Here is a 238899-nt window from a genome sequence, read left to right as displayed (position 1 = left end):
TGGCCCATTTAGAATTGGGTTTAGATTTTGGAATTCCTTGGGCAGTCTTCCTTCAGGTGAACTGGAAGTTGTCATAGCTTTGTCTCCTAGGTAAAAAAAATGCTCAGACACTGGGATTTGGATTCACCTTGCTGTCACCATGCTAAAATACATTACAAAGAAACCAACCCAAACACCACTAAATTTTAGTGAATCTTTAGTAACCTGTGAAATCACTGCTAGCTACGTTTGTACTTGAGGCTGGCTACTTGCTAAAGAAAGAAGAGAAATAAACAGAAATTAAAGTGCATTGCAAAACAATGGAATACACTTAAATGAATGTCTGTAAGTAGGAGAGCCTGGTGTGAGTGGGTATGCTGGTACTGGCAAGTAAAATCTTGTTTAAAAGGACTAGTTAAGAAAGAAAACGGGCAGGTCTTGAGAGTTTCACAGCAATGACAGTGGATGTGCTTCCATGCGCAGTCTGTGCTGACCCTGCAGCAGTTTCCGCACAGCTCAGGTTGCTTTGGTCTGGTGGGTGGCACTGATTTGAGGTGAGATCTCTGTAAGCTTATGGGGGATCTCATTACAAAATTCTTTGCTTTTGTGATACTTCTGGATCCATGTTTATTCCTGAATAGCATTATGCTCATGATCAAAGGTACTCTTTTTTTCCTTAATTTTTTTTTTCCTTTATTGGAAACAGCTGGGTATTTGAAAGTATCAAAGAAGGAAAAAACCAGATAAAGGAAGAGTTCAGAAATTTGTCTAAATTTTAGGCTTAAAATTTGAGTTACTACTGTATTCCAGTTACTGAGTATCTGCAATACCATCTTGCTGCCTTCAAGGTAGGATGTGCAGTGGGAAACAGGGATATTAATTTATTCCTGGGGAAGAAAAGTGAAAACCTCAAGCTTCATGCTTAGCCCATGATCATGAGCAACAAATCAGTTTGTCTCCTGCTCTAGGGAAAAACCTTAATACATCCACCAAAGTGCATAAGACTTTTATTGGAACATAAATAAAGTGAAAAGATGGCAGTCTTATCTTAAAGGACTTTCTGAGATGGACATCCTCTGCATGTACAGATAGTGAAACTGAGCTCACAGAAGTTCGGGGACTGACTGCAGAGCCCTCAGCACAAGACAGTCAATGCTAAAATGTGAAATTATTTGAGAATGAGCTTCAGTGAGCTGCCATGGGGATTACTTGGGTGATTAAGAATCACTATGAGTAAATCTGGCACACAAAGATTTACCTAGGATCATATGACAAGTTCATGGCTGTGCCAGGAATACAGCCTAGGTTTCTTGGCTTCCAGTCCAGTGACTTACGTGCTGCCAAAAGCTAACAGGGTGATTAACGAAAAAGCATCAACGTGGATTTTGGCAAAAATAGGAAGCCATAATACGTTTGAGATGACAAATGCCAAAAGGCTGTTACATTCACCTCTTACAACCATTCACCTTACAAATACTTTAACAAATCTTAGTTGGACAAGTGGGGAAAAGAGAACAAATGTAAAATTCCTCATTAATCTTCTTTTATTTAGTTAGTTCTGTAATTCATATAAATTATTCCTACTCATCCAGAAGAACATTTGCAAATTAAATGGGAAAACAAACAAACTTGTATTTCTGTTGAAGCCTTGGTTAATTGTAAGACACTTAATGTCCCACTGACTTTAATAATGCCTTGGGTTTTTGGATGTTTTCCCCTTTTGGTTGGTTGTAGTTTCCAGATATTTTTGGTCCTGTTTTCAGAGAGCATACCTGATTTACTATGTCCCTTTTAACTTGACTTACAAAGTTTTAGAGTTCAATAATAGTTTTTCTTACTATGAAAAGTTAACTTCTCAATGCAAAAGGCTTTTATATGATGATTGATAGGTCTACTGTGTTTCTGGTTTTAAAATTCACTTTGTTCATTTTTTTTGTAAAGCAGAATACTGTCAATATTACGTTCTATTCAGACAGGTCCACTATAGGCACTCAGATGTCAAAATGTTTCAAAAACATATAAAAAATAAAGAAATGAATAGAAGCTTCCTTGTTCCTTAAATTATTACTGTGTTACCCTGAACTGTAAGTGAACCCTTTTTGCTTATAAAAGAACCAGCTGTTCATGCGATTGAAACCATGGTTCATTACAAGCTGACCTCAAATGCAGGAGTAAAACTTCCTCTATTTTACTACAACTATTCAGACATGGAGTAGAGATAAACAATAATCAAAATCAGGATGAAACTTGACTGGGAAACCCTCTATACAGTTTGGCAGAATTATAGCAGCTCTTGGATCACCAGGAGTGATATAATGTTAAATGACCCTCAAACATTCCCTTCTCAAATGCAGCAGGTCTGTGCTGCCAACTCTGTAGCAAACAAAGGCTGATTGTAATGACTCCTTAAGCATAAGAGTATAGCAATGTTAATTATCACATTTTTTCACATTAAACATTTACAGAGAGTCAAAATTAAAACGGACCTGTTTATGTTGATTTTACACTTCTTTTTGGGTAAATCATGTGATTAAACCACATTTTCTTTATGTGTATCCTATTTGAGTTTCTTATCTTTTCTAAATGGTTTTGCTTTTTAGCTAATCTTGGAATTATATTGGATGTAAAACTAACAGAAGTAAGCTAGTGTGCCACTACTCTGTTTTGACTGAAGATGTATGTGTAGAATAATGTCATAGCATTTAAAAAACATAAACTGAATTCATGCTCATTACTAGCCAACTCTTTTATAAATGAAGTAGGGCAGTGACATAGTGCCTTGGATGTATGTTTCTCTCTTTTGGTCCATTGTGTTTGTTATCGCTCTTCTGTAGCTCCCTTGTTTGTTGTTGTTCAATTTTGAGACACAGCAGTCCTTTCTAATATTATTCATGACCCATATAACGAGACTTAGAGATAAGACCTTTTACTCTTTACTGGAGTGCTATACAGAGTCCCTAAGATTTCATCATCAAGTAAAAATAGGAGATTCTTTATGAATGTGTGTGTGTTTACCATTATACATGTAATTACACACATTTGGGGAAAAAAACTTTGAGTCAGAGTGAAACACGATATGCATCAAGTAGTAGCAATATTAATGATACTTGTTCAGTAAACTGGAATTCTTCCTCATATTATAACTGTGCTCAGACAAATTTTGTTTTGCATTCTGACCTGACTTTCTTATAGGGATGTTAAAAACTTGGTAATGGGAATGTATCTCTGGGCTTTAAAAATGTGTTATGGAAGTATCTTAAGACATTGCGGGGGTGGGGGGGGGATATAAGCTGTTCTGTGTTTAGAAATCTGCTGACTGGAGATGTCTAATATTGTTTCAAGATAAGCTGATACTGTCTTCCATTTATAGATAGTTTTCCTTATGCCTTATTCACCCATTAAAGCACTTTTGGTGTTTAACTCTCACTATTAATCTGCATTGAAATTGTTGATTTTCTTTACTCACAGATTTTGAGAGGTGGCTATACTGTATGACATGGAGTGATGCTTAACACAGACTGTAGCTGTCCGTTGCAAAATACGACTGCTGTTCTCTCTGTCTGCACTCTTTGGGACAAATCTCTTTCACATGTTGCATGTATCTTGTTTTCAGTTGATCTTTACTTGGCCTGTTTTCATTTAGGCCTGCTGGACTTTCACTCCTTATAGTTGTGCTCTCTCTCCTTTCTTGTGCTATAGGTCTTTATGCTTATAGGCCTTTCGTCTTCTCTGCTTTTGAGCTTCTTACTTCTCTGCTTTCAAGACAGACTTCCTGGTTTTGTTTCCTGTCTGGTCACAGTGCTGCCGATTATCGATTGCCTATTTTCTGTGTGAGTGATAATATTTTAGATTTAATCTTTTTAATTATTAGTAAGTGTTATTATGGTCGTTAACTAAGTGTGTCTACCTTGATTGTAATACAAAATGCTATATATCATGTCCGATATTTGGACCCAACTGTGTTCTTCTTGAAGTTATAGTCCTGCAAGTACATTTACACTGCAAGTGTGTAGTGCTGTCACTCCTGAAACTGATCAATGTTTTGCCTTCACAATGGAAGGTGTGTGTTCATGCTCTGCTGTCCCTCATGTTCAGTGCCGGTGGGGTATGTCTAGCACAATTTCACATCCTCTCAGCTGCCTGAGGGATAAAACATTCTGCTGAAGAACTCTCTCTCATATAGAGAGATAATGAAGATTTTGATCCCACTAATGTTTGCTGCTGTTTTATCATCAGTCTTCAGCCCATGTAAGTGCCTGGTGGGAAGAAAACTCCACAGAACCTGAGGCAATTTCTGTTAAGATCTTTGGTTGTCAATCTTCTCTTGCATCAGTAATCTGTTCAAGTCATTTTCGTTAATTTTCGGTGAAAGTAAGTCCAAATGCTCCGCTTTCAGGGTAGATGCATTTCTGGCCCGTAATGGCACTATCTGCTTCTCGGATAATGCTGAGTTCTGTGGGTCTCAGCAGTATCACATCATGATTCTTGGCTCTGCTAGAGGGGACACTGTTCAACACTGACCATATCCAGCAATGATCAAGCTCCTCTGGCCACCAGTGTAAAAAGAGCTATGCCTCCCTGTTCACCCCCACAGCAACATGTCCATCGGATCCACTGCATTGGATCCACTGCAGCTGCTTAATGTCATTCATGTGTCTGTAATCTTCTCAGTTTCTGGGTGAGGAACTCCTACAGAAGAAAAAGAGTAAAGGCAGATGAAGAGCTAGTGATCCCTGTCTTCCACTTAAGGAGAAAGCTGAGCTTACCCATAACCTTTTGGATATTTCTTCATGGTCCATTAACTGTTAGGGCAGCATTTCCACTTAATGAAGCTTTTACGGTTCAAGGCAATATCTTGTGGTTTATTACATCCTCTTGTCACCTGACTATGAAATGAGTCAGTAAAGTGTATCTACTTTCCACTGGGGAGACTGGTTTCTTTTTTGGGTATCTGCTCAGCTAGAAGCGTCTAAGCAATCTTACTGTTAAGACAGGGACCCAAATTGCTTAGATACTTTTGATAAGCAAGTGTCTGTCTTGGTACTGGTGTGATCAGGTAATTTCCAGGCCTTTTTGATATTCACTGAGCACAAGCTCATCAGTCATCACAGCTTTCAAAATCTCTAGCTCACTGAATCCAGGGATGACTTGGTGGTGTTTCAGAGAGCTCCAGCTAATTTCAGAATCTCTCTTGGGCTGTTCTAAACAGAGCAGGTCTTAGGTCTGCCAGTCTTCTTGTAGTTTCTATTTATTATTTTTGCTTCTCTAAGAAAGGCTGAAACTTAGCAGTTTTTGGAGGTACCTTTCAACAACATTGAAATACATCAGACCGAGAAATTACTGAAGAGATGGCTTAGGAAAATGTTTTTCATTTGGAAGAGATTTAGAAATTCATTTGAAATCACTTCATCTGCTCCTAAAATGGAGCCATGCCATTTCCAAGAAAGGGAATGAAGGATGTGCACTCTGTGAAGCTGTGAGGAGAGCAGAATAGAACTGTGCAGTGGAATCAATCAGTATATTTATCCCTATAAATGCCCCAAAACATTTAATGATCTAAGTGATTAGGAATATCGTTGTGCCTGTGGTAGCTGAGTGCAGGGTTCAGAATGCTCCAAAGCCGAAGGGAGGCCTGGTGGGAGCAGTGCCAGCTGCTGGACCCATTTCCATTGCTTACAGCATCCTGGATTGCCCTGTGTGTTCTTGTGCCTGTCCAGGCTGACGGTGAACTATTTAGGTGACTGTGTGATGGCACACCTTGCAGACAGTCTGCCACCTTCTGTCTCACTCTTCAGCCTCTCAGATAAGTTTCATAGACAAAAGAATCTTTGTCACTTTAACCTTTTTACAGTGCTTGGTGTTAAAGATGAAGTGTCAGATGTAACTTTTAATTTCCTGCCTATTTAATTTTAGGCCAGGTCTTTTGGCGTTATTTAATCAGTGTGATATTTTAATGCAGCTATTGACGTGTGACTCTTGCTCTGGCATGTTTTAGAAACACACAAAATGTCTGCAGTTTAAAAGCAAATTATGCAAAACTGAAAAGTACAGGGAACAAAGTAGACTTATTTTTCTCTGTATTCTTAAAAAATAACGAAAACTGGTTATATTAACGTAGCCTAGAATGGACTTTTAAAAAAATGACAAAGATCATATGTGTTTGGAAAATGCTATTTAGATATCGCTTATGCAGACAAGAAAGTGGCTTAACATGTGAGGGACGGTATTAATTTGAGGGACTTCTTAATATTTTGAAACTTTAAAAACTAGTAAATTTGAGAAGTTATCCACAGCCATTTGTTAATAGTAAAAAAGAAAAAAAAAAGAAATCTGTACCAAAACCTAATTTTAGGATAAAGCCCATACAGAATTTAAACAACTGCTTTCAAAGCTAGCAGTGAAGTATGTTGTTTGAAGTCATTCATGGCCTCTCTTTTAGGGAACTTCGATTTCCCTGTGGTCATATTGGATTGACTCAGGAAAACACAGACGGCTCTAAACATCTCAGAGGGAGGTGTTCTGTTGCCCAATGCAGAGGCTGCTCAGGTATGTAGATTATATAATATTTCAAAGAGAGTCAGAACAAAACCACCCCTCCATGACCAAACCCAAAATACAAGATACCTTAAATGTATTCGCCTTTCAGTGCCTTCTTTGTTCTGATCCTGTACCATCTGCCACATGCTACACTATGATTCTCTTGAAGTATTTATTTATTTCTGTAGTGGCTGAAAGTTTGTGCTCTAGATGTTAGAAACACATAAGAAGGTAGCACTGTGCCTAAAGATCTTACAAGTTAAACAAATGGGATACAAAGGGAGGAAGGACATTTTTATTTATTTCTGCTTGCCCTTTTTTATTATTTTGTTTTGCCCATTCTGCTGCTTTATTTAGCTACTCTATTTTCTAGCAGCTTTCTGTAGCTACTGGGTATATTAATTGCACACACATGCCTTGTTGTCTCTTGTGTAACCCTTTCGTAATTTATCGTGCAACTTTTATGAGTTTTTCAATTTCCTTTTTTTTTTTTTTTTTTCTGTTTTCACACTTTTGTACAAACATGTCTTTCAGCTGTAAAGCATAATTAGTTTTCGTCCTGCTTCAAACTGTTTGGTTGTCCCAGACATTTGGGGGAATCTCTCTCTAGCACTTAGGCTCCTGTTAAAAATGCTGATTAGTCTGCTAGTGATCTGCCTATCCCAGGGCCACTGAGTATCTCGTTTGTGGTCATGAATCTATGCCTAAAGCAAGGATGAAAACCACACTGTCCTTACTCCTACTGGTCTACTCTGCTTGCTAGCCCCAAGATAATGCAGCCTGGAGCATCTTTCACTTGGTTGCAAGAACAGCAGCAGTGTGACCTGCGCATATATATCCCCAAACACAAACACAGCCAGTTATTCAGGATGCTGTTGTCCCTAAGAAGGAAAGTGCAGTGGACTTCTATCTACTCCGCAGTTACAGAGAAGCTGAAGAAGAATGCAGACAATAGTTTTTGCAATTCAGACGTCTTCAGGGAGCAGATTATTTGCAGAGGAGGAAAGCATAAGAGAAGTCATTCTGTTCTTGTTATTTTAGCTGCTATTTGTCTCTATAGCTAACCTAATTTTCCATAAAGAAATACCGATAGCTGGACCCAAAGCTAACAGCCACTGCAGCGTTCTTCAGTTGCTACTCATGGTTTATTTCATAATCTCACTGAATGGACTCTCAAAAAAATAATTTTTTTTTTAATTGTCCCCACTTCATAAAAATCAAACTATTCTGAAAATTACCAAACTGTTAATGAAGTGAACGCTAATACTTTCAGAACAATTACTAAATGAACCAAAGAGCTGGGCTGGGAAAGTCATATTTCAGCTCTAAGTTCAGCATCTGTGAACTGGCTTAAATCCAAAGGCTTTGACATAATTTTCTGCTACTGCAGTCATGCTGCCTTTTGTTTTTATTTGGTTTGGTGGTGTTGTTTTTAATTTTTATTTTCTGTGTGAAAAAACAGCATGCAGTGGAGGGACTAGTGTGAGTGGAAATTACATGCAAAAGGGTTTGGAACTCAGAGGTCCTTAAAAAAAAAAAAAGAGAGAATTTAAATCAAATAAGCGATTTATCAGCTTTTCTACTTTACCAGCAGTAGGACAAATATGGTATGAGTCAAGACTTCTGGCCCAAAGCTCAGAACAGCAGATTTTCAACTACCTAAAGAATGCAAGTTTTGCCTTGTTGTTGATCCTTGACAGAAATCATAGTGTAAGCCCCCTTCACTTTCCTGAGACATCAAGTGATGATGCTGGCTCTCCTCCAGCTAGGGCAATATTCCAGGGAAGGATAGCATAGCTAAGCCAATCAGCTGTCTAAAAATGGCTGTGTTAGAGAAGAAGAAAGAGTGAGAAGAAAGAATGTCTTCTCACATAAAAATAAAATTTGTTATTTTAATACAGATTTTTAAATAGATTTATTCTGACATCCCCTTAAAAATTGCCTCAGCAGTTTTTCCATTGGATCCCAAGCTTATTGTCCCTCTACTGGAGGAGGTGGGTTGAAGAAAACCTGGCTTTTTAAAAAAATTAAAAATAAAGTCCTCTAGTTAAAAAAAAAAAAGGACCAAAAAATCCAAACCAGAACCACCCACACTAAAAATTAAGACAAAAGATTTAATCAGTGAGTATAATCAAAATTTTATTCAATCAGAAACACTGATTTCCTCCAAAGCTGAGATGGGAGAAAATAGCAACAGTTAGTTTACAAATTAGTTATTTAAAGACATTTGAAATTGAACATCGTTTAGTGCCAATTGTGAAGTAATTGTTCTGTTAAACCAGGAGGTTTGGTGACAGACTATGAAATTATGTAATAGGTGGCTGAACTAAAGAAATCTCACAGGTCATGTCACCTGTTTTCCTGTAGTGTGCCTCCCTGGGCTAATAATTTCCATGCAGCTGAAGCATTGTCCTGTGTGACTTCATTGTGGTTTGTGACTGTCCCATTGCACACAGAAACATCATTTTCATGGAATAATAGTAGGCATTGATGTTTTAAATTCTGTTTTTCTTCCCCAATGTAGCTACATGTTGCTAATGACTTGTCAAGTATCTATTGGTGTAGGTGCTCTTGTTTTCAAATTTATTTTCATAAAATTTCAGTAAGTCCAGATTTCTTTAGCATACCTCTGGAATTAAGAATACAAATGCATTAAGTCTTACTCTAATGAAGGACCTCTGAAGAAATTGTATTCAGCTGTAGTTCTCTCCAGTTTGGTAAGATGAGTGAATTTCAGTGCTCAAAAAGCCAAGTCTGTGTTCACGACAAGCAGGAAACCCACAGGTGGGTGCCTCTGTCAGACAGGATGACAGAGTCTGGTGAAAATAGCTTTGGTATGTGTGGTGACCAGGTCAGATGTAGTATGTGATAGTAAAGCTTGATTGGATAAGTGAGAGCTGTAATGTGTGTGTATGTAGTTTATTTTCCAGACATCAATTTCTTTATTTTCTTTGGGTTTTTTTATTTGTTTGTTTTTGACATTTCTCTTTGGACTTTTAATCTGGAAGTGACTTGAAAAAAGTGTAGCCTCTGAAACACTTTGTTTCTCCTGGCACATCCTAAAAATCATCAGCCTTTGAAAAAAAGAAAAAAAAATTCCAACCAGAACTGAAAGTTCCCCCATAAGCTGATGACAGAATCCAGAAATGTGTTTTTGCACACCTTATAATAACAGTAATGGCAAACAATTAATACTCTTGCAAATAGAAGCCAGGATTTAAAAATTTATAAGAAAACCCAAGGAGAGTACCACCTTCACACAAGATAATAATTGGATAAAATGGAGAACAGTCCTTGAAGGCTAAAATTCCATGTTAAGTGGGCTAAGCATCAGCCTTGATGTCATTCTCTACCCAGAGGGGAGGCTTCAGGTCTCTGAAGAAATTGAAGCCCTCCAGAGGGTGAATTTCAGATACACCTGCCCCGAGTTCTTCTCTCCTGGCCAGCTGTAAGCTGCTCCACGTGCTGATGACTGTGGCTTTGTTTTGTGTCATCTGCTTCCCTCTATGCACTTCATAGGGAATGGAGGCACCTAATAATAAGATCTGCCCGCTCTCCAACATGGAAGCCCTCACACCTTTTATTGGATCCATCCTGAATTTTCTTACATGCTGCTGGTCATCTGGAAGTCTTGTGTGTGAGAGATGGAGCCTAGCCAGCAGCTTCAAGCCTTACTAGGAAAGGGCTGATGAGAGAGGGATGGACAAACAATACAGTAGTATAAACCTTTGTTTCTTAGGAAACAAAGCTAAAACTCTGAATTGGGCCAGTGTTTTATTATCTGCTGAAACCTGTACCTTAGAAGGGATTTGAAAACATTATTACTTTATAGGTTTGTTTTTTCTTGCTGTATTTGTTTTTTATGCTGCCTCATTGGCTAGTACAGAAGTACTCAAATTTGATGAGTTTAAAGTACCTTGCAATCTCTCAATCCATCTTTTCAACTGGTGGGTGCAGAAAAATTAGAAAAGTAATGTCTAAGCCTCAGAATCTCGAATGTCAGGTGGCTGTGGATTCTGTGACTTCTTTTGTCCCACTTAACTCTAATACCAAGCTCACTCAATAGGACAGAGGAAACAGTCCGTGGGACGAGCCATCAGCTTAAAAATGTCTGAATGCTCCCTCTTGTACTCCCAGTTTATGTTTTAGTTGAGATTCCCACTCCTGTTGCACTAAGGACATCTGCCTTGTTTAGCATCAGCCGATATTAGTAGCCCTGAAGTTGGTGCATCTGCATGGTTCAGCGTAATTTAGCACAAAGATTAGACTCTGGTCCCAAAAGCAGGATAGTAGTGATACTCGTGTGGGACTGCACTCTTTCTCAATAGAGTTTATTTATTTGGGTGTGGCACTGATACGGCTATAGTGGTAGAGAGTTTTTGCTTTTTAAAATGCTGTTTTCGGGCAATGGCTGTGCAATTGTTACACTGAAATCTCAGAGAAAGTTTTTTCTAGTAGATTAAACCTTGGACCAGAATTTAATAAATCTGGCTCCTGACCTATTTGATGACAGTGAGCAAACCATTTTATCACCCTGTGCTTGATGCTTACCTAGCTAAGCCTGTTCATATGCACTGAAGCTAGATATTTTTACACACCAGAGCCAAGAGTAAGAGTGTTTCACTAGAATATGAGATGGCTTAGTCTGATGTGACATTTATCTTCACTCATCAGAAGTGCAATCAGTGGGGAGTTACCCAGATCTTTGTTCATGAAGATAAATGTCAAATGTTATCTATCTACATTCTCAAATGGTGTCTATCACCATGGTATCTGAATGCCTTCCAACGCAAAAATGTACACAAATTAGACCTAAACCAGTCAGCAAATGATCATCACAAAGATGTCGCTGACAATTTTCTGGCAGTGGCTGTTTGGATCGAATATTTCCTGTTTCCTTTCATTCTGTAACAGACAGTGAGAGATAAGCTTGTTTAATTATTGGGAGGGGAGGGCGGGGAGGGATTAAAAAAGATAGACTCAGACAGTATGATGGAATATTGAATTCATAACAAATTCTTTCTTTCACCTTCCTTCTAGTTTCCCTTTCTGCCCAGGAGGCTAAAGACGTGTTCTCTCTTCTAAAGTCAGTCTTGGAGTAAGCACTGCCAACAAGGCCAGGTGTAATTTAAAAATATTTAGGCATTGTCAGTTCTGGAATTAATCTTTCTTAATTGAATTGGCACGAACTCATGTCTGCAGGTAATGTAAACTGTCAAACACTCTGCCAGTGACAGCATGTTGGTCAGGGTGGTGAAGTTAATGAGAGATCTAAATTATGATGGAATAGCTCAGTGTTGGCTTTGGAGCCTGGTGTTTATAAGTGCATTAGTAACATCACATTAACTACAGGCTGCAGACTCTGGAGTTCAGAAGGGCTAATTCTAATTATTTGTTTGCAGTTTCTGAAAGAACTGGGGATGAGATACTTGTACCTCAGAAACATTTTAGTAGTGTATTTGCTGCAGTGAAATTTCTTTCCCTTGAAATGCATATAATGGAATTTTTAAGCATAATATATTTCATTTGATAAAGAGTACTTTTATAGTCTGGAGGTACTGTTTTAAAATACACATATCAAAGCATTTATCAATGCTGTGTAGGAGGGTTTTACCCATTTCCACTGACAGCTAGATCAAGCCTGCAGTTACCTGTTAGCAGAGCACTTAGACAGTCTAATAATGATACTTTCCTTCCCCTCATGACAAAATGGAATTACTGTTAGCTTTCTAAAATCCAGAGAGTGCACAGAGGATACTGTGTGTGTAACAGAAATCATAGATAACATTTGTGTTGAAAGAAGAAAATCAGCAAATGAGCCTTTGCTCACCATAGGATTTCCCAGGATGTTCCAGGCTCAGTGAAGCATCACAGGCTCTGTGTGACACGCTCAAGTGTGAGGCTGCAGCCAAGTTTTGCTGAGGGGAGGGAGCTGATGAATCTACAGTCTGAATGATCTGTCCTCCGAGGTGGGTACTTGCTTACATGCCATCATAAGTACTAGTAAGTATCAAGCTGCTTTCAAGAGTTCAGGTCCTCTTTACTGCGTGCAGGCTGAGCTCAGTGGAGATTTACTGTACATAAGGCAAACTGGATGCTGATTAGATTTTATACAGCAAGGCTTTTATCTTGAGGTTGCTGGACCATGAGTCCAGTGGTCCAGTCTTCCAGACCAAAGGAACTGTGCTTCTAGGTGGAGCACTGGGACAAAAAGCTGAAATGTTTGAATATCGGTTTGGTATTGGGACAGTCTCTCTGTGGGTTTGAGTGCAGGACAAAACCCAAAGGATCCCAAGAGTCCTTTCTGGCCTTTTCACAGGCAGAATTCTGAATTGATAAAAAGTCCTTTTCAAAACTCAACAAATGTCCACCGAGGAGAACAAGTTTAACTCTTCTAGTTCTTTTGTTGCAAACTTTTTTCAATAGGTAAGATAATTTTTAGGTCTCCTAAAATTTCACTGGCTTGTTCTAGAGCAAATTGTTTTCTGAATAATTTGATGTAAGTTCACTGTTCAGGTGTTTATAACTTTTGAGGAGTATTACACAAGAATGTTGACTTATCATATGCTGTCTATTATGAAGGGACCCTTCCAGAAGTGAAGGAAGAATTTCTGCACGTGAGTGAACTAAACCAGCAGCACTTTGAAGTAATCTTGCTTATTATAATGTGGGAAAAGGGGAGTAGTGTAGTAAAGGTAGTATCTACTAATAACTTTGAAATGTATTTAAGAAATTCCTTACCTGCTGTGGCACTTCTTTCTGTATATGATTTACACAATTAAAGTATAGGATTGTTTGACACGTTTGGAGGAAATGCTGATTAAGTTTAGCCATGCAGCTCTTTGTACTCAGCAGGTATGTATTATGTTATCACCGTTATTCTTTGCATCTTACGCACCAGAATTGTTCAAAGACTGTGGTGAGAAGTGGAGGCTCTGCATATTGTCAGAGTAACGTGTGGCTGAGGAGCTGCATGGGAGCTGAGGCTGCTGAGTCAAGCACGGCCATGAGGGAACCTGGTCAGGAGCCATTCTTCCCCTCTCCTTTTTTAACACTGGGATATGGGATCTTGTATTCTCCTAACCCTGACTGTGCACTCTCTTAACATCCTTAGGGATAATGATGTCCTCCTTAGACCTTTTTTTGCCCTGGTTTTATGTATTGTAAGAGATTCTATTCTGTGAAATAAATAGGAAAAAAGTACCTTTTACAAATTCTAACTTCACTTTATTTTCTCAGGTCTCATAAGGGCACCATTGTTTATAAATGTTCTGTAATATCACAGGCTGATGCTTGTTAAATAAACTCTCCCTCTCCCTCAAATCCTCCCCAAACCCTACATCCTTCCTTGAGCTACTTAATGATTCTATGTCCTATGCAAAATAATTGATTTTAATTAGGTAATTCTGAGTTACACGTTAAGACAAATTAGTTTAGAATTTAGTTTCCTTTGAGACATACCATTTTGTTCTGAAGTTGGTTAAAAATATTCCTCTTTGTCAGACATAAATCTTCCAGAGAGAGATACTTACCTGAAGGAACTAAGGAACATAAGCAAAATTTTAGGTTTGGAGGTTTTATTTTTTACTGTTGCGTGTTATTAATAGCAGATTATCCAATACCACAATAAAAGTGGTAGCTAAGAAAATACACTGATATCTGTGCAAGCAGATCTGCTTTGCAATGAGAAATACATTATATGCAAAGAAGAGCTAGAGTCCTTCTTGTAACTCTGTCAAAGCAGTGTGAGAAACTTGGTGTGCTGTGATCTTTCTTGTTTAAAAGTCATGAATGAGTAATGTAGATTTTTGAAAAAGAGATTTTTGAGAATGAGTCCTTTGATGGACCTGTTGGAGCGGATCCAGAGGAGGGCCACAAAAATGAGCGGAGGGCTGGAGCACCTCTCCTATGAAGAAAGACAGAGAGTTGGGGCTGTTCAGCCTGGAGAAGAGAAGGCTCTGGGGAGACCTTATTGTGACCTTTCAGTACTTAAAAAGATGGGGACAAACTTTTTAGCAGGGCCTGTTGTGATAGGACAAGGTGTAATGGATTTAAATTAAAAGGTAGATTCAGACTAGATATAAGGAAGAATTTTTTGACAATGAAGATGGCGGAACACTGGAACAGGTTGCCCAGAGAGGTGGTAGATGCCCCATCTCTGGAAACATTCAAGGCCAGGTTGGATGAGGCTCTGAGCAACCTGATTTGGTTGGAGATGTCCCTGGTCCTTGCAGGGGGGTTGGAATAGATGACCTTTAAGGGTCCCTTCTAACCCTAACTATTCTATAGTTCTGGGACAGCAATCCACAGAAACAGTCATGTTCACTGAATAATGTTATTCTCACGAGATCACTGCTTTGCAGTGTTTTTTGTTCCTCTAGGAACATAAATCCTTGGTGTTTTTCCTAATATATCTTCTTACCAGCATCACAAAGCATGAAAATTCTGTAAAGCCACATTATTACAAGGCAGCGGCTCATATAGCATAATTCAATACATTGCTAATTTGTGTCTCCTCTTCTTTTGATTCCTTCCCTGTTACTCATTCTCTTGCTTATTTAATACAGACAAAGACGAAAGACATTAACCAATAGCTCTTATGAACAATGCCAACCTGCTAAGATTAGAGTTCACCGAGGTCTCTGGAGCTGGTGTCTTCATATTAGCACTTGGCTTTCACATCAGAGTTCATTCTATGGTGTTGCGTCTGCTAGCTATTTCCATATGGTTTTTCACTATTGTCTTGTGACTGGAGTAGTACAGGATGTATTAGAGTAGACCAGTTCATGATACTCTGACTAGTCTTTCATTTCATTCTCGTAAGATCTAGGTGATTTTCTGGTTAAAATTACAGTAACTTTTAAAATCCTTGTGAGTGTTAGTGTGTGTTAGCTCTTTTATATACCTCCTATTGAAAATGTGTAGTCCTGCCTTAATCCTGGACATACTCATGAACAATGAAAAAAATTAGTAATCATTTTTCAAAAGGACTAGGACTTAAATTAGTAGCTAATTCACCTGGTGTTGCCTCTATGAATCAATAGAAACAGTTGCTACCTTGTGCAAGGCTTGGAGTAGATTGTTTGGTTGAAGCCACTAGTACAGAGACTATTTCCAATTCAGATAAGCAGAGTAGAATGTAATTACTTTGTTATGCATGTAAAGAAAACATAAGCTCATTGAGCTTGACATTTTGGCTGAGGCAGTGTGAGTTTGTTCATCTTTTGCAGATAAGAGGAATGAGAGTCTATTCTGTATTCCTGAGAGCTTCTAACAGCTCCAGCACTGCATGGAGCTTGTAGGTGATGTAGCTACTGCTACCACAGGCCATTCTGGTAGCTTTCTGCAGCTTTTCATTGAAACTGCTACTCACGGTAAAACCAACAAGCATGCTATTTTCACACACAGGCAATGGATTTTTTTCCCCCCTTTTAAATTTCTTTCATTTCAAATGTTCACAATTTTTTTTTTTCATTGAACTCATATTAAAAAAAAAAAAAGGGGGGGGTGAACATTTGGTATTTCCAGTTTCCAGACTGGAAACTGAGCTTTTGAACCAGTAGTGACATGCAGCAGTGGATATGTATAACGTAGTTGAAGTTTTACGGAGCAGGTGGCCACACCCTGGACAGTTGTGGGAAGGTGTTCCAGAGGTGCGTCAGCATCTGTACTGTGCGAGCTTTGCCAAGGTAAGGCTGATTTGGAGGCTGGCTGAACTGAAGATGTTTTCCCATGTGCCCCAAAAGGGACAAAGAGCAGATCGGTTATTAGAAACAGAACTCTCCCATAATTTGGCAGGCTGGCCCGACTTTCACTGTGCAAGATGGATTTGGGGTTCCAACCCACTTTCTTCCGTCCTTATTGCTCTGAGTGCTCAAGTTTGTTTTCAGGGTCTTTTGCTAGTTTGGCAGCAGGGGAGGTACGGCTCTCTTTCATTGCTTTGGGTGATTTCCATTACATTTTCCTTTAATTTGCTCCTCCCTGTTAATCGCATAAGAGAAGCTTAGAGTGTTAAGTGAACAGATAATTCTCGGTCTATGTATATGGGCAAGAAGAATTCAGATTTGCATGAAAATAGCTATCCTCAGGTTAGACCTTTACATTTGGAAATAAGCTCTTTTCAGGTCTATTTTCCTTCCATTGTTATGTGTTTTATTTAATGTGAATGGTAGATGTCTGGGGAGGGACAGAGGTTTGTTTGACTATTCAGAGTCACTGGCAGGGTTTAAGTTGGCACAGCATGGATCAGAGCAAGATACGTGGAGGAGACATTTCTAATTAAAAACATACGCACATGTACTTGTGCAATCACAGCTGATTGCTTCTACCTGTCTACTTTTTTGTGTTTAAACTCGTAGCACAGTAAGACCACCTCATTTTGTTTCAGGATTTTTTTTAAGGCAGAAAACAGAACCAAAAACTGTAGGTCCCCAATAACAGAGCCCCTGTATGGCAACACCAGCTGACAGTCTCGCTAGGTGTTCCAGTTTGTTTCCTTCTTGCATAAATACTTGTCTCAGTCTTTTTTTCTTAGTATTCTAGCAGTAGCAGTTACACATATATAACGTATATATGCAGTTATACATATGTATGTGTGTGTGTATATATATGTATATACATACACAGTGCAGGCTTTTGCATGCGGGCAGATGGATTAGGCAGTAGAACGGATATGTTTTGGGCTAGACTGATCTGATATGGGCAGGATTAGTTTTAGAGGTTTAATTAACTCTTCAGCTCTGAAACAAGCCGGCTGACCTCCCTCTCCTCGGCCGGGCCGGGGAGTGTCGGAGGCTGCCAGCAAGGCCTGGAGGTGTGGAGGCCGCAGAAGCCTGGGAGGCCGGCAAGTGTTCCTTGTTCCCATGAAGGAAGGGCGTAAGGCCGACGTGATGGCTGATGAACTGTGCTCTCCGTTCTTGGGCAGAGGGCTAGCTGAGCAAAACATTTGTTAACTCTGTTAATTTACACAGAAGCTTCATGTATCCGGGAGTAAAAGCAGAGCAGATTAATGTAAAGTTTCTCCCCTTGAAATCAGGAAAAGGAGCGTTACAGCATCTGGAATTTTGCTGCAGAAGCCTGATGCTTTTCTCCAAGATAACGATGTCAAACTGTTTTGCTACTAACTGGAGCTTTCGTTGTTTTAGCAGGTGCTAAGAACTGTCTTTTGCATTTAGAGTAAGTGTTGGGCTTCTTAAAGGATTCCTTATCTTGACTGATAAGCTATCATGTTTGCAATGTCCTCCCGCATTTTTGGTACATATGTGGACTGGTGGCTAAGTACTTTTTCCTACTTAATTTTTTTTTGTTTGTTTTATTTGTTTTTATTTTCCCTGTTATAATTGTCCTCCAATGAGCAAATAAATTCTACTGAAGGTCACTCCTGTGCAGTTGATGTGTTCTTGTCTCCCCGAGTCTGCCTGCAGTCCTGAAACAGAGTCTTGGGGCAAAAGAACTTGCCGATGACCCAGTCTGAAAATACTGTGTTTGATGACTACATCAGCTTAAGATATTCTTCTCAAGGCTGTAACTCATGATTTCTTTCAACACATCATAGTACTATGGCTTGAAGCAAATAAGAGAATAGTCTCATACTAAAAAAAAAATCGGAAAGGGTATAGGAAGAGGTTGGTGGTGTTTCCTTTCAATCTAAGTCTGATTTTTGTTTGTCAAGGGCATGGTAGTGAATAGGAAAAATATCTAAAGTTAGTAATGCCATCAATACATTGTGAAGCCATGGCCCCATTGGAATGGTGACTCTGAAGCTGGTCCATGGTCTTTAGAGATCGCTTCTTTGTGCTATTTTATCTGATAACCTGAGTAAGTAGTACATACTGAAGGCGAGAAAACTTGGGAATTCTGCAAGGAAGGGCATCTCTCACAGCTGTGAGTGTACTATCCTGCTCCCAGTTGCACAGTGCTGTATGTGAGTGGAATACTGTTCTGGGGATTCCTGCCAGTGAGCATGGGATGCAGTGAAGTTTAAGAGCTACTGTATTTTGTAATGTCATCCTAAAATGAAAATGCAGGGATGTACTACAGGTTTTCTTTGTTCTTATTAAACATAATAATATGCTCAGACAGTGTGTTCCAACAGTTATCTAAATTCTGCACTAAAATGTCTCCTTTAACCTTTTGTAATTTTTTTGCCTTTTAGTTTGAAGGTTTTGAGGAGAAGGAGTCCTCATGTGTGCACATGCATCGTTTTAATAGAGTTCTTGAAGAAAGTGATCCAATTTATATGTTCTCTACCTCTCTGTAGCTTACTTTAGATACCTGTTATTTTCTTGTTATTCTGTCACTTTCCAGGCTAGTGCTGACCTCTTAGGCTTTTCTTGTACAGGAGGCTTTATCCTACCTGCTCAGGGAAGCATACTTTTTCCCTGCTGTGTTCCTCATCTTGCACTTGTCAATGGATTTCATCTCCAGCCACAGCAAAGGTTACAAAGGAGATGATAAACTTTTTCGAAGGGTAGCTTTGTGGTCAGACTCGACGGATATAATGTGCATTCTCATTTATTTTCTGCATATGAATTTTTAAAGAACTTTCTAGTTTTCCTTCTTGGGAGAATTGTCTTTCTAATTCAGGTCCCTATCTGTATACCTGACACAACTCTGAGCAATGGGAAGTGCTGTGTAAAAAGCTGAGTGCTATTTACTAGCTGAGCTAGCATTGACACAAGATGCAGCACTGAATGTTGCCAGCTGACTCTTTGCTACTGCTTCCAAGTTGCTAAGTGATACTTAGGCAACTAGTGGCGTGGAGTGGAAATCCTACTTACACAACAGCATTAAAGTCAGTGGGGACCAAACTTGGAGTCACTTTCTGTTTGTATATCATAGGCAGGTCCCAAAGGCACTTGCAGGTGTGCTTTCCAGATACACTTAGAAGATGAGCTTTGATGAGACTGTGTTTCCCCTTAACCATTAAATATATCTTGTTCATTTCCATATGTGAGATGTATTTAGAATAGGAATAAAACCCAAGTACCGGAAGGACTTTGTGAACACGAGACGTGGGATGTCATCTTGTGGTGGTTAAAAGTAATGCAAGAGCAGCTTGTAAATGTTCATGAGCTTACTGCCTCTTTATTTGATACTGAGGTGGTTTTAGGTGCAAATTTTTCTTCTTGAGCTGCATGATGATTCTTTCCTGTGCAATCTGTCAAGTTGTAAAGTACGTGACAGCAGCTGTTAACCTCCCTACAGCCCGTTCCAGCAGTCAGGGTTTGGTGTGACTACAGCAAGCAACGGATAGAAGGTCACATGCTGCTTGGATACCCATGTCTAGCAAAGAGTGCAGCTGCTGTTTGAACCTACATGATGTCAGAGACAGAAGACTGACGTACTGCTGGCAAGTGACATACTGCTCTTATTTGGCCATTTTTTTTTTTTTTGTTTTTTTTTTTTTGTTAAAAGCACTTTCTGTTTAGCTTTAACTTTTCCTTGGCTGTTTCAGCCAGCTAGCATCTCGTGTTTGAATGACAGAGAGGTGCAGAGAAGGTAGCCTCATCAAACATTTTCTTTTCCCAGAACAGAGAAGTAATTTTAGACCTAGATAATCCTGTCTGTGAAGCACAGAGTCTGTGTACTGGGGATGTAGTGACAGACATGCAGCTGAACTGGCCCCATATGCTCACAGGCCAAAATAGTTGTCAGATTATCAGTTTAGGCAAAGCAAACTCGTAGAAGGAGAAATTCCTGGGGTTAAGTAATTTCCTGTTACAAGGAAGAGTGATATCATCAGGCACATCTACATTCAGCCCTTTTTCCTGTGGCCTCAAAGGATGTTTGTATCTGCTAGCAACTGCAGCAATACAGAGCTGTCCTGGCTGAAGTGAACATCCCAGTAGTCACTGCAGAACAAGAGCAGCATCAACTTTTTTTCATACACACACACACTGGTTGCACTAGGCAAAAACTGATTGTATGTTGGAGTCATGCACAGCAGCTACACCAGGGATTACAGATGGAACTAGTATTGTATGTAAATATTGATGATCAGATTTTCTTTCTTGTGAACATGTATTTTCTTTTGTTTGTTACTGGAGCAGCCTGGGAGACAGAATGGCTTCTCAGACTTTTCAGTTATGTTTCTAATAGCAGTGTCTAATTGTAATGAAACTATCAAGCCTATGCATGCTTGGACAAAAAGGCATCTGGAATAGGGTGAACTCAACTCAGAAGGGCAGTACCTGCCACTCTTCAAACGCTAGGTGAACAGGCTCGTTCACATCTCTACTCCATTTCATAATTGTTTATTGGGGAATGTTCTTTCAAGTTAAATGCTTTCTAATTACAGCCCTTACAAGTAACACACTTTCTTGTCTTACAATGAAAATAAGGCTGCTGTGATTTTTTTTTTTTTACAGTTTGTCAGATTTATAGCATTGATTGAGCCAGATTTTAATAGTGGATGATCAAACATTAGCTCATGCAAATTGCCAGTTATTTCTGCTGTTTCGTCATTAGTGAAGGGACAATCCATCTGGCTGGTGATTAGTTCCAGCTCTGAGCTCTCGTTAATAGGTCAAGATGCTTAAAAGTTTCCTAATAACAAAAAAAAATAAGGGTGTTGTTTTCTTTTTTGACAAGATGATTGGTGCTTGCTCCACTCTAGCCAATGGGACTTCATGTTCTGGTAGTTATTGCATGTAATACCTGTACTCTAGCTTGTTCAACAGAATTAAGTCAGTATAATTTACTTATTTTGCCTGAGAAGTGCATGCTTATTTTACAGTGCTGTGTTATAAGAAAGCATTAAGCATGTTATTAAATACAGTGACAGAGATTTTTCAAGACTAATTCATTCTTGCAGTTATATTTGTCATATTTTTAAAGACAGCTGAAGTTTAGGGTAGATTATATTTTACTGTGTCTGGGGAGAGGAGAACTGAGGCTAAATGAAATACTTCCCATGTGCAGATAAGATTTCAAACAAGGGTTGAATCTAGTTTGTGCATCCCATTATGTTTTGATTCAAGATAATCTCTTAAGTATAAGGACTATAGTGAAACTATTCAACAAATTGCATTTATTAATTTCCTAATTAGTGAAGAAATTCAGTAGAACTTCATGCGGAAGTATTTCCTTATTCTTCACTGAAAAGATAACACTAAAATACCTTAAACTCCAGATCTGTGGCATATCCTCTGATAGACGCTATACAATACCTAATGCATTGCAGTTTTGCAATAGATAAAGAAAACTGGAAACTTGCATTTTACTTGTGGATAAGTTTATTTAAACATTTGTAAATGATACTAAGTCAGTATATTATTTATTTCTATGTGCATGCAGTTGTTGTCAAGATATGCAGATAGCATTGTCAAGCCTACAGCGTAGTAACTAAGAATTTTAGGCAGTATGATGCTGAAAACGTCTAGAAACAATGTCTGACCCTTCTTTGATTGCACTGTGAGGTTTCTTTGGTATACATAATTATAAGTAGTGCCAGCTTTTCATTAAGTTAAAATGCAAATTTCAAAGTGTGCTCCATAGAAAGGAATTCTCAAAAGGAAGTATCCATTGAAAGAAAGAGATAGCAATAGCAGGCAGCCTCCTGAATGATTTTTAATGAAAAATCTAGTTTAAAAGCAAGAAAGTCAGAACTTTATTGTGTGTAGATGCTACTGAAGTAAAAAAAATGTACATGAAAGGCTTATCCTTTATTTTTTCAAAACACCTGTCATGCCCCTTTGAACCTTGGCTAACCTTGGCTAAATTCTTACTTATCTATTTTACAGTTCCGAATACTAGCAGATAAAAAGATCGGAGAGCATTGCTGAATTTGGTCCACAGCCTGAGGCGAAACCCTATTACTGTTTAAAACAATGAGGCAAAAAAATTCTTCTTTAAATTGGTTTCACAATCTTCATTGACAGATAGTTCTGTTGGGGGAGGAGAGAAGAAACAAAAAGAGGTAAAGAGACGTTATGAAATACTTCAGCGTAGTTGTGTAAAAGACATTTAAGATATTAAAATGGATCAGAATGTATTCAAGGTATGGTAATTTCAGTTAAAACACAGTAAAAATGAGTAAGATTTTGATTAAAGGACACTGAAATACAGACTAGACCATCTATTAACTATTTTTAATTGTGCAGGTTATTAACACTTCTAAAGCAGTCATTTGCTCCATCTTCAGTTAATAGATTAGTTTTAACATAAATTTTAATTGTTTCTCAATAAAAATCAGTTGAAATTTTTTCTAGCTATAAGGATATAATCCCTGTCTCCTTGCTAAAACTGAGCTGATAGAATCTCGTCTGAGGAAGGAGTGTATCCTGCTGAGGACTCATGCATAAGCTAGCTTCATACCACAGCTGAACAGTAACACTAAAAATTCTTACCGGCAATGAGTAGAGGAGCACTGCTGCAAACAAGAGTAAAATCAGCAAGATGATAAGGCCTATAAAGAGCCATTTAAACCTGCGCCACACAATGAATTTCAGTGTCTTGCAGGGATTTGTAAACCAAAGGAAGGAAGTATCTGGTCGGCTGCATTTTGAAAGAAAAAAGTATTACTCATACTATAAAGAAAGGGAATACTTAAGCGTGAGAGTACAACACATTAAAACACTCTGGTCTGGAGGCTGAAGAAAACACAGGTAGTTTTGTAAAGTAAGATAGCAGTTTCGGTAAACGTGTGCTGAAAACCTGAAACCACCTTGCATTTTATCCTAAGGCTTGTGGAAGTAAACAAGACTGGCTTTTATAAATAAAGTTTTGCAAAGGATAATTGATGTCTAATAGATCCTTTACTGCATACAGATTTTGTCAAGAACATCACAATAGCTAGGTACTATATATTTCTCAAGCTAGTGAGAGAAAAATATCTTACTTTGGTAGATCTAGCTTGGGGTTCATGTTGGGTTCATCTCTCCCTTTACCAGCTGGCCTTTCCTCAGCTTCTTTTTCATTGACAACTTCCAATGTCATTTCCACTTTACCCTTCAGAAAATATGGCATGGGACAAGCATCTTAGTGAAACAGCACCAACAGTACTTGTTTGGTACTTATACAGCAGAGTCTGGGATCAGTTCATTGTGTGCGTCTGTGTGTTTTCCTTTTCCTTCTCAAAATGTACTTATTTCTGCACTATGACGCTGTCACAACACAGTATCAGAGAATGACAAATATAAAAAAAAATCGCAGTACATAAAATGGTTCTACTAATTCATTTGTAGTTCTCTTTTAAGCTTAAAAAACATTTTTTTTCTCCAATTTAGCAAAACAAAAACAGTTCTTCTCTTCTTTCAAGAGCAAACTAAAAGCAATTCTTCTCTTATTTCAAGAAGAACCCGAGGACTGCGTCTTTTCCAAATGACTAGGCATCTCATTTTTTTATATTGCTATGGCTGATAGATATTTCTGAATATTTTTCCTCATTTATTAAATTCCAGTAGTAAAGTTTAAAGGCGAAAACATTAGAGGAAGCAGACACACTCGAAAGGCTTAATATTCTAGTAAGTGATAAATATGCATTTATATTCATCATAGAACAGGTTAAAATGCTTTAGGTCTTCCGATTGCCCTCATAATCACACAAGTAGTCTGGGTTCTCAGTGTATAAATTATATTTGCTGTATACAAAAATGCTTTGTATTTAAACTTTTTTTTTCTTTAGACTTCAGTGCATTTAGGGTGTCTGGCGTTTCTGCCAAGCAATAACAAACGTGATCAATTCATGCACACAAAACTCTGTTGGCTGCTTTGGCGAGATACCATAGAATCATAGAATCGGATCGCAGAATAGTTGAATAGTTTGAGTTGGAAGATTGCCAGAGTCCTTCAAGTTAAACAGAGTTAAAAACAAAATAAATAAATTTAAGTATTAAACTCATACTTTAAACCAAAAAATTGTTGATGGAGCAAAAGTCCTGAACTTGTGCATGGAATGTTCTATTTACTCCTCCTCTGCCTATCCACTGAAAGCTAACAGCTGAGGAAGGGACTCTTTACAGTCTTTCTTTATAATTTGAAAAGCAAGATGAGGACGTTTTAAGTACTTTTTAAAGAAGTGATAATCATACCGCTAAAATACGGGAGCCATCCTTTTCAACATAACATGGCCACCATCCTTTCATGGATTTCTGTTCAAAGAGAGAGGCAATTCTGGGAGCCTTCTGAGAACTGTCTGCCTTGTATTCTGGAAGCATGTCTATATTGCACTTCTCTGGAACTTTTGCTGGCATGATTGTTTTATGTAAATCAAGTTCTACACAGCCTAGGAGATGGATTAAAAAAAAATAAACAGTGCATAATACAACCAACCATACAGGATAGCAGTTCAACATCAATCTTTCCTATCTCTAAACATATTCACAGAAAAAACAGTGAACAGACACATTACATTCTTGTTGGTCTAAGGATGTTGAGATGCAGGGGAGTGGGACACATCAGGCTGTGTTCAAGCCCATCTTGCTTGTGTTGAAAGCGCTGCTGTTGATAAGTTGGACTTAGCAAGCTCTCCTCCCCCTTTTTTAATGCAAGATCACTTGATTCTTAATAGAGGGTTTTTTTTTTTCCCCATACACCTAACAGAAGATAACCAAATACAGCAATGTAATACTAATGTAATTCTGATAGTTAAATGCATGATTTAGCTAATTTTAATGATGGTTATGAATCAATGATTTGTTTTGAGATTTTGAGGCCTATATAGTTTGCATGTAAGCTAAAGACTTTGGAGCTGTTTTAATATGGGGAGAGAATCTTCTGCAGAGCAGTATCTCTACAAAAAGTAGGGATTAATAGTGGTGCGAAGAAGATTGCTTAGCCTAAATTACAGCCTTATGTCAATACTCTTATTTAGAATTGAAATATTCTTGTGTTAAGAAACTTTACTTAAAGAAAAAAGCAAAGTTAAGTTTTCATGCACATTATCATTTAATGCACTTTGTGATAGGCCTTACCTGAATGAAAAGAAGCTTGGTTTACCTGCAAGTAGGCCTTTACTGAGTGAATATTCACTCATTCATTCATGATCGCAAGTAACTCTACCGTGTGGGAAAGCAGGAGTGTATTTGCATGCTCAGTGTCTCACGTTGTAAACACAATCCTTATGCAGTAATTATAAAATTGTTCATTTTTATCTCTTACTTTGAAACAACAATAATTAGTTTCTTAGAAGTCTTACCCAGATAGTCATCCAAGGAGAACTTATCATTATCCCATATTTGAATGATCAGTTTAGGTGGGATTCTGAATTCTGTCTTGTCAAGACTCCAAAAATGTTCCTAAAATTTTAAAAAAACAAAAGCTTTTAAAAATTACTCATGAAAATTCAAAGTTGTGGTCTGTTAATACTTGTGAATTCTGGGGTTGCTGGAAATATTAAGGATCTAAGCTTGCCGTTGCTAAGAGGAGACTGCTGTTGTTTCCATTGTGTTGTTCCTGGCTCCGAGGCAAAATTGAATCTGTTTCTGAGATAGCAGTTCGATAAAAGTATGCAGAACCCAGCCAAACTGTCTCAATATGTAGGTACTAAATTACAAACTAATTACAATCTGTGTTGTAAGAAGTACTGAAATTTTTAGAAATACTTACCTTTTTGGAAACTATACAGAGTTGCTCTGCTGGGAGATAGTCAAAAGGGAAGACAAATCTCCAGTTAAAGTTCCCTTCACCATCCAATGATCGGTAGTGAACATCAGTTTTCTGCTTATTTTCTTCATTACCAGGCATCCATCTGAAAATACAGTAAGATGTGTCTGGTGTGTGCAGTGGGCCTACATTGGTGCTTGTTTGTACTGTAACCATGTCATTAAGTGGTTGCAAACAAGCTGTAAGAGTTCCTCACAGAGGGCTGGACAGTCTTCACACCCTTGCTCAGTTTGGTTCCAATTTGGCACTGTAAATAGGAAGACCTGAACTGAATTTCTGATCTGCTAAGACCAGTACTGTACCAGTGGTGGGTTGTTGGCCGGGTTTTTAAATTTCTTTTTTTTTTTTAGGAGAAATTAGATCACTAGTCTAGTAGTGTGTTTCTCTGTTTTCTATTGAGTTATTTACATTAAGACTAGGAAATGTTAAAAGTAAGAATCCAGGTTACACAGCACCAAAGCTAACTCATTATCTTTTCAGTTGCTTCCCATTTCAAGAGATGAACTTCTGGAATTTTTCACTGCATAGTAACTGGTTGTGCTTTATCTCATAATACTTCTCTGAGGTTAGCACTATTTCAGAGGCTGTAGTGTGCACTGACTTGGCTGAAACAAATAATCTTTGGAACCCATGGTCTAGGCATTCCCAGGACATTCTGAATGTCTTTCATTTATAAGTGTTACATGAGAGTGCTCCTACCCTTTCACGTAAATGTCACTCATTTCTTCCCCTGTGATGCTCTTTTCATCCAGAAGGACATCTTTGGTGTTCCAGACAATCACCCGCAAGATATACCTAAAAGAAAAGATGTTTGGGGAAAGAAAATTGAATTGCCTTTGTCAGGGCTGCTAGATGGTGTACAGTATATACGGATACTTACTTCTTGGCTTTTCGGGGAGTGATGTTGAAGGGAGGGCCAGGAGGTCCTAAGCTTTTGGGGAAAACATCAACCCACATCTGGATCTTTCCCTGTAGCAGTGGAGAAGATGGATCAGGGATTGGAAAAAATTGTTTACAATGAGGGTGCTAAAATGCTGGAACAGGTTGCCCAGAGAGGTGGTAGGTGCCCCCATCCCTGGAAGCATTCAAGGTCAGGTTGGACGGGGCTCTGAGCAACCTGATCTGGTGGAAGGTGTCCCTGCTCATTGCAGAGGAGGTTGGACTAGATGGCTTTTACAGATCCCTTCCAACCCAAACTATTCTATGAGTCTGTGATTGTTTGTTGTATCTACGTTTGACACAATAATTCCATAGACCTGCCTACTGACATGCTTAATACTAATTTCAGCCACAGAGCAGAGCTCACTCATGTTACCAATGTCAGAACTTCTACAGACTTCACATAGAAGCAAGCCCAATCCCTCATAAACTTCTTCAAATGAACAATGCCAAGAATTCAGAAGATGTAGGGATGTTAATTCCTAGTGAATTCAGTGCAAGTTCGGTGCCTAAATAGTTCTCATTCTGTAGGTCCAAGTTTCTGTTCTCTCAGAGGTGGTATTAAGTACAGCGTCATACATGTGGCTGATATTTTGCAGCTGGTGGCCTACCCAGTGTAAATGATCAGTCTCCTTAACTAGACTCTGAAGCAAAGCACCCACTGCAGGTTTTATACTCTATTTCAAATGCAAGCTCCTTTATTTCTGCAGATTACTCTTCTGGTTGCTGTAGAAACTCAAAAAAACAACCACTGATGAGTTAGTAAATGCTAGAAAACAAATGTTGGGCTTTGCTCTTCTCTAACAGAGAGGTCCAGTAGAAGACTTCACACTTAAACTAGCACTTCTAGCCTTTCTTGTAGAGAAATGCCAAGTTTGGTCTCATTTGTTGAATGTAGTTAGGAAGCTCTGGAGCCAGGCTGTCTCTTTTATTGTTGATGAAGTATTCCAGTTTATTTTAGTAACAAAAGAATAAATAAATCAATCTTTCCCAATTTCCACTGTTAGTATTTAAGGTGTCATTCAGGTGTCTTAATAGCAAAACATAACTGCATTTTGTTATGTTTCTAGACAAACCTGCTGTAGTTTCTCAGCCAAGTAATATTAATTTTAGCCCTCTTCCCCCTGAGTGATACCACTCTTTTGACAACATGATATAAACGCAGGAGCACTCCATTTCTGCATTCGAGAAACCAGAAGTAAACTGGTTCATAGTACCTGGGAGATGTTGGGCTGGAAGGTGCTATATAAGGTCCTTGTCTCCACATGTTCAGGTACCAAACCCTGAGTTCTGAGGATATGAAGGGCTAGCCGCTCTTCACCTGGACCAAGATGCTGATGCAAAATTTTGTTAGCCTCTGAAATAAAAAATTGAAAAAGAACAGGGGCTCATGAACCAGAATTTGCATCTGAACTTTAAAAAAAACCAACAAACAGATATTTAAAATTGAGCAGAAAACTATGCTCAGCATTAAAAAAATCAAAGAAAGATTTTTTTTCTAATTTTCCATAAATAACTGAAAAGTTTTATATTTGTATCAATATGAATTTAAGACAGAAGTATGAAATAAGGCAACAAGCTCACCAGCTTCCTCCAAAGTATAGTCTCGTCCCCCGTAGTTAATCTTTCTGCCATTCTCAGAGAGGATAGGAGGAGTATAGCCTTTAAACCTGGCTACGTTTTGCAATAACTGGGTTGGTTTTAGTTGATCACGCCAAGTATTCACACCTGAACTTTTAGGAAAGCAACAGAAATACATCCTAAAATTATTCACCATTCAGGGCATTTATATGTCATGTAAAATGTATTTATTAAACTAATTCAGGAAGGGCAGCACTGTAACTGCCTAGATTGAGGCCACTTGAGTTTGATACAGTGACATAATTTTGTATAGCTTAATTACCTTCCAAGAGAGAGTGCTTTTTTTTCTTTACATATCAAAATAAATTATGCTAACAGATGCTTTCTTATTTATTTCCATTAGTAGGTCAGAAAATTCTGTTAAGTGTGTGTTCTCTATGCAGAAATAACACACATTACCATATAAAGAGAATATTAAAATGTCTGACATAATGGTTTTCAGTCAGGGCTCTTCTGAAGACTTTGCAGCTTAGCTTGGAATGCAGATGATGTGAGATGATGAGTGAGCATCACAAACACCCACGAGAAGCCATAGCACTGTTTTTTAACCATATACTTATGATGAAGGAAGCCCAGATGTTTTACAGAGACTGCACACTAGATCTTACAGATAAAAATTTTCAATAGACAAAATTACTTACATGCAATACTGCTGTGGGATGCCACAGTGAGCTCCATAACGAGAAAGGAATCTGTTCTCAAGATCAATTATGGTTTCACCCACTTTTTCATCACGAGTCAATGTGTCGTAGTCATAGATTGAAATTTTCAGATCCTTTTCTTGAGGCAAGAAGCAGTTGAGTTCATACATTCTAAACATAAAAATGTCCAGTTAATGCTATTGCTCTTTCGAGCAATACTTTTTATTTTTAAACTTAAAAAAAACCCCTTATAAAACACCACTGTTTTTAGTTTATTTTTGAGCAATAGCCTTTATAAGGTATCAAAGGGATGCTTCCAATGCATCTAGCTGTCCTACAGACAACAGACTGTACACTTTTCTCAAATTAATTCTCTGAATCTACTTTCAAGATCTGCAGCCTCATAGTTTCTACTGCTGCTGAATCCATTACCCTTGAGGTAACATATTCCATGGTTAATTATTCTCTGCATCTTTTTTTTTTTTTGTTGGTTTTATTTCTAGTCTAACTTTTTAGCTTTGACTTCCAGAATAATTCTGGAAAAAAATTTGAATTTGGAAGGTACTTTGTACTCATAATCAAGTCTCTTTGCTGGGCATTTCTTTGCATAATCTGAACAATTTAAATCCTGTAGCACGTCATTGCAAAGTATGCTTTCCACACTCTTCATAATCCTTCTAGTCCTCCTCTACTAACTTTGTAATTTATCAAAATCCTTCTCTAATTCTGGACACCAAACCAGACCCAGAATTTCATTAGCAATTATAAAAATAATGTAACCTTTCCATTCCTAATTACTACTTTTCTATCCATGTATTTCAAAGATACCATTAGCCTTTGAAGGAAAAAACAGTGTACTGGCCATACATGTTAAACTGATTATTCATTGTGACACCCAAGTAGTTTTCAGAATAAAAAGTTTCTCCATATTCTATAAGCATATACTTTTTTTATTCTTTATGCATAACACAGGGCAGTTTTAAGATATATATATTGTTTGACTTTGTGCAATTTACCCGTGTGATACAGAAAATCTATAGACTTTTCAAACACCTGTGTTGTCCAGTGATTTCAAAGGGAAATACTTTATGCAACTTTACTCACAATTACCTGTCAGTATATAACTATGAATAGAGCAATGAATATTTCAAATAATGGTTTATCTTAAAAAATTGGAAAACATTCTAAAATACAATAAATAGAAAATACAAAAAATTTTATTACCTGCCAAAAATTGGGTTGAGAGTATTAGGCACATAATTATCTCTGTCTTCAATTACTTTTTTACCTAGGGATATTTTTATATAAGGATCACACTATTTAAAATAAGAAAAAAAAAATTGTTAAGAAGTAGTTATCAAGTCTAACTTTATTTAAAATATACTACAGCAGAGTTAGCTCACAGACATTCGAAAAGCAAAAAGTCTCACCAGCCCATTATTGTCCTGAGGTTGAAGCTGCAAAGCTCGAACAATATAAATTCGCACAATACACTCCTGAGGGCCACTGTCTGGTAGCTCACGGAACTGGCGAGGAGGAGCTGGAATAGTGGGATCGTCAGGTAATGCATAGATTTTAAAGGATCCCTAAAAAAGAATATAAAGACTCCGTCAAGTTAAGTGTAGAAAAGTTAATCTGCTAGGTTTGTTTTTTCTTATTTACCCTACACATACACACGCTGTTTTATACAGAAATAGCAAAATTACAGCCTGATACACAGTCACTTAGAAGTCTTTGGTTTGACTTTAGGGGGCTTTTGATACAACTTACTACAAAGGCAAGGTTATATCCTTAGCCAATTTAAATCAATACTGCTTGTCTGATTTCAACACAATTACTCGGTTTGCTCCAGTTAGAAATATGTAACATATAGTTCATACTTGTTTCCCTCTCCAAAGCATCATTTAGTGTTTGATTTTTTTTTGTGGTTGGGTGGTTTGTTTGTGTTTTGTTTTGTTTTTAACATACAATGTTAATGTTATTTTAACCTTGAAAAGTCATAGACAGAGTCACAGAAATAGTACAAAATACCTTTTCCTAATAAATTCTAAAAATGTACTTCACTGAGAACATTTGCAGGTGACAGTTTAGCCCTGTTGAAGAGGTTATCAGGGAAGGTTCTGTTCCACAGGTATCAGGGAAGATGGCATTAGCAGGAATGATATTTCTTTTAAATTAACATGTAGCACACTTAGTGTGAGCAATGCGTAGCTGTGCCTTCCTTGAAAAAGAAGGGTGTGTACGTAAGTAGTTATAAGTATCTGTTGCCCCTATTAATGTATGCGTCCATATTAAGCTCAAATGCTCACACGTAGACGTAAAGGATAACCACTTACAGCCAAAGGACTGCATCTAGCATTTGGTTGCTGCCCAGTATTTGAAATTTACCTTGAACTCCCCAACCACTGACGGATCATCACTGTCCTCAGATTTGCCTCTGTATAGTTTAAATGTATCACAGAAGTCTGTTAAGCTATTAAATTCAGGCACTTTTTCCAATTCAGTGTCATACACCTAAAGAAAACAAAAGGAAAACAAAAACGCAGTTTAGAAATTATCATACGTATCAGCTCCACCATTGTGGCATTGCAACGTGTATCAAATGTTTGATGGAATACCTTAAGGAACCAAAGCGTTTGGAACTATTTTTATATCACAGTGGAAGCAAATGCAATGTTTGAAGAACATGCTATCAAGCTTCAATTAGGCCTTGTTAAAAACAGAGTAAATAGCATTTCACAAACATATCTTTACTTTCTTCGTTAGGTGTTATTAGATGAGAAATCAAAGTGGTCTCGCTTCAACTTCTAACCAACAGACAGCAGAAGTACTGATCCTGTGTGTTCATACTTTCTCAGTGTGTAGGTTTATTTAAGATCTGGCTTGCACACAAAGAAATCAAGAGTAAAATTCCATGTGACTGAAGGTTAGATTAAACTCTTAATACATCTCTTAATAAGTGGAGTTAAGTAGAAAAGCAGCACAGAATCTTCTTAAAACTTTCATTTCACCACATGAATTAGTAATAGACATTTACTGGAAATCACGTACAGTTAAATTTTGAAGAGTATTTTAAAAAAACAAAGGTCACAGCTCTGACCAGGTTTTGGGTCTATAAACATGGAGATATGTTCATTTATTTTAATCCTGACCAGTACCTTTAAAGTGTCATATCCTTTTTTAATATACTGTCCACATTTTTCATGTTCTCCTATTGAAGCATAAAATTTGCTCCACCAATCGACAATTTCTTCCTCCTTAAAGAAAAGCAAATAAAAAAGTGGGAGATAAAGCCTCTTTTATATCATGCTGTACAGCAGAAACAATGAACAATTAACCATACTACAAGATAATATACTCTAAAACTTATCAGTTAAGTAATATTAAAGGTTTATCTGAAAGAGAATTAGAATGCCAATATTAAGGCTAAAAAGATGAATTTCTCTTTCCCAGCTATCTAGTCTATAATCCAGCTGCAGTGATAGTCAACAGCCAGCCATCTTCAAACAAGCAATTAATTACTGGTACCTAGATACCTATCTCAAAAGACTCATTTCTGGAGGTGTATATATTGCTCTCCTCCATCTTCTGGCAGTGCATCACAGCCGAGCCACCTAAGTGCTAGATTACTTCAGTCAGAGGAAGTGAATGTACACTTAGCCAGTGCAGTCATTGTTTCAGCTGTAAAAACTACAGGGAACATGTTGAAAACTTTTTCCCGAGGGATAAATCTCCTAGTTTGCTTTCAGCATTCCCATTTATTTCAAAACTGTTGCCATACAGTAACACTGGGATAGACCTGTAACCATACATCTTTCCATTAAAACCAGCGGAGATTGTATTGTGACAGAATCTTAGTTGGAGATCTACTTTAATGTTTACCAAATGCAGCTGAAAAGAATAAGCAGTGAGTCTTGCCCTCTTAAAAATAATATTTCAATGAGCTTCATGAAGCCCTAGATGCTAGCAATCTATATCATTCCACTAAGACAGTATTTCTGTGGAGTTTTAAATATTTTTATTTATTTAAGTCAGATAATCACTTTGTTCAACAGAGTGCTATTTTTTTTTTATTTATCCATGGGGACTGCATAATATAATTATTTGCCCCTGAAAACATACTTCAGTTGGTAATGAATAGTATTCAGTCACTGTTAATGAACAGTGTCAATTTGAAAAAAAATCTTCAAGATTGCTTGGATTTCATGAGTCTTAAAGTACTATACAGATCATTAAATGTGAGGTTGCTTTTTTAATGTCTAGGGGTTATTATTTCAGTCTTGCATATTTTCCCTATTTACCATTTTACAAGTTAATTGTAGGTTTTATGTCAAACATTTGCAGAGGTTACTGTTCTGATCTGCATGCTTAAAATGCTAATTTAGGAAGCAGTATTGATATACTAATTTTCAATCAGAGCTCTCATTTACAAGAAAGCAATATGTAGATTTTAAAAATTAGTATACATTACCTTTTCTGTAAGCTGCTCATGAGGATCAATTCATAAAAAAGAGTAAAATAAAAACAATGGTAAGGATATGATTTGTACAATTTTATACAGTTAAATAGGGTTTAAAAGTTTAGGTGCTATATATAGGATGTGTGTAAAGTAAGTTACTAACATCAATAATTTATAAATAGTTTTGAAGAATATTCAGACACCATGTGTTTAACTTGTTTTTGCTGCTGTCAGTATGTCCTAGATGTTGAACTGGAGCATATATAAAAACATTTTTAAAAGCAAGTTTTCAGGACTGTAAGACATCTTCACATAGCAAAGCAAAACTGCGAGAAACTTTGTTTTCTTATTGTATCATTGCAGTGTTACACTCTGGATTCTATTTATTGATTTCCACAGTAGCATAAGTCCCTGCTTTCATCTCTGGTTGCAGAGTGCATTGGATCTGATTCATTTCAGATGAAAAATGTTTTTAAGAGCATTTACAAAACTGAATCTATTTCAGAGATTCTTTTCCAAGCCAATTTTGCATACATAAAATTCAAGTGTTTTTTTTGCCCTTTTTGAATATTTACTTCTTTATAAAACAGTTTGCTAATGCTCAGCAGCCTTTTCCCTTTTCCTTTTACTATCTTTTTTTCAATTGTTTACAGGCTGTGGATTTTCAGGAGTCTGAAAAAAAAAGGTGAAGAATTATAAAGTACAGTAACGAGTACATGTGTCTATGGATGTATCCGTGTAAGTGTAATAACAATCTGCACAATCCAAAATGCTTCACCTATTAAATCACAACACTGTTAATTATGACCCAGTAGTCCATTAAGAGCAAGCATCATGCATCCCATTTGGAAGCCATGATTAGCAAGTGTGATTTGTACTAGTGTTTATATATCAGACATTGAGTTTTAATTTAAAGGCATGATCCATAAATTTTTGTGCAAAGCGGAAGAAATATGCAAAACATTTTCTGAAAACAAGCCAAATGCATCAATAGGTCAGGACATCACTTTGGTATATCATACTCATTTACTCCCATTTATCTTCTGTAAGTAATTATCTTGCTGGGATGTTTATGTCTACTGCATTTTAGTAGTCTTGTCTAATGTCAAATCAGAAATACAGCATAATTTTTTCAAATTTGCATAGGACTGTCAGATTTTCAGAAACCATATCATTAGTGATTTGCAAAACTTGCAGAATTCATGAGATAGTTTTGGATACTTTGCCATATTTAAATTTCACTTTGTTTAAACACTGGTTTGTAATGTTGACAACATGAAGAGTAGCTTGTATAATTATGCAATAAATAAACTCCCAATTTAAAGCCTTTTCACAAAATATATTGTGTAGAACTCTGAATCTTTCATCAAAGCATAATATTGGAAGAGTTTAAATTAGGGTTTGTGGGCTTGTTTTTTATTTTTTCCCCCTTGATATACCTTCAAATGTCTTTTCAAATAATGCACTTGGTAGCTTTGTGAAGAGGTTAAGAAAAAAAAAATTGAAACCGTAAGACCTTTAAAAATTCCCAAAGCAAATAATGAGTCTTCAATATTTGGATATTATTATTATTACTAAACCTGGTAAGCCGGATCTGTGCACAGAATGCCAAAACACAGAATAAAATGCCATATGATAAATTTGAGATTTTGGAGTGAAATATTCACATGGTAAAGATCATGTAACAGCTACTCTCCTCTTTTTAATGTACCCAGTGACTTTACTGTGGATTGTTATACATGAAGTTTTCAAGACACTAACACTGAACTATTAGCTTTTTGAACATCTTGAAATTATTGGGGAAAAAAAAAAAAAAAAAAGAGATACAGTGGATCTCTAGAAAAGTTAGAGTTAGAATTTTACTTATTGTAAATTTATTTTATTCTCCAGAAAGTAGAATTTTAAACAAAGTTTAAATATTAATAGTGTGGTTAAATAATTCCTGTTGATTTTGGTGCTTTTAATAGATAGATTCCAAATAAGCTGACACACAAAAAAAGTTTTTAATAGTTCAGACATATCGTACACACATAGTAAGACACTCAGAACGATACTTTAACATTTGTAACTCATCATACTAGACTTATGAGCATAATCTCCTCCAAAATCTCTCTATGGAATAACTGCCAAGAGAAGTACAGCCTCATGACCACATCACATTAACATTCTTCCCCGATCCAACCCCGTTCTGGTCATCTCCATGCATTAGTTCGGTACATACATACATGCACTGTTGTTGGAGAAGCCATTTTGCGGAGTGCTGTTGACATACTGCTTAAACACTGGAAATTGGAATGTAATTGATGAAACTTTGGCATTTTGTGTCCTCAGTGTGTTGTCTGCATATCACTCACACTTTTCACAGTTCTACTTATTTCCATTTGAATTGTTTTGTATATTCTTTCCTCCCATATGGACGCTATCATTGTATCTAGTGTTACAATATATTTGATTCGGCTGTTGTCAAACTCTAAAAGAAATAGTGTTTCACCTTATGTAGCATTTAAAATTTTCCCTCTTATAGTTGAAATCAAGTACACAAATTCAATCACCTTTGCCAATGACTACAAAGTGCTAAGTTTTCTTCATTTTTTAAATCTCTTTCCTTGGAATTTGTAAAGGAAATAAAAATTCTCTGTACCAGCTATAAAGCATTTATATTAGAACAGAAGTTTTAATTCAGATAAAAGTTAGAGTCTGTTCTAAATTAAATATTAAGTATAATTTACATGTATGATGAAAGTAAATGTAAGAACATGGTCTATGAGATACTTGAACTAGAGTCTGAATATTACGACATTAAGATACAGAAGAAGAAATGAAGGAAGAATAATGCAATTAGTAACATACTCAAATAGAAGTGACAGTTCCAAAGTTTAAATTCAGTAGTTTTTATGTTGGGACCTCTGTAACAAAATTAAAAATTCTGTATTTTTGAAATTGTTGATTAAGAGCCTGCAAAATGACTGTACTGAAGGGCATAACTTTTGTGTTTCCTTTAAAGTAACACACCATCAGAAATTTAAGAAAACATCTTCTAGGTAAGGGGAACATTTTACAGTCCTAAAATAATTTATTTTTTTTTTCCCTGAAAAGGTACTGTCTAGAATTTGTCTTCACTCAAGTTTCAACTCAAGAGTAAAATTCTGCAAGCTGAATTATTTTTTTACCTGGAAAGTAAAATTGTATTGTGGTGGTCCTGAAAGAATCAGAGCAGTAGAGAGATTCACAAGGCACAACAGAAAAGGAAAGAAAAGAAGTGTTAGTGCAGAAAAAATTGTTTCAGTGGCATCAGTTTTGGATGACTTCATGGTAAGAGAGGCAAAGCCATGACAGTGACAAAATTAATGGCAGAAGGTCTTTGTTATCATGGCTTTGATTCTGTTCCTACCAAAGCATATACCTATCTCTAGCTCCTTTATTTAGAACCACTCAGTCTGTGCAATGTCAGGCTGCTCTAACCATCACCAGTGGACAACTGGGTCATGTTCTATCATATGCTTTCAGTAGCTAGTGAACAAGTAAATTCATTCTTAAGCCACTGAGTGAACTTTACCATGCACAAAAAGCTTTAGTTTGATGTTTACTATATGAAAACAGAGGTTGAAATTATTAACATATTTCCTTTGCTTTCCTGTCACAAAGTAACTTTGTTCCATCTGGCTTTCCAGAAGGTTGCATATGTTTCTGACAATTTTGCTGTCTAGATAGTCTCTCAGAAATCACAGATCTGACGAAGAAAGTCAAGCATCAAATTCCAAAGGTTACCTGAGCGGCTAGCAATGGCTGTGTGTCTTCCATTTCAATTACCGTGTCCTGGCGAGGTGCAGCAGAGAGTAGACTAACTGTAAGCCAAAGATTTTATTAAGGCAATATGGTGCTGGAAAAATATCTTACTAAATATTTTCATCAGATTTGAAATCCAAACGGTTACAGAAGATATAAAATAATACACTGGCTGTATGTTTGATCCTGTAAAGAAAGTAATTATTTGCCATTTTTTGCTAAAAACACACAATATATTTTTGTGCAGGATATGTAAACATTTATCAAATATATAGAATTTTAAAAAGAGTAAAACTTGGAAAAAATATAGAGGAAAATGTCAGCACTGTACTACAAGCATTCTTGCTGGAATACTGCATCATTACTTTGGTACTTAGTGTAAGGATAATCTGCAGATACTTAAATTCCAAGTTGATACTAAAGAGGAACTTCAGGGAATCAGTACACTAAGTCTGAGAGTGGACTTGCCTTTGCGCTCTGTCCTCTTATGCTCCACAGTATATTGCATTAATTAATACTCTCAGATTTATTTTTCTTTCAGATCACATTATCTTCAAATAAGTATTCATCAGTATAGTATGCAGAGTAAACACTGAAGATAGGTTATTCTAGCATCTCATACGAAAGTAGAACTTTTCATTTTCCAACTTCCTACCTTTCAGTTGTGGTGCAATGTCTTCTTTACTAGTGTAGGGGTCACAGCGAAAGCTTTCCAGTAAATCAATCGTACACTGTCCCACGATGGGCTTCCGTCCAAATGGTCTGTGGTCTATTACTTTAATAACAAGAGATGGACTGTATAACTCCTCCTTTGGCAAAAGCTAAAAATGAAAAGTTAGAGTTTGTTTATAATGCAAGCAGAAGGAAAATGAAGAATAAAGACTTCCCCCCTAAATTAGAGCTGTTACTTCATTAATTTAATATTGAACTACTATGTTCTATGGCTGTATGGTGAATGAAAATTTCTAACCTTATATTATGATTCAGTAAAAGTAATAATAATTTCAATTGCCTCAAAATCTTCAGTTTTCTTGAATCCTGCACAGCTAGCACATCCTAGCAATAGGAAAGCAGCCACACATCTATGGGAAAATTGATGCCTTTTAAAATAAATATATAGATACTGCACTGGATTGTGCATATAAACTTGTATAATTTACCAATGACTGTACAGACATGTTTACATGAGCTGTATTAGAATTTTCAGGCTCAGTAAGTTGCTTATGTTAACTCAAAAAAGGATGTGCAAGTTCTGTTCATTCTTACATAACAAATCCTTGACCTTTACAAGTATGGGATAACTGATTTTGCTATAGATAGCTGGTATATAGTTTTTGCAACATACAACTTTCATGAAGAGAACAGAAGATGGAAAATTCGGTGTCTTTTTGAGGTTTTTTATCACCACAGATTCCACCATTTCACCCCCACACTCCACAATGAGACTCGGAGACATAACAGGTGCCAGTTGGTAGTTTTTCATGTTTCGCAACCCCCAAGCCAGAATCTGTAAAGTAAAATCCAATAGAAGCAAAAATGAGAGGGATATAAATATGCTTAATATGATACTGAAAAAGTAGGAAAGAATAAATGAAGCCTTTTGAATATTAAAATGTGACTGGCAAAATATTTCAAGGTTGTTGTTCTAGGAATGTTAATGGAAAAAATGAAACTCAAAAACACTTAAAGAAAAAATCCCTTGTATTTTTCACTATGATTTTTTTTTCTTTAGACCAAAAATACACAAACTTACTATCTAGAGGATCAGATGACTGTAGTATATTCAGTTAGTTTAAGAATAAACCATACCTCAATAGCAGTGAGTTGAACTACTGGTCTGATTCCTTGAGGTACCATGTAAAGCTTTGGTGCTCTTTGCGATGGAAGAATTGGAAGGTTGGCTCCACTCTGTAAAGACACAAACATGAGTGTTAGTTTCTCTGATCTTCCTTAAATGAAATACCTTTCAAGTATTAAGAAAGAGAATTGTTCACATTATGACTCACTGTGAAAGGATATATATCATATTATATTATATACACACACAGAGAAAAATATATAAGAAATATATACCTTGTCCCTCAAAATAAGTTCTGCAGCAAAAAGAATGTCTCCACTAGCTTTGCCATTATTTGTTACAGGATACCAGAGCAGTTTTGGTGTGATGTCCTCTTCTGGGATTAACTTGACCATGGGGGAACAAACACTTCTTCCAAGGAATTCATCTTTACCCTGAAATCAAAAATAGCAATCATACCCTTTAATGTTATTCTCGATTAATATAAATAAATAAAAAAGCAATCCAGGTAAAAAGCATTCACCTACCACTTGGTCACTGTCAAAAAGTTCAATAACAACATTAGGTGGGTTTTGGGCTACTGTCTGTGGGTCCCCATAGATCTCAATTTCATTAAATATAAGAGTTTGGTCCCATGTAGGATTTAGAGTTGAATGAATGATCTCAGTTGTTTTGCTTTGATGGAGGAAACAAACATGAGCATACGGATCTGAAATACCATACAAAGATTAAAAGCACAGAGTTACAGACAAACAAAACCCCAAGCCATAAGGCACACAAGCTCACTTTTTATCAAATATAGTCTGTTATTTTTCTTCTGTAATTACCAGTTCTATAAGCCATTCTATATAAAACAAAAGTCCACACATACACATAATTTCCATTTAGTAGAGCAAATTAAATTTGATTACTAAATAGCTTCCTTTATACAAGTCTTGATTAACAGCATAATAAATGAAAAGGATAAACCATCTTGCAAATCAGAAAGAGAACCTGAAAACTAAAATGAAAACCTGGCTATACTAATCTGCTTTTAAATATTGTCCATAGAAGCTTTTTTGTTGTTGTTGTGTCCATTGATATACAACTGTACAGCCTCATAAATAATACAAAAAAATGATTCTAGCTCTGACTAGTTGCCAAACAACAAATTCTCCCAGGCTCTATTGCTCAGATCAAGCTTTGGTTTCAAACATGCTTATTTATAGCAACCTCTTCTTGTGAAACAGCTGGATGATTAAAGTGATCTAGGCCTAGAGTTTGGCAGGTCTTTAAATCATCAAGAGCTCTGTAGAACGTATCTGATGATGGTCATTAACATTTCCTCTACAAATTGCAATTACGAAGGACTAGAGGCTATTTTAAAGGTTATCTTTAGGTCAGTTTCAACACCTTCTGGCTAGGTACCTGATCAGAGTTTTTCAAAATTTGGCTAACTCTTCAAAGTAGTTTTAGAGGAAAATAAAATTTAGATGTTCTAGCTGATGTGTGACTGCATCTGAGGTATCTATCTTGAATTCTGTGTATGCAAATTAGAGGCATTTATTATTGTTTCTTTGTATTAAGTGCTGCATATTGAAGTAGGACCGAATCCACATAGGCAACTGTATGCAAAACCTCTCATTTCAGAAAACAGCACTAAAATATCTACAGCTCTATATCTTTTGTAACAAATTAACAAATGCATACACTTACTCAATTATTAATTAAAACAGGGAGAAAAAGAACGATACAAATGGAGGTTGACGGGGAAATGTGGTTTAGCTCTAGTCACCACACAGTTTCTCGCTCACCCTCTCTCTCCCCAGCGGGATGGGGGAGAGAATTGGGAAGAAAGGAAAACTGGTGAATTGAGATGAAGACAGTTTACTAGAATAGCAAAGGAAAACTACAATAATAACAGAATATAAGGATACTGAAATATACAAAATGAACAATACATGATTTCTCACCACCCAATGTCCCAATGACCAATACAGCCCATTCGGAGCAGTGATTATGGAAACAAAACCAAGCAGCAAGCAAAGCAGCGAGAGGGAGAGCGCAAGGGATCGAGAGCAATGCCAGCGATTCCCCCGCCCCGACCAACCCCCACTTATATACCAAGCATGACATTTATGACATTATGACATTATGCCAAATACTCTCTTTGGCCAGTTTGGGTCAATTATTCTGTCTGTATCCCTCCCAGCTTCCTGCATCTGCACATTAGCGAGACCTGGAAAGCTGGACAGTGTCCTTGGTCTCTTTAGCAACAACTCATATCATCAGTGTGTTTATCAAATTCTTCACAAACAAAATCCAAAACACATTGGCTACTGAAAGGAAAATTAACTCCATCCTTGCTGAAACCAGGACAGGAAAGAAAATTTTAAGCTGCCCATTTCGTCTTTATCTTTGGCTGAACTTATTTAAAGGAAATGTTAAGTCATATTCTTATAGAATCTGATTTCAATTTGCTCTCTGACTTCCAACTGGAAATCTAATTCCAAGTAGCAGAAATTAAATACTTGATAACCTGAGTATTGAATTAGCCTGACTACAAAGATGCCAAATAGATAGAACACTGTTGGAATACCTAAGAGCTGGAAATAAAAGGGCAAGAGGTACACTTGTAGAAACAAACAAAAACCATGCTTATTAGTAAGGTACAGTGTAGTTTTCTACAAGTTCATCTCAGTAATGAATTAATATAAAATACTGAACACTGGGAGGCAGCTGCTGATGTAACAGTCATGCAGCTTTCTTCATCCTTGCTTTTGTGCAAGCTTCCTGCAGGACAGCTTAGGCACTGTATGTAGGCTGTGGTTAGAAGGAGAAGCTAAGGCATAGGGAAGGGATTGTTCATGGGAAATTCAGACCTTATTTGAATTCTCATTCCCTCACTGAGAATTCGTTGGCAGTAGCAGGTGCTGCACATTCAGAGCACTTCTGTTTTGGCAGCTTCTGGGGCAGTACTAACCAAATTTGGATCATATGTAATGAAGCTGAGACTTCCTTTATGGCGTAGTTTCAGTAGCTGGGATCTACGCACAGACTTTAAGGATTTAAGAAACTCTATAGCTAAATCAGGTTACCAGTTCATTGCAGAAGTGGGTTTTCTGCACCATCAGCAGGACTTTTCCATACCTGAAAAACTGTCTTTGTCTAAAGCCATGAGATTTCTTGCCTGGTAGACATAACAGCGAAGATGGTAAGTATATACTCCTGCATCAAACAAATAAAAAGAGTTCAACTCCATTATACATGCTTCTTTTCTGTAATGAAGATACATTTTGAGTTTATAAAAATGCCTTACACATTTTAACTCAAGCACAAGCACTGTAGTAACATTTCTGCTTTTCTTTTCTAACTACAAGTGTACTATACCAATGAGCTACCACCTGAGGACATTTGTTCAAACACAACTTAAGGCAGACATTTAAGAAAACCCACTAATGCTATTTGGGTGTTTTTCACCATATGATCATTTAAAAATCATTCTATTAAAAATTTCCTGTTTAAAACAGTGTGATAATCTAGCTCCTCTGCAGAGAATCAAGAATCTGCCATTCCTGTGCTTAATTTAAGTATTCACTACAGCACTTGCACGGACCTTGGAGTTTCATATTTTTAGCTATTAGCTCTAGAAAATTTTTCTATTTGCAACTCTGTCTCTTTGGCTAAAAGATTAAAAAAATAACTTCAGGCAAGATGGAATAGCTTAAAAGGAAGATGTGAGAACAAGTCAAACTTAGGGCAGCATGAGGCTAAGTTACTACAGCTTTTCTTTAAAAGATGTCAGCTGTAATCCTTTCAGCCCTCGGAAAAATCTGAGCTACTCATAGCCTCAAAGAGCTGAAACCTCTGAACTCTGGCAGAAAAAGGTGCCATTTTCCTCCTATTGTGGTCATTATTTAAAAGAAACTCCAATAATCTTCCTCAGCTTCTGAAAGACAAGATTTAAGATTTAGGCACTCATTCCCAGCAGGAAGATTGAGTTCTGTGGAGTCCAAATAAAGACAAGTGTTCCAGTCAGAGCTCCTCAAAAAGGATTTTGAGTCTTAGGAGTAGATGGGATTGGCCTCTGTTGCTATTAACTAACACTGGTGGCTCCCATCTCAGGGTCCTTGATTTTGTGAATCCCATTACAGTGATTCCAAGGCACTTAAAGCCAATCCAGGTTGGCAGAGTTACAGTTTTGTTCACTTTGCCAACTCAGCTGCATGGTCTTACTGGTTCCTCTGGGTCAGGCATTTGCCTGAGTCTGCATTGAGCTGCATTGAGAGAGCTACCACATCAAAAAATTAACTGTACAGAACAACTTCTGTGCTGGCTTAGCTCCCAGCCTTGTTATGGAGGGACCCTAATGCTAAAAATGCATCATTTAAGACAACCTAAAATTCAGGTGCTGCAATAGTTAGCTTTAGCATTCCTGTCTGGTACAGGTTTTTAAAAATGTCTGTGTAGCAGTGAACTGAAATATTGAAATGACTAACAGTAATTTTTCTTTTAGTAGCCTAAATAGGGCCAGTCAAGGATCAGATAGTCATTATAACAGAAGGTATATAAACCTAGATGTAAACCACAAAGAATTACAATTCTGTTTGAGATCAGGTAGAAACACACAATTTCTAAGAAAGGAATTGTTAAAGAACCTACTGTCAAAGTAACAGGAAACAAGTGGTGTATTGGCACCAAACACCTTTGTAGCTGACTCCTTGGTTTTGTCTGAACTCTTCCCTTCTCCGTCATCAACACTAGTGTCTGCTCCCTGAAGTTATAGATAGAAAAAGAAGTTACTGTGTATTTACAAATGTAGAAGGAACTTGATAAAAGTGGACTGTGTGTGGTAATATATGGGCTTCAGTCTCTCCTCCAAGACAAGGAGAAATTTACTTTCACAAGTAGAAGTACTTTAAAAGATGTTTACTCGTGTCCAAAGCTCATTTCTTGTTGCCGCTGAAGATGTGCAGAAATCAGATCCAGTCATTTCATCTTGCTTTCCAGAATGTCTTATTTCTGGAGATACACTAGCTGCCTGTCAGCAGAGAGGCTGCAAGTCTGCACTGCGCTGCTGCAGAAAAAGCTGCTCTAAGGCTTTATCCTAGCAATAGCCCAGGAAGTACAGTAAGAAGGGAAAGTGAAACAGGAATTTTTAAACTCTGTGGAACCAACTTAAGTGGAGAAAGAAAATGCTATCAACGAATCATGGGCTGATGTTTGGTGCAAAGAAGAGAAACAAACAAAGAAAAAAGTGCAAACTTTTGTTAATGCTACACAATTAGACTTAGAATCATTATTTTAGAAAAACAAAGCAGCCTTCTCACATTATTTGCTCCAATTTGTGTTTCGGTGTACAGAGCTTATCTATGAAACTGTGTTATCCTGAAAACTTGAGGAATAAATACATTCTGATTATCTAATTGTGACATATGACATTCTGGCTTCTCCAACACTTTGCTATCCTTTCTTGTGCTCAGTTGTTTATACACGCAAATATTAGTCAAGGTCCCCTATTTCAGTGCCTGTTGTTTCTTGTGCTGATATTAATACGTCTAAATTACGTGCATGAAAGGTTTGAGCTATCTTTTCACTTTACTTACAGAAGGCTCATCTAGTAATTTGGCCTTTTGCTTTAAATCTCACGTAATAATAAAAATAATTTGAAAAATAAAATAAGCATGTTATGCAAGAGTCTCTACTACAACTTTAATGCTCCCTTTCGGACTTTAAACAATTTAAAGAATATAAACTGTTTGAGTTCCTCAGTTATATATAGCAGATATACTTAATTGTTTATTTACTGTAAATTAACAGATTGAACTTTTAAGGACTTGTTTGATACTCTGTCCCTTACCAAAGCACCTTCAAGTTTAAAGATAGCTGCTGCACCATGTGTCTCTGAGGGAGCCATTTTTCGTCTCCATCGTCGTCGACGGAAAGTATCAGAACTACGTTGTTTCCAGTGAAATTTCCAGCCAATCAAGGAAGCGTATTCCCATCCTTCTTGATCTTCATATGATGACATTCCCTGGAAGACATAAATCCTTGTTATCCACAGTCTTGTGTAAATGTAATGAAAAAAAATTGGCACTTGCTCTGGCAGGCATAATAATCCCCTCATAAACCCAAGCTGGAACCATCAATTTACAAAAAGACAAAGAGTAATAGAATGAAAACATACAAGGTTGTTCGAGATTTTTTTGTTTCATATTAAATTTTTTCTTTATTCAGGAAATGAGTAATCTCATGAAGATTTTTTTTTTAAAAAGGAAACTCAAAATGTTACAATGTGTAAGTCTCTGCATCTCTCTTCCGCTTACCCTTCCTGCTGCTACTGCTTGAGCTGGATCCCTCTTACGTTTCCGCACCAGTCTTCGTCGTCGATGTGTATGGTACATTTTCTCTGCAGCAACCCATGACTTTGGTTTATTGTCCGGAGGAATAGTAATTCCATATTCCCATCCTAAAGCAGAATTGATTAGTTGGTATATTTCCAGAAACAGAAGCAAGAAACAAAGAAGAAAAGTATGGGAAATAAGAGAGATTGTACCTACAGAGGATGAAGCTCTACTCACACAAGACTATTTGATATTGCAAACCCTAAATGGCCAATAGCAAGGGGGCAACTGATGACATTTTATGATGATGCTATAATAATATGACAATAAAAATCTCAACATTAAAACATATATAATACATCTTAAGTTCTTTTCTTTGCATCCTTTTTTTTTTCCCAAATATTAAGTGTATTGATATCACATTTCCATACTTCATCACAGGGAAAACTCATGCCTAATTTTAAATAAGAGTGGAATGTCCTGTGTACTCTTGCAACTCCAGTAGCTTGGCTTTTAAAGGAACATCAACTATTTGAACTCTGATTATAAAACTTCAAGAACTGGTAAGCTTGTTACTGTATTTTGGCTCTACATATTATAATTAAGTTGTCAGGTATTTAGGACTCAGACTTTTATTTAGACTCATCTCTTATTAAAAAGTTACTGCAAACTGCTACCAGAGGTTCCAGTTAAGATAGATATCAGTACTCTTTAAGATAAATGAAATATTTTTTTTTTCCTACTCAAATAGCTATTTATTTCACCTATAATTAAAAGCAATTACTATTTGAGAGTTTAACAAATTAAAATTCATTACAGTTTTGCAAAATTCTGGGCTTCCCAGAATCTTCTACAACCTTCCCTTTTGCTTTTATTATTAATTTTGTAATCAAATCAATGTCCTGTAAATACTTTCCTATGAGAGATTGACTGTTTTTTCCTATTGCTGTAGAATCCAAATTATGGTCTTATGAGGTTGTTTATATCACAACTTTCTAAACTGCTGTCAGTTTTAATACAGTGTAAGTAACAAGTATATAAAAGTCCAAGCAACTCCACGAAAAAGGGTGGCTCTATGCACTTAGGATTTTCTAACCTGATCAGTTTAGTAGTACATCTAATTTGAAGAACTCTGTCTAGCAGCATCAGATTTCTCACAGAAAGACTTTGAAGTCATTTTTGTTTCAGAATTGCTAAATAATCAGTTGCATACTGTTAAGATTTCATCCTGATCAGTCTTGCATGGCTCCCGTCACACACAAGTTCAGTGCAGTTATTCTGCTCTCAACAGTATAGGAATCCTTCACACACTTGTGTGGTGTGTGACCAACGCAAACAGGGTCCTGACTTCCCTTGGTCCCCAGACCTCCTAATTCACCTCTTAACATTTCTTGGTGACTCATCCCCTGGCTAAAGGCTCCCAGTAGAATCACCAGATAGATCCAAATCTGGCTTTGACACGTATTCTTGGTGCAATTACAGAGGCTTCATGTCTGACTTCAAGCTTCTGACTTCTCCAAAAAAAAACCCCAATTACTGCTACTAATCCACATCTTACAGGCCTGATCCTAACCACTGGACTGCATTAACACTGGACTTGGGAAAAATGTTTTGGAAACTTATTTCAAACAAAGATGGGTTCTGTTTCCATGCACACTGTTTATACATATGGTTTTCCCAACTGGAACCTCTCATGTTAGTAGATTGTTGTTTACATTAGCTTTCACTTTTTTTTTTTAATTTGCCAAAGCTTTTGGTTCAAAATTGTCACCTGCTGCTGCAGTTAAAACCAATATACAGTTTCTTAGATTATGTGATTCTCTCTCTAGTAGGCACTTATAAATGCGTTTATTACATATACTGTTCAAAATACTGGTCCCTTTTGATCCAAGAAAGGCTCAATGAGAACAGTGAGTTTGATGGAACGGTGATTAAAATCAAAATAGAAACAGATGCAGACAGTGAACTTTCTGTTTATCCAATTCCTTAAACAACTGTTATCCAAATACTTCCTTAACATTTTTCCATAGGGCAATCACTACCATGCTCAGAACATTGCTGCAGGCTTGACATGTGTCCTCCTTCAGTATAGACTATGACAGATTGTCCTAGGAATCAGCAGATAAACAGTAAATCTTACCGTGCTCATCCACTGCTCGATTTAAATCGGATTTCCAAGCATCATCTTCCCACATCCATCCAAAAGGACATGTGAACTCACGTGGTGGTGGAGCTTTTTCTCCATTCTTTTATGTAGGGAAAACATAAGAGTTGTATCCATTAATAGATGAAATACTCTGCGCAGCAGATCCTAGAACTCCTCTTAAACCTTTACTTATCCAGTGAAAGACATAAGTCTCACCACATCTGTGTAACTCTCTTCAGCTGCTTTCCATTCCCCTCCAGGATAGCGACTCTCATTTTCATATACTTCATCAGTAAACTCAGTATGACCGGCATCTGCTTCAGTCAGCAAACTGCAAGTCCAAAGCAAATACAATACTAAACCAAATGTATTTCAGTTAGCTACAGAGAATACATAGAAACAATGTACAGAATGTGCACATGTGCTGGAATTCTGGATTGTCCATCTTTGTGAAGTTCTATTTATTAATAAAGTACAGCATAGCCCTTATCTATATAAAGGCTACATGTTTCCTTAGCATGTCTTCCTACTAGTAAGCAATAGGAGGAAAATTACTTATAAGAATGAATGACTAGCAGGAGTGTTTTAACTGCTGTGTTATTCAATATATGCTTTCAGCACTTCCTCTTGGAAAAAAAAAATAATTATATATTTAAGTGTAGAAAAACCCAGACTGCGTATGACAGTTATATGCACCTTTAATTTTTATGTATCTAGCTATGCACTAAAATTTGACAATATGCTTAATTTTGTTCCCCTTTATGTTGTTGACAAGTCAAGTAATCAGTTGGCTGGTATTTTTCTAACTTGAAGTAAAAGAAATGAGAGAACATTAAATCAGACAAAATAGCCTTGATTTCCACTTGTGATTAACTGTGATTCAGAAAGCACTAAAGTAGGTTCTAAAATGCCATCTACTGGTCAAATAAAGCCATGCAGATCATCTTCCAATAAAAGCAGATGCAAAACATAAATATGTTTATGCATTTTAACAGTAGGGTTTTTTTCCATTATCTGAGAGAATATCTCCGTGTCTGTTATTCATTTTTTTCAGGTCAGATTATTCATTGAAATAACATTATTAATTCAATAGGAAAATAAATCCATACCCATAAACTGATACTATTTTTAAAAGGATCAAATAATAGCACATATTTTTCCTGCATAGTTTTTCTATAGCAACAGTCCTGTATTTTTTTACTATCAGAACATAAGAATTTTAAATGTGCTGAACCTTTTCTTTTAAGAAAAAGGAAAATAACCTCTTTCTCATGCTGGCTTTTGTTTATGAAAGAAATAATTTACCCAGTCTGGTTTAAAGTGTGGCGCCACAAATAGCTGAACTGGCACAACTCAGGAGTTGAAAACCTCTGACAGAGCAAGAATGAACCTGCTAGAGCTGGGGGAGGATTGACACCTCATCAATGAGGTCCACCAGGGGAAGAATTGTCATATGGCACCACAACCTTGGGCTCTGAAAACAATCCCTGCCTCGAGTCAGTTTGAGAAATAACCCGTGACAGTTGTTTAACGAGGGCAATGGAACCTCTCAATATTTAGTGAAATAAACACACCAAAAAATCCACTGTATGCAAATACTGTAAGGGTGTTGATACAACATGAAATGCAGATTTATACTGAGTGTCAGAGTTAAGTTTCTATCTATGGAAGATCTACCTATCTAATGGTCTTGTCTGAAACCATCACAGCAGGTTCTGAGAACCTCACATAGAAACAAGTGATCCTCACAGTAGCTTTCTAGGAAAGGAAAACTATTATTATCCCTTTTTGAAAGGTTAGGCATTGAGATAGACAATATAAGCAATACACCCGCCCATCATCACATGGGGCCTTCTAAAGCGTAAGCTAGTTCCTAGAAAATGGATGCAATCTTTCAGTTTTATGTTTTACTTTTTTAAAAAAAGTAATGTTTATTTTAATGTTAGTCACTAGCTTTGACTACTGGCTGGCTTTTGCCGTCCTAGAAAGTTCAGCTTAAAATCTCTTTCTCAGCCAAGAACACAGAGAGGAGGTTTTGCTCTGCACTCTGAGATTAAACTGCTTTATTCTGCCTGCATAAAATTAAAAAAATCTGACCTTCTTTCAGGATCAACCATCCATTCTCCTTCCCATTCCCATCCCTTTGGGGGTAGAAAATATTCTCTTTTCAGTTTGATTTTTCCTGTGACATCGGAAAACTTGTGGCGACCAACAAGTCCTGAGGTACCCCACTTTCCAAAAAGAAGAGCCTGATTTTCATACTATTTGAGAAGAAAGAAAAAAAAAATCAGTAATTTAGAAATAATAAAAAGCTTTTAAGAGTGGAAAAAAAAGAACATACTTATCTAACTGCTACAGTTCTACGATACGTTTCCTTTCTCTGAAATTATGTACTCCCTTCCCACATTACTCTGCAGTGGCATCATTAATTTCTTTCTTTCATTTTCTTCTATGCTGCCTGGTAAACAATATTCCACTGCTAAACTAAACTATCTTCATAATTTAATGCCTCTCTACAACTACAGTCAAACTTCCTCCAAATTAAAACACTGTTAAATAAAATGCCATTACATTATTCAAACAAGTTTCTTCTGTTCCCTAAACACATGATGCACTATTTGTAAGTTATGATGGTCTGGAATTTTCTGCTCTTATTCCTGTAAAATTATTCGATTGTTGTATGAAGAGCAAATAAAAAGAGATATTCAATAGCATACTAAACTCTATACTTAAATAATGGCTTTGAACATCCATTGACTATTTTAAGTAACTTACTACAGCACTACTAAGTATTTAAGCATAGGTGCAATGGTGACACAAGCCTCTGTTCCATTGGCTATTATACTGATATTAGATTATATGCACCATTAGGTGATGTGGCATATAAAAAGACACCTGCCACTTACCATTAAAATTCAAAATCTCTATTATATGCTGTGGGACTATTTCAGGCATTTTCATTCTAAATGCTTTAATTCTCACCATTGAAATGTTACCGTATTATAGCCTTTTGTCAGCAAAATCTACTGGTTTTGACCAGTTTTTCCTGTAAGAGTAAATTTGCTACTGCTACAAAAGAACCATTATTAAGCAAAACCACTTGTATTCAAGTATCATTTGTAAAAGTGAAGAAGTAATTAAAATAAAAGAGTTATTCACATGCCAAAACATAATGGTCTAGATCCCAATCTTAATTACACAGATAAAAATCTAAAATAAGTGTCTTTGAAATCACTGGAGTTAGCCAGATTTTTACCCGATTAACCAGTTCAGAATCTGGTCTGCCGAAGTTCATCTGGTAGGCACAATGGACTTGATCATTAATTGCCTTGAATGGGGTCTACTTGTCTCAGTATAATAAATACTACTCTCCCTTTCTGCCCAGCATACAAAAAAAAAAAAATTCAAAAGAGCTCCAATTTCATTGAATTCCTAACACTCACATCCAAGTTTAAAGTAAGAAAGCAATGATGGACATACCATTTCTGCAAAAACACTGAACGTTCCCTCTGCAAAGTTGTTAAACTTCTTTTCAACTGCACTGAGCCCAAGCCAAATATTAATTCGCAACTCCACGGGCATTTTGACATCTTTCGTCTTGTCTTGTGGGTACTGGCACATGAACAAAAAAAGTTATTCTTTGTTATATTATGCAAGTATTGTAGCTTTCAGTAAAACATACACATATCTCATATAGAGATATGAGTAATAATACATGATTTATTTCTCTCTTCCTGTACTGCATTTCATCAAAAGCCAGTGATAAATAGTTCAGGAGGGAAACATTCTACCTGCCTAGGGCACATAAAAACTAAACACAACACCACTAATATCATCCCCGTTCCTGTATATTCTCTCCCGAGTTTTCCTCAGCAATGAGTTTTTAATTGTGACAATAACTTAAAACTTCAGTGTTGATGTTAGCGTTTCTTGTCAGGAGACTCTGGAAATGCAGAGGTTAGTCAGAATGGCTCACTAAACGTAGAAGCAGTGCATCACAACATGCACAGTAAAGGGGGCTTGCATAAAACTGTGAAGATAAGGCTTGTCTGCATTGAAGCATTAATCAATATAACTACTAGTACACTGACAAACTCTGTAACTGCTACTGTTCTACAGTCAGATTGCCCTTTTTCTGGTTAAGTTTATTCCAATTAAAGACAACATAAACTTAAATGGAGAAAGGCATTCCCATTCAAGAGTAAGACCCAATGCAGAGAGACATATTAGGGAACTTCTGGGTGTAGACATGCTCTATATTACATGCAGAAAATAATCCAAAACTTTGAATAGGTTTTTGGAACTTCTCTGACTTATACTAAATATTCCCTTTGAAAGTCTCCATTTATGTCAAACCCCAAAACACCAACCCTAGTAACACTTTAAAAGTCCTATCACAATTCTGAAATCTTTCAGAAAAGCCTCAGAGTTAGGGGCTGGTGTGGTTCTAATTGGCTTATGATGAACTTTACATTACAATTTCTGCGATATTTTGAAGAAGCTATATGCAGTTGGTTTTTCATCTATCCTGAGTCCTCCGCTCGTAGCTTGTTTGCATGTTTCATGCTCATGTCAGAAGGCATCGTAGTTTAGGGAGTTAATTACTTTTTAAGGGGAAAGCAAAAAAAAAAGTACCTTTAAGAAGATTGTTTGGGTCTTTCCACAGTATTTACCAGATGATTCGGGGCTCGTTGTGGAATACAGCACTTGGTGTGCAGGAACACGAGCATAAGCCAGTCTTTTCTCCCCTCGAATCATCCATATGATTACATCAGGCATACTGTTTTGTGGCTGTGGATTGTTTGTGGGAAGAAGTTGTTAAGAATGGTAATTAATAGAATATTAAATTCATTTAATGCTTAAACAACAGAAGCATCAATTGGGATTTATGTCAAAGGATTTACCCCTTAGAATCTATAATTAACATGAATTTAGGATAAATAGAGGAAATTGTTTTACTTTGCAAGTAACGCAATATATCATTCTGAAATGATCATTAAAAATACCATTGAGATTGGCGGAAAGCAAATAAGTTTTATTTTAAAAAAAACCAGTTCCTGTATATTTTGCAAATTTTTCTAGAGACGTTTTGTATCTTTACGGTGACTATAGTGACTGATCCCATATTCTAATGCTTTGGATTGACCTGCCACTTATTTAAGTGCTTGCAATGCTTCCACTTTAAGGGTAGATCACCATAAGACTTTTAGCAGAAGACAAAAACAACCTACTAACTTTTTGCAGCTTTGCACACACCTTTGCATGCTAGCTGCAAATCTGCCAAACTTCTTTTTTTTTTTTAAATCCGTAACTTTTCAAAGCAGAAGTGAAAAAAAAAATTTCTACAATGTTGTAAAAACCAGCTATGAGATAACAAAGATGAGAAGTTAAGATGTTGCTGAAAATTTAAAAATCACAGAAACAAACAGATCTAACTCTGTTAGAAGTTGATTACTATGGCTAACAAGCTGTGGAGGTCCAACATATATTCTGTAGTCCCTGAACCAGCAGTGTGACTTGCAATTCTGGAAGAAAGGAAAGGTCAAAATCTGTCACTTTAAACAGAATAGAGTCTATTTACAAACCACAGAGTGGTTATTTCCCAACACATGTTCTCAGTGAAGAGGGCTAACACACTAGAACATTATATTTAAATTAATCTTGATTACGGAGGGGAACCTGTTTACTTTCACAGCATCTAAAATTATTATTCTAAGGAGAGTGGATACTGCTTGATCAGCAATGAACATTACACCAGTTTGTGTTAGACTGTTATTTCTAAACTAACTGAATCACTGGTATTGTGTAGTACTAACCTCTTCACTCAGTTGCAGTAATTTATCCAACCAATCCTCAATTTCTGTCAGAGTGGCTTTCACATCAGTAGCTTCATTTCTCATCCTTGCTGCTGCTTCTCCAATCTGTTTGAGAGACTTGAGGCGCAGTTTTTCTATCTGAGTGTCAAGGACTGTAATATTAGATTTGCCTTCTATGAGGGGAAATGGTTTACTGAAAAGAGAATATTTATTATTGTTAATAAGCTAAGTGGATTTTATTTAGCCACATACTAAATGCATATAGTGGCAACAGATAGAGTGCTATTATTTTCTGTGATTGAAAACCACCAGAACAGTGCTATAGCATCTATTTCTGCAGAGATTTCCACAGTGTTTACAGTAAGCAAGAGAAATGCTGTGCTTACTTAACAAGCACCCACGTACAATAGCTCGAGGTGTATGCTGTAATGTAATTGCTGTTAACTAAACCAAGAAAAATTAATTTCCCTATATATTCAAATTAGAAAATTATTGTCTCAGAAGGTACATCTCAAAGATGAAATCACTGCCTTCAGACCAAGATTAAGTTCCTTTCCTTCACTGGAAACTGTAAATTCTCATCAACTCAATATACAAATATGGCTTGTGCTTATAAATAATCTAACCCTCTGGCATGAAAACATCAAAGAACTCTAAAACAAATCCATGACACAGAACTTCGGAGTCACCAGAGGGCAGAGTAACTATTCAGTGGAACCAAGAAATCCTATAGCATCGCTGTAGAGCCCAGTAGAAATTAGCTTTTTTGAGCTGGTGGAGGTTTGAGGAAAAGGCAGCTTTTCAAAGACCAAAGACTATATCCCTTTAACAGAGTTCATTAAGAGCTCCTTAATATGATACTTCAAGAAAAAAAAATTTCCAAAGACACTGCCAAGTTTGAAAAGACTGACTCTTCTCTGACCTATTTTTAATGACAAACCATGTACTTTTAAGGGCTTTGATTCTGCAAAACCTTTATACTGACTATTGTGCCTTCCACCATAGTTTGTTCTACTACTCTGAATGCAAGTGCTGCCTGCCCTGGGTGCAAGTACTTACACGTGAATGAAATGTACCAGAATAGAACTTCCAGAAATTCACCTCATTTTAGTTTTAATTGTGCACTGAAGACTCTCTCAAACTCCTAACTCATTTAAACTTTAGCATGGCAAGGAAAATTGTTCTGTGAATTCAGCACAGGGGGATTATGTCTTTGACACAGCTTCCATGAGTTTGCTGAAAAAAACCCTGAAAGTGCATTATATCCTAGAACAACAGAAAGCTCATTTGGTTGATATATCTAGGTGCTATTGCTCCATAATTTCTGAGTCATGAGGTATTTTATAAAATAATGGACTGAATTAATAACAGTGCAGATGTGTGTTAGGAGGATGGGCTAACATATCTGATAGAAAACTTGAAGTTCCTACACTCACTAGATGGCTAAATGGCAGATGGCTTGCCCTTCACATTTTGCTTTCCTGAAGTATGTCAGTTCTCTCTGCTTTCTTCCAGATCACAGCAGGTATTCTACAAAGTTACTCATTTATACTTTGACTTAAGCTTTCTATCATATAATTCTTTGCTAGTATATACTGGTCTCCACTGTTTGCTTTTTCCTCTGTTCACTTTTATATTGGCTCTAGAGCTTGATGATTTTTTTCTCTCATTTCATGTTCTCTGTTATTTCCTTTAACGGATAATAACTGTTCTCTCATTTTCCCTTTCCTTTTCCTGTACTGTTTCATCACCCACTTGTTTAATGTTTTTCAAGTGTCTCTCCGCACCTCAATGCTCTTGTTAATGTCTCTTTCTCATATAATTCATTCCTCTCTATTTAGAATTTATTCTCCCTCAAAACCTTAAGTGCTGACTCCTATTGCCTTCTCTGTCAACAGACATGTTGACTAAAGGCTTATTCAAAAATACCATCTTTATGATCCTAAGCTCTAAATAGCCTTTAAATTTTTTATTCTGGGCTTACCAGTAAATCACAGAATTTCTCCCCTCTTCAGTTTCAGAAACAACATTGAAACATGGCTAAGCAAACGTACATGAGGAATTCTAAACAAGACAATATGGTAGAAAAGCAGCAGAGATCCCCAATTTCATATTTTCACAACAGTCCTGCCTTAGATTTTTTCAAGAGATACTGTTTTACTACCATCAGTGACTAAGGTAAAGGAGAATTACGAAACTAGATGGATTACTTCATTGGAAATGTCCATGCGGTTTTACTACTTTCAAAGACTTTTGGAATTCCAGTTTGCAGGTCAATTCATAGGGGTAATCAGTTTTATAGTCCTTAGAATTTATTTTCTGACTTAGTAAAGTCAATAGCAAAGATTCTGAGCAGACCTAGAATGATAACGTAAGAGATAAAAAAGGTACTTTTACCTCATGTCTTCTGTAAGTTCATCAATCAGCTTCAACCACATCTCAGCTAATTGGTTTTCAGAAATTTTAGCCTGCATTCCTGATTTTAAGGTGGCTAAGTTGGATTGCTGAGGAATTTAAAAGAAAAGCATTTGCACTTAGAAACTTCCACTGTAGTTTATGGTCAATATATGTTTCAAGACTTTAATCTTATTTATTTCTATCTATACAGACCATATCAAAAAAGACTCAGATGTTGAAACTTGATTCATATTTAACAGGACTATTCCTATGTTCTTTCTCACTGTGCTTAAGAATATATGATATTGGACCTAACTTCCAAAGCAAATAACAGTTCTATAGACTTAACATGCCCCTAATCAACAGCAAGGATTCTTCCTTCTTGGAATTCCCTGCATATTCAAGCAAGAATATCTTGAACGTTGCCAGAATACAGATGTATGATTAGCAGTACCATTTGTTACTCTGAGCCATGTTTAATTTTGAATAGGAAAAAAGGAAAGAAAAGTGTCAGCAAACTGTTCCGTAATTTGCTCAAAATCTCACTTTTTTATTACACCTCTAAATGAAAAAAAAAGTAAAAATGAGAAGTGTATCAGCAAAAGAAAGATCTTAAGTGTCTTACCAGTCTTTCAGCCATGTTTAGGATTACATTCACAGGGTCTAATCTATGACTTATGTCCTCCCAAAAGGAAGTCAGCGTTACAACTGGCTTTGTGTTTGCCCATGGCAAGTAGTAATAATAATTACCTGGTATGAAACATTTGTACGTTAGAGTTAGAATTCATGGCAGGAATACATACTGTACACTGCACAAGTTGCTATATTTATTTCACTTATGTACTACATTTAAGAACATACAAGCTAGACCAAACTTATCAAAGCATTTGTATTTTTCAGTCACTGTAGCATCTGTTGGATGGTAAACTTTTACTTCAAATTGTTTCAAAATTCAATGGATTTTTTTCAATAAATTATCTGTTAACATCCTCATTATTCTTTCCCATAACTTACCAATGTAGATAGCACATTAATATAAGTGTATCTCTGAAATAAAATATTAAAATAATTATTTTCCAAAGTAAACTTGATTTCTTCATTACTTCTGATTACATAGAAAAAAAGAACTCCTACTGTTTGCAGTTATTAAAATAAAAGATAAGGTCAAAATATATTTTCCTGTGATCTAGCTAGGTTGTTTTCTCCTAGGCTGCTAGATACCTGATTTAAAAACAAGTTTTTGTTTTATTCTTAATCAGAATGTGCAAAAGGTATTTTCCCTATTTAATTCCTAGTTTTAGACACTTGTATATTATTTTTTTTTCTTTCCAATTTTCCTGTGCACATATAGTAGTACATGGTCAAAAGATTTCACTGAATTCTGTGAAAATTTCTTTAATAACCTCAGTAGGCTTTGTAGCATGTATTCCATAAATGTAACTTCATCTTGAAAGCTGTGAAGAGCCACGTGTTCTTTTCTGTCACGTTTTCAATAAGTTTTTAGTGCAGTGAGGGCTGTCATTCAAAAGCTATAAAATAGCACCTTGAAAAGAGAATTTTACATTATTTTATCCCCATACCAGCACCATCCTTACCATCAAAAACAGCACGACTGTACTGAGTTGTTGATGCCAAAGGTTTACAGGTGGTATCAAACTTGTTGCCATAGTTACCTATGCTAACTTCAAACTGGATAGGCTCACCAGTGTCTTGCAGCATGGTAGCAGAATGAAACACAGCAGCCAAGCAAAACTTCCGTCTGCGCTGGTATTTCTACAAGAAGAATCTTTTTAGTCGTATTTCAATATTTGTAAAAGAGGATCCACAATTATAGAAAACAATAGCAATTTCTTAATGGAAATAATAACTTAAACATTTTTACTAGTTTCTGAGAAGCAATCAAAAAGATGTAATGTGTGTATAATAGATTACTATATTTGAGATTACTAAAATGTTTCAAATTAACATTTCATGCTATCAGGGTATGACATTTTTGTAGCCACACCATCAATAACAACCTCTCTTAATTCTGAGATTTAACTCAATTGTTTCCATTTTAGTAAGTTATATCATTCTCCAGAAATAAGCAGCCAAGGCACATCTCCATTATCAACACTGACAATAAAACATGGATTTACCTCAACCACCAGTACGTCATCATTAGGAATCATCTCTAACTTTTTATTAACAGGTTTGCTTTCAAGTATTGTAGATAGTTCAACCAGAATTCTCCCTCTATAAGCAACTCCTTCTCCCTGTAACATAATCACACATTGAATCCAATTTTATATATTTCTCATAAAGTAGCACACTCTTTCTTTAGGTGTACATGATTCTGGCTTCACTGAAGCATCCTCAAAACTTCTGCAGAGGCATGGATTTACATATCTGATCAAATGAAATAAAGCAGTTGGCTTTCATTAAAACTAGAACTGAAAATACATATATTTATGAAAACAAGGAAATAAGAAATACAAATGCATGCAGAGATACAGAACATGAAAATGATCAAAAACACTGCCGCTTCTTCAAAACCACCTTTAAAATGAAAACAGATAAGAATGGAAAATATTTCCTTATTAATCATAAATACAAAATATTCTTGAAAAAGAAACACCAAAGGGAGTGTAATGTGAAACAGAAACCCTATAAAATGAATTCATTCATTGATTAAAATCCATTGGGGTTATTTCTTTTATTCCAAACTGACCTTTCCGAAGTTTAATTCATCATATGGGTCTGGGAATCCAGTGTATTCTCTTGGACTTCCATAGAAGTTTAGGTAACAAGGCCCAAATGTTGGTAAAAAGCCAACTTCAGTTTCTCCAGTGTTTACTAACAGAAAACATTACCATTATATCATTGTTAATTATCATTTAGAGCCAGAAAAACAATTAACATTACTATCAAAACCAGTAGAACAAATGTTAGATATTAGTCAGGTATTAGTTATTAGTAAAGTAAGAACACTTCATTCTCTGGAATTTACAGTAATTGCACCAGTGACTGTACTTGTTCCTAACCCTCTCTTTCATGGTATAGTACTTACTAGATACTACTGCATGCAGTAAAAACCCCACATAATAAACAGAACTTCTACCCCACTCCAAGTATCAGGGTTTTCATTTATGTGAAAGAGTAATAAACGCTTATGTTAACAGAAAACATATTTTCTAGAAATAAATGAAACCGAGTAAAACAATATTTGCATTCATTTAAATGCACAGGCCATTGTTCTAGCTAAACAACTACAAAAAACGATACACACCATAGCGGAAGAAAACCCTACTGTTTACCATATTTAATCCTATTGTTCTGAATTTTAATATAATTTTTCTGTGATTATACTTCAGGGTATAACAGGACTACTGCAAAGTCTAATCGTAACAGCTACAGTACCTTGTTTCTCACAAAATCCCTTTGCAGTAAGCTAAAATTCATACAAGACGAAGTCTGCAAACTCAGTTAATTCTCAGTTGATTCAGATGACAATAATTTGTATGCTATTCTTATTCCATGACTAATGAAAATTTTCTAATGTCTTAATCTAGTTTAAAAAAATTAATAAGGATTTAAATATTTTTTTCAGTTTTAATAGCTCAGCTAGGATACTGCACACCAAAGCTATTATTTATTTTCAGATATTTAAAACATCTAAGAATTTGAAAAAGTATTTCCATTGCTAATGCTTACTGTTATAAATTTCTATTTTTGAACAGTGTTCTGATTTTTAGCAGAAAAATATATATAGGGAAGCCTTAGTTGTACTACTACCGTTATCTTTTGGGTTTGCATTCATGCCTTGCAAATTTATTAGATGAATGAGGTTTGAAAAAGCTCTTTTTAGAGCAAATTAAAATCCATACTTAAGGGAGTTAATTGTTCTTTCAGCAACAATCAAACACATGCCAAGGCTATTGATTGATGCATTTGATAAGTAGTGCAAGGAGAACTGGAACAAAGTAAGCAACACATGCAGAAAAATACTGCATAGTTTTGAGCGAACAGGAAAGATTCTATATTATTTTCCTTCTTGTATGCTAGCTTTTGTCTGAACAAATGATTGTGGTATAAAAAAGATGAGAATCAGGTTCTAATCCTCACAGAAGATATCACTTAGAGTGATCTGCAGCACACAGAAGGGGGCATTTATCACAGGAAATAATGGCTGAAATAAGAACGTGAAAATAAAAGTTTACACCTTGTATGACTTTCCCATTGTGACTACTGAGTGACACAAATGGATAATAAAAATGAATGTGATGTCTTGATATAATTTCCTGTCAACAGAAAGTCACATAAAATCTGCAAAATATAAAATAAAAGATTTGCAGTGCTCTATTTTGCATTTGGATACTTTCACATCCTTACATCTGAATCAGAAACAGATCACAACTTGAATTAAAAAGAATTCAGACTCTTGTTGGAATACTGTCCAGTTTTCAAAAAATTCAAACACTGCTCCCATCAGATCTCAGTACGACTAGCCTTAAGGTACAGATCTGTGCTGAACTAATACATTCACTACTTACTGATGGTAATAAATTAAACAGAATATAGATTTAAAAACAAACAAAAAAACCCAACCAAATAAAAAACCCCTCCCAGATATGGAATAAAAAGTATATTTTTTTTGTACTTGTTTATATTTATAATTCAATTATTTCCATTTAGAAGGCTGATGATAACATATTACAGAAAGCAATTCTGAAAAATTATTTCAGCCTTTAACTTAATATTACTTTATTAAGAAAAAAAGATAGTAAATGAAGTATTTGTGTGAATGTTTGTTACCTTTCAACTGCACTCCAATTGTATTTATTTCTCACTATATAAATATTTACCACAAAATCTTTCAAAACTGGATGTTAACCTAGACAGTTATGTAAAAAGCCATCTCTCCAGGCTTTAACAGAATCAGATTTCATTTTTCAGACTTTCTTTATATAGCTAGCTAAGCATAAGCAAAACAGCCACTAATTATTTTAGCCAGTTATTTACTTCTGCAGGGCTCTGCAGCCGCAAATATAGTTGCAATCTCATAGTTAAGTTTAAAATCGCAAGCCATTGTTAGAGCACTTTATAACTGAAGCAACTGCATGCTCAACTCTAAAACACAGCTTGAAGCACCAGCCAAACAGAAATATTTTCAAACCAGTTCCAGTGCCAAAACTGTTTTATACAGTTAGTTATGTTTGATACTCTTTAAACATAATTATGAAGTCTTTTAGACAAGTAATTATTAAAAATATTTTTTAAGATGATGGGTTTTCTTAGGCAATACTTCTCAGTTTGGGCAATGGAAAGCAAAATCAGTAACAGATGAAGATATAAACCTTCATATGATGAAGCCCCTGTTCCCGAAGATGAAAAGTCTATATTATGAAAAGAGAAGAAGTTACATGACAAATGACAATAGTATTTTAAAAACAAATACGTCACAAAGCAATCTGCTTTTAAAATAAAGTTGAAGTCCTGAGAAAAAAATAAAGTTCATGTGGGCTAGAATTTTACTTCCTGATAAAAATATTAAGGTATTACTCTTCCTGTACAAATTCCAATGGAGGGAAAAAAAAAAAAAAAAAAGCATGTACCTGTCAAAGTATATTGTTTTGATGCTTCTGTTTCAGCTTTGTAGAGTCCTCCTCCCCACAAAATAAAATTTTATTTTAAAATCTTAAGAACATTTAAGAAAACCACAACATTTCAGGGCCCATCAAGATATCTTCATTTACTGAAGACTATAGACTAGTTCAGTTTCTCAATCCGTTAGAAGCCTGAGCAGGTTTCAGGCATGGCATTGACCTCAAGGTAAGATAATTTGTGATTTTACATGGAAATGGCTATTCCAATGTCAGTGCCTCAGTAGAGAGAGATTCTAAATAAGATTTTCTCAGTTACTAGGTGACAGCGTTTGAAGTATAAACGAGCTGTGACTCAGCAGCAGTTCAAGTTACACACTTAGGTGGGTAGTACAAGTGACCTCACCAGAGCTGAATTTTCCCCAACAGCCCAGCCCTTCTGTCTTTGATTTCCCATTGCCTTTTTCTGTAACCCTTTTCTTTCCCCCCTAGTTGTGTGTAGGATATATGAAAAGAATGTTTGCAAAAAATCTTACTTCAACAGCAGTACTTCGAAGAGGACTGAGTTATAAGCTTGAAGTTATGTGACTGAAAACACAGTTCCATCCAGTAAGATAAATACTTGCTCAAGTCACTACAGGATTGGAGCCACTAACTTTGTTTTTAAACTCCTGACATAGCTACCAACTTAAGGACAAAAAGACAAATAGGTCTGTCTCAGACAACAAGTACATATATAGATTTCTTAAACACAACAGAAAAAATAGTAATGTAGATTCTTATTGTAGCAATGGTGGAAATGCTTTTTAACCAAGGTCCTTCAACCTAGCGTACAGTCAGATAAATGTTAAGCCTGTTTAGCCATGAACTTTACAATTCTGTATGGACAACTAATATGAGATACTATGTTCTTTAAAAAGATAAAACATTTTTTGTGGCAAATTAACAAAGAATACTTGTCATGGAGCTGGCTCAATTGTATGAAAGATCTTGCTATAAAAAGAAGAGATTACAGATATAGATCAAAAAGAAATAATCAATAATCACAATATTATATTAGAATATAAACGTAGCAGGATTTCTTTGTAATATTTCCCAAAATCTTGGTACAAAAAATGTTTCTTATAATCTTGTAAAGAAATGTGTTACTACAAAGGTATTGTCCAATGGGGACAACATGTTATGAACTTCATATCCTGCCTATACTAAAGTTGTTTTCTTGCAGTTAATTAGCGTGGTTTTTTTTAGATTTTATGAAATTACATAAAATGACATAATCCAGTCACCTATACTGATTGAATCACATAAGTTAATTGTCTGCAATTATAGCACTGCAATTAAAATATTCATTCATTGAAGCTACTAAAATAAGGGTTACTAAGCAGTAATGTGGAGCACTCGTGCAATGAGATGCAGTGCCCATTTCCAGAAAGCTACTGATCAGAACAGAGGCTGATCCAAGTTCCCTCAGCATCTGAAAGCAGTCTGGTAGTATGTAGGAAATGAGCAGGTCGTTCTAGATAATTCCTGTAGGCTAACTGCTAAGGAAGTTTACTCAGGAACATTCCCCAGCTTTTAGGTTCTCTCCCCAGAGAAAGAACAGACGTGCTTATAAGGTGGCTAAAGAAGTCTCGTCTACTAGTGCCCTGTGAAGTGGTGATTCTGAAACAGTGACTTCAGATTGTTTCTAAGTGAAATGTCTTATTAAGTATCTTAGTAAATTTGCATATCTTACTCATGATAGATTGTGATATCACATAGTTTTCTGAATTTGGGAAAGTACTCACAAAATTATCTTTATATATAACTTTATAAATATATATATTCATATATAACTTTTTTCTAATATTAACTTTATATATATATATAACAGATCACTGAATTTTGAATTAATTACTGCTGTTTCCAGGACGATGTGGTTTAAACATTAAGATTTTAATACTTTAATTTGAGAAGTCCTACAGTATGTTTTCTAGGAGCATTGCTTTGAAAACTCCAGAAACAGATAACCTTGTTGCCACAGAATTGAGAAACTATAGGAAAATATACTTTCTTAGAACACTGATTGCTATTCCTCATAACACAAGAGAAGACAGTAAGTTACATACTGCTCAATCTATTACCTTCAACTTCTCCTCCAGAAGAAGCAATTTTTGAGAGACTTAAATATGTTGTTCCTACTACATCGTTTTTTGTAAGACGATCCCTATAAAAAGAAAAAAGAAAGATTTTATTTAAATATAATGCTGGTCATTCTACACAGAAGCTAGCTACCAGTGACTAAGTGCACTCCAAGATGGTGCCTACACATTTTCTATCACCTGGAATATTTTAGTATTACTAACACAGATAGTAATGGCTAGATAGAAAAGTGGGCTGTATCATGAAGAAGTCACCTGACAGTGATAGTTCTGAGTGCTCACTGCACAATACTCCTAATGTTACACTAATCGAGTCTTGTAAATAAACTATAAAGGAAGGTATTTAAACACTTGTTTAAATAGTCTCATAGACTGTAAAAACACCTAACATCTATAGAAACAGACTTTTCTTCACTTAATATAATTTACCTTGTCTAGTACTTTGATTAAAAGTTGTAACTCACCAGTCAACAACTGCGAGTTTTATTTTCTCACACATCGAGGGAAACTGAAAAAAAGTTGTTAAAAGAAAATAATCCATTACTTATTTCACCTCTCTAATGTTAATGCTCTGAGTTCCAAAAGGATGGTAGTTTTCTACAGAAACAAGAAAAAAAAAATCTGACCTTGATTTGAAGATAAATAATTTGATTCCACTCTGGATTAGCATTTTTCTCAATTATATTTGTGCAAACCTGCAAAAAACATGAAATCAGCTATACAGCACATCAAAGATAAAACAGAAGAAAAACCATATACTAGCTATGATCTAGGACAAATCATATTCTGTTTGGTAAGATGCGGGATAGTCATTAATGGTAAATCCTGAGTGGTTTATTCTGCAATGAGGCATTAGTTTTCAATTGGTAAATACTGCTAAATCAATATGCATATGCAACATTAATGACTATTGGAGGGAAAAGAAAATTTTGAAACACCGTTTAAACCCAAGACTGGAGTTACCTTACAGGAAAAAAGCTTGTTATTTCCACTAGCTACAATTTAATGTGCTTTCACACTGGTACTGATCTCTTATCACAGCACAGAAACAAGACAAAGGAATTACTTGATTCCAGCTTGCTTTATGCAGATTTTAGAGTAGATGAAGAATATACTCTATGGGAAAGCCTATTTTATTTGCTAGTCATGTCTATTGAAGATTCTTTACGTTGACTGGGCGTGGCAACCTGACTATACATCATAATAAAGGACTGACATTTTTCTTAGGAAAAAAAAAAGATGGGCTCGTGATAAACATATATTATTCAATTGTGATTCAGCTCAAATTTGGTATTCTACAGAATGCATTAGTAATAAAATGTACAAATGCTGTTAACCTGTCCAGAAAGATCTATACCATCTGTTACAAAAAGCAGTCAGGAACAATAGGTAGGCAAGCAATCTGGCATGCATCAGTTCCTAGCATTTAGTCACACATTCCTTTTATTAGTCATCAGCTTTACACCCATTCTACTGTACCTTGTAGTTTGTCCTTATTTTATGAAGTGAACTTTAGAGCTAATGCTTTTTTATTTCCATAATTTCAGTAAATTTAAAAATTTATATTGGCATATGAAATCTGTTCACAGGACTATGATTATAATGGAAAGACTCAGATATTTACTAAATTACCTTTTTGCCAGCAAAAGAAACTTCTACAAATGGATCTACCAGGTTTTTCTTGTCTGCTTCTCCTCCAAATATTTCCTTGACAGTCTGTGCAAAAGCATCATCCACTGGAGAGGCATCAAAGAAGAAATTAAGGTTTATGCTTTTTAATTATGAATTTATTTTATTTATTTATTCAGCCTAAATAATAAATTGTGCATAGCAATCCCACTGAAATCAACCAGCTTACAGACCTAAGTAGGGTAAAGTCTAACCTGGTAAAAATGGAGAATTTACACTTAGGAGCAATTTCAAGAATATAAATTTTTGAAACCTCATACGGAGTGCTCATGTACTTCTGAATTTAGAGGCACAGTTATATTTGAAAAACATTGTGCGTGTACCTGTAGACATTGTCATTTGTTGTCACAGATATAGGTGAGAAATATGCTAAGAAGGGATAAAATGCCACCTATATTCTATCAGAAAACACATGTAGCATATAATGAGAGAAATAGCCTTGTCTCAGCAATATAGGGTTGACGCAAGTAAAATCTCACTAAACAAATTAAATTCAAACTGCTTACAAGCTCCCCTGCCCTCCAAGGCTGTTTATTTAAGTTTATGGTTCTGAACTTACAGCCCACAAACTGCATGCAGCTTTCTGGGATACAGCCAGTTCCTAGTTACTTCTTCCCTGGGGCTACTCAGGAGCAGTCTGCTGGTGATACAGACTGCCTTGGCCACCGCAGCAGCAGCTGACTGATTTCAGCAGTCCTGTGGCCTTTCCCTCATTGCAAAATAGCTGCAGCTATGAGCATCTATGAATAAGAATTAATGGATTGCTGGAAAGAGGAAGATGCCGGGGGCCATCAGCAGTACTACTTATCTACTAGGATCTAAATGGTCTTGGAAAAGAGGGCTGCAAGAAACCAGCTGTCTGATAACCTCTTGCAAGTGGGCAGCGATGGGGATACAACAGCGAGTTGACACATGCACTGGATAGTTGAGCTAGACATGCACAGGACATCCAGCTTATCTGCAGATCAACTGTACCTGAATGTTAGTTACTCACATGTAACTTGGGTGATTGGAGAAGGGCTAATGAAGATGACCCTTTTCCACTACCAGAAGCTGTGTGGCCCACTCAGCAACAGAAGAACATTACTAATCTAATGGGTAACGCATTAAATAATCCATTACAAGAATTAGGTAGATTTACTGAGCATTATGAAAGGACTGGAAATGGGCTACTTTAGCCATCACAGAATTACTGGCTCAAGTAACAATGTAAAACGCTTACAATCTTTTATGTTCAAGGAATGTTTCTAAACAGCTAACAAATATTTCTAATGGTAATCAAATACTCCAATGGACTAGTAGTAAGAAGCTACATACTTTGCGGAATGTCCTCAGCTCTGTAGATTTTGAGAACGAAAGTGACCCATCGAAGCGCAATTCCAGCAGGTAATAACAGATTGCTCTCCACATCATCACTTTCATTATCTCTTTCCCTTTTTTCAACCTGTTGGGAGATACAGTGGTACATAATACCTGGTATGTAAGAAGGTGAATGAGATAACATCTCATAAGAATGAGAATCTATGATTCTAAGGTGATCAGTTAAACTGGTGCCCACAATACTTTTCAGATAGAAGACTGCTCTCAGTTTCATTACAAAGAATAAGATTTTATCTAATTATCAAGCCATAAAAATCAATTCTATGTAAACTAATTTACCTTCATTTTTATCTTTAAAGTACTCAATTGCAGGAGCTTATTATCATCATACTTTCAAAATCATCATAATCAGATGATAATGATTTTGGCTCTCATACAATGCCAACTTCATGCAATTTTCATATTCATCTCAAGATTAGTATTGTGGTAAGGCATCTTACTGCAATTAGAAAATGCATACAACTCTGATATAATTTACCAGAACTTAACTTCTTCATCCTTTAAAAATAAATAGGAAATAAAAAATTTCACCACAGATAACTAGACATATCCTTGTGACTTCAAGAATCATGAGGACAGCAGAAAGGAAGAGTTAATATGGAACAAGAAGATCTTCCATGGTTCTGGGGAACATATTATATTTAACTAAGGAGGAATAGTAGTACGCAAAAATCTCAGGTAGCAAGAATAGCAGCACCTTAACTACAGACAATGGTCAAGTGAGAAAAACATCACACAGAAAAGAGGGCCTGTTTTTACCTTGACAGGTAAGGACTGGATTATTAAAACTACCTATTGCTTTCATATACATCAAATTACTTGTGCCTAACTTGTAATTATTGATGTGTCTGATTTTCACCTGGCAAATATTTGGAGCTTTCTGGTACCGGGGTTTCTCTATGGGCTTGTCTACATTATATAGTAGTGGAAACGTTCCTGACTAAGTCCTGGAACTGGTATCGATATGTTGCTCAGCCTGATAAGCTATGCTAAGCAGAATTATGTATTTGCTTGCATAAAACATGAGGCTAACACATCTCTACTACAGATAAATATCTGTGGGATGGGGAGGGGAAGAAAAACATTTAAATGAAACTTACTGGTGGCTCATCTCCAGTTCCCAGGACAAACATGCTGACTTTCATATAGCCTTTAGCTCCCGAATTTGTATCTTCAGGATCATTCAGCAAAAGCCATTTTCTCATGACAGCATGGCCTAAAATAAAACAAACATCACCATCACCCCCAGTAATATCCATTACAAAATGGCAGAAATCATAAAATCAAAGTAAATTGTTCCAAAAGCATGTCTTATCCTAAAACTAATTATTTGAAAAAATTATTCTGTCCTAGACAGGTCTCAGTAGTGTCATTCAAAAACAAGAAATCTAGTGTTGTTAAAATGTTGTGGCATACTAATTCAGGGACATAATTATAAAATAATTTTGCATTATTTTTCATGTTTTATGTCTTTGATGCCAAAACTAATATCCAAATTTTAGGTGCTTGTACTTCATCATGAAATCACTGAAAGGAGTTCTATATTGTTGGATTTTTAAAAGTTAATACTTGAAGCAGCAATCTCAAATCACTTTCCGTTAACTTTCTTCTTTTACTTTAGAAATTTAATGAAATGTTTGAAGTTTCAAGCTAGGAAAGAAGCTCTGAAGTAACTGTTACTTACCAGGCTCGTCATAAACATAGCCAATGTCAATCTGAAATAAAGATCAAAGGCTTTACTCTGAAGAAATATTAAAACAGAAAAATGCTAGGACACTTCCCCTCAAGTTTTTCATGAGTACTACTACATTGTTCTCTTGTCACAAACAAAAGAAAGCTTACTCAGCACATTCTTGGGAGAAGAAAGAGAAAATGCCTTACATTGAAAAAAGAGGGATTTTGAATGGATACAGCAGCCAATAAGAAAATGCAAGAAAAGATGTATTTGAACTATACTTTCTTCTTTCCTCAGATTCCCGGCTTTTTTATTTATCAGAGACAGAAGATGGGGCTAGCTTACTGCTTCATAGGGAACATTCCCTATGTGCCCCCACTTTTTTATGTTCAGACAGGCTTTTCAGAACTCTTTTGGTTCTATTTCCTGATTAACATCTCATCCTTCAGTTCCAGAAATGAAGCTTGTTTTTTTAACAAATAATTTATTTTTTCTTTTATGAAGATGATGGGCAATTTTTCCTCCCACCGTGTCAATTCTGGACAAGACTGCACATATACCACAACTGTATTCATTGTGTCAGATTTCAAACATGTTTGGGAATGTAAGTATATTTGCTCATGGCAACTGAGGCTAGTATTCCTTGCAGGTAAAGTCTGAAAGGCTGATTTTCTAGAGAGAAGTACACTTGGGGTTTTCTCCTGGAATCAGTGCCTGCAGGAACTGAAAGCATCTGAACGACATGCTGCTTAGTGAACGATCAGTCCTCCACAGAGCAATATACCACTGTTAATCACCAGAAATTACATAGATGATGAGCAGTGAGAAGCAAAAGCAACCAGCTTTGTGGCAAAAATTGTTTCATTTAGAAAAGATCACTCTTCCACATTTGCACATTTTTGTGACAAGCTGGTCTAGAGACCTACTGAATTTATGCAGTACAAAATAAGCAAACAGAAAATACAGCCAACCCTGATATTGGAAATGTTATAATAGGGGATCCCAGTAGTCACTACAATTGTTATGTGAATTCTTTGTCTGCGTTGCTTTAGGTATACCTTCAACAAGCAGATGTCTACCTCCCAGTATTGACCATAACAAATACAAATAAAGACAATCTCACTAATATAATCAGAATTACAGAAATTACTTTAACTAAGGGACTTTTCTACCATCTCTTCTAATTAAACTTCTGACTAAAGGAACAGCATTCTGTATCACTTATGAATGTTATCTTCATGCTGCCATACATATCACTATTCTGTCTATTAGCTACCTAAAAAAATTATCTCTTCAAACCCTACCTCATACCAAATAATCACCCTGATACCTTTTGAGGAAAAAAATTACCTTTTGGTAAATATATTTTTCTGTTGGATGCAAGTTAGAGAACTTGGTATATAAAACATACAATTTTCTTTAATAATAATCTACTCAAATAAGAAAGCTGTTTACTAGTGCTTTGAGCAAATGGTCTCTAGCATGAGAAGCAAGACACCATCAGGTAATGCTTTGGTCCCATGCTGAAGTAGTATAAATTTAAACATATACACCAAGTACTTAAAATTTTATTTAATTTAGTCATGTAACTTGTTTCATACCCACCTTAAATTCTCCCATTAGACAGTCTGCTCGTAGAGAATAAGAATCATACACCTAAAAAGACAGACAAGCATGAAACAGGAATGTTTCTAATCATCATAGTGAAATGGCCAGACAATGACACATGCATCCAGCAGCCTTTTGGACATTCAGCATTTTCTCTTACCCGAATGCTAACTGTTTCATCAAGCAACTCTAATGGAGTCATGTGGACATTGTAGAAAAATATCTGTTAAGGTAAAAACAAATAAAAAACCTGTCTCAAAATGACCAACACATAATTGTCTGAAAAGAAAATGCAAAAACATTATTTTAAGAGGCTTATGAAGTATGCCTGCTACAATGCTTTTACCCTGCCTCCTTGCTGGACACATTATACGATAATTTAGCAAACAATAAAAAACTAAATTTAGTAAATAAACTTAGCACAAAATAGAAAAAAGAAAGTCACAACTTCCATTTGAATGAATGCAGTAGGCATAGCTGTATTGCAAACTTTCTGCACTGCCCTTGCTCCTCACTCTGCACTTCACACTTTCATCAGAAGAACAACTTTGGGAATTATAAAGGTTGTTCATTTTCCAGAACATTCAATCCTAGTCTAGCCATCTCTGTTGTAGCTGTCAAAAACATCTTGTTTAGGGCTACAATTTATTAATAGTATATGCCTCGCTAAGTTTGGTCTTTGACCCCAGCTATACTCCAGTCAGTACTTCATCCAGCAAAAGGGAAGGGTACATAAACATGGTCCCTCCTATTGCATTTTTAGCCTAGTCTGGATACTGAGAATGCCTAGAAATCGATTCAAGACAAGGTGCAACTGGCTTTCTCCCTTCCCTGGTTTTTTACCACTGCTTCATAAATCTTGACTGCTACCCACAGCTTAATTCAAGTCTCAGAGTTTTATAACTTCCTTGGTTTTGCCTGCATGTGTTAAACATGCTTGCCACCCAGTTCCAAAATTGTCTAAATTTTCTGCACATGTATAGATAATGAGAGCTATCCCTCAGCGTTCTCTCTATTAAGCTTGAGCTTTGCAACATTAGTCTTCCAGACATGGGATCATTTTTGTGTCCCTTATATGGCTTTGAATTCTCTCCTGCATTTCAGTGTGTTTGATGTACAGATCCCTGTCTGGGCAAAGACATCTAGTTGTGCTTTTACAAATCATGGGTAGCAAGGTAATGATGTTTCCAGATTCTGCGTGGCAGTCTTACTGACCCAAAGCATTGTACAGAAAGCTTGTCTGCATACACCACGCATGTCTACAATGATTCCTAATTATTTTTTCTGTGATTTTATAAACTGCACACAACCATGCAAAGTCATTATTATGTCACATGGCCAACCGTATGAAAGAACATGTTCCATATGTCTCAGGTGAAGTTTTACTTCCTTCTAGATAGCTTTTTCTGCTAAGGTTGCCAGCAATAGATATGTTTAGTGATGTGAATACATAAAGAAAGGGACTGGGAACTGCAAAATGCATATTAGCCATAATTATCCTTAAATATTAGAAAATTCTTATTCATTGATCGTAACGAAAGCTGTAATAACTACTTTTTTACACTTGATAGCATCAGCATTTTAGCTACAGTGTTCTTATACCACTCACTTCATCAAAATATGGGTTGCTTCCTCTTTTGATTCTTGTTCGGTGTGTCTGACCACAAACATGAACTTTGACTACTGGTTTTATGTTATTTCCAGGCAGCTGACGACCTTCAATGACTCTAACACGAATCTGAAAAAAAAGAAATCAAATATTTATACTAATATATTTCCGTATATTATCAATCATCCTGATGACAACAGTTTCTTTTCTTACTATACCACCAAAAGCTGGCGAACATCTGAAGTAGCTGTCAGAATTACTTGAATTTTACAAGAGAAGTTGGGGATAATTATTTCAGTAAATTTTTTTTTTTTACTTGCTTTTACCACTTATTTTTAAAACTGGTATTGTAGTTTGAAATCCATACAACTATACAACAAATATGGTTCATCGAGATTTCAGTCAGAACTGTACAAAATTGGACATCTCTGTAACAGGCAAATTTGAAGAATACTTTTGAAATACAGACTTTCAAAAAACAAGGCTAATTGTCTCTGCAGTGCATTAGATTTGCACAATCTGACATTAAATTATGCTCAAGCTATGTGAAAGGAGCAATTTCATTCCAGGCAGAAAAAGGGAACATGCTATACTGAATAAATCTATTACCTGGAAATCTTGTGGTTTGTTGGAAAGGATTCTTCGTGTTTTCTTTCCTTTGGTGATGCGTTTAGCTAGCTGGGCTTCCTTTGTGCCACTTGAAACTGTTGGTGTGATACCACCAACTGGACCATCCAAGACATCCTCATAACCTCCATCATCTTCTCCATCTCATATGGTAAAAAACCCCCAGTGCAATTATTAATAAATAAATAGTACAGTTTGATGTTAAAGGTACAGGAGTAATAGTCTGATATCCAAGAGTTCCACTAAAATGGTATTATTATCTCATTTCAACAATTTTTTTTTGCTAACCACATGCTTCCAACTCCTTTTGAAATCCAGTCATTTTAGCCTGCTTAGGAACAAATTTATATCTTAACCAAACTAACTGTAGATCTGTGCCTCTTCAGGATGTATCTAATAAAATTCCCATACACTTTTCTGAACCAACCAATTGAACTTTTAGCAAAGTACAGTTTAACTCTAATTGTTACCAGACTGGTTCACAATACACCAGAAGTGATTACTTTTATTCCAGTTGAAGCTGTTTCTCAGCAGCAAGACTAGGCTATAGCATAGCCTTGGTTTTTACTTTCGAATCTTGAAAACATTAAGACATTTAGGGTCTTCCATCCAAAATAAACTCTGAATCCTCCTCCACAGCATTTAACTGTAGAATAAGTTAAAATTTCTCAGTAAGCCTCTTTGATAGTTCTGAAATCACACCACCTCTGTGGAAGACTGTTCTACAACGACATGACACTACAATAACGGATCATACAATGAGATTCCAGTATTGCAAAACAGGATCCGTAAATATCTAGACCACATAAGTGTGTCACTCCGTTGTGTTTCCGGCTTCTTTTCTTAAGTGAAGGACAGTGACTATGGTAAAATGTAAAGGAAGAACAAGCTGTGTCTCTGATGGTTAGCATTAACGGAATGTTTGGCAACTTTATGAATTAGTTTGCCAACAGAGAGTGACCATCACTTCGCATAATGAAGTCCTCAGTGATCCTGGTAAGAGTTGTGTAAAGGCACAGAGACTGACATACCATGTATTTTATAACCTGAAGACCACACCTCCCTAACATCTCTCAAAATCCATCTGCCTGGATGGATCCATGCAACAGACTGATTACACACCCTGACTTAGCACTCAATTTTTAATTTCTGAAACTGAGCTGAGGCAATCTCAGCTGGGTAGGTGATTTCACGTCATGGGAAATAGGTATTTACAATAATTAACTAAGGTGTGTTTGATAATTTGCACTGAAATAATTTTCATGCAGTTGCTGGATACTAGCTAAAAACCTACCATGTCTTATTTTACCTGTATTACCTTATAGTTCATTTTAAAAATAATATCAAATTAATCTCATATAAGTAAATTTGCATTTTTAGCCTTCAAGTCCACTACATCTAAGTGTAGTAATTTAACACACAGCTTTTGTGCTTGCATTACCTATCCTTCCACTCCCCAAGAACACCTCTCAGTGAAGTCAGTGGATTCAAAATTTCCCCCTACAAGAGTCCTCATTTCAATTTTTTCCTTCATATGTTATTACATATCAGCAGATAATGGTCAAACTGATTTATGTTTCCTCAAACATGTAACATTCATTACATTTACTTCTTTCTGCACAAACACAGCGTGAATATTAGGGCAATTATTTGCCTGCCAACTGCAAAAACCTGTTATTTCACAGTTCTTTTAAGAGTCTGGAAAACCAGAGGATCTCTCAAAAACACTCTCAGCAAAGCTTGGTTAATATGATATATAGACACCAAAGAATATTCCCTACTGATCACAGGATAGTCAAATATCAAGCCTAATATAACATACAATAGTGTCTTTCAAAACTTACTTATTCTCCAGGGAAAGAAAAAAGTTTAATGATTTAAGAAAATCTTTCAGAAAGCCCCTTGACATTGAAAGTAATAGAATATATTTTTCCAGAACTGTGACTTCCTTGCTTTTTTGGTTAGCCTCGGCATTACAGCAGATAACTGCTGTTTCTTTGAGCATTCAAAAACCTTTCTTTCCTAGACAAAAGCCATTTTGAAAAGCTTTTAAGCAACATCATTTTTTGTAACCTGATTCCACTGGAGAAAATGATGCTAAAATCCCATTTAGGCCAGGAAATGCCAATTTTCTTCCTAGCTGTAGTTCTGAGTCATCCTTAATTTCTTTAAAATCACTATCTGGCAGTGTTGACATGCTTGCTTGTGGTTACATTTTTTTTTTTCTGACGAACAATGCTGTTGAATCACTTTCTTGCCTTATCTTAAATATCTCCACGACCTTTAAACAATAACGTTCTGAGAAAAGACTGAAATACCTTCTTGTGTATTGGTCCCTCCTGGATCATTTGGATTTGCAGGTCCACCTGGTGGCTCATACCCTACTACCAAATCAATTGTTGCCTATAGAGAAATACAAGTTTTTTTTTTTTTATATAGCACACAGAATTGACAAAAATTTATTTAAAGCACTAACTTGTTCTAACACTGTATATGAACAATTAAATATTCATAGTCACAGCACAGTTTACAATAAAATCTCAGCTATTAGTAAATTAATAAACTGTTATTAAGCTATATATACATACAAACAATAAAGAATACACAATTTGCAGCTAATGGAATAGGCTCTAAAACAATATCTAACAAATGGAATCACCGTGTTTATATTTAGAAAAATCTGCAACAATACAAGTATATAAGATGCTCTACAAATGTTTGTTTATTTATTTATTTATTCTTATTTATTTCCAGAATATTCATGGCAGACTGGGTGACTTTCTAAATTTGCAGATGGAAAAACAAAAGCAGTGAGAAACAACACTATCTGATCAACAACACAACAAGTTTGATCCATATGTAAAACTTCCTATCTAGCTCTTCTAATTGCTTGTTCCTACCTCCATCCTGGAAGAAAAAAAACTATGTCATTTTCCATTCTAATTACAGAATTGTCTTTTTTTGTACTTGACTGCGGTTTTGGATTATTGAACAAACCATTATTATTACTAGTTGCCACAGCAACATGATGAGTCAGCAAAAAAGCCCAGCCGTGTGACCAACTAACCATGATAATGAGATACTGAAAATACCCTTAAAGCCTCTCACTATGAAGTGTACTAGAAATGCAATATGAAGTGCCTTAACAGCTAGACCACACAAAACCAGTAAGGTCCCAGTTCTAGAAACTACTTAATTAATAACTAAGTTAATAACTGTCAAATTTAAACAATAATGGTAAACCAAGTTAAGCAAGTACTTGTGTAACTTTCTGAACTAAGTTGGCAGTGACCATGTACATGATTATGTGCTTTCTAGAATCAGTGCTATGACACAGGTAGATATTAGAAAGAACATAGCAAAAAGGAGCATATGGGAACTCCATCTGATACTTAGGAAAATGCTCCTCTTCAACATCAGGCTGATTTCCATGCCTAATGTGTGGCCCATAATATTTACAACATATATACAAATATATAATACATAAACAGGAAACAATTTATGTAACTTAAAGGATATTAAACAAACTTAGATGGTATAGACATAATCATATCTTGTTATAAACTTCCTCTGTCTGCAGCTTTTGCTACAAAATTCCAAGCTTTTAATTTATAAAGTAAAAATAGCTCGAAAACATTTTTGTTGCTGGAGCATTTTGATCAAGAATACAATAAGATAAGGAAATGTAAGCCACTCACTCCAGTTTCTTGTCCCCTTTCATTTAGCAGAGGTATGAGTTTGAAGGGAAAAGATCTGCTTTGGTTACCTACAAGATCCTTAAGTGCTACGGATGCACTGCCAATCAATCTGAAATAAAGTAAAAATCATTATTAGAATGCAAGTATACATCAAACAGAATTTCCCTTTTGTCTTTTGCTAGTGCCTGTTGGTTGACGAAGTAACTCCAGCCATTATTTGAAAATCCAAGACACAACAAAAGATCATTGCAAATGTTATCTAATGATTGTGTACTGCTAATTTGTATTTTCTGTTTCACTGCACTTAAATGTGCTGGTGTTCTTTATGGAAGACACAGCTTTAACTTAAAAGAGATTAAAAACATAAATGTAAATAAATTTTATTTGTATTTTTGAAAATAATCTTCTGTATAACTTTCAAGAGCCATGTCACTTGTTTCAGCCACTGAATTCTCACTGGTAAACTAAAGGATGTAATACTTTATTTCCCTATATAGCTTTGCAAACTCTCGGATGAGAAGTAATGTATAAAAGCTAGATATGACAGCAGTTGTACTATAGAAAGAGACACAAAAAGACATACACACATCTCTGTAATCAAAACAACGAAACAGAACAAATGCAATCAATGTGCTTACTAGAGGCTTCACAAAATTAATCTTCTTGACCACACTCTGCATTTTGAAATAGGTTCACCTCCTTGCCTCTAAATTCTGTGAATGTTTCGATATGGCTCTAGAGAGATCTACCAAAGGAAGCTGCCCAGGAGATCTGACGTTATGTGGTAGACTCTCCTGAGGTACTTCTGCCTATTTGGGACTGCATCTGTCACCCCTGTCCTCTTCAAAAAAGTGAAAACTGCATGCACTTTAAACCTGAGAAACTTCTTTTAGGCAGAGTTTCTAACTGTGTGGCATTGGTCTCATGACATCTGGCACTGTATTTCATTTCCATTGCATGTAAAAACAGTTCACTCCTATACTGAAGTGGATTATTAGCATAACTGAGATTTTTGCCAGTGAAAAAAGCCCCAAGATAATCTCACCCTGTAAATGTCACACAGAACATGTTTTACAAACAAAATACCAGATTTGCTGCCAAAGTGGAAAGAAAGCTCTACACCCGGAGAACTTAACTGAAGCCCCTTTGAATTGATTACAGTGCTTTTTTAATGGGCAAGCTAAGGATGCAAGGGCATTTTTGACACAGAGCAAGAGCTATTATTATTATTATTATTATTACTATTGTTGTCATTATTATTATTATTATTATTATTATTATTGCTACTCGCAGGTGCTATGTCATGAGAACATAATTTACTTTTTGCAGGGTACATTAGGATAGATAAGTATAAAGCATTGATTTCCTGCAATTATACTTTCCAGGTCTTCCACATTACAACTTTGGTTTGTCTGTACACAAAAAATAACGACACTTTCTGTTTGAATGACCTGTTAGAATTACTTTGGTGCTGTCACATCCTCAGTCAATTCTGCTTTCCCAGTTCATCTCACTTCTCCAATCCCAGTTGTCTTTTTGATAATTTTGACTCATTACTGAAACCTTTCAATTCTGTCCCCCAAATTGCCAGAGCACAGTAATATTCCAGCTATGTCCCACATATTGGTCACACGTAGGGGATAGGCTAGATGTGAAACAGGCCATGCTGCAGAGGAAATGCATGAAGCTCTTCTGACCTTTAAGATGACCATAACTGAAATTCTGATGCCATTTCTAATATCTGCCTCTCCTGTCTTTACTAAACAGACACCTGGACGGAGTATTGTAGTCGTGTTCTAGTGTCCTTTAAAAAACTATGGAAATACACCTAGTTATTTCAGTGAGCATTAGATTAACCCTAGGTACATTTTCACTTTTTACAAATTGTTGCACGGAGCTGGACGTTAGCTGAAAAACTAACTCCATGTATTTCTCAACTTTAGGGAGCTTAAGAAGCAATTTCTCCTGTTATGCAATCAAAATTGCATTCAACGCACACGACAAACCTAGATTTGGAACATCAGATATACAGGCAGTGGTCTTCTTTATGCATCCAACTGTAGTATTATTTGGCATTGCTTATGATGTGAAATAGCACATCTGGACACTAAACAGTAACGTCTACCTAGCTCAGGAAACAACAGTAGACGGTCTCTCACAAATAGAAAGAGGCTTTACTTTTTCCCCTATGGCTTCAACATTCCAAAAATTGGTGTTATACATACCTTGACAAGAAGTCAAGTAAGTCCGACACTACACACGGAAGAAAACATCTCCCCCTGCATTTGACCAAACTTTTCTATGTAAAATGCAAGTGTCATGCAGACAAACACTAACACTATCAACAGTCAAAGAAAAGTAGAAAAAGTTCATTCCATAATGACTGCAAATCCCAAAGCAGTTAAAAAAGAAAAATACTGGGTAGCTTAATGTATTTTTGTCTTTATTACATAGCTTTCTAACATGTTAATAGCTTTGAAAGCAAGTATAGTGTAAGCAAATGGGAAACTATTCCTACAGTTGGAAGGAACAAATGCTTGACTTTCATTTACACAGCTGGATACTAAAAGAAACCAACTTCTCTTTACTTTTTTTTCCTTCAATGCAAAATTAATCAATAAAAACTTTCAATTCTAAATACTGTTATTTTCCCCAAATCCTTCAACAGTGACTATGCCTCCCCATTTGAGAATAACAGAAAGAAACATGCATAGTTTGAAGTATCATAAAAGGGAAAACCCCAAGACAACCTAAAATGAGCTAGGCCAAATCTGATTCTGGAGAAAGCCAAAGAAAATATTTTCCTATGTACATTTGTAGAAAAAATTTTATGTTATTGTCATTTGATATGAGCTGGAATGACTTACATTAACTCCAAAAAGAACTTCAGTTCAGAAGTCACCCAGTCTCAAATCATCTGGATGACTCTTTCAGCAACCACACCCTCCTATCTGGTGACATTAACTCAAGAACAGCTTTCAACATTAGTGCTTTTGAAATTTTCCAGAGTACATTTCCATTTCTACATCCTCATCTGTTCTGTGCAAATTATAACTGTGCAGACATTTGAATACATAGTAATGGTTTTTAAAATTCTGATCACCTTCAAAAGACTGAAGTCAGTTACATAGACTACTTGCTTGCTACTATTTGCCCCTAAAGTCCTTTGTTTGCCCCTCCTTTAACAGGTTGGGAAGCAATAGTCTCCAGGCTTTTTCCACTCTAGCAAGAGTGAGAAATCTAATATTCAGTCTATACACTATGTTAGCCTACTTCTAAACTTCAGACAAATTAAGCTTTAGGCAGTTAGTCTTTTGCCTTCCCTGAAGTGGTCCTGTTCACTGGATTTTGGATGTTTCACCCCTCTCTCAGCAGAACCACAGAACTGATGGGGTTGGAAGGGACCTCTCAAGATCATCTAGTCCAACCCCTCTGCTCAAACAGAGTCAGCTAGAACAGGTTGCCCAGGACCACGTCCAGTCTGGTTTTGATGATGCAGCTACTCAACAGCCAAAGCAATATTTTTAAAAGTAGCAAGTAATGCCTCAGGGTCATCGCTAAGTCTCATCTTTGTCACTTGCACAGGTCTTGGAGAAAGCCTTTTGCCTGAGATACTTATCTCACATCTCCTCGGGCTAAATCAGGTAAGACCAAGTCAGCTAAGTCAGATAGCAGCAGCTGTTGTTGTGACACCATGTCCATTAACAGTTCATTGCTGTTTAATGCTTTGCTGCAAGGTCTGCTGCTGTACTCACTTCTGATATGTAACTAGATCCCCAGTCCTCTGCACAACTGTTGCTGTGTTCCACTGAACTCTCAAGACTTTTTACCTTCAGGCAGGATTGCATGCAATCTCCCTCTGTAGTCATGACTTTAAAGGTGACAAGGACTCCTGTCCTTCCAGCACACCAGTGAAGACTTTCTGTCACCTATTCATCCTGAAAGGATGTTGCTCTTTGCTGGAGCTATTTCAGCTTTCTTCCTCATGCCCAGGCTGACGACATTTGTCCATTTAATTTCAGATCACACTGGTCTCTTGACATCATCAAGTGGGATAGTTTCTGCTTTTGGAATACCTCAGTACATCCACTGGCCTTTTGTTCATCAGCTTTTTTGGCTGTAGACAGCAAGTGAGTATGGCTTCCTAACTCTGCTTAAGTACCTGTTTGGCCATCCCTAAAACTTTTACATGTATAGTGCCCAGTCAGCCAGGCACTTCTCCAGCTTTGCAGAAGTAAAGCAGAAAACTTGTCCTGCCACAAGCAGTTTAAACATTGTGGTCTACCACTGAATAAGACACCAAAGATAAATACAAAGTCTACATTTAGAAGCAGATTTTAAACCACTTCAAATATACCTTATCTGTACTAGGCCTATGATACTTTCCCCAAAGTAATCAAAGGGAAATACTTAGTTTAACAGCATGAAATCAATGAACTACTGATGGCCAACTATTAGACACAGCATTGCATTTGTGCCAAAGCTAATTAATCCGTTAGTGCTGTGGTTAGCACTTCCTGTTAGCTGCCCAAATAACCAAGAGAAGTGAAACTTCACACCCATGCCTGGATCAGGAAATGCTAATCCACAGTGCCAATCATTTTATTACTCCTCTGTTTGAAGGCAGCAATTTATACTAAATTCTGCAGCATGTCATGTCCTCCAGCTGCTTATATGCTACTTCTACTGGAAACCCAGTGATTTTAATCCCCTGAGAGTCAAGCATTTACATTCTTTTGACTTATTTTTAAGAGCTTATTTTGGCAGAGGTTTATACAGATTATTCTCATCACCAAACTTGATTCCACACTGCAGTTATAATTGCTACACTCAACGTCTCTTTCTTAGTGTATATGTTCCATGATAGATTCTATGCTATAAGACCCAACACCCACCATCTGTTATTCATGCTGTGTTTTAAATTTTTTATTAACAGCAGACCAACTATTTTTATCTTCTTTAGTTATCTGATAATACTCTTTGCAAGAACAAACTTTAAAAAAGAAACAAAACATGGATACTATGTTGTACAAGGCAGAAAATCCCAAAACTGAATCTTAATCAGGTTGGATCTTGCTTACAACGTATGCAAGCAAATCCTGCAACTATGCACAGCCACACTGACATGGAAATGAATCCACACAAAAGGGTACAGCTGTAGGAGGATTCAAACAATCAAGAAGTTATTTAACTATGGAAAATACTTAAACATGGTTAAATAATTTGCTGCACTGTTCACTGCGTTTTTCTGCTTGAGAAAAGGGTGTGCCCAATCCGTTTTTCCTCTGTGTCGCTAGGTTACTAACTACGCAAAGAACACAGGGAAATACATAATACCAACTCTCTTTCAAATAGAATTTAAATCACTACATTCAGACATGTCTGTAACTTCCTGTTAACATTTTCTTTCCCTTAACTTCACAGGGACAACTGAAGTTACTGTGGGGTTTTTTTGTTTGTTTTTTAGCTGCACAAAGATTTGTGTTCTGAGAGTTTGAAATCTTTCCACTAACAGTATCAGACATAATAGAAAACAGATGTGTTCTCTTTTCAAACATCTTTATGCTGGAAAATCTAACTAAGCATGGATCATATGAGTCCTCTCTAGTTTATTCCTATGCTGGTCTTTTTGCATACATATCAGTGTGGTTTGCTTTATTTATCTTTTCCAATGACTGTGTCTTTTTACATGAGGAGTACTCTTTTAATCTATCTGCAAAAGTTTAGTGACCCTGTAAACGAAGCAGTAAATTCTATCTCCAGGAAAAAAAGAAATGGAAAAATATTGAAATGTTATTTCAGGCTTGATTTACAGAAACATGCCAAAGCAATGAGTCAAGTGTTTTGGCACAGTGTAAAAACAGAATAACATTCACTGTGCTCCTCCTCTTGTGTCAGTATAAGAATGGGCTGGATGAACAGCTATATAAATTTCTAGGAGCTGTAACAAATCCTGGGTTATACTGCTAGCCTCTGCTGTGTGGTTCTAGAGGGGAGTGTGGCTTCTGTAGACACCTCTTAGGCACAGCAACGCACGAGCTGTCCAGAACTAGGCAGGAGTAACACTGCATGGAATAGCAGTGTGCACTGGCCAGGAGCTTTGTGAGTGAGCAGCCAGAGAGGGAGCTGGGTTGAGAAACACATTGTTCTGCTTCTAGCCCACGCTGCAGCAAAGAATGGTGGCAGAACATTTCAGCAAAAGTTGTCTCATCCTTGAAAATAACAATAGCAATCTCCGCTGCTTATTTTTCTCCAGAAGAGAGAAAATAAAGCCAAAGACATGGTGTAGTTTCTTCTCAGTGTTCTTTTCTCGGGCAACACAGTCCCCTAGATGTACACTTCACACTCAAAAAAATAAAACCCAATTCAATGTAGACTTTAAAGTGAAAATATATAAAAACATGAACCTCTAAAGGAAAGATTACTGATTTAGACTCAGGTCCCACTTAGCTTAAACACGAGATACATCTCCCAAGTTAATGGGTCTACTCATGTCGTAGTTCAGCCCCAACGGGGACCAGACTACGCAGTCTCTCTCTCACTCCCCCGACTCTCCGAGAGAATAGGAGGAGATTTGACAAACAAAAGAAAACCAGGAAAAAAAAAAAACCAAACACGCGGGTTGAGATTGAACAAAAAGTAAATTTAACAGTAATGACAGAAGAAAACAATAGAGTGATGGAACACAAATACAGTATAATAGCTCACAACAGATCTCTACATCCAGTCTCTTCCAACTAGGAGGACCTCCCTTCAGCACCCTCCTCACTTATATACTGAGCATGATGTCAGATGGGATGGAATAGCCCTTTGGCTAATTTGGGTAAATTAACCCCAGCTGTTAGCTAATTAGTTAACTATCCCAGCCATAGGGGCTACCAGCTTCAGTTCTCCACCCAGCTCAGGTAAATATTAACTCTATCCTGGCCAGAACCAGGACAACTCATGAGTAATGTCCAAAGCACACGGCAAACACTGGGTTTCTGAAATAATGGGCATTTACCTCTGAAAGACTTCAGTTCAGTTAACCACATCAAATTTACATGTAAAAATTAATACAATACTGTCCAGCTCTCACTCCCCCACCCTCCTTTTTTTTTTAAACTGTCATTATAATAGCTCTCAGTAGTAAGGACCTTAGTTAGGCATCGTAGTGCATCTTTCCAAATCTGAACTAGTATGCAGACAAAGCAAGAGAGTGTCATTTGCACACTGTTCCACCGAGCACCTTTTTGGAATGCTGCAGCACTGCAGGCATGTATCTACCTATAGACTTTTTCTGAAGTATTAAAGAGGATACTGTGAAAGAACGGCAGAGCTATGACACGGCAGTCCTAAATCTCTCTCAAACTCCGTACTGGTAAATACAACCAGTAACTCTACAGAAATACAGGTCATGCATACATGCAAGTAATATGTGGGAAACTTATTCCACATTCCCTCTTTCATATGCTCCTTTGTCTAAACGTGAAACTTCATTAACACTAAATCTCTTCTGCTGTTACAGTGCTTTGTGTCTTTAAAAGAAATTAAAGATGACATTTCCTATTATCTTGTTACAGTCAGGAAGCCTACTCATGTGTTTCCCACTTCTTACCCCCTTATCCTGTTTCCCTGCCAATAGCACTTCCAAAAACATCACACACTGCAAATGTGGTGGTTATTGAGGATTTCTTTTCAAAGAACATTACTTTGAAGGTGTTGTTTTGTCTTCGGTATGGCCTATATATATTCTTGCACACCTCCATACATGGAAATCACTTTCCTGAAGAATTTTACTGGTTTACTTTTTAAATTGTACACAGAATAAGTAAGTAGTGGACAACTTCCAGTGCATAAACCCAAGCAAAACAAACAGGCATTTGCACAAGCTGGGAGTTAAGTGCTACAAATAGGAGTCCAGATGGTATTTACAAATGTAGTTTGGAAAAAAAAAAACACCCCACATGCCTGCTTAACTTTGAACCCATGTACAGAGTGAAACATTTTAGGGGCTTCAGATAAGCACCTTCCTTTATTTTTCAATACGTTACAAAATCCATTACAAAATTCTGATTACTGGCAAGCTTTCCTATATCGGGTTCTGCAATTTCTGGGATTTCCCTGAAGTCAGAGGCATGCAATGTATTCATGCTTTACTGACCTACAGGAATCTCAAGAATGAGAGATCTGAGGGCATCAGCTTGACTCACAATGATTTTACAACAGAGCTGTTGGAGGATTGTAAAAACCTGAATTAGTTTTTACCAATTGGGAGGAGGCTGAAAGTAGTAAAGAAAAGCTAACAATGTAAGTGGAGTACTATAAATAAATATGAATGTATGCCTAGCTCAGAATCATAAAATATCCAAATTTGCCACAAAAGAAAACCCCTAAACAAACGAAAGAATGACGTGGTATCATACTCCCTTTCAAAATAGCAACAGCCAACACTACTTGGCATTGACAGAAAAGAGAGAGCATGAGAGCGCAGCAAACAGAGATCCTTGTTTAAAATCTAGGACTTTATGTAAAGAAGTAGGGAACTGGCATCTCATTTTCAGTAAGGTGTTCTTTTTTTCTGCAGAGATTTAAAAAAAATCTCTACGAGTGGTGCTTGTCCAAATGTATATATTTACCTTCTTGGACAAAACCCTATGATTTAAGCAGAGATAGGCAGAAGATCTTAACCACTATCGGATACCTGAAGATTGAACACATTGAAGAAGCTTTATCTTGTTAAGAAAGAACACCTACGCTTTGACAGAGCTTTTAGTACAAGCATGTTTCAACACAAAGTAATACACTCTATCCCTGCTGTAGATTATCTAAAAGAAAAGCTTTCTGATTAGCTTGCCGCCACCCAAGACCTTACCCTTTTCCTGCAATTGATTTTAGAGACCGGGTTTATTTGTGTGTGACAAGTTATAAAACAAATGGCATGCAGAACACAAGAGGTGGCTAACAATTTCAACTGATAATTTATGTCTTCATTGAAATTATCTGCATGCATTGCTTTAAGGTATGCTGTACACCTCCAAGTCTGATATTAAATTAAAGCTTAAATCCTACAAAACTCCAGATATGGAATTTTTTAAAAAATCTCTATCATCTTATGTTCAGAAGCACATAAAACTTGTTAGAGTCTGTGCTATTTATTTGTTTCATCATAAATACAGCAGGAACCTCAGAGTCCAGTCAAAAAGACAAAAAGCTTTACTGGAGGCCTTGAACGTTTCCAGGGATGAGGCTTCCACCACCTTTCTGGGCAACCTGTTCCAGTGTTCTATAACTCGCGTTGTAAAAAATTTTTTCCTAATTTCCAATCTAAATCTACCCCCAGCTTTTTAATAGAATGTGAATTAATTGAATTCTAGTGTTCCCATATATACCATTTTAATTTTTCACAGCAACAATTTTTTTCAATGGCCACAGTCAAGAGGTCCTATCAACTCAATTCACAGGAACGAATCTATTATTATTTTTTTTTAAGTTTGAAAAATACAAAGATTACTCTTAAAAGTTAGTTGAACAAGACACTTTAATTACTTATATGTTTACTTATTACACGTTCCTATCCTGGAAGAGTATAAACCTACAAAAAATGTTTAAATACCAACGTGGATACCTGACAGCATTTCAGTACTCCAAAACTTTTTATAATGTTGTCTCCTTTCATATAAAGATAGAAACCTCTATTCAAGGTGGCTCCTTTATCAGTGTCTTCAACAGCAAGATTAAACTAAAAAAAAAAAAAAATTTCCAGAAAATTATACTTTCTGTGCATCTTTTCTGCTGTAATTACGTAATGTGTAGAAAAACTAGATATATTTTTCATTTTTTAGTTGAAAGAAATATGTCTCTTTTTTGTGTGATATCCTTCCAGGTACACATAGATATACTCACTGTTTGTTTATTTTCAGTCCTCTAAAAAACCCTGATTTTCTCAAAACTAAAACTTAGCATCTTACTACATGACGAAGTTTTTGTCAGAACACTGAAGACTTAACAAAAAACTGCATGAATGAAGCTTTCCTTTAGCCTCTCAAAAATGAAAAAAAGGACTATACACAAAAAGATCTGCAGCCTTAGATCCCATGACACTCGACTTTTAGATATCCAAAAATTTCAGAACTCAATTTTAGGTATAGAGGTGCTGTACATACTGCACTGGTAGAGTTTAGACTTTTAGAGTAGGATTCAAGCCTACTGACATGCACTAACAGCGCTAACCAAAACAGAAATGGTGCAGGAGGGAGAGCGCCTTAAATTTCTGTATGTTAGAAAACCCATTTTCATAATGCCCCTATCTGCTGAAGACCTAAATTCTAAATCCTTTACTGATAGCAGGAGTCTCTGTCTTTCCTTTACAATAAATGAATGTCAGAAAAGGCAATTCTCAGTGGCCTCCCACCATGTAACAGTCTAGAGTTCTCCTCTAAGGAATGGGAAGCTGGATCGCCATTTTCTTCCTCTGCTAAGGTTATTCAATTTATTTTTCACAGAAGACTGTCTTAATATCAAACTACAACAAAACAAAACAAATCAAACCAAACCAGCAACCAGAGAAAAAATCATCAATCCATTTTTAAACAATATAACCAGAAGAGGACTAGCAACAGCATTGCCAGTCTTCCATATATGCAATGAGCCTGAGGCTTATAATGCTCAACAAGCAACTGGAGACAGATTAATTTCTCTACTCCATGTGAGAGAATTTACTCACACATCTGACACTGAAAAAAGAGTTCTGCAGGCTGATCTTGGGGAAGTAAGTTTTTTTTTCAAGTTCAAGCTTTTTAATGACCGTGCAGAGAACTCATGATTCATTGGGCCACGAATAGCACGCTAGGAACATGACATTTCACAGACCCCACTAACTAGCACACTCAAAAGCCCAGAAACCCAGATTCCCAGATTTTTGTATTTTATCCAACTTCCCTGATGACTAAGTGAGTCTCCCAGGAGATGAGTCTAGGACTTCAGTCCCTCCAGACAAGATAGGAAATTGAACTTAGGCTTCCCCTATTCCTAGGCAAGACTTAAATAAGTGACATAAAAAGACATAAAAGACAAAATCTGTTGGGGAGATTTTTAAAGATGGCTAAGAGCCTTAACTGCATTTTGTAATTTTTGCTGGTTTGGGTTAGCTCTGCTCAGAGAATGCTAACTAAGAGCTCCTCAGAACTACTTTCTGGACATTTATTATGTATAGTAGTCTTGAGGACTGCCCTGCACCACTCTGCAAGATGACAAACTGCACCAGGTATCTGTAGTGGCATAGATCTATTTACACAAGGACCTTTATTACAAGTAAGCACCAACTGAATTTTGGCAGCTGTGGTTTTCAAATGACAGCATTAGGTGAAGGGATCTAAGTTTTACCCCAATTCAGCCTTAAATGCCTATAAATATTTCTTGAATTTTGCTTAGCATGTCTAAAATTAAGTATAAAAAGAAAGTCGACACTTTGCTTCAGAGTAACAATCCAATCAGTGAGGGATGAAAGACCACTGGCTTATAAGCTTCAAGAAGGTATTACATCATGAACTATCCAACTGCATCCATCATTTCTCTCCAGCAACTATCAGTTCCATTTTATCTCTGGACTTCTGTATTGAAAATTGTGCTTAATACTGGGGGAAAAAAGAACATACTTGTTTTGTCCAATTGTTTCGAAATCCTTCACAATAATTGTCAGGGAAGATGAATTATCCAGAGCAATTCCTTTCAAGTCAAATTCAAGAATCTGAAAAAAAAAAATGGAGCAAACCTAAATTATAATTATATTTTATATGTCAATTAATTAACAGCAGAGTAGCATATACAACAAAAGTATTCAGAAGTAAATTTTGCATTTAGTGAGAGACAGACTAGACCAGCTTACATTCGCAAAAGCAAAGTTAAAACTCTGAGAACATGCTCATAGCACGTTACTAGTAACAGAAAAAGACCTAAATTGTTTAATACTCTTTTGTAGTTCCATTTCCTCACACTGACACAAGTATTTTCTTACCATTCATACGATCTGACACTATTCCCCTGCAATACTGGTTGAAGTCAGTTCTGTTGAATTTAGACAAATATTTGTAGGTTCCCTTTCTTTGTATTCCTATCTACAAAATGTAAGAATAATCTTTAACTTTAATTTCTGTTTGTGAAAAAACACTACTAAAATAACATTTTCCCCCAGGAAAACATTACTGAAGATGAAAAACAGGACCAGTCCTACAAATAAACCATGAGGAGCTTCAGTACACGGTTCATTCTGATTCTGTATGGTTTTTTCCTAGTATAGAATAAAAGATGCAGTTATGTTCCCATACATGTGGCTAAGCAATGGCTGAATATAATTTGGTCCAAAGTAAGAGGGAACAAAACCAGGCCACAAACTCACCAGATATCCATCTATTTTTACATAAAAACATTAATTAACTGTATTACATGGGGCAAGGTGAATCCATTCACTTGCATTTGAAAGAATCCATATTACTAGTTCCTATTTCTAACTGATATTCACAACTGTAGAAATTGATGTAGCAACTTTACCAGTGTCTTGTCTTAAAAAAAAAGAATTTATTAAAAAATATTACCTCATTCCAAACAGGATTCAGTTCACTGTCAATTTTCTTTGTTTTCTTTTTTTCATCTGCAAATACAAACACAGTGTGATGATCCGTTTTTGCTAAAGCATTACACAAATATCACAATTTTTCCTTTCACTTTTCAAAAGAAAGTTTGAGCTTTAAACCAAATGTTCCAATTATTTTTGCCTCTTCCAGTAGCTGCACATTTCACAATCAAAGAGTCCCCTGGGCAATTTTAGTAGTTGAGGTTTTTTATTCTGTTTTGTTTAAGCATAGCTAGATGTATTCCCAAAAAGCAAAATTAATGTTTAGGTTTCTCAACCTTTTATGACCCTTGACTGCAACTTCACTAATGACGAAAGAAGACAGACTAAAAGACTTGGAGACATCAAACCAAACAGTAACCTCAAAGTGATGAACTTCAGTAGTAAAGAAAATGTGTTACACATATCTGAGTTACAAAATACTTACAAGTGTTTAGCTCTGAAATAAAATCACTTGGAAAAAAAGATCTTAAGAAGATATGCTTACAGTGTCAGCACTTGCTGCTTTTAATGAGCAAATGTTAGCAGAAATTCATATAAGAGGAAATGCAGTCCCTGCTGAAAAAATAGTTTCCAGAGGTTATGCAGATCATTTAATTGACTTTTACTGAAGCCTAAAAATTACAAATTTTCCATACTTCATGGTAAAATTTGCTTTTGGTCAACCTACAAATCATGGGAGTGTGAGGTGTTGCATAAATTGTATATAATGTGGCATTTCAATTCAAATTCCTTCTCCTGAGAGGAATAATGCAACTCAGGTGTTGCAGAGACCCTTTGCAGGCCCCCCCAACCTATTAAAAAGGGAAACAAAATTCTGTTCTTACAACAGGTTCAAAGTGAGTAATGTGCCACGGCTTTATTTTTACTTTTTAGCTGCACTATACATATTCGGCTCCAATGGAGAACAAGTCTTGACAAGACACTCAGAAGCACTAAAGAACATGGGCAAACACACACAGCCCTCTAAATAGAAATTGCATATATTAGTGATAACAAATGAGTATATTTAAGTACAGTCAGTAAACTAACTGGTGATCTATAAAATGCTCAGCCACCACAAGAAGTTTCAGATACATTCCTTGTATTTAAGGACTACAGTAAAGGTAATAGCATTTTTATTATTCGCAAGTTACGGCTACACTTTGCCAAGAAAACATTGCAAAGGCCTGGGAAGCAGGAGTAAAGATATGCCAAACAGGCCAGTTCATATACCCACTTCAAGCTGTAGTGGCTCTTTTATTGGATGAGAGAGGGATGTACTGAAAGAAAAAAAAGTCAGCCCATACTGCAAATTGCGAGAACTGACTCACATTTATGTAACAGGAATTGTCTACAATTTATACAGGATATTGACTCACATCATACCACAAAGGAAAGAGCATTCATAACATACCATGCTGTGGACTCGCGTTTTGCGGAACAAAGAATTAATTAACATGTTAGTATGAGAAATTCAACTTCGTTTTATCTAATAGGAGATGAAGCATTTTCAAAACTGAATATCCCAGAATATCTGGGGTTTGACAGTGGTACTCCAAGTCTCCCTACAAATAGGAGCTTGGAGTCAGGGAAAAGATGTTCTCAGTGCTGGTGAAAAAAGGAACAGTTGCAGCTGTTTGTTAAGGAGATAGTGAATCACAGATGTGATCCTGATGGAACTAGTGAATGAAAGTCCTATGATCCCTGCCTAAGCTCAAATGTAACTCTGTGAGGTAAGGAAAACCCTGGCTTGAACAACAGTCAAGACAATTGTTGACAAGAAGTAACGTTTTCCACTCTGGACTATCCATTTTCATAAAAAGAAGAGTAAGATTTATGATTCCACTAATAATATGCATATTCTAGTTTATACTAAGACAAAAACTTCTTGTGTTATGCATTTGTATGAAAGCTGGATGAAAAACACTGGGAAACACAGCTTACACTGGGGTTTAGCTTGTAAATCTAGTCAGTCAGAGTGTAACATTCACATTTCTCGAGCATGTATTTTGCAATATTTTCTTCACTTTACTGACTTTCTTTTTATTACAATTTTTATAATTCTTAAAATGCACTAGGGTTTCTTGTTTGTTTTTTAAACTGTTGGCAAAGAGCTTTCTTCTTCCCACCAAAAATTCTTTGCCAAGCAGGGTGAGATGGACTGCTCAGTTATTCCAGAAGCTCATGTAATTTTCAGGTTCTCAGGCTGCCTTGCTCTCCTGGTAATGAATCCAGCTACAGTAGCCAAGACTGTAAACCACATCAGGATAAACTGTAAGATAGGGCAAGTCATAATTTTTAGTTTGGCCCTACCAAGAAATAAAAGTAAGAAATGACAATGGATACAGGTAGGACAGTCTATATACTTGTTTCTTTAAAAACTACAATAACCTTGGTACTGTAGAAGAAATAATTATTTGCTTTATCTTGATAGAGCCATTATACTACCACATGTTGTTTAATATTCTAAATTGGAAATGAATGTAATAAGGACACAGTGATAGTCAATGAGATAACATTGCTCAAAAGAATTAATTCAAGATGAGCTGCTGTTTAAATAAGAACTGTTCCATCATTAGAAAGGTAATTACAGTACTGCAAAATAACCAATGCTTACATCTTATTTTTTTTCTTTTATTATAATTAGCATTTTTATCAATTTCAGCGGGTGGGGAAAAGCAGAAGCAAAGATTATCTTTTAGAACACTCTTAAGTCAAAGATTCAAGAGAGAACTACATTTCAGTTCAGTAAGTTTTCCATAAAACTTCTGTGAATTAAGAATTAAAATTGCATGGTGGCAGCAACGGCAGGATCAAATGGGCAGACCTCCAAAACCCAGGAAATTAAAGTTAGGGTAATTTAATTCTTTCCAAAACAGAAAATATAAATTTAGTGAATAATTACACTCAAATACTCTTTTATTTCACACACTGAAATGTAAACTAACATAGCTATGAACTACTGCAGGCCTGCTGGAAAACTCTTATATTAAGCACAAATGGAAAAAGAAATTTTATTCAAGTTGCTATTTCGCATCAGTTTTTAATGCGTAAAGCTGAATGAAGCAGTCAAAAGGAATTATCAAAGCATTAAATGTCCTAGTATTAACTGCACATATAAGCAATTGCATCAATTTTTACTCCTAAAGACAAGAATCTGACACATTTTTCTCCAGTTTGGTATATCTGACAAACCAAAAGAATTGTACTGGCTTAATCATTACCATTTCGTGCCACTTCAGCAAAAAGCAACAGTTTTTCATATTAATTTGACTGATAATTTGTCCCACGTAGAGTCACAACGAACTCTCAATTCTGCAGCAACAGCACCCAGTTCCAGACAGCAATACTCGTTTACTCTCAGGGTGTAGTTCTCTTTGAATAGTGAGTTGTTCTTAAAGTAAATAAAAGAAGAGTTCCAAACCACTGACTGAACATAAATGTGCAAAAAAAAAGTCAAACGCTTGCACAAAACCCCTCTATTGTACATAAGATATCAGAACAGAAATAGCTGCCTATTTTCTCCTGATATGTCCCTAATTTATGTCACTGTATTAATTGTACTGACTGTATAGTCTATAACTGGCTTAGTTATACAAATTTGATGAATTCTATTCTACACATAGATGAAACTAGACTAACATATGTGTGTTAACGTCTACAGTGTTTTCAGAGTCACTTACATACTAATAGTTGCAGGATCATGGCCTTTTTTTTTCATAGCATAGCCGTAAAGGTCTAATCCCGAGAGATACTGTGTGTGTTTCCATTGAAGTCTTAAAATTACTGAACCTGACATCAGCAAATGCTATGTAAGCTAAAGTTTGAAAAACCTACCAAACACAACACAGTTTAATGAAATGTCAACTTCCACAGCAATTTTCTGTCAGCTGAGTGCTGTTCTCTAAGACTTCTCCAAGAATCAGAGTCCGAAGTCAAACAAGAACACGAAAGTGTACTGCAGGGCTGTGGCCAAAGTCCTGCAAATGCCTGAGTTTTTCCCAGTCTGCAAAATAAACTGCCAATTGTATTTTTTATGTCCCCAGAAGCTACAGTGGGCATGGACTCCTGTTAAAGACTGCTGGCCTTTGACATACACTTTCCCAAAAATAAGACTGGTTTCCCATCTCTGCACACTAACAGGGTGAGGGGGAACAGGCTGTGTATAGAAACATCTATAAACATAAACAGCCAGAAGTTCAACATATTTCAGATATGATCCCTATGTCCTTGCACCTTGCAACCAGGTACTCCACTTACAAATTAGATCAGAGGTGCTCAATAGTCTGCCCCCCTTGAATCACTCTGAACAGAAAGAAAAAAATCAGACTGTTGGTACGCAGTAAAACCACATAAAAAGAAGTGGCAGGAGAAGTTAAATATCCTATTGAAAAAACCTGTAACAATTATGAAGTTGTATTTAAGACAATGGTTAAGCATGTTTGTGAACATTAAAAATCCTAGCTATAGCAGATATACATAATGGATACACATAAACTCAATCTTTTAATGTCTGTCGCCCGGTTCCTGGTTTTGGTTAACTGAAGGACTGGGAAACAAATCCAGCAATGCAGAAGGAAAAAAAAAAAAAAATCTGTAATTTACATTTACTAGGTAAAACTGAATTGCATTAGAGCACACAGTAGGAACAAAAGATTACAAGGAGGAATTAAACTTAAGGCATAAACTTAGGCATAAAAAAGTGAACACATAAACCAACTCTGGAATACGAAACTGCAAGAATAGAGGTAACACAGAAAGGCAAAACTGTGACAGGAAAGCAAAGAGACAAGGAACTGAAAAGATAATATGAATGCTTAAGAAGCAGCAGAAATAAATGGAACAAACCAGACAAATTACAGTACATCAGTATCAGCACTTTTTGCAGGGCAAATAAAATAATATTTTAAGAATCAGAAAGTTCCAAAAGCTACTGAGACAGGCTCAGCCACTTGCCCTAAAACACAGCAGGGTAAAAAAAAACAAACTTGAAAAAGATGAGGAAAAGGAAGGAAATTGAATGATACCACCTCTTTCTGATGCTGAACTAAAGTATCTGAAAATCTCTTATTTTGGAAGCTAGGACAGTGGACGTGCACTGCCTTGTCCTTTTCTAGCCTCCAGCAAAATGTCATTATTTCAGATTTGGTTTCTAAAGATGACAAACCTCTGCAATGACTTTTCATACTTCAGGAAATACCATTTACATTTCAGAGCACAGTTAGGAAATCAGGTCACCAGGAATTAAGATGACCGTTTGCCACAATTCAGTATTACATGATCCAAAATTGCTTGGAGGTTTCTGCACCTTAAAGATAAACCAGTACTTGAAATCAAGTTCCTTTAGCCAAGTGAGGAAATTACGGGAACAGGTAAAATATACTGTAAAACAGAATTAGCTTTACATGTAAATGCTAATTTTATCACGCTGTTTTCTCCTTCTCCCATATGTATCTGACAAGCAATGAAAGTGTAAAATGTGGTTTCCTTCCTAAATCTTTATTTTAAATTAAATAATCTCAACAGGCAAAAATTTGAAGTACAATTCAGTTTGTAAAACAAACAAACAAGCAAACCAAAACAGCTTCAGTAAGGGTACTACTGTTTTTCAACATGCTGGCAACAACAGCAGTAAAACAGGCACAATTAAAAAATGGTGTAACAGTGAGCAGCAGCTGTGCAAAGTAATCAAGACAAAGGAATGATTTTTTTTTCACATAGAAACCAAGGTAATCTTCAATATCAAAATTAAAAGTGGATTTATCTATGCAGTTAGATTTGTTTTTTTAAAGCAAAGGGCTAAGTCTTTGCAAAAACTTGTAATACATGGGTCCTGAAACAGAAGCAGTGCTGGCCAGAAAAGACCAATGCACTCCACCCAGTTCAAACTATATCCAGGTAACTCCTGTTTCTCTAATTAAAAAGTCTTCCCTAAAGTTACATCAGATGTAACTTCAGGAAAACATGTTTTCACAGATTTTCAAATACTTGCATAGGGCACTATACTTCAGAAAACCTTCTCCCTGAGTACATTTATGACAGCTTACCTTACCTTTAAAAATAACAGAAACAATAGGATCTGGTTTCCCAAACTTGGTTTTAGGGATATTGGCAGCAGATTCCACAATCACCCGAAGCATTGTTTCCAGTCTTGACTAAATGTTGATTGTTGCAAAAGAAATTCAAGGAAGTCTTATGTTTCCAACTCCTTAACTTCTAGACTAAAATGCTAGCAGGAAGAGGAGGCAGGGAATAGTTGGTTTACAGTAAAGGTCTATGGGTGGATCTATGACGGACTAGCTACTGAAGGCTATGAAAAAAAAAAAAGTACCTGTAAATTGACACCATTGACACCAAGTTCCGTGTTGCTGCACAAAAAGAGCTCTCGCTAGTGAAATCCAGTAACAGAAAAGGCACAGTGTAAAAATGAGTGCTTTTTTGTTGTTGTTGCTTTTATTCTTAAACTGTGTGAGAAGTCTCTTGTAAGTCACCAAGGCAAGAATAAACATAAGCAACATGAACATTAAGCACAACTCCTGTACTCAAGATACATCCCATCTGCCTCTTGGTATACTAAGGTTTTACATTTAACGATAGCTTATATTCTTTTCCCCTTAACTTCTAGATTTTAGCTTGCCTCCGTGCAGGGCATAATCACAAAATACCTACCATGTTTAAAAATAGTTCAAGTGCTCCCTCTTCAGTTGTGCTTCGGATCAACTAGGTTTGACAGAATAAATACTGGTTCCGCATTTAATACACTGAATTTAAGTAGATCTCTTGAGAAGTTATTAAAATATATATGGATAAGTAAAAACAAAGAAGAAGTAAGGAAATATGTGCAAAAAATGTGAGAAGGTCCTCTGTATTGTTTAGAGGCCTAGAAATATTTTATCATAACATAAATACATGCAGTAGACTCCACTAAAACAAAACAAGGTAAAACTTACGTAAGGAAAAAGAACTCTTTGCCCTAAGCTACCCTGTGTTCAGCTTTACAGCAGTTTTTCTCAGCTGTGGACCAGATGTAAAAAAACCCACGTGGTGCACAGTACTGCTGCAAAATATGTTTTTAAGTAGAGAGGAGAGGGGAAGGCAGCAAGATGGAACAAAATGAGTCATATGTGGACAAAGCTCAGCCTAGTTTTCCTATGATCACAGGAGAACTATCCCAGCTTATTACTTCTGAAGCCAAGATGGACCTTTCTTCCATTTTGAAATTATTAGCTTTTGGGTAACTGAGGAAGAGGATTTTGCATGAAGAAAAAGGTAATCTAAACATACAGGAAGGAATGTGGGCAAAGACACGTAAGTCACAGCGCTGGCAGGAATCAGAAGACTCAGCTGAAGGGTCACGGCAGGTTGTTCTCCCTTCGTCCATCCCAGTCCTGGACAAGTCCCCGGCTGGTGCAGGGCCAGAGCCACAGGCCAGGCTTGCCGCCCTAGGCACCCGGTAGCCGCTGCCCCTTCTGCCTGAAGAGCGAGCAAACTAACGCCTCGTGCAGGGCAGGGGAAACAACAAAACCGGGTGCCTACCTGCCACCACCCTGCCCACAACCACCCATTAATAACAAAATGGAAACCCCCTCAAAGGGAAAATGAATTATTGCCTGGCAACGGGGAAACAAAGAGGGCCCCAGCTGGATCCGAAGGGCCCGGCCGCCCCGAGCCGGGATGAAGGAACCCTCGCCTCACAGCAGCCGGTCGCGAGCACGTGCCTGCGGAGAAGAAAGGCCCCATGGCATTGGCCAGGCAGGTCACGCGGCCACCCTCACCAGCCAATGGGGAGCCTCCTCTCAGGCATTCCCGGGAGAACTCGGCAGCGCCCCGCCGGTCACTAACAGCCGCCAAGCGCCGGGCAGCTCGTGCCCCTCCAGCTCCGCCCACGCCGGCTGGCCCAGCCTCCTTTAGCCAGCATCTTCGCGGAAGCGTTCTTCAAAGCCTCGCCTTATCTTTTTTGGCCCATCAGCGGCGCCGTAGCTCTCGCTTCGCCTGTGCGACGGCCCGGGCGGAAGTGACGATGTCGGAGCCGCGAGATTCAAATTCCCGGAAGCGGGGCTGGGCTGGGGCCGGCCGGAGCAGCTGCCGCCGGCGAGGGGACCCCCGGGGGGGACCCCCGGACCCCCTTCCCCCGCCGTAACCCAGGGTGCGCACGGGCCGGTTTGCTCCCCAGGAGCCGGGAAGCCCTGCGCTGCCCGTGCTTCGGAAGTCCTGCCCTGCCTGGTGCAAGGGATTGCCGTTCCGTAACGCTGCGCTTTTTTTTTTTTTTTTTTTAATAGGTGCTTAAAGATGAATTCCAAGACGGCCAAAAATATAATTATTGGCAAGTGGGGCTTAAAGGCGGGTAGCTCTAGGCCTGAGAGCAATCTCGAGCAGTGTGAGCAGGAGAACGCGGCCCTGAGAAAACCAATGGAGGGAGTCGTGAAAGAAAAAAGCAAAATAACCGATCCGGACAGGAACGGGCTGCTAGAGGTGAGGCGGATGTCTGTGCTCCAGCTAACGTCTGTGATGTGCTAATTGTGCGTGGTTAACGTGAGTCTGATTATGTCCGAATTTGTAAGCAAGATGCCAATCTTTCCTCTTAAAACTTGGTTTACTTTGATGTCACTGCTGTTTTAGTTTGACGTTTTTGTTCTCAAGTATTTTTCAACGATGACTGAACTAATCAAACCACAATCATGTTACAAGGCTGTTAAATACAAAAACTTGAGGCCAGAGGTTCCAATTAGTCCATTAAGACCTGTCCTTGCATGTCCAGCTGTTTGGAACAGTTGGTCCCAGGGAATTATCCTGAGCATTTCCTGCGGAGAATGTTGTGTTTGCAAACAGTTGTCTAAGAACATGCCAAAAAGTGCTGAGCATTTCCTTGAAGTATATTCTCCAGCTCCCCCTCAGCTCTAGGTAAATAAAACTGTGATCAGTTCACCACATTATTCTTCCATTACAACCAAAGTGCAGAAACTAAGACTTGGCAACTTCCGTGCCTTGTAGTCCATCCAAGGTAAACCTGTGGCTGCAGAGAAAGAAGTTCAAGACGCAATATGTGACCAAGTAACATATTATTAGGCTTCCCAGAAAGACTGGGAATCTTTAAATGGACTCTTTCAAAGGATGCAACTAATGGAGACTGGGCTACTTCTTTTGCCAATAAGGCTGTGTCTGTGTTACAATGTCACTTGAGAAGTGCTAACCCAAGTACCAGCTATGGCTACTCAGCTCAGGTACTGTTGTGGCTAAATTCCTTAGTGTATTTGCTGTGTCTGGTGGAGTTTGCTGCTTGCTCAGTGTTCATTAATTAATACTGGGTTCCTAGTTTACAGGTGGAAAATCATAGGCATGTTTAGATATGCTAACTGCTGTTTGATGTCAGTATTTTAATTCTAGTGAGCCCTGCGTGGTCTTCAACCACTCCCTGAATGAGGCTCTCTAAAATTCAATTTCTTTCAGTTTCCCTTTCATCTTCTAATGACTTGATAACAATGTGCAGGATTTCAACATCAATCTTTCTCACAGAAAATGAAAAGCTATCATAACAGAAGTTTTTGCAGAGCCCCAAGGTATCTCAAATGCAGTACTAATGCTATGTAATAATTACCTATGCTGGAGGCCTACTGAAAAGAGTGCCTGTTGAAAATATCTACGAAACCACGTTTTGAAACTAAAAGGCCAGATAATTTTGAAAATAAGATCCTTCTCCTGAATGTTTAATTATAGCAAACTTACTGTCATTTAGTGTGCAAGAAGGCTCTGCTGCTTCTCAAAAGCTACTACATATGCTAACCAGCACTAAGAAATGTATCACCAACCTCTTCACTGGAAATGTTCGAGTTCTTGTGCTGCTTGTTTTTTAAGGTTCATCTGTTGTAGTGATCTGTATTCCTATAGAAAACTGAGTACCTACCAAGTCTGAAATTTGGTTCTTTGCATTGTTTCCTTGTTTCCTTGTTTCATCTCTTTTTACTATCTCTCAAACTATTTCAGATGATCAGCGTACTATTGTGATGATCACTGTAGTATTGTCTGTTTTGAGTAAAAAGTAATATTCTCAGCTAAGTAAAAGCTAAGAGAGAACCTTTCAAAGTGAGTATCTGCTCAGACTGTTGTAAACTCGCTAATGCATTTGTTGCATAGACTGGCACTTATTCATTTGTGTTGCTTTTTTATTCTGTTTCATTTAGAAAATACTTTCCCTTGAAAAAGAAAAAGAAAAACACAACCGTCTTCTTGGAGAGAAAGACAAAGAAATCCAAAACCTGAAAGACAAGCTCAGATCCAAAAAGCAGAATAGTGAAGTCTTCTCATTACAAAGTCAACTAGAGGAAAAAACAAAGGAAGCAGAAAGAAGAGAACAGTTACTTTCTTCTCTGTCAGAAGAAATGAACCAATTAAAATGTCATTTAGCCACTGTTACTGCAAAATGTTCTGAGCTTGAAAACAGAGCCAGTACTTCTGAGGCATCCCAGGTAAGCACTGAAAAAACACTGTAATTGCAAATTTCGAGTCTAGCCTGTTTACAGATTGGACTTGGAATGTGCACCCACTAAGCACCAATATCTGTTATAAAATAGGATGGATTTTTAGTCGTCTTACAACTTGCATTGCATGCTGAAATATTCTTGTATGAAGAGAGATAATATCCGGATTGAATGCTAAATGGAGAACAGGCAAGGAGCAGCCGTACTGAGAAGGACGTGAGGGTACTGGTGGATAAGAAATTGGATGTGAGCCATCAATGTGCGCTCAGAGCCCAGAAAGCCAACCGTATCCTGGGCCGCATCAAAAGAAGAGTGACCAGCAGGTTGAGGGAGGTGATTCTGCCCCTCTACTCCTCGCTGGTGAGACCCCCACCTCCATCCAGCTCTGGAGTCCACCGCACACGAAAGACATACACGTGTTGGAGGAGGGCCACAAAAACTATCAGAGAGCTGGAGCACCTTTCCTACGAAGAAAGGCTGGGAGAGTTGGAGTTGTTCAGCCTGGAGAAAAAGAGGCTCCTGAGAGACCTTATTGCGTGCCGCCTCCCAAAGGGGGAAGCACAATAAGAAAGACAGGGACAAACTTTTTAGCAGTGCATGTGGTGCTAGGGGTAATGGTTTTAAACTAAGAGAGTAGAATTAGACTAGATATAAGAAAGAAACTTTTTACAATGAGGATGGTCAAACACTGGAACAGGTTGCCCAGAGAGGTGGTAGATCCCCCATCCCTGGAAATGTTCAAGGCCAGGCTGGATGGGGCTCTGAGCAACCTGATCTGGTTGGAGATGTCCCCGCTGCTTGCGGGGGAGGTTGCACTAGATGATCTCTAAGGGTCCCTTCCAACCCAAACTATTTTATGATTCTATGAGAATCTTTCTCATCCCTCCTCTTAGGAATCCTCATTTGCTCCTCAGTTATTAAAAATAGTTGCCTGTACTTTGCATGGCATTGCACATGGTAAAAACTTTGTGACAGATGATAGGAGAGGAATAATGCGTTGCTTCTCATTTAAAATGGTTAATAGGTATGCTGCCAGGTACTTGGCAGTTTTCACTAGTGTAAAAAAGTTTTTTACAGTTGTTTCTCCATCCTGCATGTGCTAATGTTTCATGGAAAATGCAGTAGTATCTATCTCAATAAGAGGCACAGCGAAGTCGGTGCCTAGAAGAGATACCTTTAAGTCTTTTCCAGCTTTACCACCTGCAGATGGTGCTGGTTCCTTATGCTCTACAGGGAAGCCAAGTAACTTCTAGAAATCCAGCTTTAGCCAAATACATAGCAAAATATCTTAATCTACTAATTTTCAATGGTAATACATGTATATATCACTCCTAATAATGCAGTATCTTGGGAAATACCACTTTAAATGCAATGTGTTTATTTTCAATTTCAAGAGACTTTGAACTTTGGAGATTTTAAAATGTATGTTAGTTCAACAAATTTCCATGATATTTTTGTCAATGAACTATAAAAATATCTTTTAGTTTCAAATCAGAGTTTTATTTTAAATTCTTTACTGCTTTATCAACAGACGACAAAAAAAAATTGACTGATGTTTTGATTGGATGTCTTCAAAAACTTGCAAACAAAGCTAGCAATGCTGCTTGAAACTGCTAGGTGGCATATGAGCCACAAGTATACTCTGAAATGGAAACAACAGTTGTATGACACAATTTTGAGAAAGCTTTCACTAAGAAAGAGTCCTAATGTTTATAGAAGTAGGAATTTCAGCAACTGTAGTGTCTCTAAACCCTATTTTTATTAGGAAGTGCTAAAGTTAAATAATTGTATTCAAAGATCTCCTGTATTTTTTCAGCCATAAAGTTTTTTCTAAATCATGTTCAAAAAAACCACTGTAAAAATTTGGAAAAATGTAGCTTGGATTTCAGTAGTAATCCACGTTTTTATTTCCTTACAGTTCCCTCTGACTTACCTCTACACAATTTCAAAAAGCCTTCTATCATGCAGTGAATAAACATGTCAGATTATTAAATACTGTTTAACTGCTGTTTAGTTTTAGATGGGTCTAAAGAACTCTCCGACTCACACTTTAAGCACTCCTGTGCTTGTCTCAGAAAACCAGTCAGTATGTCCTTGTGGTTCCAGACAGGCTTGCACACTTTCCCAGATGCTTAGAATCATCCTGTTATCCCAATGAAGTTATCAAAGTCTCTGCCTTTCCCCAACAACTCCTGTAGGTTTAGCTTATTGTCAAACATATGAGGATACAAACATAAAACTAGCACCTTTTTTGTATGTTTAAATAATACCCTAAATATTTTAATTCTTCAGAAGCTCTCCTGCGCCCTTCAGGTCTTCCAAGATAGCAGTTCAGCAGAAGACACATGATCTTCTTCTTAGGAAAATTTTTAATGTAACTATAAGTTGCAGAGTTATGGAATAAATTAAATTGTCCTCTATCTTTCAGGAGATTTTATTGTAAATCTATGAAACGGTTTTCTACATAACTTAGATCCTCCCCCCCCTTTTAAAAAAAAAAAAAAAAGCAGCCTATGCAGATCTTCAAACCATGTATTTACCCATTTTCCATTTGTAAAATGTTCTTATGCATTTGTGTGAGATTAATAGTTATATAGGACTAGCTTTACTGTTTCAGCCATCTGTTTTAAAGAACACTAACAGGTTGTTCTTTGTCTGCAGGAAGCTGTAACAAACAGCGCTGGATCACCAACTAATCTTTATGAAGTCGAAAAACAACTGAAAGATGTACGTTTCACGTACAACATTGCAAGTATATATCATTTGTATCAAGGTGCATAAGAACATAAATTATCACTGTGTACGTTTTTGGGTAGTATGGGACCTCAGAGCATGTATGTCCCTCTAAAATATAATATCTAAAATGATTTTGTGACAAGACAATAATTTAAATTAAAAAAAACACTTGCAAAAAAGATTTCCATCATCTTTGAAAAACTTTTGTTTGTAACCTCAGAAGAAAATGGTTGCTGACAAAACAGGAGCCCCAGGTAGGCTGGTCTGACCTCAGAGGTGACATTGCCTGGGATAGCATGAGGTTGGTTTGGAAACCTCCTGAGGTCCCTTCCAACCTGAATAAGTATATGATCCAATCAGATACAAAAATCCATGTCCTATTTCTTACAAACTTTTAAGTTGCAATGATACAGCTTTGTTTTATAACATTTTCAAGATCTGTTATTTTATATTTTATTTTATATTTAAGATTGAAAGGTTACTTCCTCATAATTGAAGACTTTCGTGTCTCATGAAAGCCTTTGTTTTCCAGTCATTTTCCCATTCCAAGAAATAAGCCAATCAGCGTTTAATACTGCTGCAATTTTAACCCATGCTCAACAACTTAGTTTCGCTTTCCAAATGAAGATGGGTTTTATTTACTGTACAGAGATTGCTGTAATTTTCAGCAGAATTAACTAGCTTATCTTTAAACTGTATAGTATATAACTTCTAACACTTTAAAGACAACTAATACTTTTAAAATCTGATAAATTACCAGAGGCTGTTTTTTTTTGTGTTGTTCTTCTGTTCCTTTTCATGAAGGCTCTTGAGAAAAACCAACAGTGGCTACTGTATGACCAGCAACGTGAAGCATATGTCAGGGGACTGCTTGGAAGGATCTTTGAACTTGAACAGAAGTCAGAAATAATTACCCAACAAGAATCTAAAGAATTCAGTTCGGAAGGTATCAACTTTATTTTTTTTCCCCACAAGTGACCCAAACCATAATTATCTACAGCTTAAGTTTTCTGAAAACAAATTAGAGCACAATTAAAGAAAATCAAGATTTTCTTCTCAACATTTTGGTTTCTTAATGGTAAAAGTTAGTTACGTAAAATTTCTTTGCTTCCTGTTATCTAGCCACATTATTCGATCGACAGTATTTCATGTTCTTATCTGCTTCAAAGATAGTTTTTAACAGCCTTGACACCCTATTAGCAACCTCTGTTTGTGGAAAGTGTTGAGGTAAATATATGTATGTCTCCCATCCTTCAAAGTACACTTTCAACCTACATAATGGAAGCATTAAGGATTTATTAGCTAGGTGTGGATCAGGTTTTTTAATTTATCTTTTTCAAAATAAATATTATAAAAATGACTCAAGACTGCCACGTTCTTTACTCACCTGAACAGTTCTTACACGGCATGAAAACCCATGGTAGGTTTTGGCACCTATTCAAAACAGTGTTTCGCAATATGGATCCGTCCATCGTTCTAGCCCACTTCCGTGCTATGTAGTTCCTCAATAATGAGCACCTTCTCAGTACCATGCACTCAGATTGACTGGAGTTGTGCCTGACCAGCACGTGGAATAAAACCAGGAGTTGGCTTGCTTTTCTTATTATCAAATTATTATTTTCATATATGCTGCAACTGACCTGCAAGATAAAAGGTAAATTCACTAAATAAAATCAGCATCATCTGGAGTAAAAGTATGCCCACAGATATTTACCACTTAGTAATTCATGTAGAGGGGCTTGGTTTCTGCATTACTGCTTGAATCTTTATGGAAAACAGTAAAATATAATAATCTTATTTTGGTGCTGTTTAGAAGTCTATCAACAGTAATTTGGAGGGAGGCAGACTGAAGTAGCTCACCAGGAAATGTAACTCAGAGTTACTGCAGTCAAAGCAGTTTTTGGAGCAACCAAGAGACTAGGAGTAAGGGTATAAGAAAGTTCTCCTTTTCAAGCAGCTAGACAGTAGCAGAGGTCCAAGTTTCTATGAACCTAGCTACACAAGTTGAAAGTAGGTATGACAACTTTTTCCAAGGAAAAACTTGGTATCTCTCTGAAGATCTCGCCACCCTATAAAGGAGTATTGCTAATGAGAAGGTAAGGCTTAGCTCATAGTTAAGGGAGAAAAGTCAAGCAAGAAACTTTCCCTAGTAAATTACACTTTGAAGAATGAGGGGAAGCCTTCAATAAGAAAAGTATTAAAATCAATAAATTTTCAGTGCCAAAAATCAGCAAAGCCTGTGAAATTCTGCATTCCATGTTCTGCTTTTAGGTATGTTTTGTATTACCACTGAATTTCTACAGGCTGCCTCCATTTTTTTTTTTTTTTTTCTACTTAGTAAACTTGTCTTGAGTAGACAAGCAGAGATTTTTCAAACTGTGGTTTAAGTTAACAGTCACTAGCTAAGAGGCAAGAATTTTTTAAATTAAAAAAATAATAATAATCCTAGTCCCTTTTACTTGCAATTTGGAAGCAAATGATGGCATACAATTTGAAGAAGACAGTCAAAAAGAAAAAAGAAAAAAAAAAAAAAGTCTGGCTTCAGTCAACCATGGCAAAGTAGAGCCCATCAGATCCCCAGATCAGTAATGCCAGAACCTTGGCTAAGGAGCCTAAATCTGGAAGTGAGAATCTAGTGTCTTCAGGCCTTGATTCCCATGTGTCAGCATAGTGCACGAGGCCACCATAAGGACTATGCGTGGGTCATGGAGCTTGTGTAGTCAGGGCAAAGGATGTAATATCTATAAAGGTTAGTGAAGGAAGTGGCTGTAGCACAGAATACCATACACAAAACAAGTTGCAGTCTTCCAGTAATACTGGGAAGTAACTATATTTACTGCATTAGAAGTATTGAAAGCTGCTTTAACTGAAGTTTGGTGCCAATCTGAACTGTGTAATAGTCTAGAATGTAAATTTCTATCAATATGCCTTAAAATGCCGCCAAGGATTTGGTGTTCTCATTTTTAAGTGATTTTGGGTGGTTGTTTTTTTTCCCACTTCCACATTACTATCTCAATTATTTCCTGACTCTTTAAGGTCATCTACAAGAGGAAAAGCAAAAATATTATGACCAGCTGTTACTAACTGCTAAGAGTGATCTTGAGACTGAAAGACGCACTATAATCCAGCTGAGATCTGAACTTAACGAATTCAAAAAGAAGTATGAAGAAACACAACGAGAAATAACGAATTTGAATACCTTATTGCAGTCGCAACAGGTTGCTGAAATTAAGAGTCTAGAGAACGAAAATAAAATGAAAGAAGAGAAAGTGCAGAGACTAAAACAAGAAAATGAAACTATTAAAGGACAGCTGAGAGAAGAAAAGAAAAAGTCTGAAGATCTTTTATGTCAGGTAATTGGGTGCACCTGGAGGTTTAAGATCATTAGTAAACAATCAAGAGACCTAGCAATCACCTAGGAAAGTTCGGTTTGATTTCTTTGTTTGTTTGGTTGGTTGGTTTTTTTAACTATAACATCATCCTGAATTCCCTCTGCTCAGTGCAATGATAATGTTTCCCTGGGGTTTTCCCCAGAGAAGTAGAGACAGTTGAATTGGGTTTGGCTGTTGCATAACAGGCATACATTTTTCTGTTGGTGTTGGAATATAACAGTTTACTTCCATCCCTTTTTAGATTCATTATTTGTTAAGCTTATTAACTGTTGTCTATGGAAGTACTTATTACAGATGTTTTTCTGTCTTGTAGGTGCAACTTCTGCGTAAATCACTGCTAAAACAGCAGGAGGAACGCACTAGGATAGCTTTGTTGGAACAACAGGTACTGAATTATAGGCTAAGATGCTGATACTTAATCTGTATTATGCATAAAGGCTTTCTAGACTAAGTTTTCAAATTTAAGAATGGGTGGTATATTAAATGAAGTGGAACATTAGACATGAATATTCAACTATGAATAATCTCTTGATGCTTCTAAAATTTCTGATGTGCCTGTTGAGGGAAATCTGTAACCTTTTACATATAAGAGGGTGTGATCAAACCTGATGCTATTTTCTCCACAATCAACTGTTCAACTGTACAAGTTCAGATTAGGTATGGGAAACATCCTAAAATCAATCAACTCAGTGAAGTTTTGTAACATCCTCTTGATAAAGTTACACAAATAATTGTATTGCCATCTTTTCCATCTTCTTTATTTTTTCCAAGTACATTCTTACAGATCTAATTGATGTTATTGCAAAAAAAAAGTTATATTTGCTGAGCTTGGGTGAACAGTGTTACCCATAGTTTCTGTCCAAATTGTCTTGTTATAAGATCCTGGAGTAGAAACTGGCATTTTTAATGAGAACTTGCACTATGTTTTTCTATATAACATTCATTTTAAGATTGAAAGACAGCTTGAAACACCCTCAGATGAAAATAGCTTCAAACTCCACCTCTACTAAGGGAGAAAATTTTCATAACCGGGCATATATGAATTTTGCTGTAATGAAAGCAACAACTGATTGATTGGTTTTGGTTTTGTGATTTTTTTTTTTTTTTTTTTAAATCCCATTTTAAGACATGATAGCAGAGTAAAAGTTACTTTAAATATATAAAGGGGAAACATTTTTTTTCCCTCTCTCTCTCTCTCTCTCTCCCCCCCCTTCCCCAGCACCCTCAATTCTTAGTAATTCTGACTTTAATTCTTTAATTTTCACTTCGGGGGTTGCCAGATCCAGATATGCACCACAGACTTTGAGAATGAAAAGCTTGATCGTCAGAACTTGCAGCATCAGTTAAACAAAGTCCTTAAGGAACTGCGCAAGGCCAGGGAACAAATAACCCGTCTGGAACCTCTGGTATGTACTGAATAACTTGTAGGTGAATTCAGTCAGGGGATTTTGCATAAATGTACATCTCTTCATTTTGGGATCTTATTTCAAGTGTAGCAAGTCTTTTGTTAATGTCATGAGAGATTCACTGTAGGCCCTTGCATCCTTCAGGTATGTGGGCCGAAGGTGCAGAAGCGTATGTCGACTAGCTAGGGTATGGAGAACCAGTACTGCAGAAGGAGATCCAGAACATTCAGGTTCCTGAGCAGGGAACGTAACTGCATTTTGTATCAGCATGTGTATCTAGTTTTCTGTTGCACAATGACAAAGCTGCAGTATGCTTCTCCTCAGACTTGCTGCTAGTGAACAGGACAGAATCTTAAATATAGAGATTGAATTCCTTCCCCCACCTCCATCTGATACAGAATCGGTGGGTCACTAAAAGCTGAGTTTTTCATTTCCAAAAAGACAGCTCCCTTCTACAATGAAAACCGACATTTGTTGTATTGTGAAGGCCATGGTCTGTTTGCTGCTTATTATGTAAGTTCAAAGAAAGCCATCCAGATTTGAGCCCTAGAGTTAATGGAGAAATTCGTAGGGAAGGATTAAAGCTTTGAGTTTCTCTGTGTTAAGCTGGAGGAGTAGCTGTCAAATAGATAACTAGGTGGCTTTTACAGCTAGGGACAGCCTTCACACAGAGAAACTTCAGGCACGGGATCAGGAGGAGGAGAGAAAATTATGTCAGAGTTCTTGAGAAGGTAAGTAGGCAGCATCCTTATGTAGAGGGGTCTGAGGCATCATTTTATTAAGGAAAGATAGTGTGTGAGTGGTTAGGGAGATGGTTGGGGAAGGATTCCCAGTCAGGCATTGTGGGAAATCTGTCTTAAATAGTCTGCAGAAAAGCTACCTGCAGTCTCATTTAAACATGGTGTTAGAATTGTACAACAGGCCCTCTGTTATTAACATGAGTAACATAACTGCATTTAGCCACTTTTAAAATTCTGCCCTTAGTGCTATAACACACAGAAGAGTTGTGTGCCATCAAACCTTAGTATTTTTCCTTACAGTATTTGGTTAGTGCATGCATGCCCCAGTCTTACACTAAAGCTTCTCCTTTTCCAGAAACTCCGTGAATCTGGACATATGGCGCTACAAGAAGATTTGCAAGCTGCATTTGAAGAGAAGCTGACCGTGTATGACAGAAGTCCTTCCCTGAAACATTCAGGCCTTCTTGATGAAAGTTTTCTCGAGTGTCCCAGATGTAAAGTGCAGTATCCAACAAGCCAGCATAGAGAATTACTAGCACATATTGACTTTTGTACAGCTTGAGCTCCAAATGGACTTACTATATTTGCTTTATACACACTGCCAATATGCTCTTCTACAATGGCAAAAGATCTTTTAAAAGCTTATTTTTTTCTTAAGGTTGTATAAAGGATGACTAGTTTTATAATTCAGTTCCACAAAAACATAGTAATTTATTTAGCCTCAAATGTTTTTACCTGACGTTTTAGCAAAAACCAACTACTGTATTTTTGGTTGCAAATGGAAGTATTTTTAGAATTAGGAATATCTTAAAATAGTAAACTACTGACTTATTTTTTTGCACTATTAAAAATCAGAACAGTAAAAGCACACCTATTGTGTCAGACTTTATTTTAATGTTTGGCGTATCGAGTTCTTGGTTAGTGAATCCAGATCATTATGCTTGTACCTTAACTGACAGTAATAGTGCAAAAGATTTTTGGCCCTAGTAGGTGCACTATATATATATATTTATATATATACATGGTATGTGTATGTATGTATAGTGTATATATACATGTATTATATATATATATGTATCACATAAATGTGTAATGTATCACCATCTTGATACATTAAAACTCAGGAGTGTTATGTTAAGAGGCCTTTGCTGCTTAAGATTAATGTTTAAAACATCAATCATAAGTAGCTTGTTTTCCTGAACCACAGTCAGGGGTGACTTAGAGCTCATATAAAAATGCTGGCAAAGGTTTAATATCTTGTGAAAAAAAATGTCATTGGGAAAACAAACTTCCTAGCAAATAAAACTTCCTTGGCACTGAAAAAAAGTTTACATTTCAGACAATGTCAGAGACCATTTTTGAAGTTTGAATATAGAATTATCCTGAAGTAAACTTGTTTGCATTTCTGTATTTTTAGAAGTTAAAGTTGGGAAATGTCAGTTATTCAATCTGTTACATTTGACAAATGTCTCAGTGTAAAAGTGCTTTTTTAATAAATTGCTCTAATGGATTTGAAGTGTCACTGTATTTTGGTATTAACACAGAAAACAAGTTAGCAATAAATTCTTGCAACAAATAAGAAACTGGAAAAAAAAATCATTTATGGATTTGCAATCACAGCATTATCTTCCTCTAGCACCTACTATAAACCTGGATCTGTTGCTAGCATTTTGCTCCTTGCACCTGTAGTTAAATCCAACAAGCAGTTCCTTCCACAAAAATCATTTAAGTGGGGAAATTTTACAAGGATACACTAGTTAAGATACATTTGCTTCTTTAACAAGTTTATGGTTTGCTGAGGACAGTGAAATGCCCAAGGCCTATCTTTCTCTGGTATACTGAATCTGATTGCTAGCGAGTATCAGCTTTTTCCATCACGCTTTGCTGCAATTGCATGCATTTACCCCACAATGTTCACCCTAATTCTTAAACATTAAGGCGCTCTCAAAGTTCTTTTCAAAAACTATTACAATATCAAGTTATGTTCTTATCAATTTAAGTCTTGTGTTTGTGAGAGAGAAAGAAAATGTTAAAAGCTATTATCTCTGTATCTGAAATCTCTTTGCCAAATTTCTTGTATTAGCCACTATCTATCCACTTTTCAAATTCACTGGTCATGTCTCAGGCTAATCTTTGTGTTTGGCAATTTGTTCAATTGTAGCAACAGATTTTCTGACCAAAGAGATAATGAACTGACAAGTAAAACAAATTATGCTTCAGAATCTCAAGATCTTGCTATGAGGGAAATGGTCTTAATTTCATATCTTTCTTTCTAAACATATTTTAAATTCAGGGTAATAACTATGCTTTTCATTGCTGCCTAATAATTTTAATCTCTAATTAAACTACTTTTGGAAGTTTAAGTTACTTGTCTCTTAACAACACATTAAACAGCTAGTATTCTGTTCCCAGTTGCCTACTTGGCATAGTTTCTGCAAAAGGAAATTCTGATCTTTTATGTATTATGGATGAAGTAAGTTTGCCTGCTACAGGTCAGCAGTATTCTCTTCAGTGGTTCTGAGGCTTTCTTAAATTAGCATTAAATTCCTTCTCATTAGAAGCTGGTATTGTGGAGGGAGACTCAAAGTTGATAATGTAATAACCTTTAAAAAGTTTTTAATTCCAGCACTTCTTATGAACTTTAACAATGCACTTATGCTTGCTAAATACTAGACCTAAGCATAAAAAAACCCTTACTGATAGAATTTATAGACAACATCAGTGTGGTATATGTTGAAGAATACCAGAATAACACTCTTGTGCATCAAAAGACCTATTTTGAAGGCAGGACCACAAACACTATTGTCATCACTTACATGTGACTAAAACCAACTATAAAACTCTTACTCCATAAAGCATACAGATCATATCACTGTTTTTTTTTACTACCCAGAAGCTAAGAAGGAATCTAAGACTGAAAAATATATTTTTTTAATCCTAAAAGCAAATAAGCAAGAAAAAGGCCTGCAGCTTCTCTCTCTAGTTATATGTAGATAAGAGAGTTCTGTGCCTAATGGGCTCGTCTTAATGCTAAGACTTAGCTGTAAATTTAGTTCTTTGTAAGGTGGGAAGTAATAATAATTTTAAAAAGCTGTTATTTCAAGCACTTTGTATTTACAATTTCAGTAGTCTTTTTCTGAGTTAAGTCCGTTTCAAGCAACTTAATTTCAACCTAGCAGAAATTCTGTGAAGTCTGCATCATTTGAGGATGTTGGTCTAGGGAAGCTTCTGGATTAATACAAGTGGTCACCAACACTAGCATATTTATAAATCCTGGCTTTCACATACAGTATTCTTTGTAAACAGCAAGTGAATTAAGTGGTTTTGATGCAATGTGGTGTGGTTGGAAAAACAGCTAAACTGCATAACAGTGACTCCTCTTTACACAAGGAGACCTTCTTGTGAAATAATAAGAAGTGAAAGATGACTCTGTTATTTTTCTTATATTGAATAGATCAACTTCTAATTATTTACTTGCTTGTACAGCCTTCTCTCTTGGTTTTGATAACCATCTTTCATGCAGTTATTTGCCATGTGCCAATAACTGTACTACAGATGTTTGAGCAAACTATACAATAAACCACTTATGTTTACCTATGCAGATAAAAAGTGGCAGGGAGGCATCGTGCTGGTTATGCTGCAAAACAATCACTCTGAACAGCACAAATATTTAGAGACAATAGGACGTCACTGTTCACCTGGCAAAGAACACTAACGTACATGGTGCACTGTCTTCAAGAAAACTAGGGGGAATATTGCTCTTGTGACATCTCCATAAGAAAGCAGAGACACGTGGGAGTTTACAAGCGATGAAAATGTAGCAGTAGAGGAGCTCTACTAGGCATTTCCATTTTAATCTGGCAGTCAACCTATTAGTTTCCATATCTTGCAATCTGATTGAACTGTTAAGATTACAGTAACAGCTGTGGCTATGGTTTTACTGTAAAATGATAAGCAATTATCTCTAGCATACAAGAAAGATACAGTATCTATCGTAGCATAAGCTACATTACATACAGTGGGACTACGCAACTCAGAATACTACTTGCAGAATTTCTAAATATTTTCCTTTCTCTAATTTGGAAAATGTGACAGAATTGGGTAGCCAAGTGGTCAAGTTGTACTCCCTGCAGTAAGAGATGGTCTTGCTGACAGTCTCTGAGTGTTAAAGATACAGCCATATTGTCAGTATGGCGGTCTACTTGGGTTATTTTCAAGACAGCCATCCGTAATGAGGCAGTTGCCAATCTCCCAGGGAAGGGCAGTGCAGGACCTCTCTGAAGTCACCTGCACAGCGAGCGATTGTGTTGGAGAGTTCTGCAATGTAGGTGGGATTTTAAAAGGTGGAGAAGGAAATAAAAGTGTAATGTATAACAAGGAAGAAGAGAAGCCAAATAATTTTAGATCAAATCAACCTAACGTCAATTCCTGGAAAAAACCTACTGGCATGGAACCAGCAGCGGGAATCGTGTCCCGTGTCCCCAGTTTTCTTAACTGAGCAAGTGCTGTGGATAGGGAAAAAGTAAAAGATGTGCTAATGTGGACCTTTTGTTTCAAATGCCAGTTTCATAACAATGTAGGGAAATATAATTATTTCCTCTAGTCTATACAATGTGTGGCACAACTAGCCAAAAAGCTGCATTACATAATTAAGTATCAATAATTTATAGCCCTAAGAACACAAGTACAGTGAAAAACAGATCTCTGTTCTGACCCACATGGCCAGAACATATAGTGTCTCTGACGAGCAGCCTGAAGTGGATGCCTGCGGTATAGCCTAAGGACAGGGGATGCATACGGGGTACCTTCTAAAAATCTCATGCTTTAAGAACCAGATGTGGTTCCCATGTGTTAGTACCTCTCAATGGATTTCTCTTCTAGTCTTCCCTTAAGCCCATTTGAAAATATGGAATGATTAACTAAGAATAATGTATTAGACAATTCCATTATAGTCTGTCTGATTCCAAAACTATTTATATTTTGATAGGTGATGCAGATGCTACTAGAGTACACATAAAATCTGTGACCCTCCAAGGTAGGAACTGAGAGCTCTTTAGAGGATAGCAGGAATTTTCAATTTATCAATACAAATTATGTGAAATAAATAGGATGAAGTATTACATGTAGGAATAATCAACTACCAAAACCCAAAGTATGACAGTGATGACAGCTCCTTCAGGAAGTTTCTTGGGATTACAGTAAACAGAAACTTGAACATGACTCAATATCCCACCTGCATGATTTTGCAACAGTTTTACAACATGATGAGTAAACAGACTCTTCCATGTTTTACACATACGCTTTCATTTCTAGTCAATACAGATAAGACTTTTAGCTGGAATACTTTGACTATTGTACTTCAAGAACAATTTAGACTAATGTGAATGTAGTAGAAGTCTTACAGATTTCTGATCAAATTCATGAAAGAATCAGTTTTGTAATCTAGAAAAGAACATGAAAAAAATGACAAGATTTCATACAGAGGAAAGAAATAGTCTTCCTATGCTCAATGAAAAGAGTAACAAACTCAAAATTGCAGCAGGAAAAAAATCTGATATAAAGAAAATCTTTCTGATGGTTGGAACAGATGAGCAGTGAAACATATCGCTTACAGACGCTGCAAAATCTCCACCACTGGATATTTACAGGGACGTTTATGTAACCATCTAAACCATTCCTGACAGGCGAGCCTGCCTTGTGTCAGGGACATGAGCCAGGTGATTTCTCACAGTCCCCTGAAGCTCTATTTTTAATGACATGTATAGACCTGCAAACAACACACCATAAGACTTAAATTTAAAAAAAGCAGAATGGTTGTTCTGTGCTGACTCACTCCATGCAAAATTAGTAGCTATCGCACCAGAAGCCAATATAACAATTTAACTTCACCTTGATTCTCAACTGGGAAATTATTGGCATTGCTATGTCTGTATAAACTTCTAGTCTGAGCAGGCAAAGACATTTAGAATCAATATTTGCACTAACGCATCTCAATCCTGCTGCAGAACAAGATAAGCAACACAAATGCAACTTGATGTCACTGAATTCCTTAGTGTTGGGAAGTGCCTCGTTCCCACATTGTTTTAATGACCAATGCCACGGTGTCCAGTGGGGAAGTTTGGGCTCCCCTGCACAGCGTGCCCAGGAACAGGATTCAGGAAGCCAGCGTATTGGGTGGGAGCTATCCAAGCCAGTCAGTGAGAAACATAACTCCTCAAGAAAGGTCAGGGGCACATAAAGGAGGTGCTGTTGAGGATTCACAGATATAAATTATCTTCCAGCACTGGCTGCCTATCACAAATGAGTCTCTTACAAAAAAAAAACCAAACCTGACTTCAAACAGGCCATATACGCATGAAGTGAGACCTCCCCTTACACTCAGTCCCCCTTCAGACCTGGAACAGAGCTCCCACCAGCAGTCAGGGACATACACTCCTTTTGCTGTCTCTCTGACCAACTAAAAGTTGAAGTATTTCATATTGAATGAGTAGTTTCAAAAAGAGCGAGCAAGATAAGGTGCCTCAGAATATCCAGTAAGAAACAAGCCTGAGACCTTAGCATAGTGATATCCAGCTGGCTTGTTGACAGAAGTGCAACCAGTTTTAACTTCCCTGATCAACTCAAAACTCGTGAATGAGCACGCTGCGTCAGCAAAAGCGCAAGTTTTATCAATGTAACAAGTGTGATCTGGTCAGTATTATCTCATTCAACTAGACAGAAAACTACACAGTCTAATTTAGGCATCCTTGCTTTCTGGACATGGTTTATGAGAAGATCTAAGTCACATCTCTTTAATCATCTGATATTAAATTATAGTGCAACCAGAACCCACTGATAATGAAAAACATGAACAGTGTGGGAAATAACATGATTTAGCATTACACTCGGGAAGTCAGAAGGGTTTACAGCAGAATTTGAAGGATTATCCGTACTTTCTCCCATTGGGGTTGCAAGAATGATTTTTCTGTTTCTCTAGCCCTAGTTTAAGCACAAGCCTTGCCTTCCAATACAGACAGATTTTCTTTGCAGCAGACAGGCCCTCTGTAAACCTAACTTCAGAAATATGTGACTTTAAAAAGTAAAGCTTTTATCCCAGTTCTGACCTGAAGAACCCCTGTTGCTCCCAACAAGTTACTCTTCTAAGATGAGACAAAAGGGAAAGAAAGTGAGCCGATTCTTCTTAAACCTTACAAACAAGAGCATTCTCTCATCATTGGGTTCTTGAATATAAGGGAAAACGATGATGTCTGTGATCTCTGCACTATGTGCAACCCCACGGACCAATGTATTCAGGGTATGTCTAAGAATGTCTTATAAGCAAGAGAGATTGGTGACAAGTTTTGTTTGTAAATCCTTCAGAGGCACACCATAGTATTTGCTGTGATGGCTCTGCCATCAGTAGGAATGTTCATCAGCAGGAATGTAAATAACTTTATGCACACCTGAAAGTTAGCAAAGGTCCAGTGGCACTTAAATATCAGACTACAATTCTCCATATAAACCTCACTCAGGGTCTCAGTTCCTTGGTGAGTGTTCTACCAAATCCTGCAATGTCCAAATGAACCATTCTGACACCCTGTATTCACTGATAAACTCCCTAAATCCATGTGCTAAATGTGTAAGTGTAATACAGTATCTAAAACTGTTAAGAAACAACCTCATTTAGCTAGAACAGTCTAGCTGGAGCTGAGTCACCCTAGTGAACCCTGGTTAGAGTGCAGCATAACAGAGATCATGACCTTCCAGAGGAATTCTCTGTTACATCGATGAGGTACTTACTTTCGCACCTGGTTTGGAGATAAATCCCTCTCTTACTGCAGGTTATTAGGAAACTGTTCAGTGTGGCTGTTGGTAAAACTTCTAGTAGTCTTGATGACAAAAATCTGATACAGCTCTTACTACAAAGCACATCTACTGAGAGTACTATCAGCAGCTCTGATAGCAGCTTCTGACTGAGGCATTGGTCAGTAATGCTGCTGCTGCTACAGCTTGAAACTACGGCAACACTGGCACATATCCCAGGAAGCACACTGGCTTCTGATGGATACTGACCACGGGAAAATGAGACTCCCCAGAAGAAACGGTGACTTGCTCACTCCCCAGAAGAAACAGGGGCTAGTTCTTGACATAATCACACAGATGCCATAGAGGCATCTGGTATTTTCAGTGGACACGGGAGCAGGTGAGCTTGCTACTACATGAAGACAAACAGATGCATTTGTATTTGCTCTACAAGTTTAAATTGTCCTTTGAACATTGGTGCAAATGCTTCAGCTCACTGATATGAAAGTATACAATGGGTGAGCAGTTGGGAAACTTCCTAAAAAGCAAAATCAATCAAAACAGTCTTATATTTGAAACAAACCTTATAATGGCATAACTTCTTCTAAGCATAGAATTAATAGTGTCTAGAAGCAGAACAGCTGCAGTATGGTATGCAAAAGCAAAAATGAAAATAGAAAGCTAAACTTGGTTGCAACTTACTCTAAAACTGTTATCATATAGGCACAGCTTGAGTCACCTACAAACTTAGAACCTCTTTTGCGAAGATAAAGAGTCAACACTTCTAATGCAATGAACTTAAATCACTTAGCAAACACTAAGTATGCAATACAGCTGTTACAAAAGTCAGTACTATTTACTCATTGTGATACAGGTGCATGAAAGTAGACCCAAAGACTTAAACATCAGTCTACATGCAATAGGAAGGATGCATAAGGCAAAAACCTTTACTAGGTCATGTCCAAATGGAACAAGAATCCCCATCAGCCAGAATCACCTAGCCCAAGGAGTCACTCTCTCCAGGAATATTTTTTCTGCCCAGTAAATAACTAAGCTGAACTATCCCCATCTGTCATGACAGCTCACAGCTGTCAGGGGAACAATGTGAAAAACAGAGCTTGACTTATGGTATCAGGTAATATAGCCCTTATCTGCCACAGAGAAGGCAAAAAGTCAGTCTTTCATTCAGGATGAAAAAAAACCCACAAAAAAAAAAGCAAGATTTTTTTTCCCCACTAGGCTAGCTAACCAGCTCCACAGAGGTCCCTACAACTTTCATTTAACCTAGAACAATGAAATCTGAGTTGACTCCACGTTTCACCACTTCTGAGCATAAAAGAGCACATAGGTTGAAGAACGGATAGAGGTTAAGCAATCGTAACAGGTTTCCAAGCATTCTGTTAATCACTTCCTTGTCACAAGCACACGTGAAGCATACACTGCACATAGCATCCACCTATTACAACAATGCCAGTGTAGCTCTACAGAGGTCATGATTCCTCCCTTCCTCAGATTTCACCTTGTGCTGGTTGCTATGATGGTAGCTACCCAACAGCAAATTTAGCTTTTGTACTTTATGGGAGGGAAAAGAAAACTATTTTTTCAGATAATGGATCCATTAGACCCATGAGTAATCAGACTGGTTTTGTTCCTACAAGGAGCTACCATTCATTTGATTAAGCTCCATGGAAATGCGTATGTCTCTTCACACCTCTGGGGTCCCCAGGCACAGGACTTTGTACACAGGCCAGTGTGAAGCTCACTCACTAACAGCATATTAAAAGCAGCATTTTGCTTTGGTTCTCCTGAGCAAACAACAGGCTTAAGCCAAGTAAGGAAGGTTCTCATTCACGCCTAAGGACCAAAGCTAAAGGTGATCCTTTCTAAAGAATATCAAGGGTCTACTCAGACACTTCCACTCATCATCACATTTTCAAACCTTCTGCCCTTCTGTGACATTCCTTTCCTTCCTGGCTGAAAATACCTTCATTTCTTCAATAATGCTGCTTTGGATGTTTCTCTCCCTATTTTCCTTTCCTCATTCTGTTTCAAACATATTTACCCTGAATTAACAGGATCAGTTTCTGATTTCATTTTCCACTAAAGATTTCATTCATAACACAGTTTGCATTTATCTGTGCTACCATTTCGAGCGGCTCCCTACCTGTCCTGTTAGTGCCTTCCAAGTTTTCACTCAGGTACAAACCAGACTTCTAAGGATGGCTCTTTCCCAGATCCCAGGCTCTATTCAGAGCAGACCACATCACCACTACTGCCAGCTGCCCAGACCTCTGGGGCTAGTTTGTCAGCTTGTATAAAGCCCCAGATCTCTGAGGCCGTGGCAACTGGAAGATATCTGCTACACTTTAAGTTTCACGAAGCGTTTTACAGAATCAGTCCACAGCAAAGCCAATAAAAATTGTGGCTAGATATGTCAAGCTTTGATCATAAATATGAATAATCACCCTCAGCAGTTCTATCAAATTTGCTGAAACTTCTGCAATATGGGTGCAGAGTTTTTTCTCCCAGAAAATGATGCAGAATAAAATATATGTTTTGAGACACTTGCCAGTCATTTGTGTTGCTGGCTGTAAAAAAAAAAAATCAGCTTTGCAAGTTTTCTTATTGTCTTCATATGAGTTCATAGTTCATAGCAGCAAATCTGTCCACATTTCATACAGCCAAAGAAATCATCCATCTGTTTAAGCTGCCCTGCAAATCCCCTGTTTGATGAGACAGCATAGACAGTCAGAACCATTTATAGCTCAAGAGAAAACATGCTAATTAAAATCAACGTAAATTCTGCACTGGCAAAGACATGGGAAGTGGTCCAGGAGAGATCTCACTCTTGTCATTTCTCATTAGGAGATCGTCCCTTAGAAGGACCAAGTTTCTGGAATCCCCACTAATCTGGGATGCCCACTAATGCCATTGTGTAAGCAGTTGATGGCAGGGTCACACCCAGGGTACCACGGAAGCACCGCCCAGTCATCTGGTCCCACTGGCACACAGGTTTGGAATAACTCTCACCTAATCAAAAGGTGTAGGTCCACACAGCCAAGCCTGTAACTACACCCTTAAGGACCTACACTGGCACCAAGTCAAACGAATTAATCCAGAGCTGTCGAACGTTATACAACTGTTTACATACTTTATAAAAACATTTTATCTTCTTTTATGAGACATTATCTGCTCGTCTGTGATGATTTATGCACTTCACTCCCAGTCCATTTCCAAATCATCTAGAATCAAGAGTGTAAGTGGAAAGGACTACATCCTCTACAATTTGAGTAACTGGTTTCAGGAACTGAAGTCCAGAGAAAATATGGTATTTTCTAGGTATGTCTTAATTTACCAGGTTTCTTTAGCAAGAACTCATAACACAGGTGGGTAAGACTCTGGATCAACTTAGTAAACGGATCCCAAAAATGAAGACAGCGACACTTCCCCTCCACACTGGACCACAGTTAGCACAAGCAATGCACAGAACTGCTATTTTGAAACACCACTGTCAAGACACAAGGCAATGGGCAAACTCGTCTTTTTTTACCTTGGAGCAGCGCTGGTTATCCCAAGCTCCCGAGAAGAGCTCTCTGAGTGGTCTGACAGCTGTCCCTCTGTTTTAGGCCACACACATACCCAGCCAAGGGAAGCAGCCTGGGCTGCCTCCCATGGTCACCAGTGCCCTGGGGTTCTGCCTGTAGAGTGGAGCAGACCAGGGCCAGCTCTGGAGGAGGTGGCCAGTCCTGAGACCCTCAGCATGGAGGTGCCACCATTCTGACCCACGCTCTCCTGGGGAGATGTCAGGCAAGCCCCCTCGCTGCCTCTCCATGAACAGTGGCCTCGCCTTTGTGTGAGCCGTGCTATGTTTACCCTGCCACTTCCTTGTTCCACTCCAGCACGAGGGCCATAAACCGGCTGCCACCCGGCTGGCACGGCTGAACCCTTGGCAGCACGGGCAGGAGGAAGAGGAGGGAGTGGGATGGCGGTCAGCCCCCCGCTCCGTGTCAGGAGGGCAGCCTGGGTGCTGCCGTGGTGGTTGGGAGAGCTGCCCTTCCCCTAGGGCTGGCGCCGCGGCCCACGGTGGGTCTCTCATGCCCACTGGCCAGCCTGATGCTGGGGTCCAGAGGCGTGCCAGGGGGGAACAGGACCTACTTCCACTTTTTCTCGGACTTCAGGGGTCGCAACGTGACAGCCCTGCGTGTCGGTGAGTCGTCCGCCCTGGCCTCCATCTTCCTGCTGGCCTTGGTGGGAAACGTCTGGGGCATCAGCCTGCTGGTGCGGCGGCAACACCGGCTGTGGGCCGCCAACTGCCTCGTCCTCAACCTCTTCTGCGCCGACCTGCTCTTCATCACCGCCATCCCCTTCATCGCCGTAGTGCGCTGGACCGAGTCCTGGGTGCTGGGCGACGCCGTCTGCCATATGCTCTTCTACGTGGTGAGCCTCAGCGGCACCGTCGTCATCCTCTCCCTCTCGGCCGTCAGCCTGGAGCGCGTCGTCAGCATCGCCCGGCTGCGCCACGCCGCCTTCCGCCGCCGCAAGGCGCTGGCCGCCGCCCTCCTCCTCATCTGGGGCTTCGCCGCCCTCGCCACCCTCCCGCTCTGCTGCTTCTTCACCGTGGTGCGGCTGCCCACCGCCGCCGCCGGCCAGGTGAGGGCCCGCCGGGTGGCCGGGGCCGGGCCGGGCCGGGCTGGGGCGGCGGGGGAGAGCGGGGGCCGGGAGGCGGGCGCGGCGCCGGGCGGCGAGGGAGGCTCGCCCGGTTCTGTCACCGAGGGCAGGCCGCTCCTGGGGAGCGGGCAGCGCAGGGCGGCCCGGCAGACCCGCACCTGGCCCGGCCCGCTTCCCCGGCGGACCCTCTCGTTAGATCGGCTGGGATTTGGTTTTGCATTCCTCGGTGCAGGTGGGAAATCCCCTTTTCAGCACGGGTCCCCGTTACCTGGGAGAGCTGAGCAGCTGCCCAGAGCATGCAGCAGCCTCTGTGCGAAATGGCCATGCACAGATTTTTCTGCTCACTGTTTTGAAATGTCTACACAACTACAAGGTGACACTCAGATACAGGATTAAGTCTCAGGTCTGTAAGTGTCAATTTGAAAGTTGCTGTTAGCATTTGATATGAAATTTATGGCAATACTTAGATTGTGGACAACACATCCGTTTGTAATTGTATGGGCTTCTAAAACCATGAAGTGATGCGTTATTTGACTGCTCTGTTTGAGGAGAAAGTTTTCACAAACTCGGTTTAGTCTGCAGCCATTTTCTTCATAGGCGTAGAGGGAGATAAGGACAATTATGTAGTAAAAATAACTGTACAATGTTAATTTTCTTCTTTATTCTTTGTAAACAGGAGATTCAGATTTGCACCTTGGTTTGGCCCAGCCTTGCGGGAGAAATAGTTTGGGATGTGACCTTTGCCATTGTTTTCTTTCTAATACCAGGATTAGTCATTGTCATCAGTTATTCCAAAATCTTACAGGTATGTTTCTCCTTTAAATTTTGTTATACAACAAAGGGAAGTAAACAGTAACTCCCTAGGCATCAACATGTTGTCACTGAATATAAATATATCTAAAGGGAATAGACATCGTTTGCTCAGTAAGGGGTAAGTATGTGATATAAAATGAGGTGCTTCAGCCTGTATGTAGCAGCCTGTATGTTTCAACTAAGAACATGCTTGAACAGCACATTACCAGAACCCAATACAAAGTTTGTCTTCATTTATATGCAGTATTTAATACACTTCTCCATTTATGTGCTGTTCATATTTAAAGACTGTAAATCTCCTAAATGCTAAAAGAGTCAAGCATTTGAAATAACTAAAAACTAGATTTTGCCTTCCTTGAGCCTAACCTCCAGAGTCACAGGGGATTCGTAAGGAAGCAAAGAGAGGCAAGACTATAGAAAATCCATCCCCTTTTAGATCTACTGATTTTCCACATGTGTTTTCAGTACATAGATCTCGTTAGAATACACTTATTCCCCCGCAATTTAAAACTTTGCAAACAAAAACTGTAAATTAAACACTCTGCTTCCACTTTCTTTCTGAGTGGATGTTCTTTAACTGCTGAAATGTAGACCAAGACACCAGGCACCACAGTTTTAATCTATATTCTAGCAAGTATGATATTAGTTACCTAAATTCCTTTGAAAACATCTGATTTCATACTCCTTCCTTTTCCAAAAATAGAGTGAGAAAGAGCAAGAAATCTTCAAACCAGGTGCTGCAATGCTTATTTTTAGAAACTACCCCCAAAAGATTCTTGATTCCTTTATTAGGTAATTCAACTTCTCATACTAGGTAGAAGGAAAATTACAGGTTTTGGAAAGGAACCTCAAAATACACAGATTATTGAGCAGGGAATCAACTGATGAAGTGCTGAGCAGCAAGGGGCTGTGGGTACATGCACCAGAGCTGCACGTAGATGTTTCCGTGAACCTGGGACCTAGAATCTGGGCTCTACGTGTACTTGCCTGTTGATCAGGCTTAAACTCATAGTCAAAATAAATCATCAGCTCTTAGTTTCTGTACACTCTATAAGCTTATTATGACCTTGAGGTAAATGCATTAGATAAACCTCTTCTAGTGAAGAGCACTTGCTTTTTGCAACCTTATATTTGCTGTGGGCAAAGAACATCCAGTAACTCAGTGGGGAGTCTGAGCCCTTTGAAAGAACTGCAAAAACATGCAGGCCAACGAATGCCACACTCCTTGGTCAGAGACCAGGTCAGGAATGGTGTTCCTCTTGTCCTCGCAAAATCCAGAATACAGCAGGTAAATTTAGAAAACACAATGGCACATAGGGAGCTAAAAGCCCAAAAAGTGTTTGGAATACTGGATTTCAAGATAGCCCCATGCTGCCATGCTCATGTTTCTTTTCCAGCTTGGTAACACTGATGCCAAGATGCATTACCATTTTTCCTGAAGGGAAAAAGGAACAAGGCCCATAGCAGGATCCTGTCTGTTATAATTGAGCTTCTATCTCACACAGCTCTCCAGGAAACAACCAGAAGTCTGCTGGAGAATGTCCTAATCCCTGAGTCATTCCCAAGAACAGGTTCACTCTCACTTTGTGAGAGTGCTCCATGATGCCAGTGCACACAGACTACAATGTTCAGTGTTACTGGAAGCAGTTAAAAAACATTCATGTTTTCAAATAACACAGCATCTATCGCGATGATTCACTACAGATACAAGACCTCACATTTGTTAACAAATATAGTCTACAAATGTATACTTCACAGTTTAATCTGAAACTGAGTATTATTTTTATGTAATACTTCCCAGAACCCTGGCAAACATGACATATTAGAAGCCATGATTTGCAATTTATTTTATAATAAATAATATTTATATTTATTGATAACATAATAATATGTTATTTGTTTTAGCACTGTTCCCTCTCTCAAGCAAGACATAGATAAGAGGCTATAACTAGTAAAGATGTTTATGTTCTGGAAGTTACATACTTGTATGGAGTTGACTTCTAACTTCCTGGTTCTCAGAGTGCGGTCCAGATGTCCACTGTAGGTATCGAGATTCCTTGTACTAGACAGACCAAAAAGGGATCCAAAACATATAACTGCCACCCCAGTTCAGTTGAGCACTTCCTTAAGATGCCGTTGTGTCTTATTTACTGCAGTCCTGGCAAACCTTGCATTCTTAGTTCTAGGCCGTGCAGCTCCCGCAGGAAAGATGGAAGGTACTTACATGGGACAGATACAAAGGTATCTGATGAGGGCATTCTGTAGCTGTTTAGAAGAGTGGAGGCTGAAGAGGGTACAGAACTTTCTGCTTTTTCCTGCTTTTACATTAGAAGTGGATATTAGTCCTTTGCATTTCATGAAACCTTCATTCTTACAAAGGCAGGTTAGATAGTCTCTGAGAACAACTCTTGGATTTTTTTTTTTGGAGGAGTTAGCCTAGTTTCTGGATTCAAAATGGATACAGCAGAAGATCGTCAGGCTGGAATAATTTTACATGTTCAAAACATCAGAATTCTCTGCCCCTTTTAAATCGGGGAAGCTGCTAGTGAGACTCTCCCCTTCTCAGGCTCAGCAGCTGCCAAGAAGCCCGTTTTTGGATCATAGGTTTTGATTTATACACTTACATTCTGTTGAAATCTTTGGTAGATGTCTAGGTTTTTAATGAGTATGTATTCTAGGCCACCTATCTCTGTGACAAATTCAGAAAACTGCAGAAAGAATGACAAATTACTCAATACATGTATAACCATTTTCATCCTTACCTGAACCAAGAAGCTGTTATTACTAGTATTAGTGTTATCCTTCCTTTAGTTACTGCTAAAGGATTCCAACACAAACTATTCTGTAATTCTATGATTCTATGAAATGTCACTCATAGAAGTAGCAGGAAGAGTCTTACACCTTTTGACTTTCCTACTTAGACACTAAATTGATCCAGGCTTTTGAAAATACCTCTTATTTACCCACACAGGGGGTAAAATAGCATCTCAATTATTTAGCCTAAATGTTTTTTTGCTAAATATTTAAATTTCATTTTATTTGCATCAGATATCTGAATGTAATAGACTTACTGTGCTATGCCAACTTCAGTGGAGACAGGGAAATAGAGCATGAGATTTAGAGTTTTCTGTAAGCCATTGGGATTCAATATTCTACCTAATGACAGATGATTCACACCCATGAATACTAGATTCCCAAACTGGAATCTAGTTTGGGAATTTGATTTTATTACATCAGACAGTACTTTTACAAGACACAGATTTTCATAGTGACAAAAGGATCCATAAGATTTCAGGTTAGCTTGTAGAAAGTAATTCTGATTACTAACTGAAAAACTGAAAGTTTACAAAACTTAACATAAAATCCCATTCAAATTTAAAACATATCACAATGTAGTTACTGTAATAAATTAATGCTGCTTCTAAAGCATTCCTTCTGGCACATCAACAAGATTGTTAACTATAGAATCATAGAATCATAGAATGATTAGGATTGCATTTGTGAAAAAAAAAATCAATTATTTAGATATAACAAATGAGGCCATAATTTGAATTTAATGGGATTTCACAAGTAATTAAGGCCCTGTTTTATGCTAAAAAGTATTTATGGCTGGAAGAGAGCCATGAGGAGAATAACTAGCTTGACTAATATCGAGGTGAGTTCACAGCTGAAAGGGAGAAAAAAAGCTAGTAAAGTGAGAATGTTTGAAATTGAACCATTGACAAAAAGTAAAAATGAAATTCTGCAATGCCTTTTTTGTAGTCACTTTTCAAAATAGAAACATCATGTGCAAAATTTATTTTTGCATTTGTAAAAATGTGTTAATAATTCTTCTATGTTTCTTCTCTTTTACTGCAGATTACAAAAGCATCAAGAAGGAGTTTAAATGCTAGCTTAGCCTACTCAGAAAATCATCAGATTCGTGTTTCCCAGCAAGACTACAAACTATTCCGAGCCCTCTTTCTGTTGATGATCTCTTTCTTCATCATGTGGAGCCCAATTATCATAATTATTCTTTTAATTTTAGTCCAGAACAACAAACAAAATTTCAATATTTTGCCATCATCTTTCTTCTGGATAATGTTATTCACTTTTGCCAACTCTGCTGTCAATCCAGTTTTGTATAATGTTGCCCATTTCAGACGTAAATGTCACAAAATTCTTCTCTGTTGTACAGGGAACCCTGTAAGGCATAGGGGTGGTACAGAAACCACTGCAAGAAGAAGTAACCGTGAACAACCAAATTTGTCTTTCATTACCAGATAATTATTTAAAGTGCCATCTTTAGATGTTAACGTCTATGCTATCCCAGGTTGAATAGGTCACTATGTTACAGTATTATATGCTGGAGAAGGAATAAAAAGCTAAATCTGTATTTTTAATTCCTGCAGGTAAAATTCTTTTGACCTCACTGCTTTGCCTCTGTAAGATTTGGATAATTGCATCCAATGGATTGAATTCTCCAATTACACTGTAATAAATAGAATATAGCAGTGAACTTGGTGAATATAAAATAGCTGAAATAAGTACTTACCAGAAAAATTAATTTCTGTGAGGGTACATTTTCAGTTGGCATAAATATAATTCACTTCAATGAATTTATAGTGAATCTATATCAAAAGGGCACCTGATTAATTTTTAGTCTATTTTCTACTGAGTAAGAGAGACTAACTTTCTAGTGAAAATGTATATTCTCAGAAAGTATCTGCTCTTTTTTTTTAAATCTCATTTTAAAAAGGCATTTAGTTATACACTTAGATAACTGACTGCCTGAACATAGGTTTGAGCAGACTAACCAAGTGTGTGTAGGAAACAAGATGTATTATCACCAAGTGAATTGGTTCAGTCACCAAGTGAATTTTATTCCATCTCAAATTAAAAATATGGACATAATGCCTGTTAATTTATAAATAAAGAAATGTTTACTTGTTGTGTGTAAAAGAGTTCTCTAAAAAAGATGCATATTTTTAATGTCTTCAGTAGTCATATAATAAAGTTAATCAGTGATATATAGGGTCACTGAAATTCCTTCCTCCTTTCTAAAATGCTATTTGGAACAGTTTCCAGTATTTCCTAGAAAAAAAAGATGACATTGTATTTGAGAATAAATTAAAAGTTTTAGAAAGCAAATATATATATTTTGGTTTTTTTAATTAAAACTCTTTTAGTCAGAAACTGAAACCACTAAAAAAGAAAGATTAAATTCTTAATTATAATAATCTGTCACCAATTCAAAATAGTGCATTAAGATAATGGTTTACTAAGAAAACCGATGTCTACTTATGTACAGACATGCATACAAACAATTTGCATCCCCTGTAATCCAAGTTTATTAAAATGTTTCATTGGTGTCTTAACAAGGTGAGCTACATAGCTCAGATAAATATACTCAAAATCTAAATGAAGCTATTTAAAAGGTTTTCAAGACAACACTCGATCAATGTGTTAAATTTACATCCATGGTGCTGTTATATGGTTTCTTTCCATAGTTTTGGATCTTCTTAAGAGCAAAATCCTGAAACACACAAAAACCAAAATTTCATTTTTAAACCACACTAGACAAAATTAAAATATACAAACTTTCAGCAAATTTAAAATGCATATATATCTAATGTCTTTAAAATGCTCTTGAGTCCAGCAGTCTGTTACTTGTAACGATAATGCCAGTGCCTTGCTCTGCAGTTTATAATTCCAAAGAATTTTCAACTCAAACACAACCCGAGTTCATCCAGTCTGTTACATCTGTCCTAAGCATTTTAATACTTTGGCAAACAAGGTACTGGATAGTTCAGTGATAAAAGAGTTATTTATTTACTTTAACAAGCTTCAAATTATTTACCTTTTAAAAATCATTAATTTGTCTTTCAACAAAATAAGAATCTCCTGACCTCCAAAACTTCTAATAAAAATTAAAATTAGCTGAAGGAATATACCACTCTCTGATTCACAATTTTTGCTTCTAGCAAATGCTAGCAGCAGATTCAGCTTTTAACTCTACTAACATGACATCATCTTGTATTTACAAGTAGTCTCACTGTGATATCCACACTCACTTTGCATAACTTAAAGCAACCTGAGCTATTACTCTGAGAGATTAAGTGTATCATAGCCTGATCCATATTTGGAAAGGAGCTACTGTCAGAAATGCAATGTAAGCTACAACCAAAACCCTCGTAATTTCCTAGGCTGCTCTTTTGCCTTAAAGAGCCAATATACAAACAACAGATATTTTAGATTTTTTTTTTCCATCAAGGTAAGTTTTGTGTATCTATTAGGTTTTTTGGGGAACTTAATTTCAGTACAGTATTAATTTTAAAAGTATTAATTTAAAAGTAATGTCCTGTCTCAAGACATAGGCAGAGTATGCACAATTAGAAACAGATACACACCTATTCTTGCAGCATCTATTAATGTCAGTCAGAATTTTATCACAGTAACAATGGAATGCAGGTCAGTACAGACAATTGAAGTTGGCTTTTTTTGCTACTAATTCTGTAGTTCTAAGTAGCAGAATTAAAACTAAAGTAGCAAGGCTTCCAATCCACACATATGGAATTAAATGAATTTTGTAAGAGTTTCTCATATAAAGCTTTCAATAAATGTTTCTTTTCAGTTTAGCTTACAATCCTTCTCACATTCCCAAATGTACTTGCTTTGCAGGAACTTTGGCTTAATGATACTGGAGAATTCAGAATCAACTAACACTATGGTAATTACAGGTCCTGATCACACTAAGGGAAAAATGCAAATTGCTGGCTCTAAGTTTCATTTATACTTTGGTGCTGGGCTCATCAATTCTGGCATAATCCTCAGTAAAAAGCAGACAGCATTAAGGACCCAGGCTACTATTTTTCATTTACAAACAGTATTCATACAGTCTTATCAGACACTGCACTCAACACCTGACATCTGAATATAAATTAGGATGGCAGACAAAGAATACAGCACTTGGTGCAACTTGGTAGATTTGGTATTTCTGTAATAAGCTAGAGGCAAAATGATCAACTTTTAAACTAAGTTTAGGAAGTCAAAGAAGGCTGAACTTTCAAAAAACAAATATTATTTTTAAATTACACTATTGGTTCTATATTCTGTGGAAAACCACAAGCATGCTATTATATAGAAGTTCTGAGATATTTGAAAAAGTTATATCACAAATTATGAATAAATTAATATATTAGATTTTTCTTTTTGGTTTACACTTCCTTGCAAAGATTGACAATACATTTATTGCCTTGCAAGTCTCATATAGTGTAGAAATAATAGAAACACAGATTCCACCATGCTGAATCAGACCAGTACTGGGACTAGCCCAATATCCTGATTTTGTAGTGGCATAGTACTTCTCTGAGTTTGACAGAAATGCAAGGAACCACCACAACACACACCTCTTAAAGCCACAGCACAACAGCTGTATATCTACACTTTATCTAAGATATAAACAAAAACATCCCTAATAATTTCATTATTTTGTTTTCTCATCCTCAGAAAGTTTTATTCTTGCTGTACTTCATCTGAAGAGCAAGTAGTGCAGCATCCAAAACAAGAAAATATCATCAATTTATATAATGACAGTTTCTTTTCTATCCTACCCTTTATGCAATCATACACATCATGCACAAAAGCCAATTTCATTTGCATTTATGATGTCTCTTAGTCTTGACTGCCTTAAATCTCATGTCTTTCATGTTGTCTCCAAATCCTCATTCAAGACAAAATTTTTATTTTCATTGTTGTCAGGCACTTTTCCCAGGTCACTAATCAGTATTCTGAACACCACCCACCTTAGCAGATCTTTCAGGCAATCTGTTATCAGCATCCCTACTTTACAACGTGGCAATATATTACTCTTTGTTTATAGATCAGATGAACAGGTAATAGAGCCACAAGAGCTGACTGTGCTCATCTGTTCTGACTTTCTTTATAATACACAAAAGTTCCTTCAGTCAATCTCAGTTTATTCTTGAAAAGCCTTTAATCTTGATTTACAGATTTCAGTGATGAGGAACATACAGCAGCTCTTGGTAAACTGTTCCAAAGGTTAATGACCTTTGGAGTTAAACAAATGGCTATTTATTTCTGCTCTGAAAGTGTCCAGTTTAAAGTTCCATCCATTTTAATTTATTATTCCTATGTTTGCAAGTGCTTTATTATCCAATTCCCATTGCTTGTGTGGGCAAGCACAGACTTTGCTCAGGACAGCCTTTAACCTCTTTCTAATGAGAAAAGATCAAGGTCTTTGAAGCACTCACTAGAGGACACATTTCACAAACTTTCAGTCATTTTCTCTGCTCTTCTTTGAAACTTCTAATTCAGCCTCGGTACCCTTTCCAGTTATGATTACCATGAAATGTGACGTAGCAAGCAGACCTATGCTAAGCACAATAGTCTCATATGAGTCTCTGAATTCATCTTTTGCATCATTGGTTTATGCATCCAAGAATCACATTAACTCTTTTGGTCACAGCATGACATTAGGAGTTTACATTCAGCTGATTCACATTCAGTCAAGTCTTCTGTAGATATCACGTCTTCCAGAATGCGAGGGTGGGGGCGGGTGGTAGGGACAATACACTACTGTTTCATTTGTCCTAAATATTCTGATCTCTCTTCTTCATTCTTTACTATTGCCCATTCTGGATGTAATCTTTATCAGTAAGTATTTTACGTTTTCTTCTACATAATTGATTAAAGTAGCATAAATTATCGTTTGGCCTTTTCTAATGTACTTGAGCACAAGTGAGCTAATCTGTATCCTTCCCTATGTTGCAAGCTCAGCCTAAATATATGACTCAACATAGGGTTATACTTTCAGTATGAGGGATATGTCCCTCTTTCACAATCCTTTGTGAAACGGTTGGCATGGGGACCTGTGAGATAGGGTCTGCTATAAGGTATCCTTTCAAAGACTTCTAATTTTCCTTGAAAGGCTTTTAAGAAGAATTTTTCAAATAAGTTTTGGAAAATACATTCTATTCTCTCCAACAACTATTTTATTGAGAAAGGCAAAGAGTTCTGATTAAAGAGACAAAATTTATTTTTACAGCAACTATGAAGTTTATCCTTACTATGTTTACTCATACTACATTTATTTAATTGTTTTACAACTTCCTCTAATTATTGTTTCAGCTGATGTGATATGCCGCATAAAAAGCTATACACCTTAGCTCTCCTTCAGAGAAGGGAAATAAAAGTCGGAAATAACTTACTACAAGCCCCATTTTTTGAAAGACAATATTACAGCCACTATGTAAAAGACTTCACGTGTTTGCTGTTCACTGAGCAAGAGATTCCCAGTGCTTTAGTCATTAAACTCTGAAATAATATTCAGAAAAAAATGTTCTTACCATTATGAATGATAACTCTGTATTTTCTGTCCAAGCAGAGGTCTATCTGCCTTTGTCGGACAATTTTCTGTGCCTCTGGAGGCAATCCCTTGGGGTCTCGTGAGAACACAAAGGAATAGCTATCAGCACAAGTGCCATCTTCATTTAGTTGGCGACAGGAGTAATGAAGAGCATACGTGTCATAATCTGTGTCCACTACCCAGTGATCATCATCTGGAAGAAACCATAGCAAAGAAGCAAAGGTATTAGAAACACAAGTAAAATCTAGTAAATCTAAAGAGATTGCTGCCATAACTCTGTAAAGAAAACAATATCATGAAGACTGGTATAAATTATAACAGATTAACTCTTTGTTTATTCCTGTGTTCAGTATTTAATTCCATGTTTTGAGGGATTTTTTTTTTTAATAAAATAAGCATATTTATCAGGGACAGAGATGGAATGAAGAGGAAATGGTTGGCACTACTAGCTTCTCCTCTAACGTGGGCACAGAAAAAAAGCAGCATGAAGAAATGCTAATAAATACCTTGTAAATCCATGTCTGAACATCATTATATAATGTAACAACAAACACAAAAAAGGACTGTGTATTACAGTAGCTACCATGAAGTATAAAGAAAGTTTTAACCAAAAAAGGGAACAGTCAGACAGGAAATAGTTAAAAAAAACAAATAGAGAAGTTAAATGTGCTCTTGGTCATGATAGTCATGCTCCGGATTACTAAAAACCATAACTATTTTCCTACTAGGGTTATTACTTAAACTGTTTGTTTAAGAAAAAAGGTTTTCATGCAGTCTCCAAGTGTGCTAAAAGTGTATTTGCTGCAAGCTCTAACACAAACTCTCTTTTCAAAACACAGTTACAACTTCAGAGAATTCTTTACTATTTAGCTAGGTAATCTGATAAACACCTGGTCACACAAACACCCTGTGCTAACAGAAGCAAACCTAGGAGTTTGCAGTAATAAGTGTAATCCCTGCACCTTCCTCTCCTGGACCAAAAGATACTCCCTTGCACTATGTCTGCGCTGGTGAAGGTGACGCTGAATGTTCTCCTCCTCATCTCTTCTGTGGGTGCAGACCGCAGTTGTTAGAAAGGTAGAATCTGCGGTCAGCGAGCAATCTGAAGTACCCATGCAAACAAGATTCAGCAGCATGCTGTGAGGAGATTCAGCAACAATTCAAGAGCAATTGACATCCAAAGCATTCTTTGTAACTGTGGTTTTGGAAGGAATGGAGCTCCAATCACTGCCAAACTCTACCTGCTTCTCTTGGAAACAATCCATGAAATGTCCTGAGCTACAAGTGTCTGAATCTCTACTTGGCTCAATCAACAAATTTTGCATAGGTTGTGACAGATGACAGGAAAATATGAATATATATATACACACACACCAGATCATATTTGTTTCTTAAAACAGATAAAACTGTACATTTGCAGACACAAGACCAAGCAAAATAACAATTGCAAAGTCCTCTTCCCTGCTTGATCAAGTCTGATGTTAGGCTTTTCAGAGAGAACAGAAGCATCTGGTATCTGAGTTCTGAACTAAAACAAGACTTAAAATACTTCATCTGCTTTTCATTTCTTTCCTAACAGTGACACTTGATTATATTGTTGGGTAACAAACAGAAGAAATACAATAACATACAAAGGCCTAGTCTTGACTTGTTTAAAGAAAGCCAACCAGCTGTTCCATTAAAAAAATATAGTGATTACCTTGTTCACATTAAGGCTTTCCTGTATGATAATTATTATGTGTTTAAAGTGTCTTTTAAAAAATCCAACTTTTTCCTTCCCCAGCAAGGGGCAGGGGGGATGACATAACTAGGCTCCCAAGTAGTACTGCATCTTGTATAGCTAAGTACTCACTTCCTTTCTGCAGAAAAGAGGCAACACCCCAGTACTTCATCTTGAACTTGGCAGGATCCTCTGTGTCAGTGAAAGAGCCAATCATGTCAGCACAAACATCCCAGTTACTGTAGCCAGAGAGGAAGAAAATATCACATTCAAACCTAACAGCACCAATTCAGTGTGGCTGTATGACTAGCACAGGGACAGCAGGTAGGATTAGAGCACCAGTAAGCAAAGGAGAAACTTAGGGAAACAGAACAAGAAAAAGATTGCAAGCAACTTACTTGAAGAGCCTGACTCTGCCCTTTGCAGTGGCGCTCATTTGTCCATTCTCATCTACAGTGAACTGGGCTACCACATTGTCCTGCAGAAACAGCCCCTCAGGATCTTTTTTTGCCATGGCATACCAGGTGCCACTGTACTACAAGGAAATAAGAAAGGCTGCAGTTAGACCTGGAAGTATGGAAAACATTACAAACAGACATTACAAACTAGGGGAGGTCACAGAGGGGAGGACATACAGATCTTTGACACTATGCCTCAAAGTTGTTCCTAAGAAACAAATCTAGCTGTTCCAACAGCAAACAGCACGAACTCACCAGTATGTCCTAGTGCAGCCAAGGTTTGTGAAATAACTGACATTTTTTGGTGTCTTATTTGTATCTGCAGTTCTCCAGTATTTAGAATACAAAATTTGGTGGGAAGAGGATAAGAGATCTATGTATAAAAGTTTTTTTCCTTGCAATGGTGCCTGAAAACACCAGTGTTAATTTTTTTTTTATAGAAACAGCCAAGTCACTACACTCCTTTTCTGTTTAGATCATACAGTTTGAGACCAGTCTGCTAAACCTCAGTTTCTGCAATATTCCTTTATCAGATGCATCAGGATCCAGCATCTATGGAGGTGTGGGCAACATCACACACTTCTGCTGTTTCTCAGTATTGCAGTGACTCTGAGTGAAAATGTAACACTCTGGTGCTACTGAATGCCAGATTTTGTAGCCTAGGAAAGGGAGTTAGGCAAGACATCACAGATCCAGGAGAGAAAGAAAATTTACCCTGGTCTTGTCGAAGTTCTCCTTGACTTTAAAGTTGCTTACTCGGCAGTCCCGCTCCGCTGTGCTGCTGCCCAGCAAGGCCAGTGCCAGCAGCAACAGCCAAGCCAGAGATCTCTCCATGTGGGCCATCCCGTCCCTGCAGCAACAGCAAACGGAGAATAGCATCAGAAACAGGCTCTGTCACACAAGAAGAGAGGGGAAGAAGGCTGCCCTGACAGGTCCCCAGGCCATCATGCAGCTTTCACTAATGCCAGGTGCCTAGTTGTCCCCAGCCCACCACAGCAGGGTCCCTTACAGACAGTGCCAGTCCCTGTAGCCTCTTAAGAGCCCACGAGTTGATGGTGGTGGCGGGGCACCCAGACAGGGAATGCTTTATGTAGTCCTGAGGCTTTCGCAACCCCCTGAGGTACAAAGCAAGCATTGGAGGGGGAGTAGGGAGGCGGGTGGATGCATGCTGCAGGCTGGGGCCCCTTCACAACAGCCTCTTGTGTAACACCCATGGGCTCAGGTGGTCTTTGACCCTGACCTGTAGCCAAGCGGGCGCTAGGAGCGAATGCCTCTCTTTGATTTTCCTAACCCAATGGCAGAGCTCACATCTGGGGAAGAGGTGTACACATGTGTGGGGAGAACAAAGGAAAAGAGAGGCATTCCATCTTTGCACAAGGGAGAGTAAGCTGCCTCCAACTCTTCTCTGATTTTACACACTGTAGTCAAAAGTCCTTCTTACCCAATGTGCTCAACCCAGTTACAAGGTGCAGACTTGTTTCCACCACCTCCTCCCCAAATTCCTTTCCTCTCTTCCCCTGATAAACAGTGGCAAACATCATACTTGCACATTTCTGCTAATGTTTCTGAAAGCCTGGTCATGTCAGAACCTCTTCAGGTCCTCATGACTCGTTCCCTCTTGCTTGCCAAAGGCTGCCTCTGCTGCTAAACCATCTCATGATCAGCTCCTAGGGACAGGAACTGGGGCCCTGCAAATCTCCAGGAAGGCAAAAGAGCACTTTTGTGTGTAACTGCAAAGGTGGCAGGACATATGTGTGGCCTGGAAATACCTGAGTGCACGTATGCACTACAACTGGCCCTTTTGACACGAATTTTAAATCAGAGCTTCCAGAATTTCTCTTCTGTTTTTGGCAAACTATTTTCAGTTATATAAACCATTATTGTTTTTACCTGTCCAGGCAAGTTTTGCTGCCTGTCAGTCAATATTTGTTCTATAGTTTCAACATCTTTAGGAAGCTTTAGAGAAAACCTGTTAATTATTTTCTAGACATGTAACCAGAGCAGGATAGGAATGATTGTTACCAAGAGAACTAATTCACCTATTTTTTTTCACCTCCCAGTTTTGAAAGAATAAAGGCAGAAGCCTGTTCGTTGAAAGGTCTGTGTTAATTACTTTAAGAATCAAGCAAAAATATAATTTAAATATGGAGATACAGATGTAGTATATAAAAAATACCTCAATAGTGGCTGATGTACAGAATTAAACCAATTTATTCAGCGTGGCCTTTCCCAGAAATTTACTTCAGCCTTCTATTCTTTTCATATATTCACAAAAATACTAAACTTTTTACTGTTGATGCCCTTTACAGTCTTTTTCATATGTAATGCAAACAGTGGCACAGTCTGTTTGATTTATCTGTCATTCTTTCTTTTCTACTTTGTATTGGAGCCTTTTTGCATAGATGGTATGTTTTTATTCACTTTCTCAAACATCACATGTGCAGGGCTGTTCCAAATCTGCTTTTGATTCCCTGGATGACATCAGACACTAAAAATTCCATTATGTTTAATATTAAGCTTTTATTTGGAGTAAAGAACATATTTAACACAAGTAACTGGAAAGGTTGATGCATATTAATTGTTCTGAAACTTTCAACAGTAGTTTTTCAATAAGTCAACATCTCAATTTTTAAATTAAGATTTTCAAGTTTGCTAATTCCTACAGAGACTAAAAAGAAACAGCAATCTATATCCCTCTGGTGCTTTTAGAACCTTGCTGCAGCCCCTGGCAATGGTGATGCCAGTTATATATATGCATTTTTATAAAACTTTTACAAAACACTCACTAGTCTTAATATATTAATTCATCATACTTACAAGGTTAAAATCAACATGGAATTTTTTGTTCAGTATCTCACATGACTGATAGCAAGAAGAGAGATTATAGCTTAATTTATTACCTTTAAATCTTTTACTTCCTTTAATACCAAATAAAACAATTATTATACTATTTCTCCTCAGTTTGTCCTCCTCAAAAATCTCATACTGCTTTATGTTCCCATAAAGATTCTTTCAGGATCAAATCTATTCCTATAAAATGTTGTCAATAACATAATTACCCATGAAAATTCTATGGCAGAGGTTTTCAAAGGTGTCTACTGTCTGTCATCCAAAAAAATCAAAACATGATGAGATTTGATAATCTCTGAAAATCTAGGTCAGTAGTCCCATAATACTTACTGCGTGTTGTCCTCAGCAGTTTTATAGACAGGAGACCAATGCAGGTTTCACTGAAACAAAAATTTACTTCTGTTAATAATTTTTAATAAGATCAGTTCTAAATATGTGAAAGAGTCATTACAGTCTCTTAAATTAATCTGAGGTCATCAACAGAAATAAACCAGAAACATGTCATTTTGTACTAGCTATGACACAGCATTTCTTTAATTGTGTGTCCCCACTGATCTCTGCAATGTTTGGCAACTCGTATCTGGTGGAGATGCCTGGCAGAGACTTAGTAATTATAACTTTTAATTCATTCAGCTCCTCAAGTCTGAGATCTCTACAATCTCTAGGCAGCGCTTGAGAAAACTCTTCTTTTGAACTGTTATCATTGTGGATTTGTGGGAGTGCAACTACAGTGAAGTCACATCAGTATTTCCCAGTTAGATTTCAACAATTGCAGAAGAGGACCTGGGCAAGTCAGTAAAATTTGAAGGTTAAAGAGTAAAAATTTGGCTCTATGCCTCATCTGGTGTAGCTGTACTTCCAAGTCTGCCTCCTGAGACATAGTTTACATTAATGAAGTCCTTTCACAAATACAGCTAAAGCACTTCTTTGGTTCAATGAGATAAGCTTTTTAGGCAAAAAGGCTCCTCTGTTGTCAGTTACATCTATGGAAGGTTGCTGGCAGACTTGCATTGTTATGGCAATTCAAGGGTGATTTTTTTCTCAGTCCTAACAGATGTAGCTATGCCAGCACAACTATGCAAACTCATAAACAGTGTAAACTTTGCCTCAGTTAATCATCATTTGGATTGATTTAGGCTATGGGTTTGATTGAGAAATTATGCCAGCAAGTGATCCTCATCCAGATCTTTGGAACCTGAATACACCCCTCGCAGATTTGTTCTTCTCAGGCAAACAGAAAAAAATAGAATTTGGGCCAGAATGTAAATTGATTCTGAGAGCAATGTACATAGATTAAGTCAATGGCATCAAATGATTGCTGGTCTCTGGGAAAGCTCAGACAATTAAATTTAGAATATTGATAACACATAAACATGCAAATAAATTCTAATGTAAAGCATACATTTACAAAACTTGTGCTAAGTTCAACTCCAAGCTTGATAAATTTCATATATGACTTCCCATTCCAATGTTTGAAGCTGGCAGCTATAATATTTTGAATATTATAGAAAGTTTCTTTTAAGTCAGTTTGTATTTCTTGGAACCTTATTTAATTGAATGGGGAAAAAGTCTTCTACCTTTGAATTTTGAGGCTAGAAAAGTGGCTAGCTTCAGGCAGTGATTCTGTGATTGAAATATTTTTTACATTAATTGCCTGTAAAATTCTGCAATATTTTCCATGAGGAATAGCAGCAAAAAATACATAGAAAAGGTCAGATTTTCAAAGGAAGTGACAGAAAAAAACTTTGTCGGAGTAATTTTAGTTTCATTTATGACTTTATAATAAAAAGGAAGAAGTGAGAGTCAAATTACTATTTAAAATATTTTTAACACCGCAACAGTGAAGCTTTAAGTATTAAAAGAACTAGAATTTTATTTGTGGTCAAAATAATAAGTCTAGCTCTTAGGAGAAAGCTGGCTCAAAGAACTGGTAATAGGAAATGGAGCATCCATTTCCAGCCAGGCTGCATACAGATTGAAAGACTTTTTGCTGTCTTCTTATGGTTATTTATTTATAGAGTGCCATTCACAAAGGTGGGTATCCATTAAACTCTCAGAGGCAGATTTTGCAGGGGAATGAATGACTGCTGCATGCACAGAGCAGGGGATCCTAGCGTAGCCACTGCCCTATGTATGGAACCAGCCTCATATTACAAGTGACAACAAATGGCATGAGCTGAGCCAAGGAGCTCTGTATTGTTTGTAAGGGACAACTGTGTACACTGTCACCATCACAACTGTTCCCCGTGGTGGCACTCTTGAGTATAGAGGTCAAGGACAGAATTAAATTGAAAAGCTTGGCCCTTGCACCATGCCTGCCTGTGTGCTACCTGTTTTTGTAATTTAATGATGTGACATTCTGCTTAAGGAGTAAACTTACATTGTACTCTTTATAAACAGTATTTAAACAAACCTAGTTTAAAATGGTACCCTTATTCTCTTTAGCAAACCTTTGTGAGGATAGTGATTCTAAATTGAAATGTTTTTCTAGATGTATTACTGAAATGGAAACAACTCAAAGCAAAGACCTAAAGTTCGCCAACAGGCTGGCCAGCCTGGTGAGGAGAGCTTTAAATTATGAATGATGAAAGACATGGGAAGTCCAGCAAAGAGCCATGAAGATCACTGGGCAATAAGAGAATCTGACAAAAAAAAAAAGGAGAGGATGAGAGACCTGGGACTGTTCAGCCTGCAGAGGGCTTGGGGGGATCTTATAAAGTGTATAAATATCTGGCAGGAGGGTACGAAGAAGACAGAATCGGACCCTTCTCCATGGTGCTTCGTAATATTCTCAGTAATAAAAAATAGTCAGGTAAGCTAACATCACTGAGGAGTAAATGTGAGAGTGGATGAGATTAAAAGGCTGCTGTCCGTTGCTCAGTTTTTATACTAAAATTCACACCAAGCTGCCAAGAAACACACACTCATGGTCAAAGCTATAGTGCATCTGGCAACCCAGGTTAATCCCTTCATGTTAGACTGGCAATTTACTTCAGGAACTCTCCCCGAGAAGCTAAAATCTCTATTGATTACTTATTTCACGAACCCCTAGAGCTAATCATTGGTAGTTTTAAGTGATCATGAAAACTAGCAGCCCTATGGAAAAAGCAGCTAACTTACTATCTTCAGTGCTTGCATTTTTAAGATTACATTTGTAAGAAAAGGGACAGATAATTACTTTAAAAGAAACATGAAAGTTCAGGTTGTTTATGAAGGTCCCCAAAGCATACCAGATCAGTGACACCAAAACATCTCAGTGCCAAAAACTGTCTGTGTTAGGGGCACACAGTACCTGTTGTAAATACGTACAGAATCCATTCTCACAACCTAATAATTTAGAAAAAATCAGTAGTATTACAGAATATTAATTTATTGGATTATACATATGAATATCCAATGTCCATACAGTCAGCAGAAAATTATCCACATCAAAAGCCATGTAATTGAATTAAACACATTTGATCTGTGTTTCTTCAGAAAATCTTTACTGAATGAACCACATCAACTGCTATCAAGACTGAGAGAGATGCTCAGATACAAGCACTGAGCTGAACTGGGAAACCTTAGAAATACCTTTGACATTTACATGCTGCTTGAATCTATTTAAATGACCACGTCTGTCAGTTATCCTTCTTAGGAGCTTCCATGTATCACAGGGGCTCAGGAATGGTCTGCTACTAAGAACTACTCCATAAATAGTTTGGAGTAGTTCTATGAACATCAAAGGCAAATGGCATCATATGTATTAAAATCACAAAGCACAGGTATTTCTGATATTCTCTGAAATTAAAACAATTTGAAAAATACAGCACCCAGCTCATCATGTTTTTAAATCAAATCAGGTCAACATGGAAAAGAATCAAAGCCAAATGCATATTATTTTTGCCCTTAAAAGGGCAGTAAAAATGACTGTGCAAGATTAGTCTCCAGTGTTAAACCTCCATGGATATATATGTTAAAATATATTTTCTTAACAGGTGATCTTATTAAAAAATTGCTATGAAAGATTATAGCAAAATCATGTTTGAGAGTGCCAGAAATGTGAAATTATTTTTTGTTATCGTTTCTTATAATAAATCTAAATACAAATGGAATTAGCATTACTAAAGATAAAATGTTCTGTAGTGTGGTGGTTTGGAAAATGAGAGTAAAGGAGATAGAACAGAAAATAAATGTCTTATTCCAGCACAGAAAATTTAAAATTTGTTACAACACTAGTGCTCTGAAATGTTCAAATTGTCTAATTTAGAAAATTCATTAAAATATTATAATGAGAAAAACAAAAGGCATCAATACAAATACACTGTATTTTGTTAAATCTAAAATGAGGACTTCCATAAATGTAAGGCACATTTATGTACCAAACTACATTTTAATTTCTATCAAATAAATTCAACTTTGTTTGCCTTAATTATTCATGATTAATCAATATGTGCATAAAGTTCATGATGAAACATAACATGACTAATAGAGCAATTATTGAAAAAAAGCCAACTTATCTGTCTTCCAAACAAAAACTTCATAAATAACTTCAATTAGTTTCTGATACCTCTTTGCATGTCATTTCACAAACACTTCACAGAGCAAGAGTGCAATTGTAAGAGTGAATCTAAATAAAGAAAAATTTAAAAATTGGTTTGATTATTTAAGAATTATTATAGGACAACCCAGCTATATCTGAAATATTTTGTTACGAAGAAAGACTTATCACCTCACAGTACTGCCTAATTAAAATATTATCTTTATTTGTTATCTCAAAATACAAGTAGTGTAATTTATCATTTGTAAGAACAGTTGGGCATGAGAAGAAAAAGAGAAGAAGCAGAAGCAGGGGCAGAGAGGAGGAGGCACGAGATGGGCGGCCATCTGGGCTCGACTCGGCCCGTCCCAGCAGCAAGAAATGAAGAGAGGAGTTGTGGAGAGAACCTGAGAGGCGTCTGCCTGCTGGTTGTGAAGAATTTCTTGTGAGAAGAGGAATGGCTGCAGATGCCAAGGAGGGGGAGGAGTAATAGCGGTCTTCCAGTACCTCAAGGGGGCCTACAAGAAAGATGGGGATAGGCCGTTTAGTAGGGCCTGTTGCGATAGGACGAGAGGTAATGGTTTTAAAATAGAGGGGGGTAGATTTAGATTAGAAATTAGGAAAAAATTTTTTACGATGCGGGTTATAGAACACTGGAACAGGTTGCCCAGAAAGGTGGTGGAGGCCCCATCTCTGGAAGCGTTCAAGGCCAGGCTGGATGAGGCTCTGAGCAACCTGACCTAGTCAGGGATGTCCCTGCTCCTTGCAGGGGGGTTGGACTAGATGACCTTTGAAGGTCCCTTCCAACCCTAACCATTCTATGATTCTATGATTCTATAATGCTGCTCCTGGCAGAGATTCCCCTGCAGCCTGTGGTGATGACCATGGTGAAGCAGGCTGTCCCCCCTGCAGCCCACGGAGGCCAGCAGAGATCCACTGGAGCAGGTGGATGCCCAAAGGAGGCTGCGGCCAGTGGAGGGTCCACACTGGGGCAGCTGGTTCTTGAGGGACTGCACTCTGTGGAAAAATGACCCAGTTTGTGAAGGACTGTAGGAGGGACCCCACGCTGGAGCACAGGAGCAATGTGAGGAGTTCTTCACTCGAGGAGGAAGGAGCGGTGGAAAGCAACAAGTGATGAACTGACTGCAGCCCCCATCCCCTATTCCCTCCTGTGCCACTTGAGGCGGGGAAGGAGGTAGAGATAATTGAGTATAAAGTTAAGTCTAGGAAGAGAGAGGGGTGGGGGGAAGTTGGTGTGTTCTCTTTCTCATTATCCTGCTTTGGTTTTATTAATAATAATAAATAAATAGTTTTCCCTAAGTCGAGTCTGTTTTGCCTGTAACAGTGACTTTAATGATCTCTCCCTGTCCTTATCTCAAACCTTGAGCCTTTTTGTTATATTATCTCTCCCTATTCTCTCGGAGGGTGATGGGAGTAAGTGAGAGACTGCGTAGTCTGATCATGAGTGGGGCTAAACTATGACAACTTCAAAGAAACTACTATGTAGAACGTTCCAAAGTCAGTAAGAATATATGACCAAACAAGTAATGCAAAAAAATATTACTATTCCATCGCACAATTTCACATCCTCTTTTTTAAAGAGCAGCATGAAAAGTACTAAGCTACAAATTAGGAACATGACACATTAAGAGAAATAATTTAACTCTATGTGTAAAAAAATATGAAAATATTTTCAAGTCTATTGTTTTTATATGTATTGATCAAATTATGAAAAAAACTATTCAAAGACTAAGACATATGTGCATTTCTTCTGCTGCTTTCCTGTGAACCATACACGCGTACAGCGGTGAGAACAACTTGCTGTGCTGCAGTTGTACATTCCTGCCACAAAGTTAGTATCAGCACTTCACACCTGTAAAGAAGATCCTGCAACCTCATACATCCACCAGAGAGGGTCCTCTGCTGGCCCTCAGTCTGCTAGGGGTGAGTAGCCCAGACAGAGAAAAGAAACCAGGCCAGAATATGCCCATACCTTGCTGATTTTCATACACATTTTTAAATCTTCATGGCAACTGCAGTCTGGCAAAAATTAGTGTCTTACACAGCATCTCATATCACAGTCAGAGGGAAAACTAAGGTATTGAATTAGCTGCCATTACAGACCAATCACTGACCTGTTCTTTATGCATGAGAGGATCAGTGTCAGTTGCGCATGTTGATTCTTTTAGATCTGTTGATAAAAATGGATGTTGACACACTGTGGCCTCTAGCAGACAGATGAAGTTGTACTTTGACAATTACTCTTTCTCTTTTCAAATTAAGAATTTCCAAAGGGTATATGGTCTGTTTTCGTTATATCAAGAATCTCTTTCTGCTCTCTGATAAATGTGAATGCCACAAATAGAAATAAGATTAATTGTATTGCAGCCCTTCTACTGTGTTGAAATTCAGATCTGTTTCAATTAACATAGATAATTTGCTGTCATAGTTAGTACTCAACTTAAACTCCGCCTTCTCACTCACGTAGCCCTGGGGTGTTTGCTCCTAAAATTCAACACATGTGAGTAATTCCATTCATGTGAGTAATGCTGAACTTTCAATGGTAGGAAACTTCAAACATGTTATAAAGCTACAGCCAGACTCAGGATTCCCTCTTTGCCCACCATCTGGCAGTTATTACCTTTCTTCTGCCTTTTAAGAAAGCAGAGATCTCCCACTTTTTCTGAACAAGACAGAAGAAACTACATGAATTGCAGGACCCTGTCCAGTTATTTATGCTTACAGAATAAAAATTTTACTGTGTCCTGAACTTAGTTTGAATTCAATCCATTTTCAGATTTCACTCTTTCTTTTAGGCTATGTATTTTTGAAAAAAAAAATCGTATGTGGCTGTACTGAGTCAAATTCTAGTTATTTTACTCTGTCTTCACCTCGGTAAATCACTTGAGCAAGCTCAGACTTTTGTAAGGTCTTTAGGATTTCACTCATTTTATGCATGTATATTTATTTACTTTTAGTAATTCAATTTCCATCATCTCCTGACTATTTCAAGGAAAACTAAATTTTGCAATTTAAAAATTTTCTCTGTAACATTCTGTTTTCCTCCCCTTAAGTACCTCTCACAAATACACGTGTGTACATCTGTGTACGTGTATAACGTGGGCTAAGTATCTAAGTGGAATTCCTCACATTAAGTTTTAATGGGAACTTTTGTGTGTATAGTACAATACATATACTGTGAATGAAGCAGATAACACACAGGTATACATATCTACACATCAGACAATTTTATAAGGTCTAAGAATTAATTGATTAGCTTAAAACACTAAAATTATTCCCTTAGGATTTATGAGCTAAGAATGCTCAGGGGTTTAGTGTCCTGACATCTCTTTAATTAGCAGTCTCCAAGATCTCACACTAAGAAGATGCTAAGCCAGTGCCTTCTGTCATATCTCAAGAGTTTCAGAAGGCTTGGAAGCCACAGAAGAAGGTGAATGTACTATGCCTGTAAGCTATACAATATGTACAAAGTACTGTTTTCTTACTATTAGCAAGTCAGGACTTCTTGCTACCACTCCTGCTTTGCTGGTGATGCCGTTCTAAAAGAAATCCTAAGAACAATCCAGCAAAAATGGGCGAGGTAAATAAAGATGCTGTTGAAAAATACTTGGAGAACAACCCCCAGTTTGCCAAGGATTATTTCGACCGAAAAATGAGAGCAGAAGTGCTGGGAAGTATCTTTAATGTGAGCCCTGGAGATGTGAAGGAAGGAGTCAGCTTCAAAGACATGTCCCGTCTGGAGGAGTGTAACATACTTTTTGAGCTGCTAACAGAAATCCAGGATGAAGAAGGCACTATGGAAAAGATAGTTCACAAGGCCCTGCAGAGGCTGGCACAGCTGCTGGCAGCTGATCGGTGTAGTATGTTTGTTTATCGTTCCCGAAATGGTACTCCAGAGGTAGCCACCAGGCTTCTCAATGTCACTCCAACTTCCAGCTTTGAGGAGAATTTGGTGAATCCAGACAATGAGACTGTTTTTCCTCTGGACATCGGGATAGCAGGATGGGTTGCTCATACCAAAAAGTTTTTTAATATACCTGATGTGAAAAAGGTAAGTGACTTCTCTTGGGTAATGGATTTCTGTGCATTTATTTACTCAGCTTCCTGCACAGAGCTTGTGGTACAGAATCATTCTTCAAAAATGTCCCAGAGACAAAAATCCAGACCAAAAGCATGAGAAAAGCAGTAGCAGACTTTTCTTAAAATCTCATAGAACCACATCATGTGGCCTAGTGAGGTATTTCCAGTATCCTTGCACAATAGTTGTAATGTAATTTACTATAATAAGGGAGGAGAATATTAGATTAATAGAGACCAATAAGTAGTTGTGTTTCTATTGAACAAGGCAGGCTCCTATTCTGTTTTCCAGTATGGGCTTGCAAGCGTTCTCCCTTATCATTCTGTGCTGCCATACATGCACCTCTGAATGTAATTAATTTGCAGCTTTTGTAATGAGGATGCTTCCTTATAAGTAGGTGAATGAAGCCAGGTGAGATTATGTCAACATATATGTTCAGTTTCAAGTCTGTCTTTGATTTAAAATGGCTCCAAATTTTGAGGGCTTTTGATCAGAACCATCTATAGAAGAAGATGAAAGAGAAAGAGCTGCTCTGACACTTTCAGAGTTTCTATTGAATTTGCACAGAATCACCTTCTTTAATTATGGTAGTGATAAGAGTTATTACAAATGTTAATTAAGATGATGAGTAACCTAACAGAAATGACACATGCATGAATAAGAACTGCTTTAGAAACTGCTCTGAAATACATGAGGAAACATAAATGTGCTTTAATTGTTGTAGAAAAAATAGCTAACCTGATATTATCAAATGGTGACATCTTCATCTCTTTTTAGTCTTATGTGGAAAAGCTCAACATAATCAAATGGTGCTAAGAAACAAGATGACAATCTGGCTTCTCACTATTTTCCTTTACAGTCAATTTAAAATTCTGGTACATTTTAGAGATGGAAACCATTGCAGTGTCCTAAGCTCAATATAAATAATAAAAATTTTTATACAATGTAATTATCCATGTTTTCCAGGAAGTAAATAAAAAGTAATGTATTTTATCATGTTAAAAGTTGGCAGGCACAAAGAAATAAAGGACTATTTTTAAAGCTCAGAAACAAGTGAAAATGTATATATATGTGCGAAAAGAGCATTCCAATATATAGTAAAATACCTCAGATGTAAGTAGGAATCATGGGAGCAAACAGAAGAATGACTGATTTGAGAAAACAGATCAGCTGATTTTTAACTGACCACTAAGATGCTTTCTTCAATGGCTGTTGTTCTGACAAGAGGCACCTGACTTACTGCCTCTTACCGCCACATGGGGAGATTGGAGGATAATCCTTCTAAATGCATAAGGCTGATTACATGAGAAAGGATCAGGAGGATAAGAATGATGTGTCTTCTATCAAAGACTGCACTGCTCCTTAATATCATTATGTGAGAGGTGCCCAGAGCAGGGCTGCCCAAATGTTTCTGCATTTGCAATAGGATTTTTTCAGAATTTTGTGACAATTGTAATTTGAATATGCTTAAATGAAAGACCCTTTCTGACAATCTAATCCTGCTAGGTATACATTTTGCACTCATAAATTAATTCATGTCAGCTGAATATCTGTCCAGCTATTATTCAACCATTCTAAGGTAATCTTTACTTAGGTATCCATTTACTCTCTCAGGGTTACTGAGGTCTATGCCATTAGGCCCACACTTAAAAATGCAGTTAAACCATGGTGCCATTAATCCACATTTGGTAACTAAATGTCATCAAAACATCGACATTTTGTAAGTTAATTGCAAAACTCCCACAGACTTCTCTGGAATCAAGATTTATCATTTAAAAACAGCCCTGAAGGTCTCAAAATTGTCATCATTTCCATTCTATTTGTAAAAAAAAAAGCCAGATGTCCAAATCCACACTCCTCACACAGGCAAAGCTCCCACTAATGCCACCAGAATCTCTATCTACATAAGCAACCCAGAATGGTAGCTTTTGTCAGTAACATTTAAGGAATAGAATTAATCCATGGCAGCAGAAATAGGCAGACACTGAAGCCTTTATCCCATTTTTGAAAGGATTATTATTTTTCAGACAACTTTGTATGCTCTTCAGTCAAAGTAGATTGTCTGCTACCCAAATTCTGAGCAAAAAAATGACAAGCAGAGTTAAGCTAGAGGAATTTTGCCCCTACTGCCTTGTCGGAATACAAAATGTGCAATGAATTATTCTAGATGGCTACAGTACTTTAAAGATGCCATGTTAACCACTTTCTGTTGTTGACATAAGCTGTATCCAAACAGCATAGTGTTTTTTAAATCTTAAGTACATGACAATATTGACAAACGCACAGTGAGACATTTTCATGCTTCAATCACTACCCCTTTATAACAAGACTGAATGTAATGAAAGATCACAACAGCAATAAATCATTGAAAAAAAACCATAAGACTCCACTTTTAGTGTCTGGTAGGCAGTTTGTTAGGCATTATCTCCCTCAACCTGGAAAGGTACCAATAAACGCGAGGAAGCTCCTCATCCTGACTAATGCTTCAGAAAAGAAAAGCAGAGGAAAAGATACAGACTTTCTGTAATTAACTTAGTAGCCAGAACAGTCTGCCCTCACAAGGTTATGGACCTGTTGACTGTGAGAGCTAATAGTGTTTAATCCAGGATTTAATAGTAGTGAGAAATAGGAGGCCAGGCAGGACCACTACCCTAATAATTTGCCTCACATCATTCCCAGGGTCTGGCAGAGAATGTGACTCAAATATTCCAAAGTGAAATATAGACTGCATAAATATTCTTTAAATATTAGCTGACAACATGGACGACATTATAAAGAAGAGTACAATTACCCTACCTCTTTTGCTAAGGCATTATTTCAAAATAAAACTAAGAACTAAGAAATATTTAAACAAGGAGTATGTCTTCTGAGGAATCAAAGTCTCACATTCTCAGCCTGTAAGAACGAATAATAAAGATTATATATATTTTATTTTAATCCATCATGTATTTAAATGATTGCATTATTTCTTTTAATTCAAAGATACTTGAAGACAAAAATTTAACTGAGGATTGGAAACTCCAGAAACAGTATTCCTGGCTATAGTAGAGTATAAAATCATATAAATGGTGAAAAAAATGCCTCAAAAGAAGTGAAGGCTTTTCAATTGGATCCATAAAGGGACTCAAATATTCTGATGCTGAAATAACAAGCTCTCATTTTATCCTGCCCTGGAATCCACAACCTCAGTGAGGAGAAGAAACAACAGAGTGTGGAGAGATTCTGGTGCTTCCAACTCGGATTAAGCAGCAGGAGCAGTGATCATTGTGCCACCTAATTTAAACCACTGGAATCCTATGATACAAAACAACTGAAATATGTCTTCGAGTTGCAAGCACTTGTATCATCCCTTTGCAAACTGATCCAGCTGCAGTTTGCATAAGTTTTTTTCTGAGGGGGAGCTCTGCTTCTCTTTAATGCAAGGGTGAGAGAGACTTTAATTCCAGGTCTGTCTGAAGTGACAGGAGTTTCAGATAGCTGGGAATGTGCCGGTTCCCATTCTAGGCTGTCTGAGCCTGGAATGAGGAAGAAGAGACACTCCATCCTTTTTCTTGAGTCTACACTAAAGTGTAAAATAAAGTAAAGATTATTTTAAGAGGGGAGAGAAAAGTGCAAAGGGAAGCAGCTCTGTGGTTCAGACTCCCATGTGGCAGTGAGGAGACCTGGACACCGACTGGGTGTCCAGCTGCTATGTGTAAACAGTTGCTCTGGTAACACACAGTAGTTGCCCTGGGACCAGGCAGTAGTCTTAGACTCCCTCCTAGGGCAAGAAGACATTCCTGGAATCAGGCACATCTATGTCAAAAATATGAAGCAATGGGAAAGCACAGGAGAGAGTAAGATGGTCAATAACACAACTAGTTGCCCTGCAAATGGAAAGAATGGAGTCACTTTGTGGTGGAGCTGATAGCAGGGTAGTCACTTGCTAATAAGATGTCTCAGTTCTTAACTCATGTTCTGCTAGTCCTCTAACAATGTGATCTTGGAGAAGAAACACAAATATCCAACATATTGACAAGGCAGTGTATGTTAAAAATGCTTTAAAAGCCAGAGGAAGATTGTTAAACTAATTTTAGAGGGAAGTTCTTGAGAAACAAACTCAGAGTTGTTAAGATGAGAAGAAATGAGAGCAAAGATACACAACACTGAATGTTTGGAAAGTAATGAGAATCAAAAGAAACAATCCTAACGTAAACTAAAAGTAGGGAAAAATGGAGAAGTAGCCTTTTACCTGGGAAGAACTTGCATTGTAAATGTTAAGGTCTGCTCCTCCATTTTATCTTATAATCTTGATAATAAAAGCCAGATTGTCATAAACTCACACTCAATATAGTAAATATAAGCTGGAAAAATGGAAATGTGTTCCAGTATGTTATAAAGACCAAGACTCAGTCAACTTACAAGAAAATATTTCAACACAGGAACAAATTTCTATTAATTGTGTCTTCCAGAAGAAAAACCCAAACCTTTAATTCTTTCCTTGAATTAACTTGTGTTAAAAGAGGAAAGTTTCCAAAACTGAAGGAAAAAAAATGAACATAAGAAATTAAAATTAAAAGCTCTCTTTTTAGCCTAATTTTCTTGTTTTATGTGAAAAAAATACTTAAAGCAATATAATACAGATTCAATTTCAAAAACTTGCAAAATAGCCACTACATATGGCAGATAACAAGCAGACATTTCAGTGACATGACTGAAAAGTCCAAGTCTCAAATGCTGTTAAATATGTATTAGTTTCTACCTGATTCAGTTTCAAAACTCTAGTGATCTTGAAGGTACCAAAGTCAATTTGTTCTACAATGCTAATAAGTTACATGTCAAAATGTAACTTACATCCCTGACAATACACGACTTTTTGAGTGTGGCCTAATGAATGGCCAAGTCATTTAGCTGATTGGTTTTGGTTTTGAATGAGACTCATGACATTTTTGTAGCTGATGGCAGGTGCTTTTTGTTTTCCATTCATACTCAATTATATCATTATGAAACAAAAACATTTGTGAGTTGGAATTAGGATAAGTAGAAATAAGAGATGAGGCAATATAGCACACCAATGCCACCTACTCAGTTGTAAAAAATTTGTTTGAGAAATCTGCGCCAATGCAAGACAATCAGTGGGAGAACAAAACATCTGGAATAGGAGAAAATACTGCAAGGCTACCACTGCAAAGAAATGTGTGACACTGGCTCCTGATGTCAGAGGTTCCTGTGGTTCCAGTAGTGCTCCAGACCCGCTCCTGGTCATCATGCATCCAAAGGATGATGTATCTTGGCCAGTTTGAGCTCACCTATTCAACCCAGAACCTCGAGCCCAACATGAGCAAAGTAGTCATAACGGCAAGGGGTCCCAGAAAGTCAGTCTTCCTTTGTGCTTTGTAAGAGAATAGAGGTGGAGGAAAACAGGCATCTGCTCTCTTGGCACTACCACCTCAGCTGCAGGATTAAGTCTTACCACTTCTCCTTAACTGTGATATCTGATGCACTTCGCCAAATTCAAAATGGAGAAGTAGGCTGCACAGCAGATACTGACATGTCACTCAGAGTTGACACAAGAAGGAAGCAACAGTAACAGTTTTTTGAATGGGAGTAATCATGATGGTGATATGAAAACCGAGGTGTAAATGTCATCTGTGGGACACGAACAAAATGACATCATGCTGCTTCCTAGTAAGACCCCCAGTCAAGGAAGTAAAGGTCTATGGGAAAGTCTCATTTCCTAACATTTAAAATCACATGTGTAATGAAGATGCTGATGGGGTGCCAAATTAAAAGCATTTGAGAATAACCAAGTATACAGGAGATGTGAGAAGCCTTGGTGCTAACAACTTTGAGCTGCTGTTTTTATTACCTCAAATGAGCAGTGAATCTTTACTCTGACTAGCCAAACAGGGAAGAGAGATCCTTGTTCCTTTACCCTTTCATTTTGAGTTGCTTTTCACACTTCTCCATTTCTCTGTCTTTCCTGGATTTGTATAATTACATACTTTTGCATGTGCAATGGAAATCAAATTAACAAGGGTTATGCTATCTCCTTACTTAAATAGTTAATTTGATTTCCATTGCACATGCAACTCAAAATGTAAATTATTTGTTGAGTGTAAATTTGATCAGAAAATGCAATTTACACTGCAGACTTTGACCTGGAGTTTCCAGTAGTGTCAAACTCACTTGCCTCAGGCTTCATTCTGTTGTTAATCCAATCAGAAATGCTCAAGGCTTAGCTTTGTGTTCTGGAGCACAGTGTAGCAAATTGTAAGATAACATTATGAACTGGAAGATGTACTTCTTTTATTAAATACCTTTATTAAATTAGAATTATGGTCTTCATAATTTTTTAAGCTTGGCATAGAATAAAGCCTGTGAAAGGTTAGAAATTTTTGCAGAGCTCTTTTCATAGTTTGCTTAAAGAATTGTGGGATATCTAAAACTAGCCAATGAAGGAGAATTAATCTTGAAAGAAATAAGGTGTTTAAAAACTGGTAAAAGGAAACATACAAGAACATATCACTCCCAAGAAAGGAACTGAAATCTGCAGGGAGAGCCATGAAATAAGAGACACAAGACGGTTCCTTCTTCTGGGCAGTCCATCAATACGAGCCTTTCAGAAACAATAAAGTAATACTGATTTTTTTTTTTAATAAAACAAACTACAGAATCATAAAATATTATCCGCTTATGAGGTCTTTTAAAATTAAGTTTCTTCTTGAAATGCCTGTGGATCCCATGGGATTGAGTTTATTTTATTTATATTTATTTTACCTTATTACAGACATGAACTTACAGTTGTGTAGCCACAATTCAGATTCAGATATGGCAGAGTCTCAGTAAGCAAGTTCATTTGTAACTGCCATATGAGGAAAAGAAAAATTATTTTTAGAAAGAATGGACTTATTTTTCCCTTTCACAGAGATGTACTCACACTGTTTTCACAACAGTGACTTCTGATTTTGTAAATTAGGCCTATAAAACTTAAAGGAATTGAAATGCTGAGGCCAAATGATCTAAACATAGAGCATTATATTGACATTTCATTGGTAAGAGGTTTATAATAATAATATGTAGTAGTGTTGGTAAATTACAGTCAGATAAAACTGGTGTCATGGTTTAGAGAATCAAGAAACATGAATTAGATAGTAATTTCAAGTGTATAGGCTAGATCCATAGTAGCCTGCCAAACCCCTATCCAGTTACCTTCTATTACCTACAACAGAAAGATGAACACAAAGAGGCGCCCTGATATTCCACTCCCGTAAGCTGGTGCTAGCTTAATGCATGTTGCACATCTTAGAATATATCTAATCAGATATACCTCACAGAATCTATCTGATCATTGTACAGTAAATGGCTAGGTATCTTAGCTTTGAATGGAGCTAGTAGAAATGCTTGCAGATGTACAGTTATCAACAGATTGCCTTTCCCTCTTTCTTTTTAAAAGTCTATTTTATTATTTAACTGAGAGCTGAAAGTTCAAACCTTCTTCTGAAAGATGGTTGGATTCAAAAGATCATGCTCAAATAGGCTAAGTGTCCACATTCATATATTCACGGGACCACCAAGATGCTCTTCTGGCTCTGGTACTGCAGAGCATATTTCTGGCTTATTTGTCTACAAACATGATTTTCCAGATATTATGAAAAGTTATTTTCCTTGAAAACAAAAGGAAATTATGCTCTCAAGAGAAAATATTTTAAACCTTTGATTGGGAATAAAGGCTTCAAGACTCCTAGCAATTATGTGCAAAATATTCAGTAATGAAAAATCTAAATCTAAGCACAAATTTTCGCTTGTATATGCAAGTCATGTACAATAGGAGTCTTCGTATATGCTGTGGGAATGCTGACAATGTGTTACAAGGTATTTATATCTTTCTACATTGCAGTATCTAGGCACAACTCAGGATGGCTTGTGGTCACTGAACTTTTTGTTTATTAACACAGGCTTGCATTCTTCAAAGTTTTCCTATCCTCTATAAAAATAGTGTGGCCAAGGTGCTTCTTCTGAACACTTCTGAACACCACTGCTTGTACCTTCAGTCTGGAGTTATTAAACAAATTAAGACTTAGCAGCTGTGTCCTGCTGATTCAGCTCACTTGGTGTATACAGATCCCTTTTAAGTAATGAGAAATCCAGGAGTGTCTGAAATTGTTATTTATTCCCTCACAGCAGCATACAGCACTCTAAAACCAGGAACTTGGGCCTCACCATTATTCTAGGTGCTCTTGGTGAGATGGAGGGACTACAAAAGAGGGTTAAACTGTCTACGTGATTTACTTTATTTTGAATGGCTAAAACAGGCAGAGATGCAGAAATTTTTACTGAAGTCCAAAAACACACCCAAAACCAGAATTGTTGTGTCAGTAGGTAATACATCTCAGAGAAAATAAAATATTTCCATGTAATAACATACTTGTTCAGCACACTGCAGGACAGTATTTGATTCTTACACAGAATAGACAGATTAACTGGCATTTTCCCTGGATGTCAGTTAAGTGAGATACCCCTATACCTTTCTCTGAGAAAAACAGAAAACATCCCCTCTTACCCTGGATGATGTATTTGGAACTGGCTACACTTTCCAGGGACCCAAATACAGCTTGATAGATTGAATTACAGAGAAAACATATTGATTACTTTTATTCTTCTCAATGGGATTTATGGAGATGGCACAGGCTGTCCTTAAGAGAATCAATTTTCTTTAAGAGAGCCCAGTCAGTAAATATAGAAAAGACATTTCAGAGTTACTTCCAAACATTTAATTCCTTTGATGGAAATGCAGTCCTAGAAGAAAATCTAAAATCATAGAATCATAGAATGGTTAGGGTTGGAAGGGACCTTCAAAGGTCATCTAGTCCAACCCCCCTGCAAGGAGCAGGGACATCCCTGACTAGGTCAGGTTGCTCAGAGCCTCATCCAGCCTGGCCTTGAACGTTTCCAGAGATGGGGCCTCCACCACCTTTCTGGGCAACCTGGGACAGTGTTCTATAACTCACATCGTAAAAAATTTTTTCCTAATTTCTAATCTAAATCTACCCCCCTCTATTTTAAAACCATTACCTCTCGTCCTATCGCAACAGGCCCTACTAAACAGCTTTTCCCCATCTTTCTTGTAGGCCCCCTTGAGGTACTGGAAGACCGCTATCAGGTCTCCCTGGAGCCTCCTCTTCTGCAGGCTGAACAGCCCCAACTCTCTCAGCCTGTCCTCATAAGAGAGGTGCTCCAGCCCTTTTATCATCTTCGTGGCCCTCCTCTGGACCTTCTCCAACTGGTCCATGTCCTTCTTGTGCTGGGGGTTCCAGAACTGGACACAGTACTCCAGGTGGGGTCTCACCAGGGCAGAGTAGAGGGGGAGAATCACCTCCCTCGACCTGCTGGCCACGCTTCTCTTGATGCAGCCCAAGATGCGGTTGGCCTTCTGGGCCGCAAGGGCGCATTGCCTGCTCATGTTAAGCTTCTCATCCACCAGCACTCCCAAGTCCTTCTCCTCAGGGCTGCTCTCAATCCATTCTCCGCCCAGCCTGTATTTGTGCCTGGGATTGCCATGACCCAGGTGCAGGACCTTGCACTTGGCCTGGTTGAACTTCATGAGGTTGGCACGGGCCCACCTCTCCAGCCTGTCAAGGTCCCTCTGGATGGCATCCCTCCCTTCCAGCGTGTCGACGGCACCACACAACTTGGTGTCGTCGGCGAACTTGCTGAGGGTGCACTGTATCCCACTGTCCATGTCACCGACAAAGATGTTGAACAGGGCTGGGCCCAGCACGGACCCCTGAGGGACGCCACTCATGACCGGTCTTCACATGGACATTGAGCCGTTGACCACCACTCTCTGAGTGCAGCCATCCAGCCAACTCCTTATCCACTGAGTGGTCCGTCCATCAAACTCATGTCTCTCTAGTTTAGAGAGAAGGATGTCGTGCGGGACAGTGTCAAAAGCTTTGCACAAGTCCAGGTAGATGATGTCAGTTGCTCGTCCCTTGTCCACTGATGCCGTCACCCCGTCATAGAAGGCCACCAAATTGGTCAGGCACGATCTGCCCTTGGTGAAGCCATGTTGGCTGTCACCAACCACCTCCTTGCTCTCCATGTGCCTTAGCATGGTTTCCAGGAGAATCTGCTCCATGACCTTGCCAGGCACAGAGGTGAGGCTGACCGGCCTGTAGTTACCTGGGTCTTCCTTATTCCCCTTTTTAAAAATTGGGGTTATGTTCCCCCTCTTCCAGTCATCGGGGACCTCACCAGACCGCCACGACTTCTCAAATATGATGGCCAGTGGCTTGGCAACTTCATCCGCCAGTTCCCTCAGGACCCGAGGATGGATCTCATCAGGACCCATGGACTTGTGCACCTTCAGGTTCCTCAGATGATCCCGAACCTGCTCTTCGAGTACAATGGGCAGTTCTTCATTCTCGCAGTCCCTGCTTGCACCTTCTACAGCTTGGGCGGTGGGACAGGAACTCTTGTCGGTGAAGACTGAGGCAAAAAAGTCATTGAGAACCTCAGCCTTCTCCATGTCCTGGGTAACCAGGACACCAGTTCCCTTCTGGAGGGGGCCTACATTTACCCTGGACTTTCTTTTGTCCCCTATGTACCTATAAAAGCTCTTCCTGTTACATTTTATATCCCTGGCCAGATTCAGTTCTGCCAGGGCTTTGGCCTTCCTTACCTTATCCCTGGCCACTCGCGCAGCCTCTTTGTAGTCCTCCCAGGCTACCTGTCCCCACTTCCACCCTCTATAGGCTTCCTTTTTTACTTTCAGTTGGTCCAGGAGCTCCTTGCTCATCCATGCCGGCCTCCTGGCCTTTTTGCCCGACTTGTTTTTCATCGGGATGCACCTCTGCTGAGCTTGGAGGAGGTGCTCCTTGAATATGGACCAACTTTCCTGGGCCCCTCTTCCCTCCAGGGCCGCCTCCCATGGCACTTGGCCCATCAGGTCCCTGAAGAGGCTGAAGTCCACCTTCCTGAAGTCTAGGGCAGAGAGCTTGCCGTGTATTTTCCTTGCTGCCCCGTGGATCTTGAACTCCACCATGTCATGGTTGCTGCAGCCAAGGCTGTCCTTTAGTTTCACATCCCCGACCAGTCCCTCCCTGTTGGTGAGCACAAGGTCGAGCATGGCACCCCCTCCTTGTCGGCTCCTCTATCGCCTGCAGGAGGAAGTTGTCATCCACGCATTCCAGGAACCTCCTGGACTGCCTGTGCCCTGCCGTGTTCTCTCTCCAACAGATGTCAGGGTGGTTGAAGTCCCCCATGAGGACCAGGGCCTGTGACCGTGAGGCTGCTCCTATCTGCCTATAGAGCACTTCATCTGCTCTGTCCTCCTGGCCAGACGGCCTGTAACAGACCCCTACCGTAACGTCCCCTGTCCGTCCCCATCCTCTAATCTTGACCCATAAGCTCTCTGTCAGCTCCTCCTCCATCCCCAGGCGGAGCTCCACACACTCCAGCTGGTTGCTGACGTAGAGAGCGACACCCCCCTCCTCGTCTCCCCTTCCTGTCTTTTCTAAAAAGCCTATACCCCTCCATGTTGACGCTCCAGTCGTATGTGTCATCCCACCACGTCTCCATGATGTCAATGAGGTCATAGCCCTGCTCGTGTGCAAGCATCTCCAGCTCTTCCTGTTTATTCCCCATGCTGCGTGCATTGGTATAGAGACACTTCAGCTGGGCCCCCGACAAAACCGACTTGCTGGCTGGAGCTACAGGGGTGCTATTGCACCGCAGTTTAGGTTTATTTGCACTTATCTGTGATCCCTAATGCAGATGTAAAAGATGGATTTTCTAAAGACTATGAAGAACTGAAGGAAAAAAAAACCAACACGTAAAATTTTGAACACATAATAAAATTCAGTCCACCTTCTCAGGGTCGTATATGCTCTAAATTCAACATACACCAGAAAAAATTACTAAAGAGGGAAGAGGGGAAAAAAAGAAATTAAAAGGAAAGATCCAAATAGTAGACAAACAATTTTAGTTCTGGCATTTCCTAACCTTTTCATCCTTGATTTTACAACCTAGAAAATGTTTGTTTGTTTGTTTGTTTGTTTAAATAGCTTTGTGTATAATTTATGAAAGTGGAAATTCGATTCTCCAGCCCATCAGTAAGGAAGAGACCTTGAGATCCACCATGCAGATCTTAGCTGCCTAAGCTAATGCAGTAATTGATAGCAGTAATATGTGTCTGTTCTGTGGGTAGACATGCACTAACAAGTCAGTCACTTTATAACTGGGTTCACAAGTATTGCTAACAGCAGGGCATTGGTAAGGTTTGGGAACCTTGGTTCTGGGTAGAAGTCAGAATAGTACTCCTTTGGCCACCCTCTGGCCAGCTGCCATTCCTATCCACAGTGTTACAATGTATTCTGACCTTCCCTGATAACCAAGCCGCTCACCAAGTCTTGACATTCTCATTTAGCACCAACTGCTCATCACCTTGAGAAATCAGAAGCAGATCTGAAATTCAGGGAGAATCTGCCATCGAGTGTGGACCAGGACTTGCATGCTCATCTCTCTGAAGAAGCTGTTTGAACACTGACTTGTTAGAAGTGGCAGATGTGAGGGGATGGAAAAGGCTCAGTGAAGACAGAGTCTGGCTATTTCAGCTGCTTCATAGAACCATGTCACTTCTCAGTATGTACATACTGACAGATTTCAATTCCCCAACTCGTAACTCAGCTCATTTAGATGTATTATCGTAGGAACACCAGAAAACACAACAGCCTTTGACAGACAGATTTCCCTGACAAATTTCAAATCCCTTTTTAAAATTAAAAAGAACACTAAAGCATTTCAAAGAAAACACCAAGAATTTCTTTGATACGAGGAAAAGAAACAGTTTTCCATGAAACATGAACTAGCTTCCCAGTATTTTTTACCTAAAAGAAATAAAAGAATAGCTTTTACTAAACCTTCCTCAGCACTCTGTTTCAAGGATGAAATTGGTGGGGTGGTTAGTTGTGGCTCATTCGTTAGTTACTTGGTCTCATTCCCACAGGATCACACATCCAACAAAAGCAGCTCTGTGTCCTGATCCCCCTGGGTCCTAGATGCTCCCATTCACCAGAAGAGCACGCTGGTCTGGGAGCACCAGGAATGGGAGCCTGTTAGAAAGGAGTAAGAAACGGCTCAGCCAGATGCATACCTGCTAGGGATGCCTCTCTGTCAGAAGCATTTTTAGCCATATACATTCAGGACAGATGTTAAACATTGTGTATTGGGGCAGTATAATGAATTTTATCTACAGAAATAATTACATAATAATAAATATTAACATAGCTATGAAGTAATTCTCTTACATGCAAGCCATGTTTTAGACTGTTAGGTAGCCACAGTGTCATATTACTCTCTCTTTATTCAGGATTTTCCCATATTTTTAATTCCTCAAATTCCTCATAATTCTAATAAAAACCTGCACAAAACTTGGCTTCAGAAGCTATATTCATAACCAATGCCCAAGTTAAGCTTGTACATATAACACTGCAAGATTGGCTTAAATAATGATAATGTTTTTCTGCAAGTATGAACCTACTGCACTGTGAAACGGTGCTCGTAGCATTGCAAACATAAATTATCAAATTAAATCATCATTTGATCTTGGAGTGGTAACTAATTGTTATGCATTTCAATTGTGGGTGTTTTTTTCCTTTTTTCAGAACAACCATTTTTCTGACTTTCTGGACAAACAAACTGGTTATACAACAATCAATATGTTGGCAATCCCAGTTATGCAGGGTAAAGACGTGCTTGCTGTTGTGATGGCACTCAACAAATTAAATGCCACTGAATTCTCAAAAGAGGATGAAGAGGTAATAACTTCAAATGTCACACAACAGTACAGTTGTTAGTTCAACAAGTAGTTTGAGTTAATCTACCTCTTGATTTGATACTTTTGCCTTATTTTTGCTCTTTGTCATTTTTAGGTCTTTAAAAAATACCTCAATTTTATATCTGTGGTCCTAAAGAGTCATCACACTACATATCTGTACAATATTGAATCCCGAAGAAGTCAGGTATAGAACAATTTGTTAATTCTTAATTTTTGTATGAAACCTCTATTATTCCCACTATTTTATATTCTGGCAAGTTTTTTGAAATAAAGACAGCAACTATTTCATTTTTTAAACTTCATAATAGTAACACACCATATAATTTTACTCTGGAATGCCTAGGATGCACATGTTTATGTTTTCTTCCTGTTGTGAACATTTACTCTCTTTCTCTTTTGTTGCAAATAGATGCTTTTGTGGTCTGCCAACAAAGTATTTGAAGAGCTAACAGACATAGAACGGCAGTTTCACAAAGCACTATATACTATTCGAATGTATTTGAATTGTGAAAGATACTCTGTTGGTCTGCTGGACATGACTAAAGAGAAGGTAACAATCGTTTTGTCTACTTGCTAGAAATATACTACTCCTAACTTTAAGATATAAAATCCATCCTTCTATTTAATTTTTTCAGCCTGTTTCTAGTGCATGTCTCTCAAGGACACAAAGTTACCATACTTTCTAACCCTTTGGGATAATTTATATAAAATCTACCCATGTTATAAAAAATAGATGCAAAATATAAGCGTGGCAAAGGATACAAACACAATAAACATAAAGGCTAATTCTGAAGTAACGTTTTATTTAATATTAATAATTCCATATGAGGAAGGGTAGAAGAGAGAAGTGCAGGTTGATTATTGCTTTATAAATACCTGCCGTCTAAAACAACAAGTAAGCTGTACAGCTGTCCAGAGAGAAGCTTCAGATTAGCCTGCAATCTACTGGCAAACATTTCTTGCCTGGAATATGTTTAACAATGTTTTCTCAACATTGTCTGAAAAGTGGCCACAGTATAGCTATGGAGAAGGAAAAATAAAATTGCTATCCACAGATGTTGCGTTACCTATGAACACAGACTGAATTTTTTTTTTTTTTTCCTTTTGCTAAACTGTATGTATCGTTTTCTCAGGAGTTCTATGATGAGTGGCCAATCCGGCTGGGGGAGGCAGAGCCGTACAAAGGCCCCAAGACACCTGATGGACGAGTGAGGATTAATTTTTCTTCTTATGAATCTTAATGTTGACATTGAGGTTGTACAGGTAACCTGCCTGTTTTTCTCTTTTTATCTAGGAAGTCAACTTTTATAAGATTATTGACTACATTTTACATGGAAAAGAAGAAATCAGAGTCATTCCGTGAGTATTCATTGGCAGTTAGCGAATATGTAGTAACTGGATATATTACTGGGACAGAATAATAGTGTCCAGATTGCAGGAATAATTTAATTTAATTCTCTCTCTAAAGGTCACCTCCAGCAGATCACTGGTGTCTTGTCAGTGGATTGCCAACATATGTTGCTGAAAATGGATTTGTAAGTTCATAGCAAAAGTAAAAACTAGAAGTTTTAGTTCATGCAGTTCTTCTAATTGAACAAAAAAAAAAGCACCCAAACCTCCCCATGACCAAAAATCTCTACAAAAATACTGTGCTGCTTCCAGTGTCATTGGTTCCCAGTGAAATTATGTGAATCAGTAGTCTGGATGGAGACAACCCCTGAGCATGAATGGCCAAAAGATCAGGAAAGTTTCCCTCTGATGGCAGTAACATTGGAGGAATAACATGTGCATCTAATGTCACTTTCCAGGTGTGCTAAGTCTCACAACAAAATGTCAAAGTAAGAAAATCATCATATACACAGTTTTAAAATTTTCTTTTTTTCTTTTTTCTTCTTGTGTAGATAATATATGTAATTCAAAGTTGTCATGTATGACAATTATTAGTAATCCTATGACATATTTAATAGCAGTATGGACAGAGCCCTTAGTACTCAGTTATTTCTTTCTATAAACCCCCATGCCATTTTCAACCGGAAGTTATTTTCTTAACCATTATGCTTATGCACTGCGAGACATCACACATGGGGGCCTTTGCTACAAGCACTCCAGAATGACATCTGTTAGAATAACCTCATCTAATTTAATAGGAACAGTTCTAATTTTTGTAGCTAGCTATGGTGCTCACTGTTAGCCTAGAAAATAAATGTGCCTTTTAAAATTATCAGGCCAAGTCTTGGTGCACATTATATTCCATTTTAACAATGTCTTGTTTTCTTTATGCTGCAGATTTGTAACATGATGAATGCACCAGCAGATGAATACTTCACTTTTCAGGTAATTCTAGTAATGTTAATAATTATAGATATTGTAGAAAAATATGCTAATACTTTCCACCAATTAGTTATACAGTCGATTACATAAATAATTTCTCCTTTGTTTGTGATGCACAGGTCTTAGCGTTACATTGCCTATATCAATAGATGTATTACTACTTTCAGACAAATATACATTTATCTGTATACACTGTTCTTTGGCTTTCCTACAGAAAGGACCGGTGGATGAGACTGGATGGGTTATCAAAAATGTCCTGTCATTGCCTATTGTTAACAAAAAAGAAGAAATTGTGGGAGTTGCAACATTTTACAATAGGAAAGATGGAAAACCTTTTGATGAGTACGATGAACAGATCATTGAAGTAAGCACAATAGGATTAGAGACTTTAGGAAGCCATACGAAGTTAATCAAAATATTATTGTAAAAAGTAATTTTAAAATGTCTGAAAATTTTAAAATAGGCTATATTAACATCTAACTAAATGTCTATCTTCTTCACTATAGAGTTTCTTAAGAATCAGAAATTTTATTTCCCTTTATAAACAAGATTATTTACATTCCAATAAGGAACAACAATCAGACACAATTTTATTTTTAGCAATTTGACTTTTTAGTGATGGTCAGAATCTCCTAATTAGCAGTGGATAAGCATTTATGGCATGCTGCTTGCAAATGGATATCGTGCCTGAGATCATAAGAGTTCCCAGAGCATTCATGATCCCATGCATTTGGGCAAGATAAGATGCTACACAGTATATCCAAGTATACTCAGCTCACTTTGGCTTCATAAGCTTCAAAGTCCTGTATACAAAATGGGAATATACGCCCTTAATTACTAGATTGAGACAAACAACATAATTAAAAGCTGTGAGGTGATAACAGAACCTGTTGATGGAAGGTAAAGGCCTCTAACAAGTAGAGTTACACATTGCTTTTCAAAGTGCACTACCAGAAAATAGAGTTTAAGAGAAGGAAGTTCAAATTGTCAGTTTAATGTTATTGTCATGGTGTCATCGCCATTTTGCTTGGCTTTGTTCCAGACTCTCACACAGTTCCTGGGGTGGTCTGTTTTAAATACTGACACATATGACAAAATGAACAAGCTTGAAAACAGGAAAGATATTGCTCAGGAAATGCTTATGTACCAGACAAAGGCCACCCCTTCTGAAGTTGAATCCATACTGGTAAGTTTCTATCCACAGTCACAAAGTTAAAGTAGGAAGTTTACTACACAAAAACTGAATTTCTTACTCATTTTCATTTTTAGAAATACAAGGAGAAATTAAATGTAAATAGTATAGAAGAATGTGATCAAAAGGATCTTATCAGGATTTTGGTAAGTCATTTAATTGAAAATACCGGTAGCGTATCTATATCAGATAGTAATGTGTCCTCATTATAGAAAAAGTTGTGTATAGCCAAATCCTGGTTAATACAATTGATTTTAGCCATCAGTTCCACAAGCTAGGTGGAGCTGATTTAATAATACATCTTCAACCTCTTCGGTTCTTCTACATGCAGAGTTCTCTGTTACCTCAGGGAAACATTCTGTCCCAAATGTGTGTCAACAGACTTGGACAGTCAGAGTTATATAGAAACATTTATATGAATTAACATTTAAAGTGTTTAACTTTAAAAATATCCATGTGGACATTGCTATACCTATAATTGAATTTATTTAATTTTGAAAATAAAAGAAGGGACATTGATATATGGTCATTTCCATTCTGAGTAAGACAGCACATGTAGGAGTGTTCAGTGGCACTAACCTACTTTTAGATTAATTTTCCTTCATTTCCGTAGGCAAAGAAGCCCAAAGACAGTGATCAGTGACTTCACAGAGATGAAACAGATTTGACCTAATCAGTTAAAACTCTACTACTACTAAAATAAAAACGAGTCACTTTCTTTTCTAGACTGTGCAGTCCTCTGACTGCCTTAGTATTTCAGTCTAGAAAGGGAGTGGCTTTTGGAGGAAAAACCCCTGTTTGTACTCACTAGGTGAACTTTGTTTTTTCTTGTGTAGCAGTCCAGGAGCATACACACTGGCTTACTTTATCTGAAACAAAACTCATATGCGCTCCAGGAAAACACTGAATGAATGCCCACGGTTAATGGATTAAAACTGAGCTAGGCTGAAGAAAAAAGGTCAAATACACATAAATATCTTGACTTCCAGTACCAACCACTCCACATATGTCCTCCTATTACACCACATTTGCTAATGTAGACATAGCTGTAGGGAAAAAAATCTCATTAAACTATTTTTAGTTAAGCACGTGTGCATGCCAGAATGCAATGGTGTTAAGGTTTTACCGGCTCTCACGAAACAGATGCTCACGTAGCCTACAAGTGGTGAAACTAAAAAACCTCATCAGACTGTGTGTAGCTTCAAATACCTTTTAAAGTAAATTTAATTTAGCTGCATGAAGAATTGCAAAAATTAACAGATAAACATTATTAAATCTTTCTACTGGTAGAGTAACAACTTATTATTCTGGTATAGGTTCCAAATGTAAAAACATAATACTGGTATGAATTTTTAAATCTCCAAAAAGCAATTAAAATGAGTTATCTCAACATTGTGAAGTCACAAATTCAAAGACCTAATATCTTGTGCACTTCCAAGGCTACATGCAAATGCTTTATCCTGTTATAAGACCTGGAATCCCAGATAGCTAATGGGATAAGGCAGGTGTTTCTAGATCTGATGATTCACAAAGTAATGGGTCTTAAAACACCAGTGCTCCAGATTTCCTTGTCCTTGACCTCAGATCAGAGTAGATACAAAGGAAAATCCCAGGGAGAAGGAAATACCTTTGCATGGATGTTCAGCCTATTTGCTGAAATATATGCATACATTCAGTCATCTTTTTTTTTTATCCATAAAATGGAGATAATTTGTAGACTGCTATGGAGGAAGGGAGTATTTGTGGTCATATAATCTATTTTTTTTTGTGTTGCATCAGACTTTCCTGAATTAATTCTTGTTTGGATTGGTGCTGCATCCTTTAAAATATAATATCACTCTCCCTAGGCTTTGGGATATACAGAGTTCTTGGAATTCAGAGTAGGAAGAAAGACCATCTGGCCAAGACTTTTACCTATCCTCTCTGAGAAGAAAGCCAACAGTATCATGATTGTGTTTCATGACTTAATACACATTAGTTTGTACTGAAATTTGAGGCCTTTGAAGATACAGTAAGCATACTGTCCTTAGGCAATGTTTCTACTGAAGTCAGAAAAGAAAATAAAAATGTTTTCACAGTTTTGTTCTTGCCAGAAAAAAACCTTGTGTTTTTGACTTTTCCTAACAGAAAGAAGAATTACCTGATCCAAAAGATTTAGAACTGTATGAATTCCGCTTCAGTGACTTTCCTGTTACAGAGCATGGCCTGATAACTTGTGGAATACGATTGTTCTTTGAGATAAATGTTGTTGAAAAGTTCAAAGTCCCAGCTGAGGTCTAATTTATTTTGCTTATATTTATTTTAAGATAGAAGAAAAATAGTTGACTGTAGGTACTTTAATATAGAAGTAGGCAATACTAAAATATTAGTTATATGGATAACAATCTTCCATTGTTAATTAAATATTTGCATATTTGTCATAAAGACTTAAAATTGATTGTGAAATTGTGTGAGCTATGGAAGAAATTAAGTCAATATGCATTTACATAAGAACAGTTTGCTATTTCCATGTTTAATTCAATTAAAAGCAATTATTTTCATAAAATTTGCACATTATTACAGTAATTTCATAGTATATTCCAGTAATTTTATAGGAATCCCATCATTTTGTTTCAATTAACAGCACAATCACAGTCTTAAATACTTTTGTTCCTAACAGGTCCTTACAAGATGGATGTACACAGTCAGGAAGGGTTATCGAGATATCACTTACCATAACTGGCGACATGGATTCAATGTGGGACAAACAATGTTTACTCTGCTGATGGTAATGTTGCTAATATTAACCTTATATTCATTATTTAGTATTCCTTTAAATTCCAACTGGAAAATTCCGGAAGGTACACACTCAGAATTGTCCGTTTCCTTTTACAGACAGGTAAAATAAAGAAATACTATACTGATCTAGAAGCCTTTGCCATGGTTGCTGCTGCTTTCTGCCATGACATTGATCACAGAGGGACCAATAACTTGTATCAGATGAAGTAAGTATAAATCCTCAAATAGATGGATACGTAGTATTTTTAGTGGCATATGAAATAAAACATGTAAAAACTTGCAAAAATATAAGGTATATTTATCTGACATGAATGAACAATAATCCTACAGAAGATATCTGCCTCAGAACATTTGTCACGACAGCTGAAACACAAAGATAAAATGCAAAAGCAGGATCTTAAAAGGATCTCCTGGAGCTGCAATTCATTTCTAAGACAGACTAAGCTCTTGCAATGCTTGGATTGTAGCAAAGCCTCCTGCACATGAGGCCACAAAGAACTGAGAAAAGTAAATTAAAATCCCTAACTAGACTAATTTTTTCAAGGCAGGGCATAAGCACTTTTCTGGAGAGGGATTCAGGATGCGGCATAGACAAGGGTCAGTTTAGAGGGAAATAAGATTTAAGATGCATTCTTTTTCTCTGTTTTCTACTGCCCAATTTGACTAGCTCAGTTGTTCACCTCCCACTCCGTTTACTGATTGATGTAGGTCCTTTCCTGAGGTGTAATCATCTCCTCATGTTATACAGGATTCTGAGCTAAAGAGCTTGTGTGCTGCCACTGGGTCCACATGCCAGTACGTTACACATCATGAGGTTAAGCTTTGCAATTAATGGTCGTTTTTGTTCTGAGAAAATATTCTAAAGGATTTGTGATTTTTCTGTTGTTTGTTATGAAACAATATTAATTACTACATGATTGTTATAAAACAATGTTAATTCAATTTATATTAAACTTACCTTTTTATTACAACATTACATATCACGGTGAGACCCACTCTTCTCCTGAAGAGTGAACAATCTACCATTTAGTCTTTTGTGTGATCTGTTACGGCTTGTTTCTATGTGCTAGCTAGAGAACACACGTTTCTCAGAATGTCACATGTACCAGAAGATTGTAACCATAATTTTCTGAGTACAATTTCCCACAAACTGCATGTCCAGACTGATTCACCCTCCTCCTCTCACCCTGGATACACTCCTCCCAGGAGAGACGTTTCAGCCTGCATGCTGGAGCAGTGACGCAAGGGGATTTTCTGATTATTCTCAGGGATTCTCCAGATGACATAGGATACAGAGAATGATAGACACTGATTCTTATTCAGTGGACTGCTTCTCATACAAATAAGTTTAAGGCAGGTTTTAAATCTTCCTACTGTGGTCTTCCCTAGCTGAAAGCCCTCTACGTAAGGTCAAACACAGTAAAGCTATTTATAAAAGTTATCAGGCTTTACCACAACAGTCCTAATCGCAAGTCAGAAAATACAGCTAGCATGTAGCAATCTGCCTTGGGTTATCTGAGGAATCGAGTTATTAGCCAAGGGAAGAAAGGCGGAAAACATGCGGAACCACGTGCAGCCTACGTAGATAGGACACTTCTCCCTTCCTCCCAGTACCATAGTCTGATGCAGAATTTCCTCTGCTTGAAGATTAGCCCAACATCAGAGGAAGGCTTTGAGCTCTGTGATAAGACTGAACACACCTGAGCTGTCAGGACTTGCGCAGTCCATAAAACTGTGATTTTGGGGGAGGGGAGGGGCCCAAGGGCATTAGAGGAATTAAACTCCCTTATACTGTTACTTTAGATTACAGCAAGTTAGAATCACAGGGGACATGGCCCACAGTCATTACAGACAGACAAGAGTTCAAAAGTCGTGCCTCACAACAAATACTAAAAGATGCATAAAGGCAATTTTAAACGTACACAGAATGTGGGTGGACTAAACAAACAGCAAAACTAAATGTGTAAGACAAAATACAGGTATATTTTAAAAACCACAGGTTTTGAGTTTTGAGGCATATAACCATGCCTTTGACTTTAATGGGCACTGAACACCCAGTGCTCTCCAATTTCCATCATTACTCAGTCACAAGAGTGACGGCAAGCAAGTATTTTCTTTTGCTCTGCATCATACCAATGGTTAAGATACATAGATTAAACTACTGAACATGCAGATCAGAAGCATTTTAGTCCTAAAATCTGAATCCTCAATCAAAAATACTGCCTCCAAAACACTATAAACAATTGGTTCTTTTTTAACAGGTCAGCTGCTCCGCTGGCAAAACTTCATGGATCTTCCATTTTAGAAAGACATCACCTTGAGTACAGTAAAACCCTACTGCAGGATGAGGTATGTCTGCATGAACCTTCTGCTCACATTGATTAATACAAAAGATCCAATTAAGTTACGATGTTCCAAATTTCACCATGTCTCATTTATTCCTCTAGGTCCAGATTAAGAAATTATGCTAAAATTCAGAAGTTTAAGCCAAATTCTTATGCATGGCCCACTTTTAGAGAAATATGAGTAATACTGCCAGAAATACTCACTCAAGATAGAAAAGCTTTTCCTCTGGGCCTCACTGACACTCCTCAGGTTTTTCTACTTTCACAAAACAGCTGATGTTGAAATAAAAGCGGAAAATATACAATACAGACATACAAAATGTTGTAATTAAATTGCTGCCCCTGGTTCAGGAGATCTGAGTTCAGCTGCTGGCTCTGGCAGCTGAGAAACAAAGGGATGGAGCTGTTTATGGAGGGCCCTCTTACCCCCAGGCCAGACCTCACACACCCCTTACCTTGCTAAAACAGAGAAGGCGGTATCATGAGGCTCTGATACAGCCCCCATTACTGATCTTCCCTGAATTAGGCAGACGCCCTCAGCTGCCCTTCCCCAGCACCCAGGGAGGTGAGGCTCCTCCTCACAGTCTCCTCAGGCTAAACAAAATGGCGGCAGTGCAGCCTTCCAGGGCGCTCTGCCCTGTGAAGCTCTCTTCCCGAGCAGGGATCAGCTGTCCTTCCCTTAGCAGTGCCTTGCTCTGTCCTAGCTACAAGGGAAGAGACTATTTACAACTCTTTAATACATATTTTGCAGGGAAATAAGAGATTTAACAGGCAAGGCTTGAACACGTGCCATCTCACTTGTTCGCAGCAGTGTGACAGGCACCCACTTCCACCCTCATTTTTCGTTTTCTAATCCCTGTGGTGGTGCTATTTCCTGACCTCGTGAGAATAAATCCTTACACTAACCAGTAGCACAATGATAATAAAAAATGCAGAAGATTTATGATGTAAAAAAAAAAAACCAAAAACCAGAAACTACCTTTACCTTTATTGATGGCGACATACTTTTTCAAATATGAGATGCCAAGGACTAACCCCTGCTCTTTGCTGGAGCAGTTGTCAGGATCTCAACAGCGGCATCGCTGCGCCCCGTGCTCTCACAGACATAGTCCACTCAGTTGAAGAAGGAAGGAAAACCAGGACACTTGGAAAAATGCTGAGTGTGATGCTCTCATCCCCTTTGCCTGAGGAAAAGGCCATTGCACTTCCTATAGTAGGTCCCTAACAGCACAGCAGGCAATTTTGCCAATCCAGGTTAATAGGAGAAAAGGGCGTCTACTGTGAAGCTTTAAAAAGTCTAGGAAAATTAGGTGTATGGAATGTGAACTGTAAAGAAATTATGGAAAACTGCCATTTATTTACTAATTATGTGGAATACAGGTGGGTTTCTTTGGTTTTAGTTTACATATGGCTATAGCAGGACTTGCAACTGAGTCAACTGAGTAGTTATTTGTCCACCCTCTGAGGGCAGCACCTTAGATCCACCTTCTGTTCACGTAGTTATTTAGCTATTTATTAGCCATGAATAAGGACCATCTTTAATTTTTCATTTGTAGCATTATTTTAATGTAGGGACTGTAGTTCGCCCATTTTGTTATACTATTCTGAGAAAACCTGTATAGTACAAACCAAAGACAGTGTTATAAAAGGAATTGAATTCGTAAACTTTCCATCTTGCAGAGTTTAAACATCTTCCAGAACCTAAATAAGCGCCAGTTTGAAACTGTTCTACACTTATTTGAAGTTGCAATAATAGCAACTGACTTGGCTTTGTATTTCAAGTAAGTACTAAATTCTGTATAACTTCCTACTGAAAAAAATGTCAATCCCATACAATTTACAACTGTAATTTTTAGTTGTTTATATGCAGAGTAGAAATGTTTATATGCAGAGTACAGAGCTATATTTAAAATTCTTAGTAAGTCTAATCCTTGTAAAAAAAAAAAAGAGATAGCCTTAGATTCAGTATAAGCTTTCAAATTAGAGAGCACATAAACATATATAATACTTTTAGTATACATTTAGTAGGTCATTCAAATATGCTTTTAGTTACAGCAAACACTGTATTTCAGAAGTGTGGATTCTGTAGCCTAATCTTAAGGTTGTGTGCATGTGTGATATTCAGCGTACCGTACTACAATTACTCATACTAAAAAAGAGTATGCTTATGACATGGAAATTAAGATGCTGGTTTAAAAACGAAACTGCAGACATCAACTGATCCTAGTGCTAAATATGCCAAAGACTCCAAATATCAAGTAATCCATGCTGTTCCAAAGTTACTGACTTAATGTACTTTTGTAATGGGTATTTTCCTTAAAGATATATGAAGCCTTTTGTTTTGGTCCAGATGTCTTATGACTGGAACAATTTAAAGTCAGGAGACAGGAAACAATTCAGTAAGTTGTTCAACAGCAGTTATTAAATTTAGTGAACAGTAATTCCATTATTTCATTCATTCTAAAAGCAAACTAAAAGATTTATTAAGCAATAGCAAGACACATATGTTTTCAAAGTTCTCAGTCAGGTCTTAGTGTTTCTTTTGATTTTTGAGGGGAGGGAATGGAAGAACATTTATTAGTATTTGCTTCACTTTCCCCAATTCATTACATTACAGAAAGTAATAAAAAAGTAACACTAAAGAAATAATAATGTCACCCCAAACAGCTTAATATGAAGAGTTAGGAAATGAGTTATTTGTTTCTTTATCAGGAATTCTCACAATACTTTACATGTCAGTGGTATATAGCAAAATCTAAATGTGCTAGGTTGAAAAGATTGAGTTCAACAGGAAGAAGGTATTACTTTGATACTACTATGACTAAGATACTACTTTGGAAAAGCATAAATATGAGAAATATAGTTTTCTATTTCATTTTAATGCAGGTGCTATATATGGTTTATTGGTATGTTTTAACAGGAAAAGAACTATGTTTCAAAAGATTGTGGATGCAATTGAAAAAATGGAAACAGAAGAGGAGGCAATTAAATATATATCTATTGACCCAACCAAAAAAGAAGTCATCATGTAAGTCATTAATATTTTACTCTTTATTCAATCAGTTGTCTAGGACCAGATTTTAAAAGAATTTGGGCACCTAAACTTGTAAATTAAGACTTGGTGTTATTGTCTGATGATTAGCATAACCAATTTTAAATTAGAAACAGATGTCTACAGTCTTCTCAAAATGTGCATCCATCTGCATCTTACATATCTAAATTCCTTTTAAAAATCCAGACCTTTTATTTTCTGTCATCATCCTAACTATACTCCTGTTTTGTTTTGTGTTTTCAAAGGGCTATGATGATGACTGGATGTGACCTGTCTGCTATAACAAAGCCCTGGGAAGTGCAAAGTAAGGTAGGTACTTTTCAAACAGACAATACTGCATTTGCTATCAGTTTTACTGCCTATTTGGTGCACAATCATTTTTTTTAAAAATACTTATTATCATTTAATAGATATCTAAGTATCTGCACCCAACCGCGTTTCCAGAAAATAACCTCTATTTTTCTGTCACTGTGAGTGTAAGCATTCCATGATGCCTCTCCCCAGCCACTCTACAGTTCCACCTTTCTCTACTTGTCCTTCAGCTAAAACTGGCATCCCTGGTTCTGTCAGCTGTGCTAGCTACCCTTAAATATCACCCTCTTATTTCTGTGCTATCCAACTTTAGCTATTTTTCAAGTATTTTTAAGGTACAGATTTAACAACAGTATGATTTGAATTAATTGTGTCTACTCTGTAAATATTGGTGCTACTTCGAAGTAGCTTAAACATGCTAAAAATAAATTCTGTAATATGGTGTCACACTGCTTTGTACCTAAGTACTTCAAGTACTTCAGTACTTATCGACCATCACGCTGAAGCTCATCACTTAGGCTTACAAGAATACGTTTTAACAATCCATAATCAAAATACAGATGTTTGTGGGGCCTTCTAAGTAATACACATTACAGGTACTGGAAGATTCTGTTATGCTGCTAATATTGTCTTGTTCCTGTTGACAATAACCTACCATTTACTCAGCATGCACTAGAATATTGGTAGAGATAATTTGCTGGAAAAAGCCTTAAGTACACCAGAGTGTCTGTAATTTTTGAAAGAAGTGCTTGACTATCTCCACAGGGATTGAAGAGTGGAATTCTATTATGTTTGATCAAAACTCCTTATTTCTGCAGAACTTTTTAAACTATTCAGAGATCATCCAGTAGCAAGAAAATACTCCTCTCTTTGTGGAAGGGAAGTTAATAATAATAGTTAAGTAGTAAACAGTAATGTGCCAGTTCTTAGTTAATCAACATTTTCACATTTTCTGGAAAGCCTTGTTCTTTTTTTCATTTATTTAAATTTACTGCTTTCTGCTGACACTTCCACTGAATTGTGATTATTCAGGTTGCCCTCATGGTTGCAAATGAATTCTGGGAGCAAGGTGACTTGGAACGAACTGTGCTACAGCAACAACCAATTGTAAGTACTAAACAATTTAACCGTGTTAAGCAATATTAACTATTATTAAAACATTGAATAGATAATGGTCAATGCTGCTTACTAGATCATTATACCAAAAAGCATGATATCTACATAATCTAAATTACTGCTATTCTGTTCTAGCCTATGATGGACAGAAACAAAGGGGATGAACTACCCAAGCTCCAAGTTGGTTTCATAGATTTTGTGTGTACATTTGTGTACAAGGTAAGAATAATTGTTTTTGTTTTCCCACTGCAGCAGTTCTGATGGCACGATTAGTGACAAACTTTTGCAGTTAAAAAATTCTAGACAGCAGCAGGACTCTTGGTCACAGGGTAAACAACTATCCCAACTATCACAATTTTTCAATCTTTTGTTATATAGAAGAACTGTTTCCACAAAGCAAATTCAAGAGATGTGAAGCAAATTAATAAAAAGTTAAGATCTCAGTGAAAATTGAGGGCGCTGAGGTTTTGTTAGTATCTCGAAAGACTGAGTTAGACAGCACAGTCTGATTCTTCCTTTTAATACAAGTATGCAACATGTGGATGGTTACAGAAAGCAGTTAATGGCAGAGCAAAGGGAATAGGAAACTTGTAATATTCTGGAAATAATATTCTGTATCTTCTCTAAGGCATGGAAATGCCAACATTATTAATCCCTGTCTAGCTTTTCATATTACCCCAAAATGTCATCCAGAAAATTGACAGTAACATTTTAAGATCTTCAGATATATCCTCATCTGCTTGGAATACACTATACGATATAAATACTAGACTTTTTTATTATATCTTGATACTGATAATCACATGATAAAATATAATATATCATAGTAATAATTGTATTATATGAATCAGATTATCAAATGTGAGATTAGGGAAGATACTAAAATGTGCAGTATATAATTCAAATCTAACTAACTATGTCCACAATAGGGCATTATTATCCCAACACAGTATTTCCAATAACATGCCACCACTGCATGACCAAGAATATGCTTTCAAATGTGCACTAGCAGGGACTCACACTATTTCTTGTTCTACAGAAAATCCACTACCAGAGAGGTAACAAGTGCTTGAAAAAAAATGTGAAATCAAGTAAAATTAATTAATCTAGCATACATACTGAATTAGATTAATAGAAAAATGAAAGTGAATGTTTTCTCTGCAAAGCAGCAGCATTTCCATAAATTCAGACTTTACAAATCATCATTTGCAAATTTTTAATTTGCTAATTTAAATTGTTTGTGTAGGAATTCTCAAGGTTTCACAAGGAAATTACACCTATGTTTGATGGTCTTCAAAACAACAGGGTTGAATGGAAAACACGAGCTGATGAATATGAAGAGAAAATGAAAGTTATTGAGGAGCAAAAGAAAAAGGAAGAAGAAGCAGCTGCCAAAAAAGGTTAAGTAACTTTTAAGGTTTTCATTTATATGTATTTGTAAGGCAGTCAGCATATTCTCTCTCTCAAATTCACACAAGTAGTGCAATTGCACACACTTGTGCAATAGTCTATTAAACTTTATACTACTGGTATACGAGTTCTGAATTAGCCAAATTGGCTTTCTCTTGGAAGAGGAGTAACCTTTAAAGACTGCACAAATCCAGTACACTGACCTCATTTTCTAAAACGCAAAATTATAGAAAATATGACCATCACAAAAGTGAAGGGAATGTAAAATTTATTCTGTCTTAAGACTTAAAACTTCATATAATTAAATACTTAGATATCTGTGAATGCTGCAATCACCTGAAATACTGGAGATGTATCAAAATTCTGTATGGCATCAGCCCAAAATGTATTCAGGTGCTTTAAGCTGAAAATGAAGAGCACAAGGAAAAGAGATGGGAAGGGATAGTGTGCATTTGGAACACAAAAAAGCAGTGCAAATCCCCACTTCTCTTCCAAGTTTAAGATAAAGCTTTTGGCTGTAGTTCCCTACCATCAGTTTCATGGCTGAAGTACACTCTCTCATACTACAAATTTAACACTAATCTTCCTAAGACAGCCCAAGTCCTAAAATTGAAAGTATGGTTCTGCATATGATAACCCAGTAGAGAATCTGATTTTACAGAACCTGAAAACCTATCACCCTATCACTCAAGTGTAAGAGTGAAATGAGTCAGTTATTTTTATTCTGTATTGCATGTGGAACAGCAGGTCAACAGCTCTGCCAGTCAGCTGAGATGACTGAAAGAGTTCAGAGATTAAAACAAAAACACATGTGATTACTACAGAATGATTTATTGTCAGCTAGTTCAAAGAAGAAAATTTAGTTAAGGTGTGTGTTTCACATCTTTAAAACATAAAACAGTACTGAATAATTTATTTGTTAATCAGTGTCTGTGGGAAATAGGTGAGTATTCTTCACGTTTCACATAAAAGAGAGGCTACTCAAGGCAATGATCAAGTTATTATCATAGTGTGAAGTGGAACTAGAGAGTTAATGGCTCCTAAAATAAGTGACACTGGGCTAAAATTTTTTAAAAATGTTGTTGCAAAGTGGTTTAAAAAGTACTGCAAGTTACATGATTTAATCAAAGCAGATTTTTGAAAAAGAAGTTTAATAAAATGAGTCAAATATTATTATTGTAATAAAATTGCAATAAATACTTTAGCCTGTTGACACAGTCATACCACTTACACAAACTTTCACAGAAATTATGCCCACCTTATTGTCTCCCAAATTTTTAAAGACTCTTTTTCCCATTAACCATATCATCTTATTTAAGATTAGTGGTTGTAAGTATGAACAAAGTACTCTTTCCTTACACTGGAATGTAAGTATCTAAACTTTACAGAAATACCAGCAAAACAAAACAAAACAAAACAACCTGGGACCTATACACAAACCTATACTTTTGCTTTCTTGACAAAGAGTATAGTTACTGAAGTCTGATCCTATGCCCTTACGCATAAGGTTCTTAAATAAAAATTAAATTATACATTTAGGAAGACTCAGGTATTTCTACTCCAACTTAAGTTAGGACCATCTTACATCATTGGTGTTTTGGAATCACTTAATCACTGATGTAAGGAAACAAGTATTTTCCCACAAGGAACCTTACACAGGCAAGCATGGACTGACTGCTTTGCAGAAGCTAAGGATCTGACCTTTGCATATCACAATTGGTATCACAAACTGTAAGTGAATTATTTTGCTTCTTTTGAAATGTGCACTGGAATGAAGCCATGCACATTTGTGAATAACATATCTGACACTGTCAAATCAAGGCCATGTAAATATCTGGGTTTGTTAAATCAGTTCATACAAACAATAATTTGATACATGCTGAACCACGGTGGCTTTTCTAGATCACACTGACCTGGCTATTCTTAGCTATTCAGTAGACAGTAAACAAAATAAACATATTTGCTGAACCACTACAGTGGAAAGTTCAGAACAGAAACTAAATCAGAATACAGTATTAAACTGAGAAAATAAAATACATCGTTAGTAACATAGTGTTGATTATTTCCACAAATTATAGAGGGTAGGACACTGATTATGTGACATGTTTCAATGCAGGTGGAAAGGGTCGAAAATGACCTAGTAACATGGTGATCCACAGCTTTCAAATGTAAGTTTTAATTCTAATATTGGTATCTTACCTTAAATGAACCCGGAAACGCAATTTATTACAATGAAAGAATCTTTACTATGACCAAAGAACATCTGTGGAATCATTTGAGAGAGACAGTAACAGAATCAGTACCTATAGATAACAAACGAAAAATGTCTCTCTTAATTGGTAATTACAAAGGGTTTCATGCAGGGTTGGATAAAGGTGTATATAATTAGGTCAAATTAAAGGTTTTGTATCATCTGCTTCAAAAATAGATTCACAGATTATATTGATCCAAGAGTTTATTTCTTTTGCATGGCTTGCATACCTCAGTTTTGTATGTGTGGGACAGAATTATATACATTTAACTACTGAAACTTTCCAGTAAGAGTGGTTCAGTGTGTGTTTGGTCCTTTGAGAAATGTTGGTATCAACTGCTACACTATATACACATATGTATATATAGCATGTGTTACTGTTTCTTATGCCATTTTCCCAGACAAGTACTGAAAGCAAGTTCAGTCTTCAGAAGGTCAAACACACATAATATGCATATCACAAAGGCAATACCTTTTCAACAGGAAATTAGAGCCGCTAAAATTAACAGAAAATACTTACTTTACTTTCCTCTCTGTTTTCCAGCTCAAAAGGCAGCTGAAGGTGGTGGCGGAAGCGGAGAGGATGGAAAATCCAAAACATGTATAATTTTGTAATTCTTTGTCTCAGCCACTGTTTCTGCTACAGAAAAGACAGCTAGAAAGAACTTCCATGAGCCCCAGTGGATACCTGCTTCGCATAGAATAGTATAGATTGATCTCTTAACAATCCTCTTAAACACCTGCCATTTGTTGGAAATTATTTTTAATGGAGTAAACAGTTACAATAAAAAACTGGAAAATTAAAAGAAAAAAAATAATGGTTCAAAATGAGTTAACTGTGCGTTCTAGATATTTTTTCATGTCACACAATTTATATACATATATATTCAATATATTCAATAAAAATATATTGAAATACGTAACTTCTGCATACTGCCCAGAAAAAATATACTTCATTTTGACAGATGTTCTATGAAATTACTGAATGAAATCTAACATGTACAATTCAAACAAAAAAATGTGATTTTCTTAACTTGTATTTTTAGATTTTTATATTAAGTTTATTTCCTTAAGCTGGAATTGTCCTTTTCCTTCATTCTCAATACTATATAACGTTCTATATAAAGAGTAAACATCTCCTTGACTTTAGGAATGCTCAACACATCCCTGGCTCATATCTATTAAAAGCAGGTCCATGGTACACAGTATTTTTTAAAAACTACCAAGGATAATTTTGTAAATTGTAGCCATAGCTCAGAGAAATCACTCTTTCGCCCATGTACAAATGGCTCTGCCCGCACTTCCTAAACTGACCACCTTTTATTGTAAAAATCTAAAAAGGCAGACCGTAAATATCATGCTTTGCACACAAGTAAGACTTTACTAAGATACCTGTATCAGTATATCTACAGCAAGCTCTACATTGAAAGGCATTTTAAAAGGCTCATGTACTCCCAATGCATCTTTTAAAAAATGCAGTAAATGAAAGTATCTGAAAACCAATGAACTGGCACCAATTTAATCTTGGAACGGAGAGGACAGCAGAAGCAGAGCACATTAGAATTCATATTCCCTCCCTTTCTACAAGACAACAGACTGCACGCAAATTAGCTCTTAATAAACAACGATCTCCCTACCAAAACCTTCTGCTCTTGAAGAATGACAGAGTCTACTCCATACCTCCTACTCAGGTATCACAAAGCCAGCTCCTCCTGCAGATAAAGGAAAGAAAATGGCTACTATATTATGCACGGATCTGAGTATTCACTGGAACCAGTTCCAAATCTAAAAGGAGATGGATGTCAAATGCAATTCCTGCAACAAACAAGTTTGACATGTAGAGTCAACCCTGCCACTCTTCTTCCCTCTTTAAAGGAAGCAGATCCATATTTTTTTTTCTCTGAAGGGCCCTCAGCATGCACAAAGAAGCGAGAACAACTGAATGATTTGCCACATTATATTCCTTGCTAACAATGCTCTATGAACACAGATACTATCACCCCAAATTAAAAGAATCCACAAAAAAAAATCCCACTTATTACATCCTTATTTATAAATGGGCCAAATACTTTACAGAAACTTAGTTATGATATAAAACAGGGAACCATGCATTATTTTCTATAATAAATGCAAGTCTAAAGAAAGCTATTTCAAGGCTGTTTAATCATGTAATTTTATTCAAACTGTATTAAATGATGTATTTAATATGTATACTGTACCATTTCATAACTGCATTTCAAGAGTCAAAGAGGAGTTAGTTATCCAGAACACGTAATATACAACACTTGAAGCAACAAATATAGCAACACATTCGACAAAAGCCCCTTTGGGCAAGTTGCATACAAGTAAGCAGATTGCTGCAGATTGGATTTGACTCTCAACCAAGCTTGCAAGATGACAGAGAATTAACCTTTAAATCCACCTTCTTACCTAAAGAAGCATTCACGCAAGGCTACATTTATTTCTTACTCAAGGACACCCTAAATATATCCTTGTACCATCATCTATTATGTAAGTACAAACTGTTTAAAATGTAATTATGTTAAGAAACACTTGTAAATACAGTTTTCAACTTATTCATATCAGTGGATGTAAAATGTTCATAAATACACTGCAACCATCTCTGCTGTTACATTTCCCATATCAAATACTTATAAATACTTTCTATAAATATATCTACAATGGGAAGTTCTTACAAAAAATACATTTTATACAACATTAACTTTCCTCAGATTAACACGAACATTTAATTTTTAAAAAGTTTGTCCTTTATATTTTTATCCAACAAAGAAAAGAGCCACTGTAACTATTCATGTGCAGATTGTTTCTTTGAAAACATAAAATAAAGAATGTTTAAAGTTGTGTTGCAATTTGAAGAGGAAGATGAATCCAGTAAGTTTCTCAAGCCATATGCATTCTTTACTTGTATATTTAGGATTACACTTTAAAGAAAGATTAACATTCAATCACTGTTAAGGAGATCAGAAACCAATGATAACATACAAGTCACATGTACCTCTCCAGTAGAAAGCCAAACACTTTTTTTTTTTATATTAAAAATGTCACCTATCAACTAGATTTTTATAAGTGGAATTATCAGTCACATCATATTATAACTAAAATTTAAAACAAAGTCACAATGAACTAAACTTTTCTAAGGAATGAGGGAAACGTTTCAGATATGCTTTACTTAATTCAAGTAAAATACATATTTGATAAAAACTTCTCCAGTAGCATTTGAAAATACTTAGAGAGACTAATATCTGAATATTAAAGTCTACATGACCAATAAATTTAAGGCTATTAACTCTTGTTCAATAAATTAGAAATATGAATATATTAAAGTGTGTGGCTTTAAACTAATAACAGAATCTTCCAAAAAGCCCCTTTACAAAAATCTGACAGTAACTGAAGTTTGGGATAAAATAGAAAGCAGTCAACTTCCTTAATGTAATGTCAACAAACAATACTCTTGTTTGTTTACATCCTTCCTACTTTTACGCTTAGGTGCCATATATCTTTTGCACTGAACTGAAAAAAAAAATTATTTTATTTCACAAGTATGCAGCTTACCATAAGAAAAAGAAAGTTTTTAGACCTGAAGCCTTCTACAAAGATAATCTACTGAGATGGTCCATCTGAGTGACTGTAGAAAAGGTACACTGGTAAAAAGAGGTCTCTGGTCCATAATTGTGACTGGATTTCCAGACTTTCATCTTGACAATTCATGAAGAAAATCAGCCTACATCAATTTCAAGTTTCAGAGAAACAAGTCTTGAAAATACTCATCGAACTCCTCCTCCCTGGGGGAAAAAAAAAAAAAAAAAAAAAAAGTCAAAGGAAGTTCTGCTTTGGATCGGTACTTAGGAGATAGTCTTTGTATGAAAAGGATTCAGCAGACTTCTGATTAGGGGGTAAGAGCAGTGGCATGGTAGAGGCGTAACAAAGGTTTCTCCTCCAGTGTTGTGTATTTCTCCTCTTTAAAAAAAACATACTTAGGTTCTCTGAATGGAAGGAGATCTGACATAATTTTACATGTCAGAATATTAATTAAAACACTCAGGAAAAAATCTCTGCCTTTTCAGTTTTGAATAGACACAGTATGTTTTACTAGCTACAAGTTCACTTAGATCAAACTAACCGTGATTTTTCATCTGCTTCTTGTAGAGGACCTTTCCAAAAATCAGCATCTGAAGGACCATCTTGTGCATCGCTGCTATCTGAATCTGTTAAAAAATTGAAAGTGCTTATGAAATAAATTTTAAAATAATTTATCTTTTTTTTTTTTTTAATTTAGATGGCATAATGCTAGGAACAACGTTTAATTGTAACCCTGAGAATAAAAAGAACACCTCACTTTGCATAAAGTAAAAATGAAAACATTTCCCAATATTACTCAAAATACCATCAAAAAGACTCTTAGATATCATGAACTAATATTTTGGCCAAATATAACAACAATCATGTCAAAACTCTGATCTTGACACAACAGCAGCATAGCACTTTGTTCCTGAAATTAAGAGTTTATAATCACAAACCCAGAATTACAATACAATTTCAACTAATGATATTAAATTAATCAATTAATTACTTTACTTCTACTTGAATTACAACTTTTTTTTCAGTTCTAACTTACCAGCTTGTCAGAAAACATGGATTGCTGCATAACTGTTTTGTGTATACATACAGAAGGAGTGAAAACAAAAACCCTCTTGTTATCAGAAATATGCCTTGACCTAAAAAACCCAGTCTTTCAGTACAGCTTTCCTGACAAAACAGAGACTTAGGGCATGATCCGAGCCATAGTAACCCACTTCAGGTCTTCCTGTATCTATCTGGGAAAACATAGGTGCTGAGAACATTCCCAAAAAACATATAGCACAGATGAGCAATCAGTAGACACTCAACACCTGCTACAATTGGTATGACCAGGAGATGGGGCTTGTTTCATCAGAAAAGAAACAGGACTGGAATTACTGAGATAGAGAGACAACCAGTGCCTAAGGAGTCACTGAGACTCTGCGTGCATCCACTCAGAACAAGTAGGTCTCTGAGCTACTACAGGTGGCAGCTGGAAAAGACTTTAGTTAAAGCTTAGGATTTATTTAAAATCTATTAATTTTTTTGAGTACAGTGCATATTGGTGTTATTCACCAAAAGGAAACGTAGTAGTTATTATACAGGAAAAGTACTTTCTTTACACAGCACATTATTTGCACACCTGCATGCATGCAACTATTAACAATGTACCTATTTTTGCACTCTCTATTCTGGAGCAACGTGATGTCTCATTTTTCTGATTATTTCCATTTTGTTATCTGGCCACATTTTTACTCCTTAACTAAAACTTAAAAGATTTCCTTCTTAAAATTCCTTACAGTTTTTCTCCAGAAATTTTAAAGTAATTATTTTGACCCTTCATATGTCTGCTTGTTTTCACACAGCATTCTTATCATCTTATAAAATATTAAAATTGCCAGCAAATAAAATTAAGACCAACAACAAATGACCATGAAATAATACAACTTATTACAAAAACATAAAATGCAGAAGATATTCAAATACTTTACCTTTATCAGAATTATCTGAATCTTCTGAAGAAATCTGATCTGGAAAGAAACATAATTTTAAAAATAATGAGTTTATCTTGGTTTTACACATTACCTTAAACTGTTTACAAAGATATTTCTATCACAATATATTACACCTAAATATGTGCACATGCACAGACACACCATACATTCAAAGAAAACAAACCCTGAAGTGATTTTTTTTTTTGCATGAGGCCAAAGTTCATCAGTTTCAGCTCAAATACATTATCCTGAGATCTGTGGTGTAAAAAAGTTATCTAGTATTTCCAGAAGGCTTTCAATCCCAAAGTCTCAAGGAAATAATACTTCACAACTCTTTCTGGGATGCAATGTCCAATTCTTGGGTAAATTTTCCTTGCAATGTATATTTTTCAAAAGGCTCTCCCTCCCTGTAAAATAAGAAATTTGTCTTTTTTTTTTCCCTGTGCACCTAGGAAATTTTACCTAAGAAATTTATCTTTTTTACTACCTGTGCTACACAGTCAAGAAAGTTACACACCAATACTAATACATAATTACATATTTATATCTATGTGTATGTAGCTATAGCAAAACTAGGATTCAACTAACACATCTGAATATATTAAAAATTGAAGGTCTAAAATTTAAATTTACCTTCATTAGTCTTTTTTTTGGACTTCTTTTTTGCTGAAGAAGATAATTTTGTCTTCTTAATTTTTGGTTCTTTAGAGTTTGGTACAGCTGTGCCTCTTTTCTTGCGTGCTTTGACTTCTTTCCTCCTTTAAAAAAAAAAGAACGTATACCTTCTCTATCACATCTACTCCTCAAGTAACAGTAAATCTTAAGTGTCTAATTCAGTCAAACAGTTGTCATTTTTTCTGAAACATAACACTAGTCAAATTGAAAAAAAAAAAAAAAGAGTTAAAACAGGAAGCGCTATAGAAACAATAGAGCTCTATAGCTAAAGACAAAGGACCGAACATACTAAAGCCGCTAAAATGACAAAGATGCAGGTAACAAAACCAGTGAATTGGCAATCAATGACTAAATACAGAAAATAATGTCATAATGTGACAAATTCTTATTTATATTGAAATCTTTTTTTTTCCTATTAGCAAACAATTTTGCATACATGTAATGAGAAAAACACAATTAATATAGGTTTTCAAATATATTTTCACATTTGATAGTGACAAAACCTGAGGTATAAGAATCTCAAGCCTAAGAACCTGCTGCAGACCAACAATGTATTTTATTTTCAGCATTACTTATATAGGCTTATTGTATGAACATAGGCTAACTTTTTCCTGCTTCTTTGCACAAAGAAGTCACTAAAATTGTTTCTAAGTACTGCTCTACAGTTGACAAAGAGAAAATGTTTGACTGTACTCATTCTGAATTCAAGAGGTTTTACAATTTTAGTTCCAAAAAGAAGGAAGACAAATCAAACTAATCTCAGTTAGTTAATTCTCCTTCTCAGTATGTGCCTACACGATGCTTTAATTAAATTGAATATGAATTAACTTTTTAAATGGATTAATTAACTATCTTGGATATATCCATCTAGAAGCACCTTTGATTTGTGTTACTTTAAAAAAGAAATAATAATTTCCTAGTCAAAGATTTCCCTTTCATATGCTTTTCAGATAATTGCACAGCTTAATTACTGAGCCATGCAACTAAATTAATGTCACATCGAGATTCAGAAAACCATAAAAACTGAATATCAATAGTTGCAGAATTCATCAAGATTATAGATAATAATGAAAAACAAATCAAATCTTAATGCACACATTTTATGGGTCAAAATTAACTAATTTTCTCTACTATTAATAATTGATTCTCAAAGAAGAACAAATGCTCAAATTCAAAATTTCAAAGCACAGTCACTTGAATCACACATAAACCCACTACTTTTAAGAAAAGGAGAAGCATTCCAGGTCTTCAACACAGTAGGAGAGAAAACAAAAAAAGACAGTGTTTTGCATAAACTTTCAGAAAAGAAAAATAATCACTGGGCTGAAATTAAGCAAAGGAAACTTTCATGGGGGTGGGGATGAGATTCTTCTATTTTTAGGGGTTTTGTACTTTCATTAGCACAATATCCAACCCTCAACAGCGTCAAGCCATTGACTTTATAACAACTCCAGAACAGAACCTATTTCAGCATAAATGAAGTTTCTAACCATCTAGCTGAAGTTTTTCCCCTATTTGTTGTTCATCATAACTGTAATCTATCAATAATTCAGCCCCTACAGTTTCAAAATATTTCATTACCGGTGATGAAAGTTTAATTTGCAGGAACATTCTGGACACAGTCCTGAAAAAGAGAGAACGAGAACATTGCATCCATCTATTTGATAAGCATAATTAACAAAACTTATTAATACATATATTAAACAAGTTAGAACACTGTCTTCCGACTTCAGTAGCTTTTCCTTCAAAACAAAAGGTACGGTGTAACTGCAGCCAGGGCTGAGAAAAATACCATGATAAAAGTCTTTAGTACAAACCTGGAGAAAGGTCACAGGTTCAGCTCTGGCAACACTTCATTAAAAAGTATCAGTGCTTATCACGTACAGATATTCGATCTTATGGATCTTTGCGAACAGATTAAATTGTTCTACAATTATACTGAAAACCCATAAGTCCCTTAGCACTTTGCCAGAGGCCAAGTGCTGCCACAGGAGTGTCTTGTGCACCAAAGAGAAAAAACATTATTAGCTTGTTTTAACAAAATACCTGTGTAACTGTGGTAAGTTTAATTATCTGATGAACATATCAGAATGTACACCACATTGAATTAGAAAATCCCACTCAAGAGGCAAGACTGGGAAAGGAAGTAATTTAATTAAAGCTGGAATTTTTGGAAGAAACATAAGTATTGAAAATAAAATCAGCAGAGCTGAAGGTGTCTAAGAAGTTGTCCAGTCCAAAGCCCTAAGGACTCCCAGGTGACGTAATTGATTAAGAAATGACAATTATAAAACTCTCCTTGCAATGCTGTATTGTCTGTTGAAATCAGACATGCTTGTATACAAAACAGTTTATAATCAGTTATTCTAATTTTATGACACCACCAATTATACAGCATGAAGTGCTCAACATGTAGCAACTTTGTGATACCTAATAATAGCTGTCCTCTCTAAATCAAGACCATCATACCACCTGTAATTAATTTAATTATCTTCTATCCAGGATTTTCCATTTGGTACAAACTAATATTATCATTGGGTCTCACTCGATAGCTTTTAAAGCACAAGATATTTGTCTTCTTTTAAGTGTACATATCCTTGAAGGGCTGACTTACTCAATTTCACAAGTGCATTCCTCTTTTCACCATGTTCAACGTAACCAAAATTCACCTCCCAGCTTTTCAGGCCTTCTTCCTCATCACAGTGCTTATTTCCACAGGAAAACTGACCTTTAAAGAGGTCAAAAACAGCAAACCATGACTCAATGATTAACAAGCATAGGTTTGGGATTGTTATGTACAGTTTTGCTCAGTTTTTGATTTTTGTTTTCCACTTCTTTCAAATAAAAAGCCCCAAATCTGGAAGTATTATCTAGATTAAGGAAACAATAACAGATAATGACAAAGCAATCACTCATACTCATCTAATATTGCACATTTGCAAAGAAAGAACATAACTTCAACTGTGTTTCACAATGCATAGATGAAGGCATATGTTATGAAATAATAAGCCTAATATTGAACTCTGAAGAAATGAATATCACTAGCATATATTCCATATCTTAAATGATTACTTAGTAGAGGACGATGGGTCAGGAGGTGTGATTCAGACATTCATCTTTAATTACTCAAAGTATCATATGTGTAAAAAACTAAGATGTTCATGTTCTCACTACCTTACTAGTACATCTGACATACTGGACAGAAAATTTGTATTCTAATGACTTTCCATAAACACTTTACTTTTCTTTCAAGAAAAGGAAATCCAAATCTATGTGAAACTGTATGGCAGCTTTAAAAGCTTCCCTCAGTTTATTATGTTAAATACAATGCTAATTTTAAAATAATTCACATACAATCAATGTTGTTTACACCACAGGGTTCCCAGTATTGCAGTAATAAAGATACATCTATTCCCTCTGCAGAAGACTGACTTGTATGCAGAGCTGGCGGTAAGGACGCGGTGGTAAGGATGCCTATTAATAGGCTCACAGGCAGGACTGTTGGTGAACAACTAACCTCAGAACATTCTGCTTAAGCTGCTAACTAATGGATTGGCAGTGTTCTCAGACACTTCAGTTCTGCAATGTAAAACCATTTGCAATGCTAACACTTGAACAAAACAAAAAAACCCCAGGATTCCCAGTTTTAAAAAAGTTTCAAATTAATATACGCTATATTTGTTTAACTCTATGTAAGGTATGGCTATCAGTACACTGTGTCATCAGGAACAATCTATATCCGTTGCAAAGAAGTAAAAATCCACAAGGAAAAATTTATACTATATAAAACTTTTTGGAGCTTAACTAGACTCTGCTTACTTCCCATCTTCTGAAAAAAATCCCAGAACAAACCCAGAAAAGCAGGTAGAGAGAAAAGAGAGATATGTCTTTTTTATTTATTTATTATTAGCTATTTTTTACAGTATGTAAAATCAATTTTGGATATTCTACATTTTGGATGTGAAACTGGATATGTTCACAAGAATATAGTTGGAACAGTATCTTCATATTGCTAAGGCAAGCAAGTTTCCTTATGCAGCTGGTACGAGAGCCTACCAGGGGTGGTGCCCTGATTGACCTACTCTTTACTAACAGAGAAGGTCTGGTGGGAGACGTGAAAGTTGGGCACTGTCTTGGGCAGAGCGACCATGAAATTGTAGAATTCTCTATTCTTGGAGATGTCAGAAGGATCACTAGCAGAACGGCTATCCTGAACTTCAAGAGGGCGGACTTTGACTTGTTCAGGACGCTTGTTGCAAGGGTCCCTTGGGAGTCGCTCCTTAAGGGTAAAGGGGTCCAGGAAGCCTGGACGCTCCTCAAGATGGAGATCTTAAAGGCACAAGAACAGGCTGTTCCTGAATGCTGTAAGGCGAGCCGTAGGGGAAGAAGACCGGTGTGGATGAACCGGGAACTATTGTTGAGGCTCCGGAAGAAAAAGAGAGTCTATGTCCTCTGGAAGAAGGGACAGGCTACTTGGGGAGATTACAAAGAAGTTTCTAAGGTATGCAGGGAGGAAGTTAGGAAGGCAAAAGCTCAGCATGAACTCAGATTGGCCACTGCAGTAAAAGAGAACAAGAAATCCTTTTACAAATATATCAGTGGTAAGAGAAGAAATAAGGAGCATTTACACCCTTTACTTGATGCAGCGGGGAATGTGATCACTGAGGATAAGGAGAAGGCTGAGGTCCTCAACGCCTTCTTTACTTCTGCCTTTAATAGGCAGATCAGTTATCCTCAGGGCACTTTATGCCCTAATCTGGAAGTCTGGGATGCCAGGCCGAATACACCCCCTGTGGTACAGGTGGAGACAGTCAGAGAGCTCCTTCTCCATCTGGACTGCCACAAGTCCATGGGACTGGACGGGCTCCATCCTAGGGTGCTAAGGGAGTTGGTGGGGGTGATTGCCGAGCCGCTCTCGGCCATCTACCAGCGGTCCTGGTTATCTGGGGAGGTCCCGGAGGACTGGAGGCTTGCCGATGTGACTCCCATCTACAAGAAGGGCCGTAAGGAGGATCCGGGGAACTACAGGCCTGTCAGCCTGACCTCAGTACCTGGGAAAGTTATGGAGCAAATCATCTTGGGTGAGATCACTCGGCATATGAGTGGCATCCAGGGGATCAGGCCCAGCCAGCACGGGTTCACGAAAGGCAGGTCGTGCTTGACCAACCTCATTTCCTTTTACGACTGGGTGACCAGACTGGTGGATGAAGGAAAGGCTGTTGATGTGGTCTACCTGGACTTCAGCAAGGCCTTTGACACGGTCTCTCACAGTATTCTCCTAGGGAAACTGGCTGCCTGTGGACTGGGTAGGTATACCCTTCTTTGGATAAAGAATTGGCTAGGGGGCCGTGCCCAGCGGGTGGTGGTTAATGGAGTCAAGTCCAGCTGGCAGCCTGTTACAAGTGGTGTCCCCCAGGGGTCGGTACTTGGGCCCATCTTGTTCAATATCTTTATTGATGACCTAGACGAGGGGATTGAGTGTACCCTCAGTAAGTTTGCAGATGACACCAAGTTGGGTGGCGGTGTTGATCTGCCTGAGGGTAGGGAGGCCCTTCAGAGGGATCTGGATAGGCTGGATCGCTGGGCTGAGCTGAATGGCATGAGGTTCAACAAGGCCAAGTGTCGGGTCCTGCACTTTGGCCACAATAACCCCATGCAGCGCTATAGGCTCAGAGCTGAGTGGCTGGAGGACTGTGAAGAGGAAAGTGACCTGGGGGTGTTGGTTGATGCTCAGCTGAACATGAGCCGACAGTGTGCCCAGGTGGCCAAGAGGGCCAACGGCATCCTGGCCTGCATTAGAAATAGTGTGGCCAGCAGGAGCAGGGAGGTAATCATCCCCCTGTATTCGGCGCTGGTGAGGCCGCACCTTGAGTATTGTGTTCAGTTTTGGGCCCCTCACTACAAGAAAGACATTGAAGCCCTGGAACGTGTCCAGAGAAGGGCAACAAAGCTGGTGAGGGGTCTGGAGCACAAGTCTTATGAGGAGCGGCTGAGAGAGTTGGGATTGTTTAGTCTGAAGAAGAGGAGGCTCAGGGCAGACCTCATTGCACTCTATAGCTTCCTGAAGGCAGGTTGTGATGAACAGGGGTTTGGCCTCTTCTTCCAGGCAACAAGCAGGACCCGAGGAAATGGCCACAAGTTGTACCAGAGGAGGTTTAGATTGGACTTGAGGAAAAACTTTTTCTCTCAAAGAGTGGTAAGGCACTGGAACGGCCTGCCCAGGGAGGTGGTGGAGTCTCCGTCCCTGGCAGTGTTCAAGAGGCGGCTTGATGAGAAGCTACAGGATATGGTTTAGTAGCTGTGGCAGCAATGGTAGTGGGAAGACGGTTGGACTAGATGATCTTATAGGTCCCATCCAACCATGTGATTCTATGATTCTATGAATTCTTACGCAAACCAGAACTTGACTGTGTAAACCACCATAATTCTGTGCCCTTACACATTTATTTGCATTTATGACTGTCTAAATATTTGAAATCGTGGTGTTTTTTTTTTTTTTTTTTTTTAGTAGAACCCTGCTCCATACCATACACATGTATAAACAGCCAGGCTTCTCTTCCCCTCCTTTCACATTACAGTCCCTACAATGCATATTCAAACCTTGACTTGAATACAGAATTCCACTATTTCTGAAGGCTTTTTCAGTAGCATTTATCTCTCTAGTATATGTGAATGTCATAAAAGCATTAAAAAACGTATTTTCACAAAGTAAGAGATTATTATAATCCCCATTGTGTCTATGGAGAACTCAAATCAAAGAGAACTACAGACCAGATTATTTACTTGAAATATGACTTTTCCCACAGTCAGATGTCCAAGAAAGGTTGACAGAGAAACTAGCGTGCCGAGAAGACAGTTATCTAATTTAATCAGCAAGAAAAATGTATGTCCAAAATTCCATTTCCATCTGAAGTTATCTCACCTTGCTATGAGCTAGAGGGAAGTTGCTGCCTTCATGTTCAGAATTATAACTCTTACAATCTGGCTGTTACATGTATGCTTTCAAAAACTATTAGCACCTTCTGTTTCTTGCAGAAGAGCAGAACAGGTGGAAAAATACAAGTACTACAAGCTAAACAAAGTACTGAAAATTAAATATACTAAGGAAATGTAGAGAGCCAAAAGACTGATTTTAATGCATTTTGATCAGAACTCAGATGTACCAGATTGGTACATGGATACATGGTGCATTATCCAGGTACTGATACTCTGCCTATTTTCCATGGAGGAAAATACAGAGCAAAAATAAATGGAAACAGGTTTGGAAGAACATTTTTTTTAAATAAGGTAAAGCACATTATATGTGTATTTATAGATATATAAAATAGGCTAAGAAAGACACTACTATGCTAAAAGTGAAACATTGGTTCAATGAAATAGTGAAAAAACAGAGAGTAGGTCAATTTGCAGGTATTAAACCCTATTTTGCCAAATTATATCTCTGGTTTGAATATTTTACTACTTAATCTACAAATAAGCAGAAAATAGCAAATATACCCACATGTTCAGCTTTGCTCTTTCTGCATATTGCTGAAAGTCCTATTTCACCTCTACCAAATGAACTTGTTATCTGTTTTCCTACAGAAAAGTTTTACCACTATCACCCTTTGCCTTAAATATCTTTTATTTTAAAATTTTACACCACACCTTAATATTCATGCTCTGAAAGTAGAGAAAAAAGTACTTGGGAAGGCATGTCAAATATATTTTTTTAATAGCTTTAAAGCTTTTCATTTTAAGGATTTATCTTCAGGCCAACTAACTCATGTGCCTACTATTCACAGATTTATAAAATGTAAAGCAGCGTTTCTACCTTAACTTCAGATTTTAATTAAGAAAATGCCCATTTTGTGGAACCATTTATTGACACTGGCAACATATTACACCATTAACTGTGATTAAGGTTACATTTTAAATTTAAGGAGATACAACAGCAATCTCCAGTATGACCTCCTTTCAAAACACCTATGGCAAAAAAAAACTGGAGTGGGAAAGAAAAGAAGCAAAATAAATAATCCGGCATTTACAATTAGTAATACGAGCATACCTCTCGTTTCACTCATCCTAACCATTACTCTCCATGACTTTACAAAGACAGACATTGAAAACAAAGGAATCAAATGTGAGTAACCCATTCCTATGTTCCCTTCTTAACATACTCCAAAACCGTAGTACAGTCCAAGCAGTTTTCATCACCACTATTATTGTCACAGCTAAAATAAGCACATGCTTTCCCCTTTTTAATGTGAATTATTAGACAGGTAGGTATCAATGCTTTATTACATGTAATTAAAGCAATTTACATTACTGATTTATAATTAAAAATAGGAAGAAAAGGCATTAAAGATTCACACCTTTTTAAAAATGATCATTTGAAATGACACTTGAAAAGAGTGTTTAATACACGAGGTAAGGTTGAATTCTTGCGCCCCCTTCACCTATATTGGTGAAATATACGATTTCCGAATTCTTATGTTCCAATTGTACGTTTTCCATTAAGACTTCATTAAAAAGCATAAAATGTGTAATTCTGCACTTTCTTCCACATTTTAAAATATGGAGTACCACATATTAAAAGTACAATGCAGTATTTTTCCTCATGAAGACATAATTGTTCATAAATTGCTAATTTATAATTTAATTTTAATTATCTTTTTGAAGCATTTGATAAAGCGTATAAAAATATCAAATGTAACTACCTGTTAATGTAATCTGTAGTTCTGAATGCAACATATGACTACAAGTACCTTTAGGAGCTTTAATCTTTATAGTTTAAAAAAATCTCCATTAATGTTCACACTTCCTCCTTTGAAATATGATACACTTCTTTTTTTTAAAATGTATTTCTAACTTCTTGTAATATAGTACCATAAACTGAACTATTTACAGAACTGTTCTGATCAACAGTATCACTCCCTGCAGTTGCCTTGTGTGTGCATGCATGACTTCGGAAAACCATGTATGCGTATAAAGATCCACCCACAGGAAGAGCAATACATACACATCATATTCTTGCTAGTTCAGCTATTTAAAAAAGTCCATGTGCCTAGCCATGGAATGGGGACCACTGTGCAAAGTCCCAGTAACACATAGGTAATAACTCACACACGGAAGCAGACAGAATAAGCTACTGATTTAGAAACAGGACTGGGAGACATTCCCACTGGTTCCCTGTGAAGCTTTCAAAACCTATTTAGCCTAGAACAGACATCACACATGAAACTTTAATTTAAAAGCTAACATTTTGCAAAACAGCGTTGGAGAAACTGTTAAGAAAATTATTTCCTGAGGAAAAGTATTGAGAGACTTCAATTAAAGGTATCAAAGACTAATGACGTAACATAGAACTACTGGAGAAAAGCAGCTGAAAACCATATCCATTCAATTCTACATTATCAAATGCATTATGTTGATGTTCATTACAAATCTGACCTTGTGAAAATAAACCACATGTTCTCTTAAGTTTAATATACGCAGATCAGTGTGCACTCTAGAGCTATGTGGCATAAAACAGCAAAGTTAGAAGCTAGGTAATTTTTTTTTGTCCATTATTATCTAATAAACTTAGCAGTACTGTCAAAAACTGTGTAACAAAATTATGCCAAAAAGCAGCAAGAAAAGCATCAAGGAGAAACATAATATAAAATGAAAAGACAGCATTACCTTTTCCTGAAATTACTTCTTTCTCATGTCGCCATCTAAATCCAAACTGTTAAGACAAGAACCAAAATTAAATTATGAATAGTCAACATATTCAGTAATGTAAAGACTAATTTTGGTTGATTGATGTCCTGCATGTGGTTCATCCATTCAGTTCTGGTTAGTAAATTTTAATCTCTTTCTCTTTTCTTAATTAAAAATATCTCTCTGCCTCTGCTTGCCAGAAGGATTCCAATTTGCACATGCAATTTAAATTCCAGTAGATGCTGCTCAGTACTGAACAGCAACTTTCTAAAAGGCTTCATAGCAGGCAGAAGAACAAATAGGAAATTAGGATAGACTGACTTTACTACATACTTCATTGCAATCTTGTCCACACTAAAAACTGAGAAGACCACTGCAATACCGAAACGTCATATTAGCACATATCAATGGATCATCTCTTACACTCTAAAGACTAAGACAAAAAAAACCCCACAACAACAACTATGTTATATAACTCTTTAAATTGCCTAGAAACTTCACATGTAGATAACCCATTCAGTATTTTTGTTTTCCAGTAGAATCTGCTTCATCCTCTCAAAATTGCAAGTAGTCTAGTGAAAAGACTGAAGATGGAAGGGAGTGATGACAGCCTGAGGAAAAAAAAAATATTTTCACTAACAAGTAGAAAGAGGGGATAAAATTCAGAGGCACACAACTTCTCCAAAAAGGGTTATCTTGTATTTTCATGTAAAATTCATGAACATAGGCTGACAATAAGAGAAAATTGCTGCTCTGTAAGCAAAGCACAGATTACTGAACTTCATGTTAAAAGATGGGGAGGGGAGAGGAGAAGAAGGGTTAAAAAATCAAAGAGGTACAAAAATGGTTGCAAAGTCCATCTTCGGCACCTGAGTTCCAAAGCGTCCTTCGTAATACGAACCTTCTCTTGGTGCAATCATAGATGGAATCCACACAAATGTGCATTTTGTAGATGCAATGGCATAAATTCTGTAATATACTGGATCAATTTTCATTGGTTTTAATCTAATTTTAAACACTGTACAGAAGTACATGTATCTATTGCTGTGTGCAGTTAAATAAACCATAATAATTCTTTATCTGAAGGGTAACAGCATGGTGTTCTCATGCATGAAGCAGTATGTGGTTCAAAAAACATCAGAAAAAACAGGGGAACAAAAGTTTTGGCTTTTAAGAATGTTTCATAGTCTCATATAAATGCTTTGTACCTTAATAATAAAGCTGAAAAATATGAGCAGAAAGACATCAGTAGCCAAATGTTTAGTTACCACTCATTTTCCCCAAGTCAATATACTACACAGAAGATGTCTAAGAAAACTAGAAATTTGTACACCAACAAAATATTTGCCTCTCTAAATCTGTCCACTAATTTTCAAATTGGTATTATAACATAAACAATATTTTCAGCCCTGTTGATTTCACTGGTAAAAAAAATCACAGGAGAAGGTCAGGTTCTGCTGTCATACTGTGTATGACGACAGTTTGCTAAGGCTGGATCAGGCTGTGCTAGGCCTACTCTACAATCTGCAGTGTGGTCTGAAGTTACCATAATACCACTCACGCTTCAAACAAAAACTAATCGATTGTAAAAACCAAGAACTGAGCTGAACAGTTCAGTGGAAATAGAATGCATAATGTATCTGTAAATGTACAATTCATGATCAAAACCAGTTGATTCAAAGAGTGACGGCAAATGGTTTTGCTCTTTTAAATGACACTTGCTGTTTTACAGACTATTCTAATTCTGAAAAGCTTGTGATGCAATCGAAAAATACTGCAAGTTTACGATTAAACATCAACATTATTTTGGCACCAATATTTCATGAGTGTGCTGCTGGCAACAAAGAGTAAAAAACAATTTGACCTTATCTGCATGTTTGCTTTTTCATAGTCCATCTGCTAGTTCACCAGTCACCAAGTTATCCATGCTCACTTTTGCTACCGAAGAAGGTTTTATACAAATTTTCCCTCACAATTTGAACTTCACTCATTAAGATATAAATCAGATTATATCCTTACAGAGTATTTCCGTAACAATATCAAGAAAAATAAGCAAAATAAAAGGAAGGAGGGAGCCAGAACTATCTGTAGTACATCCAGGACAAAATTTGGTCTCATCTGCTTTCATTTTTGCCAATCATTCCTCCACCAAATAGTGGAAAATGACAGAAAGTGACCACGGCCAAGAAGAAACAATAAAGTTAGAAGTTAATACAATTTAATTTCTCTAACTAAACTAAAATATCAGGAACAGATTAAACTATATAGGAAAATTAAAAATTAGAGAAGGTTCTTGAATATCCTGCAATATTAAGGAATGCAAAAGCATCATCAGTAGACAGTATTTATTCTGCCTCATCTTCTCTTTGTTTAATGAGTTCAACAAGATCCTAAATGAGCTCTTTCTACAAGGTAGACCAAGACCAAGCAGAACAACTCCAAAGTAGATGCTTTACAAGAGTATCAAATGGCTAACTTAATAAGAAATGGTAGTTTTAAAAGTGTGAAAGATCATTTAATATCCACAAACAATGAAATTCCTAAATTAAATATGGACTGCTTGTGTAATATGCATTGGCTGCAGCAACAACATGTCCATAGTCATCTCTTTCAGAAAAAAAATAGATGTATGAATTTAGACAACACTGTGGAAGAATACTATAGATATCTTAAATATTTTTTTTTTTTCAGAGGAAAGTCTCCATGCTGGAAAACAATGACAAAAGTGAACATATTAACATCACCAAGTGTAAGCTGGCCTAGAAACCTGAAAATTATCTGAAAATAAAAACGAAAGAATAAAATGTATTCTGTTTAATGAGCAGGTGTCAGACAGATTTCATTTTTTAGCAAATAGGAGACATTTCCAATCTGTTAAGCTACAAAACACAGCATAGTGACAGCAAATAAGAATCTTTCTAGGAAAATAAGACAACAAAGAGAAGAGAACATTTCTAGTCCAATGCGTATCAAAGTAAAACTTACATGCAGAGCACTCTCCCTTACTGCATTGCAGAACTGACAATAGAATTAAACTATCTTGACAATACAGACGGTCATTTATCAGCCTCAAAGCTTGCAGACAAGATATACTGCAGGTTCAAAGACAACCTTGACCTAAAAAATTCTGATCTAGGGAAAATGTAAGGAGTGACAGAACCATCACAAGCAAAAGCTGTCAAGAGCACACTCTTCCAGTGTCTCTAAGTAGCCTCACACTTTGGCATTTCTCATTAAAAGAGAAGGAAAAGATTCTATGTCCTAACTAAACAAAAAGTGGGATTGTGGACGAGAATCTCAATATGAGCCAGCAATGCGCCCTTGCAGCCCAGAAGGCCAACCGCATCCTGGGCTGCATCAAGAGGAGCATGGCCAGCAGGTCAAAGGAGGTGATTTCTCGTGAGACTTCATCTGGAGTACTGTGTCCAGTTCTGGAGCCCGCAACACAAGGACATGGATCAGTTGGAGAGTGTCCAGAGGAGGGCCACGAAGATGATCAGAGGGCTGGAGCACCTCTCCTATGAGGAAAGGTTGAGAGAGCTGGGGCTGTTCAGCCTGGAGAAAAGAAGGGTCTGGGGAGACCTTATAGCAGCCTTCCAGTACCTCAAGGGGGTCTACAGGAAAGACGGGGAGAGACTGTTCAGTAGGGTCTGTTGTGATAGCACGAGGGGTAATGGTTTCAAAATAGAGGGAGGTCGATTCAGATTAGATACTAGGAAAAAGTTTTTTACAGTGAGGGTTGTAGAACACTGGAACAGGTTGCCCAGAGAGGTGATTGACGCCCCATCCCTGGAAACATTCAAGGACAGATGGATGAGGCTCTGAGCAACCTGATCTAGTCAAAGATGTCCCTTCTCCTTGCAGGAGGGTTGGACTAGATGACCTTTGAAGGTTCCAACCCTAACAATTCTATGAGTGTGGGTCATAGCATCCCATTTGCCTGCGGTCCTTGCAATTGAGATGAGTGCAGGTGTGCAACTGAGTGTGTAAGCACCAGTGATGACCAAGCCAGACCAGCCATCAGCTAGGTGAAGTGGCCTGGGAGCAAGGAGGGTGAGTGGGTCTCCACCAGCCAGCTCTGGGTCTGAGAGCACCTGTGTATCTCTAAGGATGAGAGCACAGGGTGGGGTCTGCTATGGGTCCAGAGGAGTCCCAGCCACCTGTGTGTGTGTATACGTGTATATGCATGTGCGGATGTGAGCAAAACAGTCTGAACCAGCAACTACAGTGCGGCTGTGGCCTCAGGGGTTCATATGTCTTGGGGTTTCTTACTGTTTTCTTCTGAGCTTTGGTCTTTGACAAGGTGCTCTGCTTATTTTTCAGACCTCAAAGGAGCCCCTACCAGGAAACTGGTCCTTATGATTCCAGTACTTAGGAAAACGGTGTCTTTCCTCAGAAGAAAAGTTCTAAATGAGATCTGAGCTACAATCTCTATGTGGAGGTCTTTAGAAGAATTAGCTGGCTAGAAGATTTTGGCTAGCAGCAGAACAACTATAGTTGTGAAAAGACAGAGGAGTATGTATGTGCAAGTCTCAATCTATGCAATGTAAATATATATTAAAAACATCACAAAAAACTGATATCCAACTTTACTTTGACACCACCTAGCAGGATATAGAGTCACAGAACAGCTCAGGTTGGAAAGGACCTCCAAAGATCATCTGGTCCAACCTTTCATGGGAAAGGGAGCCTAGATGAGATTATCTAGCACCCTGTGCAATTGCATCTTGAAACCCTCCAATGATCGGGACTCAACCACGTCACTGTGACATGTCACTCAACCACGTCACTGTGACATCCAGTGAATTAATGTTCTCACTGTAAAAAATTTCTTTCTTATATTAAGATGAAGTATCATCATATAAAGCATCAACAACTATAACATGAAAGGTTGGCCAGCTGAGGAGCTTGTTACCCACTCTGCACTTCTCATAGCACCAGCACTGCAAAACATAAGGCATGAGGGGCTAAAGGTAACCAACTTCCAGTTTCTGGAAATGCGGAAAAAGAATCAAGGCAGGAAAGATGCAGACTGCATTCCATTAGTGTGAATGGGATCAACTGCCTATTTCTGACTTCCAAGAAAAAAATCTGCTTTGACATCCTTCTGTACCAAATATTGGCATGGATAAATCAATAACTGAGAAAAAACTCTTTTTTTTTTTCTATTTTTCTAAGGATTTCTAAGAAAACACTCTCACATGGTCAGAACGTATTTGAGAATGGAAAGCATAACCTAATATAAGAGAATAAATTACATGATACAGCAAAGTTTTGCTGACGTGGCAATTCCAAAAATACAGGTACTGACTTATGAGCATGAACAGGAATTCAGAGTGACCTCAAAGTTAGGACAGCCACATTTGAAGTCTGACAGGGAAACACTGTTCACGCAACACACACACAAAAAAAGGAAACTAGGGCAGAACAGTTTCCCACAAAAGACAGCAAACATATGGAAACTTGGCACAGCAGTGAAAGAAACAAAATCTGTAAGCATGCTCAAGAGAAAATCAGTTGGAGGGTGGGGCGGAGACTAAGGGATATGAAACAATTGTAAGAAAATAAAATCTAATTTACTTAGAAAAAAGGAGGGAAAACATCTTCAGCATTTCACTTTTTGTTAATTTTCATTTAATTTTTGCATTTTTGTTTTCCAGTTTCTTCAGGAGGCTGTCATTTTTTCTGCCTAATATCAGAGCTTAAGCCCGGTCCTTGTAAATATTTACCAGAGAATGTAATTGTCAATACTATAAATAGTCTCAAAGAACTTTACATAGACACCGTTTGCAGGTCTGGGTTGTTACTATGTGCTAACAACACTAAAACACATCTGAGTTCAGCAACGCTCTTTGCAAAATGACAATAGAAAATTCACTAATTCTTTTTGAGCAAGAGGTTAGTCAGGTAAAAACTTGGAAACGACAAAGATTGTTTCAGTTATGAAGAAAAACTGGTGCTGGAATTGATTGAGCTTTTTCTCTTAAGAAATTCTATTTATTTACAAGGAACATAAAAATCTTGTTTCCATAAACAGAAAAGAACAACCAGCAAAAGATGCTGCTTTAGAACAGACATTTACAAAATTGTTTCTGCCAGCATTCAAGTAAAAAACTCTTTTAAGATTATTTTTTTTTTAACAGTAACATTCCCAGGGCTTTTATAGGCTTCATCTAGTGCTTCTCTCCAGACAAACCTCTCTAGCCGTCTCTCCTTAACCTCTCTGCATTTTCTGCCTTTCTTACACACAATGTACCTCTTCATAAAACACCATCTGACAGAAATGCTCCTATTCCCACAGAAGCACATTTTTTGGGCAGTGACAATGCTTGGATTCAAACTGCTGCTGCTTATTAAATAACTTGACAATTTCTCACAACGATCTTTCTAGGGAAGGGGTACTAACATTCTGGTTTCATAACATATCCGTAATCACAAGGCAATTTTTTTAAAAGGACATACTTTAAAACCAAGATGATTTATAATAATGAAACGTACCTTATTCTCTTTGTATCTACTGAGATCTGCTATACAGTATTCCTTGAACAATTTATCATAATACTTCTTTGCAAGCCTCTTCTCCCTGTAACAAAGTATTATTTTTATTAAATATAGAATACAATACAATTCATTTTACATTGTAATGACATTAGCAAGACAAAGACATGTTGCTTCATACAAAGAACACAAGTTACAGAGCTAGAAATGCAACAGAAATACACTCATTGAGCTTAAGGGGTAATTTCCCTAAAACTGTAAAAATAAATCTAAAAAATATTTACAGCACAAATTAAACTATATTTTTTCAAACTAGGCTTCCTTCAGAGTTTTCAGAATAGCCATTTGGATCTCAGAGAACACACAAATACTTCTAAGTTCTCTCTGTCATCAATTCATTTTGCCACTGAGCAATATTACAATACAAAAGACCTCCTAAAGGTCTTTCATTTCTAAATGCATTAAAGATCAAAGAATGATCACTAAGTACGCACAGTAATTCTTACTTAGTAGGGGATGCCACAAATTTAGTACAAGTGATCTAAAAATAACATGTTCTATAATAGATCCAGGTACCAATTCATGTCTGCTTCATCATCTTCATTCCACAGGAACCTATGGTTTTCTCTAATAACATCAAGATCTGTCTTGTCATTTGCTCTGTAAAAGGACACATCTTTTTTAGTACAATGTAACATTAAAATGAAAAGTCAGTCAAATAATGATGTAGCATACATCAGTATTTCCCAGTTGTGATCTCCACCTCACCCTATAAAGGAATATATTGCTATGGAATAAAACTACCAAAAAATGTATTCTCTGACATACTTTTTCCCAGATGAAAAATTCACAGTGGAAAACAGCCACTGAGACTGCGGATGACTTGATCCTGCCCAAAAATACTTTTTATGCTTTCTATTGAAGACAGTAATTTAGAAGGCAGTTTTAGATAGCTCTAAAGAAGGTTATCATTATTCTGGACAATGGATAGCAATTCTGCACATTTCAGAAGTATTTCAGATTGTTATTTTGAAAGTATTTCTGCCAGACATTTCTCAGTGTACTGTCAATTAATGCTCACCTGTCATCTTTTCTTTTATATAACAAAACAAGAATAATTCAGCTCATGGTAAGTTCTTATATAAAAACAACTGTACAAAATGAAATACAGCAATTATGTGGTTTGGATACTTACCATGACTGTAGTTACCATTTGTGACCAAAAGAATTAGTCATTTGATACATAGCCACATCCTCCTACCCCCTCAAAGCTAGAATATATATTTAACAGCTTTACATAAGAGGGGAGCTTTGGGGGCATGAAGGGAAAGATTGCTAACGGTTCTTACCCAGAACGTCGGAAGTCCTCTATTTTGCCACCATAGTATAAAATGTAGTCATGCACAAACTTTTTATGTCTTTCATACTGAATAAAGCAATTAAGGATTGTTTCAGAACTTATCTTCTTTGATTTTGCCACAGTTCAAAACTAAAAAAAAAATAATAAAACCTTTTAATATACTTAATTGAAATAAGTTTTTTTTTTCTCAAAAACAGTCCAGTAATTTCCAGAAAGAAAGGTTATTTTACTTAATAACCTCTCATAAAAGTTACTTAAAATTGCATAACAGTAAAAGTTTTAAATAGGAATCACTCAAAAACATTACTAGAAACTAATAAAAGTCCCTACACATTAAGTTTTGTAGTCATTCCAGAATATATGGGCTTTTCTGTGGCTAATGACAGTCTACAATGTCAGTGGGACTGATTAAGATATGTCCCCTTTACAGGCATGCAATGGTTTATGTAGTGCCTGGCCAAATTCTAAGCAGGTCAGGAGAAGTTACTTTCTGTTTACTGGAGTTTCCAGATTCAAGTAAGTCTCCATATTTAATTAGCCTTTACTTTCCTATTTATTAACTGTTACTGTTGAAGAACAGCTATTTAAACAAACAAGGAACTGATGGTATTTCAGATACACTCAGTTGAAACATGTAAGGACTGCCCCAGGTGAAAACTAAATACAAGGGGAAAAGTTGTAATCTAAATAAGGTAGTATTTATAAAAATAGGTACAAATTATGCCTGAAAAATGATCAAGAAATTAAAAAAAAAAAAAAAACGGCACATGATATTAAACAGACTTACATTAGGGCACCTGTAGAAGATATTACTGGAGATAACGTTGTTTTGAATAGACTTCTGAATTAACTAATGCATTCTTGAATTTCCAGTGAAAATGTGTTTGTTCACAGATAATAGTAGCCTTACACAGAATTATGTTCCCAACTAAAAGAGCAAAGTGTCTTGGTGCCAGTCTAAATAAAATTCACTGTATAGTAATTCTGTCCCAAACAAGACAAATAAGCTTATAGGAAGAGTCTGGAAATGTCTCAGAGACATCTTGGCAACAAAAAGAAGCTAATTTGAAGAATGACTTAGTATCTGGTGCTACACTGTCAATTACTGTGGTAACTAAGAAATCCCAGTATTTCACCATAATAGATAACCTGTGCCCCATCTTCAAACTTGAAGAAAAATAACATAGAAGGATACGGCATCCATTGCTATCAAATGAAATCTTCTTTTTCTTGCTTCTTCCCTGTCAATAAGAAATACATTTAAGTGAAAGCTAATTTTACATTAAAGAAAAAATGTCTCACAAAAGCAATAGATAAAAGATACCTATCCCATTCTGAAGCTGCGAATTGTCTGTGAACCACACTGCCTTGTTTTGCTTTTTGGAATGGCTTTATCAGAAGGCCATCTTCCTTTATACTAAAGGTAGGGGAGAAAAAAGAAGAAAGGTTAGTCAGTAACTTTTTATAATCAATAAAATTTCTGTATGTCAAACTTTGCACTAATTTGAGTAATAAATACTGTTATATTGCTAGTTTCTATACAAATAAAATCAAACTTCAGAACCGACATCAGCTTAGACTTTACTTCATTTGCAAAAGAAAATTGGAAAGGCATTTGCTTACAGTTAGCATTAAAGAAAATTGCTTAAAACAGCAAGTCACAGTATTTATTTTTATCAATGTTATCACTGTAGAAACACAATGAAAAACTCCCAAAGATTCCTCAGTTTCACTCTACATTTAAAGCCCCCTATAAATCTCAGCTACACAGCCAAGTAGGAACAGGAAGGACAGTAAGTTCACTGAATAAGAGTGGCTGCTAGTAACCCTATCCCATCCTTTCATGCTAATGTCTGAACACCTCATTAAACAGCTCTGCCTCTCTTAGTGTCATCACAAGAATCGCTCATTTAAAACTTAAGTACTGTGTTGTGAACCATAGTCGCCAGTGGGCAACTATCAGAATTCATCAAAGTATTGAAAAGTTAAACGGAAAGTGAAGCACTTCAGCAAGTAAAAGGTGTATTTAGTTAGGTTCATTCCTCAATAGAGGTGAAGAAAAGATTTTTCCATAATTACCAGATGTCAGAAAGAATGGAAGTTAGAAACCTGTCGAATGCAAGCCAGGGAATTTATATTTCAAGCTATGGAATACAGGACTCTAGAAAGGAAGGGTATCATTTGCTCAAAAGGATCTGTAGGCACAAAATTCCCATAAGGAGACTCCATAGAACAGCAATACAGAAAAAATGTAAGACTACTATTTCTCTTAAAGTGAAAATAAATATCATCATAGAGCAAGAAAAGGATATATATATATACACAATGAACCCACATAAGAGCCCTACTGAGAATCAGCAGTAGTGTGCCAGAACAACCACCTTTTTGAAAGGCTCCCAATAGTTCCACCTAGAAAGTGGAATGGTATAACGTGTAACGGCCTTTTAAAGAAAATGAAAACTGAACAAAATCAGTCACTGTTTTAATGGAGAATAGCTATATTTATAAAATAAATGGAACAGCACAATGCCTGCTATTCTGATGATTAAAACACAACATTTTTTACCAGAATGCAGACAGAGACTACAAAACCCATTCTTTCACTTTTACTACAAACGAAAATATGCAAGAGTCCTAGGAAAGTTTCCAGAAAGCCTTCTTAAATAAAGCCCAACAATAGAGCAAGAGAGAGACAAGAGAAGTGTCATGGTTTAACACCAGGCAGAAACTAAATACCATGCTGCCACCTGCTCCTCCTCCCCAGGGGGAATGGGGGAGAGAATCAGAAAGAAAAAACTTGTGGGTTGAGATAAAGACAGTTTACTAGGACAGCAAAGGAAGAGATGATGACGATAAAAAATACAGGAATAATAAAATATACAAAACTAATTATGCACAATTTCTCACTGTCTGAAGACCCAATGACTGATACAGCCTGTCCCAAACAGCAATCATAAAACGGAACTGAGCGCGATCTCGGAACAATCCCGAGAGAGAGTAAAAGAGGGAGTTGTCCACTGGCCAACCCCCACTTATATACTGAGCATGATGTCTATGGTATGGAATACTTCCTTTGGCCAGTTTGGGTCAACTGTACTGGCTATAACCCGCCCAGCCTCTTGCACTCACACATTAGCAAAACCTGGGAAGTTGAAAAAGTTCTTGATCTCATAGTAGCAATTAAAAACATCAGTGTATTATGAACATTCTTCACATACCAGATCTCATACTAAATCCAAACTACAGCAGCTACTGGGAAGAAAATTAGCTTTATCCCAGTCAAAACCAGGATGAAAAAGTAAGAAAAATATATGAATAATGTAGGGAAAATGTTCAGTATGTTGCAGAAAGTGTAAAAGGACTGCGGTGGCAAAGCAAAATAAATAAAGAAATAATAAAAAAATCTTAATAATATAATGAGATCAGGCTACAAAATTCAAGGTCACTAATTGTGCGAACCACTGAAAGAACTGGCAAAGGTGATCTCAAATAAGAGATGCGTGGCTATGTTTCAAGGATTGAGTACAACATAATTCACCAATTCCCAGGTCTCTTCACAAATTAAGTAAGAAAACAAGAAGCATCAGTTCTTCACTTCCTCCAAGCAAGTGTTTTATATCTACAAAGCCTGCTGCCACTTAGGTTTTTTGCCTTGCTGTCTTAGCAGTTCCATGTGTCCTGACAGACCACAGTGAAGTGAACAGTGCAGACAAATCCCAGCAGTTGATACTAAAGCTCAGAAAAATGAAACACTCTGCTCCAAGAATTGAAGGGCAAATAGAGACCAGATGGACACGGCAGAACGGATCTTAACCAGCTGCCCCTGAGACATGACATGCTTTGGCAAGCTTGAAATGAGGAGATGCAGAAATCAAAGAGATTGATTTTTCAAAAACCATTTCAACACCAGACTTTACATACCACAGCATAATCTTCTACACACAGTAATAGCCCATTTGCACAAAACAGATAATAGAAAGTGTTAATTCTGTACATTACCTTTTAGTCTTTTGCACAGACTTCTCTCCATTCTCCTCATCACTAAAATCAGAATCATAGCCTCCATGGCCACGTGCCTGAAAATAATAGACAACACAGTCAACATATCTGCTAATGTAATATGGACATGCGATAACTAGAAATCAGTACTGCCCTTCATACATAAATAAAACAGAGAAAGACAGAGAGCAAGCGCAAATTCTCACATACATCTAAAACAAACCAAATTCAACAGACCATCAGAATATATTCCAAATAACACAGAGCAAAGACAGACATTGTCAGTCTGTCAAAATATCACTTTATAAATAATTTATATGCAGATGTTCCCATATTTAATCTTCACATTGATGCAGATAACCAAAAGTGTGACAAACATATTTGGTCTTTACTTTCAAACAATCTTGGTATCATCTTAGGCCCCCCCTCACTAACAAAACCAGAACACTCCCTTACATAAGAAAAAGGTGAGTATTTTCCCCAAGAGCTACTCTTTCAGAGGGCCAGAGGACAGCAACTGATGTGCTCACATTATAAACAAAGATGAGAACAGAAGTTTCTTGGGCTGCAGTACAGCATTTTAGATTGTTAGATCTTGCACTGGTAGCCAGAAAGCTGACTGAAATTACAACTAAAATAAAAAATAACAATATGCCTGCAAAAATGTACTGCCTAATCAGCACAACATTCCTACCATGAAACGAAATCTTCTTTTCCACACACTTTGGGACTACAATGTCAAACTATTACATATAAGAAAACCAAGATAGCCCATATCTTAATCCCATCAAATGATCAAGCACTGATTGATGCCCAGATCTATCACCTCCAATTTTTAAGGTATACTTACATGTCCAATTCTTTCAGTAGAAGTAACAGCTTAAGTAGATCTCATCTCCTCTCCCTCACTCCTACTCTAGTACCTTCCTTGTAGCTGTCCAGTTACAGTTGTGAAACCACACATGAACCAGATCAAACAACTCACCCAAGTTACAAAGGATCCTATCCAAAAAAAGATTACTTTAACCCAGGTAAGTTTCCTCTCAGTTCATCCAGAGCCTCCAACCAGCTACACCAGCCAGCTGGAGAGGTAGCACAGGAAGAGGACAGGCAGAGCTGGGAACCGCATAAACTCATACTGATACCGAAAAAGCATTTCCACAACTGGAACACTGACACAACTGAGCTAAGAACAAGAGGGATGGTTATTACACACCTGCATGGGGAAAGGTTTGACACATACTTCCTAAGTATCTTGGTAATTCAGACTGGCGACAAGAAAAGAAACTGGGTTAGAAACAGTGTATTTGATTCAGCATTGCTGCTTCCTTCATTATGTAAAATCATATTCCTCCTCAGATAAAAATCTGAAAAAAGACACATCTCTTCAGGACGATTTTGATGAGGTGCCTTCTCTGGATGCAAATGCCTCCCAAAAATGCTATGCTGCAGAGTCAACTGTATCCTCTATTGACATCAACAGCTGGTCCGTATCGTGCAGAGTACATAAAACACCAGGTTCTCACACTGATGATGAAAGATAGAATTTTAAGATTTTTTTAAAAATATTTTTATTAATAATAATAAACTGTACCTTTTTCCTTGCTTTATTACTGTAATGTTCCTTCCACTCTTTAACTCTTCTGAAGAAGATATAGCTCTCATATATGTATATATTTAAACAAAAGCAAATCAGAACTTTCTGATTTGCCTTTACGTTTTCTATTTCCCAGGAGACACAAAAATTATCAGTTGCAAAAATAAAAAAAGTGCAGCAGATGCCTGCAGTGTCTGGTGTAAGTGGGCCTCATGCACCAGTAAAAGAGCAGCAATGGTGCAAAGTCCTCCCACCACAGTCTCGTGATAATCCACAGTTCAGATGCAGGTCTCCTAGCTGAGGTGGTTCTAATAGCAAGCCTGTCACTACTTTTATTAATGAAGCTTATGTGGTCTTTAAAAAAGGCTGAATAGATCATGAGTATGCAGCAAATATATTTATACTTGGCCTCTAAACTCTAAAAATATCATGATAATCCAGGAGTGATTTAAACGCCAAAAGTAATGCTTCCCAGACGAACACCGAGAGCTTCCTTCACACTTGAGAGTTCAAGCCAACACAATGTGCATGAAAGTCAACATGAGACAGACAAAGTATAAAAACAAGCAAGACGGCAAAAGCTTGAAGAAAAGGAGATTTTCCCAAAGTGATTGCCCTTGGATGATGTGCCTCAGGAAAGAAGTAGACATACTTAGTAATCAGCTCCCAATTGATTCCAGAAATGACTCAAAATTTAAAAAAAAAAGATGCAAGAAAAGCTGCTCCAACGGAGTCATACTGTAGGGCTCTCAGAAGTTGACGGCTGCCTTTTGGAAAGCTGTAACTGTGAATACAAGGGCAGGCATGGCTAAGGACTAGGTCCTGAGAGGCTGCTCTTAGACAGGAAAACTCTTCACAGCTTCAGCCATTCCTCTGAATCACTGCAATCACTCAAATTCAGAGTGAAAAAGAGTACAACCTACGACTGATGTCCTGACACTCTAGGTCACTCCTTCGAAGGCAACAGCAGGACGGGCAGGTACTGTACTGAAGCTGGGTCTGTACTCACTCTTGGGAGACCAGGACTGAACAATTACTGACCTGATGCCTCAAGATGATACCAAGATGACCTGACTTTTAGGTAAAACATAAAAATGAACTCCATCAAAGAATCTCAACCATAAATGGGTTTTTTCATTTTGGAAGGACAGTGTAAACAGACACCTGTCTAATGTTGTTAAATTTCAAGACTGATTTCTCCCCTTCTCCACAAAAGAAGCCAAACAGTCCCTGATAGAGAAAACATTTAATATTTAACTGTAGCAAAAGAGGAGTAGATACAAAAGCTTTATGCCCAAGCTAGTAGATTTTGAGAGAGGCCTATGTAGACATACGCAAAATTTTCAAGAAAATTAAAAATAACTACTTTCATTATTTGATAAACCTTAATTTGATTGAACTTGTCAGAATCTCTGAATGCTTTTAGTAAATTAGTAAGGTAAATATCAAACAATAAAACATGAACCTGAAAGCTACATAATGTAAACTGTACAGTGCGTTTTGTCTGTTGCATCAACTTTGAACTTTTTTTTCCCAAACAACAAAGCAAACTGAAACCACAAAACTAAATCAAGTACCAATATGCTTTGGGATACATTTAAATCACTGACATTTAAGTAATTCCAACATCTTGGATTAATTAACAGTGAAGCAACTGGAGACAGAACCAAGCCCACTAACTTAGAGGCAACTTAAACACAGTAAATGTATGAACACTGTACACAACTGATGGTAGATAGAGCAGATGTCAACTGTTGATATCAATACAGGACACTGTGGGCTCCCCAGCACTGGAAGGTATTTGCATCCAGAAAAGGCACCTCCTTCAGCCCTCTCCACTGAGGTAAATGGACACCAGTGAAACGGATACATCATAGTTCATGTTGACTCCTGATCACAACATGCAGCTGAACAGAAAAAGACAGGGTTGTTTTTTTTTTTAAAAAAAGCAAAACAATCCTATACACAAAATCCAACTCATGGTTCCTGAACTCAGCCCTGATCTTGCTAGTCTGCTCACAAGCATCACTCTCATCCTTTCTTTTATCCGCCCAGCACACAGGTCTGTGCTCACATCTGCTCACAGCCCACATGTGGCCCAAAACAGATCTGAGTGCTCATTTTGGTACAAACTCCTCTGGGAGGGTCCAAAGGGAGCACAGGATCTAAAACGGGGCTTGAGGAGCCGTCCTGGCTGGATAAAGGGTGCCATGTGGAGGTCAGCATGCTTCACTGGAAATCGCTCTTCCCACCTTGATGTTGTCTTTGAAGCTTTGAAACCCCACTTGGGTGAAGAAACCTTAGGGTAAGTACAACTCACTTCAAACCTACTCTTCCCTGTAAAACCAGTTATGAGGTGTATTTACACATGCGGTAGAGTGAACAACCCTAGCAAAGAGAAAAGACAACATACTGTCCCTTTATTAACGCTCTACAACTATGACAAGAGAAGCAGGAGCAAAAGGTAGGGAACAGCTGACCACGACAGCGAGGATTAGAGCTTTGTGGGGCTCCACGGAGAAAAATCACCCTGAAAGCCGGCCAGTGTGCCTTCGACACGACTTCCGAAGCCGTTCTCATGCCCCGAAAGCCGCCCAGCCCTGCCCCGGCCTGCTCCGCGGCCCGCCAGGCCAGACCCAGCCCGCCGCCACCGGAGCGGCCCTGGGGCGGCCGCGGGGCACAGGCCGCGGCCCCCCGGCTGCCCACCCGCCGCACGGGGAGGTCGGCGCGGCTCGGCCCTTTCTCCGCACAGGCACGGCCGGGCCCCTCCGCCAGCCCCACCCCCGCCGAGGCCTGGCCTGGCCGCCGCGCCGCCGCTGCCAGCCGCGCCTGCCAGGCCCCCTCCCTCCGTCCCTCCCGCGCCCCACTTACGGTCGCGGAAAGGCGCAGCTGGGTGGGCTCCATGGCGGCGGCGCAGCCCGCCCGCCCGGCGGGTGCAGCCGGCTGGAGACGCGACCGAGGGCCGCCTCTGCCGCCCGGCCCTGATCGCCGGCCGCGGCGCTGCCCCTCCCGGAAACCAGGGGCAGAGGCGGAGCAGGGCCGCGGCGAGGGCTGCCTCCCTCCGCCGCTGGCGGGCGGGCGGCGCAAGGCAGCGGGGCGCGGGGAGCTGGCGGAGCGCGGAGGGGTGCCGGCGGGCGGGCGGGGGCGGGAGAGGGCGAGGGCGAGCCGCGCCGGCAGGGGAGGGGAGGGGAAAGCCGCTCATCATGTTTAGGGGCGAGGGGAGTCTCCCTGCCCGGCAACCCGGTGCGCGGCCCCGGCTGCGGCGGTCTCCGCCTCTGGGAAGGTAGGACTTGGCCGTAGTGGCTCCCAGGGAGGCCTTAGCGAGCCCCTCTCCCCTCCATTCCCGGGCGCTTTGGGGCTTTGGAGTCTCCGTTGGAAGGGTCCCCCGGGGAGGGCTCGAGGAGGTGCGGGTGGCTCCGGAGGAGGCCCATCGGGGAGGAAGAGCCGCGGGCGCCTGCTCCTCGGCGGGCAGGAGCTGCCAGGCGGCCCCGGGGCCGGGCTTCCTGCGGTAGGTGTGGGCGCTGCCCTGGCCGCGGCACAGCCCTCCTTCCCAGCCGTGCTAATGCCCTGGCAGCCTCGGCAAGGTAACCTGTAACGTTGGTTTCCACATGTCGTAGCGGTTTCTCTTCTTTTCAATCGCATCTCGCAGTTAGAAGAAGGGAAGGCAAATGTGTGACCCAGTTTCTCTGTGAGGACCAACGGCAACGGGGTGATAGAGTTTGGGAGCCTGTGGGTTGCATCAGAGAAAGGAGCTTTGTAAACTAAAACTGTTTTCTCATAAGCTAGCTGGGAAGTGCCAGTCTTCAGCATTAAGTCATCAGATACAGCAAGTAGCTGTCAAGGAGCTGATATTGTTTCCGATCAAACATTAGGGCGCACGATATCTGAACCAGCATTTTGACTGCTGAGGTCTGAATGCTTTAATCCATTACAGATATTTTATTCTGGGCTGTATCAGAGTTTCCAGCTATGTTATTGATTCCTGGAGTCTTAAACCACAGATACACTTAATACAGGCAAATTTTCAAAATTGAAATACTACTGCTGTCATTGTAATATACAAGTTGTAAAATGTAAGTTGTGGCTAGCTGCTATTATGCAGTAAGGCAGTGTATTATGCAGTAAGTTGGCAGTGTACCTCCTTGCCTGGGATACGGAATCTGAGTTTTAAAAGCAAAAGTATTTTTTCTCCTGACCTAGTATTTGTATCACTTGTTATGTTATTATCACTCTGAAAGGATGTGAAGGTGATGCCAAACTGTCCTGAGGAAAGGAACTGAGCAGCAATCTGCTTATTTGAATGCATGCAGTATTCTGCTGAAGTCCTACTGAATGTGGCCTGTTTCCTCTAAAGGGCAGAGACTCCTGCAAAAATGGTATTGTCCTAATTAATAATTTAAATATCTCAAAATAAATAATGTATACCCACAAAGCTGTAATAGCAGGCATCTTTTTGTTGTTCCTCTCTTATGGAAATGGCAGACTGCTTTACTGTGAATGAATCCTGACATGATTCTGGAAACTGGGCCAACATATCATTGATTATGCACTTTGAAGAAAAGTGGGAAAGGTAGAGGGAAGATTTACAGTTCTTGAATCTCTTGGCATTATTCTTTGGCCACAAAAGCCTGCATATACAAAAAATAAAATTTCTGGGACAGAGGAAAATTCTGCAGTGAGTCCAACTATAGCAACTGTAGTAGGTGCTGAAGTTATTTTATAAATGGCTTCTCTGAGAATAACAGCTCGGTAAGCTAGATAATTTCATCTTACTGTGTTATGCTTTTCTGATATCTGACTGTGTTGCTTTCAGACATCACCTGACTGTTTTTTATATGTGGGCTACAGTAAGCTATAGCTGGGGAAGCAGATCAGAAATGGCATCCTAAATAAATTGGAAGTTGAAACTGGACCTGTCCTTAGCCCTTGGTATATGGATGATAGCTTGATCCTGTGGCAGTATCTCAGTAGTTTAAATCTAGCATCAGTATACTTTGACACCGAAAAGGACACTTCTCTCATCCAAGTTCCACAGGACTGAAAGATAAGGGAAAAAGAAGAGATGGGCATAACTCTTTGCAGGGTGGGAGGCACTACACTTTTAAGCTGAATTTTGACAGTTGTAACCCAAACTTTAGGAGCATAGTTTTCTATAAATCAGTCTATGGGTTAGCGGCTGCTGAAGAGAGCATTCCTCTTCTTGAGCTGGCAATAATGCTTGTCTGACAACTTCTGCTGAACTGCAGCGTTTAATTTTCTGCCAGTCTAGCTCCTCTGACTGTCCTCCTGTGGAGTCTGATGAGTAACAGCGCTGGTGCGAAAAAAGGTTAAGGATGGAGGGATGGGACAGGAGGGAAGGGGGAGATGAGAAACAAAGGTGGCTCTTTCATCGGCAGCTCTCTATTAGATCAGCCTAGCAGTAGCAGTCACATGAAACTATACTCTTGAATTGCAGTAGCCCTGAACTTCATGGCCCACAAAGGAGAGAACATCACCGTAGTTTGTATTTTACTCATGTCCTAAATGTAGAAATGGGCTAAATATGAGACCTAGTGTATCCAGAAAGCCTAGGTCAGGCATGATTTTAAAACCTTCAAGAAGTAAATGTATATCTCCAAAGTTTTCAAATTGTCAACATGTTCTTAACTTTAATCACTCTGTTTTTCTGATGACTCAGTGTAACAGTTCCATAGGAAGTTTTGGGAAGAAGAAATTGAAATTTCTTCCCAGGCATATTCTTAATAATACAATGTTCATGATTCTGAAATACTCCCAAGAGTTAATCAGCTTCTCTGTATTTACATTGATACTATCTTATTCCAGTCACCTATGTAATCACAGATCATATTATGCACAGACCATGGAGATAGCCTCAGTATGCAAAAACTAGACAAAAAGGGCTAGTTTTATTTGCTTGAATTTGCCACTTCTCAGCCATTCAGATTAATTAAATGGGTGGTAAAACTGTTGTTGACATCATTATGAATACATATTGACTCATGGCATCTGTACTGGAGAGGGAAATGTGCATTTTATCATCTGGGATGCGTGTTCAGGACAGACCTCTGACTTTCTTTCTTATCATTTGAGGGTAGCATTATGTTTACTTAATTGTCCCATATTTTTAGAGAGGGTACTTTTATCAATGTGTATGTACCAAAAGAAGTTATTAAATCCTGGAGATGCAGAATTCAAAGGACCATACCTGGCATACTTAGAATCATAAAATGGTTTGGGTTGGAAGGGACCTTTAAAAGTCATCTAGTCCAACCCCCCTGCAAGAAGCAGGGACATCTTCAGCTAGATCAGGTTGGTCAGACCCCCATCCAACCTGGCCTTGAATGTTTCCAGGGATGGGGCTGTTCCTAAAAGCTTACAGTATAGGAGATTTCACAGCATAAATAGCTTCATCTATTAGCCTCTTAGGCATATAGGGTTTTTTTTTTCCCTAATATCTAAGATAAATCTCCTTTGTTGCTACCTGAGATCATTTCTTAATGCCCTACACTAGTTGAAACAGAAGGCAAGAATTGATCATCATTTTAATAACAAAACTTTAAATACTGGAAGAAATATATACTCACATTCTTCCCTTTTTGATGCTAAGTCAATAAAAATGTTTCATCCTTTCCATATAGATTACATTTTTGAGAGCTCTTATATGTTTCGTTGCTCTTCTTCAGACTCAGATTTCTCTCTCTATTTTCAAGAAACACTAAGCACATCTATTTAGTCCTCATCAGTATTCATCTAGGAAGAAATACCTCAGCCTTCCTGCAGGAGATCTTTGCCTCCTAAGATCTTCTTCTGGTAAGGCTGCTTAAACTCAACAGCTTCTGAATTCTTTGGTCAAAATTAGTTTGGTTAGTTGATTAAAAAATTGGTCTAATTTTTAATGAAGCAAATCAGGCAGCTGTGCCAGCAGGCCAGAAAAAAGCAGTTACCACCGGTATGGAGAGCGAGGGCCAGGTGGTCACTGACAACCATATCCATTATAAGAGCTGTTCGCAGAGGGTGTGTCTGACTATGTTTGAGTTTGATTATGAGAAAGTGATGTGGAAACATCCAGAATGCTAGTAAGATTGAGGTTTGTCATGTCTAATCTTTCCTTGTTCTCCATTAAGTCAGTTGTTTTGTTGAACAGTGAGGAAATTAGACTTTCCAACATTATTTTATATTGGCACCTTCTTATCTTCTACATGTCTATGAAGTAAGTTGCCAAATCATTTATTTTCATGTCTTCATAGTACGAACAGTCTCATGGCATATGTTGTGTTCCTGATTTTCATCTCCTTCTCTCTGAACTCCCCTAGTAATTTGTAGAAAAGCAAGTAGAACTAAAAATGGACATTCACATATGCCAGTAACGTTACACTCAGTAAGTGTAGTTCTTCTTTTAGATGTACCTGTGTACAACTTCAGGGATGAACTATGCCTCCCCACAGGCCCCAAGCAATATTTTGGTTAGGCAGCTGACTCCCAAGCCTGAGCCTTCCTGACAGTCAGGGAAAACCAGTGGGGCTGTGCTGAGGGGCAATGGCTCATATTCACCTGTTCCCGTCACTGGGACTGGTCACTCCAGACTGGTCATTAATGACTGCCGTCATTCTGAAGTCATCTAGAGATTATGTAAAGAGAGCAGGTTGCTGAAATGCATGTTTATTTTGTCAAATTCAGTAAATGGTGTGTTCCACATTTTTTTGTCACAGAGAGGATATCAAATATGAAGTTTAACTAGCCACTAGGTGTCAATGTTGTTGTGCAAAAAGGTAAATGCAGTTTTATTTGTTTGGCTGATAATTTATTAAGTAAAAGCACTTCTGATTTTAAATTTTTTTCCAGTATAGAGTCATTTACAAAAAATAATCATAGACAAGCCTGTGCTATGTCCAGTATTTCGAGAGCAGCTGTGCTGTTTTATGCTATTTTGGAGTTGCAATTAACATTTTAGTGTGTAATCATTGTTAGAAAAGTGCCTTTGAAAAAAATAGCATCTGATTGTTCATTGGTTTCCTCCCTTGTTCCAAAATCCTAGATCTTTGTATAAGTAAACAACCATTGCACAGCTTGTATTTCTTAATAAGATAAAATAGAGATAATATTATGATAGCTAATCCTATTTTAAGAGTATAGAACTTACTAAATTCCAAGTATCAGTGGAAATTTTCTTCTTAGTTATTTCTGTTTAACACCATTGGACATCAATATCAAATACACCAAGTAGAGACAGAATTTCGGGAACACTTAGGCCTCCAATATGATAAACAATTTGGAAAACTTGTTTCTTTTGAAAATGACTAAATGCAGAGGTGACAGATGATGGAATTTTAGAAGGCTACATGAAGTACAATTTGACCCATGGACCTTTCTTACTCCAGGCTGCTGTACTTCTAGGGCGAATACATCACTCTCAACCTCCACAGCTACTTACTGTCTAAGGCAGTATCAGACTTTTATCTGAAGGCAGTGGTTCTGTTGGCTGTCTTCAGAGCACTTTGAGACCAAAGTTTGGGAATTAGTTTTAAAAACACTAATCCAAAACTCAAGAAAAAGACAGTACACATCTCAAATTCCAGGTTAAGCTTGTTCTGCTGATAAGAGAAAAAAAAAAATCAGAGACTTCTATTAAAAATTGAGTTGAAGCTTTCAGCTGATGTGAAAATCTCCAAGAAGAAAAATATGAGGAAATTGTTTCATCATCATGCTCAACACTTTGTTTGATGGTAACATCACTTACACTCTTAACATGCTAATGAATCACAGAAAATGAAGACTTATAACTGTTTTAATTTCTAACATCTATTTTAGTTTCTTGACTATGAATACAGAGTTATGTAAGGATCTTATAATAATATCTTGAAAACCAGATTGTTTCAGTCATTTATTCTGTTGCACTCAGAGGAACAACCTTGATTCTAAAATTCCTGCAAGCCCTTATGTGTTAGTATGTGTAACGTGAATAAAGCCAGTATGACTCTATAAAGACTAACTGTTTCAGCTATGGAAATAATAAAGCAGAGTTGCATCAAAAAATAATTCATGAAAGCAACCTCCTGTATTATCTCTACAGTTGGGTGTTTGTTTTTTGTTTTTTTGAAGTCAAGAATTTTGCCTAATAAATCCCCTAGACATGTATTATGTAGACTCCTGTCTATTGTCCTGCAGTTGTCACTGCTACTGGCACAGTTGTGTGGCAGGTAATTTTGGTCTCCAGAGCTTACAGTCTGGCAGCTTGGCTGAGAACAAAGCTTACTAAAAGATTACACATACATGTAGGCATGCATAAACAAGTTTAGTGACTTCAGCCTATCGAGAATTTAATTAAAAAGTAATTATCAATATGCACAAAATACTACTTCTTTGTTTTATCAACCTGCATTGAAATAAATGGAATTCAGAAACTAACTCCTCCAATGTGTTCCAGTTCTCATTTGAGGAGATTTTAGAAGTGCATTATGCTTAAATTCCCTCAAGTATGAATATTTTCCTAAGACAGCAAAGAATGCTTAATCCTACTTTTATGTCTTGATCTGTTATGGTGAAAAGCGACTGATAGCATTCAAACACGTAAATCCAAGAAAAAGGGAAATGTGCTTTTCCCAGTTTTTTCTTATATGAGGGGGAAATAAGAGAAAATAATAAGCAAGAGACAAGGAAAATATAGTAAAGTGGAAATAAAAAACCCAACCAACAAAGAAGCAATTTACTTGCATTTTTTTTTTAATTATACAGTTTCCCACTGCATTTGTTTTGTGAAAATAAAAAAATACGTGAGCAAAGTTACAGTCTGTTGCACTTTTAAACCATAGTGGAAAAGATAGGTATTCCCTTGTTTCCTAATGCACATTTTTGTGTATAGTATCTACCATGTATATATATGTTCATAATAATTCACTTATGATGAGAATTGAGGCAAGGTACAAATCATTTACAGTTGAATGTACGGAATCTAAAGTCTTCTATATAAAAAGGTGAGTGACAAATCACTATCTTGAGTCACAGAAGCATTTAAGCACTGCTCATGTACCTGGCATAGAAAACCTTTAAAAGGAAGGTGCCTCAGGCTCTGCATCTAAGATTTAATGTAATAGAAAAATAAGGTCTTATTCCTGCATGTACGTTCCAGAAAACACCTGTGCTTTTAGAGATGCATTGCTTAACCAAAACTTGAGATCGTAATCCAAGAATCAAGAAGGTCAGTCTGCGAACTGTACTATGCGGTTGGTCAGGTGTGCTCATCACAGTGTTTGCCACTGGTTGTCCTAAAGCTAAGAAAATATTTCATAGCAGAGATTATTTGCTATATACAGTGGTATAGTCAAGTGTTTGGGATCACACAGATAGATTTTTAAAAATAACGTATAAAAGCATAATAGGGCATAATGATGACAGAATCAACCCTCATTCTACCTTATAATTTCAGTGGGATTACTTAGGTAGTAAACTAGTACAGTAACTGCACGTAGAGGCTGATAGTATCTGGCTTATCCACAGCTGAGGTGATCAACAGCTGATCATTCAGTGGGAACTGAAGAATGCAGGGATATAAAGAGGCTGCTCTGAGCAGTGAAGTAAAAATTCCTATTTCACTTTTTTTAAATGAACATCCCTATAGAGTACTACTGTGAGACCTCATTTAATTAATACCATTAGCCATTCTGCTAGAATTGATCTTTTGTTAGTAAAAGTATACCACTGATTGCCAGATTTTGGAAATAATAGGGGTTATATTTCAAATTACATACAATTTTGTGTTATTTAATCACCAATATATCTCAGACATAAATAACTGAAATACTATCTACCTTTCTATTGAAAGTATTGCCAGGATACTATTCATTCCATGGCACCTAAGTGGAACGGGAAGGACAGCTATCCTAAATGGGAACAATTAGTCTAACTTAGTTTCAAATATCAAGTTATGTTACTTATAGCCAGCAACACTGAGCTGTGCAATATCCACCATTTCAGAAGTAAAAGTGGCAGAGTCAAAAAGCTGCTGAGGAAAGTATCTACAGTGAGTAAAAAGAAATATTCCAGCTTGTACCTTGGGGAAGAGCCTGCAACTTGCTGAAACCACATTCCATTTGCAAGTGATACATTAAAATGTTAACAGTTATGTATCTAGATGAGTGCCTTTCTTGAATGGAAATAAAACCTAACCATATGAAGGATAAGGGTTAGGACATGAAGTGAGATTTGAGTGAAAAAACATTTTCTTCAGCGAGTAATGGAATTTTCTCTAAGTTTGCATTACACTATCTTCAATACACAGTTCTTAAAAGATGGAGTTTATTATTTAAAGTTATACTAGGATCTGTTTTAGTGTATTTTAATAATCTTGGTTTAGTCAATCCATGCCACTCTTTCCCTGTACAATGAACTTCTATTTGAACCTCAGCCTTAACAGGATCAGTATTTGGCAGGTTTCTATAACCTGAGTCTGTTAACAAAAGGAAAATATGCTTCTGACTACCTCATTTATCTTAGATATGGTCATACTCCATCCACAAGTTTTAAGAACTAGGAAAATTGATATTTGGAGGTAAAATATTAAATTCAGTTCCTAATATGGGACTCCTGAAGCATCATCTTTCTCATGCAATTTTCTGTTGAGCTTCAAGTTTTCACTGTAATTTTCTAAATCACCTAAGTTTTTAGAAAGTTAATGTAGCTGAGTAAGTTTAAGGCATTCTGTATACAGAAATGAACTTGTTTTATTATGTGTTTAGAAGCTAATGTATACTGTGGAATAAAACTCTCATGTTTCTAGGTAGGAGTTACTTTAATGACCGGTATTTTGCCATCCATTCTTTCTTGCAACTTATCCATTAACTCATGTATCTTGCCTTCAAATTCAAGATCAGATTGTTACCACTTGGAAGGATTCTACTGCATCATGAAAGAAAAGTAAGTCTTATTCAGACTCTTGCTTATCTCCATTAGTCTGATCTTCATCATCTTGAATGGATGCAACCGGTGATATTCTTCTAATGTAGAAAAGGGATTTCTGAAAGCTGCAAAATATTTTAAGATGCTTTTAATTGCAGAGTAGAGAGATAGCTATGTTCTAGAGACAGTCCTCAAAACTTCCACATGTTCAAGCTTGACAAAATAAAGTCTTTTGTATTATTCCAAATTTCTTGTCAGACAGATTTTGAAAATGTAGGTTTCATAACCTTAACAATCAAATTACACTTATCTATAGCACGCTTCACTGTTTTAGGCAGTATATGAGTTGCAAAGTTATGTACAAGCAGTTTTTCACTTGCACAATCCATTAAATTGTAGACAGAGAGGTAACTTCCAAAATTAACATTAGCTTTGTCAGCATTGACAGAGGATGCACTGCCAGAAGTTCAAAACAACGGTGTGTAGTACAATTTTTAAATGTGGTTTCATCACTATCTTGAAAGTAATCAAATAGATGATGATTTGTCATCCTTTCAGCTCTGTAGTAAGAACAACTAGCAAAGCATTTTGATATTTTCTTACTTGGAGACATCAATACCTGCAGAAAAATATGCCCATACAACAGAATATTAAATTATTTTTCCAGTTAAAAAGAGTCTAATGTGCTATTAATATATTAAGGTACTGTTGTGCTGTGATCTAACACTACAGTATGAAAAGCAAAGCCTTAAACTTATGGTGACATCCATTATTTGTGTTGGTTTGCAGTTCAGTACAGTCTTAGAACACCACAAATGCCCTGACCTTTGAGCCTGAGAGCCTTTATGAAATCCCAGGTCACAGATAATAGCACAGCTGCCCGTCAGCCACGTCCACGCGGATCCTCCATGTCCTCGGCAAAGAGGGATTTAGCTGTCTTCCTAACATCACCCATTCTGAATCTATAGCAACCCTCCTTTAATACACGAAGCTATTTTTAGCATCAGGGCAGCCTTGAAAACAGCAGGTAAAGCATGAAAAGAATGAATAAGTGGCTGTGGTGCTTGCCTGTGAATAGAAGCTATATATAGCTCTTGAGAGAGAGAGAGAGAGAGAGCTCTTAATACATGTAATGTGTATATGAGGGGAGATCTGCCTCCTCTCAGGGAGGGGAGGTGTCAGAAACATAGAGCATTACTACTACTTCTGACCTGAGCAGTTATCTAAAAAGTCATTATTTCAGATCGTTCTGTTTAGGAAAATAAATTGTTAATGGAATCAGGTATCTTTGACTCAGTCTTTATTTGCAAAGAACATATAGCATTCATTTCCCTGAGTGAAGAGCAAACTGAACAGCAGGAGACTGCTTGCATCTTCAAGCTCTTTTCAGCCAGTACTTGCTCCAAGAAGTTCTCTAGGGACGTTTCTCATGACCCTCTTTGCAATGCCTGGGGTTCAAGATCTTGGTTTCTCTGATGTTTCTGCTGCTCTCTGAGTTCCCACTCCTGGTTTCTTGTCCTTCTCTTTTTCTCTTATATATTCATCCATTTGCTTCAAAAAATGCTTAAGAAAATAAGCCACATGTGCCTTTCTTTAATCAGTAGTGTGTGCCATTTATTTGGCTGGGGAGCTATATTGCTTCATGAAGGAGCTTATTACTTCTTACTGATGTATTATATCAAGGCTGGGAATTAGGCGCTCCAGTTTTAATGACTCTCTGCCTAAATCACAAGGGCAGCAACAGTGGAAACTTGCAGATGCCTAAAAGTGATTGGTGTCTGAAAGAAAGTCAGCTGTATGGAATTTGTGGTGTTGTCTCAGAAAAGCGATACATAGGAAGCATTGTAGGCTCAAAATGGGAATGTTACCATACTCAAGGTAGGGAAAATCCTTTAGCTTCTGAGAAGTCTTAACTAAAATATGTATCTCTCTGTTGCTGTGAAAATTACATGTAAAACTGCAGCCAGTTCTTAGATAACAATATTGTGTTGGTTTTGCTCTCCCATTGCAGAGGGAGAGAGCCAGCAGCCAAAAGAGCAAATCCTTTCTTAAAGCTGTACTGAGTAAATAGCACGTTGGCATATGAGCACACAGATGCGATGGACTTCAGCCCTCCAAAGTCTCCTCTGCAGGAACTTGTGGTTTGTAACAAAAAGGGACGGGGGAGTTCAGCTTGGTATGGTATCTTATTTGATGGAGAATCTGTGCTGGGCTTGTGCAGTGGCAGTGTGTCCAGCATAAGGTGGAGTGGGGTGTCAGGCAGATCCAGTATTTGCCTGAGGGAAAAGCAATTAGCTCTTAGAGAAATAAGGTATTTTCCCAAATTTCTTGAATTGTTAAGAACAGGAAAAACATCAGTAAAATACACTTGTGAAGCTATCACCAAAGACCCCTTAAAATGTTTCAGCACTGATCCAAATTCCAGCTTTGTAAAGCATTTTGATTAGCAATGATGAAACAATAATACGTGTTTGATGAGGCACATCCTTCTCATTGTGCAATTCATTATGTCAGTGGCACTCCGGTGAGGCTTTTACTGGAACTATTTCAGTGACTTCAGTGGCGCTAAGATTTCTTTCATTGTGAATTATTCAGGGCGTAGAAACCTTCTGTTTTTAACGAGTAAAGATTCTCTCCTCAAAAGCCTGTTATCTCTGCCATGTAACAAATAATTTTCCTATGTACATTTAAATAAATAACATTTAGTTACATTTTTTTTCTGTCTGCAAAATGACAAGAAAAAATAAATACAAGTTTATAAAGATTAGAATAATTCTGCAGTGAGCCAATGCCGTGAAAAAAGTACAGAAGGGCAATGTAAGATAGCACAGGTCAAGGAAAGGATTTTATAACATTCTGTCTGCTTTTAATTAGCATCTTGGCAAACTGGAAGAGCTCAAGCATTTTTTCCATGTATTACAGACTTTTCTAGCTGCCAATTAAATGGCATTTAGCTACAGTGACAGTGGTATGTTGTTTTGGGTCTGTAGAAAGCACTTGCTCATGCTAGAGTATCTGGGACATTTTGTTTCAGATACAGGGTTCTTACTGGACTGGATTTTCTATCGCTCTGTGTTTTTTTGTGCAGGCGTGAAGAATACCTCCTATGAACAACTACTGAATTAATAAATAGTCCAAGGGGCTGGCAGGGTGGAGACTGTAATTATCAAGAGTCAGTTTGTATACACCTCTTGAGGGTCTGTCTTCCAGTTAGATGGTAACTTCTAAACGATGCTAGCTAAATACTAGGGCATTTTATGAGATTTATATTTTGTCCTGTTTGGTCCAGACTGAGGTAGATTGTCACCAGTTCTATCCCATGGTTCATTTAAATGTTTGTAGCATTTGTAATATAGAACTGCCCCTCACACGTGTGGCTCGCTATACGTCTTCTCTAACAGCAAGACCAATGCTCCCTGCTCGCTCCTGTCCTCAGCTGCTTGTTCGGCTCTATCAATTCTTGTTTTGTTTTGGAAAGATTTGGGCTTGTTTAGGGTTTTATTTGGTTTTCTTTGTTTCAACAGATAATTTATTTGATCCAGTTTAGAGAATAGCATTAGAGACAGAAACACCAGTAGCGAGCTGTAGAAGGGGCAGAAGAAAGAGCCTGTGGAAAAGTAGGGGAGAGAGAAAGCATCCCACTAGGGAAAGTGTTGGACAGAACTATGTTCTCAATATCACCACTTAATTTTCTTCAGAAGTCATGAGACCATTTCCAATTATAAAATAACCATAGATTTTCTCAGTTGTATCATGCTTTTAATGTCTGATCAGGCCATGTAGGGGGCAGAAAGGCAAAAAAGTAGCTTGCATGTTTGAACACGCTTTTGCTTTTTGAGAGGTTCCTATAGAGGGCACTTTAATCTTATGCTAGGATACACGCTAGGTGATGAGTCCACTGTTAGTTCCATTGAAGTGGATGGGCATCTTGTCTGGCGGAAAAGCGTCCCCATTTCCAACCTTGCACATGTGAGGTGCTGATCTTCCCAGAGTGTAAATTAACTGCTGGCAAATTTTCCTGAATTTTTTCTTGAAAGATTGATAAAGTGTAGATTTCTGCAGCAAATGAAAACCTGGTGTTCTTCCTTATTGTTTCTTCTCTTAATACTTCCCTCTATATTAGGTGTGGTTTCAGTTCCTGCTGTGAACCATGAAGTAGCACAGCTTCCCACATCTTTGCATTGGGCTTTCTTTTGCTCTTAAGCTTGTATTTTTGCTGTTTTCTTTCCCCCCTCCCCATCTCTAAATCTCCATTGTCAGCATTTTCAAGGCAAAACACAGACAATAGAAACGAAACAGTAATTATTTGTTTAGAGCTGGAGAAAAGCGTCTAGTATTCAGGAGAGCGGTTAACTTCATGCTACTAGACTGTGTGCTGCAAAGCATACTGCTTTGTAACAGAGGTTATGAGCCTTCTAAAAAGCTGAGAAAGCAACTGGTCCCACTCTGCTGGAAAATAGAAGGCAAGAGCTAGGGAAGAGCTGAGGAATCCCAGCTCTGGGATTTATAGAGGCATCCAATCCCATTCAGAGGAGCAGGAATACACAACCCCAAAGGACACTAGGGATCAATACATGACAAGATCAGTAGGATTCGTGGGGTCTTGTTCATAATGAAGGGCCAATCCAGTAGCTGAGGTTATGTCCGTGTCTGACCTGAAGGACAGTTAATGGGTTTTTCTGTTTGATAGTTTGTTCCATTCTTTTTCTTTACTTACGTATGGTAAACTTACCAAGCTGTGGCACTTATCTGCCTGCCTTGGAAGTCAGTCAGACCAGCATGAATGGGCATCCCACAGAACATACTTAACATTAGCAGTATTGTCAATATCAGCTGTTCAAAGATGATGGATTAGGTCCTCAAAATTTTGTGATACTGTTTTAAAAGTCATGTGATATCAAAACATAGTACATTTTGAATACTTCATATCTTGCTTCTGAGCCTTCCTCCCTCTTGGTTACCCAGGAGGCTGGATGAGGTGGCCTTCCTAGGCCCCTCCCAGCCTGAGATAGCCTTTAAAAAATCCCAAGGGGTAGAAATCCTATAGCTCTAAAGTGTTTTCTGAGGTAGTTTCTAATATTCTCCACTATTTAAAAACCTACAATTGACAAGAAAGCATCCAGGATCATAAAGATGTCAGAAGTCCTTCATTGTAACAAAATAAAACCTATACATAGACTAATTTTGTCTAGCTTCTCTTTGGATATTTTTCGTAAAAAAAAATGACAGTTCAGGTAACAGTACATCTCTCCTGACATACTTTTTGTCATTGGTCAAATTCTGGTGTACTTAAGCCAGTGAGCAGTCCTAGAGCCACCTGCACAGTCACTAGGGTATGCTCCGTGGAGTAGGTGTTATTCATCACCATGCAATTTTTGGCCATGAGAGCCAGCTCACCTGACTCTCTTCAGAGGTGATCCCTTCTAACTCCACCATGAACTGTGAACTGGCTACTTTATGCAAGGGAAAGGAGACCACCCTCTGAGTTTTTCTTTCCTCTAAAGTTGGCAGCAATTTTTGACACAGGGACTGGCCTGGTTGTTCCACTTTTAATGAAACTCTTGTGGTGTAATAAAGAAGGATATCCGTAATACGGACCTGTATAGACAAGACAGGGCAAAGTCAGAAGAAGTTTCCAAATAAAACGTTCTGGGCAGCCCTCTGACCATTCCCAAGCTAGTCTGTGCTATGAGCTGTTGTAAAGCCATCTCGAGTTTTATTATGCCTAACCTGCAGAAGGCCTCTTCCTGGCAATGGCTCTTGGTGCCAGATCCATCAGGAAGCATAGTCTTTTCAGAACTGTTTAGAATTCACAAGACTTAGTTTTGTTTATTGAAAGCACAGTCTCAGTCTCAGCTGCTTTAAATTTGCCATTTGCTGCAGAATTTGTTAAAAGGGTGGCATTGGGAGAGTAAAAACTCAGACTCATGAGGTGTTTGTAGGAGTCTTTGATCTCAAAATCCTTCTGCTCCAAACACAGTGGTAACATAGCAGTGACAATGTTTTGTTCACAGAGACTCACAGATACCGGGGTGTGATTCGGACTATCGCGCATCTGTGTGGTGAAATATTATGGGCTTAACACTGAGCACAGTGAAGTTCACTAAAGTCTCGCCATCACCATCAGTGGATTTTGGATTAGGCAACATATGTGCAGGCAGCTCATGCTGAGCATAGAAAAGGCAACACAATTTTGTAAAAGCAGGATGAAATAAAGGGTAACTCTAACAGTATATGCATCTGCAAAGGGAAGTGTAGTCAGCATGAAACCACAGGAAGCTTATTAAAATTTTGTCATATGTTGGTAATGAAAACATATTGGGCTAATGCAAATATGCAAATATAGTCAATAGAGCAGAGTTAGTCCCTCAAAAAAGTGTTAAATATTTTTAAAAATGTTTTTTTGGCTGTGTTCTGACCGTTTGTTTGCTTTCCTCAGATATTTTAGCAAACAGGTTTATTCATAGAAGTATTCACATTTTAACTAGATATTTGAAAATACTTGCTAAAAATATATTTTTAGTAAGTGTTAATAATAATAAATGCATATGTTTGCTTTAGAAACCAAGCCACAGAAGTTGTGCAAAGAACCCGAGTAACACTGGGTGGTGAATACCTCCAGCGGCAACTTGCAAAAGCATCTTTAATTTTGACCGCCATATACCTGCACCAAGCTTGTTATTAGATGATTGATTATTATAAAAAATTGTTGTCACCAAACAATTCAGATACATTGTCAGAAATAAGCTGCTTGATTCTTTCATATAGAGTGAATATGTGGGAAATAATCACTTGCTAAGGCTTACTTAGCTCTGGTCAAAATTAAAGGGGTGAGCTATCACAGTCTATTAATGAAGTGCAGGAAATATGAAAATCTGCTCTGCTCAGGGCAGCCATGGACGACTCCCTGTTGCTACAGGAGGGCAGAAATCATCGGTGGGGATGGCGGAAGGGCGCACACCGGCCTTCCGCCGCCCCTTCTTGTCCTCAGGCCTCCTTGGGCCCGCAGGAGGCGGCACGGCGGGACAGCCAGTGCGGGCCTGTGGCTCTCCGGGGAAACCAGATACCCAGGGCGGCCGAGGGCAGGGCCCAGCCGGCAGGGCAGCTGCACGGGTGGTCCCGCCTAGGGCCATGTCATGACCTGCTCGGCACAGAAGCATCTATCCCTGCCCATCCTGGAACATGTCTGCCGGCGAACCCCTCCGTTGCCCAGCACGGTGAAGAATTTCCAGCTAAAATGTTGTCAAATGACGGGAAGCAGACTGAGTAACGTGAGCCACAACTCCCTCATCCCCCCTGCTGAAACCTTGTTGAAAGAAAAATAAATGAATTTAGAATCCCATTGTGCCTAATCAGTACCTGAAACACCAGCGAAAACAGGCTAGCAAGGACAGAGAGGCAGGCCCTCGGATGTGGGCACAGCAGGCCCCTGCCTGCTCTGTTAGCCAGAAAACAAACAGTGATGGCAGAGGTAAAGGGTGAGCCAAGTGTTGCAATGGCTGGAGAGCAGCTATGCCACTGAAAATCCATGAACCAATTTGTTTTTAAACTACTACATGGCAAGAAATGAGATACTGAGTTTGGCACAAAAGGACCCCAGAAAATGTGATTTATGCTTCTCTCTTGACAGAGGTTTTATAAATATTCATAATATTTGCAATTTTGGAAAAAGCAGTTGCTTTGGCATGTACTTTGGAACAGAAAACTAACTTCCAGGCGGTTCTCTGCACGGACAAAAGTGGAGTCAGGTTACTGCCCTGCTGCAGAACGTGCTTTTGTTACTGAAAAACCGCTACGCTGCAAAGTTTTCAGGATGCTCACAGTGTGGCTGGAGTATTAACTAAAAAGAAATGCCCAAGTAATTGATGGCGGATTTCGGTGAATGAGCTGAAGGAAATGAAACACGGGGTTACACCATCAATGGCAAAATATTGCCATGGCAATGGGTAGCTTTGCCAGGAGTAAACAAACAAACAACAACAGACCTCTTCTCTTTCAGAAAAAAAAAGTTAGAGAATTTTCTGTTCTCACCTCACCAAAGTCTGTGCTTTTGGACGTCGTGGAGGGGGGAAGATAGTGTACCCTACTTACACGAGTCCCACAGATGCAGCTCCCTTCTCAGTTGTACAATTAGATCATTTCCAGAGCAAGAAGTAACCTTTATACCCAGGGGAAGGCATAGACATTTGCTTTATAAAGATTTCAGTGCTTTGGTTACTGTAATTCTGTACCATTTTCTTAGAGAAGTTGGAAGGGCTCAGAAATAACACAGCTCTGTGTCACTCCTAGTTGAAGTCAATCCTGCTTCAGGAGAGACTGCTGACAGGGAAGATTTCCTTATGAGCAAAAACATGGGCCCGCACTTAAATTAATAAAGAGCTTTAAAAAAAACACACCGCAGAGAGCGAGGGAGCTGAGAAAGCACGAGCTGCCCTTTTCTGCAGGCACAGATGCCAGGCGGGGAGCGTGCTGATGCACCAACACCTGAGTCTTCTTCCAGCAGGGCCCTCAGTGGCAGCCCTCTGCCTCTGAAAGCTTTCTGGACGTTTCTGGCCATCCCCAGTTGCTCAGAGGATGCAGTCCCACCACCAGCTGTGAGCTCTGTGAGTCGGTCTCCTCTCAACCTAGGGAGACAGACCTCAGCCACTGCCCAGGCAAGGACTCAGCAATGCTGGAGTCTGGCCTAGTGTCCCTATGCTGAGTTTCTTGCAGTTTTGCAGGCTGTTGTTCCCCGTTGCCATCTTCCACGCGTAGCATCTTAAATTCCTGCTGAACACCCATATCTGGGTATGTGCTGGGCCTTCCTGGTATCGTTCCTGAGGAGGACCGATGTGGCCCGGTGTTGGTCTTGAGATTTCATGGCCTGCAGAGCAGGAGCAATGGGCCAGAGCCAGGTGGCCATGTGGAATCAAAGGAGGAGTAACCAGCGGTGAAGCGAGATCTTCTGGCTTACAGGTGTCTCCTGGTGAGGAGACAGCACCTACATGAAGGAGCCAATAGTGAGCATGACTGTCTTTTAACTTCTGTACCATTGGGTCAACCCTTGTCGACTTTGTGATCTGTGTAATTCAAACAGTGCTGCCAGTCTAACGGGGAAGTGTCAAGACCTATTAAAGTTTGCAAAACTCTTCTAATAGCAATCCTGTATCAGAAGAAAAAAAAATCATGCCATATGGCTTTCCAGCTATTTGGCATTCATTAGTTTTGTCTTACCATTCTTTATATAATAACACTTAGGTGCTGCTTAAGTTCCCTATAAAATATTTAATGTGGTTTACTGTAAAGTCTTCAGACTGAGAACTGTTTCTTACAGAGTATTCATACTGCACCTAGCACTAATTTAAATTGCAGCCTCCAGGCAGTATTGTAAAGATTCATTATTACCATCAAGATCTGTCCCTACCCTGTCACTTTTCAGAGAAGGTCTGTTCTTAACTACAGGTTTAACATAGCTGGTGTTTAAATAATTTTCTTTTTTTCCATCTAAAATGATCAAACCAGTCTCCAAGCAAATAATTTTTTTAACTTGAACTTTTCATTAATGTTGTCCATTTTGAATGGTGCTGGATGCACTTTATTTAACCAGCTCAGAAAACATGTAACAAATAAGAATAGTTCTTTTTCTAAAAAAAAAAAAAAAAAAAAGCAGTTGGGGTAAATTTAATTTTGCATGAGAAAATATTTTGTTTAGGAATGACAGTTGTAGGCATTCTTTCATACATTGTAATATTTTCCATGTGTGGCAGCTTGTTTTTCAGTGGTACAAATATGTGCAATAAGAGCTAAGGATAAAAATTAATCTAACAGCTTTTGCAGCAATGCTTTTGATGGTTTCACTCGATTTCATTTTCCTGTGGATACTGCCGTTAGTTCTGCCGCTTGCAGTATGTGAAGCATAATTCTCAAAGGTTCACGAGGTTGTAGGGATCCAGTAAGAGATGACTGATTTCTCCCCCACACACATACACTCCACCCCACACCCACTCACCCACCCACCAGCAAAACATAATGCTGTACTATTTTTGGTAACAGGGAAAGGGCCTCCCTGTGAAAACAGAAAGCAGTGTATTTCTCAGTTACATCACTTTGCAATCTAATGCTGTGTTGTGCTCAGTGTTTTTGTGGTGATGCAAGTCTTTTTTTTTTTTTTTTCTTCTTCTTTTTTTTTTTTTTTTTCCCTTCAGCCGGTTGGATTTTCCCCATCTTACAGCACCTCGCAGGTCTCTTCTCTGAGCAGTACGTTGCCTGAGTGAGTGGAAACATACAGATCAGCTGCAGGTTTCTGTCTACAAAAACAGAGTGAAAGAGAAAGAAAAGGGTTGGGAAAGCAGAGACAAATATTGACCTGGACTTATAGAAAGACATCCAATGGCTGAATAAAGAACCCCTGTTCATGTTTTGGGATATTCTTTCAACTGGCTGGAACGAGAGCGGATCAAAAGAATGGGAAATGCCAGCAGACCCTTTAGAAGAATTGCTTATTTCTTATGCCTTTTATCTGTGCTTTTGCTGACTGAAGGGAAGAAACCAGTGAAGCCAAAATGTCCTGCCTGGTGTACTTGTACCAAAGATAATGCTTTATGTGAAAATGCCAGATCTATTCCTCGCAGCGTTCCGCCTGATGTTATCTCACTGTAAGGGCTGTAAGCATTTGGTTATTTAATTTATGATTTAAAATGAACTAGGATGTGTGGTGTTTTCAGTGCATACGGAAGGATGCTTGCTGCAGGGAGTACCTCCAGCATTCAGAATCATCAGCTAATGTGTTAAAATTGTGCTGCATTCTTGAATCTTGATTTTTACATCTCTTTCATCTGTTTGTCTGTCTGTGTTTGTGCACACATCCCATTTTATACCTTCTTCTATACTACATGAAACCTGAAACATTCATTTTTTTGTTTTTTTTCTTTTTTTTTTTACTTATATTAATAAATTTCTCTGTGATGACCAGATGAGTATTATAACCACGGATATATGAGACTACATTAATATAAGGTTGTTTTTTTCTTCTTTCCAGATCCTTTGTGAGATCTGCTTTTACTAAAATCCCAGAAGGGAGTTTTTTGCTCACACCATCTCTGCAGCTTCTGTGAGAAATATTTCTATGATATAATTTTTGTTATGAAATGTATATGTATCCATAAATATTATAGAAAGGGTGTCAGTACTAATTTTATAAGAAACAGCAGGAGAAGATTCATTACATGACAAAATACAAGACTTTTTAGGAATTTGAAAGATAGTGCATGTTTAATTTTTTTGAAAGTGTATCTACTTAGTATTTTGCAAAGCTATCTGTTGTCAGTGCTACTTTGAATGATTACACGCTGAAGCTTTTGGTGACAGAACGTATGCTCTCTTTATTATACTATAATTAACATTACAGTAGGAATTTGAGCATTCCAACAACTATTCTTGTTTCTTTTCTGCAGTCCTGGGGCCTGATCCCAATATAAAGCTGCCTATTTGCAACTCCCATCAACTGCGAGCTCAGAACCCCTCAGATCAAGCCCTTTATTGCAGTGGGACAGGTCCTGAAGTCCCTTTCCATGTAAAATTGCCATTGACTTCTGTGGAAGTTTAGTCACTTCAGTGGGAGTTTTGCCTTCATGGTGCCTGGTTTTGACCCTATTTGTTATTTCATGTTCTTTGAAAAAAAAAAACAAAAAAAGTAATGAAGGTTTACTTCCAGTTGAAAAAATTTAAGTAGTTATTTAAAAATCAAATACTGCAATGAGGTATATGCAGAAAGAGAGTATTTTAGGATGATTAAATATTAGATGCATTTCTTTATAGGATTTTTATAGGCTCACAGGCTTTCCTAGAAATGTGGGCATATGATTATATAATTGCGAGCTATACGGAGGTAGAGGGGGTGTAACCTGAACTGTTTATAGTGGATGTGCTGCCAGCCTGACACACGCACAGATTTGTCTCAGAAATCCAGCAAGACAGACTCCCCGATGTGATCCAAATCAAAATCAGACATATGTCCCAGACTGACTTCCCGTGGACCCTAGATCTGGTCAGAGGTGTAATGTTGATGTATTTGAGCCCTATGGCTGTTAGATTAAATTGCTGGTGCACTGATAGCTGAAGCCCTGACCCTAGCTGTACTCTGCTACCTCAAGTGGAGCTGATAAGGAGGTGCAGACGTACTGTACAATTTTGGATACAGGGTAAATAGGTAAATGCAGTTACTATGGAAACCTAAATGCTTTTCCATGGTGCTTTATTCTGGCAAAAGCTTTTCCCAGGTGGTCCCAGATCACAAAAGGGACACATTTCACATAATTCTTGCAATGGGCCTTTCAAAGGAAAAAAAAAAAAAAGAAATAGCAGCATTGGTGGAGCTTGTATGTGAAGAGAGTGAGTAGGACATCATCTCTCTTGGCTACGATGTGCCACCTACACTTAGCGATCTCACTGCCAGGGGAGGCAGAATTGGGTAGGGTGGAGACACAGTCTTTTTATTTTGAGTTATTACAGTGCCTGGCACAGTGGGGTGTATGTCATTGGCAATGGTTTTCGGCGTTTTAGTAATGGTAATAATTTGCATGATCTGTATGCTTCACTGAAGCGCTTATTCTAAGCTGCTGCTAATCAATGCTGCAACAAAAGCTCCGACCCCAGAAAAGCAGGTTTTGTTCCATTATGGGGTTCAATGAGAAATCTGTTAAAATGGTGCAAACAATCCACAGATTACTTACTTCTGCTACGTAGCATTTCTAAAAATACTGCTGAACAGTTTTCCAGATATATTTCTAACATGGTAACTGAGCTGCTTGCCATCTTTGGAAAGTCAGGCTGCTGATCTAAGGCAAATGACTCCTTAACCACAGACCATAGGAGCAGAATTGTATCTGCGGGGCCAGTACTCCAGATTGTAAGTGGGAAAGAAAATTTTCCACCTTTGGCTGAAGATAGCAAGGGAAAAAAAGTATATGGAAAACTCAGGTGAATTAAAAATCAAAGTAAGTTTTAGCTTTGCATGATTATAGCTATATTGGTGGGTTTAATTTAGTCAATAGCAAGATTTAGCAGCTTATACATATTTTTACATAATAGTCTCCAGCATTACATTTTTAGAGTCCAAATGTAACTTGCTATCTCCAGTATGCCAGTCACACATTTCTAAGAGTGGAATATATCTGCCACTATTATTACTTGCTACTATTTTCACTCTAGTAGCGGCAATGGTCTCTGGAAAAGTCATGGTCTCATTGTGCTAAACACTACTCCTAAATCTCAGGCCAGGAGAGCTTTTCTTCTTGAATAGTATGGATGGTATGCTCTGTGCTCTTCATGTGACAACAAAAATACAAAAGACCTACACATCTATGGTGAAGTGCCAGCAGGAGTGTTCCCTAAATATTGAAAAAATCTTCTGCTCTCATCTCCAGTACTCGTAACTTTGTGTATCAGCTGTGTGCTGAGGGTGCCCTTATAAAACGGTGACATGAAAGCTGATAGAAAGAAGGGAGGTAGTAATGGCACCAGGATCTGTACCTGCTAGCAGCGTACAGGTCCTGCTAGGCTCCCTAGCCACAATGCAGTATTTGCAGCCTCAGTCCCCAGAAATACCTAACTGGTGGGTCACAGATCAAGCAAATCTGGTGTTTGAGGTCAGAGAGTGGGAGAAAATTTGATGCACTTTGTGCATCAAATATGTATGATAACAGCCATTGGGAGGCGGTATGAGATGGGAGGCAAATGAGCTCACCACGTGCAAGACCCATGCTAAAAGCCTAGTGAGCTCTAAAATAGCTCTTTAAAGAGATATCACCCTGTTCTTTAAATTATAAGGAAAGTAGACTGTAGAAAAGGAAAAATTATGCAGTGAAATCACATCAGAAAAGTAGAATTAGTTGCAGGCAGCAGATTTACCAAATTGATCTTCTGCTTCAGAGGTTTTACAAAAATAGTTATTTCCCCTGAGAAAGAGAAGTATTCTTTGTCTCTAACAAAAAGGAATAATGTCCTGCTTATATTTTTCATACATATATAGGAACATATTACATATATGTGGAAGAAGCACAGTCTGCAGTAACCAAGTGGGAAAGTAAATCAACTGCAATTTATTTTTAACGCAAACTTCAAAATAAGATACTAACTCATCAGAATAACAGTGTATTAATTCATACTTGGAAATCTTTAATTCCTGAATGCCTAAGGATGTCATAATGTAAATCTATTTATCCATCAGGTCCAAGTGAAGAAAATATAGGTGTGCATCTAGTATTCCACTGAGGTAAAGTTCATTGTACTTGATAATACCTCCCCATATTAAGGGTGTGGCAGTCCAGAGCTGACTGAAATGGACAAATGCAAACCTGGCTGATAAGCATAAATAAAGCTGGGAAAATCAATGCTAGTCCACTTTTAAGGTTTACAAATTACATAAAATTAAATGTGTTTCTCACATTTTTACTGCTAGATAGATGAAAAATACAGGCACACCCTAAGAGCTATCTCCAGCAGGTATAATGTGGTCTTAAAAATAGTTCTGATTTGAACACTGACTAAATTAAGAGATTTTTCCATTTTTTTCTCAGTAACTTCTCAGTACCCTCAGGTCAAATACGCTCACAAGTTTAACTTGTAAGTTCAGGGATTTTCCTGCCTGTCAGGGGTGCAAATTCAACCTAATGTCTGGCTGACCAGCTGGATGCTTCCCCTATGTTGTCATCAAAAGTAAGTGTTCTTCAAGACAATTTAGACCTCTATAGTTCTTGAACATTTCATTGTCGTCCAAGTATGTCTCCAGTGGCGCTTGTACAATCCCATTGTTTTACTTGCATGATAAACCAACACTTACATCCCACAGAAGTCAATGGAATTTTATCAGATGGCCCAATTATGCAAAGCAAGGAGTTGTTGGGTCCTTCCCTTTGCACCAGACTATGGTGCAATATATCAGCCTTATGATCCTGTAGTGCCTGCACAGCTAAAGCTATGAAACCAGGCAGTGGAAATTTGGCCTGCCGTGGCTTGCTGAATGATTTTCTAAAGATGCTAATAACCTAATGGTCTTTTGTTTTGCATCTCTTTTCACAGGTTGTTTACATCCAACACTTTTGATGTTATTAGTGATGATGCTTTCATGGGCCTTCCTCATCTAGAATATTTGTGAGTGGAGAAAAGTCTATTTCCTGGCATTATTGAATAGAGTGGGTGGGCTTCCAAGTTCCAAGCATTGCTTTGACCAGAATGACTTTACGACCCGTTACAGGTTCATAGAGAACAACAGCATTAAGTCAATTTCAAGAAATACTTTCAGAGGACTGAAATCTTTAATTCACCTGTAAGTAATGTGGTTTAATATATTGCTAGGTATCTTTAATATAGTAACTGAATCACCGTGTTGTTTAATTTCACATTTTGATATATAGCTCTTCTCATTTGTTTAAGGAATTTTAATAGTAATTTAATTAGAATGTTAATCTTTGTGTTTCCACCAAAGACTTACAAACTGTGGTATGTGTAGAAGGACAAGACCCAAACAGCTTCCAAGAGGTACGTTTGACAGTAGCTCCCCAGCTTTCTCTGCTCAGAGCACTGGGGATTTCCAGCTGAGCATGTAGGAGCAGGGAGAAAGCAGGATGGGTCAGGAAGCTTGGCTCTGACAAGGTGAGTCCCAGTTTGGGACTTGGAGAGGAGGAAGGTGGGAGCTGTGGTCAGCACCAAGGTGTCATGGTGGTGAGAGGGTGAGGAGTGGACACACGCTTCTTCCCAGGTGCCCCAGTCTGGTGTGGATCCAGGAGAATATTACAGCCATTCCTGGGACCAGCCATCACTGTCTGTACCCATGTCCACTTCAGCCAGTATCTGTACCCAGCAGAATCTGATCAAATCAAATTTAAAAATTCCCAGCCTGAACAATTTTAAATAGAAGAGTTGCAACAAGACGTTACTTACTGTGAATTACCAATCCACTTCCACTTAACTGTTGGGCATATCAGCCTTTAGGCTTCAACAGGATCAGCTTTGAAGCCCTGCATTGCACCCTGTCCTCTCCTACACGCAAGCCAGGGCATCCCACAGTCAGGATCTGTCACGCACTGACACCAGGGTCTGCTTAACATTCCTCATGTTGCTGCTCAGCCCTTCAGCTATCCTGGAAACACAGCCAGACCCTTGCCCTCTGACATGCTGCAGCCCCCTCGCTGCGTTAGCCGAGAGGGCAAATCAGTCAAAAGCACTCTGGATGCTAATGTGGCTGCTAGGAGCAACACTTCCCATGTTCACACCAGTGCAGGCATTTCTCACTCTGTGCTCAGCAGGTGAAATGCACACTGGCAACAAATACCTGTAACATTTCATTGCAAACACAAGAGTAGCATCCTCGTGCTCTGAGCAAGCAAGACAGTTTTTAGACAGGGTTTTGTCTCTTATGTTACATCAAGTTTATCTTTTAGCAACAGTTTTATTTTAGCAAGAGATTAATTTATTGAAAATACAGTATGTACTGTAAGAAAACATTAAAAATACAAAAATACTGTAAGAGAAGGAGGCTAAAACATCTGGGGTGGGCGTAACATGGGTTTATACCCAGCTCTGAGCATTTGCATTCTGAAGCATGTATCTTGGGGTGTGTGTCATAGCCAGGGGGGTGGATTCTGACCTTTTGGCCTTAACATAATAACCTCCAAGAGGGTTTTGAAACAGGGTCATTTAACTTTTTCTTTCATATATTTTGACACAGGAGAGAAATAAAAGGTTCCATTTTAAATAGTTAATGCATAAATGTAATAGTTGAATTGCAATTCCCCACATCCTTCACCACATAGTAAATGTACCATAAAACACTTCTCCCTTTTTGTTCAGAACAGACAAAACTCACAGCTGGCTGAAGCCAAGCCTACTGTGACTACTCGTGTATATAAAGTTACTTAAAGAATGGGTCTAGGTCTGAGGAAGAAGAAAGAGAGAGAAGAGGGAAAAAGGTATATAAACAGGCTGTGCACATCCCATAAAAATCCATATTAGAGGTACAGGCATAATTATAGTATTGTTTAAAAAGGCAGATAATTGGATAAGGCTGCTAACTATCTTCAAAATATTTATGCACATGAATAGCTTTATATTCACAAATGGGTCCAGTACATTATTTATCATATTCATTTACTTATTTAGTAGCTGTTGCTGCCAGTGAGCAAATTACTTTTCTAACATAGAGAAAGGCACAGTTTCTTCTCCAGAGAGCATACAGTCCAAGAGTAACATCTTGACTTGCCTGTTATGTTAGTTTCTGGGGATGCTTCAGCAGTTTCGTAAGAGAAAGCATATGCAAAAGATAGAACCACATTTGAAGAGCCACTGTGGTTTGCATGTGGTTGCATGCACATTTTTGGGACATGGATTTGTACATCATGCTGTTATTGCACATGGAGCACTATTCATGAAGACAATGAGAAATTTGCAGAAAATAACTGCAAAGGCAGGTCCATTAACCACAGAATGTGACTAGTTTAATCTACTTGCAGCACCACACCCCACCCTTTAGGGGAAATTGTACATACATGTTAAGAATAATCATTTGGCACCCTGAGGCATTTCTCATTTAAGAAACAGGAGAGTACTTGTGTACATAAAATATATTAAAAATAATCATAGTAACACAGTAGCACACAAATGAGTTCCATGAAGTTAGAGGAGAAGATGAACTTTGTTCTATTTATTCTGTTCACTTCCTTTTCACAACATAAATTTTGCAATGCAGTAAGCTATCCAAACATTTGTATTTTTACAATGCAGTTAACTTTGGTAATTATAGCGTGTCCTTATTGTAAAACAGAGCCATCTAGTATTTATTGTTATGCAACACTATTTATTTTCTACTCAGAATAGATTTAAGAACAGAAAAATTTATTTTTACTAATTTACTAATTTAATGTCAAAATCTTACAGTTAGGATTTGAAAATAATTGCTATGCACAATATATAATTTTGATTACATTTCTTTCAGAATTGTGACCGTAAGCTTAACTGCATGTTTGATTCAACCTTTACTCTCTTATTATAAACCAAATACCACGTACAGCACCATCTAGGCAAGCCAGTTTCTAATACATGAGTATTCTTTTTAACAGTGGAATATAAAATACATAATTTTAATCAAAAAATCACCAAATGCGCAAACCTTGTGTAAATTTCTCTTTAAGTCATATTCCTATGGCAATAGTGAACCACTGCTACTTCTAAGTACACCATCCCTTTCAGTTTGCTATATAATAATATATAAAGAATATATAGGGCATTAAACCTGCCTCAGCTTGCAAGTCTACTTAGCTTTCTTCATATGAGTTACTTGACTTTTAAAGAATTGCTGTTGAGTGTAAAATTAAGCATAAGTGAAGCACATGATACATACACCAAACAGTGTTACAATCAGATGGACTTTGAAAGTGGTGAAGTCAGAATGGACTAATGGCATGATCCCGTATTTACTATCCCTGATAAGGCAAACACTTATTTTAAATGAGGCAGCAGACCTAGTACATCTGGGTCTATTCTTGAATTTATGTATATGCCTAAGTGGCTTTGCTTGGCTAGAGAAATTGTAGTTAATAAATAATTTTTATGTTTACAAGCAAGACCAGAAGAGAGTCTAAGTCTTACTAGCTACAGATTCTAACTGGGATCTTAAACTAGAATGATTTATTTCCATATTCATTTCTTCTCATAAGTGATAAATAATTTGGTTAATCAAAAGAGTGGTAAGCTGTACCCTACAACAGTATTCTTTTTCTGTCATGCCCTCAGTGACATCTCAGAGAACCCAGACCTTTGGTGGACTCGGACAGACATGTCTGACTGAAGTGTAATATATTGCTTGTTCAAAGGCTGCTCACATTTCCTCATCATTTTACTACCTAGAATACTCACTGAATTAAATGAGTTTTCCCAACACTAAAAATTGGGAATTAATGGCAGTTTTTTGCTTATCTCATACGCACATACTCACACACACACATATTCCAGGAAAGAAATTCATACTGATCAGCAGTTTCTTGTCTATTATTGTATATTTCCAAAAACTATGAGCTAAGCCTAAGTCAAATGGAACAAAACCTAGTATTAAGATTTTCCTTTCAGAAGAGATACAAGAAAGCGGGAAAATTGCAGTAATATGAACACCATGTATTGGTATGTCATAAGGAAAACATCAGTAGATGCAATCATGACTAATTGTTTTAAAATAATGGTGTTGGCAAAACACCAGAGGTGACTGCACTTTTTACCCTACTAAGTGAAGTACTGTAAATGCTGTAAGGCTGCCGAAGAGTCAGAAAGCAGAAGGAGGCATGGCATTTTAGTGGAAGAAGAAGTCATGAAGTAAATAAGTTATTCTGAAAAGCCATCTTTTAGAACTAAGTGCTGGAGATTACCAGGGTTCTTTACCTTAAGAAACAAACCTCACACAGTATTACAGATTGCAAAAATGTGTAATTCCATGAACTAGCACTGATACTGAAGTGTCTTCTTTTACAGGAGCCTCGCAAATAATAATCTCCAATCGCTTCCAAAAGACATATTCAAAGGCTTGGATTCTTTAACAAATGTGTAAGAAAGCGATTAATTAATCTATTACTTATACTAAAAATATAAAGATATTATTTTGGAGGATGTTCTGAGTAACGATTCAAACCAATAGCCAGTAATAGAATCTTATTACTGGGTAGAGACTACCCAATATGAGTAGGCTTGGGTTTTGTCTACTGTTGTTGATAATTTGCTTTAGTTTTGAATATTCCTCCAGTTATGAAGATAAGTAACATTGTTAGTAGTTATGTAAGAGAGCTGCATGTTCATTAAGACTTAGTGAGTAAGGAGGAAGTATCCTTAGGGATGCATGAGAGAGCATGGCATGAGGGGAGGGTGGAAGATATTTAATGGAGTAACATTTCTATGTGCAAATAATTTATGAGAAGGCTATCTTTTATCACAAAAGCATGTGTTAGTAAGCACCATATCTTATACTAAATCTAATTGCAACCAAACCAAAACATGAACTTGTTTAAATATGTAACTTAAATACCAGTAAAAATACAAAATATAGATAAACAGATAAATCCTATAGTTGCTTCACTAAAACATGTCCTGTTTACAACACATCAAATTCTGGTTCACCTGATTTGGCATAATGAGCATGGAACATTCTTTCCCTGCTCCCCATATTATCAAGGTAGGCTAAATTCCTAGTGTAGAGCTGCAGCCATAAGTTGTGGAGGTGGCCAGTGTATCTGATAGGATTACTTGGCATGACTGATCATGGCCAGGTGGTTACACAGTCTGGTCCTGGCACTTGCCCATTCTTGTACATATGATCTGAAATCTGACCGAAGACAGCTGTGAAAGACTTGAACAGAACTCCTTTGCTTGTGTCTCCTAAAGCCCTAAATGAATACAGCTAAAGGAGAGAGCAAATACTGACTGGTTGACCGTAAGGTTACATTAATTCCAGTTCTGTTATCCAGAATGCTTTTACGGAGAAAGGCTAATCCGAAAGGAACAACCTTCCAAAATATGAGGCAAACAGTTTGGTAGGCTTTTGTGTATCTGTAAACTTGGGGAAATCAACAAAAATTTCCTACTAATTATCAAGTTAAGTTCTCCTTTATTTCCTTAATAGAATTAAATCTGTGCGTGTTGTTGTATATACATTTAACTGTGGGTCAGGACAAATTAAGCCAGGAAGGCATCAATTGAGAATAAGCAAGAGGGCACATATTTAACAAAATGTTTGTTGTTGTCCTGCAAGGAGGAATATATCAGCTGACTCCTTATTTTCAATGCATGATTTATTTGTTGTAGAGATCTTAGAGGCAATGCATTTAATTGTGACTGCAAACTGAAGTGGTTAGTGGAATGGCTGGGCAGCACCAATGCAACAGTTGAAGACATTTACTGTGAAAGCCCACCAGAATATAAGAAGCGCAAAATCAATAGCCTCTCTCCGAAAGAATTTGATTGCATTATTACAGGTAATGTGCTTCAGATTATTTAATCTTGTTATTTTCCTGTCAAAGCTATGTATTTTTTTCATTCTAGGGTCAATTTTTGCAGGAAGTCTGCATACTGGATGGAACTTTGCTAAAATCACTATGAATTCTGTCTAGGTGTAAGTCTGACATGTGAATCACTTGGGAGTGGGGTCTTACGTTGCAGCTTCTACTAAGACTTTAATATGCTATATAAGGATTTGTTTGGAGAACTGGGACATAAAACAGCACCTCTTTAAATTGAGAAAGATTGAAAAACAAGTTGCAGTGCTCTTTTATCAACAGGAAAATTGGACTAGTGATGAAATATTGTAATTTGTAATTAATTGGTATCTGTTAAGCATATTTTTTTCAGTACCGTATGGAAAGTACCTCTGTAATTATCATATGTTGTGTGCACTTTTACAGAATTTGAAGTTTATCAGTCCCTGCCATACCAATCTCTGTCAGTAGATACTTTCTCATACATGAATGATGAACATGTGGTTATTGCTCAGCCTTTTACTGGAAAATGCATCTTTCTTGAATGGGACCATGTAGAAGTGATGTTCAGGAATTATGACAACATTACAGGTATGAACATTGCTCGACAAATAACATTACAACAGCTGATCCAAAAAGTGGTGCTAACCCTGTCTTTTACTTTTGTTTTTATAGGTACTTCAACTGTTGTGTGTAAGCCTATAGTTATTGAGAGTCAGCTGTATGTCATTGTCGCGCAGCTGTTTGGAGGCTCCCACATATATAAAAGAGATATTTTTGCTAATAAGTTTATAAAAATTCAAGATATTGAGATCCTTAAAATCCGAAAACCCAATGACATTGAAACTTTCAGGATTGCTGAAGACTGGTATTTTGTTGTTGCAGACAGTTCAAAAGCTGGTTTCACCACGGTTTACAAATGGAATGGGAATGGATTTTATTCCCATCAGTCTCTGCACGCCTGGTACAGAGATACCGATGTCGAGTATCTTGAAATATCCGGCAAACCACATTTAATTCTGTCAAGTAGTTCCCAAAGACCTGTAATATATCAATGGAACAAAGGAACAAATGAATTTGTTAAGCGTTTTGATATCCAAGATATGGAAGATGCATATGCAGTGAAACATTTCAAAGTGAAAGAGGATGTATACATTTGCTTAACAAGATTTATTGGGGACTCTAAAGTAATGAAATGGGGTGGTTCAGCGTTTCTGGATTTACAAAGGATGCCATCCCGAGGGTCAATGGTATTCCAGCCGCTTCAGATAAGTAATTATCAATATGCCATTCTTGGAAGTGATTATTCTTTCACTCAAGTCTATTATTGGGATGCTGAAAAGGCAAAATTTGTGAAGTTTCAAGAATTAAACGTACAGGCACCAAGATCTTTCATACATGTCTCCATCGATAAACGAGATTTTCTCTTTGCTTCAAGTTTTAAGGGAACTACATTGATTTACAAACATGTCATAGTTGACTTAAGCGCATGACACTCATAATTCTGAGATTACATCAGACTTTCTACCATATGTGGACAAAATGAACTAAATGCATGATGACTCTCTTATCTTACTTCCAAATGAATGCCTTTAAAAGTTGAGATTGCTAGAACAAAGTATTACTAGTATTTTCATCTTTAATTGTCAAGTCTAGTGATGTTGGAAGTTGCATTTTTTAACAAAAAGAAATTAAATTAACTGTTCTTTGCATCCACGATATGTAAATACATGTGCAACTGCATCTGTTGCTATAAAGAATATTAAGATGTACTTTTCCATTTATTTATTCACCTGTTTGAAACAACTGCCAAATAAAATGTTTACATTTTGTGTCTTTCACATTCCAAATATTATTTGCAGGTGACACTTTTTATTTATGTGTATATTATGTATATTATACACATATAAAGTAAACCCAGTAAGGCATACTGCCCCATGCAGTGTTGTACTGCATGGTCGATGCACAATATCGAAGATCAGGTTGATTTTACATATAACAAGGAGTTCTTGATAAAAATACAGCATTGAACCCCAATCCTATAAATTATCACCTGGACATATCCTTGCATTTATGTGAAGCTTTGCCAATTTAAACAGGACTCAGCATTCAATTATATAGATCCAATTGTAGGATGGGGCTTTGTACTGTGTATGTCTAGAAGTACCTGATTTTCTAAAAATTTACAAAGAAATCAACAGAATAAAAGACAATGTAAAGGTCTGTCTGTCTCCACCTCATGCTGAAGCAGCACAAAACAAATTTCTAATATGACACTGGGGCTGTTACGGTGCTGAAAGCTAGAAGCACAGCTTATTTTTCAGCCAGCATCATT

At 37.5% G+C, this 238899-nt stretch overlaps 7 protein-coding genes across 17 annotated transcripts; 4 read left to right on the top strand and 3 right to left on the bottom strand.

Annotated features, from left to right (window-relative positions):
- Positions 1–21966: 21966 nt before the first annotated feature.
- MYOF (myoferlin) lies at positions 21967–94845 on the bottom strand. 2 transcript variants are annotated; one of them, XM_086751893.1, is made up of 55 exons: positions 94721–94845; positions 88649–88704; positions 87713–87804; positions 76077–76185; positions 74697–74781; positions 72361–72521; positions 71752–71880; positions 70303–70365; positions 70140–70190; positions 68544–68574; positions 67960–68075; positions 66797–66923; positions 65423–65526; positions 64417–64485; positions 64255–64298; positions 63773–63855; positions 61404–61442; positions 58778–58902; positions 58206–58322; positions 57663–57840; positions 56693–56817; positions 56068–56174; positions 53671–53863; positions 52490–52645; positions 51335–51466; positions 49952–50115; positions 48071–48185; positions 47849–47954; positions 45691–45833; positions 45225–45398; positions 44027–44138; positions 42515–42592; positions 39913–40094; positions 39661–39819; positions 39397–39495; positions 38933–39094; positions 38243–38408; positions 37570–37646; positions 36027–36083; positions 33814–33825; positions 32501–32599; positions 31731–31856; positions 30773–30928; positions 30567–30658; positions 29343–29513; positions 28645–28793; positions 28278–28417; positions 27002–27090; positions 26821–26916; positions 26065–26206; positions 25655–25754; positions 24549–24742; positions 23357–23466; positions 22866–23013; positions 21967–22403 (listed from the first exon to the last, which is right to left on the bottom strand). In XM_086751893.1, exons 1-55 carry the CDS (start codon positions 94806–94808, stop codon positions 22368–22370), a joined length of 6234 nt encoding a protein of 2077 aa, XP_086608019.1. In that variant the 5' UTR covers positions 94809–94845; the 3' UTR covers positions 21967–22367. The 2 variants fall into 2 exon arrangements, with proteins under 2 accessions (XP_086608019.1, XP_086608018.1); XM_086751892.1 differs by lacking the exon at positions 36027–36083.
- Positions 94846–96957: 2112 nt separating this feature from the next.
- Positions 96958–107979, top strand: CEP55 (centrosomal protein 55). The gene is made up of 8 exons (XM_010122907.2): positions 96958–97140; positions 98847–99131; positions 101805–101870; positions 102684–102825; positions 104916–105232; positions 105585–105656; positions 106552–106677; positions 107773–107979. The coding sequence occupies exons 1-8, from the start codon at positions 96958–96960 to the stop codon at positions 107977–107979; spliced, it is 1398 nt and encodes a 465-aa protein (XP_010121209.2).
- Positions 107980–119297: 11318 nt separating this feature from the next.
- Positions 119298–125842, top strand: FFAR4 (free fatty acid receptor 4). Of its 2 annotated transcripts, none has more exons than XM_086752634.1 (3): positions 119298–119849; positions 120547–120672; positions 124539–125842. In XM_086752634.1, the coding sequence occupies exons 1-3, from the start codon at positions 119313–119315 to the stop codon at positions 124944–124946; spliced, it is 1071 nt and encodes a 356-aa protein (XP_086608760.1). In that variant the 5' UTR covers positions 119298–119312; the 3' UTR covers positions 124947–125842. The 2 variants fall into 2 exon arrangements, with proteins under 2 accessions (XP_086608760.1, XP_086608759.1); XM_086752633.1 differs by having other exon boundaries at positions 119313–119849; positions 120544–120672.
- Positions 125843–125992: 150 nt separating this feature from the next.
- Positions 125993–133349, bottom strand: RBP4 (retinol binding protein 4). The gene is made up of 6 exons (XM_010130785.2): positions 133235–133349; positions 132940–133075; positions 132166–132302; positions 131900–132006; positions 130028–130240; positions 125993–126195 (listed from the first exon to the last, which is right to left on the bottom strand). The coding sequence occupies exons 2-6, from the start codon at positions 133066–133068 to the stop codon at positions 126182–126184; spliced, it is 600 nt and encodes a 199-aa protein (XP_010129087.1). The 5' UTR covers positions 133069–133075; positions 133235–133349; the 3' UTR covers positions 125993–126181.
- Positions 133350–143186: 9837 nt separating this feature from the next.
- On the top strand, positions 143187–174914 carry PDE6C (phosphodiesterase 6C). Of its 3 annotated transcripts, none has more exons than XM_086752757.1 (22): positions 143187–143666; positions 157340–157492; positions 157607–157696; positions 157922–158062; positions 158646–158720; positions 158807–158871; positions 158981–159047; positions 159799–159846; positions 160058–160207; positions 160886–161029; positions 161113–161181; positions 163163–163309; positions 163695–163802; positions 163910–164019; positions 166075–166162; positions 167839–167939; positions 169079–169186; positions 169456–169519; positions 170555–170629; positions 170774–170857; positions 171885–172038; positions 174856–174914. In XM_086752757.1, exons 1-22 carry the CDS (start codon positions 143187–143189, stop codon positions 174912–174914), a joined length of 2580 nt encoding a protein of 859 aa, XP_086608883.1. The 3 variants fall into 3 exon arrangements, with proteins under 3 accessions (XP_086608883.1, XP_086608882.1, XP_086608884.1); XM_086752756.1 differs by having other exon boundaries at positions 174844–174914; XM_086752758.1 differs by lacking the exon at positions 174856–174914 and adding an exon at positions 174165–174184.
- Positions 172300–206684, bottom strand: LOC104486597 (protein FRA10AC1 homolog). 4 transcript variants are annotated; one of them, XR_015259113.1, is made up of 17 exons: positions 206557–206684; positions 202089–202165; positions 199414–199506; positions 199285–199330; positions 198079–198155; positions 197306–197389; positions 196730–196814; positions 190211–190256; positions 183162–183275; positions 182129–182171; positions 180506–180630; positions 179870–179908; positions 178441–178525; positions 177873–178102; positions 175937–176011; positions 174820–175091; positions 172300–172451 (listed from the first exon to the last, which is right to left on the bottom strand). XR_015259113.1 is itself a non-coding variant. In XM_086752763.1 (14 exons), the coding sequence occupies exons 1-14, from the start codon at positions 206587–206589 to the stop codon at positions 178060–178062; spliced, it is 990 nt and encodes a 329-aa protein (XP_086608889.1). In that variant the 5' UTR covers positions 206590–206684; the 3' UTR covers positions 176455–178059. The 4 variants fall into 4 exon arrangements, 1 of the variants encoding a protein (XP_086608889.1); XR_015259114.1 differs by lacking the exon at positions 172300–172451 and having other exon boundaries at positions 172870–174954; positions 175980–176011; XR_015259112.1 differs by lacking the exon at positions 172300–172451 and having other exon boundaries at positions 175046–175091; positions 175980–176011.
- LGI1 (leucine rich glioma inactivated 1) lies at positions 205893–238405 on the top strand. 4 transcript variants are annotated; one of them, XM_086752760.1, is made up of 9 exons: positions 205893–205990; positions 225762–226211; positions 226595–226666; positions 230635–230706; positions 230810–230881; positions 235072–235143; positions 236395–236564; positions 236991–237155; positions 237240–238405. In XM_086752760.1, exons 2-9 carry the CDS (start codon positions 226021–226023, stop codon positions 238055–238057), a joined length of 1632 nt encoding a protein of 543 aa, XP_086608886.1. In that variant the 5' UTR covers positions 205893–205990; positions 225762–226020; the 3' UTR covers positions 238058–238405. The 4 variants fall into 4 exon arrangements, with proteins under 4 accessions (XP_086608886.1, XP_086608885.1, XP_086608887.1 ...); XM_086752759.1 differs by lacking the exon at positions 205893–205990 and adding an exon at positions 206904–206968; XM_086752761.1 differs by lacking the exon at positions 205893–205990 and adding an exon at positions 207068–207269.
- The last annotated feature ends 494 nt before the right edge of the window (positions 238406–238899 follow it).

Source organism: Chlamydotis macqueenii, chromosome 7, assembly GCF_036417535.1.
Source record: "Chlamydotis macqueenii isolate bChlMac1 chromosome 7, bChlMac1.mat, whole genome shotgun sequence".
NCBI classification, from domain to species: domain Eukaryota; kingdom Metazoa; phylum Chordata; class Aves; order Otidiformes; family Otididae; genus Chlamydotis; species Chlamydotis macqueenii.
Note: the sequence above shows the minus strand (reverse complement) of the source record. Positions and strands in the feature narration are given on the sequence as shown.

Bases quoted from the DNA above. Each gene is read 5' to 3' on its own strand.
- CEP55 (XM_010122907.2), top strand. From the start codon at position 96,958: ATGAATTCCAAGACGGCCAAAAATATAATTATTGGCAAGTGGGGCTTA. The intron at 102,826-104,915 runs GTATCAACTTTA...TGACTCTTTAAG, and splicing joins TAAAGAATTCAGTTCGGAAG to GTCATCTACAAGAGGAAAAG. The intron at 106,678-107,772 runs GTATGTACTGAA...CTCCTTTTCCAG, and splicing joins TAACCCGTCTGGAACCTCTG to AAACTCCGTGAATCTGGACA.
- MYOF (XM_086751893.1), bottom strand. From the start codon at position 94,808: ATGCTTCGGGTGATTGTGGAATCTGCTGCCAATATCCCTAAAACCAAG. The intron at 39,095-39,396 runs GTATGGTTTATT...TTTACTTTACAG, and splicing joins TTCAACTCACTGCTATTGAG to ATTCTGGCTTGGGGGTTGCG. The intron at 31,857-32,500 runs GTACTGGTCAGG...TGTTTTCTTTAG, and splicing joins AAGGATATGACACTTTAAAG to GTGTATGACACTGAATTGGA.
- LOC104486597 (XM_086752763.1), bottom strand. From the start codon at position 206,589: ATGGAGCCCACCCAGCTGCGCCTTTCCGCGACC. The intron at 199,331-199,413 runs GTATCTTTTATC...TCTTATTGACAG, and splicing joins GCAGCTTCAGAATGGGATAG to GGAAGAAGCAAGAAAAAGAA. The intron at 197,390-198,078 runs GTAAGAACCGTT...GTCCTTTTACAG, and splicing joins GAGGACTTCCGACGTTCTGG to AGCAAATGACAAGACAGATC.
- FFAR4 (XM_086752633.1), top strand. From the start codon at position 119,313: ATGCTGGGGTCCAGAGGCGTGCCAGGGGGGAACAGGACCTACTTCCAC. The intron at 119,850-120,543 runs GTGAGGGCCCGC...CTTTGTAAACAG, and splicing joins CCACCGCCGCCGCCGGCCAG to GAGATTCAGATTTGCACCTT. The intron at 120,673-124,538 runs GTATGTTTCTCC...CTTTTACTGCAG, and splicing joins GTTATTCCAAAATCTTACAG to ATTACAAAAGCATCAAGAAG.
- LGI1 (XM_086752760.1), top strand. From the start codon at position 226,021: ATGGGAAATGCCAGCAGACCCTTTAGAAGAATTGCTTATTTCTTATGC. The intron at 235,144-236,394 runs GTAAGAAAGCGA...TATTTGTTGTAG, and splicing joins TTGGATTCTTTAACAAATGT to AGATCTTAGAGGCAATGCAT. The intron at 236,565-236,990 runs GTAATGTGCTTC...GCACTTTTACAG, and splicing joins ATTTGATTGCATTATTACAG to AATTTGAAGTTTATCAGTCC.
- RBP4 (XM_010130785.2), bottom strand. From the start codon at position 133,068: ATGGCCCACATGGAGAGATCTCTGGCTTGGCTGTTGCTGCTGGCACTG. The intron at 132,303-132,939 runs GTAAATTTTCTT...ATTTCCTTGTAG, and splicing joins AGAACTTCGACAAGACCAGG to TACAGTGGCACCTGGTATGC. The intron at 130,241-131,899 runs GTGAGTACTTAG...GGTTTCTTCCAG, and splicing joins CTCTTTTCTGCAGAAAGGAA to ATGATGATCACTGGGTAGTG.
- PDE6C (XM_086752756.1), top strand. From the start codon at position 143,187: ATGGGCGAGGTAAATAAAGATGCTGTTGAAAAATACTTGGAGAACAAC. The intron at 158,063-158,645 runs GTAACAATCGTT...TCGTTTTCTCAG, and splicing joins TGGACATGACTAAAGAGAAG to GAGTTCTATGATGAGTGGCC. The intron at 170,858-171,884 runs GTAAGAATAATT...TTGTTTGTGTAG, and splicing joins TGTGTACATTTGTGTACAAG to GAATTCTCAAGGTTTCACAA.